We start from the raw sequence: 288,358 nt of genomic DNA on the forward strand, positions 1-288,358 counted from the left end.
GATATCGCGTTTTCGGTAACCTACCTGTTCGGTCGTTCCGTCTCGGTCTTCTGGGTGTCGGTGACGTGGCGCTTCGGTCTATGAAAGTAGACCCGTATATATATATATATATATATATATATATATATATATATAAATGTATATGAATGAATGATGAATTTCCAAACATATCAGTCATTCAACAGTAGGGAAAGGAGTCTGTAGAATCAGTCAGGTTCTCTATATATACATGTATATATGTATGGAGATGCATATATGTGGACAAATCTATACATTTTATATATATATATATATATATATATATATATAGAGAGAGAGAGAGAGAGATACATACATCTAAATTTATATCTACATATATGCATACACACACACACATATTTATATATATATATATATATATATATATATATATATATATATATATATATAGAAAAGTGAATAAGTACATACATATATATATATATATATATATATATATATATATATATATATGTATACATAAATATATAACAGCTACAAACACATGCAATCTGAGGGTCATGCTGCTGCTGCCTAGAAGTCTAACTCTGAAAATGCACTCACTGAAAGTATTCCTTAAAATGGGGAACAATGGCATCTGTGCTGTAACAGAGATCTGGTTAAAGGAAGCTGGAAGCACCCCTGCACTACCAGCCTATAACTCATTTCACACCTTTTAGTTGCAGAATTGGACTGAAGCTCCAAAGGTAGTGGTATTTCCATATTCATTAAGGATGAACACACCTCCAGAGTGGTATACCAACATTATGCATTACAGATCCTGCAGGTGTAGCAAACATTGGGTAAGACAGTGGTTCAGGTTGTAGCATGCTATAGCTCCCCAAACATGTCCCATGACCCTAACCACTCTGGGGAATATTAGTGTACTCATACTGGTTGACTTCAACTACCCCACCATTAACTGGGAAAGCTACTCATGTACCAATGCACATGCCCATCACATCGCCCTGGTCCTTGCTAACATGGGCGGCTGTTGCTGTATATCAATAGTCAACTCCTCTCCTGTTATATCTGAATATAAATTAATCACCTTTGAAAATCCACAGCCCTCCCACCCACCCTGCACAGGTAACCACCATGAAAAGCCTTTCCAAAGCTAACTATGGCCTCCTAAAAACAGGGGTGGCTAACCTCATGGCAGACATGCAAATGGAGACTAGTTGCATGACTGCTGAATCAAACAACAATGCACTATGAACACGTACACAAATGCATGGACACCGCCATACCCAATAGAACCAGGACCCTCAACTTCAAAGAAAGGAAGCCAATCCAGTGGTCCTGGCCATATAGAAACTGTACAACAGAAGGAGGGACAAGTGACAAGTGGAGTGCCTCAGGGTTCAGTCCTTGGACCGCTCTTGTTTGGCATCTACTTCTCTGAAGTACAGGCCAGCACTAAGGGACTCTGGCTAACAAAGTTCGCAGATGACTGCAAACTGGGAGCCATTATTGAATCCCTAAATGATGTGGATATTCTACAAAAGGGCCTTACAAAAACAGATGCTTGGTGCCAGAGCCATGGGCTCAAGCTTAATGCCAAGAAATGTATAGCTATCTCCTTTGGGAAAAACCATGTACCCATGAATTACCACATAGGTGGCAGTACTCCAAACACCGAAAGTGCGATTAGAGACTTAGGGACACAGGTAGACAGTGGTCTCACCTTCGATAACCACATCACCACAACAGTCAGGAAATCCTTCTATGTGGCATACCTCATCACTAAGGGCTTTTCATCCAGAAAAAAGGAGGTCATTGTCCCACTGTACTCATCCCTCATTAGACCAATTATAGAGTACAATGCCTCATTTGGTATGTACCTCACAAGACATCTGCAACAGCTGGAAAGGCCACAGAAATACCTCACTAAAAGAATCACAGGCCTAAAGTAGATGCCCTATGCTGGCCGTCTAAAAAACTCCAGCTATACTCTGTGGCATATTGTCTACTCAGAGGTGATTTCTGCTCAAACCCTGAGCTGTTGGACATACTACACTTAAAGAAATCCCAATCCCTCAGAGCCACACACACCAGGAATCTAAACCTTGTCATCACAATGAACAAAACATGCTGGAGGGATATGTTCCTGACTCAGAGACTCTCCATACTCTGGAATAGACTGCCCATGCATGTCAAGCAGAGCGCCTCCTTGGCCCTCTTCAAAAGGAACCTTGACAATAGGCAATTCACCCCAGGAATCACGTCAGTCACCCTGCTAGACAGGGGTCCAGGGAAGTAAATATTGTGGGAAGAAATATCCAGGGAATTGTTATGGCTAGGCTTGTATAGGCCCTAGGGCTGATACCCTAGTACCAACCTATGAACCTATGAATAAGGTGATGTCCCAAGACTGGAAAAAAAAAACATATCAGCCTCAATTAAAAGTTGAGATCCCTCATCAAATACTACAAACATAGCTGTGAAACCAGAATTGGAGCACATAGTAAAGACAACCACAAGGCCTCACACAGTTAAGTAAAGAATCTCCATGGCAATACCAAGATTTGCTCTGAGCTACTAGACAACAGTACCTCCTAGACTGAGTCAACAAATGTTGCCAATATACTGGCTGACATATTGAGTTCAAACTTTACCCCTCTCCCCCCACAAAGGACCAATCACAATACCAGTAAACTGCCAGGCACCCAGTATTACTGATGCACAGGTTAAAATACCACTGTCCAAGGCCAAGAATACAGCTTCTATGGGACTTGAAAATATCCCTGGCAGTGTTCTACATGAACTACAGATTGACCTGGCACCTCACTCGTGTGCCCTGTGCAAGCACAGCCTCACCTCAGGCTTTGTCCCTACTGAATTCTGCACTGCTACAGTCACCCCTCTCCACAAATGGGATGTGACTACAGACCCTGGGAAATACCACCCTAACTGCCTGACAAGTCTGTTATGCAAAGCTATGGAATGCATCATCATGCACCTAATAAACAGGGATATGGGAATCCGCAGACTCAGGATCCCACACAGTTTAATTTTGTGAAGGGTAGGTCATACCTGCTCAATCAACCTGGTCAACTTCTTGGAGTCAGTCACCTGAGCTGTGGATGAAGGCAAGGTGGCACATACAGCCTACCTTGATCTGGCTAAAGCCTTTGATAACATCCCCCACTCAGGAATCATGCAAACACTCACTAAGCTAGGCATCAACCTCTATATTACTAGGTGGGTTGCAAACCGAGTCACATATAGGACTGACAGTGTGGAAATAGCTGACTCCAAGTCAAACTACTGAGCAGTCATAGTGGAGTCCCACATGGTTTTGTCATGGGTCCTCTCATGTTTGGTATCAACTTCTCTTAAGTCCATGCCAACATAAAGGGACTCTGGCTGACAAAGTTTGCAGACAATTGCAAGTTGGGAGCTATTATTAAATACCAAAGTGATGTTGGCATCCTACTGAAAGGCCTCACTGAGACCAGTGACTGTGTCAGAGCCATGGCCTTAAGCTCAATGTCAAAAATGTGTTGTCATTCTCTTTGGGGAAAACCCTGTTCTCATGAATTACCACATCTATGGTAGTCCTCTAAAGAAAGAAAGATTATAAGAGATCTGGTACAGGAATAATCCCTATCATGACCCAAGTAAATCTGACTGCAAAATAGGCTCTGAATTTAACTCATTTTTCATAGAAACTATTACTATCCTCACCAAGATATTTCCCAACAATAACCCAACTGCTCTGCACTCTCCCCCTTCTAACTCACTTCATCTGTTTGAACTCATACCCATCTCCACTAACTTTATAAAAAAACTTTTGTCCAAACTTAAACCTTGATCTAATGCTCCTGACAATATTCCCTCTTTCTTCCTAAAATGTGCTGCTGATGGCATTGCTCTCCTAATCAGCATCATTATTAACCCATCCATAAAAGAATCATACATCCCCAAACTCTGGCGCTCAGCTTATATTCTTCCTCTTCATAAAGGAGACAAAAATACCAGCATCTCAAACTTTTACCCCACTGCTTTGCTCTCACCAATCTCCAAAATCCTAGAAAAATGCATCCACCTCCAACTTATGCCTTTCCTGTCCCAAAACAATCTTCTCACTCCTACCCAGCATGGCTTCTGTCCACGCCATAACACAATAACTGCTCTAACCTCTTTCCTAGAAACTGTCAATCAAGCCCGAGATTCAGGACACTTAGTTTCTACTGTTTTACTCGATCTGTTTAAAGCCTTTGATACTGTTTCCCACAAACACCTTCTCTGTCATTTCTCAAACCTTAATCTCTCACATAATGCTTTATCCTGGTTCTCCAGCTATCTATCAGACAGATCACAGGCAGTCAAATGGAAGAACTCCATCTCTTCCTTCCTACCTAGCCCAAATGGCATACCACAGGGATCCATCCATGGGCCAATGCTTTTTACCATCTCCATCAATAACTTTCACAATGCTATTCCTGATGCTAAAATCATTCAATAGGCAGACAATTCAACCTTAGTCTGCTCTGCCTCAAACCTCTCGGAATTGCTGACGAAAACCCAAACTGCCTTCTCAACAACTGAAAACTGGATGCGCCAAAACCACCTCTCTGTCAATGCAAATAAATCAAAGATTCTACTATTCCCTCCCACAAAGACCATCTCCTACGATAAAAACAACTTCAAAGTTTATAATCAAACCAACTCACCTATAGAAGTGGTCCCCTCTGCCAAACTACTTGGCATTACTGTAGATGAACACCTCAAGTTTAATATTCATATTCAACAAAATATTAAGAAAACCCACATAAAGCTAGGTATGGTGTATAGGAATAATCGCTTTCTCTCCAACTTTACCAGGCAAACTCTGGCCTCGACTTATCTTCCTTCCTTATTATACGGAGCCCCTCTCCTAACTAACCTCTCCTCCTCTATCACCTCTAAACTAGAAAACTGCTACAACAAAATCTCTAAATTTGCCTCTAAATCTAAAAATACCACCAATCACTGCCTAATCCTACAATCCCTGAATTGGCTTTCTCACTAGGCAAAAAATGGAATTCCCTTCCCTCCACACTAAGAACCATACCAAACTCAGAAAACTTCAAAACCCAACTATTCAAACACCTATCCACTAAATGGAAATGTACCTGCTTTCACCCAACCTAATCAAAGGAAGTTCTCTCTCTGGTTCCCAAGCTCTACAACTCTCATAGTTATCTTCCTAAGAGCCTATCTAAGCTCTCAACAATTTCTATAGCTTCTCACTAAGCTCTCAACAACTCCTACAGCTACCCTCACACAGCCCAACCTTGTAAATATTGTAAATAGCATTCTACTGTTGATGTGTGTATGAAAAGCGTATTTACATTTTCGTAAAAGGTTTGTATGTAAACTGTTTCCACACCTAACACATATCTGTTTTCCTCAAATGAAACTGTATGATCCCTAACTTCAAGCTTAATGAATTTAACTATGCATGATACTGAATGCATTATGAGTAACTATTCTACATAATATTATCTTTAATATTAACTATCAGTTGTATCTAAATTGTATAATTCATCTTGGAGCTTTTCTCCTCAGGCCTCCACTGAAAATGGGTCAATTCGGCCCACTGCAAATAAATAAATAAAACGTAGCACATCTCAATACTAATGCATTAGCATCCAGGAAGAAAGAGGTCATTGTCCCCCTGTACTCTTCCTGACAGAGTGACACAATTTGTTTCTGCATACATATTCTGATGGATGTGAGGTAGGTGAATGAAATGTATGTCCTCTTTTTCCGACAACCAGCATAAGACAGCAACCAGTTTAATAGCAGCAGCAAAGCTTTCATGCATCAAGTACCCTTCCTAAGCACTGAGGAAAGGCACTTGATGCCTGAAAGCTTTGCTGCTGCTATTAAACTGGTTGCTGTCTTACGTTGGTGTTAGCTGTTTTGTTCTTGGATTTATTGTTTGCTTTACAGCTACATCTTTACTCTGGATGGTCTTTTGTTTTTTTTTCTCATTTTCTGACAACAATCATATAATTACAGTGATTTTCCAGTGAAATGATAATCTGTAAAACAGACCAGAAATGTAAGCAATAAACCTGGACATCCTGAAACAATGCAACCAGTTGACAGCTATGTTCAGAACCCCTTTCTGCAATGAATCTGGACTAAGGCTAACAAATTGGTGGGTGGAAGCCATGAAAATGGGTATGTATCTGAAATACTGGTGTAGATAAGCTAACACAGTTGCTGTAGTAACACCCTCTTGTGTGCTCTAACATATATTTAGTGAAATAGCACAAGTAATTGAACAAGGAAACCTGATATGGGTAATTACACTTGTATCTGCAACTATATCAGGCAATATGGGGATGTAACAACACTGACAAATGCCAATGTAAAAGTGCATACCCACAACCAATATCACCACAGTCACAGTCACATACCGGTAAGTCAAGTGAACAGTACAGTATACGGACTGTGTGAACAAATACATCATTATTTGCCACTCACACACTAGCCCTACATATACAGTCCTAATTCTCAGTGTAGTCTGAATCCTGACCTTGGTACAGGATATGTCTCTGTCTGCCCCTACAAACACATACAGCCAATAGATTAATAGAAACTGGAGCAGCATGCACAGTCAGATAAAGAAGGAGCCATAACACTTACACCCCCCCCTCCATACACAGCCCAAATAACATGTACACATGACATGTGCACACAATCATGACCGTCTGTTAACAATGTCCAGACATACACAGGCCTCTCACATGTACAGCTCACCTCAGAATGTACAGGCTCAGGGCTCATGGCCTCTTCCCTGACATGTCTGTGGGTCTACTACATCACTGGGATGGTAGCAGGAATGAAGTCAAGAAATAATAATAATAAATACGTCTGCACCTCATTGACATCTGGAGAAAACCTAACATCATTTGGGGACAGAGGCACAAACATAAGGGTAGATTGGATATGTTTCTGTCATACATTGAGACAGTTGCAGATGTTACTGGGTTTGTTGTAACCTCCTTTATGAGGACTATAATGTCGGTAATACCAATATATTTGAGTATTTAATGACTGCATTCCCCAGAGTCCATGACTGATTTACCAAGGACACTAACTTTCTGGGGAACAGACAAAACATAACAGGCAAACATGTGGCCAGTGTGCCAGTGGAGTGGTATGTAAGAGATATATCACTGTCAGTCGTGAAGTCACTCACTAAATGCATGTCCACACAAACCCTGTCAATCTATCAATCCACCATGTGTATAACAGCACTGATGACATAGAATCTGTTCACAAATCTTGGGATATGTCCCCCATGTTGTTTGGCTGTTTCCACATGTAATGTCATGTGATGTATTGCCACCTACTGTATGTGAATCTGTAGCCCATCACTTCTGTAATGTCCTTCATGCAGGCAAGGAAAACGGGCATGGCCCACATTAAGGAATGTCCCATATGTCAAAACTAGCAGCAGTGTCCAGGCCCACAGCACAATACTATGTATGGCCTTAGCGATACCTGACATCTACACAGAGGACAGACAGAAAGTAGATAGCCAACAGGTTATGCATTAGGATGAATGTTTTGAATGATAGAAGTCCGAAACTGAAAGGTATGCCATTACTACATGACAGCAGTCCTCAATGACATGTCCAAAAAACATAGTGGTCTACAGTTTATATCAAAATATCAGATCAATATCCAATAGGAGATACATAAAAACATACAGTTCAAATACCAAGAACAAGATAGTTAGTACTCACAGTCCCAGCTTTGCATGCAGGGGCATATGGTTCTACTATTACAATCTGCAATCAACTTTTACTTGGAAAAGCACTGCTAAAAGAACTAACGCAATGATACCATGTGTGTTAAACTATTTTTGTCAACCAGTGCACTGTAGATGGTGTAACATGCAAGTATGACTGCATGTAACCTGGGATACCCATGTATAAAACAAATACAAAGAAAAAAAAAGATTGTGGTACTATCCATGTATCCCATACAGTATAGTCACACCCCTTGCTACTGTAATGACACCACACAGAAGCACATTATCTACAGGAAATTAAATACACTTTTAAAGATGTCATTACCCTGCTATTTTATCAGACTGGAATGTGACCACTGGTTACCAGGGCTGAGCTATGCTTAGCAGGTTTAAGCATTGCTTAAATGTAAATGCTAAACAGATTTGCACACTGGTAAGCTCCTATTCATTTTACCATATGTTAGCACTGCTTACCATCACACAAACCTGCGCAAACACACTTACAGCTGCTCAAAACTGCCTTAATCACACTGTATCAAACAGTCCTTGCTCTGCCTAGCAAAAAAATAAACAGTCCTTGCAGGACTTGAACCCAGGACCCTGCACACCATAGTCAAAGCAATTTACCAGCAAGCCACCTCAGATGTATGGCTTTAGGATGTTTTCTCAGACGTACCATTCTTTACAGCCAGTTTGCAATAGGGAAGAGACACTGTGCAATTAGAAATTATTGGTATCTACAAATATATATATATATATATATATATATATATATATATATATATATCTGAAAGGAAACATATACATAGATCGATATGTATGGAGATACATATATGTGTATAACTAACTATATATACATATATGTGTATAACTAACTATATATATATATATATATATATATATATATATATATATATATATACACACACACACACACACACACACACACACACACCTCAGTATTTATTGGTAATACATGTATGTATATATACAAATATGCACAAAGACATATATATATATATATATATATATATATATATATATATATATATATATATAGATCTACTTCATTAGAACAAAAGACCACAACACCAAAACCAGAATCACGAAACCCCAGAACACCGAAAACCGCGTAACTGCAAAACACACACAAACACACACACAACTACCCCAAACTACCAAACACACTACCCTACACTAGAGATAGGCAGGGGGACAAGCTGCCCTGCACCCCCAACACCCCCTTACTTTAATATTCTAACTCCGGGATCACACAAACAGACACACAAGGCAAACTCACACCTACACATTACAGTCTCTCACACACACACCCCACAGTCACAACACACACTTACACACAGCAATACCCCTCACAAATACACTTACACATACATACTTATCTACAGCGGAACACCAAAATCGCTAAATCAAACTCCCGTAATATCGGGATTTTGAATTTTGTGCTTTTCGGTGTTCTGCGGTTTCGTCCTTCTGGTCTCAGTGATGTGGGATTCAGTGTTGTGGTCTTTTGTTCTAACGAAGTAGACCATATATATATATATATATATATATATATATATATATATACATACACGTCCCAAAATGCCCATACAAATATATGCTGCTGATAGACCACCCATAACTGGGCAGCATGCACAGTTGATTACAAAAGGACCCATGATACTCACATCTGCTCCCAAAGAAATAAGTGAACGGTACACTGCTACAAAATCATGATAGGCCATACACAATGGCCAGACATACAACAACCTCTTAGCAGAACAACTAAAATGACTGAACATAGCAAAGAGAAATACAACCAGCCAGTAATTCACACATGTTTATTATACTCTGATGTCTTGGCCAAAGCTTTCAAGGAGGAAAACATTACAAGAAATACTTGCCTTAATCACAAGAAGCAATTAACAATTGCATAATTAAATACACAGCCTCCAATTACACTCCTCATTTAACCCCCTAAGGGATAAAGTGTTATTTATTTTACCTTTGTTTACCGAGATAGTCCTACTGGATACATGTCCATTTTCAACGGAGGCCCGGGGAGAAAAGCTCCAATAGGCAATATTACATACATTACACAAGAAGTTAGATAACATTATAAAATATAGGACAAAGTGTTTTGTACAATGGTTTAGTAATGTTCCCAAATAGGAACTCACAATTCTCATGGTCTGACACAATTTAAAGAAAATAGTATCACATTTAATATTAACACATCGAGTTTGTACATAACAATTGTCCTTTTTATGAATGTTTCATCAAACTGGGGAACAGACTTTTTCCAAAACAGTACCTTGGAACCCACTACTGTCCCCATGGTTAGATTTATTCAAATGTATGGCTACAGAACTGTCGTCTTTATTATCAGTAATATGTCTCACATGTTCTAACAGCCTAGTTTTAAAATGTGTTACTCTCCCCCACATACAATGTTACAAGGGCATTTAAGAGCATTCAATATACACCAACCTCTTGAATATACAGACTTCAACATGTTTTCCAGCCTTTCCTCTCAGCACGAATAACAGCACTATATTATACGTACAACCTCCTAGTGTATGACGTCTGGATAAAGCCTGTTATAATTGGTGGACAGAGGACCAAATACATGGCCATACTTAAAATATTTCTGTTATACACAGAAAGTTGCTGGTGTTACAGGGGCTGTTGTAACATATCTTTTCTGAGGGATATAAAGTTAGAAAAACAAATGGATGTTAGAATTTACAGATTGCAATCCCCAGAATATGCTACTGATTTGCCAAGGACAACACCTGTCTGGGGAACAGACCAAACATGACAGGCTAACCTTTGGCCAGTGTGTGAATAGCCCTACAGTTGAGACCTATGCAGAGACAAAACTTTGTCAGACTGAAATGCATGCAGAAGTAGCATGTGCAGACAAACTCTGTTAAAATAACAGTATTCAAAACATATAACAGCAATACTCACATTATGCCCCTAAGTCTTGAACCTTCTCCACCATTTAGTTGGCTTTTCTCCACAAGTCTTGTTGTAGGAGGTAGTACCTCACACAACTCCAGGGTGTCTTCCTCACAAGTAAGGGAAAGGGCCAATGCCGAAATGAAGTACTCAATTATATGAGTGTGTTGCCATGACATTGGCTATTGGAAGTACTACAAAACTGCTCTGCATGCAATTAGCAAGTGGGGAACACCAATAGGTGCACAGGCCATTACCTGGTCATGAGCATCACCTACAAAAGCCATGCTGCCACCTATTCAAACCAGCTCTATGCCTGTAGTGCACACAGAGAGAAAAAAATAAAACATAAACCAGAAAAGAGAAGAAAAAAAAGGTAAGTGGAAGATGTAAGCATGTAATTGAATGTAGTACTTGGTCTGTAATAATGGGAAATATGATTTGGAAGAATATATGTCCCAGCAAGACTTAATGTACTAATGTCCTGCTGAACAGCTGCTATGGCCACATCATCTAGCCCTCTCTGCAGTGGGACAGATCACAGCCATACCTCTCAACTGTACAGATCTTCACAGATTGTCCAGATTTTTCCATCATAGTTTATTGTCTGTTCCTCCTGAAATCTGTAATTTTCTGACAAATAGCTGAGGACTGAAGTCATCAAGTAATGACAAACACTTGAGTTTAAGACTCCACGTCCTTAAGAATAATCATGGTAATGCAAAATGTATCATTCTGCAAACTTCCTAAGTTTGCAACAGGAATATGTAAAGTCTGTCCCTATTTATCCCCCCATCATTTTAGGCTTTGTCCAGATGTGATGCTCTAAGAGGTTGCGAGGTAGGATCACAGCTCAGGAGCCTGACTCACTCTGGAAAAACACTGTGCCACTGCTAGGCCAGTTAATGGGATGTTGTCCAGATCCATATGTTACCTGTGAATATGAGTATGATACGTTTATCTTGTAAAGTTAAGAGACCTATATAGGGCATGTGCATAGTAAAAGTACTGTTGCAGACATGTGTTGAACTGCATGTGATATATTGAATTAATAACATTCAACTGTACAGTTTTCTACTGGACATTAAGCACATTTGTGACTCATATCTGTAGTCACATGCACATATACCTGTGTTTCGTCAGCCAAACCACTGGCAAGTCTGTGAGCAATGACAATGTAACATGATAGCCTACATATGACTGTTGAACATCTTCCAGGTTATCACGGTGATGTCAAAGTCTACTGTGCAATCAACTTGCTAATGTATCGTGCAGCTATATTAATACAGTATCAATAATGATGTCCCTTTTGTCACCCATTTATGTGTACCATTGTCCAGATGGATTGCTATAACAGGTTGAGAAGTATAATAAGCACAAATCCACGACCAACAAACCAAGAATGGCAGAAAATAATGTAAAATACGAAATCCTTTATTGAAGTTAATCCAGATAACAAACGTACCACAAGCGCTTTCGCTCAGGTAATCCTGAGCTTTTTCAAGTGAATGCTATAGCATTTGTTAGACCACACCTTTATATTATCATGAGCATCTCATTAATTAAAAGTAACTAGTACTAATCAAGTATTCAAACATTTAAAGGAGCTTTACATTGTCTTGAACTTGAAGTAAAATATTAAAAGCTGGATTGTGCCAAAAATACTTTGTGAACTAGAAGTTAAAACCAGGTTGAATACATAAATTAATAACCATTTTTTCTGTGTGATAAAATCAATGTTAAAAATGTTTAAAATTCCACAATTGGGGATTCTGGAGGTCTATGTGTCCTAATAACTTGGAAATACATGTCTATAGGTATATTAGAGACCCTTCATTCAGTCTTCGTTTGTGGAAAAAATCTTTCCTTCTTCCTTGTTTGCTTCTGTGCTACTATTCAAAAACACCTATGATCAGTTAACTGATCTGAAAAATCACTGAGTAAAAGGTGGGAACTATGAGTGTATGAATTTTTTGATGCTTAGGTCCCTATCCAAGTAATGTAAATAAATAAATAAATACCAAGTAGTGGTGATTGGAAGACAAATGTGTATAAAGGAAGAATAAAAAAACCTTGTGAGTAGAAAACAATGACTATAGCCTAGCCCTTCTTAGCTTCAGCACGGGTTTAATGCTGATGGTCCCGTTAGGTCCGGGTGGTCTCCCTGCATCCAATTTTAAGTTGGTTGAGGTTGAGAAGTATGATTGAGCAGCAAGACTCTAAATACAGTGTGCCATACTAACACAGAACAGAAATGTATACCAGGTATCCTCTGAGCACATGTATGTATGTGTATGTCCAGCTGGAAGGCACAAAACTAATCACATGGGTTTCAAGCAGTCAGGTACATAGGTCGTGCATGTTTCATGTGCGTAATATCAGTGTCAGTGCATACAACAGACATAAATGTGTACAGCTACTGGTTGTTGCATTGCCTTGACACTGATATGGGTACTAAAGTAGGCATGATTATCAGGTAGTAATCAGAGACGTGTCCAACTGTGTTATGACCCTCTGTCCATGCCTACCACTAACAGCTATATCAGTACCTATATACAGTGGCTATCACAAGTGTACACACCCCTGTTGGAATGCCAGGTTTGAGTGCTGTATGACAATGAGACCACAGAAAATCATTTCATGATGTTTCTCATCTTGAATGGGACCCCTAACCTGTACAATCCCATTGAAAAGCAAACAAAGGTGTTTCTAGAAAGGTGAGCAACTATTGCCAAGTGAGGATTTGCCATGATGTTAGAGTCCAAACCAAGATGAAGGAATGCTGTAACCATCTCAAGAGGTGCATACACAACATATCAGTTTAAGGGTGTGCACACTCATTCAACTGGCTTATTGTACTGATTGTTATGTTATTTCCATATGTTTTCACAGACCAGATTGTTATGTTTTCAATTGAATTGTACAGGCTATAGATCACATTAAAGGTGGGAATTGTTTTGAAATGAGTTATTGTGGTGTCATATTTCAATTACACAAATATCAGGCATTGTAACAGGGGTGTGTACCCTTTATATCCACTATAGCTATATGGACTCAGCAGTACCTGACCTGTATAACCAACCTCCACCAAGGAAGAGTAATCCCCTTTGGTGGACAGCAGCAATACACAAACTACATAATAGGTTGCTATATTGGCTGTACAAGGACACATAGATGCAGGCAACAACTTGGAAGCAAGTCTACCTCTATCTGAAAAAGCATGTAAGTTCACAAGTGACTTCCTGTAAGGCTGACTATAATTACAAATCAGACATATCCACACCACCAAGGACAATTGCAACAGTGTCTCCACATATGTTGTCAGTCGCAGAGGAAACAACACAATTCTCCTTGTACTGTGGGTAAAGAACACCTCATATATGCATGCCATGGATATAGGCAACCTGCATCAGACAGGTTAGGTGGGAACATCGCCACCCTGTCCAGCCAAGTTGTATAGGGAGATATGCATATCAACCACACTCCTCCCCTCAGCAATAGTGAGCATGTACATATTGTCTACTGATGGCAACAACAGCAAATCTCCATGGGGCATAATAACATCACTGTCTGCCTCCTACATTAACTCAGGCATGTGCTCTCAGCTCCATCACACACCACAGTCAAGCACAGACCTGCCACCATCCACACACCACCCACATGGAAGATGGCCACTGTCAACCCTCTACACAGAAATGAATGGAGAATAGAGGATTATACAATTAAGTGTCCAACATTGGGGGGGAAATAAGCTTGGGGCAGGAGTGTAATGCAAGCTGCTATAGCTATGATAGATATGAGGGTTATGGTGTTGTTTGGATTATTTGCAAGTAATATCCACTGTTGATGTGCAATTTGACAACTGTATGAGGTCCTTCGTGTTTATGTCTTCCAGGTAACATGTAGAGGGCTTGCCTACCAGCATTCTCTGTTGGGGAAACTGACATCATCACCCAATATGTGATCGAACATTATGCCCTGTTATTTCAGGGAGACAACAAGATGTGCAGGAGAGGACTGCCCTTTTGAGTGATCTGGTCCACAGAGTAAATGATGCTGGCCAGCACAGCAGAACTTCTGAGCAGGTGCAGCATTGGGCCACCGACCTCATCCACCATGACCATCAATGGGCTGCTGCTGTAGCGAGGGACTGGCTAGCTACAGGTGGGGCCCCAGCCATCCAGCTCCCACTGACACCCACAGAGGAGTTCCTCGCCAACCTTGGGGCACCCACACAATGCAAAAGCCATGAAGCTGAGGAAAGCATTGTGGAGGGGGTTTGCAACCACACACTGGATGAGGAGCTTGCAAATAAGGGCCCAGTGGGGATTACTACACTAATGTATCAGACATATATTTATCTGTATTGCATCTACATCCATGTGTCAGGTCCAATTCCAATTATGGATGGGGTTTTCTAATGCACAGAGGTGCACATCTATGGTGAAGACAGAACATTGTATATTATTGGGTTTAGTACTGTAAATGTGCAGACATGCTGCATCCATCCTGTACCAAGGCCAAATGTGAGTCTGCTGACAATACCTCCTTCTCACAACTACCTAGGACCCTCTGGTCTGCATATGGACAGCAGCCTGAAGCTGGTGAGTATGACATTGTTCTGTTGTTGCCTGGCAATATCTCGAGTATATGAAGAGCATGCAATTTACCATTCACACAACTATCAGTAATAGCTATATTGCTTTATGGGCATGTTCACTTGTGGTGGGGTTAACTGCATTGCATCACAGAGGTCACCACTGGGGCCTATCTGATGTGAATTCAACATTCCTGTAGCATACCTCACAACTTGTCATTGCCAAGACATCTGGACAGAGGCCAGCAAAATGGGCTGGACAAATGGCCTAACGTAGGGACATGTGTGACACATTAGTGGTATACAGTGTATATAAATTGTGTACACACTCCTGTTAAGATGCAAGGTGTCCCTGTTGCATACAAATTAGGACCACAATATGTCAGTCCACACCTCTTCCAGCCTTTAATGTGACCCATGACATGAACAGTTCACTTGTAAAACCAAGCATCTGGACTTGTGTCTTGCACCTACAAGGATGGCTACCTGTATGGGTGGCAGATGTCATATCAGCATGATGTTTCAGTCAGGTATGATACCTCATGTTTCCATATGTGTCAGTGCACTCACTGTGGCCTATTTGGCTACAGTATCCCATACACGGGCATTGTTAAGGGACACAGACCACTTCTGAGCATGTGTAGGTTGCAAACATCTGAATATTCCAGACACATCTGTACAGAGGACTGTACAATGGTTTAACTTGCTGCATGTGAAGCAGATGCTGTAACACACTATATAAAGTAATAGCAGTGGGAGGTGGTCACCAGCCGTGTATGGTACATATGTCAAAATGGTATAAGCCACACAAGATATGATCCTCACACACACAAACAGTTGCCAGTATTGGGATTAGAACTCTTGCCTATCTAGGCATTTTTACTATAGTTCTACGCAGTCATCAGACATGCCACAGAGCTCATACATTCCCACCTAGTCCAAAGGTACTTTTAATGTGGATGACATCAGCAGGACTACTAAATTGAAGTGAGGGGAAGTGTAAAGGGTAGTACACAGGTCAGAAATGGAGCAACCCACACACTACATGATTCTCATACAAACACATCCAAACAGTTGCCAGTAGGGAGATTAATACTACTGCTTACCTAGTTATTGCTACTATAGTGCTACACAGTTATCAGATGCACCACAGTGCTTATACATTTCCACTTAGTCCACAGGTGGATGGCATCAACAAGACTACTACACTGGAGTGAGGGGAAGTGTAAAGGGTAGTACACACACACACACACACGTCATTAATGGGATTAAAACTCCTGCCTATCTAGTTATGTCTACTATAGTGTTATGCAGATACCGCACACTAAGGTAAAGTATTACAGGTGACAGAAAGTCTGCCTTCAGTTCCACCCTTACATCATGCTAGTTCTTTCTGTCTTGTACTTCAAATAGCATCGTGGCTTGGCACTTCCCTAGGTTATTGTATCAAGAAGGCACTGTTGCAACTGCCTCATGTACACAGACAACCCTCCCTTCCAAACTCCAAGCACTCAGACCTGTGAGAGTTACCCATATATCATCCAATGTGGACATATGCACTCTCCAGCAAAGACTGGACTAGCAGGTCAAGATGATAAGATCAACACATGCATCACACCATATAGAACACAAAGCTAAGCATGACACCCACTTTGATAGCCATGACATACAGTGAAAGGCCGCACACCCACCTTCACAGAGGCACTCAATGGACATTTACCCAAACAACATAGACCAGCAAGACAGACACCTACTCAGACACCATGATATGGCACATGTCAAAGAACACATATTTAACCTACACAGTGTGTCCCTCAACCTAAGCTCCTAAGGCTAAACACCTTGCACAGTACAGTGATCATGGGTAACTCAATACTGAGGCACACACACATCCCACTCACTAAGTTGAATATGGAACAGGTTACAGCCAAATATCTATCACATGCTAGCATCTAACACATGACACAGCTAGGCATGGCACTTCACAACAACTATGAGTATCACTCTGCATCCATGTGGGTGTGAATGACTTGGGACACACCTCCCTGTACTACATGACAGGAGACATGGTTGAACTCTCTGATTATGTGGTCCAGGCAGGTGTGACAGTAGCCCTGAGCAGTCTACCGCCATCACCTGGAAAGATGATGCGGTACTATCAACAGATGATTGACTGCAACATTGGCTTACATGTTTTGTGTCATTCTCAGGGGACCCAGTACCCCTCTACTTTGGATGACATGATTGACAGAACCCAATGACTTGCCACAGATGTCCTATATCTGTCAGCACTGGGTTTCCAGGTACTGGCTAAGTGTCTTGCCACCCCTATGATGCCTTATTAGGCAGTGTTCCTAATGTAATTACCACCATAACAACTAGACATGTATGCAATCTGAGGGCCATGCTGCTCAACAGTAGACATCTGTCAGGATCCAGTCACTCAAAGCACTCATTGAGTGAAGGACATTAACATGTCTGCTTTAATGGAGAGGTGGCTCACAGCAGCAGACAGCAGCCCTGCAGTATCAGGGTATAACACAATCCACAGCTGCCAGCTCCAAACATGGACCACACCACACCTCCACAGGTGATGTCTCCATAGGTTCATAGGTAGGTACTAAGCTATCGGTGCAAGGGCTTAGTAAGCCTAGCCAACAAGGTTCATTGGCTAATGCCACCCAAGAAAGTTATTTTCCTGTGCCACTGTTGAGCGGAGCCACATAAGTGATCCCTGGGATGTATTTCCTATTTCCCATCCACTCATCAAGATTTTTCTTGAAGAGTGCTAATGAGGAACTTTGCTTGACATAGATGGGTAGCTTGTTCCAGAGTATGGGAAGTCACTGGGACAGGAATCTATCCCTCCATCATATCTTGTTTATTGTGGTTCATAGGTAGGCACTAGGCTATTGGCCCAAGGGCCTACATAAGCCTAGCCAACAAGGTTCCCTGGCTTACGCCACCCAAGAAAGTTATTTTCCTGTGCCACTTTCGAGCAGAGACACAGAAGTGATCCCCGGGGTGTATTTCCTATTTTCCATCCACTCATCAAGACTTTTCTTAAAGAGTGCTAATGAAGAACTTTGCTTGACATAGATGGGTAGCCTGTTCCAGAGTATGGGAAGTCTCCGGGAAAGGAATCTATCCCTCCAGCATGTCCTCTTTAATTGTGGTGACAAGGTTTAGGTCCCTAGAGCATGTAGCTCAGAGGGATTGGGATTTCTTTAGGTGTAGCATGTCCAACAGCTCTGGGTTTGACATAGCTTTATATGTTAGGCAGAGATCACCTCAGAGTAAGCGATATGCTATGGAGTAAAGCTGGAGTTTTTTCAGACTGTCAGTGTAAGGCATTTGTTTAAAGCCAGTAATCCTCTTTGTGAGATACTTCTGTGGTCTTTCCAGCTGCTGCAGATGTCTTCTGAGGTACATTCCAAAAGGGGTGATGTACTCTATAATGGGTCTAATGAGTGTAGAGTAGAGAGGAACAATGACCTCTTTTTTCCTGGATGAGAACCATTTTGTGATGAAGTGTGCTACATAGAAGGACTTCCTGACTACTGTGGCGATGTGACTATCAAAGGAGAGACCACTGTCCACCTGGATCCCAAGGTCTCTTATCACACATTCGGTGTTAAGTAGACTGCTGCCTATGTGGTAGTTCATGGGTACAGAGTTTTTACCAAAGGGGATGACACTGCACTTTTTGGCATTGAGCTTGAGGCCATGACTCTAACACAAGGCATGTGTCTCAGTGAGACCCTTCTGTAGGATGTCCACATCATGTGGGTACTTGACTATGGCTCCTAGTTTGCAGTCATCTGCGAACTTTGTTAGCCAGAGGCCTTCTGTGTTAGCCTGTACTTCAGAGAAGTAGATACCAAACAGGAGAGGTCCCAGGATGGAATCCCTGTGGTACTCCACTTGTCACTGCTTTGAGGTTAGATTTGGAGTCTGCAACTTTTACAGTATGGGTTCTGTCAGTGAGCCAGTTGGCAACCCATCTTGTGACATAGGGATTTATACCTAGTTTAGTGAGTTTAGCTATAATTCCAGAATGGGGGATGGTGTTGAAAGCCTTGATGAGGTCAAGATAGGCTGTGTGAACCACCTTACCCTCATCTATGGCTTTGATGACTGCCTCAAAGAAGTCGATCAGGTTCAGGAGGCATGATCTGCCTTTCACAAACCTGAACTGGATGGGATCCAGAGTTTGGAGGTTACCAATGTCTTTGTTTATGAGTTCCATGATGATATATTCCATGGCCTTGCAGACCAGGCTCATCAGGCTAATAGGTCGATAGTTCTCAGGATTAGTGGTGGCTCCCCCTTTGTGGAGTGGGATGACTGTTGCTGTGCACCATTCAGTGGGCGCAATGCCACTGATGCAAGGCTATTATTGAACATGGTGCTTAAGTGGGGATCCAGTTCATTCTGAAGTTCATGTAAAACGCAGCCTGGGATGTTGTCTGGTCCCATGGATGCTGTGTTTTTGGCTTTAGAGAGTGCAGCTTTTACCTGCGTAGTTGTGATTACAGGGACTCTGCATTCTTCCTGTATAGATATGGGCCCTTTAGGGGTGAGGGGGGGTAAAGTTAGCACTGAACCTATCTTCCAGGAGGTTGGCAATATCAGTTGGTTCTATAATTTTCATGCCATTGTGATGTAACTCAGAGCAGATCTAGGTGTTGCCATCGAGATTCTTGACATAGCTATAGAATGCTTTATGGTTGTCCTTAGAATTAGTGGTGATTTTGTTTTCATAGCTAGCTTTGGAGGATCTTATAAGGGATCTCAGCTTCTTACTGAGGCTGACCAGGGAGCTCCTCCACTCATGGGATTTTACTCTCTTTTGCAACAGTTTCTTCCTTCTATTGTACAGTTTGTTTATGGGAGTGGACCACCATATTGGCTTCCTTTTTTTGGAGGATAGCATCTTGGTTCTGTTTGGGATAGCATGATCCATGCACTCATGTAAGTGCTTACAGAGTGCATTTGTGTTGGATTCAGCAGTTGTAACTGTATTGCCCATCTGCATGGGTGTCATGAAGTTCACCACTTCTGTCTTAAGAAGCATGAAGTTGGCTTTGGAGAATTTTTTTACCATGGTTTCCTTAATGGGGGTGGGGGCAGGATGTGGATATCAAGGGTGATCAGCTTATGGTCGGATCGGACCAACAAGGAGTTGACTTCAGGTGTGGAACACCAGTCACTCATGTTGGTAATGACTAGGTCTGGGATATTGCTGCCCCTGGTGGGGGCGCGGATAAGTTGATCCAGGGCATTGGAGTTTATGAATTCCAGAAAGCGCTGAGCTAAGGAGTTGGTACACGAGTAGCTTTCCCAGTTAATGGTGGGGTAAAGTCACCCATTATTAGGGTGTTTGGTTGAACCCTAATATTTTCCAGTACATCAAGAAAGGAGGAGTGGGATTCCTGGGGCATGGTGGGGGTGTAGCAAGCTACAATTTGGATTGCAGTTTTGCCCAGAGTTAGTTGCACTTGATTAACCTCTGATGCATTAGGCTGAGCAACTAGCCTGGAGGTGTGGATATCCTTAATGAATATGGGCACACCTCCACCTTTGGTGTTTCGGTCCAGGTTACATGGCCCAAAAGTGTGGTATGAGTTATAGCCTGGTAGTGCAGGGGTGCTCTCTGGAGCCTTGAACCAGGTCTCAGTCACTGCACAGATATCGATGTTCTCCATTTTAAGGAGTGCCTCGAGTGAGTGCATTTTGAGATTTAGACTTCTAGCATTGAGTAGCATTACCCTCAGTTTTTGCTTGCCTGTTCCTGTTACGGTGGTGAATTTGTCATTTGAACCTTGCCTAAAAAGGCACTATAGGGGCAGCAAGACCCGTAGCCAGTATCTGGAATCCCAGGGGACAGGTTTATGTCCCTAGAACATGTAGCTCAGAGGGATTGGGACTTCTCTAGGTGTAGCATGTCCTACAGCTCTGGGCTTGACATAGCTTTATATGTTAAGCAGGGATCACCTTGAAGTAGGCGATATGCTACGGAGTAAAGTTGGATTTTTTTGAGATGATCAGTGTAGGGCATCTGTTTGAGGCCAGTGATCCTCTTTGTGATGTACTTCTGTGGCCTTTCCAGCTGAGGTACTTCTGTGGCCTTTCTAGCTGCTGCAGATGTCTTGTGAGGTACATTCCAAAAGGGGCATTGCACTCTATAATGGGTCTAATGAGTGTCGAGTAGAGGGAAACAATGACCTCTTTTTTCCTGGATGAGAACCCTTTTGTGATGAGGTGTGCCATGTAGAAGGACTTCCTGAGTATTGTGGCGATGTGATTATCAAAGGAGAGACTACTGTCCACCTGGGTCCCAAGGTCTCTTATCACACATTTGGTGTTAAGTAGACTGCTGCCTATGTGGTAGTTCATGGGTACAGAGTTTTTACCAAAAGGGATGACAGTGCACTTTTTGGCATTGAGCTTGAGGCCATGGCTCTGACACCAGGCATCTGTCTCAGTGAGGCTCTTCTGTAGGACATCCACATAATTTTGGACTCAACTATGGCTCCTGGTTTGCAGTCATCTGTGACATATTCGTTATGGATAGGAACACCTCCAGACAAGTATCCCAGCATAATGCATTGGGAATACTTCCAGTACAACTGCCTTGGGGTAATAGTGCAATCCAGACCATAGCCTGCTATGGGTCCACATCTATGTCCCTAGACTGTCAATACACATTTCCTCAACACCCTGCCATCTGTGATGGTCCAACTCAACACTGACATAGTATGAGACTTCAACTACCCCTCTATCACCTGTGGAAAGTAGCCAAGCACCAGTGCAGTGGCCCAACATCTCCTGGGATTCATCATTTCCAGTGCCCTGGACTGACTCATACTGATCCCCGGTAGAGGATGCAACAACCTTGACCTGGGTTGACTACTTAAATATGGGACTGTTGCTCATCCACAGTTGTCACTTCCTGCATGGTGAGTTCCACACAGGCTGTAATCAATATGGAACTCAACATGTCAGCCACACTCCCTACAAAGGTAACCACCTTGCATAACCTCTCCAAAGCTGACTTTGCAGCCATGAAAACAGGGGTGTATGACTTTACTGCATCTGTGGCAATGGGAAATAGTTGCATGACTGTCAAATCATATACATATGAACTATACAAACAGGTACATGAAAGCATGGTACTAGCCAGAGCCAACAGAACCCAGACACTGCTCTAGGGACAGGGTTCAACCACAGATATTGCTAACATTCTGGCTGACAGGTTCAGTGCAAATTTCTCGCCTCCTTCACTCCCAAAAGAAGAAATACATATCCCAGCTGAATGTAATCTCCCTGTCATCTCAGATGTCCAAGTGAGAACTGCCCTAAACAAAGCAAAAAACACAGCATCAATGGGACCTGACGGTATCCCGGGGTGCATGTTACGTGAACTCCAAGAGGAGCTAAACCCACACATAAAAATGCTATTTAACCTTAGCCTTACTTCGGAATATGTACCTGAACACTGGCGTACAGCAACAGTGGTCCCACTCCACAAGGGGGGTGCCTCTACAGACCCTGGAAACTACCGCCCCATAAGCTTGACTAGCCTGGTCTGCAAAGCTATGGAAAGAATCATTATGGAACTCATAAACGGAGACATAGGGGACCTACAGATGCTTGAACCCACCCAGTTTGGCTTTGTAAAGGGCAGATCCTACCTTTTAAACCTGGTTGACTTTTTCAAAACAGTCACTAGAGCCATTGATGAGGGCAAAGCAGTCCATACAGCATACCTGGACTTGGCTAAGGCCTTCGACACAATACCCCACTCAGGCATCATAGATAAGCTAAACAGCTTAAAAGTAAACCCTTATGTCACTAGATGGGTTGCAAACTGGCTAAAGGACAGAACCCATAAAGTTAAAATTGCTGGAGCAATGTCAGACTCAAAGCCAGTCACAAGTGGTGTCCCACAGGGATCTGTCCTGGGACCCCTCTTGTTCGGCATTTATTTCTCAGATGTTAAAGCAAACATGGGAGGGCTGTGGCTGACAAAGTTCGCAGATGACTGCAAACTAGGCGCCATAGTCGATACACCAGCAGATACACACATCCTACAAAAAGGCCTCACTGAAACGGACAACTGGTGCCGTAGTCACGGCCTTAAACTAAATGCCAAAAAATGTATAGTCATCCCTTTTGGAAAAAACAAAGTACCCACAAATTATCACATAGACAGCAACCCACTGAGTATGGAAAAAGTAATCAGAGACCTAGGGACCCAAGTAGACATCGACCTCTCATTTGACACCCACATTGCCAAAGTGGTTAGAAAAACATTCTACCTTGCACACCTCATCATGAAGGGTTTCACATCCAGATCCAAGGATGTCATTGTACCCCTATATTCCTCCCTCATCAGACCCATGATTGAGTACAATGCCCCATTTGGTATGTACCTCACCCAGCACTTGCAACAGCTGGAGAGACCACAAAAGTACCTCACCAAAAGGATCAAGGGTCTCCAACATATGTCTTATTCTGCCAGACTAAAGAAACTTCAGCTCTATTCAGTAGCATACTGCCTGCTCAAAGGTGATCTCTGCCTGACGTACAAGGCCATGTCCAATCAGGATCTGATGGACATGCTCCACCTCAAAAAATCCAAATCCATCAGGACCACGAGAGCTAAAGACTTAAACCTCGGCACAAGTATGAATAGGACATGCTGGAGGGATAGATTCATAACCCAGAGGCTTCCCATGCTTTGGAACAGGATCCCAGTTTGTATTAGGCAGAGCCCCTCACTGACTCTCTTCAAGAGAAATCTTGATGAGTGGATGGGAGATCGTAAGTTTACCCCAGGGGTCACATCTGTGTCACTGCTAGACAGGGGCACAGTAAACTAATTCTATATAAGGGGACCTTCACTGTGTCACTACTAGACAGAGGCACAGTATTCTAGATTTATTCTGTACATTTTTGTACCATTTCATGGGGTGGCAAAAGCCACATCACTATGGCTAGGCTTACAAATGCTCCAGGGCAGATAGCCTAGTACTATACTATGAAACTATGAAACTATGTGATGGTCCCCTGCCATTAATAAAGTGTAAAACAGAAGGAGGACAGTGTTGCAGAGAAAGGTGGTGTCCCATGACTGTTTAACTCCCTTATTAGTCTCAAACACAACTTGGGATCCCTCATGGAATCCCCTACATGCATCTATGAGGGCAGGCATGCAGCAGACACTGACGACAATCACAACAGCCTTTGACAGTTACATCAACAACCTCCACAGCATTAAACACAAATGCTGTGAGTTACTACACAATGCTAATACTTATCCTGAGACAAGAGATATTGGCCACAGTCTTGGCAACACATTCAGTGCCAGATATACCACTCTCTCCCCCCACAAGTGAAGTGCTAAGTGAATGTGTTCTCACATGCTGTATCCTGTTTCTGTTCTAGGTGTCTGTGTGTCACCAGGATGTGGCCCTGCAGCAGGACCAAGGGGTATGGCAGTGTGGTAACACATCGACCATGTCTTAGGCAAGGTACAGCTGTATTTGCATGGATTTCCCAGATCTGTAACACAGTGATTGAATATGCCTCACAGATTATAGGGCTGAGGGTTGTACATAGGTATATATTGATTTACAACATCTGTTGTAGAGTGGAGAATGGTACGTGTTGTGGTTTGGACACACCTCTTCTTGCTAATAACCACAGCCACAGGGGATATTTATCAGCCAAACACAATGAGATTACTATTCACACACACACACACACACACACACACACACACACACACACACACACACACACACACACACACACACACACACACTTGCCAGTACTGAGATGCATAGGTTCATTGCTTCATAGGTGTGTAGTAGGTGAATGGGCCCGAAGACTCTATAAGGCTTGCCCAAGGGAATACCCTGGCATCAGGCTACATGACAATAGTACCCAGTGTGGCTCAGGAATATAGTCACTGGAGTGATCCCCAGGGGTGGGTATTGTATTCCCCATCCACTCATCCAGATTTCTATTGTGGGTGTCCAGTGATGTGCACTGCTTCATGTGTATGTGATTAATATTCCATAACATGGACAGTGTCTGGATTGTGCACATGTCCCACAAGCATGTCCTTTGAAGTGTAGAAGTGTGCTTGAGGTCTCTGTGGCGTGTTGTGTGGACAGATTGGTATCTTCAGATGTAGCATTCCTGACCTAGTTTGGTGAGGCATGGCTGTGTAACTGTGGTAGTGATTGCACCTACATAGACAGTATGATACTGGGATTCATTGGAGTTATTGGAGTCTGTCCATACAGAGCATGTGTATAAGGCATTGTATTCCCTTTGTGGGGTATGTTTGCAGACTCTATTTATTTTTATTTTTATTTATTTCTTTTACATTTATTGCCCGGGTTTGGCTGAGCTAGTGGCTCATTTTCAGCAAAGACCCAGGGAGAAAAGCTCCACAGTAAGATAAAGTCATACATCAGATACAAAAACTTAAAAATACATTTCAGTTACATACACACAAAAAATATACATTCAGGAGTACACACAAAGTTTCAAAAACATCTATACAATATTTGCAATGGTAGAGAAGTAATGTAGAGAAACCAAAAAGCACTAATTGTGAGACAAAACATTTTGAATAGGAAATGCACATCTAGGATGGACTCAGTAAACCAGCATAGAATAAACGTAATATATGTGATCAGAGGTATACAGAAGGGGTTTGTGGTAATAAACATGGTATGAACTAGTGAGAGATAAAAGAGGAGAGACAGTAGCAGGTGACAAGGATAGTCTAAAAAATCAGCAGAATAGCATTTATAGTAAATTACCATTGAGTAATATGGAGAGAAATAGGAGAAAAAAATACTGAAGAGGAAAGATGAGAGAAGGGAGGTTGGGATCAGGGAAAAGAATAGATAAAAGGAAGCTGTTAGAGGACCATGCAGGTGGAAGATTAGACAAGGTAGAAGGGGTGTGAAATGAAGTAGTGGGAGGGTGTAGGTAAGATGGGCAGAGGAGAGAGGGTATTGGTAAGATGGGCAGAGGAGAGAGAGAGGGGTGTTGGATACTAAGGAGAAAGAGGGTCATGGGGGCTGAGTGCAGTGGCAAGATGAGTTTTGGTCAGTTGTTGCAGGTGTCCAGTAAGGAACATGACAAAAGGGCCATGGTACATATTGATTGGGCTACGGGGATGGTACAGGGTGACCATGTCCTTTTGCTTGCTGGATAACACACACTTAGGAGATGTAACACATCAAAGTACTTTCTGATGTCAGTGGCACTGTTGTGGTCAACAGGCAACCTCTGTTCCCCATTCTGTTATAACAATGTCACTGTTCAGTGGAGTACCACCAATGTATTACTTCACATAAGCCATGGTGTTCCCAAAGGTAATGGCGGCACATCTCTTGGCATTGAGGTAATGTCCAGGGTTCTGTCAACAGGCATAGGTGTCAAGTGGTCTTTGTGCATGATGTCAATATCACATGGATTGAGAAAGCTACCACCCACCTTACTATTGTATGCAAACATTTTCAGCCAGGGTGCCTTTGTGTTCTCCTGCACCTCAAAAGGGTAGATCCCAAACATGAGAGGACATGGGTCCATACGCTGTGTGACACCAGTCATGTCTGGTCATCGGTTTGACATGGAGACCACTGCAATCACACCGTGGGTACTGTGAGGCAGTTTGCAGGAGAACTGCTGATATAGTGGTTGATGCCTAGCCAAGTGTGTTTGTGTATGATTCCTAGGTGGAGAGTGGTCTCTGAGTATTAGGAAGGGTTGCCTATATTGTTAACTATTCCATACTGTCACATTGTCATTACACATGGCACAAAACATTTAGGGCTGTGGATTGTCTACACCAACCTCTATGGTGTTTGACAACTGTTGGCCTGGTAATGTGGACATTGGGACATATACTAGTTCATCAATATAATAATTTAGCAAACCTCCCCCCCCAATGGATCCTGTTATTACACAATCACACCAACACCCACACAGGATACTGATGACAGAGAGAGACACACATACAAACTTGCCCGTACTGAATTACGAACCCCTACCTATCTATACATTGCTACTACAGTGTTATGCATTTATCACATGCATCACAGAGTTTATAGGATGGATGTTGTCTCAAGGTACTTCTAAGGTGAGGAACATCACCAGCCCTTGTAAATACTGGTATTGGGTGATGTAGTGGGTGGGAGATTTCATAAAATACTTTACCCTACACACACATTTACATTTTCCAGGAGTGAGGTTCGAATCTCTATCTAACTACGTTTTCAGACCTTCATGTTACGCATTTGCCACACGCATAACTGACCTTACATGGTTTAGGGTTGCCAACAGGTACTTCTAAGGTGAATGATATTTGTAGGACTGCTAAAGTAGGGCACTGAGAAGTGTACTGGGTGTAAATGAGGCAAAAATATTTACGGTACAAACACACATATATATAGATATACATATACACACACACACATAGCCGGCCTTAGGCATAGGCCAACTAGCAGCCACCTAGGGCGCCGGTCTAACAGGGGCACTTTTCCAGTATTTATTTGGGGTAGGTAGTCCAGGATGGTGCACTGGGTAGTGTGGTGGAGGCACCATCGAGCCCTTTTGCCTAGAGCGCCAGTTGACACACTTGCCAGGAATGAGATTCAAACCCCTAACTATGTAGTTATTGCTACTACATTGTTACACATGTAGCGCACGTGCCACGGAGCTTATAGGTAGAACAGTGTCCAAAAATACCTCTAAGGTGAGTGACATCAGCTGCCATTGTAAAGTATTACACTTTGAAATGTACTGGCTGTGTATGGACACAAACTACTTCAACCTACAGATATACACACACACTCACACACGTTTACGACCTACAGATATACACACACACACACACACACACACACATAAACAGACACACGTTTACAATTGCCAATACTGAGATTAGAACTCCTACCCAAGTAGTGTTTTGCATTTGCCTGAATGGCTTTGCATTTGTTTTCTGTTTACTGTGTTAGGTTGTTAGTTAGGACCCCCCCTGACATTCCAAAGATTGGCACTATGGGTGAGGCATGGGACTTTGCCAGTGGACTGTAAGCCATTTGAGAGTGTTGCAGGCCATTTCTAGCAGTCCAGTGTATTTTGCCACTCATACGTTCCCAGGCTGCAAGTCGGTGGATTACCCTGGGGTGACAGTGGTAAGTGGTTGAGGTGGTCCTGTCAGTCCTTCCTGTTCATGCTGATCCACTAGTCTGGATGTGGGCAGGTTGCTGCTTACAGCTAGGGACACACCTGCATGGGACACCTATTCAGCATGCAGCATCATGTATGTATTCCCATACAGAGATGGGTTCATGCTGTACTCATTCCCTACAGCAAGGATATGACCTGTGATAAATCTGTGGCTGGTGGTGGGGTGACCTGGGTGTATGAATGATATGGAAGCTACTAGCACCTGACTCACAGATATACCTGGGACATTCCCCTTTTGGTGGCTTGTGTGTGGACATGGGCAGCCTGTCATTACTTTATAACTGTGCCTTTTGTGGTCTGCCAGTTATTGGCCAGACTACCAGTATTCCATACTAGAGGGACAGCTAATGTGATGCTAACCTCTATGTATGATTCCAAAGTTGTGTGCAGTTGACAGTTATGTTATGTGTACTCTGTGTAGGTTACTTCCACCTGTGTAATGTTTCTATGTATGTGCCCCCATTCATGGCATGTCCAGCTTTCCGACAGTGATGGATATTGACATCTGGGCAGTGAGTATGTACAACTGCTTTCATGGGTGTAGCTGAGAAGCAGTGTGTGGTTGGCACTGCAGTTGTGACATGGCTCTGTTGACCACTGTACTGTACCTAGGCCACTGGGACACAACCATCAAGCCCCATATGCTGACCACTTCCAGGCAATGTGAAATACACAACAAACTTACCAATATGACCCCTGCATATTGTACACATGCAACAATGTTGATTGGGACAGCTCTGGCAATCTGTGCCACAGTGATATTACTCCTCAAACTTACATGTTACTGCATTTCTACATGGGATTGTGGAGGGGGTGCACACCTGAAGACTTTACGCATTTACAGTGACTGTACTGGTATTTCAGTTACTCTGTTGGCATCCATTTCATATTGTATTGTGACCTGTCATGTAGAAAGGAAGCATATCAGTAGAGTACACGTTAGATTTTAATAGCATAAATTTCAGTTTCAGACTTCTTACACTGCAGAACTGAAATGTAACTGCCAGACCTGTTGTAGTATGTCTGTGTAGGTCTGGAGGGTGACTGTTCACTATTGCCATCATTTGAGGCCTTAGCCCGGCCCTTCTTTATGGTCATCTTCACCTGTCCTGCTGGGTGAGGCTGGTGGTGGGTATGTGACCCTCACTGACATCCATATGTGTGACCTATTGACACCCACAGTTATTTGGGCCATCACATCTACTGCGGTGGGAGTTGTCACACTGTGTAGTACTGCCTAGTATGTTGACACCAGTATTTGTTATGGATTTCCTGCTGTCCTATATAGCTGTCAGCTGTCTGCTGCTATCCCATTCAGCCACCCAGTTTCCTTGCATGCTTGCATCCATACCATACATACAACTATCAGAACATATTACTCCATTCAGTAATTGATAGGATGGGTGACTTACCTTGTTGCTGGGCCAGTATTGTGGATGGTGCTGGAAGGCTGACTATGTTGGATGCACATAGTACACTCCCAATACATGGTAAAGCACAGGTAGTGTCATGTTTGGCATCGGATGACTATGTCAAATGCATGTAGTACACTCCCTATACATGGTAAAGCACTTGTAGTGTCATGTTTGGCATCCCTTTTACTGTATGTGCGAGTCAGAGAGAGGTATCAGTTCCTGGGTCCCTCCAGTGTCAGTGTGTGTGCTATGTGTTGCCTCTTTGCCAAGACCTGGGCATACTGGACACACCTCCTTCTGCCTACAGGGGCAGACTCAGGAAGTTCCTCCTCCGAGTCCCTCTGTGCCTGTGCTGGCCTTGGCAATGGTGGGAGGATGTGAGGCCCTGTCCCATGCTGTTCCTGCTGCAGTTGTTTCCGCAGGATCATATTTTGTAGCATGGCACATACTATGAACATTTGTGTACATGCAGCTGAAGAGTACTGCAAGGTTCCACCATATATGTCAAAGCAGTGGAACCATGACTTGAGCATACCAAACACATGCTCTACAATGATCCTGGTTTGTGCTTGTGCCTCATTATGGTGTTCTTTGGGTGTGTGTACATTTCTGATGGGTGTCATCAGCCACAGCTCCAGTGCATATCCAGCATCCCCCACTAGATGGCCATATGGGATGTCCCCCCGGCAAACCCCTGATACAGCTGTGAGCAATGCCAGATGTGGGAGTCATGATAGCTTCCAGGGCTGCAAGCACACATGTTCATGATAATGCCCTGGGCATCACACATGACCTGGCAGTTGATGGAGGGGGAAGCCCTTATGGTTTATGTACACCCTACCCTGCTCACCGGGTGCTGCTTTGATGTGGATGTGCATGCAGTCTATAGCACCAACTACCTCAGGGTATTCTGCTATATGGTGGAAGAGATGCATACTTCTGGTCAATGCCTCACGAGTGTTGAGGAAATATATGTGCTCATTGACATGTGGCATCATAGCATCCAGGAACTGGTGGAGTACCCTGGATGCTGATGCCTGTGAGACCCCAGTGATATCTCCACTTGGTCTTTGGAAGGTACCTGTGGCTAGTATTCTTAAGCCTACACATACCTTAGTATCCACTGGGATGGGTTCCCCCTCTGTTGGTTCTGCATGTGAGGCAGGGATGGCACAGCTGGATGATTTGCTGTAGAATGTCCCTGTCCACCCTAGAGCACTCCACTATCTCCAGCTCATGTAGGCCCTGGTAGGTTACCCTGGGTCTGTACACTCTACTCCTCCTCCTCACTGTGGGTCGGTTGTCAGCATTGTCCTCCTTACCACCCTCAGTCTCTCGCACATATTGATGGAGTAAAGCAGCAGCAGCCTCTAACATTTTTAGTTAGTTTTGTCAGTTACAAATCCCCCGTCTATGCACACCAGTGGTGTAGAGTTTGTGGAAAAAAATAATCTCACAGGTGTTTGTATAGTTTGTAGTAGTGTGCTGGGCTGCTGCATGTGTAATTGGCTGATTCTGATGCATTCCACCTGCCAGCTATGCTAGTTCTCCTTGATTGCCTTCCTACTGCTGTTTCCACTGCCCAGTTCCTCCCTATTTAAGCCCTGAGGCCTGCCGTGCATACCCAGTGCTGAAATGTAAACAGTGCTGACATTTCCTCCCTTTTTTATATGTTTTAAACTGCGCACACCAGTTTAGGCTATGTACACAGTGCTCAGGCACATCTGACACACCCCCTTCCTTAGCTGTGTTTAGCAAGGGGCAAACAGGGGCCACAGAGTTCCAATGAGCTTACAGCAGGCATGACACACCCCCATATGAAGTCATCCAGCTCTTAGACTTGCACTGTTGTATTGCTGCACCTAGATGGTTAGGTACAAGCTGACACTTTGAAGAAATATGTGATTCTGTAGAACTCCCCTCATTTGCATACCCCAGTGTGTAGGTCATTAGTTACTGCACTAAAATGGACCCTTTCCCCTTAACAACCAGTGTTCCCTGGTATTGTTTACATTCTGCATGCCATTGACTATAATGGTAAAATGCAGATTTAACTTAACATTGAGGGTTTTTTTTTTTATTTTCAGCACAATCACATTTGCACGCCACTTCCCAGTGCTTAAACAGATGAGATCATCCAAAAAAAAAAAGTTTCATTTTCATAATAATTAATCTATCTTTAATGCCAATGGCCTTATATTTGACCACTGGCATGTCTAATGTACTTGATACATGCTTTTTCATGAGCTGTCAACCTCCATTTTGTCAGTTGCAGAAATGTACTCAGTTATTTTCTGAATACATTTCTGTACTGACACTGTTCTAGAAACGGAGACCTGGCAGCTTGGTGAATCTCTAAATCACCTCATTTGCATCTCCAGCAAATGAGGTGATTTGTATGCTGCACGATTTTCCATGCTAGAAAAGTGTAGGGCCGCTCATTCACGTGAAAATGGCACTATCCTGAATCGTTCAGCGGCCATTTTCCATGTAGAAGCTCTTACACTGTGCTTGCATGGAAAATCAGCCTTCCTGAATCCCAGGAATAATCTTTTTTTTCTCTGACGTCTTAAGTTACAGTTGAAAACACCTACCATGATTATCTCCATATTTATAGCAACATATTGAATTATATTTTTAAACATATCTTCTTGCTCCCATTTTGTCACATAAGCATAAATAGGAACAATTCTCAAAATCTGATCATTCTATGTTATATCAATGGTGATACTTCTACCTAGTATAATCAAAACAGTCCATGGGATTCAATAAAGCTTACACAGTAGTTTTCCACCATGTGCACGTGGCTGCACAATGTGCATATGGGTGCAGAAACTTTTAAATTCAGTAAGGGCCATGTAGCTGTGCGCAACCCTGCCCAAACAAGGTAAACACCTTAGCATACTAATTACTGCATAAGCAGCTGAATTCCATGCTAATTGACCAAAGCAACACATTGCCACTATTCAACAGGCTATAAAATAACCATGTAGACTCCATGCTGGTGTTCCACATGAATTCCAAAACTTTTGGAATACAGCCATGGAAAGGAGTCTACACAGACAAAATAAAAAGTAAAATCTGTGAGATTTGTACAGAACTGACCTTAACATGTGACAGTAAGCTGGATATAACAAAAGGAGAGTAACAATAGCAACATAAATCCTTTTTTGTGCAATAAAACAAAGGCAGCTCTGCTCCCCCACTCCCAAATGCCCACTACATTTGTAAATAATGCAGACAGAAGTGTAAAAGTGTGTGCTAATCAAAATGATTCTAAAACCACTAAACAGACTATTCCTAGTTACATGTCAGCATATGCAACATTTACTTGAAGAAATGCAGGCAAATCATCTTAAAATCAGTACTCTCTGTGTTCAACACATAAACAGTTTGGCTCTCCTCTTCAGTTTCCCCTAGCTACACGGTTGCTTTCTGGTGTAGATTCAGGGCTGTCAGCAAGATGAAGATGCAAATAAGGTCTGAACTAATTAGAATTGCTAAATCCAAAAAAGGTTGGATTTGTGTAGGGATGTAAACACAGTGCAGGCATTCCCTCATTGTTTGTATTTAATGGCGACAGCTGTGAATGTTTACATCAGGTGGGTGTGTCAGGTTAGACTTACAAAGTGTTACATGTACATCTGTCAAGGCTGGAAATGCAAGTAAGCAGCACACAATTCACAGATTCTGTTTCATTGACATACAACCTCCTCTTCATTTGGGTGCAAATTCTGTTTTCTCTGTCAGTTTTTTATTATTATTTTATTATCTTTTGGCCATTGTTTGCACAATGCAGTGGGTAGCACAATCACAGGCAATGGAGGAATAATGGCGCTGCTGATCTTGTTTGCATGGCATTGTGTGACAGGCAAAAGGGAGACCTTAAGAATGACTACTCCATAAGGGAATGTCATGTAACTCTTCCAGTGGTAGCATTGCTAAACTTTGACAGTATTGAGTCTGTGGAATATACCTGCTACTTAACTGACTCTGTGGCAGCAGGTGTTAATGCAGTGATACATTCCTTTTTGGGGCCAGATGGTACTGGGTTTGAATACAGCTGTATCTAATACTTTTAGCTACTTTTTACTCACCATCGCACAGTAACACATTAAAGAAATGAAATGGGGAAGATAGGACAGTGGTAAAATGGGGATGCTAAAGTCTAACAGTATTGAGTCTCTGGAATACACTTGCTACTTAACTGATTCTCCACTGGTACATGTTAATGCAGTTAATTTAGTAATACATTCCTTTTTTGGGACCAGATGGTACTGGGTTTGAACACAACTGAATCTAATACTTTTACGTACTTTTGTATTATCATTGGCGTGAGTTGGTACACACAATAATGCATTAAAGAAAAGAAATGGGGAAGATAAGACAGTGGTGAAATGGGGAGCAAGCAGGGGGAAGAATGAATGGAAAGCAATACATGAATGTGCAGGAGAGAGATAGGAAAGAACCATAGTGATCCATTTTTTCAACAGTAAAAACTGATATATATGCAGAATATTAGCTGAATTTGGAATGTCACCTGCAGAGAGGGGGGTGACTACAGCACAATCATTTTGTATAGCCAATTAGACCGCATCAAGTCTGTCAAGAAGACACATGTACAAAATGGAGAGCTATGTATGGAACATTTTGTTTTGTGGGACAAGTGCCCATTTTTTTTTTTTTTGGAGTCAGAGACAGGACTGTTAGGGAAAGGGTGTAGTTATGTATGGGTCTGGTAGGTTGGGTAGGTGAGGAAGCAACTGCAGACAGATAAGACAGACAAGATAAGACACAGGAACGGTGATGAGCACAAGAGGTCAGTACCATGGATGAGGTGAGGGTGGGAACATCCAGGTCCCATGGACAGCAAGCTGGTTAACAGTGATATTTGAGTCCTCACCCACAGGACTGTCTTCACAGTCACCATACTCTGCCACTGGCTGGAACACTCAACATCTCTTCCTTCTGCTGGTCCTATGTAAAGTAAGGGAGAGCACCCCCTCCATCCAGCATAGACATGCACCAACAATGTGACACACAACCCTATGCACGATCCCTGGCAGTTCAGCACAGGTGATAAGCTGACCACCCCTGCTACTGCTCCCAGAGGAAACCACTTGCTTGTCCACTGGGTCATAACTACCTAAGGGGGCAGGTAGTGCAGGGGCAGCAGAGGTGGTGCTGCCAAGTCAGCTCTCAAACATCCTGGACAATGGTGCCCGGGTTGGTGAAGTGGGGGCAGGTGGAGCTTGTGGGGCAGGCCTACCCCACTGTGTTTTGGAACAGTTCATGATCTGGTACACATGGATGACATGGACACATTTTGAAGACACATAATACAATAAAACAACAAAAAATGAAAGAGATAAGGTTTGGGGTGAGAAATAAAAAAGAGATAAGATTAGTACCTTCATATGTAACATACAGTGCAATTATTTGACTCTTATTATCTTAACCTTTACTCTTATGATTACCACCCCATAACAGATAACTTACTACTTTTAAGACTAGCAGCTTCTAACAGATGCCCACTATACTACAGATTGCCACAAGTACTCTGTTACATGTGCATATATTGCACATATGTGTGTTTAAATTATCCAGATTACAGTTTATAGCAGGGCATGCATGCCAGTGGTATAGAGATTTTACTTTAAACCTTTAAGTTACACATAACTGAAGAATTAACAGTTATTGTATAGTTGGGAAGTGTGGTATTTGAACCTACCACCTCTGACTAAAGTCTAATATTGTACTCTTGATTTGTGCTACATACTAATGCATGCATACTTACCTTTACAGTTGAGATATCCTTGCTCAATTTGATACAACTGTATAAGATACCAAAAAAACTATATTTAACTTTTAATGCTACAATAACACCACCATTCTGCTGCATACATATCACGTTCCTCCCTCATCCTCACCAGTCTAGTAGCATTGGTTCTAACATTGCACTCTGTCTCCATGGCAGATGTGGAAACAACAGAACAGAACAGAATACCATTATGAATACCAGTCTTGCCTATATTCAGCTTTTAAGCCTAACAAATACTCTCTGTAGTTGATGCTTACACATGAGTGGGATGTTCTATATCCAAAATCCCTTGATCCAAGCATCGAGGGTGTGGGAGATACCAGTGGCACTTGTCACAGGCTGGGCCAAACTATCCCAAGCCTCTGGCTTATACTGGGACCCATAATAGTCCCCCTGCAGCAACCTGGCACTGTGGTGTTTCACTAGGAGTCTAACAAAAATCTTGGACTCCTGGGTACCCATCTCTAACCCCTAAATCTCACACCCTCTCTATGAATGCCTGCCATGTCAATCACAGATTAACAGCAATGGAGAATGATGGTTTCCCATTAATTCCATTTATCACAATTATTGGGAATGTGCACACTATTTGAAAATGTTGAGCACTGAGCATCATCACACAACATGGTTCTCCAAGGTGCGAGATGGTAACCAGTGCACAACAGTGGCAAGCAATTTAATTTCAAGGTTATTTGATGTACAGGCAGTTGTGTATGTGTGTCTGACAAATATAAAGGTTATGGCAGTCTAGATAGCAGAAATATTGTTACAGGAATATAGTACACAGTATAGCCACAGTCATACATTTGATAATAAATTAGATAATAGATAGATAAATAAAGAAATAACTGACACAATATTAGTGTCTCAGCCCTCATGCATGTAATTAATATTAGCTACACTATGTCATGTTTTATAAGTGAGAGGTACTGTAATTGGAAGTGGAACAAAAGTAAAAGTGTATGGAATATGCTGCATTTGAACCCACAACCATATGCTTGACAGTCCTACACTAACACCTGCTGCCACAAGAGAGTTAAAATAACAGCTACTTATGTTTCAGTTTATTGCTATAAACTGCAATGTCACAACAGTAAAACAAAGGCTACATATACTGTACTAGAACCCAGAGCCATCTGTATTCCAGCCCTACACTTACACCTTCTGCCAGAGGCAATAACATTGATTAGTTGCATCCGGTTTCTATTTCTGGCTGTATATTTTCTTGGTGGTTTACTTATCCAGTAAAAAAAGGGAGAAATACTTGAAATGAGGAATAACAATCTATGACATACACAATAGAAAATGTTAGTACGCATGAAATATTTCTACATAAGTCTCAATTTCAACTCTCACTCCAATACACCTTCAGAAAACAGGGTGGGTGCCCTATCCCTCTTTGTCACAAAAACAGCTTTGCAGCAAAGAACTGAAGTCATTCTTCACACAATCAACTACAACAGAATGGACACTATCAAACCATAAACTGTTATTTGTACATTTATTAAATTTACTATATTTGGAAATAGTGCACTAAGTGATCATGCAACCTTTTATGATTATTCCTTGCAAATATACAGCTCTGTCTTACATTTCTGTGTTTCTTTGTCATTCATAAGTTATCTGACCAGTACTCTGACACATGCAGTATGTAAGCAATTCTATATCATTGGCCTTAAAATGTGTGAGGACATTAATTGAGAATAACATGATAGTCATTTGTCAACAATTGAATGGGCAGGTTAGATGGCACAAACAAGCACAGAATGCTCTTTTGGGGGTAACGGTGAGTTACTGTTGTGGAACATACAAGGGTACACTTTTCTGAGGGGGGAACAAAGCTGAGTTACTGTTATGGTACAAAAAGCATAGACTTCTTTTGAGGGGAGCAAAGGTAAGTTACTACTATGGCAGAAACATGCATATGTTGCTCTTGTTACTCTCCTTGTTTTTTCATCTTGCCTGTTGTTTGATCTTGTGAGGATTGTGGAGTCAGAAACTGCAATGTGTATCATTATTTTCTAACCTCTCTCTTTAATGATTCTTCAGTACACACATATGGTGTTAAACTGAGGGCATACAGTGACCATCAGCACTTTTGAGAGGTATGACTGCATGAATATTTGATGCCTGAGGCCTACAACTTACTTATGGACACATATAAGTCAAATAATCACTGGTGTCACATGTTAAGGTAACTTCTGTACAAATCTCCCACCTTTTACTTGCTTACTGTACCAAGTGATGAAATACAAGGATATGCCATAATAATATTCAACAATGCACTCCAGGTTCAGGACTTACCTTGTAATTGTAGTACTTGCCGCAGTGTTACTTCAGAGCTGACTCTGTCTGATGCAAGCAGTACACAGCCAATACATGGGGATGTAAAGGTTGTGTGAATTGCCTGGCATCAATGTTAATATATGTATGTGAGTAGGAGGAAGGTTTTGGGCACCTATGTAATGAGTGAGTCTATTATGCATTGTCTCTTAGCCAAGGAAAAGGCATACACCCACAGCAGCTGGTGGTTCCTTCTCTGATTCCTCATCTGCCACTGACTGTAATGACCTTGCCATTGATGGCCTTCCCCTTGCTGATTTTGCTGCAGCAGTTTCCTCAGGATTATGTTGTGTAGCATGGCACATGCTGTGATGATTTCTCTATATGTCTGTGGATTGCACTGCAAGGTTCCACCATATGTATCTAGGCACTGGAACTGTGATTTCAGCAGTCTAAACACATGCTCTGTGACATTTCTGGTTTCAGCATGTGCCTCATGGCATTCTTCTGTGGGTGTATGTGCATTTCTGATGGGTGTCATCAGCCACAGTTCCAGTGCATAGCCTGCATCCCCTAGTAAATGACCCTGTGCTGTATCCACCCTAGCAAACATCTGGTACAGTTGGGAGGTGTGCCAGATATGTGAGTTGTGGTAACTACCAGGGCTGCCAGCACACACATTTAAGCACAAGACTTGGAAGTTGATAGAGCAGTAACCCTTTCTGCTAATGTAGAGCTTACCCTTTTCCCCTGCTGGTGCCTTAAGTTCTACATGAGTGCAATTTATGGCACCCAGTACTTCAGGGTAGTACGCTACCCTGTAGAACAGTTACATATTTCTGGCCCTCTCCTCAAAGCTACATGGAAAATATATGTGCTCACTGGCATGTTGAGGCATAGCATTCAGGAATTGGTGGAGGATCCTGGATGCTCAGGCCTGTGACACCCCAGCATGTCACTGTTGGTCTCTGAAAGGTACCTGTAGCTAAGATTCTAAGGGCTACATGTACTTTAGTTTCCACTGGGATGGGTTCCCCTCAGTTGGCTCTGGCTGAGTTGAGGGTGACAGAGGTTGCAAAGTTCCTGTAGTGAGTCCCTGTCACCCTGCAGCACTCTACAATTTCCGTGTCATATAGGTTGTGATAAGTTAAACGTGGCCTGAAAACTCTTCTCCTTCTTGACCTAGGCCTATTGGCAGTAGCAACAGAATTGGCTTCAGCTTCTAGTGCATACAAATGGATTAAAGCAGCGGCAGCTGCAGCCCCAAACATTCTGTCTGTGTAGGCTTTCCGTGCCTCTACTCCAAAAGTTTTGACATTTGCATGAAAAACAAGCATGGAGTATACATGGATGCTTTATAGCTTGTTGAATAGCTCAGCCATGTAGGATTGGTTGATTAGCATGCAGTTCACCTGCTTATGTTGTAATTAGCATCAAGAAACACAGACAAAGACAGATGCAATCCATTAACAATCTACATCATTATAAAAAGGCAAATGTGTAGCTAGCCAAACTGATGTTGAGGAGAGCTGATATGTTTAGTAGACTGCAAAACTGCTTTTTATTCAGGATATTTCTGTACAGAGGAGTACTGAACTTCAGCAGGCATGCTCCCATTTTGTCACCTACATACTGCATATGCTGGAATGTATTAAAGAATAATGTGAAGCAAAGGCGCTTACACTTTTATCTGTGTGCATTAGTTAGAAGTGTATTGATGGCATGGCCATGTTTGTCAAGACATTTCAGAGGTACACCTGATTGACAATACAGGAAAATAGAATGCTGTGTTAAATATATACAAATGTGTCAGGGATATGTCCTTTGATAGCACTTTTAGCATTTCAGATATGTTTTGTTAGCAAAATTGATCATTTGCCTGTTCTTTTGTGGGGGACTGTGTGATAACTATACACAAATAAATATACAAAAAGCACTTGCAAGGTGTTGCAATAAATTCCAAAAGCTGCCAAGTGGTGAATCCCAAAGAAAACTTCCTTTTATTAACACAAATACAGGCTTAAGAGCTTTCGGCCATGAAAATTGCCTTCATCAGAAACACCCATAATCCCAATGGCAAGCACTTAAATACTCTTCAGTAACAAAAGATTACTCTTCAGTTAACCAATTAATATATTTTGTATACAAGTAACATAAATAAACTAAAAACACATAATTGTAATCTTTCTTCTTTATTCCATAATAATGTTCATAAATTCTCCTTTTTATTATTATGGAATAAAAAAAGAAAGATTACAATAATGCATTGTTTAAACATACATTAGAAAGTCCCAAGTGTTCAAAGTTTTTGTTTACAGTAATAGACTATGTTTCTTCTGGTTTTAATGGGGGCAAAGAAGGAGAGGTTGAATACAAAGAGCTTAAATGGCAGATTCTGCTCAATGCTTATAATAAACCTGGTCTTAATAGTGGGGTGAATTATAAAGTTGTTTTACCTAGAAAAGCAAAATATAATAAATGCAAGTAAAATTGCAGTTTTTATAAGTGTCTTAAAGTAGTGTTTTTAGTTTATTTATGTTACTTATATAAAAAATATATTAATTGGTTAATTGAATAGTAATTTTTTGTTACTGAAGGGTATTTAAGTGTTTGCCACTGGTGTTATGGGTGTTTCTGATGAAGGTCATTTTCATGGCGGAAAGCGCTTAAGCCTATATTTGTGTTAATAAAAGGAAGTTTCCTTTGGGATTCACCACTTTGCAACTTTTGGAAATTATTGCAACACCTTGCAAGTGCTTTTTGTATGTTTAACTGTGAATCTTCACTTATACAGAGGCATATTTTCAGTTTGTTTTTCATTTCAGCTATGCACAAATGTTTCTGGGATAGGTCCTTTTATAACACTTTTAGCATTTCAAAGTTATTTTGTTAGCAAAATGGGTCATTTGCCTGTTCTTTTGTGGGTGGTGGGAGCAAAGATGAGTTATTGTTATGGCACAAACAAGAATGGACTGTTCTTCTGGGGGGGGGGTAAAGGTGAGTTGCTGTTATGGCACAAAGATGTTGCTCTTGTTACTCTCCTTGTTTTGCATCCTGCCTGTTGTTAGTATTTCACATCTCTAGACTGTTTTATGTTTCTCCACTGGGTAATACTGACTGGCTACCTTTTCTGTTTTATCTGGAAACAGTTATTTTGTAGTTATGTGATACTTTTGCGTATTGTACTTCTGTTGCCTTTCGGGAAACCTACAAGAATGCCATTCAGGTATGCCAGCTCATGTAGATCCCCTTCACAGATAGGGAAAATCAAGTAATAGTGGATGGGTTTCAGCAACGTGATGCTTTTCTCCTGGAAAGGGAATGGGAAGATATGGCATGCCAGATGCAAATATGGCAGCAAATTGTGCAGAATGTCAATGCCATGGGCGGCCATGGCAGAACATACAAACAGGTTGCCACATGGCCACTGACATCATCACTACTGCATGCAGGCGAGCAGCTGCAGTGGGCTGTGACCAAATAGTTACCAGGGGAGGACCTGCTAGAAACCCCTCACTAAGCCTCTATGAACAGTTCCTGGCCAATAAAAGAGATCCAGATAGCTACAAGGAGAGTGCAGGACAGCATGTACTGGATCTGGGCACAACACCTTCTGAGACAGGAAGCACATCCCAGGAGGCCCTTCCAGGTAGGCTTTGTTATCTGAACAGTTGAATACTGTTGTATAGTAAAACAATTGAAATGAATAAGTTAATTCTGTCTCATATGTCTTTTTTGGGGGGGGGACTGAATATTGCTACAGTTATAAGTTTAAGATGGAATTGTCAACCATGTTCTTGTTGACATTAAATTTAATGCACATATAAAGGGGGAAATGCATTACCCCCTGTGTTACTGTTAATTGTGATGATGTTGCCCTTACCTCTTGCTTAACATCTTCCAGGTCTGTGTGAACTACAGAGGAATATCTCATCTGCAGATGGTAAGGCAAACATTTTTATGTTAGTACCGGTGAGCAATTTAAAGAAATGTCCTAGTGCTTGATGTTGGTCTTAGGCCTGTTGTATGTATTGCTGTACTGTCTGTAATAACTGGCAGGACTGTTAGTTTGCTAGCATATATTGCACTATAGTAGTGCAGGTGTTAATTAGTTCCTGTGTTTTTTGCTTATCACAGGTGATCATGACAGTGGGATTGTGGGCCCTGTGCCACCCGATGTCAGTGTATCAGCAGACTGTGATGATGATTGTGGCCAAAATGAGGCACAGTCAGAGGTTGCAGAGGTTGAATCTGACACTGAGGTTGACATACAGCCATCCCCTCCATTTTCACTGGTCACAGAGAGTAGGCCTATGCCTACCCAGTCCAGTGAGCCCACAGATACTAGAAAGGTAGAGGGCGAGGACATTGATCATGGAAATGTGGCTACTGTGGCTTCAGTGCCTGTTGAGACTGACCGTAGCAAAAGTGTGGGTGAGTTGCCACACAGGAAGATTGATATGGGTGGTCAGAAAGAGGCATGCTATCCCTCCCTCCACCTGGTGCAGATGTCACTTCCTATGCCACTCAATGTATGTTTAGGGCCATCATGGGGGCACAGGCACGTTCCCATAGGTGCTCCAGACAAATTCTCAGGGTTGTAGATGTGGTACAGTCTGACATACATGACTGCCTCCACCGTGTTGTTGATTTGCTGGATCAGAAGAATAACACATTGGAATGAGGGGTGTTTGTGATGGACCGATAGGTGTCTGTCATGGAACATCTGCTGGGAGGGGAATGGCATCCTCATGGGTGTAGGTCAGCTACATCATCTGTCAGTCAACATGGCTATGCCTGATTATACTCCCACAGTGGCAGTACTTCCAATGCTTCATCAGTGGAAGTGTGCTGTCCACACACTAGTGGTGGGCCATGGGGTGGTGGTCCTGGGCTTCCCAGTGAAGGGAGCTCGTCCAGCAGAAATCAGTCACATTCAGGTAGCAGCACTGCATCTTACCTTGGGTGTGGAGGTGTCAGTCCAACTCCTGACAGATCCAGTTCTTGTGGCCAGGGATGACAGCTATGAACTGCCACCTGTGTCATGCATGCTCACACCTGTCCAACAGACCAAGGTGTAGAGCTAGCACAGAGTTTGGCTGTGTTGATGCAGACACTCACACACCAATTTCACCTGAAGGACCCCTACAGACACACACACAACAGTTACTCATTTTGTCTCACTGGCCATTTGTTGTTTTATCCAAATATCTGTTTTCTTCTCCTTCTTATTCACTCACACACACACTCACCGACCTTTTGTGTCAGCCTAGGCTTCCTGTATCCCCATATAACACCCTGTGCAAGTATTGATAAATGTGCCATATCCCTGTTTTCTATCTTTTGGATTCAGGGATACAAAAGTTATGTCTGATGTTCAGGATGCATAGCTAACTTAGTGCTTAGTATATTTGTATTTGTGTTGTTGGACTGCTCATTGTACCTTTGACTTATATTGGCCTTGGAAAGTTAGACAGTTGATAGCATTAACATTTCACAACTGTATAGTGAATGCTGCTGTAAGGGTTGTGAAGTTAGAAACTGCAATGTGTATCATTACTTTCTAACATGTCTCTGTAATGACCCCTATGCAACACCTTGTGCAACTGATGATAACTGTGCCATATCCCTGTTTTCTATCTTTTGGCTTCAGGGATACAAAAGCTGTGTCTGATCCTCAGGATGCGTAACTAACTCAGTGCTTAGTGTATCTGCTTTTGTGTTGTTAAACTGCTCATTGTAACTTTGGCTTATATTGGCCTTGGAAAGTTAGATGGTTGATAGCATTAACATTTCACAACCGTATAGTGAATGCTCTTGTAAGGGTTGTGAAGTCAGAAACGTTAACGTGTATCATTACTTTCTAACTTCTCTCTTCACTGATTTTCCAGGACAAACATACAGTGCACATCATAAGTCATGTCATCATATTCAGATCTTAGGATTGTATGACAGCATTGTAGTCAAACCTCATCAGAACAGTAATAGAGTATAATGCTCTCTTTTGCATGTACCTCGAAAGACACATGCAGCAGCTAGATAGACCACAGGGCTTTCACAGCAAGATAACCCAGGGCCTACAAACTATTCCATGATGTATGTGGATAGATTAAAAGCCATGTTACTGTAATCTGTCTTGTATTGGATGAGGTGACATCTGCCTGGTATCTAGGCCAGTGTCTGAACATGCCTTGATGGGATGACTGCATATCCAAACATCTGATATAGCTGAGGACATCAGCAGTGTCTGTTGAGTATATGGTAATAACAGTGTCCCACATGCTGCTTTAAAAGATTCTCTGCAATGTCAAGCAAGAGCTCTTACACAACTGCAGTGAGAATAGAACCTCTACCTTTCTAAGTACACAGACTACAGAACACAGTATTTAATGCAAGTGCTACGGCACAAGCCTGACTTTTGTAAGACTGCAGCTGAACTTATAGTACATGACATCAGCAGGACATGTGTGAGACATGATGTTAGCAGGCCTGCATGGGTTCATAGCTTCATAGGTTCATATGAGACTACTACCATAATGACGCTAGGTTCATAGGGTTGTAGGAGGTTACTAGCCTAATGGCACTAGTGCCTTTTTCAAGAATAGTGAAGTTGTACCATTGTTCCCTTATAGACCAAGATATGTAGTCCATATTTGTGAATCCATGATCATCACTGGTTGCCCCTGTCTAAGAGTGACATAGGCGAAACCACCAGGATAATTTTACAATTTCCCATCCAATTGTCCAAGTTAGGCTTAAATAGGGTTATTGATGAGCACAGTTTCATGTGAACTGGGAGTTTGTTCCATAGCAGTGGCAATCTCTGGGAGACTTAATTGTCTCTCCAACATGTCCTGTTGATGTCACAGGCTAGGTTAAGGTCCCTACAGTGAGTGAGTCATATCCCATTTGATTTGCAAAGGTGCAACATTTCCAATAAGGTAGGGAGCATTGTACTCTATTATTGGTCTGATGAGGGATAAGTACAGGGGAGTTATAACATCCTTAGTCTTGGCTGCTATGCTCCTATTTGTGAGGTGTGCAATGTAAGAGGCCTTCCTTACCACTGTGGTCACATGATGATCAAAGCTGACATTGCTATTAACTTGCATTCTCAAATCTCTCACTATTGTGTTGGAACTTTGGGGGTACTATTAACAGTGTAATTGGCGGGTACCTCCTTTGCAGAAAAGAATAATAGTGCATGTTTTTTTAGGTTAAGTTTAAGTCTGTGTCTTTGCCAACAATGTATGTAAGCCTATTTTGTAGTATGAGATTCAATGATTTCACACAGTTTGCAGTGGTCAGCAAACTTGGTGAACCACAGGCCATATGTTATCACCTGAATTTCTGAAAAATAAATTCCAAACAGTAGGAGGTCCATCACAGACCCTTGTGGAACACCATTTGTAATAGGTCTACTGGTAGAGATTAAGCAGCGTGAAAGAAACCAATAAAAACCAAGCGGAGACGGTAGTTATAGAAAAACAATTTACTCTTAGCTTAGCACTTAAAAAAAAAACTTTTCCTTTCTTCTTCAGATAAAATACATCAATTAAGACACACTAAAACACAATTCAGTAACATTTTTAATAGTTACAAATAAGTTTAACAATCAACAATGCCATCCAATTGTTCAAGATCAGCTGCTGAACAACGTTAGTGTTAAAGGTGTAGTCCACATGTATGACTGTATCAGAGCCTACAACACATGTATGGTGAACCAGCTAACTACCCAAATATAAAATAAAATATAAATATAAATATAAATAGAGTTAAACTTTCAGGGGTACATTTTAGGCAGTGAGGTGTGTACATGTTAATCAAAAACATCAGTGTAATGGGTTAATCTCCAGCCTCATAGATAAGAGTTTCTCACAGATGCCTGAGTGGGGGATTGTGGCAAAGCCCTTGGCCAAGTTGAGATAGGCAGTATGGTACTGATTTGCCTTCTTCCAGGGTTTTGGTGATGCTCTTGAAAACTCCACTAGATTTAACAAGCATGTTCTGCCCTTAATGAAGACAAATTGGGTCAGGTCCAGAAAGGTCACTAATGTCCTTGTTGATAAGGTCCAAGATGATTCTCTCTATGGCCTTACAGACAAGGCTGGTCAGGCTGATGGGTCTATAGTTCCCTGGGTCAGTTGAGGGACTCCTTCTGTGCAAGTGGAGTACGGTTGCTGTTTTCCACTCTGCTGGGACAAAGCCAATACTTAAGATTGTGGTTGAAGAGAGTACCCAGTGGTTCAGCTAACTCTTGCTTTACACCATTTAGTAAGCAGCCTGGGATGTTATCCGGTCCCATAGAGGCTGTATTTTTGGCCTTGGCGAGTGTGGTTATGACCTGTTCTTTGGAGATAATAGAGAGAAAAACGGTGATAGGTATGCTTTCAGCTATGATTGCTGGAGAAAAGGGTGTGAAATTTTTGCCAAACCTGTCTGCTAACAGGTTGGCGATGTCCTCAGGTTCAATATGACTGGTACCGTCCATTATGAATTTGGTGCAAAGCTGGACCTTCCCTTTTACATTACAGATATAGCTAAATAATGCCTTGTGGTCATCCTTAGCTGTGGATGCAAATTTAATTTTGTAAATAGCTTTAGAGGACTTTACAAGATGTCTCATTTGCTTGTTCAAGCTATGAATGGTGCTCTTCTGCTGAGACTGTTCCCTATAATTCCTGAACATCAGTTTCTTTCTCATGTTATATAATCTATTTAAGCTAGCTGTCCACCAGGGTGCCTTGTTTTTTTTTTTTTGTGAGCAAGTTTTTACCCGTTCTGATACAGCTAAGTCTATATACTTGTAAAGCTGTTTATATAGGGCATTTGTGTACACCTCCATATAGTTGTCTTTACTGTCAGTGGTAGTAGGAGGTTTGAAACTATATATTCCATTGCTTAGGAGGGTATAGTTTGTTTTGGAGAAACTTTTCAACCTTTTGGATCCGAGAAGGGGGGTCAGATACAATTTTTACATTGTACGTGAGTGGTTAATGGTCAGGCCTTACCAGGGATGGTCTTACACATGGGGTGGTGCAACGGCCTCCCATGTAGCTGAGTACTAGGTCAAGGACATTCCATTCCCTTCTGGGATTGTGGACTAACTATTCCAGAGCATTTGTGTTTACAAAGTGCAGGAACCTTAGGGTGAGCATGTTTGAGTTCATATACGTATCCCAATCAATGGAAGGATAGTTAAAGTCACCCATGTCAAGGGTGTTTGGCTATATTATGAGTGACTCATGTAGGTCCAGGAAGGCACTGTGTGGTTTTCATGGTTCGTGTTGGTGAACCTGTAGCTAACAATGACATGGAGGGGGTCTTTCTTACAGTTAGTTGGACTTGGAGTAACTTGAGTGAGTTGTACTGCTTAACCAGTCTTGAGGTGTATTTGTCTTTCATGAAGACTGATACACCTCCTCATTTGTTTCTTTCACATTCATTTTACAGCCTGAATGTGTGAAAGACATTATAGCCTTTCATAGCCAGGGTACTCTCTGTGGCCCTAAACCACGTCTCAGTGACTGTACAGACATTGACATCTTCTCAAAGATGTAGTGCCTCCATTCAGTGTAGTTTCTGATTTACACTCCTAGCATTAAGCAGCATAACCTTGAGTTTGTCTTTTGAGGATATTTTTATGTCAGGAATGTTGTTCTTACGACATTGCCTAAAAAGCCACTATGGAAGAAGCAAGTACCTTGGCCAGTAGCCGAAAGGCAAGAGGTGACAGATGAAGACCATCCCTGGCAAAGTGGCGTAGTCTGTTGACCATATTATCCCAGGTTGACAAATACTAGATCCCCCTGTATTGACACCAGTAGCTAAGCCAGTTGTTGAAGACAATAATTATTATGTTTGTATTGAGGCATCATCCTGAGTGAAGGTAGAATGCTGCTTAGGGCTACAGATATACCTGTCTGGGACAGATGATATGAGAGCTCAGTCATATCTCTTTTCATATAGTCCACTGAGGTATGTTTCAAGCCATTAACTTCAACATAGAATGTGACAGAGGTGTAAATGTGCTTGTTGTTGAGAGGCTTGAGTGTGTGCATGACTTTGTGGATCCTGGTACCTGACAGGCAGCTGACCGTGACTTTCTCCTTGTACAACCTGGTGAGGGAGACATCTGTGTGTCTCACTATCAATTTACCTATAACCAAGACATTGGTTTTCAGGTGTTTTGCCTTAAAGGCTTAATGGCTGACACACCAATATATTTGCTTTTATGTGTAGCGGGCTCCATTGGGACTGTAATGTATGCAGAAGATTTGCATTTGCAAGGTCTCTGCTCTTTTGATAAGCTTCTAATAACTACCTCTGCATATGTGGGGTTATGTGTTGCGCATTTGGTCTGTTGAGGAGATGAAGTGTGTATTGACAACCTGTTTGATATCTAGTTTGTTGTTACCTGATAGAGCATTTATTCTAGATTCATTGTATAGTTGTCTCCCACATATTGTATTTGTAATTATTACAAATACATTGTTGTCAGTATACATGAGGCAATAGAAGCCTAGCTTTCTAAAAACACAAATACCCTCATTAAGCATTTACATCGTCGTTGTTAGCAGAGCGATTTTGCAATCAGCAACAACTGGGCCTGTCTCTAAGGGACATAGGTGCCAGCCCAGTGGTGACTTTACAATCACCCAACCAGTAGTGAAGGTTGCCCTTGAACGGGGTCATTGAGGAGCACTGCTTCACATGCAGTCGGAGCCTATAACAGAGGAGTGTGAGATGCTGGGGGATATATCTCTCTCCCCTGCATATTCTGTCTATGTCACAGGCTAGGTTGCAAATCCTGGCCCATGTTATCCCTGTCCTATTTGATTTGCAGATGTCCAGCATTTTCAGTAGGCAGGGTCTGAGAGTTCTCTGTAGGTCAAGCATAGGTCATCTCTCAGCAGCTTGCAGGAAACTGAGTACAGTGACAAGTCTTCTAGTCTCTGTCCTTCCAAGTATGTGATGTTTGGAGGACCTGCATTTTCCCAGTCACACACCTCTATTTTTTCTCCAATTGCTGCAGTTGTCTGGTGAGGTACAGACAGAACGGATCCTTGTACTCATTTAGTGGTCTGATAAAGGTGGAGTACAACAGAGCTATGACATCTCTGGTCTGGATGTAATGTCCATATGTATGATGTGCACAATGCAGAATGTGTGTCTCAACACTATGGACACATAGTGGTGAAAGTGTAGGTTGCTATGAGCATGTGTTCACATGTCTCATAACACTGTGTTTGAGCTGAGAGGTTATTGTATATCTTAATTATCAGGGGTACTTTACTGCCAAAGGTGAAAATGAGGCATTGTTTGCTGTAAGGTTCAGTCTCTTAGTTTGGCACCAAACATTTGTCTCTGTCAATCCCTTCTGTAACATGTTACCATCATCAGGGGAATCTATATTAGTGTGTCCCAATTAACAGTCATCTGCAGATGTGGAAAACCACAGGCCACCTACCATTGGCTGTACTTCAGGGAAGTAGTTTCCCCAAAGTTGATGCCCAACACAGATCCTTCTGGTATTCCACTGGTGATTGGACTAGTGGTCGATGTGCAGTCCCAACTTTGAGAGTGTGTTCTGTAGGTGAACCAGTTGCCTATCCAGCTAGTACTGTATAGCTTAATTCCCAGATGGGATATTTTTACTATGAGACATGAATGGGGGATATAGTCAAAGGCCCTGGATAACTGAACATAGGTGGTATGTCCTGTTATCTGTCATCCAGGTCTTCAGGGTTAGTATCAAGGAAGTCCACAAGGTTCAATAGGCAAGATCTATCCTTGACAAACACAACATGGGTTAACTCAAGTGTGTTGAAGGTCAACTATGTCCCTGTGGGATAAGGTCCATGCTGATCCCTTCCCTAGCCTTGTAGATAAGGCTTGTTAGGCTCATGGGTCAATAGTTGTCATTCTGCATGTTACCAGATTGATATGCATTGCATATGACACAACAATTGATATTACTTTCTGTAGTGTAGGTGATATATGTGAGGAAAAAGTACTGAGACACCAGGGTTGCAGCGCTTTGGGGGACAACACATGGTTGTATTGTACATATGTGACATACCATGAGATAGGGCCTCATTTTTAAACAATTTTCCACATGTAATGTCATGTCATACACAAGAAATGAAAAATAAACAGCAGTAATACTTAATAATATGTAATTTTCCAATGTGCAACAATTAACAAAGTATATACATGTGCAAATTACACCTGTTTGCACACTGCTACAAGCTGCATTGCTAAAGTTAGGCAGCTACTATTGAGTCTAGGAAATGCACCTGCTATGTAACTGAATCTGTGGCAGCACGTGTTAATTCATTGATACTTTCCTTTTGGGGGCCAGATAGTACTGGGTTTGAATCCTTCTCTCTCTCTCTCTCTCTCTCTTTTTTTTCTTCTCGTGTGTTTGCATGCTGTACCGCTCAGGGCAAACATGGGAAATGGAGGAAATGAATGTCAGGTTTGGCTGTGTTTATCTGGTGTGTGGAAAACACAGCAGTGTGCAAACTGGAGCCCAGGAGCAGACAGGAACCAGACAGACAAAAATAGAAACTGATTGCATTCAATTAACATTAATTGGCATCGCACAAACCCACTAAGTGATGCTGTGCAATGGTTAACATTGAGACCTTAAGAATGAACAGTAAAGTAATCAATATCATGTAACTAATCCTGTGAGAACAGGTTAAGTGTAGGGCTGGAGTACAGATAGTTCTGGGTTCTAGTACAGGAAATGCTACCTTTGTTTTACTATTGTGACATTGCAGTTTATTGCAATGAACTGCAACATAGACAAGTGCTTTCTCAACCTTATTGTGGCAACAAGAAAAGTATTGGACTGCTATATACATGGTCCTGGGTTCAAATACTGCATATTCCATACATTTTTACTGTTGTTCCACTTCCCATTATAGTCACACTCACTTATAACACTTATACTGTAGCTGATATTAATTATATGTATGAGGGCTGAGACACTAATATTGTGACAGTTATTTCTTTATTTATCTATGTATCATCACATTTATTATCAGATGTATGACTGAGGTATGCTGTGCTCTATGTTCTTGTAAGTACATTTCTGTTCTCTGGACTGGCATGGCCTTCACATTTGACTAACACAATCTACATCATATAACCCTGAAATTGCATTGCTTGCCACTGTTGGGTATTTCTTACCATCATGCACCCAGGAGCATTGTGTTTGTGTGATGGTGCATGGTGTGCAGCATTTTCAAACAGTGTGCATTCCGAGTAAACACATTAACTGGAATTGGCAGGAAACCATCAGTCTCCATTGCTCTTGATCCATGCTAGACATGGCAGGCATTCATGGACATGGTGTGAGATTTAGGGCTCAGAGATTGGGTATCCAGGAGTTCAAGATTTTTGTTAGACTCCTAGTGAAACACCACATTGATAGTTTGCTGCAGGGAGACTATTCTGGGACCCAGCATAAGTCAGAGGCTTGGTATAGTTTGTCCCAGGCTCCTGACCAGTGCCAATGGTATCCTCTGCACTGTTGAACAATGTAGGCACCACTTCAGTGACCTAAGTTGGAGGAAGAGGGGTACCCTTGATGTTTGGATTGAAGAATTTAGGATAGAGGGCATCCCATGCATGTGTAAGTATCGACTACAGAGGCTACTTGTAAGGCTTAAAACCTGAATATAGGCAAGACTGGTATTCATAATGGTATTCTGTTCTATTTTTTTCCACAGCTGCCATGGAGAGAGAGAGTGCAGTGTTAGAACCCATGCCATTAGATTGGTGAGGATGAGGGAGGCATGTGGTATGCATGCAGCTGAAGAGTAGTGTTATTGTAGCATTTAAAGTTAAAGATAGCTTTTTGGTATTTTATACAGTTGCATCAAATTGAACATGCATATGGGTTTTGCATCCAGGAAGAAAGAAGTCATCTACTCTTCCCTCATTAGAGCAATTATCGAGTATAATGCCCCATTTGGCATGTACCTCACTAAACACCTGGAACAGCTGGAGAGGCCACAGAAGTACCTCAAAAAGAGGATCATAGGCATTAAACACATGTCCAGCTATTTTCTGTCTCACATCGCCTACTTAGAGGTGATCTCTGCTTGACTTTCAAAGCCATGTCTGACCAAGGTCTGTTAGAAATGCTACATCTAAAGAAATCCCAATCCCTCTGCATCACATGCTCCAGAGACCTCAATGTCATTACCATAATCAACAGAACATGCTGGAGGGACAGGTTCCTCACCCAGAGACTGCCCGTGCTCTGGAATAGACTTCCCATACATGTCAAGCAGTGCACCTTGCTGACCCTCTTCAAGAGAAATCTTAATGAGTGGATGGGTAATAGAAAGTTCACCCTGGGGGAATCACTCCAGTGGCACTACTTGATAGAGGCACTGGGAACTAATGTTGGGTGGCATGATGCCAGGGCACTTCTATGGGCTAGGCTTGTAAAGGCTCCAGGGCCATTAGCCTAGTACACACCTATGAACCTATGAACCTATATTCCAACTGTAAAAGCAGGTATGTATGTATTAGTCTGTAGCACAAACCAAGAGTACAATATTAGACTTTAGTCAGAGGTGGTGGGTTCAAATACCACACTTCTCAGCTATATAATAACTGTTAATTCTTCAATTATGTGTAACTTAACACTTTAAAGTAAAAGCTCTATACCAGTGTGTCAAAGGAAAAATATACTTTAAAAATGATCAAAACACGGTAGGTTCAGGTTAAGGCACTTTAATCTTGCAGCAAGGAGACAAAAACGTGCTAATACAGAGTTTGTCTAACCAGAAACAGGAAATGCATTTATTTTTATAGGTTATCAAATTAATCCTGTCCTACCATGTTGACGTAACAAATTACTACCTTTTGGTCATCATTTGCTGAGCATCTTTCCCATGATTTTCTGCTGATTTAAACAATTTTTTATGTGAAACATGCTGAGGAACACAACATGGCCTTGGTTACTTTCCGTTAGATACTTGTTATGTTACATTCAAGATACTATAGCTAAATCGAACACAATGCTAGCAGTTCATTACTCTAAAAAGCCTTTGTCTAACTTATCTCTAACTATTGCAGCTGCAGAGGTTCCCATCCTATGAACAAAGCTGTCTGTCTGAAATCATTACATTTATTCAATGGTGTATTGTCTATTCATATGCTTCTGACCTAGCAGATTTACACCTGTTTTTCAAGTACATTTCCACAAGGCATAAACAAGAATATTGCTGTGCTAGCAGTTACTAGGTCAGAGGGCAGCTTGCAAGTTTCAGTAAGCATGCTGCAGTTTCAATAAGGATTATTTTCGGCCTCATATGAAACTCAATTTATAAAAATCACAGTGCATAAGAAATAGAATGAAAAGCATATTAAAAACACTTGACTATTAATTTGTCATTAAGCAAACACATATTAATACATATTTTTCTAACACAGTGGCACACATGCCCTGCTGAAAACTGTAATCTGGATAATTGGAGCATGTTGTTGTTGTTTGTCTTTCGGCTTTTTCCTGGTAAGGGGTCGCCACAGCGGAATTCCGGTCCACTAATGATTGGCAGTAGATTTTTATGAAACGCTGAGGTGTCAGTTCGATGCCCAACCTTCAACGAAGGCATGCCCATTTACGCACACATGTCTTTCCAACGCTACCCAACCGTGGGGAGGACATGCAGACTCCACACAGAAGGCACTCCCAAGCCAAGCCAAAAATCGAACAGGAGAACCTCTTGCTGTGAGGTAACGCTACCACTGTACCACCTCATGTGCAATATATGTAATCTGTATATAGTGTGCATCTGTTAGGATCTGCTAGTCTTAAAAGTAATAAGTTACCTGTTAGGGGGTGGTAGTCTTAAGAGTAAAGGTTAAGATAACAGAGCCAAATAATTGTATTAATGCATCATAAGTTACATATGAAGGTACTAACTTATCTCTTTTTTTCTATCACCCCAACCCTTACCTCTTTTTTCTTTTTTTTTTTATTTTATAATGTGTTGCCAAAATGTGTCCATGTCATCCATGTGTACCACATCATGAAATGCTCCACAGCACAGTGGGATAATTCTGCCTCACAGGATCCACCTACCCCTACTCCACTGGCCCTGGCACCATTGCTCAGCACATCTCAGAGCTGACCTGGCAGCACCAACTCTGCTGCCCCTGCACTACCTGCCCCCTCAGGTAGTTCTGCCCTAGAGGAAAGGCCAGTGGTTTCCTCTGGGAACAGTGGCAGGGGTGGTGAGTTTATCACCACCACCTTACTGCCAGGCATGGTGCATAGAGTTATGCGCTGCATTGTTAGTGCACACCTATGCCACAGATAGAGGGGTTGCTCCCCCTCATTTTACATAGGACCAGTAGGAGTAGGAGACTTCAAGTGCTCCAGACAGGGGTGGAGTGAAGTGGCAGTGATGGCAGTCCTGTGGGTGAGGACTTGATTCTCACTGTCAACCAGATTGATGTCCATGAGTCCTGGACGTCTCCTCCCTCACCCCATCCATGGTGTCCACTGACCTCTTGTGTCCATCACCATCCCATCTTGTTTGTCTAATCTGTCTGCAATTGTTTCCCCACCTACCCAACTTACCAGACCCAGACATACCTACGTCCCTTCCCCAACATTACTTTCTCTCTCTGTCTCTCTCTCCCACCAAAAAAAAAATCTTCCCATACATAGCTCTCAATTTCAGACACATGTCTTCTTGACACACTTAATTTTGTCCAGTTGGCTATACAACAAGATTGTGTTGTGGTCATCCCTCTCTCTCTGGAGTTGACAGTCCAAATTCAGCTAATATTCTGCATATATTATCAGTTTTTAATGATGAAGAAATGGATAGATATGGTTCTTTCCTACCTTCCTCCTGCATATTCCTGTATTGCTGTCCATTTCTTCTTTCCCTTGCTTGCTCCCCATTCCACCACTGTCCTATCTTCCCCATTTATTTTCCTTAATGCATTATTGCACGATATGCACCAACAGTAATACAAAAGTACTTAAAATGTTAAATTCAGTTGTATTCAGAACTAGTACCATCTGGTCCCAAAAAGGAATGTATTACTGCAATGAGTGCATTAACGTCTGCCACCACAGAGTCAGTTAAGTGGCAGGTGTATTCCAGAGACTATACTAACTGTCAAACTTAACATCCCCATTTCACCACTGTCTTATTTTTCCCATGTATTTTCTTTAATGGATTATTGCACTATGGTGTGCATTACACACCAATGTGCACCAATGGTAAAGCAAAAGTAGCTAAAAGTATTAGATACAGATGTATTCCAACACAGTATCATCTGACCCCAAAAAGGAACACATCACTGCATTAACACCTGCTACCACAGAGTCAGTTAAGTAGCAGGTGTATTCCACAGACTCAATACTGTCAGACTTTAGCAATTCTGCTCGCTTTTGTACAGTGATTAGCAATGCACAAACAGGTGTATCTCACATGCATATACACTTTGCTAACAGTAGTGCAAACCTGTTCTTCCTCAAGCTATAACAATGTATATATTATGCCATGTTTCTTTTGTTTACTGTCCACTTCCTTTGTATGACATGAAAGTACATATAGAAACATTACAAACTGAAGGCCCTATCTAACTGTTGTTGTTGTCTTTCGGCTTTTCCCAGTTAGGGGTCACCAGAGCGGAACTCCGGTCCGCTAATGATTGGCAGTAGATTTTCATGAACGCCGAGGTGCCAGCTCGACTTTCAACCTTCAGCAAAGGCATGCCCATTTACGCATGTCTTTCGAACACCCACCCAACTGTGGGGAGGACATGCAGACTCCACACAGAAGGCACTCCCCGCACTCCAGCCGAGAATCGAATGCTGTGAGGCAACAATGCTACCACTGCACCACTGCAGATAAAGGGCCCCATCTAACTGTATGTTATATATTTAAAATGCATCTATGTGTTGGCACTCCCCAAGTACTACAGCCCTGGGATCTCAGTACTTTTTCCTCATAAATATCAACCACACTACAAAATGTAATCAAATGTTGCATGCTATGCAATGCACTTCAGTCTGCTAACATGCAGAACTACAACTACTGACCCATATGCCTAAAAAGCCTTATCTGCTTGACTACTGCAGGAATCAGCATGGACAATATCCACAGGGGCAAAAGTGACCTTCAACATATTTGACCCTACCCATTTTGGGTTTGGCAAGGGTATATCTTGCTCATTGACCTTTGTGGATGTCTTGGATACTGACCTCAAAGACCCGGATGAGGGATAACGGGACAGATTGCCTATGCTGGGTTATCCAAGGCCTTTGACACTATCCTATATAGTGAAGATCTCCCATCTGGGAATTAGGCCATACAGTACTAGATAAAGAGCCAACTGGCTCAATAACAAAACACACATTCTCAAAGTTGGGGACTGCATCTCCACAACTAGTCCACTCACCAGTGAAATACAACAAGGATCTGTGCTGGAACCTCAACTGTTTAAGAAATACTTCACTGAAGCACAGGCAACAGTAGATGGCCTGTGGTTTACCAAGTTTGCAGATGATTGTTAACTGGGTGCACTCATATAGAGTCCCCACATGATGGTAACATATTACAGTAGGGACTAACACAGACTTATCATTGGTGACAAACTCATGGACTGAACTTTAAGCATACAATGACTCATTGTCACCTTTGTCAGTGAAGTACCCCTGCTAATTATGATATACACAGCACCCCCCCTAAATGCACCCACAGTGTTGTGAGACTTAGGAACACATATTGATAGCAATCTACACTTTCATTACTATGTTCCCATAGTGGTGACACACACAATCTGCATTGCACACACCATACATATGGACATCACATCCAAGGCAGGGTAGTCATACCACTGTTGTACTCTACCCTTATCCCACCAGTAATGGAGTATAATACTCACATCTCTCTCTGTCCCTCATGAAACACCTGCAGCAATTGAAGAAAACACAGGGTTGTGTCTGGGAGACCCCAGGTTTCCAAACATGGCATACACAGAAAGACTGACATACCTGTCACTGTATTTGGTATCATGTAGGCTGCTGAGATGTGATCTAAGGCTGTCCTACAGAGAGCTCTCAGACCCTGGACTTCTGTAAATGATGGACATATGCAGTTCAAATGGGACAACTATAATTTTCCCCAGGGTTCTCAACCTAGCCTGTGACATAAACAGAGCATGCTGGGGAGATGGATATACCCTGCAACAATTGACAATCCCCTGTAATAGGCTCTCACTGCATATGAAACAGTGCTCCTCAATGACCTTGTTCAAGCACAACCTTGACTACTGGTTGGGTGATTGTAAACTCACCTCTGGGCTGACACCTATGTCCCTATGGACAGGGCCAGTTGATGCTGCTCACAAACATACTCTGCTAAAAATGACATCCAACTATGCTCAATAATGGTACTTATGTTTTTATACAGCTAGGCTTCTAAATATCCTACTGCTATTAGGCTAGTAGCCTCATTTGAACCTATAAAGCTATATGCCTATGCCAGCCTTACAACCTGTTGTCAACCACATGGCCTGCTGATGTCATCTACTATAAGTTCACCTGCACTCTTGTATAAATCAGACTTGAGCCATCATGTTTGTGTTAAGTACAGTGTTCTGTAGTCTATGTACTTAGGCAGAGGATCTGTTCTCCCTGCAGTCAAGTGTGTGTGTGTGTGTGTGTGTGTGTGTGTGTGTGTGTGTGTGTGTGTGTGTGTGTGTGTGTGTGTGTGTGTGTGTTGGTCTAGACAGCAGAGCAGATGTGTGTATCATGCTGCTACTTCTCCAATTACATGGATTGCCAGTATTTTGATACTTGCTCATTCCTACACATCCATTTCATACAGGCCTCCTAACCTATTGTCTCAACATGGCCTACTGATGTTATCTACTATAAGTTCACCTGCACTCCTGTATAAATCAGACTTGAGCTGTGGTGCTTCCATTAAGTACCGTGTTCTGTAGTCCATGTACTTAGGTAGGGGTTCTGTTTTGATTGAAGTAAACTGTGTGTATGTGTGTGTGTGTGTGTGTGTGTGTGTGTGTGTGTGTGTGTGTGTGTGTGTGTGTGTGTGTGTGTGTGTGTGTGTGTGTGTGTGTGTCTAGACAGCAGAGCAGATGTGTGTATCCTACAATTACATAGATTGCCAGTATTTTGATACTTTCTCAAAGGTACACATCCATTTCATACAGGCCTCCCAACCTCTTGTGTCCCACATGGCCTGCTGGTGTCATCTACTATAAGTTCACCTGCACTCTTACATAAATCAGACTTGTGCTGAGGTGCTTGCTTAATGTACTGTATTCTGTAGTCCATGTACTTAGGTATGGGTTCTATTCTCATGGCAGTCAACTGTGTGTGTGTGTGTGTGTGTGTGTGTGTGTGTGTGTGTGTGTGTGTGTGTGTGTGTGTGTGTGTGTGCTGTTGCTTGACATTACAGAGAGTATCTTACACCAGCATGTGGGACACTATCTCTCCTCAACAGACACTGCTGCTGTCATCAACTATAAAGTGTTGTCTGACACACTCCAAGTCAGACTTGAGCTGTGGCACTTGAGTAAAGTACTGTGTTCTGTATACTGTATCTGTATGGTCTGTGTACTTAGATAGGTAGGGGTTCTATTCTCTCTGCAGTTAACTGTGTGTATACGTGTGTGTGTGTGTGTGTGTGTGTGTGTGTGTGTGTGTGTGTGTGTGTGTGTGTGTGTGTGTGTGTGTGTGTGTGAGAGTGAGCTGTTGCTTGACATTACAGAGAGATTTGACACCGGTACATGGGGCACTGCTATCTTCTCCTCAACAGATACTGCTGACATCATCAGCTATATCACATTTTTGGATATGCAGTACTCCCACCAGAGCAGGGTGAGGCAGAAGTCACTTCATCCTGTATGATAAAGTTTACAGTGACATGGTTTTCAATCTAGCCACATACATCATGTCAAGGTGCATAGGCCCTGTGTTATCTTGTTGAGCAAGCCTTTGGGTGTCTCCAGGTGCTACATGTGTCTGGTGAGATTCATGTAAAAAATAATATTATACTCTAGTTGTGCTGTAATGAGGTTTGACTACACTGCTGTCATACAATTCTAAGATATCAATATGATGGCATGACTAAGGATGTGCATAACATATGCTCTCAATAGCATTGTGGACAGATTGCTATCTAAATGTGTTCCCAGTGCTTGTATCACTGGGTTTCTGCATAGCAGGACTGTTGTCAATGCTGTGATTAACATGGAACTCCACTTTTCAGATGGAGAACATTACAAACACACATTTCTGAATTTATTTCTAGATCATGTGCCATTGTCACCATTCAGTTGCATGTGTTAACTCCTCCTGTATTATGTTATCACCATTGGTGGGCTCAATGATTTCACACAATATGTAAGAATCAGCAAACTTGGTAAGGCAAAGCCATATACTTTAGCCTGAACTGCCAAGAAATGCAATTCAAACATTGAAGGGCCAAGCACAGATCCCTGAGGTTTGCCAGTGGTGACAGCTCTACTGTTTCACATGATGTGTTCTGTCAGTGAACCAATTGTTTACCCATCAACTGACGTAAGGTTTAATCCCCTGCTTGGGGGTTTTCACAATACCTGTGTGTGCAATTGTGTCAAAACCCTAGGCCAGATCACAACAGGCAGTATGCACTGTCTTACTTTCATCCAGGCCTATCACACATAATCTATGTGTTGTGACAATATCACAGATCACCTATGGCATGACCCAGCACATACACCTTCCTGATACAGTTGAATACACAGTTCAACACACCCTCCATATGGCCTATGTTCCCATGCAAGGGTGTACCTTGACATGCATCCACCTAAGTTGGGGGGACAGCACCTGATGCATGCATTTATAGAGACATCCTGACTTTCCTCAACTTTGAGGTAGATCAAAATGTCATCATGGACCTCCTCTACATGTACATTAGTAATATTCCAGGTGTGTGCAACTGACCTGTGTGAGTTGTTACTGCTACATCGGATACGTTACATCTGATAGATGTCTTTGAAGAGGTCATTAAGGGCATGCATGATGACAACAGAGTCATCATGTGGAACTTGAACAGGTCAAGGCATTTGACAAAAATCCACACTGAGGTATTAAATCAACACTGTCATATGTGGCCATAAACAGTTATAAAACCAAATGGGTGGACCAGTGTATGACATACGTGGGATCTCACTATGTTGAAATGTCTGATGTGACATATATCTCAGTTCTAGTGATCAGGTCAGGACATCAGGGTGTCTGCTAGGCCCTTTCCTGCCCATTTGTTCAGTGGTGGACATCACAGATAACATACATATGCTGTGTCCAAACAGCTGCCTGAAGAACTGCAGCTTGTGTGCAATCATTGACTCCAAATGTGATATTAGTATAATACAGACAGTATCAACACATAATAGAGACTGCTACCACAGGCAGGACAACACCTACATTGATGAGGCACATAGAGGGATTTGTTGAATCAGGAAACAGACACACCACCCAAGTATAATGTAGACATCACACCCTATAATCAGAGCTATATGTATGTGACCTGTGTCCTGGTGTACAGCGTAAGTGGTACATCCACTAGCATGTGGTCACAGTGCTGACTATTCCCTTGAATGTAATACAAGTACTGAGTATGTGAAGGACATGCACATCAGAGAACATAATAATGTCATGGTTCCCAAACTTCATCACACCAATAACTGTGTACAATCCACCCTTCTTCATGTACCTTCCTACACATCTTCCAGTGATGTGCAACGGAAGTGCCTCACCTTTGTCACAGTGAGTTGTCACACAGCTTATTGATCATACCTAGGTATTATTTCTAGGGAATATACATGACTGTCTGATGGTGCGGAACAACAATAGGTTCAAAAGTGTTTACTAGGCTAACAACCGCAAGGCACTTTTTAAGCCTAGCCATGCATCCCAAATCTCTGATATGTTCTGATACCCTTGATAAGTGAAGCAGGGGCTTAGGACATGAAACTTTTAAAAGCAAGGGTCTGGGTGATGAGCCATTTACAGGTTGCCTGTGTCCATTAAAGACATAGGTGCCAAACCAGGGATGAATTTCATATTCCCTATCCAATTGTCCAAATTGCACCTGAATTGGGTTAGGGAGGAACTCTGCTTCACATGGATGGGGGGCCTGTTCCAGAGATGGGATAGTCTCTGAGATACATACCTGTCTTTCCAGCAGGTCCTATTTATATGACAGGCAAGGTTTAAGTCTTTAAAATGGGTAATTCTGGTGCTGATTGTTTTATGGATATGCAGGAAGTCCATCAGTGTGGGGTCTGACAATGCCCTGTATGCCAGGCATAGATCTCCCCTCAAAAGCCTGTAGGAGACAAAATACAGGGATAGGGCCTTGAGGTATGCATAGAACATTTTACGTATGCCCTGTATTCTTTTAGTGAGGAACTTCTGTGGACATTCCAATTGTTGGCTATGCTTGGTTAGGTACATACTAAAGGGAGCACTGTACTCAATGACAGGTCTGATGAATGAGTAATACAGTGGAACAATTACTTTTTTGGACCTAAATGCTATACCTGTGTTTATAAGTTACACAACACAGAATGATTTCCTCACAACTGCAGACATATGATGGTCAAAGGCTAGATTTATTACTTATTTATTTATTTATTTTGCATTTGTTAACTGGGTTGGTCCAGCTGGGTAAGAATTTACCCTTTTCAGTGGAGACCCGAGGGGAAAAGCCCCAAACAGATATACAAATACATACAAATAGAGACAAATTAACAATATTAAAGAGCAAAACAATCATATGGATACAATGGATAAGAGGAACATAATGTACTCAATGGAATAGTAACATAGCTATATATAGAAAAAGTGTAATAATAGGTTGTAACAGGTGAAACAACAAAAGTAAATCCAGCAGGTAAGCAGGAAGGAAGTTAAGGTTGTAGGTAATATAATGAAAAGAAACAAGGTATAATAAGATTAGTGGCTAGAAGAAGAAATGTGTAAGTGCAGGGGCTTCAGAATTGAGGGAAAGTAGAGTGAGAGCAAAAAGTATTTTTATTTATTTTACATTTGTTAACCAGGGGTGTCTGACTAAGCTGAAAAGGCCCTTTTTCAGCAGAGGCCCAGGGACAAAAGTTCCACAAAAAAAAATTACAGATACATTTAGTTAGACATGATCAGTATACACACAAATTACAAAAAGACATGTTTTTTTCAGTGGTATGCGGCACATCAACAGTTACAGTGGAGAGAACAAACAAAAAATATTAATTTAAAAATAAAGGTAATTAATAGATTTGTGGTGTACAGCTGAAATTTGGAACATAGGTAGAATAGATACATAGTACATAAGTACAGTACATACATTGTTGATTAGCCAGTGTTTGTGAGTAAGATTGAAAACTATTATCAAGTACTCTAGATTTAGTATGTATAGATTACTGTCTGTGTGTGTCCATAACTTCTGGGTCAACTCTAAAGGGTGTGTTGTCAAAATGATAGTTACCAGCGGTGGATGATTTTCTGATGGATACAATTATGCATGTCTTATCATTTAATTTAGTCCATTTATTTATTTATTATTTGTTTACCAGGAAAGTCCAACTTGGAGCAAAGGCAATATTCAGCAGAGGCCCAGGGAGAAATGCTCCGGACGCATGTCTTTTATAATGTGGGAGGAAACCAGAGCACCCGGAGGAAACCCACACACATGTATGGAGGACATGCAGACTCCACACAGAAGGCACCCCAGCTGAGAATCAAACTGGAGAACCTCTTACTGTAAGGCAACAATGCAACCGCTGCACCACTGTGCCGTCCATGGCTCTGACACCAGTTGTTTGTCTGTGTCTGCCCTTCCTGGCAAACATTTGTGTCAGTGTGGGATTCAATGACAGCTGCTAATTTGTAATCATCTGCAAATGTAGTCAGCCTGAGACCACTGACATTGGCCTTGACTTCAGAGAAGTAAGTGCCAAAAAGGAGAGGTCTGGAACTCCACTTGTGACTGATCTCTGTAGAGGTGAGTTCCCCAATTTTAACTTCATGGGGCCTCTCTGTGAGGCAGTAAGCTATCAACCGGGTGATATATGAGTTTGTACCTAACCTCTTGAGTTTGTCAACAATGCCTAAGTGGGGTATTGTGTCAAATGACTTGGACAGATGAAGGTAGGCAGTGTAAACCATTTTGCCCTCATTCATCGCTTTGGTGACCATCTCAAAGAAGTCCACCATGTTGAGTAGGCATGTCCTGTCCTTGACAAAACCAAACTGGGTTGGGCCCAGTGTCTGGAAGTTTGCTATATCACTATTGATTATTTCCATGATAATTCTTTACATGGCTTTACTTATAAGACTAGTGAAACTTATGGGTCTTTAGTTTCCAGGGTCTGTAGATGGGCCACCTTTCTGCAGAGGGATGACTGTTGCTGTTCTCCATTCATGAGGCATGAAGCCTGTTTGAAGACTACAGTTAAATAATTCCAGAGGGCATGATAGGTCATGTCTCATGCTATTTAGAAGGCATAATGTGATATTGTCTGGGCCCATTGATGCAGTGTTCTTGGCCATAGAGAGTTACTATACCACATGCACATGTTCAGCACACACTGCATACATAGGTGTTTGACAACACTAATGGCATGTATATCATTCACGACCATATGGATTGTGCTATAGATATATGTCATGCACACAAGGCAAGTAGCCAGTATTGGTCATACTGTCACATACAGGTATAGCAGTGTCGCTCCTAGCACTTCCTGCAGACATTACAATACCAGGACAGTATGCATGGTTACCCTCATAGAGTGTGGATGTATCATAATAGTTGTGTGGTGTGTGTGTGTGTGTGTATGTGTGTGTGTGTGTGTGTGTGTGTGCAGACTCATCTGTTATACTCCATATCACATATGTTACATCAAAGGCATAGGATTAGTGATGATATTATTCTGATATTGTCCATGATTGTGGTTGGTTCTTGTAATGTTTGCCATGATCCTTTACCTGTGTCTACCTTGCTGGAGACCTCTGTTGAGTGTACACTCATATTCAGGTATATCATTTTTACACAGCTTCTCAATATGCACCCCACCCCATTTATATGTCAGATCCCTGATAGATGTCTTCTGCATAATTCATGTAAGGATGCTTATCTCACACACGCATCCATTATGTCACTTTGTGTGACAGTCACAGACAACACATTTTCACTGTATAGTCTGTACTGTACCATATAGGTATGTGCTTGGTACTGCTGCTACAACCATCTTCCACTGACATGCCCTCCCTTGCTGTACATGTGGGAGTTTCACCTGTACCCTTTCCCAGTGTTCATTCCTACAATTCATCTGTGTGTCCCTATTCAATACACACACTTCCCCTGGATGATCATTTTACATGATAGTCCCGATCATTAACACAGCTTCAGTATAGAATGCCAGGAATGGGATATGACTATACTCTGTCCTGTACTGTGTTTGAACCATAAACTTCACATTCATACCTCTCAGCTGTCCAGATAAGATGTCCAAATGTTTTCCTTAACAAATATGTGGCTTCCTGCATTATCTCTGGGATGATCACTGGACTTGTGACTCAGTGTTACATACATTTGAGTGCATACCTCTAACTGTCTTGATCTGTTCAGAATGTCCAGTTTTTGTCTCATGTTTGTGATCTTTTCCTCATAACATTTTTTTTCCTAGTAAATCATTGGCATATCATTGCAGAGTGCAGTCAGAAACTGATGACTGACATTTGAGTTTCAAACTTCATGCTCTTCAGAAAGTTCATGGTAATGTACAACCTATACATTCCAACAACTTTATAAGTTAGTCAGTGCAATATTAAAAATCTGTCCCTACTTCTGACCCTTTATCTCCCATTATTATGGCTTTGTCCACATTTTTACTCTAAGAGGTTATGAGTGTTACATTCTAACACATTTCTATGTGACACCTATGCCGAATATGTCCCTACTACTAGTTATTTTTCCTCTCATTAAGTTGGCCTCTGTGCAGATGAGTTGCCCTAACACAGTGACAGCTGTTTTTAAAACCCCGTAGGTGTTTTTCGTTACATAGAATTGCTATCCAGATTGGCTGACAAGGTTTCACTATATGTAAATCACCGGTGACCATTGTGGCATTCTACTCAAATCTGCGCACCATAAAATGCTCTCCCTTACACAGAATTGCTATCTGTGTTCACTTATGCAAAATGCAGCTTACACGTGCAATGCCTCATTAATATGTTTTGCATACTGCTGCATGCCATTAACTGTCATACAAACAGGTAAAATCCATGTAGTCTCCCTACAAAGCCTACACTAAGTTTATTGAATCCCGAGGAGTATCTAAAACATTTATCATATCCTTGTACAAGATAACTACCCCTGAACAAATCTCTTTCCCTGAATTCCAAATCACATTATTCCCCCACCATATTTCAATTTGATATCTTTCTTTAGTTAAGAATCTAGAATATTCCATAATAATAATATCACTATCCTATTTGCTTACACAACTCATTAATACTTATTTTTCTTACCAAACTTTTTAAGCTATTAGTATTTATAGCCAAAATTTCACAAGTAGCAATATCTTATTTATGTTATCCCTTCCCTTTCTTTTTTCTTTACTATGACCTTCTATGTTTTTTCTTTTTCTTTCCCGTACTCTTTTACCAAAAAAACTTCTTTGTTGTTTAACTACATTCCATTTTATGTCTTCTATATCAGTAACATTTGAGTCTTCCTCTTCCAATACTGTCTTTTTTTTCATTATCAGCTTCTTGTTTCTCTTGCTCACTTTCTGGAACATTTGTCTGTATTAAATCTGTTTGTGTATCTATAACGTCCGATTCTGCTTCTAAGTGTTTAGTAACATGCTTCTGGTCCACATTCTCTGACTTTATCTCATCATATTCTCCACCTACATGCTCTGTCTTTTAACCTTTATAACATTTCAACTCACACATTTTCATATTATGCCTTGTTTCTCCACATATATAATATTTTCTCTTTTTAACAATTGTTAATCAAATGATCAGATTTACCACAATGAGAATAAGTTTTTGTTTGACCTAAATACCTCACCATACCTTTGTCCCCTACTAGGAATATGCACCAAATTTTCGTTTTCTACATTCACTATCACAAGATTGTCCCACACTGCAGTCCACAAGCTTCTTTAATCATACAATTTTGCAATTTCTAATAAATCATAGCATATTTTAATAAATATCCTTTGAAAGTCTCGTTCACTCCTTCATTTCTAAGTTGTATATTAATCTTTTTTTATTGCTCTGAAAAAAGTCTTTAAAACATATTGATTCCAAGAGAAACAGTCTTTTTTCATATTCTCCTATAAATTTATCCATCAATTGTCCAGATTTAAAAATAATGTCAGCAAGTTTCTTTATTTATATGTATAAACGTTCTTGCCTCATTTGCTTTAGTTCTAAGAGGTGTAATTATTTCATTCCATACCTTGTATGTCTCCAATTCAGTATCCTATTTCTTTTCTATTCTTACTTTAAGCATTCTTTTTCTTTATTGTAGACTCTTTCTTCTTTTCTTTTTCTTTCTGTGCTCTTATCTTCACCATTTCTGCATACAACTTCTTCACTGTAGATTCTGCTCATTGACTATCCTCTTGCTGTATTCTGTCCATAATTTCACTCCAGGAAATATCTTTGCTGCTTTCTGGATCACTCATATCTGCCAAGTCCATAAGTAAATTATCCCACAGCCCTCCCAACTGGAGGTTTGTAACAACACAAGCTTGTGCTGAATTCTCTTCCCTGAAGAGAATCCATCACTAGTGCAGCTTTCTTTTCTCCTTCCACCACCATATGAAATGCCTGCAAAGGCTCGACTGCCTTCACATCATCACAACTAACTGAACTCTCTAAAGGCTTGCCCACCTTTAACTCATCATTGCTATTCTCTGATACAGGTATATCCTTCCTTATCTGCTTTCCTCCATCCAAACTCAAAGATTCACTTTTTTCATGTGAATCTAACTTTTCTTCATTTTTACAGGACTCCATATATTCTCCAGGTATCTTTGAGCTGCCTCTGTGCTCAGACCGAAAACTGGAGGTGCTACAATGATTAGTGTCCCCATATGTGAAAGGGTAAGGGAAGTGCCCAAATGCCCTGACCAGTTTTCCCCTAGTAGTATACATACCACCTTGAGTCTCCAGTAAAAAGAGGCCACTAGCCTATTGGAAGCAACCTGGGCAACATAAAGGTACTAGATTTTAAGTATAACAAAATGTTTAAAAAAAATGTTTAATAAGGCAATCTCCTGAAATGTAACCAGAATATCTTATATTATTTGTACTGAGTGTTTTACAAGCATATAGGCATTCTTTAAAGTCAGTATATTTTTGAAAGGCACCCTGCTCTTCTAAGCATTTGATCTGAGAAGTGCTCTAAACAGTTGCTGTTTTATGATTCCAAACTACATAACATCATCACTGGAGGGGCAGTTTACCAGTAACAAATAAATAAATATTTTTTATTACACATGCATACATAGGGATGATACAGGTTGCCTATTATTTAAATGTAATAATACCTCCAAGGTAGGCATTGTGAGGGAATAACAGGCATTTCAGAGTCACTGAGGCCCTTCACCTGTGACATCAGGTCTCAAGTCAGAACTGTGCAGTAATCCAGCATTCCCCAGTAATGCTCAGCCTGCTGGGTATTATTATGTACATAAACAGATAAAAGCTGTTTTGCTACTCTGTGGTCTCCATTATGCAGAAAGTCGTCAATATCTTCACTGTCTAGGAAAAGTAAGATTTGAGGATTTGGGCACACACTGGTTATACAGTATATTCCTATAATCAGCTATGAAGGGACAACAACTTAAACAAATGTGACGTTTTACTTTATTTCCAAACCAGGTATTGTGTTTAGCTAAAACTGTGACAAATCATTTCATTTTCCTTCCTGTTCTCCTACAGGAAGTTATGGTGGCAACAGATTAAGGAGGCTAGACCAAAGATTCCTTTTTCAAAAAGCCACACATCCTAGCTTATCCTTGGGGTACATAGACACTAACAGCTTAGTCAAGAGATGTAATATCCTCAATGTTTCCTATAGTTGACCTTAGCTGGTTCCTCTAAATCATAAGGAACAGAAACTGTATTTTGAAACTTCACCTTATCATAGGTTCATAGGTTCACAGGTGTATACTATGCTAAAGTCTAGCATGCAACCCAAATGTGACCCAAACATTTGATTTATATTTGATTTATAGCGGTGATTTCCTGACTGCCTTTATCCATCATAGACATAAGAGCCAAACTGGGGTGAATTTCCAGTTACCCCTTCTTTGGTCCAAGTTGCACTTAAATAGGGATAGAGAGGAACTCTGCTTCACACGGATGGGGAACGTGTTCCAGAGAATGTGAATTCCCTGAGAAAAATATCTGTCTTTCCAACATGACCTATTTATGTTGCAGGTAAACTTTACAACTTTTAATCTAGTAGTTCTTATGCTGTTTGCTTTGCGGATGTGCAAAAGATTCATCAAAACAGGGTCCAGGGAGCCTTGTATAACAGGCACAGATCACCTCTCAGAAGTCCACCATATGACAGTAATCTAATCTTTCATAGAAGAGTGCCATCGCCTCTGATTTGGAGGTGATGATTCTTATTCTACCACCTTGCAGTCTATATCAACTTACTGCAGATCATTAACAGATAAGGTCGAAAAGGTGATATCTGCCAACAGAATGCACCTCTGGGTACCCAAACTAGATACCCTTTCAATTCTGGTGGTACTGCACTATCCAGGGAAGGTTTATGGTACTAACTGGGCTACATCACCCCCTCCCCCATAACAAATCCACAAAGCTACTCTTGGTTTGGCTACTTAGCCTGGGAATTAGAGAGAATCTGCTGCATCTGAAGTCATCATCTGCTAAAAGAACAAAATAAGTATAATTTTGCACTTATGTTGATTATTCTACTATATGTCATAAGAATTCTGTATTATTTGTTACATTTCTAGTACTTCACTAATGTTTCAAAGCTGAACTCTTTCCACTGCTGCTGTAGTACTTAATTACATTGTGCCTGCTAGTTTTACAGGCTCTAGTAGCTAGATTGTGTGGTTTCCTTGCACTTGAGCTCTAAAACCAGCATTTTTATATTAAGAGGGATTTCTGACTGCACTTTTGTGACAGAAATGTGCTGTAGCAAACCTATCTGAGTTGTGGGCTGCTGGCTGAAAGCTTGTTGTGTGGTTTCCTGATTGGTCAGTAGGCCTTGCTTTTGTGAAACTTGTTTTTCTGATTCTGAATAAGGACAGTCTTTGTGTGGGTTTGTGTTGAATTCCTGTGAACTGCTCCTGGTTTTGCTACTTCATCGGAAGTTACAGAGAATCTGCTGCATCTAAAGCCATCTACTGCTAAAAGAACAAAATTGAGGATCATTTAGCACTTCTGCCGAGTATGTTTACTGTATTTCTTAAGAATCCTGTATTATTTGTTACACTTCTCACACTTTAGTAGTGTTTCACAGCTAAACTGCTTCCACTCTTGCTGTAGTACTTCATTGCATTGAGTCTGCTAGTTTTACATGATGTCAGTATATATATTGTGTGGTTTCCCTGCACTTGAGATCTAAAACCAACATTTTTGCATTGAGGGTTTTCTGACTGCACTCTTGTAGCAGACGTCTGCTATAGCAAACCTATCTGAGGTGGGGGGCTGCTGGCTGAAAGCTTATTGTGTCTTTTCCTGACTGATCTGTAGCCCTTGCTGTTGAAAAAAAAAATGTTTTTCTGATTTTACATAAGTCTAGTGTTTGCACTAGGCTGCTCTCCATGCAGCAATGGTTAGCAATGCCCTGTATTGACACAAATGCTTTCAAGTTAAAATTTCCCTTAGAATAGCTATCCCTGCAACCTTTCCCAGTCCCCCTGCTGCTCTAGGAGCATCTGAATTGCACAGGGAGCAGCATCACCTTGTTAGATAGCTGCAGTTCACACTGAGTATAGCACCCATTCTTTGTCCGTATGCTATCATCCCAGTCCAGTCAAATCTATCCACTATTCTCCCTGGTTAAACCTATACTAAAAAACTGAAACCATGGACAGGCACTTTCCTGCTGTTTCTGTGGCCAGCCTGGTGGACATGGGCATCCTGAGGCAATGTAGCAATTATCTCATGTATACTGACAACCACTTAATCCTGAAACAAACACTGTAAGTGAGCGATGTAGTTATACTATGAAAATTGGCACATTATTTTCATGTACTGAAAAATTAAATTACAAACAGGTTGTCAGCACATGCACATCATTTCCCTTACTAAATAAGGTCTCAACACATAAACCCACATATGCGGAGGTACTCAAATGTAACTTAACAAAACCTCAGTGGCCTCCTGTATACTACCATCAGAAATCACATGCAAACAGAACTAAGTCAACACCAACCACTGCACATAAAAATACACATCTGAGTCTCTCCACAAGCAAGTCCCTAAGGTGAAGAACTACACATTCAAACATCTTGGTCATGGGAGACTCTATTGTGAGACACACAGATGTCCCCCTCACCAAGTTGTATAAAGAGAGGGTTACATTCAGTTGCCTGTCAATGACTAGGATTCACCAGATCACACAGGCACTCAGGTCACTCAACCACAAGTACCAGTATGACTCAGTCATAGTCCATTTAGGTGTGAATGACCTAAGACATACCTCCCTGGAGTATATGAAGAGAGACATGAGAGACCTCTCTCTGAATATATGTTGCAGGTGGGTATAAGCCTCACATTGAGCAGCATTCTATTCTCACCAAGAGTGATACCACAATACAAACAGAAAATGATTGCCTTCAATAATTGGCTTAGCTACTGGCGTCATTCCAAGGGGATCCGATATTTGTCTGCCTGGGACAACATGATTAACAGAAAACACTGCTTTGCCAGAGATGATCTGCACCTGTTGTCAGTAGGATTTTGAATACTGGCCATGGCATTAGCCACCCACATAGTGCCTTTCTTTTGGCAGTGCCAAACCAACAGACTTACTAATGTAACAAATTCTTCTAATGCCAAGCTGAAGGTAGTACTACTCAAGGCTAGGAATCTTAAAAAGCAACTGCACTCCCTGGAATCTCTCTTCACCCTGGAGAATGCTGATGTCTGTGCAGTTAGAGAGACATGGCTCAAGCCTGCAAAAATTACTCCAGCAATGCAAGACTTCAATGGCTATCACACATTTAGACCACCCTCCGAAAGGGAAAAAAAATGAAAAAAGTCGATATTTCCATTTACATAAAAAAAAATCATACCTCAGGATTAGTCAAGCAGGATGACTTGCTTGCGCTACTGCATGTCCACCTGACCCATAGACAAAATCCCCCACCATATCATCGCTAGCTACAGGTCCCCAACCATGAACCATAAAAAACACTCAACATACCTGAAGTTACTCATATCACTTACCATTCAGCCCAACACACTACTCCTGGGTGATTTTAACTACCCCTCTATTAACTAACATGCAGGCTCAGAAATTCCTGGGCTTTGTCAATGTAAATGTTCTGAAACAGCTGGTCTGCACTCCCACTAGGGTCTCAAATATCCTTGACATAGTGCTAGCAAACATGGTGGCGCATTGCACCCCACCAGTATAAAGCCCTCACGGGTAAGACTGGATCTTAAATCAGTCTCTTTTGAAATAAATGTAATCATAATACCCCCATCAAATCCTAAAACCCAAAAGAATTTTTCTAGGGAAAATTACCTTCTATTAAGTGGTAACACAGGTAATTTTAAAGCTCCTTCTAACTCCGAAAACATGGAAGCCTATGCAAAATATACATGAATGACTTGTACAATCAGTTAAGTAACTGCATAGAAACACTGGTACCTGACTGAACTAAACCCAAGTCTAGCTAGAAAAACAAGTCACCCTGGTTGGACCCCCTAGCACAAATAGACTATACAACAGAAGGACAAAATTCCTGTCTAGAAGTAAGATGGAGGGTGCACAACAGAGAAAAAATCCCTCATTAGTCTCAACAATCAAATTAGGGAAGTCTTCAAAAGCTAAATATGAGACTAAAATAGCATCCCAAGCAAAGGATAACCACAAAGCATTTTTAATTATGTCTGAAATCTTAAAGAAAGTACTCAACAATATGCTGAGATGGCTGTAGATGGCACTAATTGTACTCAGCCAGAAGAAATAGATAACCTGCTGGTCGATAAATTCAGCTCAGATTTCACCCTTATCAATTCGAGTCACTCCACATGAAATACAACCTACCATTCCTTTGCCTGTTATCACAAAAGAACAGGTCATCACTACCCATTCCAAAGCTAGAATCACAGCATCAGTGAGCCCAGATGGAATCCCAGAGTGCTTATTAAATAACTTGAAACATGACCTAGCAGACCTATTTGGATTTCTATTTAACTACAGTCTCCAGACAGGTTTTGTCCCAGTAGAGTGAAGGACAGCAACAGGCATCCCTCTGCACAAGGGAGGACCATCAATAGACCCTGGAAACTACTGAACCATAAGTCTGCCTAGCCTCATATGCAAGGCTATAGAAAGGATAATCATGGACCTGATTAACAATGATGTAGAAAATCACCAGATTCTAGACCTGATCCAGTTCATCTTTATCAAGAATAGGTCCCACCTGTTCAGTATGGTGAACTTGTTTGAGAAGGTCAAGAAGGCCATGGATGAGAGTAAGTCAATGCATACCACCTACCTTGACCTGGCCAAGGTATTTGACACAATACCTCACTTTGCTATTACAGATAAACTCACAAAATTGGGCATAAACCTCTACACCATCAGATGGATAGCCAAATGGCTCACAGGTAGGGCACATGTTATTAGAGTGGGGGAATCCACATCCAAGAGGCCAGTCAGCAGTGGAGTATCACAGAGTTCAGGGCTGGGCCCCTCCTGTTTGGAATATACTTTTCAAATGTTAAGGCAAATGTAGATGACCTTTCACTGATCGAGTTTGCTGATGACTGCAAGTTGGGGGCAATCACTGACTTCCCAAACTATGATGATATCCTACAGAAAGGACTGATGTAGAATAATGACTGGTGTCAGAGAGATGGCCTCAAACTAAATGTGAAAAATGCATAATAATAGTCTTTAAGAAATCAAATACCCCTGTAAATTACAACATCGATAGCACCCCCTAAGAGTGGTAAGAGATCTGGGTATTCAGATTGATAGTCATCTGAACTTTGACCATCATGTGTCCACAGTGGTGAGGAAATATTTCTATGTGGCTCAGCTTATAAATAAAAGCATGGCATCCAGAGCTAAGGATGGCATAGTACCACTGTATTCAGCCCTTGTCAGACCAATAATCCAGTACAATGCATCCTTTGTCATGTATCTCAACATGCACCTGCAACAGCTGGAGTGTCCTCAGAGTTTTCTCATCAAAAAAAAATATGGGGTATAACCAACATGTCATATGCAGACCAATTAAAAGTCATATCACTGTATTCAGTTCCTTACTAATTACTGACAGGTGATCTATGCCTGACCTACAAGGCAGGCTCTGACTCAATCCTGATGAAAATGTTGCATATTCGCAAAACTAACTGCATGAGGGGTTACCTGCTCCAAGGATCTAAACCTGATCTCTGACATGAATAGATCATACTGGACAGACAGATATGTGTCCCAGAGATTGTCCCTCCTCTGGAATAGGTTTCCTATTTGTTTGAAGCAGAGCCTTTCCCTGATCATCTTCAAGTACAATTTGGACCAATGGCTTAGAAATTGTGAATTTACTCCAGGGGTGGTGCCCATGTCCCTTATGGACAGAGACAGTCTGTAAAAATTGTCAAAACCCCACTTGAATGACCCTTGTTATCTTTCCTCTAGGAATAAAAAAAATTAGTAAAATCTGGGTAAAAGCAGTTAGGCATGTAAGGGCTGTTGAGCATTAGCCTAGTGAAAACCATATATTATATATTTCATTTAAAAAAATAGATAACTTTCCAATTTCAGGAGACTGGAACTCTGAATATGCTTCTCTACATGGACAGAGTTCTAATTTCCATCAAGAAAAAAAGAAGAAAGAAATTGACTGGCTTATTCAACTGTTTTGTTTTCCAAAGCAGCTCATTAAACTACTTCAGTAGAAAAATTAGCTGATTATGCCTTGATCTTCATGCATTTGGAGTGGACAGGAATGCCACTTCAGATGAGGCTGGATGGGCTTCTGTATGAAACAGTAAGGAGCCATTTCCAATCGGTTCAGACAACCTTAAAAAACATGTAACCAAACTGAGAGTGAAAGAACTTGACACAGAGATACAGAGGCACAAGCATGCTTGCAATTGTTGGTTTTATTTTGTAACTAAAACTGTAATTACAGTTTTTATTGATTTATTTATTCATTATTTTTAATCCCTTTATAACTGTTGTTGCCAGCAAATATGTAGGACAGTGAGTATTGTTTTTTTCATTTATGTATATTTGTGTGCGGGGTTGGCAAAGAGTTGCACTGCATGGTTATGACAGCAGCAAACAGAAATTCATTAATTTTGCCATTTTTATGTATTTACTCATTCATTTGATTGCAATCGGATTGCAAACAGATATCTGAAATATAGAAAGTCATACTTATAGCTGTAATTGATGGTCACATTTGTGTGTGAGTGTGTACAAGAGTAGCATTAGGTCAACCAGTGCCCTAGGAAAAAGGGTACCACAATGCTCCCCACACCACCCAGTGCCTCCATCCTGGTCTATCTACACCAAATAAATACTGGAAAAGCGCCCATGCTAAACTGGCACCCTAGGCAGCCACCTAGTTGGCCTATGCCTAAGGCTGGCTATGAGTGTGTGTGAGTGTGATTGTTTGTCTGTTTATGTTTCTATGTGTGCACTGACTATATGGTACTGACAGCAGTGATCTGATATATATTACTGTAACCATTGTTAATGCATTTATTTGACCACAGTAAGACATATAAGTTACACACATTCAATAAAGTGGCTGCAGTTAATGACTACATTTCTGTATTCATGTGTGTGTGTGTGTGTGTGTGTGTGTGTGTGTGTGTGTGTGTGTGTGTGTGTGTGTGTGTGTGTGTGCAGTCACAAGTACATATGGGGTGGGTTGAAATAAATTACTGCAATCAATTATTTCTTTTATTTTATTACATTCTGATATCTGGATTTTACACAGTCAACAAACTGTCTGTAATTGTTCAGTATTCGGGATGCTGGCAGATAAAAATGAGTTTGGCTGACTGTCATTTTTTCAAGTGGGGCAGTCATTACTCTATATTTGCAGAGCTAAATGTTAATATTGCGAAGCAAGATGGAATATTATAATGTGTCTCATGTTTGTGCAAAACAAAGTTGAAATCTATTATTACTGCTATTAATTTTTATAATAATTAACATCTGAGGATTGCACAGTCAAGAAAGTGGCTAGAATTGCTGGGTACATTCATTGTCTACAGATCACAGTAGCCAGCCTTGCTGTCATTTTCTCAAGTTAAAAAAGTCATTTGTCTGGCTTTGTCTGCCAAATGCATATGTTTGTGATACTAGTTTGAATGCTTTACTGTGGTTACTGTGGTTACTGTTTATGTAAGATAAAGATTAAATATATTACATTGGCCATTTTATCACAATTAGACATTGCCAACAAACTGGCTATAATTGCTGGGGGTGGAGGCTCTCTGTAAAGGTGACTGATCCTTCTGCCATTTCTTAAAGTTATACAGTCATTATTCTGTCTTTGTAAGACAAATTTGTCTTTGTGTAAAGCACTTTGTAATACTTTACTGGGTCTGTTGTTTGGGTGAAAAACGAATTGAAATACATTACTGTGAACACTATTTTACTCCATCAGAGATCTAATGTGTGTGCAGTCAACAAAGCGGTTATAATTGCTGGGTATGGGGGATGTCCATGGATGAACGTGCAGTAGTTTGGTTTGGTTAAACATTCATTAATCTGGGATTGCAGGAATAGACTGCAGTGTATTGGAATAATTTGCTGTGACTACTGTTTGCTACTGTTTGTGTGAATTAGATTACTGCCATTATTTTATTGCAAACAGATATACAAGATTATGCAGTCAAAAAGTGGTATAACTGCTGGCTATGAGAACTGACTGCAAATTACAGTGAGAGACCCTGCAAAAATTTGTTTAAGTTAAAGAGCCATGATTCTGACTTTTATAAGACTAATGTGCATTTGTGTGAATACAGTTGGAATATTTTAATGTGGATACTCTTTGTGTGAAACAAGCTTGAAATACATTATTGTGGTGGTTATTTGTATTATATTTGACATCAGAGTTGTGTTTGGATGGAAACTTCCACCCTGCAGTTAGGATCAAGTTAAATAGTCATTTGACACATATCCAATAACTATTTCAGATCATGTGCCACTAAAAACTAAGATAATGAGACAAAAATGAGAAACTGGTGCTTCCTCACCTACCTGTTAAAAATGTAAATATAAGGAGTAGGTAGTGGAAATTATTTAAGGGTTATTAGGAAAGATAAAATTTTCTTCAAAAGTTATAGCTAGTGAGTGGGACAAAATGAAGTGGAGTTTAAGAATAGGGTAGAAATAAAAAAAATAGATATGGCTAAGAAGTAACAGGAATTATTTTAGAGCCACTGACAAAGTTAAAGTATTGCTGATAAGGGAACTATCACAGAACAAGAAGAGGTACAATTGCAGTGTACTAATGAGAAAAAAGGGAGTATCTGGATTAAATGCATGGATTTAGAAAGATTGATGTTAAGCAACTGATTGTGATGATAACTCCAGAGCACAAACGTTTTTAGCACCATGACTTAGGCAACAGAAAGTTGAAAGGGTTGTTGCCAAACTTGGGGGGTTAACTTTTGGAAGTATAATGAGTTGACAGACTTTAAAAATTCCCTACAGTGAACTCTGTCAAAATTATTGTATGAACAAATAATTGTAACTAAGAAAAAAATGTTTTTTGAGCTGGGATACGGGATCTGAATTGTCTGGAAATAGTAAGGTATTGTTAAGTTTAACTCTGCTGGTTGCCAAAAAGTAATTACTAGAAAATGGAAATCAAAGTCTAAATCAACTATATTTGAAGCATTGAATATTGTAACATTGATGAAAGAACTAGAAGTGGGATCTTTGTAAAAGGGTAGGAGCAAATTGCATATAAAAATGGAAATTGTGGGAACAATACATGCAGAATAATGTTTTGGAGGAGAAGGGAGGTTTAAGGGAAGGCAGTTATTGATTAATTTATGTGATGTTGAATTGATAAATATACAAAAGAATATATGTAATATATAATGTTTGTGAGTAGGAATATGTTAGCATGGGGCGGCCACGGTGGTGCAGCGGTTAGCATTGCCACCTTACTGCAAGAGGTTCTCCAGTTCAATCCTCAGCTGGGGTGCCTTCTTTGCGGAGTCTGCATGTCCTCCCTGTGGTCGCATGGGTTTCCTCCGGGTGCTCTGGTCTTCTCCCACATCCCAAAGACATGCTGTAGGTGGATTAGACACTCTAAATTGGCCCTACGTGTGAGTGCGTGCATGTGTGTGCCTTCTGTGGAAGGTTGGATGCTGGGCTGGTGACTCAACACTGTAAAACTTCACTGCCAATTATGAGCGGACAGGTGATTTGCTGTGGTGACCCCTAACTGGGAAAAGCTGAAAGAAGAAGAAGTTATGTAGTATGGTTTGCTTTCTTTTATATAAATGTATCTTTGCCAATGTCTTGAGTGATAATTCAATAAATGTGTTAAAAATTAAAAAAGGCTAAACAGTCATTAATCTGGCTTTGCAGAACTAACATGCATCTGTGTGAAGCAAGCTGGAATACATTACTTTGGTCATTTTGTTTTTAAACTCAGACATCTAAAATGTTAATGGTCAATAAAGTGACTGCAATTGATGGGGCTGTTTGTGGATAAAAAATGTCTGCATGTGGTGCGTATTATAGTGTATGTAAAAGTAATGAGTTGGCTATAATTTCCATCACAGTTGAACATCAGTATTGTACACAACGAGGGGCTGTCACTGATGGTCTGCACAGGATGTGTGTGATAGCAACTGAACTGGTCATAGGCAAAGCAAGTAGCAATGAAATCTTACAGTATTTCATTGTCTGGTTTGCTTCTTGGTTGTGATTGTTTTCTTTGGGGGTCTGCATATCCTCTCTTTATCTGTATGGGTTTTAGATCTCTGTTGGTTTCCTATTTTACCCCCAAGACATGCCATAGGTGAATTGCCATTCCTCTGATTTGGCTGTAGGTAACCATGGTGAGTGAGTGTGCATGCATGCATGCATTTGTGTGTGTGTGTGTGTGGGGGGGCATGCATGCATGTGTGTGTGTGGGGGGGGGTGTGCATGTGTGTGTGTGTGTGTGTGTGTGTGTGTGTGTGTGTGTGTGTGTGTGTGTGTGTGTGTGTATGTCTGTGGGTCTTATATATCAGAACATGCATGTAAGAGAGAGAGAAAATAATGTCACCAATTTTTATTTGTGGATGCACACAGTAATGATGGCATATCCGGCAATCAGTAACTTACCTGGCATTCAGTAAAGAAACAAGCAGCTAACAAGAAATTATCTTTCAGAAATAAGACACAAGATGCATTATATAACATCCTGATTCTCACAGCTTCTGGGGACCACCAGGTCACCAGATCTCTCAGCTACGTAAGGTGATCTTGACAGTGGACTAGTAAAGTGACCTTCATCCTCAACCTCTGTCCTGGGTCCCACCAATTCTAAAATTGACTCTGTTAGGAGGTGTGCACAGAAGGTCACTATAACTTGTGTGGGGCTGGAGACAATGTAATCATTATTTATTTAATTTCCCTGACATCAAACCTCAGAGATGTGCAGAGAAGGTCACTATGGTTTGTCTAAGGAAAGTGTACTGTTTAGGAACAATAAGTTGGATTTCATCATCATCAACCACCTTTTTCCCATTTTCTACATGGGGTCAGGTTGTCGTATCAATTGTTGCCACTCCTCACCCTATTCAGTGTCACTCTCCTACCTTCCTCAGCACTCATGCCTGACTGTCACAGATCTCCTCTCACACAATTCATCCGCCTCTTTGCTGGACACCCTTGTTTCCTCTTGCCTTCTTCCTGTTTGTCCCAAATCTTCTTCACAAGATTGTTTTCTGCTTTTCTGTACATGTTTGAGCCACCGTACTTGGTTCTCTTTTGCCTTTTGTGCAGTTGGAGCTATTCTGGCTTCTGCTCTTACATTCTCATTTCTTTACTTGTCCTTTAGTGGGCATCCTGCTTCCCATATCAGGCACTTCATCACCATCATGACTATCTTCCTCAATTGCCCAGGTTTCTGTAGCATACAGTAGTCACTCCAGTATTTTGTACTCCTTACTTTTCAGCTTCCTTGGCATTCTTCTGTCATATACTATCTCTGACTCTCTCTGGTTCTAGCTTTAACCTCCAAATTCAGACTTCCCTTCTCCTCAACCACCCCTCCAAGATACTTGAAGTAGTTAACATGTTCCACTATGTGTCCTTCTTTCTCAATTCTCAGGCTACTTCTGATTTGCCCCATTTGCTACTATTACAGCTGTCTTATCTGTACTCAGGTTCTTCCCATGTGTATTAGCTTTGCATTCCATTCCCCTATCCTTTGCTGAAGTTCTTGCTCAGACTGTGTCTGTAATGCCACATTGTTTGCATAAAGAATTTTAGTTGATCTGTCCCATCCAAACTGTTTGCTATTGTAGTCCATCACTAGAATGAACATCAGCGGGCTCAGAGCTGAAATCTGATGCACACCCACTCCCACTAGGAGTCCTTCTGTGAGACCAAACACTGTTTGTACTTGAGTCATTGGGTCCTTGTAAATGCCATGCACTAATTCTTCCAGTGTTTCTAGAACTTCAAATCACTGCAGGATTATCCAAATCTTGGGACCTTTCATAAGCTTTCTCCAAGACTAGAAATCACTTTTGGTCTCTTTCCTTATCTCTATCTTCTTCTCAGCTATCTGTCTCATTGCAAACATTGGATTGGTTGTGCTGGATCCTGCTCTGAATCTGAACTGCTTATCTCCCATCTTTACTTTCTACTACCTTGCAAATGTGTTTATCAATCGCCCTCTTGAGAACTTTCATGAGGTGTGACAGGAGTTTGATACGTCTGTCCTGCCCACAATTATGAACGTCCCCCTTTGTTTTTTAACACTGCCACTCGAATGCTTATTCTCCAGTCATCTGGGACATATCTTTCTTTCCATATTGTTTTGAGTACCCTCAGAAGCCATTTCTCCCCAATCTCACCCATCTTTATCATATCTGCTGTGACCTCATCTGAGCATGCTGCTTTCCCTGACTTCATTTTCCTTAGCGCTGTTCTTAATTCTTCTATGGCGGCCTCCTCACCTTCTTTCATTATGGGCTGTGCCTGGGACAGTACAGCTTCTGTGAGCCTGCTGAAAATACTCCTTACATCTGCCTGTGGTGTCCTGTGGAATGGTGAGTAGGTTTCTGCTGGCATCTTTTACGAAGGGTGTCTGACTATCTTCTTTATCTTTCTGTCTTTGCCTTGCAACCTGACATAGTTTCACTGTGCCATCTTCTCTCTCACTTTACAGAACCTGTAGAGTGCCTATGATACCTTGTTCTTTGCTAATGCATCTCCTCTCTTAGCCTCTTTGTCAGCCAACCAGTATCCCTTCCTAGAATAGTCCATCTTTTCTATCTCCTAGTTTTCCTGTACTTCTTCTTTCTTTTGATGACTTCCTAGACTTCTGTATTCAACCACCAACTTTCCTTATGTACCTTAAGTCCACACCTGGCTTGGCAGCATATTTGTTTTCTAGTCCTTACATATACTGTTTTGAGCTACTTCCATTCTTCTTCTTCAACTCCACTTATTTTCTCTTCTTCTTGAGGTGCTATAGCCCCGAGTAATTCCTTGGACTCTTGTGCTTTTTCTCTGGTCAACTTTCAGGTGTCCAGCTTACTGTCTGTTGACCTTAGAGCCTTCTCTGACCTCTGCCACAGATTATTGTGGCAAACAGTGGTTTATGCTGTAGACCAACTGTTTCACTGGACATGACTTTGGAACACTGATTCTACTCCACTGCCCTAGCATGTTGTCCACTCTTTTATGTGATCTTGTGACTAATTCTCTTGCTGAATCATGTATTGACCACCATCAAGCCATTTGCTAGGCAGAAATTTAGAGTGCCTTCTCCTTCTTAATTCCTGTTGGCTCAACCATGTGGACCCAGGCAGTCCTCATGTTCTGTTCTGTCTGTGCCAATATATAAATTTAGGTCACCCATTATCAGCACCAATTTAATTTATGTTGTCCTGCTTTATCTAGTAGGCCCTGCAGCTGCTGTCTGAAAGCACTTTTTTCCTTACTGTCACAACCCTCATGTGGGGCATAGGCTGAGATTATAAACCATGCCCTATCCTTACAGTGAAGTCTTATACTCTGACACTAATTCTAATGGATCCCACTCATACTGCACCATAGAAAATTGTCAACCAGCTAGCTGACAGATTTGGTGCAAACTTTACTCCCCTGTCTCCCCCAGCCATACACCATATATGCCCAACACCAATCCTCTGCATAGTATCTCTAGAGATCAGGTCTTATATGCACTCTCCAAGGCCAAACACACAGCCTTAATTGGACCGGTCAACATCCCAAGATGCTTGTTAAGCAATTTAAAACAGGACCTAGCAGACCGACTTGGCGCACTCTTTATCCTTAGCCTGAGAACTGGCTTTGTTCCAGTGGAGTGCAGAACAGCAACAATAATCCCTTTGCACAAAGGTGGGCTATTAATCAGACCCTGGGAACTATAGACCCATAAGTCAAACCAGTCTCATCTGCAAGGGCATGGAAAGAATCATCATGGACCTTACCAACAAGGACATAAATGGCCTTTAAACTTGGAACCCAACCCAATCTGGATTTGCAAGGGTAGATCATACTTATAAAACCTGTTAGACGTCTTCAAGAAAGTCATCAAAGCCCTAAATGAAGGTAAGGCAGTGCATACCGCCTATCCTGACCTGCCCAAGGCTTTTGACACAATTCCCCCATACAAGTATCACTGAAAAACTCTCTCAGTTAGGGTACCCTTGCATCACTAGAAGGGTAGCCAATTGCCTTACCAACAGAAAACACAGTGTCAAAGTTGGTGACTCCACCTCTACCACAAGGTGCTGTGCTGGGTCCTTTACTGTTTGGAATCTACTTCTTGGAAGTCCAGGCTAAATTATACAGCCTTTAGCTCACCAAGTCCGCTGATGATTGCAAACTGGGTACAATCACTGAGTCCCCCAACAATGTTAACATACTACAAGAAGGGCTAACACAGTCAAATAACTGGTGCCAAAGCTGCGGTCTAAAACTAAATGCAAAAAATGCATTATTATTCCCTTTGGCAAAGTAGAATTCCCCACTAAATCAGTATTAACAACACCCCAAGTTAAAACTCTGTGGTGCAAGATCTAGGAATACAGGTAGATAGTAATCTGAACTTTGACAACCAAGTTTCATATGTGGTAAGGAAAACATTCTACATTGCACACCTCATAAGTAAGGTCTAAAACTAAATGCAAAAAATGCATTATTATTCCCTTTGGCAAAGCAAAATTCCCCACTAAATACAGTATTAACAACACACCAAGCTCAAACTCTGTGGTGCAAGATCTAGGAATACAGGTATATAGCAATCTGAACATTAACCACATATTTCATATGTGGCAAGGAAAGCATTCTACATTGCGCACCTCATAAGTAAGGTCATCACATGCAGGTCTAAGGATGTTATAGCCCCACTGCACTCAGCCCTCTTCAGATGACTAATAGAGTACCATGTTCCCTTTTGCATGTACATCAACAGACACCTTCAGCAGCTAGAGACCACAGAGGTTCTACACCATGAAAATACAGGGCCTCCAAACCATGACATACATGGATAGACTAAAAGGCCTGTCACTGTACTCTGTATCATATAGGCTGCTGAGAGGAGACTTGTGCCTGGCCTACAGGGCAGTCTCTGACCCTGCCCTGATGGATATGCTTCACATACACAAATCTAATGGCACAAGAGTCAATCATTCTAGGGATCTTAACCTAGCCTGTGACATTAACAGAACATTCTGAAGAAACAAATATGTCTCCCAGAGACTACCACTCCTCTGGAACAAACTTCTAATTCATGTGAAGCAGAGATCCTCAATGACCCTATTCAAGCACAACCTGGACCAATGGATGGGAGACTGCAAATTCACCCCGGAGGTGGCACCCATGTCCCTCATGGACAGGAGAAGTTGGTGTTGACCACTGACTAGCTGTGCAAAATACATTTACTTAATAAGGACAGATGGGGCAGCTTGGGATTAACATGGCTAGGCTTGTAAGGGCTCTAGGGCTGCTAGCCTAGTAACCTCCTATGAATCTATCCCAAGCCAAGTGTCTTGGCTGCATTGTACATCCATCTTGGATCCTGGATACAAAGGGTGGTCACCCTCCTTTTTATCATCATGTCATCCACTTCCAAGCTTCATTATCTATCCTGAGGATACTGTGCACCAGAGTAGATGCCCAAAGCAATGGGTCTCTACAGCTCTTCTACCTATAAGCATCATCTATCTAGAGTTTGTGCTGCTGCCCACAGCTCCATTCTTGATGAGTTTGATATGTAAATACACATTATGTTTTTGGCAGGTGGGGTGATCCCCACAGAGACACAAGGACAGCATGCAAACTCCATAAAGGCATAGGCTGGAAGTCAGGCTTAGACCTTGTACCATGAGCATGGGAGACAAGGGCCTTAACCATTATTCCAACTGGTCTCATTATGTATTCCCACAAACAATTTTCTTTTCACTTTATTTGGAACTGCTATTTAGTCAGCTTTGAACATAAGCTTTGACTATAGCTTATATCTTTCTTGAAAAGAAAAAGTAACACTGAATTTATTTTCTTGCTCGCGATTTTTCTTCAGGTCATCATCGGATCAAAAGATTGAAAAAAAGCTCTGAAACATACCTTAGGATATCTAGAACCCCATAACTAGCAACCCCCAGATCTATGTATTAATTCATTTGTTTCTTCCACAGTTATTACAGTTTACTCTTGGTTAGTTTGGGTGTGTTAAAAAGTTGAATTTAAATGCTAAAGTGCAAGACAAAGTATAAAAAAAAGAAATAAGTAATCTGTCTGGATAATGTGGGGAGGCCCAGATATGAAACCATGGGGATACTGCAAGGTGTGGGGAGAACAGAGTACAGTAGGAGAGGCATCGGGGAGTCCTTTATCTAGGGCTTCATTTCACCTTAAGCCAGCCAAGTCAACTGCAATCAAACATTTGAAGTGTATACAGTCAATAAAATGGCTACAAAAAAAAATGGCTCTAAAGTAGTCTGTGGATGAAAGTGAATGACCCAACCTATTCATCACAGGTGAACAGTCATTAGTCTACCATAATGTAGCCCTGTCCCATTCCATTTATCCCCACCCATTCAGTTGCTTCTTCCAGCCTCCCATCCCCACTTTGAAGTTACTCACAAACACCAGCACTGTCCTGTTCATGTAAATCACAAAATGCACAGCTGACAGAATCCAGTACTAACCATGAACAAATTCACACATTAGAATTCATGTAATATTTGTATGAGACCCTCACTGCTGACTTCAATCTTCCAAGTCTGTCCCGCCAATGCCAGTGAATTGAGATTACCACCTATTGTTAATCAGCTGACAGCTCTGGCCTTCTCTTCATCTGATTCTCCATAACATATGACCTCATCTCTCAAAGTGCAACGTCAAAATCTGTCACTGACCTTCAACATAAAGTGATCTGGGGTCAAGTGCCCTTAAAAGCCTCTTTGCCTTCAAACATAGGGTTTGCTAGAACAAATCCATTATTTGCAATGACATTCTATAGCAACTTACCACGTGTTCAGATTCAGTAGGCCATGCCTCCCAGTCACAGGCATTTAGGTACCTACACTCTTTCTCATGCAAGCACTGACATCTACTAGCAAGTCTGCAGATTCCATAGGCAGCACTATCTCATGTACATCACCCACTTTCCCCACAAAGGTTGAATGCCTAGGCCAGTTCTTTGATGAGTAAACACAAGCAATCAGTTTTCTTAGCTATGATTCACAATTAAATTAAGGCAACTGGCTAATCCACGGGGGCTCAACTGCATCACAGTCAGAAAGGGACATGTGAGCATTCCCACAACTGCCCAGACCACCTCATGAAGACAACTCCAGCACAAAAAAGAGAACACTTCTTGATCATGAAGTCTGATTCCAGAAACCCAAACTCTATGTAGGGGTCAGAGTGACTCTATCTAGATATTAGCTTTCCAAGGCCATGTAAGTGTCCTTCAGCACCAGTGATCTAGTATTCCCTATCTATAAATCTACTTCCATCTGCAAGGTCTACATTTCTTAGATCAATTCTGTTCATCCCAGCTACCCAGCTAGCTTCCACATGGCCATTTCAGGTACAGAGCTAGCCCAGTCACCAGGTGATCCACCACCCACAAGCCTAATTCCATGGTGTTGGGTTCTGGTAAGTGGTAATCACAGGCCAGATAAGGGCCTCCTAGGGTGTATAAAATGCACTGTGTGGATCTATGTCAGATTATTGGGTTTTCAGAAACTCGAACCTCACATGGATGAGTTTCCAAAAACATGAACATAGAAAAAAAAAAATCTACTTTTTTTTTACATTTATTCCCCCACATACCCTGAAAATTATATATACCAACACAGAGATCATACTACAGTCAAGAAAAGGGTAAATTTACCAAGCCTTGCTGTACCGCAATCTCCATTCAAAATATATGTATATATGTATATATAAAGATATTGATATAAAGGCATTTTTGTGCTGAATGTTCTTTCTCCTGATTTGAACTCCAGACCTGTTTGCCAAGTGAGGTTCAACCAGGAGATCAAAGTTTCTGATGGCATAATTCTGAAATTCAATGCAACACACAAACCCCTCCACCATAATAATGTAAAAATGTAAATAGGTAGGTCGTACAATGCTTGCCACATTCATTAAAAACATGATAATGCAAGTCTGTCTGGATCACAAATGGCAAAGCAACTTTAAGTATAAGCCCTGTGAATCTGACATATTCAGATTCATATGGTTATCTGAGTTAATTAATTGTTATGGTTCAAGAAGATCAGAGGCCCCTATAGCAACTATCCTGTCTGCACATAGTTGTATATTCTGCTTTTTATTTAGCCTTTCCAATGTACTGTTAATATCATTCATTTAAATTAACTTATTATAATTGCAGCTTTGATTATTGATAATAGATATCTTTATACAACGTTTCTTAATCCCCCTGCATCAGCACTGTTATCACTTTAATTTACTTATCCTTCCTCGGACATGTTCCCACATGTTGTATAAATGATGTCTAAGAGATTCATAGACTAAAACCAATTAGCAAATATAAAACACAGCTGTGGTGTAAATGAAAGATAATCACATTCCTACTCTAGGACCTTAAAGTCCCACCTTGTGTATTTAGTAGTCTTAAACTTTGTTGTTTCTTTTTTTGTTTGCGTGTTTGTTTTTTGCATGATGCTTTATTTGCTTGCTATCTGCTTTGCTTTTTATTTTTTTTGCACACAAATGCATGTGTATACACACAAACACCTACCTGCATTCATATGTCTATCATAAACGTCCTATAATAAATACAGTATATATATTTGTAGGCTAGAAGGCATATAAATTAAAAATATGTCATTATCTTATCAAAATATGTTGTTTGACCCTGGCATACATTGTCACACTTTCTTACATTTATAAATTCCCTTGAAATTGCAGTTAATCAAACAGTTTTCATATGGTAATTTCCTTTCATTACTACTGGCTTAGTTACGACTACATAACCATACTCTAATTAGATTTTTTTGTACGTGTTGCTTTAGAAAGCTGCTGTAAAACTAAGAAAATCCACATGGATTCATTTTTGCTTCTTTCTGGCTTTGTAGGAAGTTAAGTTTGCAAATGTGAACACACAAATTCATATAGAATTTGCATTAATGGCAAGTAAGTCTTAATGACATATTAACTTTCTTTGACTACAAATGAAGTAAAATATGCAAATGAAAAAGCTTTGAACACATCGGTTTTCTTAATATCTTCCATCTTCTTTGTAAGTGTGCTTTCAAATGAACCCTTTAGGGAGTCATATATTTAAGAGCAGTATCATTTGTTTCAGATATTTTAGCATGTACCGTACAGCATTACCAACCCTTGCTATTGCTATTTGTCAGAATCTGTGCATATGACTACAAAGATGACCTCTACAATCTCTTACAGGCCCATTATTCTGCCATAATATTATTCACCTTTCAGTGTTAGTCCCTGTTTCTATATGTGACAAAAATACTCTTAAAATCAGCTGGTATAAAATGAATCTAGTCACCAGAATCAGAAAGATCAAAGAGTTTCTCAAGTCACAACCTCCACCCACATGCAAACGTTTCTTCTTTCGGCTGCTCCTGTTAGGGGTCGCCACAGCGGATCAACTGTTTCCTTTTCTTCCTGTTATCTGCATCTTGCTCTGTCACAGCAACCACCTGCATGTCCTCTCTCACCACATCCATAAACCTTATCTTAGGTCTTCCTCTTTTTCTGTTACCTGGCAGCTTCATCCTTAGCATCTTTTTCCCAATATACTCTGCATCCCTCTCAGCACATGTCCAAACCAATGCAATCTTGCCTCTCTGACTTTGTCTCCAAACCTTCCAACCTGGGCTGACCCTCTAATATACTTATTCCTAATCCTGTCCATCCTCGTCACACTCAGTGCAAATCTTAACATCTTCAACTCTGCCACGTCAAGCTCTGACTGCTGCCTTTTTGTCAGTGCCACTGTCTCCAACCCATATAACATAGCTGGTCTCACTACCCTCTTGTAGACCTTCCCTTTCACTCTTACTGGTACTCGCCTGTCACAAGTCACTCCTGACACTCTTCCCCATCCACTCCATCCTGCCTGTACTCTCTTCTTCTCCTCACTTCCACACCCACCATTACTCTGTACTGTTGATCCCAAGTACTTAAACACATCCACCTTTGCCACCTCTACTCCCTGCATCCTCACCATTCCTCTATACTCCTTCTTATTCACACACATATATTCTGTCTTAGTCCTGCTGACCTTCATTCCTCTTCTCTCTAGAGCATATCTCCACCTCTCCAGGGTCTCCTCCACCTGTTTCCTACTCTCACTACAGATCACAATGTCATCTGCAAACATCATAGTCCACAGGGACTCCTGTCTGATTTTGTCTGTCAATGTGTCCATCACCATTGCAAATAAGAAAGGGCTCAGAGCTGATCCTTGATGTAATCCCACCTCCACCTTAAATGCATCCGTCACTCCCACTGCTGTCACACTACCCACGTACATATCCTGTACCACTCTTACATACTTCTCTGACACTCCCGACTTCCTCATACAATACCACAACTCATTTCTAGGCACCCTGTCATATGCTTTCTCTAAGTCCACAAAGACACAATGCAACTCCTTCTGACCTTCTCTGTACTTCTCCATCAACACTCTCAGAGCAAACATCGCATCTGTAGTGCTCTTTCCTGGCATGAAACCATACTGTTGATCACTAATCATCACCTCCCTTCTTAACCTAGCTTCCACTACTCTTTCCCATAACTTCATGCTGTGACTGATCAATTTAATCCCTCTGTAGTTACTACAGCTTTGCACATCACCCTTATTCTTAAAAATCGTACCAAAACACTTTTTCTCCATTCCTCAGGCATCCTCTCACTTTCCAAGATTTCATTAAACAATCTAGTTAAAAACTCCACTGCCATTTCACCTAAACACCTCCATGCTTCCACAGGTATGTCATGTGGACCAACAACCTTTCCATTCTTCATCCTCTTCATAGCTATCCTTACTCCCTCCTTGCTAATCCATTGCACTTCATGATTCACTATCTGCACATCATCCAACCTTCTCTCCCTCTCATTCTCTTCATCAGCCCCTCAAAGTACTCTTTCCATCTGCTCAACACACTCTCCTCACTTGTGAGTACATTTCCCTCATTATCCTTTATCACCCTTACCTGTTGCACATCTTTACTAGCTCTGTCCCTCTGTCTAGCCAATCGGTACAAGTCCCTTTCTCCCTCCTTAGTGTCCAACCTTTCATACAACTCTTCATGCACCTTATCCTTAGCCTTCGCCACCTCTCTCTTTGCCATGCACCTCATCTCCTTATACTCTTGTCTACTTTCTTAATCTCTCTGACAATCCCACTTCTTCTTCGCCAACCTCTTTCTCTGTATACTCTCCTGTACTTCTTCATTCCACCACAAGAGACTAATATATGAAATTGTGCATATGTACTGATCTGTAAAATGTATTTGTGCCTCTGTAAGACGTCATTCAAAAATTACACTGTGTGAGCTTTGAATGCATTTACTACTTTTATGCACATTAGCATATAAAGAGCTAGTCCCTTAAATAGGTGTATATATAGGTGTAAATATATATGTGTGTTGTATGTGTGTGTGTGTGTGTGTGTGTATGTGTGTATGTATATATATATATATATATATATATATATATATATATATATATATATATATATAGGGTCTATTTTTCATTTACACAAAGTGCACTTAAATGAAAGTGCACTTTCATGACTACCAGGTCAACGAACCGGTAATAGTAAAAAAAAAAAAACACTGCAGCACCACATCACACTACAGTGGGGATAAGGGAATATACCTGTTTCCCCACTATAGTGCAATCTTGAAGTTAGTTTATATAAAGTAGAGAGTGAGGGTGTGGGGGCACAGTCCCCCACATGCAGGGTGCAGGGGGACTTGCCCCCCTGCAAAAATTACTTTGTAGTGTTTTTTTTTTTACAATTACTGGTTCATTGAACCGGTAGTCGTGAAAGTGCACTTTCATTTAAGTGCATTTTCATGTAAATGGGTTTGTACTTTTTCTCTTCAAAAGCATGAGCTTTTGATAAGAAAAAATAGACCTATATATATATATATATATATATATATATATATATATATAAAATATATATAAAAATGGAGAACATCGATATCTGTGCAGTGACTGAGACCTGGTTCAAGGCTCCAGAGAACACCCCTGCATTACCAGACTATAATTCATACCACACTTTTCGGCCATGTAACCTGGACCGAAACACCAAAGGCAGAGGTGTGTCCATATTCATTAAGGATATCCACACCTCCAGGCTAATTGCTCAGCATAATGCATCCGAGGTTATCCAAGTCCAACTAACTCAGGGCAAAACTGCAATCCAAATTGTAGCTTGCTACAGATCCCCCACTATGCCCCAGGATTACCACTCCTCTTTTCTTGATGTACTGGAAAATATTAGGGTTCAACCAAACATCCTAATAATGGGTGACTTCATCTACCCCACCATTAACTGGGAAAACTGCTCGTGTACCAACTCCTTAGGTCAACACTTTCTGGAATTCATAAACTCCAATGCCCTAGATCAACTTATCCACACCCCCACCAGGGGCAACAATATCCTAGACCTAGTCATTACCAACATGAGTGACCAGTGTTCCACATCTGTTGGTCCGATCCGACAATAAGCTTATCACCCTTGATATCCACACCTCGCCCCCACTCACCATTAAGGAAACCACAGTAAAAAATTTTTCCAAAGCCAACTTCATACTTTTTAAGACAGACGTGGTGAACTTCATGACACCCATGCAGATGGACAATACAGTTACAACTGCTGAATCCTGCACAAATGCACTCCATAAGCATGTACACGAGTGCTTGGATTGTGCTATCCCAAACAGAACCAAGACGCTATCCTCCAAAAAAAGGAAGCCAATCTGGTGGTCCCCTGCCATAAACAAACTGTACAACAAAAGGAAGAAACTTTTGCAAAAGACAGTAAAATCCCACAAGTGGAGGAGTTCCCCGGTCAGCCTCAGTAAGAAGCTGAGATCCCTTATAAGATCCTCCAAAGCTAGCTACGAAAACAAAATCGCCACTAAATCCAAGGACAACCACAAAGCATTCTATAGCTATGTTAAGAATCTAGATGGCAACACTCAGATCTGCCCTGAGTTACAGCACAAAGGCATGAAAATTACAGAACCAACTGATATTGCCAGCATCCTGGCAGATAGGTTCAGTGCTAACTTTACCCCCCTCTCACCCCTCTCACCCCCTAAAGGGCCCACATCTATACAGGAAGAATGCAGAGTCCCTGTAATCAGAACTATGCAGGTAAAAGCTGCACTCTCTAAAGCCAAAAACACAGCATCCATGGGACCGGACAACATCCCAGGCTGCGTTTTACACAAACTTCAGAATGAACTGGCTCCCCACTTAAGCACCATGTTCAATAATAGCCTTGAATCAGGCTTTGTGCCCAGTGAATGGTGCACAGCAACAGTTATCCCACTCCACAAAGGGGGAGCCACCACTGATCCCAGAAACTATCGACCTATTAGCCTGATGAGCCTGTTCTGCAAGGCCATGGAATGTATCATCATGGAACTCATAAACAAAGACATTGGTAACCTCCAAACTCTGGATCCCACCCAGTTTGGGTTTGTGAAAGTCAAATCATGCCTCCTGAACCTGATCGACTTCTTTGAGGCAGTCACCAAAGCCATAGATGAGGGTAAGGTGGTTCACACGGCCTGTCTTGACCTCACCAAGGTTTCGACACCATCCCCCATTCTGGAATTATAGCTAAACTCACTAAACTAGGTATAAATCCCTATGTCACAAGATGGGTTGCCAACTGGTTCACTGAAAGAGCCCACACTGTAAAAGTTGCAGACTCCAAATCTGACCTCAAAGCAGTGACAAGTGGAGTACCACAGGGTTCTGTCCTGGGACCTCTCCTGTTTGTTATCTACTTCTCTGAAGTACAGGCTAACACAGTAGGCCTCTGGCTAATGAAGTTCACAGATGACTGCAAACTAGGAGCCATAGTCAAGTCCCCAAATGATGTGGACATCCTACAGAAGGGCCTCACTGAGACAGAAACCTGGTGTCAGAGCCATGGCCTCAAGCTCAATGCCAAAAAGTGCAGTGTCATCCCCTTTGGTAAAAACTCTGTACCCATGAACTACCACATAGGCAGCAATCTATTTAACACAGAATGCGTGATAAGAGACCTTAGGATCCAGGTGGACAGTAATCTCTCCTTTGATAGTCACATCGCCACAGTAGTAAGGAAGTCCTTCTACATGGCACACCTCATCATAAAAGGAAAAAAGAGGTCATTGTTCCCCTCTACTCAACACTAATTAGACCCATTATAGAGTACAACTCCCCTTTTGGAATGTACCTCACAAGACATCTGTAGCAGCTGGAAAGGCCACAGAAGTACCTCACAAAGAGGATTACTGGCCTCAAACAAATTCCCTACACTGACCACCTCAAAAAACTCCAGCTTTACTCCATAGCATATCGCCTACTCTGAGGTGATCTCTGCCTAACATATAAAGCTATGTCAAACCCAGAGCTGTTGGACATGCTACACCTAAAGAAATCCCAATCCCTCTGAGCTACATGCTCTAGGGACCTAAACCTTGTCACCACAATAAACAGGACATGCTGGAGGGATAGATTCCTGTCCCAGAGACTTCCTATACTCTGGAACAAGGGACCCATCTATGTCAACAAAGTTCTTCATTAGCACTCTTCAAGAAAACTCTTGATGAGTGGATGGGAAATAGGAAATACACCCCGGGGATCACTTCTGTGTCTCTGCTCGACAGTGGCACAGGAAAATAACTAGTACCTACCTATGAACCTATGAACCTATATATATATATATATATATATATATATATATATATATATATACACACACACACACACACACACACACACACACACACACACACACATATATATTTACACCTATATATATATATATATATATATATATATATATATATATATATATATATATATATATATATATATATATATATAGTTAGTTGGATGCCACACTTTTACAGATCCTCATGGCCTTACTAATTTATTTTTAATATTTATCACCGTATTTTCAGCTTAACAATTATTTTTATGTTTTTCATTATACTTGGGTTTTCAATTGTATATCTATGCACATGTTCATTCATATTATGATTTGTTTTTGACACACAAACCTGATATATTTATCTGATACAAAAGTGATCTTTGTTAAAAGTTGTATATTTATTAATATTTATTCTGGTAAATATCTATCTAGTGGTAGATCTTTTTGTTATTCGGTCATTTTTTTTTAGTTAGTAAGTTTCTTAAAAAATGTTTCTGGGTTAGTTGGTTAGCCTCTACAAAGTGTTAATAAACTGGTCTTAGATTCTAATTTGGCTCTAGCTTTTCAGTTTCAGTTTTAGGAAGCACAGTCTCTGTTTACATAGGATCATAGAATCATTGGAAGTTATTAGGCTATTGGCCATTAGGCCCTTACAAGCCTAGCCAAGAATTTAGCCCATGTTCCAACAAGTCAGCCCCCTATGCCACTGTCCAGCAGGGACACAGGTGGAATCCCAGGGGTGTATTTTCTGTTCCCCATCCAGTTATCCAGGTTGAGGTTAAAAAGGTTTAATGAGGTACTCTGCTTTATGTGGAGAGGGAGTCTATTCCACAAAAGTGGAAGTCTCTGGGACACATATCTGTCCTGCCAAGTCCTATCAATGTCACAGACCAGGTTGAGGTCTCGCATGCGGGTTATTCAAGTGGAGCTTGACTTGTGGATATGCAGCAGTATGGTGTTAAAGGGGAAGGGGGACATGGCTAAAGGAATGATTTTAATGCTTTTCTTGCTCTTAACAGAACCACCCTCTGTAACAACTCCCTTGTTCCAAATAACCTGATTTTATATAAATAATGAATGTTTTTGATGCTTCTCATTATACTCAACTAGGATTGCTTGTTTGTGTGTTTCAATAAAGGATATTCAATTTTTGACTTAACTGTGGACTACCTGCTGTTTTCTATTTGATTATTTTGGAGCATGTATTTTATAGTTATATTTTACAGTTCGATTTTTATTATGTGAACTAAGTGCATAACATAATTTAGGAAGTGAACATCACACCCTCTATGCTGCAAAGTTTCTTCTTGGTTTATATATATATATATATATATATACATATATATATATATATATATATATATATATATATATATATATATATATATATGGGTCTAGGACTATTCACTGAAAGCACATTTCAATGAAAGTCAAATGACTGTGCACATTTCAGTGAAACACATTTGACTGTGCACAATTCACTGAAACCTCAATTCACTGAAAACACAATTCACTGAAACACATTTCACTAAAAGTTATGTATGGCCTTTTCCCCACTGTAGTGCGACCCTGGAGTTTGAATATATAGTAAGGGGGGTGCCCCCCACATTGTGGGGTGATGGGGGTGTAGCTCCCCACCTATTTTAAATATTTTGAACTATACACATAGATACTTGCAATTTCAATACATTACTCTTTTCTAAACTTAATATATATTCAAACTATGTGGGGGGCTACACCCGCAACACACCCCCATGTGGGGGGTGGTGCCCCACACACACACACACACCCTTACTATATACTGTAACTCCAGGGTAGCACTACAGTGGGGAAAAGGCCATATATAAGTTTCAGTGAAATGTGTTTCAGTGAATTGAGTTTTCAGTGAATTGTGCACAGTCATTTGACTTTCAGTGAAATGTGCTTTCAGTGAATAGTCCTAGACCCATATATATATATATATATATATATATATATATATATATATATATATATATATATATATATATATATAGGTATAAGAATAAGTATTGGAGATATTAGACAGGCTATGTGTGCTAATCCATGGATTTCAAAATATGATTGAAAATCTGGTGCAGAGCTCATGACTCTGGTGTCAGTGTTACTGGGGATCCTGCTGGAGATATGCAGACCAGTACTGAAGTGTTGGGCTCTATTTGCCACCCCAGAGTACCTTACTTAAGCAGGGTCTAGATAAAACAACGATGAATAGCCAACACAGCCAGGCAATGGAAGAGACAAGCAGCAGGTCTGCTAGGTGTAAAGCATGTAGAAATATGAAAATACATGGCAGGTGTAACCATTTGTATCATGTGCACTGCAGGCCATATGTCTCCCTAGACGAAGGAAGAGAAAGTCAGGTCATAACAAAAGTACATACAATATCATGGCACCAAGAGAAGAGAGAGAGAGAGAGAGAGAGAGAGAAAGTGCAGCTTGTTGTCAATAAGGCCCTGGGATCAAAGTAAATGTATAAAACAACTGGAAATGGTAATGCAGATTACAAGGGAGGTTGTAAACAGCTATCCTCTTCTTAATGAGGAAAGATAATTAAAATTACAGGTAGTCTCCTTAGGATGAGATAGAAAAGAGAGATACTATTGAAGGGTGGCAGGGTGGTGCTAAATATAGCTGGTGTCTTAGCCATAATCAAATTTCCTAACGATGTGGATATCCTACAAAAGGGCCTCACTGAGACAGATGCCTGGTGTCAAAGCCATGGCCTCAAGCTCAGTGCCAAAAAGTGCATTGTCATCCCTTTTGGTAAAAACTCTGTACCCATAAACTACCACATAGGCGGTAGTCTACTTAACACCGAAAGTGTGATAAGAGACCTTGGGACACAGGTGGACAGTAGTCTCTCCTTTGATAATCACATTGCCACAGTAGTCAGGAAATCCTTCTATGTGGCACACCTCATCACAAAAGGTTTCTCATCCAGGAAAAAAGAGGTCATTGTTCCCCTCTACTCATCACTCATTAGACCCATTATAGAGTACAATGCCCCTTTTGGTATGTACCTGACAAGACATCTACAACAACTGGAAAGGCCACAGAAATACCTCACAAAGAGGATTACTGGCCTCAAACAGATGCCCTACGCAGACCGTCTCAAAAAACTCCAGCTTTACTCTGTCGCATATTGCCTACTCAAAGGCGATCTCTGCCTAACATACAAAGCTATGTCAAACCCAGAGCTGTTGGACATGCTCCACGTAAAGAAATCTGAATCCCTCAGAGCAACATGGTCTAGGGACCTAAACCTTGTCATCACAATAAACAGAACATGCTGGAGGGATAGATTCCTGTCCCAGAGACTTCCCATACTCTGGAACAAACTACCTAGCTATATCAAACAAACCTCGTCATTAGCACTCTTCAAGAAAAATCTTGATGATTGGATGGGAGATAGGAAATTCACCCCGGGGATCACTTCTGTGGCTCTTCTTGACAGGGGTACAGGAAAATAATTTTCTTGGATGGCAAAAGCCAGGGTACCATTTGGCTAGGCTTATATAGGCCCTAGGGCCAATAGCCTAGTACCTACCTATGAACCTATATAATTGTCAAATCAATGTTTTCAATGTTTGACAAAGGTTAGGATAGGAATCATACCCTTAAGTGAAAAGTAAGTTTATTTGAGTATGACACTGATAGAAACCACAAAAATATGAATGCCAGAATTCTGAAATATGGAGTTATTTGCTTCCTTTATCTGAAAGTGCTGAAAGTGTGCTGTGACATTATATATTTTTAGTGTTTGATTGCATCTTGTGTATTATTATGGCTGACATTGAATAAGAACCTCACTATAAGAATACATGACATAAGTAATATGTCCTTTGCAGACTGTCTCAAGGCCCTATCCCTGTATTCTGTCTCCTACAGGCTTTTGAGGGGAGATCTATGCCTGACATGCAGGGCATTTTCATACCCCACTCTGATGGACCTCCTGCATATCCACAAAACAAACAGCACCAGAATTACCCATTCTAAAGATTTAAACCTTACCTGTGATATAAATAGGACCTGATTGAGAGATAGGTATGTATCCCAGAGACTACCCCGTCTATGGAACAGGCTCTCCATCCATGTGAAGCAGAGTTCCTCCCTAATCCAATTCAAGTTCAACTTGGAAAATTGGATGGGAAACTGGAAATTCATCCCTGGTTTGGCACCTATTTCTCAAATGGACACAGGTAATCTGTAAATGGTTCATCTCCCAGGCCCATGCTTACACTTATCAAGGGTGTCAGAACTTGTCAGAGATTTGGAATGCATGACTAGGCTTATAAAGGCCCTTGTGATCATTAGCCTAGTAAACACTTATGAACCTATGAACTAAGTGGATATATTAGAGAATGTGGGTTCAGGTGTGTGCCATTAGGTAAAGTGTGTGTTTCTCCAAAATTGGTTAGGTTAGATTTTGGTCATTTGTGTTAGTAGGCTGTGGTTACCGTGATGTCTGTTGTGTGGTTTATTTCAGTTTTAAGAATTTTTTAAGGTGGAGGTTGGATGTTATAACCATTTAAGTCTGGCAGTTAGTGCAAAAGGTTAAATCTATGAGCAGTCAATGATGTCTCCTGTGGTCCCAAGTTTAAGTTTCCTCAGCCTCCATTTGCTTATTTTGTGACTCAGAGCAAGTCATCTAACCACATAGTGCATCTGAGCTGAGTCTGAAAAAGGTCCTTGTGGATCAGTGCACTACTTCAGTTAACAAACAAATCAACAAATAGATAAATACATTTCACAATCCCAAAAAATGGCATTCTCAGACAGAACTTTTAACACAATGAAGGACATATTTCTTAATTCTGAGGTTCTGTGTGTTAGATATAAAAATAAATGATGGCCTACAGGTGAAAGCCTTATGGGTGGAAAATATGGGAGGTGAGTTCCCCCCAACACACACACACACACACACACACACACACACACACACTCACAAAAAGTCACATAATGGTCACAGTCTCAGAGTTCTGTGTCAGAATTCTATTAGTCAAAAGTTTTTATATTCATTTTGTTTTTATTGAGGTAATGATTAGACTTATAAAATGTGGCATTTAGCACTTGGCATTTCACATTTTGAATCCGTCTTTTGGACTACAGCTGTTGATATGATATTCAGGCATGACACAGTTAGTAACAAAAGACACTTGATAAAATAACAGACACAGACTTTGTGATCTCAAATGGGGAGAGAGAGTGAGGGAGATACAGAGACAGGAAGAGATGATCATGATGGTGATAAATCTAGAAGTGGACAATTATTTGAAAACAAAAATCAGTAAGCAATATGTTTTACATTCAAGAGATGAAGAGTCTGATGAAGTCTATATTTATTGAAAGGAATTATTTTGAAATATTTGCATTTGTTTCTTTTTTAAATTCCTGTTTATAATTCAGTGGACATTTGCTGTGCATTTTATTTAATCATTAATTTAAGAAATGAGCCAATAAAAAGTGAACATTCTGGGACTTCCAAGATGGTACTTGGACTGAAGAAAACATTTTGCCTGTTCTGATCCCAGACTAGTTTTCACTGACCAAAACCTTCATTTAACTATGCTTTTTTCTGCACATTTTGAGACGGTTTTGCTTTTACCATAGTTTGGCTTAATTTCTAAGTCAAAAAGACTAAACAGTTGACAATATGGGAACTATAAAAACCATGCTGACTCAAACTACAACTCAGAAAGAAGTTAAATTACAAATGACCAAAGACATGGATGGAAATGGAAAAGCCACTGCCCCTAAAATAATCTCGTTCTGATATTAATCTTCCTTTAAGTGAAGCTTCTTCTCTACTTCATCTCCTGAAAAAATGCATGAGAAACTAGTGCACATTCATGCCAATATTGTGAACTTAATAAAAAGAATTGGTATGGTTGAAAAAAGAATGCCTGTGAAGATTTAATAATGAATATGATACTCATTCGTGCAGCAACTCCAGGGAAAATAAATATTACAACTAAAGCAAAAAAAAACCAATATTTCTAAAAGCTGGATCAAGTAGAAATAATGGTCTCCTTCATGTGTTACCTCAAAAATGTGATGCTGGCCGATTTGTAGTTTGTCTAAGGTATTTTACACCAGTTAATTGGTGAAACCAAACTGAAAGAATTCTTTAATTATTAAAATAGTGCTCTGTGCCTTCTGCCACTAATCTTCTGAGAGTAATTTAGTTAAACATTGAAAAAACATCAAGACATGGTTAAAATCAGTAAATCTAACAAGAAGAAAAGTCTTGCTACATATTAAATGGAAAACTAAAATTTTCCCAAGATCTGCCATAGAACACAAACTCATAATAAAGCTAGTTCCTTTCTGCCAGTTTCATTGTGAAAAGTATAAATTTCAGATGTCCTTCATTACCACTGTTTCAGTATTATTTATTTTTGTGATAATCCTACCCTTTGATAGCCTAATGTCCATCCAGTATATCAAAGCCTTTATACCTTCCTGGCATTGTACATCAGATGTATGTCCTACATGCAAGGCATAAATTACTTATGTGATGTACAGGTGCCTAATCCTCAGAACTTCTTTGCTGTATCCAGGAAGGAGAAATGTGAGTGTAGGAGGCAGACTCCCATAGGAAGAGACACAAGAAGAGCCTTTTTTGTTTGAGTGCTATGCACTGCCATAATCAGTGTGATATCTATCAAGCACTTGCCCATAAGACACTCCACAGCCATTTGACTTCCCTTTGTATTTATCTGTAAAAACAATCTCTGAAGTTATTGACCCAAGATACCATGGCCAAATCTGTCTGCTCCAAAGTTCAGCTGCCTCTTAAGAAAAAATTTAAAAGAGCTTGTTCTGAATCTTCTGCTCTCCAACCTTGGGTTGGATGACAAACCTGAGGGCCAGCTGGTGTTGACACCAGTTCCCTCTGCCATGTCCCAGTTAAAGGCTGACACTGAACTGCCTACTCACACATCCGCTGAGGCTGTGCATACATCTGGTACATATGTTGAGGGTGAACCATGGCTGATTATATTTGAAGGGCTTCAGAGGATTTAAATTTTATTGAGCAAAGAGGTGCCTGGTACTTTCATTGAATCAAGGCAGGGCTCTGAACCTCCTAGATTGGTCAAGGCAGATGTTCCCTTAAAAAAGAAACAGAAAGCAAAACATGTGGCTACTGTAGCTTAGGATCTCCAGAAAGAGGGGCAGGACTTTACTCAAGGAGTTTTAATGCCCTTATGGCTCTGAAACCTTGACAGGGATCAGAATTTACATTTCACTATACTTATCCTGCACAGTGTGGGATTCACTCTCGATCTCAAAAAGTCGGTTTTGACTCCCTCTTAGGACCAAGTATTTTTAGGTTGCAGCATTCAGATCATTCCAGTACTGGCTTCTCTTCTACCTCCCAAGGTCATCACTTCGACTGCTTTACACCAGTCTCCTCCTCCTCCTTCTTCTTCCTCTTCTTCTTCTTCTTCTGTTATTCCTGCAAGGGAATTTCTTTGAGCCCAGTCCTGCTTTTACCCTGTCTCAGCTTTGAATCCCACTGGTGGATTCAGCAGATCTCACAAAATCCTGGTCTGCCTTTTCAGGTTCACCTTCCTACTCAAGAGCTGTACTTGGATGCTCATGATCAAGGTTGGGGAGCTTCATCCAACAATCTGAAAGTCCAGGGTCTTTAGTCTCATCAACAGATGTCAGACCACATCAGTATCAAAGAGATGAGGGTTCTAATCCCAACTCTTCAGGCCTTTTACTCCCTCTGTGTTCCAGGTCCTCTAAAGATTTTTACAGAAATATTACAGTCATGTGGTACATCAACAAGCAGAAGGGCACAAAGTCTTACATTCTTTGCAGGCTGACTCTTCAGGCTTCAAATTTTGCAATCCACCATCACTTGGTTCTTCAGGTAGTTTACATCCCTTCAGAGCATAATCTAGTGCCAGATTCTTCAAACAGGTTCAGTTTACATCCTTACAAATGGATGCTGCCCAGATAGATGTTTCTGGACACTGTACATCAATGGGGTACTCCTCAAGTAGATCTTTTTGCCTGCTTTCTGCAAAGACAACTTCCCCAGTTCTGTTCATGTGTTCCAGGTCCACTAGCTTGAAATGAGGATGCCACATCTTTTTCTTGGAATGGGATGTTTATCCTCTAATTCCACTACTTTCTAAGGGTCTTGCTCAAGATCATGAGGGACACACCATAACATTCTTGATGTTGACTCCTTTTTGGCCAGAGGGGGTGGGATCAGCTGATCCTGATCTCTCCTTAATGGATTTTAAAAGATGATATTGCATTTGTGGTCAAACATGCACACTGCAGTTCTCCATGTGTGGGCTAAACTATAGCTATAGTTTAAAAGTAAAAAATAAGTTTCTTTTTTTAAATAAAACCTCAGTGCTGTAGCATTCTGTGCAGACAAGCTATAAACTCTTGCAATGCTACAGTTTAAAAATATATTTTTTAAACTAAAACATGAGTGCTATAACATTCAGTACAGGCAGGTCTAAACTGTGGCAACTATTTTCTACAGTTTAAAAGAAGAAAGTATATATTTTTAATTAAATATGTTGATGGAGGGTTGGGGACAGGGCACAGAAAAGGGACCTGAATGGCTGGGACAGGTGGGGGGGGGGGTGTCTTGCATCTGGTTACCTTGTTAGTGTGCTAGTAAAAGGAAAGTCTGTCTTTTTTTTGTTCTTCATTGGAAGAGCTGGTTGGGTGTATATCAAGCTGATTGCTTATAATGTAGCGATCAGCTTGTGAGAGTGAAGTGTTTATTTTTTTTGCTGTTCACTTGAACAGCTGAGGGGATTGGGTTAATAGTACTAGCCAAGGGCGCTGGTCTAACCTGGCATGCTTCTGGAGAGTCATCACAAGTTACCTCACTAGATGGATCTTCTCACAGAAGACAAGTGGTCTCTCATTCATAGGATCATATGATCATAAGAAGTTACTAGGCTATTGGCCCTGAGGCCCTTATAAGCCTAGCCAAAAGTTTAGCTCATGTTTAGCCCATGTTTAGACAAATCAGCACCCAAAGCCCCTGTCCAGTAGGGACACAGGTGGAATCCTATGGGTGTATTTTCTGTTTCCCATCCAGTTATCCAGGTTGCACTTAAAAGGGAATAATGAGGTACTCTGCTTGATGTGGCGAGGGAATCTATTCCACAGATGGGGAAGTCTCTGGGACACAAATGTCTCCCGCCAACAAGTCCTATTGAATGGCATACAAAGCATTCTCAGATCCTAACTTAATGGGAATGCTGCATATCTGCAAGTCAAGCTCCACTTGAGTAACTCACACGCGTGACCTGAGATTGCTTTGTATGCCATTCAGAGGTCACCTTTGAGGAGTCTGTATGAAGCTGAGTAGAGGGACAGGGCTTTTTGCCTATCTGTGTAGAGTAGATGTTTGAGGCCCTGTTTTCTCCTGGTGAGGAAACTCTGTGGTCTCTCCAGTTGCTGCATGTGCTTTGCAAGGTACATGTCGAAAGGGCCATTGTACTCAATAATTGGCCTTATAATGGAGGAATACAGGAATGTTATTATGATCTTGTCCCTGGATGAAATACCCTTACTCATGAGGTGGGCCATGTAGAAAGCTTTCCATACAATGGAAGCAATATGATGGTCAAAAGTCAGGTTGCTATCAACCTGGGTGCCCAAATCCCTCACGACTGATTGCATACTTGGGACGTTATTAATGTGACATGTGGGGCCATAGCCCACTGGTTTTGGCCTGCACCTCAGAGAAATATATCCCGAATATCAGAGGCCCCAAGTCCAATCCCTGGGGTATGCCACTCATTACAGATCTACTGCCTGAGGTGGCTTCCCCTATTTTGATTAGGTTGGTTCTATCAGTGAGCCAGTTTGTTACCCATCTGGTAACATATGTATTCACCCTCATTTGTCCACACTTCAACTGAAACTTTGGGTGATAGGATTTTGATTCCTTTTAGGCACCAATTTTCTGAGGGTGTACTTCAGGTTTTACAGGAGGCCAGAAAACCCTCTACTAGGAAAATCTTATGTGGCTAAATGGAAGATATTTTCTATTTGATGTCTCAAGCATGACCAGTTCCCTTTTTCTGTGGGGGTCCTTTTAGTCATTTCTTATTTGTGTGAATTGTTCAGTACTGGTGTGGTATAGTCATCAGTTAAAGCTCATTTGTCAACCATTTTTGTGTGTCTGGGTCTACCTTTGGCTTTTAGTTTTGAAATCAAACAATTCCTAAAAGGCATCCTTCACATCACACCCCCAATAAAACATATTCCTACTTCTTGGGACCCTAATTTGTTCTTGAAAAATTGACTCAGTCCCTCTTTCAGCCTGCCTTTCTTCTTCCCCACAACATTGTACTTGCAAGACTGTATTGTTGATGGCTCTTACTACTGCTAAGAGGGTTTCTGAATTCCAAGCCCTAGCAGTGGTTCTGCCTTTTTTTGTTTTTTAACAAGGACAGGGTGTTTTACCATACCAATTCTTCTTTTATGCTGAAGGAGGCTAATTATTTGGACTTGAATCAGTATATTCATCATCCCTCTTTTTTTCCTTCTCCACAATCTGCTAGTCACAAAGTACTACACCACTTGGATTTACATAGACAGCTCAGATATTACTTGGGGAAGACAAAATGCATCAGAAAATCTGAACAACTTTTTGTTCCCTTTTATGCAAGTAGATTGAGGTTGCAAACCATCTCCTCCTGAAGCTCTAAGGCCATTTTCCTTTGTTATTCTTTTTATGACAAGCCACCTTCCTCTTCTGCTCATGCTCATTCTACCAGGGTAGAAGCCTCTTCTAGTACTTTTGTCAAGGATACCAGATCCTTCTTGGAAGCTGCTAGGATCTTCTTTCCACGCTTTTATCAAACATTACAAGATGGATGTCATTTTCAGGACCAGGGCTATGCTTCATAGGTTTGTGAAGGACTCTTCTCTGCCTTCCTCCTCCCATACCTTTCAGTAGCTTTTGCACTCTCTCAAGAGTAAAAAATACTGAAAAAGAGCTAAAAAAAGACATAGTACAGTTGTTTAAGATCTTACCATAACAGTAGATGTCTTACTTCTCACTGTTCATAGGTTCATAGGTGTGTACTAGGCTAATGGCCCTGGAGCCTTTACAAGCCGAGCCCATAGGATTACCCTGGCATCATGCCACCCGACATTAGTTCCCAGACCCTCTGTCAAGTAGAGCCACTGGAATGATCCCTGGGGTGAATTTTCTGCTTCCCATCCACTCATCAAGATTTCTCTTGAAGAGGGCCAGTGAGGCTCTCCACTTGACATGTATGGGAAGTCTATTCCATAGCATGGACAGTCTCTGGGTTATGAACCTGCCCCTCCAGCATGTTCTGTTGATTGTGGTATTGAGGTTGAGGTCTCTGGAGGGTGTGTTGTGGAGGGATTGGGATTTCTTTAGATGTAAGAAAAGATGTGAAAGATCTCCAAAGAAACCAAATAATCCGAAAAGAGATGTAAGAAATGTAGCATTTCTAACAGAGCTGGGTCAGATGTGACTTTGTAAATCAAGCAGAGATCACCTCTAAGTAGGTGATATGAGAGAGAATAGCTGGAGTTTTTTTTAGTCTGAATTCAAAAAACACAAGACCAGCAAACAGTGGCAATATTAACAGACTTTTTATTACTTGCTACAAAAGCACATAAAGAGTAAAAATCAGACCAGTTTCAGCTGTACTGTTACTTAGCCTTCATAAGTGTGAATGCATTAAACACTTTACTCCTTATATATGATTAGAAATCAAGTATCAATCAATTAAAGGTGCTTATTTAGTCCAGGTTTAAATAAACCCCCTAACTTAATGATCCATTTTTTCTCCTTGATATTTAATATTTCATGCCAACCCGATTTATGGGATCTGGAACCCCCTATTCTATCAATCACTCTAAAGCTGAATACAGCATTTTTATGCAGTATGGTATATTTATATAGGGCACTAGTTGGTTTATGATGTTTAATTTCACTGAGGTGTTCAGACATTCTAAACTTCAATGGTCTCGATGTTTGCCCTATATAAAAAGCTGAACAGCTGCAGCTAGCAAGGTATATTACCCAGTCAGTATGACAGTTCATAGGTTGGTACTAGGCTATCGGCTCTAGGGCCTATACAAGCCTAGCCATAACAATTCCCTGGCTATTTCTTCCCACAATATTTACTTCCCTGGAACCCTGTCTAGCAGAGCGACTGACGTGATCCCCAGGGTGAATTTCCTTTCTCCCATCCAATTGTCAAGGTTCCTTTTGAAGAGGGCCAAAGAGGTGCTCTGCTTGACATGTTTGGGCAGTCTGTTACAGAGTCTGGGAAGTCTCTGGGTCAGGAACCTATCCCTCCAGCATGTTTTGCTTATTGTGATGACAAGGTTTAGATCCCTGGAGTGTGTGGCTCTGAGGGATTGGGATTTCTGTAAATGTAGCATGTCCAACAGCTCTGGGTTTGACATGGCCTTGTATGTTAAGCAAAGATCGCCTCTGAGTAGACAATATGTGACAGAGTATAGCTGGAGTTTTTTAAGGCAGCCAGCATAGGGCATCTGCTTTAGACCTGCGATTCTTTTAGTGAAGTATTTCTGCGGCCTTTCCAGTTGTTGCAGGTGTCTTTAGAGGTACATACCAAATGGGACATTGCATTCTATAATGGGTCTAATGAGGGATGAGTACAGTGGGACAATGACCTCCTTTTTTCTGGATGAAAAGCCCTTTGTGATGAGGTGTGCCACATAGAAGGATTTCCTGAATGTTGTGGCAATGTTGTTCTCGAAGGTGAGACCACTGTCCACCTGTGTCCCTAAATCTCTTATCACACTTTCGGTGTTTAGTGTACTGCCACCTATGTGGTAATTCACAAGTACATGTTTTTTCCCAAAGGGGATAACTATACATTTCCTGGCATTGAGCTTGAGCCCATGGCTCTGGCACCAAGTATCTGTTTCTGTAAGGCCCTTTTGTAGAGTATCCACATAATTTGGAGATTCAATAATAGCTCCCAGTTTGCAGTCATCTGCGAACTTTGTTAGCCATAGTCCCTTAGTACTGGCCTGTACTTCAGAGAAGTAGATGCCAAACAAGAGTGGTCCCAGGACTGAACCCTGAGGTACCCCACTTGTCACGTGTCTGGAGTTGGATTTGGAGTCAGCTACTTTTACAATGTGAATTCTTTCAGTAAGCCAGTTGGCAATCCATCGAGTGACGTAAAGATTAATGCCCAGCTTAGTAGGTTTATCTATGATTCCAGAGTGGGGGATGGTGTCAAAGGCCTTGGCGAGCTTGTCAGAAACATAGGAAAATGCAATACTTGGAATTATTAGGCTTTTTTGGTTGGACTCTTTCATCAGTAGACATTATGTCTTTATGAAGAACATATTCAACAATTTTTACATTTTGTTGGGTGAATGTTACAGTTCATTGGGACTAATGTTCTTTAAATAAATATTGAATTTGACCAAACTGTCATCGTTACACATTTAGGGAGTCCACTGCTCATTTATCTTTGACGTATCAACGGATTCTACATTATTGAATGTGGGACACCATTTTTTGCTAAAAAGGAAAATGAACAGTGGAGCATTATTTACTGTCTCATGATTTTGGATTGGATGTTGTGTCATGAAATCAGTCAACTAATTAGGGTAATTTATATATATATATATATATATATATATATATATATATATATATATATATATATATATATATTACTTTTGCCTTTTAACTATTGGGCTCAGGGACACGCATCGGAAACATCATAAAATACGACCAGGTTTATTAGACTACTATATTTGGAACTATATGACTTTTTTGGTAAGATTCTTTCAACAGGGGACATTATGATTCCATGAAGGACATATTTAGTAACCTTTACACTTCATTGTGTTGGGTGAATGATACAGGTTTACCTTTATAACTTATTTTTGGACACATTGTATGCTAAATGAATGTTTTACAACCATAATAACTGCATCACCTATGGTTTACTTATTTAAACTGCTATTGTCTAATATGTTTCTATGGAACATTTGAATAGCTACACCTGTCCTATTTAGCGGTTGTGATTTTGGTTATAAGTAAGCCTAGACATTTTATGATGTTATGATTATGTTTGTATTATATGGTGCTCACTATAGGGGTTTTTTGCTATGAAGGCATAGACCACAGTACTGCGGTCTTTAAAAGACATAGGGCAGATTAGTATTGGCTATTCATCTCTTATGGTGCCATACATTAATTGGGCCTATTGCATATGTGTTTAGTATGTATATTTTTACTTTTTATTACTAGTGCATACATCAGTGTGGGGCTCTCTACTATTTTTTGGCCTGCTGTGTCATTAAGGATATTGCTTAATATTTTTGTCCATTGACAAAAGGGAGGTTTTCTGATGCCTGGAATCAATTTAGGCACAGCTTTATATCAATGTAAACACCATTTGGGGTTTTTTTAAAGACGGAATTGGATGCAGCACTTATATGAATATCCCAGGGGTCTTTGTTTTAATGAACTCAGCACTGTGCAAATAACAGGGGGTTGATATTGTTCATTTATTACTGAGACTGACTTGGGTTAAGTATTTTACATCTTAACAGATATGTTTTTATAATGGACTCAGCACTGTGAAATTTGGAATTATGCATGACAGGGACTGATATTGTCCTTATAAATTGTTATAGTGGCTGACATTGTCCTATTTCCATCCATTATGGTTTATTATGGCCTTGGTGGTGAACTAATGTTTTTGATTATTTGAATACATTTGTACACTAGGATTTTTAACGTCAGACTTCCTTCTCTGTGGCTTTTCTACATACATTGGTCATTATATATGTATTTTTTATACATTCACCAATGGAACTAACCAGTTTATTATGGGGATTAGCCTCCGATCGGGAGGATTTGGACATCTTTGGGCTCAGCACAGCCAATATGGTGGGGAATGGCTTTGATCTATCCACTAATGAAGATAGCTGCAAACCTATTTTTTCCAAACTTACTAAGCACATGCAGGTATTATGTAATAATGTATGGCATTATAAGCTCTTCAGGGCATACATTACCAAAGGGATCACACCAAGAGGCCTACGTATACACACGCAGCCTCTAGTTAGTAATCCTGATGAGATTGTTTTAAAAGAATGGGGTGAAGCCCAACAGAAAGCTTTTTTAAAGTTTGTGGAAATATTAGCTGAACATCATAATAGAGTAATTGACAGTGAAATACAGTCCATTTCCCAACTGTGTGATACTGTTAGAAGATATGAGGGACAACCTATTTACACTTCCAGTTTGAAAAATCTTAGCCAGGAACTTATGACTTTGGAGACCCTATTAAGAGACAGGAAGAAAAAGAAGTTTCTCAGAGACCTAGCAGACTATGACATGGGGGGACCCCTTCAATACAAGTAGAAACAAACATGTCCATTTTGCACAATTTAAGAGGAACCCTTCAAAAAGGAAACGCCCTAGATCCATTTTGAAAAAGGCATCTACATCCCGTGTAGAGACCTCAGGGGAGGAATCCTCCTCAGGACTGGAATTAGAGGCTTCAGGTGTTACAGGATTCCCAGCAGGGAAAAGGAGGAACTCTAATGTCCCTTCAGATTTAAACCTAGGAGGTGGGGGGCAAGAAACATAGAAGAAGTGAACAACATGGAGGCTCTGTTACAAATGTTTGTAAGGAAATAACAAATGTTAATATTACCAATATTTCATCTTATGCCCTTTCTACTTTGGACATGGACATTTTAAATAAAGGTTTATCATTTATACCTGGATTCTTTGTTCCTGAAGAGAATTTTGCTAATGATGTAGTAACATTTTGTAGGAATTTAAATCTAAAATTATTTTTTCAGGATAAGGAATCATCAGAGACTACTGATGAATTCAGATAAGATAGATCTTTGTTCATGCCCCCTATGAACCACAATGTGTTCATGTTTCAAAATTCTATCATTAAAGATCTGCATTTTCATTCGAGGGATCACAGACCTAAGGTTAACAATATCTCAAAGATCAATATGGAAAACATTGTCAAGTTAGCCAGGAATCATGAGTTGGTGATTTTGGGGGCTGATAACGGAGGGGCTGTGGTGGTGCAGGACTGGACACAGTATGACATGGAGGCTAACAGGTAGGTCTTGGATGTTCGATACTATACACATTTAAGCATCAAACCTACCCTCTTCTTTAAAAACACAGATCAATGAGTTTTTGTCCTTAGCATTAGAGGAGGGCATCATTAACAACCAAGTTACATTTGACATTAATGGATCCCAGTCAACAATACATTTATTTCTTGCCCAAAATACACAAAACTCCCCGCAGTCCCCCTGGTAGACCCATTGTTTCAGGGAGGGGTTCTCTCACTGAACCTCTGTCCCTGTTTCTCACTAAATATCTGAAACCATTACTTAAATGTGTAAGAGCTCAAATTAGGGATACTACTGAATTCCTTCAGGTCATTTCTGAAATGCAACTTGAACCGGACTGGTTATTGTGTACACTAGATGTCACAGCTTTGTATCCTAATATCCCGCATAGGGCCGGGCTTGAGGCCCTAGAATACTGGTTATACAAAACAGAACTTTACCCTCCCGGGTTTAATACATTTCTTATTGGCCTCACAGAACATGTGCTCATAAAGAATGTCTTTTTTTATCAGGACAAATGTTTCTTGCAGATACAGGGTACGGTCATGGGAGCATCATTCACCCCAATATATGCCGATTTGTTCATGGCATATATTATGGAACAGATTATCTATGACTGCTTCCACAATTTATTTATGGGAGAGATGGATATTTGGAAGAGATACCTGGATGATTGCTGGTTGGTTTGGAGATTGGATGTTGAATATCTATTGGAGTTTATCAGTTATTTAGATGAGAACAAATGGGGAATAGAATTTACAGTTAATTATCACAAAGAAAGGATCACCTTCTTGAATGTTTTAGTGATTAGGGCTCCGGATCATATTTTGATCACTGAAGTCTATCGTAAATTCCCCAAACACAACTCCCTTCTACATGCCACCAGCTTTCATCCCCCCCATATCTGCAAGAATATCCCTAAGTCCCAATTCATGAGGATGAAACGCATTTGTTCTGATGAGAGCACATATGGGCATTTCAGAGATGACCTGGTATCCAGATTCAGGGACAGGGGGTACAAAATGGGACAGATTCTACATGTCAAAAACTGTGTGGAAAATATGGAAAGGGAGAACCTCCTTCAATATAAAGAAAAACCCAAAGGTGGGTGATTCCCTTTAAGGTTTGTGACTACTTATGGACGTAACCCTGGGGTATTGATGGACAGTGTCCAACATCACTGGAATATCCTGTTGGCTGACAACAGATTAAATGAAATTTTGGGTAAAAAATGTAAATTTTCCTTTAGGAAAGGAAAACATTTGGCAGCATACTTCAATCATTATAAACATCAGCATGAGAAGGATAAACAGTATTCCCATGTTACACTCTCAGGGGATCCCTTAATCCTTTTTTTCCCATATGGACACTGTGTCCATTGTCCTAGAATCCTTAAAACAAAAAGTTTCAGTAGCAAAAATACTGCTCAGGTCTTTGACATTTCATTTTTTGCAAACTATCACACTGACTGGGTAATATACCTTGCTAGCTGCAGCTGTTCAGCTTTTTATATAGGGCAAACATCGAGACCATTGAAGTTTAGAATGTCTGACCACCTCAGTGACATTAAACATCATAAACCAACTAGTGCCCTATATAAATATACCATACTGCATAAAAATGCTGTATTCAGCTTTACAGTGATTGATAGAATGGAGGGGGGTCCAGATCCCATAAATCGGGTTGGCATGAAATATTAAATACCAAGGAGAAAAAATGGATCATTAAGTTAGGGGGTTTATTTAAACCTGGACTAAATGAGCACCTTTAATTGGTCATATGCTTGATTTCTAATCATATATAAGGAGTAATATGTTTAATGCATTCACACTGATGAAGGCTAAGTAACAGTACAGCCGAAACCGGTCTGATTTTTACTCTTTATGTGCTTTTGTACCAAGTAATAAAAAGTCTGTTAATAGTGCCACTGTTTGCTGGTCTTGTGTTTTTTGAATTGATATATTTGGAATGAGACCTTGCAGCTGCCGTAACTGCGGAGTTTACTTCACATTGTTTTTTTAGTCTGTCCATATAGGACAAGTGTTTAAGGCCTAGGATCCTCTTTGTGAGGTACTTTTGTGGCCTCTCCAGTTGTTGAAGGTGTCTAGTGAGGTACATGCCAAATGGAGCATTGCACTCTATGATTGGCCTAATGAGGGAAGAGTAGATGGAGACAATGACCTCTTTCTTCCTGGATGCAAAACCCTTAGTAATGAGATGTGCCACATAGAAGGACTTTCTGACCACAGTGGGAATATGGTGGTCAAAAGAGAGGTTGCTGTCAACCTGTGTTCCCAGACCTCTTATGATACCTTCTTTGTTCAGTGGACTACCATTGATGTGGTAATTCATGGGAACCAGATTTTTCTCAAAGGGGATGACAACACATTTTTTGGCATTGAGCTTAAGGCCATGGTTCTGATACCAGGCCATGGTTTCTGTAGGATGTCAACATCACTTGGGGAGTTAATAACAGCTCTCAACTTGCAATCATCTGTGAACATTGTCAGCCAGAGTCCCCTCGTGTTGGCCTGGACTTCAAAGAAGTAAATACCAAGCAGGAGAGGACACAGGACTGAGCCCTGTGGGACTCCACTCGTGACTGGTCTGCAATTTGACTTGGAGTCAGCTACTTTCACACTGTGGGTTCTATTTGTGAACCAGTTTGCACCCCATGTAGTGATATTGGGGTTGATGCCTAGCTTAGTGAGTTTTATATGATTCTTGAGTGGGGAATGGTATCAAAGGCTTTGGCCAGATCATGGTAGGTTGTATGAACCACCTTGCCTTCATCCACAGCTCTGGTGACTGACTCAAAGAAGTCAACCAAGTTGAGCAGGCATGATCTTCCCTTCACAAAACCAAACTGTGTGGGATCCAGAGTTTGGAGATTCCCTACATCCATGTTTATTAGGTCCATGATAATGCGTTCCATAGGTTTGCATATCAGACTCATCAGGCTAATGGCGTTATAGTTCCCAGGGTCTGTAGTTGCTCCTCCTTTGTGGTGAGAGATGACTGTAGCAGTGGACCATTCAGTAGGGACAAAGCCTGAGGTAAGGCTGTGATTGAACAGCGCACACAAGTGAGGTGCCAGTTCACTCTGTAGTTCATGTAGAACACAGCCAGGGATATTGTCAGGTCCCATAGAAGCTGTATTCTTGGCCTTGGTCAGTGCTGTTTTAACCTGTGCAGCAGTAATATTGGGTACCTTGCAATCTACCGGTATTGTGATTGGTCCTTTGGGGGGGAGAGGTAAAGATGGCACTGAATCTGTCGGCCAGTATATTGGCAATATCTGTTGGCTCGGTATAGGAGGTACCATTGTGCAGTAGCTCAGAACAAATCTGGGTATTGCTGTGGAGATTCTTTACATAACTATAGAAGGCCTTGTGGTTATCTTTACTATCTGCTGCAATTCTGTTTTCATAGCTAGCTTTAGAGGATTTGATGAGGGATCTCAACTTTTTGTTGAGGCTGATAAGGGAGTATTTCCAGTCTTGGGACTCACCTTATTCTGCATCAGTTTTCTCCTTCTATTATAGAGTTTGTTTATGGCAGGGGATCACCAGATTGGCTTCCTTTTTTTGGAGGACAGCGTCTTGGTTCTATTGGGTATGACAAGATACATGCATTTGTGCACGTGTTCCTATAGTGCATGTGTATGATTTGGCGGTCATGCAACTGTTCTCCATTTGCATGGGTGCCATGAAGTTAGCCATCTCTGTTTTTAGGAGCCAAAAGTTAGCTTTGGAGAAGTTGTTCATGGTGGTTACCTTTGCGCGGGGGGGGGGGGGGATGTGGATTTCCAAGGTGATCAGTTTGTGGTCGGATCTAACCGGGGAGACGTTGACTATTGGTGTAGAGCAAAAGTCACCCATGTTAGTAATGACCAGGTTAAGGATGTTGCTACCTCTAGTGGGGGTAAGAACAAGCTGGTCCAGGGCATTGGAATTAATGAATTCCAGGAAACGTTGGGCAAGTATATTGGCACATGAGAAGTTTTCCCAGTTAAGGGAAGGGTAGTTGAAGTCACCCAGTATAAGAGTGCTAGATTTGACCCTAATATTCTCCAGGGTGCTTAGGAACATGAAGTGTGAGTCTCGGGACATGGTTGGGGACCTATAGCAGGCTATGACCTGAATTGCTGTCTTACCTAATGTTAGCTGCATCTAAAGTATCTCAGATGTGTTATGTTGGGCTACCAGTCTGGATGTGTGTGCATCCTTTATGAATATGGAAACGCAACCACCTTTGGAGCTTCAGTCAAAGTTCTGGGGCCAAAAGGTGTGGAATGAGTTCTAGCCTGGTAGTGCAGGGGTGCTTTCTCTGAATTGCAATATTCAGTCCCTCCCTCCTACCCAGTTTTATTATTTGTTGCCCTACTGCTGGCCAAGGAGTTTCCTCTTTAATCCTTATCTCTTTCTGTTTCCCTTCCTGGACGGGCATGTTATTGTTTCTCTGGGGTTTCTCTGGTTCTTCTATGGAACGAGGATTAGGCATCTATACTTCACATATTTACTACCTTACATCTTTTACACAGGACATGTCTGATGTAAGACACTGGGAAAGTGTAAAGGCTTTGATATACAGGACGGACATTTGGTTATCCTCATCTGGATATACAGAGTAAAGAATACTGCAACAGTGAGAAGTAGGACATCTACTACAGAACTGTACTTTTTATATGGAAAAAAAAATGTAAAGACCAATTTAATGACACAAACAGTGTCAAAGCACTTTGTGAGAAATCATTTGCATTCAGTCAAAATTAATTTTATGGGTTAAGAGATGTCTTTGCTATATATCTTTATTCATATGTCGGTTTATATCTCAAGATGTTTTTTTCTGGAAGCAGCCTTATATTGATAATTATTTCCCTTGGATGTTATTTCATTGCTTTACTGATTCTTTTGGTAGTCTAGAATAATTTTATACACTTTTTTTTTTATTTGTATCAAAGCTATTACTATATTAACTTTTTATTTGTATGTATGTATTTGGTGACTAGCTGTCACAGTTTATATTCATGATTTATTAAATGTTGTATGCCTTTTAATGTTGAATGTAGGTTGCTTTAAGCTTCCACTCTGAAGTGTCTGTAGTTTTTTTCTAATTATCTAAACACTGCTTATCTCATCTACTTTATGGTTTTCTAATCCTTGCACTGACAATGGGCATTATAAATGGGCACATTCTAAGATATATCCACAGCAGAAGGGTATAATTCAGACTTTTCAAATCATGTAGCATCATTGATCATAGCCAAGATTCAGCCATATTACCATATCTATAATATTAACAAAACAGCCTGCTATACGGCATTACAGTAATATGAAAATATCTGTCTACACACATTTTTATTTTAACCAGTCTGCAGTATGCTTGTTGTAAAACAATGTAGCTACAATGTAGCTGTAGCATTCTTTGTGCTTGGCACAGGTGTACTACTATAGTGAAAACACAATCATGCATAGAATATGTTATAAGCATACTATTCATATTATTTAAGTGTTTTGATGGCGCAACATTTTTCCACATACTTTCTGCACCTCAAATCTGATTTTTTTCTTTATCATCACAACTTTTAAATAAAGGATGTTCATAAATTTTCCTTGTTTTTTTTTCATTTATTCTGATATGTATAACTTTACTTTGAAATGTTGATTTCCACAATCCTGAGTACCTGAGTACTGGAAATTGTAAAAAAATAATACCTAAAATGCAGAAGAACAAAAAAAAAAAAATAACTTGAAGTCTTTTTTTTTTTCAAAGGGGCAAGCCCTCCTGCACACTCTCCAGCTTAAATATACTATCTCCATGGTTATACCAATTTGAAGACTGGCCAAGCCTCCCACATCCCAGACAATGTTAATCATTGCCGGCACACATTTAGAAATTTAATCAGAAATGATTTCCTATGGAAAACAGAGATCAAGTTTTATGTTCCTTGACATTTTTTTTTTCCTTCAGCTAATAACACATGAGAAATTCCATGTTAATCATCTGTAGATGATCCTAATCCTTACCCTAATGGTGCAAGAACAAACATACAGGGCTCGTACTACTTCTGTTGTTCAAATGCTCAAATAATTCTCTACTTAATTAGGATAAATCAGGGTTAAACTTTTGACTGGTTAATTGATTCTCTCTCAAATTTTTTTTTTTATTTTTCAAATACATTTGAACGAATTCCATAGTATTTATACATAACTTCTTAAAAAACTATGTACACTATTTACATTAGCCTAACACTATAACAGATCTTAATGTATACAGTTACTTTATAAGTATGTCCAATCCATTATCAGAGTGTCTGATCAATTATTGTATAGTGTCAATCAACGATAAGACTTTTCCCCAAGGGTTGTTGATAAATGGCTTTGGATAAATTCTTAGTTCTTTAATTTTAATTTCCAATAATGCTGTGGTCTTCAGTAGGCTGTAGAAGTCTTCCAAAGTTGGTATTGTGTTTGTATTCCATCTTCTTGTTATACAGTTCCTTGAAATTGCAAGTATAGTCCATACTAGATACATTTGACCTATTCAAATGAGAACCTTCGTTCACATTTAATAATACAAGAACTTTAGTTAAATAAAATGATTCATTAAATAAAGCTTGTAGAAAGTTATTAATACCATCCCAAAATGGCTTAATTTTAACAAACTCAAAGAAAATGCGGTTCCATTCTGCATTGTGTACTTGCTCACATCTCCAACATATTCCTTTTATGGAAGAACTAATTTTACTGATTCTGTCTGGGGTTAAGAATGCTCTGTGCAAGCATTTACAATTAAAAACTTTCCAGTATTGTGTAAAGGATGTATATTTTATCGATAATAAGATATTTGTTTTAATATCTTCAGTTAACTGTATTGAGTGTCCTTTTGTTATATATTTCCAATATGAGGTTTTGGGTGTTGTTTTATAGTTTATCAATATTTTGTAAAATTTTGAAATACTGTTTTCCATGTCAAAGTCATTACATATGATTTCATACATGTATTTTGTAAATCTAGGTATTTCTTTAGATGAAGAATTGTTAATTATTATACTAAATCTTGTGAATATGACAGAATACTCTGTAAAGTTAGCCAGTCCTGTTGTAGAATTTTGTATGTTGTTTTTATTACTTGCATATCTAAAACTTTTAGTTCTTTGATACATTGGAGCCAACAAACAAATCATTTCTGTTTCCAGGCATTAATAATTTCTCTATATATTTTATGTGGAAAGTTCTTTGTGACTATAAATGGTGTTAAAAGATCAAACCAGATTTTTAAATCTATATTTGCATTAATAATTTTCCTAAATGAATCAATGTAATAATTAATAATATGAGTTTTAGTGGGTTTAGTTATGTTATATTGCATACTAATACATAATATGTGCCATGGCAAATTGTTTTTATCTGTTATTTGAATTTTTTTTGTAAATCAAATTCATTTATTGATATTGCAGTTAGTAATTATTTCCAATTTGCAGAGTAATTTGGGCTTATCCAATCTGAGATTGTTTTAGATATTGATGCTTTTATATATGTTTTTATATCAGGAAAGTTTAATCCTCCTTGTTTCCATGGTCTGATATGATGTATTAAAACTATTCTGTTTCTTTTGGGAAACTATAAAAATGTTATTACGCATGAATTTATTTCTTTAAGTATATTCCTTTCTGGTAAAAGTTGTATTGCCAAGGCTATATATAGGATCTTGGACAGTAAAACCATTTTATTAACTGTAAACTGCGGTGGTGGTGCTGCGGTAGCATTGTTGCCTCACAGTTAGACGTTGCCCATTCAATTCTCAGTTAGAGCGTCTTCTGTGTAGCGACATGCATGAATGGGTGTTCCTTCGTTGAAGGTTGTGAGTTAGGCCCGGCAAGCCAGTACGTAAAAATCTACTGCCAATCATTAGCGGACTGGAGTTCCGCTGTGGCGACCCCTAACCAGGAAAAGCCAAAAGACAAAAACAAGTCTATCTTCAAATGTTAATATTTTGTTACATTTTTCCACAGAGATTTTAACTGTATTGATGATATTATTGTAGTTTTTTGAGACTAATTCATTATTATCCTTGCATAACTCAATTCCTAGATATTTTAAGGTAGATTCTTGTTTCCCTATGAAGTGATCCCTCTTAGTCTGCAGTTCTTTTTTTATTTAAAAATAAAATATTTGATTTTGATTTATTGAAATGGAGTCCGGAAGTCATGTGAAATTTGTCAATTAATATATATAATTCTTCTAATGTCTATTTTGTATTAGATAATGTTAGTAATGTCATCAACAAATAGCATTACTTTAGAATTATATTGTTCATAAACATCTATTCCTTTGATTTTTATATTGTTACAAATTGAATCTGCCAATATTTCAATAGCCAGAGCAAATAGAATTGGTGACATGGGACATCCTTGTTTAATGCCTTTTGTTATATGTATAGATTCAGAGGTAAAAGGACCTAACTTGACATACTCTAAATTATTTGTGTGTGTATATATATATATATATATATATATATATATATATATATATATATATATATATATATATATATTCTTTAGGAGATGAACAAAGGATGCAGAAAATTCAAATAGCATTAGGATTTTGAATAAATAGTCTCAATTTAGGGAATCAAAGGCTTTCTCTATATCTAAGCCAATTATGAATGTTTCTTTATTTTCTTTATTAACATAATCTATAAGAGAAATTATCCTTTTAATATTGTCATGTGTGTGTCTATGATATATAAATCCAGTTTGATCATTATTTATTTTTTGGATAGCGGTATTTTCATTCTGTTAGTTAATATTGTCATAAATATCTTGTAGTCATTATTTAATAATGATATAGGTCTATATGAGGTACAGACATTTGGGGATCTGTTTTCCTTTAGGAATGGTGTGATTAAGGAATATCTCCAAGAGGGTGGTATTAAAGCTTGGGACTGAATTTCTAATAGAGTTTTATGGAAGAAGAATAGTATCTTTGAAGGAAAACGTTTATATATTTCCATAATTATGTCATATATACCTGGAGCTTTATTATTTTTACCCTCTTTTATTGTATCTGTAATTTCTTTGTAGGATATGGGTGCTTGCAGATCTAGTTTTAATTTTTCTGGTATTTTTTTATATTCAAACACTTTTCATCTAGATTTAATTGATTGATATGTATATTTTCTTTTTGGAAATGTTCCATATAGTGATTTCTATAGGCATTAAGAATGCCACCTATATCCAAGACATTTTTCCCTATCTTTTCATGGAAGATACTTTTAATGTTATTAGCTTTTGATGTATTTTGATTCTTGTGAGTAAATTATGTAGATATTTGGGAGAAGTGGCCAAGGTATTAATTTTTAGTTTTTCTAAAGCTAAACTAGATGTGTTCAGATTTCATTGTATTTATTGTTTAATACTTCTACTTTCTTTTTCATCTCCAAATGATTTTGATTTTTTTCAGCTTTTACTGACAAAAGTTTGGATTGTAGATCTAATAATTCAGAATCCCATTCTCTGCTTTTTTTATACCAAGTTAGGGTTTTACCATATATGTAAGTTTTTAATGAGTCCCATATCATTATTTTATTTATCTCTGTGGTGTAATTAATATCTAAGAAGAACTGTAATTCAGATAATAACCAGGGTTTGACCTCTTTAATTTTAGTTATACATGCTGGAATTCTGGAGTTAAAAATTAATGGTTTGTACCCATTTTTAAGTTTTAGCATCAATAAATTGTGCTCTGAAAAGGGGCAGGGGGTGAGGGAGAAATTAATGATTTTAGAGTGTAAGTCATGGGCAGCAAATATTTTCTCTGTTCTAGTTTGGGTACCAAATCTGTGATCTTAATGGGAAAACAACAAGGATTTATCTTCTTTAAATTTGAAAGTATCTACAAGATGAAATGATTCTACCCACTTGTTTAAAGCTTTTGATACAGCAGATGTATGCAGCAGTCTTTTAGTTGTAATTTCAGAAATATCAAATATACAGTTAAAATCTCCTAATATTAAGTTGCCTTTATAATTATTGGAAATGAAATCCAAGTGTTTTTAACAGTTCCTGTTCCAATCCCTGGGAACCAGTATAGATTGGCTAGGGTCCATATTCTGTTATTATATTTAACTATTACTAATGCCATAAAGCCTTCTTCATCCTCATACTTATAAATGATTTCTGGGTTAATCACATTTGTTTTCCATAAATTGTTACCCCTTTTGTCTTTGTCGTATAAGGGGATTGCGCCAATATCATATATTCCTTAGGATTCCATTTTAATTATCATTTGTTGTGAAATGAGTTTTTGAAGGAAAACAATTTGTGCTTTGTTCAGTTTTAAATATTTCAGTATATTTGATCTCTTGCTATGTTTGTTTAAGCCATTGGTATTTAAAGATAATAAAGTTAAATCCATCTTAGGTTATTTACACTGTGTATTTTTGGTTTTATTGTGACTATTAAACATTTTCCTCTGATAACTATAAAGTATAAATTTGAGCTTTTAAAGGAAATTATCAGTTTTATACTTTAAGTATTTACCAATAAAGTAAGGTTTTGGTCAGGCATACTAAAAATGTTTTTGTGAAATTACAAATTTAAATTAATAAATGTTACAAAACTAAGATCTGCACTAGCCATGGAATGAAAATCATTCCTATCTGATGGATAAACCTAAGTCCATCAGGTTATCACTCATACCTTGACAATCCAGAACACCAGAGCTCCATAAATTGAGGCTTGTTAAATTTGATTTCTGCATTAGTAACTGTATTTAGAGCACAACCTAGAGCTGTTTACTGAATTTCCTGTTTGCACTTATTTTTAAAATCGTTTTTTTCTCAAAACTTGCATTTTATCTGTCTTTGGCCTAGCACTCTTGTGTGGGTCATTTACTGCACTGTTATAACTTGCTGATACTTGTTAACCTCTGCTATCTCTGAAAAAACAAAAAACAAAAAAAAAATCTTGCTTTTTCCCACTTTTCTGAGATTTAAAAAAGTTCAGTTACAGGCTTGCTGTTCTTGAACTGTTTGTAAGTTTCTGTGAGGCCATTTTTTCCTTGGGCTAAAGGAAAGTCTCTCTGTTGATCAGTGGCAGTGAAAAACATTGAGCAGCCTGCCTGCCCCTGTGGGAGTGGTTACTGACTTGAAACTGTAGTTTTATTGGCCATTCTGGGTCAATTCCAAAACTCCTTCATCTTCCTCTTTTAAAACCTGGTTGCCTCATAGTTTTGGCATCTTTTCAGGCTTGTTGGCTGTTGGTGAAGCACCCACCAAGAGGAGAAAACGCTGAGAGAAGAAAGGAGCCACTTTTGAGACTTTAAGTATTTTTCCTCTGTTTATTTGCTAAGTTTTTCTGCATAGCCGCCTATTTTGAGCATTTTCTGGCTTGTTAAATTTGATTTCTGCATTAGTAACTGTATTTAGAGCATAACCTTGAGCTTTTTACTGAATTTCCTGTTTGCACTTATTTTTAAAATCGTTTTTTTCTCAAAACTTGCATTTTATCTGTCTTTGGCCTAGCACTCTTGTGTGGGGTCATTTACTGCACTGTTATAACTTGCTGATACTTGTTAACCTCTGCTATCTCTGAAAAAACAAAAACAAAAAAATCTTGCTTTTTTTCCACTTTTCTGAGATTTAAAAAAGTTCAGTTACAGGCTTGCTGTTCTTGAACTGTTTGTAAGTTTCTGTGAGGCCATTTTTTGCTTGGGCTAAAGGAAAGTCTCTCTGTCGATCAGTGGCAGTGAAAAACATTGAGCAGCCTGCCTGCCCCTGTGGGAGTGGTTACTGACTTGAAACTGTAGTTTTATTGGCCATTCTGGGTCAATTCCAAATCTCCTTCATCTTCCTCTCTTAAAACCTGGTTGCCCCGTGGTTTTGGCATCTTTTCAGGCTTGTTGGCTGTTGGTGAAGCACCCACCAAGAGGAGAAAACGCTGAGAGAAGAAAGGAGCCACTTTTGAGACTTTAAGTATTTTTCCTCTGTTTATTTGCTAAGTTTTTCTGCATAGCCGCCTATTTTGAGCATTTTCTGGCTTGTTAAATTTGATTTCTGCATTAGTAACTGTATTTAGAGCACAACCTAGAGCTGTTTACTGAATTTCCTGTTTGCACTTATTTTTAAAATAATTTTTTTCTCAAAACTTGCATTTTATCTGTCTTTGGCCTAGCACTCTTGTGTGGTGTCATTTACTGCACTGTTATAACTTGCTGATACTTGTTAACCTCTGCTTTTTTCCCACTTTTCTGAGATTTAAAAAAGTTCAGTTACAGGCTTGCTGTTCTTGAACTGTTTGTAAGTTTCTGTGAGGCCATTTTTTGCTTGGGCTAAAAGAAAGTCTCTCTGTTGATCAGTGGCAGTGAAAAACATTGAGCAGCCTCCCTGCCCCTGTGGGAGTGGTTACTGACTTGAAACTGTAGTTTTATTGGCCATTCTGGGTCAATTCCAAAACTCCTTCATCTTCCTCTCTTAAAACCCTCTTTTGCGCGGTTTTGTGCGTTTTTGAGCATAGCGCAAAAGCGGGCAGCACCTCCTAATTGGGTTTAAACTATTCCTGGCTCCACAAAGTCTGCTCTTCACTTTTTCCCTTAGAACTGCTCTATCTCTCAATTTAAACACCATATTCTCATTCCAAGGCCCTTCACTGGTCCAATTAAGTAATCCTACAAGTTAGCACTATTAAACCATAAGCACTACTTACTCTTATACTCTCTACGATTACCCTGTCCTCTATTGGTCCGTCTTAAATTCAGTTTCCCTATTACTCTAGCATGTCCAAAGGTCAGTCAATGGTTTCCTCTCCAGTCCAGCTGGTGAATCTGGGAATTTTGAGGCAATGTTACAACTGTCTCATGTACACGGACAACCCTCTCCTCCACCAAACAGGTTCAAATATATGTGAGAGATGCAACTATTTAGCCAAACTGGAGGCTGAGCTCTCTCATCTCAAAACTGGTGTAACCAGTCAGGAGGAGAAGGTAACCTCACACAACACAATTCCAGTATCACATAGTCCCACCACATCAGCGAACCAAACACATAAATACACAAAACATACTCGGAGGCTCTAAATAAAAATCTACCTAAGCAACAGAGACCTCCAAAGCAGACATCCAAGCAAACGCTACCTCAAAACAAAACACACACAACACATAACCCACAAAGTCAGTGTGCCAAGCAGCCACAGCCCTTAAGGCTGAATAACACACCTGATACTCTTGTTATAGGTGACTCTATTGTCAGACACACTGACGTCCCGCTCACCAGGCTGAATAAAGAGAAGGTCACAGTGAGCTGCCTGTCGGTTGCTAGGATCCGACACATAATGTAAGCACTCAGGTCACTCCAAAGCAAATACAAATATGACTCAGTCATTGTACATGCTGGTGTGAATGACCTGAAACATACCTCCCTGGACTACATGAAAAGAGACATAGAGGAGCTCTCTGATCATGTAGCCCAGGCTGGTATGACACTGACCTTGAGCAGCATCTTACCCTCACCTAGAATGATGCCACAGTACAAAGACAAAATGATCGATTTTAACAACTGGCTAAAATTTTGGTGTCATTCAAAGGGGATCCAGTGTCTGTCAGCCTGGGATGACATGCTCGACAAGCCACGTTACTTCGCTAGGGACGGCTTGCACCTGTCACCACTGGGCTTTTGGATATTGGCAAAGGCTCTTGCCACCCACATAGTGCCTTTTTTAGGCAAGGCTCAAAAGTCAAACCCACCCCCATAGACAGCACAAGGAACAAAAAACTAAGGGTAATGCTGCTAAACGCCAGAAGTCTTAACCTCAAGATGCACACTCAAGCTCTCCTCAGTATGGAGAACATCGATATCTGTGCAGTGACAGAAACCTGGTTCAAGGCTCCAGAGAGCACCCCAGCACTACCAGGCTATACCTCATATCATGCTTTTCGGCCCCAAAACCCGGACTGAACCACAAAAGGAGGGGGAGTTTCCATATTTATCAAGGATATCCACACCTCCAGGTTAGTGGCATTGCACGAAGTATCGGAGACCATCCATGTGCAACTAACAGTGGGCAAGACTGCTTTTCAGTTTATAGCATCCTACAGACCACCCTCTCAAAGTCAGGAATCCCATTCGGCTTTCCTAAAAACATTGGAGAACATGAAGATCTCTCCGAACACCATATATATTGGGCGACTTCAACTACCCAAACATTGACTGGTAGCACTACTCAAGCCCCAGCACCTTAGCCCAAAGATTCCTGGAAATTATAAACTCAAATGCTATGGAACAACTAGTCACCACTCCCACAAGAGGGGACAACATACTAGACCTGATCATTACCAACATGGGGACTCTATGCTCCACACCAGAAGTATATCCCTCATTGGTAAGATCAGACCATAAATTAATTTCACTGGATGTCCACATCCCAACCCCAGCCCCAGCCCAGAAAACCACAGTGAAAAACTTCTCAAAAGCGAACTTCTCACTTCTCAAAACCGAAGTGGAATCCTTCAAGGCCCCAGGGCCAGTGGAAACTACAGCCCAAACTGCAGAATCCTATATAAATGCATTCTACGGACATCTCCAGGAATGCATGGATCATGCTATCCCAAACAAAACCAAGACCCAATCATCCAAAGGCAGGCGTCCAGTCTGGTGGACCCTTGCCATAAATAAACTGTACAACAGAAGGAGGAAGCTACTACATGATAGAGCAAAATCCCTAATAGGGAAGGCATCTCTGATCAGTACTAGCAAAAAATTACGATCCCTCATAAAATCCTCCAAGGCCAGCTTCGAGAGAAAAATTGCAGAGGACACCAAAGACAATCATAAGGCTTTTTTCAGTTATGTTAGAAACCTGGGATGCAACTCCCAGACTTGTTTTGAGTTGATTCTAAATGACAAAAAAAACACTGAACTCACAGACATCGCCAATATCCTGGCAGACAGGTTCAGTGCAAACTTCTCCCCCCCCTCCCCCCCAAAAGAGCAAGTATCTATCCCAGCAGAGGGCTGCCTCCCAAACATCTCAGATGCTCAGGTGAAGACTGCCCTCTCCAAGGCAAAAAACACTGCTTCCATGGGACCATATGGCGTCCCAGGTTGCGTCCTACATGAACTACAAGAGGAACTAATCCCTCAAATAAAATAGCTATACAATCTCAGCCTCACTACAGGATATGTGCCCACAGAATGGCGTACAGCAGCAGTGGTCCCACTCCACAAAGGTGGAGCCTCTACGGACCCTGGAAACTATCGCCCCATAAGCCTGACTAGCTTAGTCTGCAAGGCTATGGAGAGGATCATCATGGAGCTCATAAACAAAGACATTGGGGACCTACAGACACTAGATCCTACCCAGTTCGGCTTTGTCAAGGGCAGATCCTGCCTTTTGAACCTGGTTGACTTCTTTGAAACAGTCACCAAAGCCATAGATGAAGTGAAGGTAGTCCACACAGCCTATCTGGACCTTGCAAAGGCATTTGACACAATACCCCACTCGGGCATCATAGATAAGCTATCCAGCTTAAATATAAACCCCTATGTCACAAGATGGGTCACAAACTGGATCAAAGACAGAACCCACAGAGTGAGAGTTGCTGGAGCCATGTCAGACTCGAAACTGGTCACAAGTGGCATCCCACAGGGTTCTGTCCTGGGACCACTCTTGTTCAGTATATACTTTTCCGAGGTACAGGCAAACGTGGGAGGACTATGGCTCACCAAGTTCGCAGACGACTGCAAACTGGGTGCCATAATCAACTCTCCAGCTGACACAAACATCCTTCAAAAAGGTCTCACAGAGGCAGATAACTGGTGCCAGCGCCATGGTTTAAAGCTAAATGCCAAAAAATGTATAGTCATACCCTTTGGCAAAAACAATGTTCCCACAAATTACCACATAGGCGGAAACCCATTAAGTACAGAGAAAGTTATTAGGGACCTGGGGACCCAAGTTGATAGCAATCTCTCCTTTGAAAACCACATTGCCAAAGTGGTTAGAAAGACCTTCTACATAGCCCACCTCATCACGAAGGGTTTCACATCTAGATCAAGAGAGGTAATCGTGCCTTTATTCATCCCTCATCAGGCCCATCATAGAATACAATGCCCCTTTTGGGATGTACCTTACCCGACACCTGCAGCAATTAGAAAGACCCCAAAAGTATCTCACCAAGAGGATCAAGGGTCTCAAACAGATGCCATATGCTGCTCGGTTAAAAAACTCCAGCTCTACTCAGTTGCATACCGCCTACTTCGAGGCGATCTATGCCTGACATACAAAGCTATGTCAAATCCAGAATTAATGGACATGCTCCACCTCAGTAAATCTAAATCCCTTAGAGCCACACGCTCGAGGGACTTGAACCTCAGCACAGAATTAAATAGAACTTGCTGGAGGGACAGGTTCATAACCCAGAGGCTCCCTTCGCTCTGGAATAGAATTCCAGTTCATGTGAGGCAGAGCACCTCACTGAATCTCTTCAAGAAGAATCTCAATAAGTGGATGGGGGATCGTAGGTTTGTCCCAGGGATTACTCCCGTGTCACTATTAGACAGAGGCACAGTAAACTAAACCTTAAAAAGGGCACAGTATACTCAAATCAAGGGGTGGCGTAAGCCATACAGAATCGGGCTAGGCTTATAATTGCCCCAGGGCAGATAGCCTAGTATGAACCTATGAACCTAATATTTATATTATTTTGAACAGATATACTACTATTGTAGAATAGACAGAATTCTAATACAATATAAATGTCTACTTATTGTATAAGCAATTAATATTTACATGAAAGATAGATGGCAAGCAATTCAATCATAGTAAAGTAGGATGTATCATATATAAAACCTCAGTAAAAGATTATACCACACAGTTATTTAACATATTCACCCTTATTGATGAAGTTTTTCAAAACTTATTACTTAAATAGATGGTAATTATATTTATACCTAATGTTTATAATACAATGTATTTTACTGGATATATCACAAGTTATATTTCATTGTTTGCCAGCATTTAAGTAATCACTTTGTTTGTTGCTAGCTTACTTAAAGCATCAAGTTTGTTTTATGTGAACACTGATGAAAGTTAGTGCATTTTAATTTTCAGTACATCCCTCTTCCCCTATTTCATGCACATAAGGATTTTCATATCTGTCATTTCTTATTATAAAATGAGTGAAATTATAGGTTAAAAACAACAAATTCACTTATTGTGATTAATTGTATATATATATATATATATATATATATATATATATATATATTATATATGTGATAAAAATTATGTCCATATTCATAAATTGGCATTTTATGGCATATACTGAAAGTTTTTAGATTTTAATTGTAACATTTTATTTTGTATAATCAGCAAAGGTTAAACTGAGTGATTATTGTCAATTTAATACTATTTGCTCAGAATGTGATTGTTACATTCTGTGACATTCCTAGTTCAGGCTTCTATTGTTTCCCTTGAAAAACTTTGTCAGTCTGATGTCATGTATAAAACAGGGTGGCCACGGTGGTGCATCGGTTAGTGTTGCCACCTCACAGCAAGAGGTTGCCGGTTCAATCCTCGGCTGTGCTGCCTTCTGTGCGGAGTCTGCATGTCCTCCCTGTGGTCGTGTGGGTTTCCTCAGGGTGTTCTGGTTTCCTCTCATATCCCAAAGACATGTTGTAGGTGGATTGGACACTCTAAACTGGCCCTATGTGTGAGTGCGTGCATGTGCGTGCCTTCTGTAGAAGGTTGGGCACCGGGCTGGCAACTTGCCACTGTAAAAAACTCCACTGCCAATCATGAGTGGACAGGTGAGCCGCTGTGGTGACCCCTAACAGGGAAAAGTCAAAAGAAGAAGAAGATGTCATGCATAAAACATTAGTTACCTTGGTAACAGCTTAAGTATGATGCATGGTTAAGATAGGTTACAAAACCACAATTCAAGTTAAAGCAATTATATGACTTGTTATGCACATTTACTTATATGAGAAAATCATCATGCTTCCCCTTGATGTTCAATATAGTGTATGTCATTTATGACAAGTTAAAACAGTAGTGTTACTATGCACACAAGCCCATGTTATTAAACTGTCTATTGTCAATTTAATACTATTTGTTCAGAATATGACTGTTACATTCTCTGACATTTCAAGTTCAGGCTTCTATTGTTTCTCTTGAACAACTTTGTCAGTTTGACGTCATGTATAAAACATTAGTTACCTTTGTAACCGCTTAAGTGTTATATATGGTCAAGATGGGTTACAAAAACTGAAATTCAAGTTAAAGCAATTACATGACTTGTTATGCATATTTACTTATATAAGAAAATCATCATGCTTCCCCTTGATGTTCAATGTAGTGTATGTTGTTTATGACAAGTTTACAGCAGTATTATTATACACAAGCCCATGTTATTAAATCCTGTCATTAATATCTAAATTCAGCAGACTACTCCATCTTATATGACGATTATATATTTTATGTCTAGATTTACTAAAATGATACATTACATAACTATTGTGTGTGTGTTTTTTTTTTTTTTTTGGCTGTTGCTTAGTTATTTGAGAGACCACAAGCTGTAATGGTTATTCTTATTATTAGCTCCTTCCAAGCATGTTTATACAGTCCATAGACTTTAAATTATGAGACCCTTCTAGTTTCTTATTTGTTATACGTATATTTCCATCCTTACACACACACATATCAGTACTTCAAGCACGGGCAACAATGCCCATCCAGTTTTGCCAGAATACCATTCATTAGTTAATGTGGTGTGTTTCCAGGCTTTTCTTAAAATATCCAAACCAATATTTGTCCTGTTCCATTTTACCAGCCTGTTCCATGCAGTGGCCACTCTGCCAGTGAACCATGCAACACACCTTACATTCCTACAGATACTTACATGAAGGAAATTGATGACTCTAGCACTTCCCGGCAACCCCAAACACCCCTAGAATCAGCTATCCCTATATGCCCAACACGTCTAAGCAAGCTCACCTCCTAGACCACTGCAAAGGGTACTGCACAAGACCAAGTGCTCTTAGTCTTTCACAATAACTCAGACTTTCACTCTTATGTAAGTCCTTAATGTGTTTGGACCAAAATACATTTTAAATATAAAATTGCTTGTATTATTTATTTATTTATTTTTATCAAGAATCAACTTAATGAGCTAAACGAAGTGTTGGGAGACCATCAATATGTGTACATGTGGTTTAAAACAGCCCTTTTATTATATTTTTTTAAACCAAAAACTTCATTGCCAAGAATCTTCTTGGAGGCTCGTTAGAGCCGTTAAGCATTATCGTCACTCTGTCTCCATTACCATAGCAACCTGGGAGCATCTGTTTCTGTTAGTGTGTCTGTGTACTGCATACCAGAGGCTCGCGATGCACCTGAAGCAAAGCTTCACTTCACTGCAACTTCAAGCCTAAATTCCCTCCCTTTCAGCAAGGCATCAGCCAGGAAAAGAACAGGGAGCAAACAGATAAAAAAAAAACCTCCCAACAAGCCACCACAACAACAGATAACACATTCTTCCAGCCTTCCCACCTCTCACTCAGCAGATGTATAAACAAACTATTCTCTGCCAAAATATCCCAAATCACAGATTTATCCACCCCCTTCCTCTGGATCCAGGCTAAAACACCAAATATCTCTTCCTAATACACAAGCATCAGTAAACCTCAATCACAAGCCGCAACCCCCAGCTTCCAGGAGACGAAAATGGCAACATACAACAGCTGCCAGACACAGCTGCAGCCACACACACCATATCAGGTTTAATCAAACAGCGCTCAAAGCTATGATACCTGCCATAATTGATATTAACTATGTTTAGACAGAATAATAATGCCATTTGTACTAGCTCCACAAAAAGAATAAATCCACGAACTTGCAAGCTAGTAATGCAAACTTTTTATTCCATAAAGCGCTTTTCGTCTGGCTGGATAGCTAGACTTCTTCAGATGCAGTTAAATATTCAAAACACAGTATATAACATGAACATCAGTCAGCTGATCTGCCCTACTAATTAGAACAGCTGATCAACACCAACCAATGTATATTCATAGCCTCACAGCCTAAGCCAAAATGCCTTAAACACACATACCATGAATTATATCTACTTTTAGATAAGTTAATTAAAACCTACTAACATATTTATTAATTTAAATCATAATTTATATATCTATAAATATTCTAAAAACATTCTAAAAACTTATAAAATACTTAATATACTATATGAAAAGTATAGAAGTCAAAAACCATACCTATAAACGAGTTTCTGACTTTAATTATGTACATACTCCAAAAAACATGTAATTTAAACAAACTAAAATAGTTAAACTAATGATGCAAAACTCATACATCGCTCCTACTGGGACAACTCTATTTAGTAAAATAATATAATATAATATGCATAACATGTAAAATTCATAAAATGTTTGCTATGTAGAATAATATACATTTCTGCCCTAAAAGTTTTTAAAAAACTGCTTTAAACATATATAGCTGTGATTATCTTAAAAGACTTTTCAGTTTTAAAATACATTTGATAGAATACATCTCATTAAGACCTGGCTAGAGACATGCAAACGTACGTAGTTGCCAAAACAATTCCATTTTTTCAAGTAACAAATGTACTGGGCCACCTATAGCATCTGAGGTTACACATTCTATAGCTCTAAACATAAAACCATGATTAGGAAAAGAGTGAGTTTGTCTAGCTAAGGCATTGTCTAGTTTGTTGTTTCTAATGCTATACAAATGTTCATATACTCTGTCCCTCAACCTTCTATCAGTCTTTCCGATATAGAAGGCAGGGCAGCTGTGACACTTAGCAAAATAGACCACTCCTTTTGTATTGCAATCAAACCTATGTTTAGTAGTATATCTAACCCCTCTGATAGAGAAGTTTGTCCCTACCTCTATGTATCTACAATATGGGCACATATGACATTTATACATGCCCCCATGTTTTGTACTAAAATTAATAGGTTTATGAGTTTCTAATAGATTCTTCAAATTCCTACCTTTCTTAAAGACTACCTTAGGAAAATCATGTAGTTCTTTAACAGTATGTAGGTCTGTTTTTATAAATTCCCAATTCTTTCATATTATGTTTACAAAATCGTAGCTATCCATATAAAATGTGAGAACAAGACTACATGGGTCCACAGGTTTGCTAGGTAGCTCATCCAATAAAGTGCCTTCTTGGGCAATAACACTATCTAAGCCTATGCTAGAGGGTTTAGAGACTAAAATAGGTCTATAAGTACCTAAAATTCTCTTTTTTGTTACCTCTTGACTTATTTCATCCAATAATACATCCGGATAGCCCCTCTTTTTAAAACATTTCTACTAGTTTGTTACATTCCTCCAAAAAGTCCTGTTCATCTGAGACCATTAGGGCCGCCCTTACTAATTGTCCTTTAACTACGGAACATTTGTGAAATGATGGGTGGCAACTACTATAATGAAGGAATGTGTTGGAATAAGTTTCCTTTCTAAATATACTTGCTTTCCAACATTTGTTTATCCTGTCCTTTCTTAAATCTATATCAAGCTAAGATATTCTATCACTGTTAAAACACTGTGTAAATTTAAAAAAGTCAGTCGTGTTATTCAACTGGTTAACCAAGGACAAGAATTCATTTTCGTTTTCTTTGAATAAATATATCGTCCAGGAAGCGAGTATAAAAACTAATCTGTGCCATAATGTGGGTCACTCCAAAAATGTGTTCCTGTTCCCAAAATGACATAACTAAGTTGGCAAAACTGCTACCACAGGAGGAGCCCATAGCAACCCCTATCTTTTGTAAAAAGTATCTGTTGTTGAAAGTAATAAAGTTGTTGGACAGAACAATGTCCAACAACTCTTCTATTAGTTTTACTTCACTTTGGGGGGGGGGGGCATCCTGTGTAGCAGTAAGTCTACCCATTCTATACCTTCATTGTATGGGATGGAAGAATATAAGTCCCTCACATCAATTGTAGGGAAATTAAAATCATCCCTGTATTCTAAGTTGTTCAAGTTGGCCAAAAAGGTCCAGGAATCCTTACAAATTTGACTTTGTTGGGTTACATATTTTTTAAGCATATGGTCAATAAATTTTGAGCAAGCATAAGTAATGCTGGCTCTAGCATCCACTAATGGTCTCATAGGAGGGTTAGTGATAGACTTGTGGATCTTTAGAACTCCAAAGATAGTAGGTATTCTTGGTGCTGGAGTGTCAAGAAAATTAGCAATTCCTACATCTATCCTTGCTTCAATAAACAACTCATCAAAAATAGAACGAATTCTAGCATAAGCTATGTTTAGCTCATTTTTACATACTTCAATGTATGTTTCACTTGCTAAAATTTCTTCCATTTTCTTAATATATTCATCCAAGTCTAGTATCACTAACCCACCCCCTTTGTCCGGTTTCATTGTTCTCACTCGGGCTTGCTGTAGCACAGATAAAGCTTCCTTTTCTTCTCTAGTTATGTTGAATTTCAAAGTACAATTTTTTTATTGTTATTTTTGTTTGAAGTTACTTGGTTAAAAAAATCTAATATACACACTTTTTCAAACAAACTTATAGTAGGTTGTAATTGAGGGCATAAAGTACTAGATACATAAAATGGTGTTAATATGTGTTGCCCTTCCCCAAACAAAACTTAAAATTAAGTTTTCTTGTAAGCAGTTTAAAATCTGTAATTAATTCTGCTATGTTAGTTTTTACTGTGGGGACAAAAGTAAGTCCTTTTGCTAGCAAATCAGCCAGCACCAAATCCACTTTAAATTCAGAATAATTAAAAATATTAAAGTCACCTTGTGTGTTACACACTACTGTGTGTTTTAATCCATTTAGTTCTGAAGTCTGACTTTCCAGTCCTTCACTCTCTAGTGTTTCTGGTGTGAACTGTAGTAAACTTTCGGAGCTCCGTGCCTCAGGTTGTAGCCTAAGGGAGGATGCTGAAAAATTTTTCCGTTGTTTGGACCATGCTGTTGGCCCACAAAGTTAGTCCTCCTTCTATAAGCTCCTCCGTTGTTCGTGTTATTGTTGCTAGTGTTATTATTAGAAGCATTACTCTTCTTTTTAGTGGATACATATGTCCAAGCTTCTTCACTCCGATCCGATCCCTGAACAGGTAGATCCGTTTGGTTCAGACCTACTGCTGCAGTAACTTCCTGAATGCCCACATTCTTCTGTATACCAGATTGTAACAATGGTGGTGCAGGGTAGGTAAAACCTTTTGCATACGCTTCTCTGTCCCGGTTTAATTTTTTAAGCTTTGTGCTTTTTAGCTTCTTTATATATGCTGGTCAATACTTGTGAATGACCTTTCATAGTCGTATTTGTATCTATGAAAGTCACCATCCTTCTAAGCTAAGATACCTGCCATAAATGATATTAACTATGTTGAGACAGAATAATAATGACATTTGTACTAGATGCCAGACACAGCTGCATCCACGCACACCATATCAGGATTGATCAAACAGCACTCATAGCTGTGACACCTGCCATAACTGATATTAACTATATTTAGACAGAATAATGATGACATTTGTAATAACAGCTTGCTACTATTATTTAACCAGGAGATACATGACATTTCTAAATCATACTTTAACTGAAGAAGGCATTAATCTTCATGACAGCATTTTTTTTCAAAACACTCTACTGTTACTGCTATTATATATGATGTTAATTTGTTACATTTGAGTCTGAACTCTGATGAATGGTACCTTGTTGAATTAGTTAATTAATTACTTAAATTCTTATCAGTAAAATCAATGAAAACTGAACAAGATAAGTATTCATTGAGTTCAAGCAGGGGACTAGAAACTTCTATGTTTGTATTATATGTTGCTTTTTTGGCTTATATATAATGTAAATAGTAACCCATCTTGACCTACCTTTGTTTGCGAAGAATTATTGGACTCTTTGAACATTCTGAATAAATCATTACTGTTTCTCAGCTGTTTAAGAAACCCTTCTTTTTTTAAATAAAAACAGATAACAAGTGATGTACCATATCAGCTGATACTTGAGAGATGTAGTTGTAAGAGTTATTTTTTTGGGACAGCTATCTTGGAATCAGTTTTTTGTTTCTTCTTTTTAGCATCAGTCCAAAGATTTGTTTCATTTATTCTTTTAAGAGTAAGGGCCATCCATTCCATTTCTTCTGGGATAGACACTGTGTTGTTATTTTTTATAAATATAGTAGCTTCTTCTAAGTCATTAAAGGTTCTCATCTCATTGGCAAAAAGTATTTTTATCTTGGCTGGAAAGGCCAGCTGTGCTTTAATGTTGTTTTGTTTCAACAGTTTTATTATTGGCCAGATTTTTTTCCTTTGTTCTAGTATTCTGGAAGAATAATCATTGTCAAACCTTAACAGGCTTTGATTGTATTTTAAGGGTGATTTTCTCCAAGCAGATTTTAATATTAGTTCCTTGTCCAGAAATGAAAGAAATGTTATAACTATGGATCTAGGTGGAGTATTTGTTGAGTTAGAAGCAGGTTTCCTCAATGCTCTATGTGCCCTTTCAATTCCAAATAAAAGTCCCTCTTTCAAGTCTAAAAATTCAGGAATCCAGGTTGTTAAGAATGATGTCTTCTCCTCCAGTGTTTTCAGGCAGACCAAAGATCCTTATGTTGTTTCTCCTTTCCCTGTTTTCTAAGTCATCTATCTTGTTATGCAGCCGTGTATTCTGTTTAAGCAGAAATTCTTTTTTGGAATTCTTCCTCTTTGAGTCTCCCTTCAATGTAATTTAGAGGAGTCTTTATATTTGTTATTTTTGTATGGCGTTGCTGTAATAGTTCCTTAACAATATCAGTCTGTTTTTGAGAATTGAATTTGAGGTTTTCTAAGTCATTTTTAAAGCCATCCATCTTCAAAGATAGTTCCTGTAAGGTAGATGTCATCAATTGCAGTTCTTTTTTCAAAGCAGCATCTGGATGAGAATTCCTTGAGTTGTACATATTCAGTGACTCAATATATCTCCAAGTTACTTGACAGGAACATTTTTGTATATCTCCACCAAAAATTGATATTTATGTAGTTTAGTAGTTTATCTATCTGACATTTTAAACTTGAAAATAATAAAATGTTCCTCTATTATTATACTAGTTTATGAGCTCCCAAAATACACCGCTCTCAGTTGGCCATCTATGCTCCGTCCTGGTTAATTGATTCTGTTGGTGACAGATAGTGTTGATTTCAGTGTAATTTCTCAGAAGCCATGTCATAAGCATTCTTTACTAAACATGTTTTGCACTAATTTCAAACGTCAACTGGCTTGGCTCACTGTAAAATGAACTCATGTTTAAAATATCTTATATTTTTTAATGAAGGCTCTGTCAGGCAACATCCCCATCTATTCTCTTTGTTCTTTTTGTCTTTTACACTCAGGGTTTTACCAGACAGATTACTTTTTCATTAGCCTACAGAATAACTTGCTTACTAAAATAAATAAATAATAACTACATTTTCTATAATGTATGATTGGTGATTTATTTTTGCAGTGGTTTCCTCACTGATATATGATGATATCTTAATATTTTTTAAAATACTTTATATAAATTTCTTTTGTTTCTACTATTTACTTAGCCCTTACCTTCAGTAAAGCCATTTAAGTTAATTTTAATACTAGGATAGCACATCAGTTAATTTTTATGACTACAGAGAAATTTCTGTCACCATCAAAATGTTATTTTAACCTAAGCTGTCTATATTACATTTCTCTCTACCTCTGTTGTTACACTTGCTTAGCTGGGGAAATGCTTGTTTTATACACAGATGATGTCTGTACAGTCTTCTATTATTTCATCGTACACAATGTCATAATTATAAGTGGAAAAAATTATACTCAAGGCATAAATATCCTAGACATTTCACATATGGGTTTTATAAAGTTACAGATACACATTTACATTGCTCTGATACAGATTGGCCACTTATATATTTTTCATAATTACTTCATAGAAATCTGAGTTCAGAGATGGCTAGATTCTAGGCATTGCTAGCAAGCTGAAGTTCTGAATAATCACATAGTGTGAATGTGTTTTAGATGCATGCATTTTTGGAATGCTAATTGTTTACATGGTGCTTGTTTCCTCCTTATCTAGAAGCATAGAAAATGTTAGTAAAATTTCTCCCAGATTGTATTAAATTTAGGTCTGAGATGAGTTGGGTTGGGTCTGGCTTTGACTGGCTTGGTCCATTATCAATATTATTGTCTTTTATTTGTGGCTTTGTACAACAATTACAACATATCTGCTTCATGACTGAGCTCTTCACTTTTTATTTTGCACTATGATATTCCCTACATTCTGGGTAGTAATAGCCCTTTTTAAGCACAACCTGGACAACTGGATGGGGAACAGAAAATACACCCCTGGGATTCCACCTGTGTCCCTGCTGGACAGGAGCATCGGGTGCTGACTTTTCAGCTCATAGGCTAAATTCTTGGTTAGGCTAGTAAGGGCCTCAGGGCCAATAGCCTAGTAACTTCCTATGATCCTATGATCCATGGCTAGAATTAATTTCTTTGCATGAAGACTCAAAGGCCTCCAGGTTCTGAATAAGAGGAAAACTTTTTTTTATCTGTTCTGTAGCTTTGATGCAAATATTGCATAAATAAAAGAAACACGTGTTTAGCAGTGGGATAATATTCTGAAATGGTGGCTCCATCCAGATGTATCTGTTGGCCAACATAAAAATAAAGTTGACATTAATATTCTTGTCAAATTGTCAGCTAATATTCTGAGTTTGTCAACAAATTTAGAAAGTTTTTAGCTGGTGCTCTTCTCTGGTCTTTAACATTCCATCATTAAATGTTCATACTTTTGTTGCATCTTTATATACCTTGTTCAGGACAAATGTAATGCACTGGTTCTATATTTTCTCCTTTAATAACATCAGTAATCAGTATATTATTATTTGTGGAGAATAGGATTCAGTTATTGAACCAAAAAAGAAAATGAAAATCAAATTATATGAATGCAAACTGATTTAAATTTATCCATTGAATTATGGAATCCTTTAATTTTTACACCTCTTCCATTACTATGGTGATTTTAACGTTTGTTGTTTATTCACCGTTGTACAAATCCTGGTCACATATAGATTTTTTTTTCTCAATTTCCAGTTCACTTTCTTCAACTTTAGTACATTGTTCTTTTCTTCTGAGATTGTTTTCAGACCACTCATAGTTGAAACACCACATGGCTTTAACAATATTTGGTAATGCATTTCAGAAGAACTAGATGTACACCATTAATTGAAAGTCTCAGTGTTAAGAGTCCTGAGTTCTTGATTTTGTTTAACAAAAGCTACATAACATCTTAGATATCTACTACCTTATTCACAAATGCAAAATTATAATCTTTGGTTTTCTCAACAGTATGAACTGTAAGACTACTTTATTTTCAAAATTTCTTATTAAAAATGAAGCAACAGAAAGAAATACATTTTGTGACTAAAATAAGAGCTTTGGAAATCAAACAGTTAAATATCGTGACCTAATCATATAGAAAGTTATTTGTGGTCCTCAAGCAGAGCTTAATGTTGAATGCTTACTTCAATAAACATAGGGAGAATTCAACCTGAAACTGACTGCAAAATGTTGTGAATGGGCATGCATACTCTCAAAATATCTAGTGTCTTATTATCCAAGTTCAGAAACCATCAAACCTTATTCTCTTTCAAGACAGAGACAACATTTTCTCTGACCTTGTTAATGATGTCAACTGTTTTACTTCCATTTTTTGATAGGGTATCTCATTTTCTCCTAAATAAAACAGATGCATCTGATCAAGAAACATCCTTAGTTTCCTGCAGCGTATCACCCCAATTTTACTGCTCTCTGAGTGAAAAGGTAGTATTGCAGGTGATAAGAGCTTTCAGGTTACATGAACAGCCTAATCCAACTGGTCTTGCTGTACTTTTATTTACAGGAAGTTCAGTGTAATATCAGACTCCCAGAAGTTTCATTTCATGTTACATACCAATCAATACATTTATTTTATTTATTTTATTTTACATTTGTTGACTGGGATAGTCCATCTGGGTGTGAGCCCATTTTCAGCGGAGGCCCGGGGAGAAAAGCTCCAATAAAACAAGAACAACATTGACAGGTACAGTGTCGGTTTTACATAAAATTTAACAGAAATATCTAGAGACAATAAAGAAAGTACAATATACAATAGGCACTTTAGTGAAAAGGAGATATAGTAAAGTCATATATATATATATATATATATATATATATATATATATATATATATATATATTTTTTTTTTTTTTTTTTTTTTTTTTTTTTGAGGGCAGGCATCCATATCTTAATCAGTCAAAAAGTGATGTCATAAACCTCATTCAAATACATTTTCTGTCATCCATCCTTACTTATCAACACAGATATAATGATATTTACCTAAATATTAGCAAATAGGATTAAGACAGCTTACCTTTGCTTATTTCACCTTTCTAGTCAGGTTTCCTTAAATCTAGGTAGTAGAGTATTAATCAGACAATAACTTTAGATACCCTTTTCACCTTATATTAGTTTTAACTAATGGCAATGCTGTGAAACTCCACAATGGCATTTCACCAGCAATGCATAAGGAAACATTCCCACTTCCAATAAAGGATGGAAACTACTGGCATATAAAAGGGCCAAAGGCAGAAAAATGTATAGTCAGACAGAGAAGTCTCATCACAACAACCAAAGACATCTGTGAATAATTTGTGAAGTATTATCCAAACCATTATCAAGATGTCCAGTCATATAACAGAGGAGCTTATATATAGGATCAAAGGCATAGTCACATGTTACATCAAGCAGAACTCCTATGGTTGGCTCATGAGCAAGTGGGAAACTAGAGGACTGATTGCAGAATTCAAAATCTACAAGGCCATTCCAAGACGCCTCCCCCAGCAAACCCCCAAGGATACACAGCCTTAATTTTGTAATTATACAAATCATTGAAGTATTGCAAGGTACCTCTATTCGTACAGTTGCATGAGTCATGTAGCTTGGAAGGTGTCATCAATGATTCCTTAACACTTTCCACTATCACATTGATCCCCAAATCATGAATAGATGATTCCATAGTACAAAAGTACAGGTCAGTCTCCCTTCTGGATTTAAATGTTAAAATATACTGCCATATATTAATATCCCATCTTCACAATATTCTATCTTCATTGACATTTACAGACAGTTTGAATTTGGAGCTAGTAAATCCAGTGTGGACCACATTATGAACTTAGTAACATATTTTCAAGGCCCCAGGCATATGTCTGAACCTGCTCCAGCAATCCTTTTAGATTTTGAAAAGATCTTTGATACTATTGGATAAGAGTATTTAAGGAAGGTCCTGACGCATATGAATTCTCCTTTCCTTTGTCTGAGCCATTCAAGCCCTTTATTAATGACCATGTGCCAGAAGTTTGTTAATGGTTTGATCCCATCCATATTTAAAGGACAACTACATCCTAAATACAACATTTCCTTTCCCCCACATGTACTTTCATCCTCAGGGGATAATCTCCTACTATTAAAAAGTATGACTTAGCAGTTTCTCTTGCTCTGTGGTGTTACTATCCTAGTCAGCTTTCTCAATGGACATCATGCTGGGGCTGAATTAAATCTCATAATATTTTCATTAAAAATTTGTCTTTCTTGTTATTGTACCATAATGTCTATCACATTTGAATGTATTTTAGTAAGGAAGAAAAATACAGCAATGCACCCATAGCTCTTTATTATTTCATACCCACTGAGGTCATAAATCTATTCAAACTCAAAATTCATTGCTCTTTGAATCTGTGTTATCATCTAAAGCTGCATTCTTTCCCTTCCATGTGCTCATAAAGGTGTTAAACCTTTTATACTATGAAGGTGAATAAACATGATAATCACTGAGAGAAACATCACTAGTTATTTGAGCTTTGTAAGCCAAAAATATAGCACTCTAGAAGACTTAGACAAGAAAGATGGGACTTGAAGCTCACAAAATATCTCTTTTAGTGGTTAAATGTTCTTATTTATTTCTGTGTCCTTCTTCAATAACTTTTCATAGATGGTATAACACATATGTAGGAAACGTGTATGTAAGAACCACTGCAAAAAAGTCACTGAAACTTTTAATAAGTATTCACAAACTTGACACTTTTTCTTACTACTTCTATTTCATGTGAATGGAATGGTAATTTGGAAACAGAGTAGGACATTATAATCTCATCAGCTATGCCTTCACAGTGCATTAAAGGCAACTAATAGCTTTCCATGACAACAAAACCATTTCAGCATGTCTGGCCTATGAGGGCATTCAGGTTTAAGAAAAAGATAAAATTAGTAATAAGTAGTTATTGTAGTATTGGTAGTTTTGAATTATGTAGAACTTCGTGGTAAGACATATATTTTTTTTCAGTTTTTGCTCATAGCAGTCCATTAAGCTGTCCAAATGGACCAGACAAGGATGTCAACTGTTCTCAGCCATCTTCCTCTTGGCAATGGAATTTAATAAGGAAGAGGTAGTTTGAGGGTGGTCAACAGACCACATGCAAACTATCATGTCATTCTTTGTGGATGACTCATACAGGATTTTGTAAGAGACATTCTAGATAAAGCGTTTCAGCTGCAGAAATTTGCAGAAGTCTCCAAACTTCACCTTAACCTCAACAAATCTGATTTGTTTTTATCAAATAGTACTACCCTACAATTTAAGAATACTGATACAACACTTGTCATAAGATAAAGGTCACCTAGGTATCTGAGGATGTACCTGCATACTAATATCTTGACTATGGCAGATTTAAACTCAAAGTCTCTGGGGGAGAAGTTTGTTTTATATGGGAGTAATACATGGAAAAATAAATCTTTCCCTCTTAGCAAGAGTAGTAACAATTAAGATATTTACAGCACACTTACTATTCTATGTGTTTTGACATAGCCCAACTTCAGCCAATAACAAATATGTGATGAAGATCTCCAAATTACCTTCCCAGTTTGTATAAGATGCAAGAGACAAAAGACTCGATAAACATATAATTTCTACCCCAAGATAATTTCTTAGTCTGGGCCTTCACTGTTAGGGAATATACATTACATACATTACACTAGCTCACTTGTGTTCTGTTAAACATCTACCTTTACCCAAATGGGTGCGTAGAAAAGCAACAATTCTTAATGTAGACACTCTATGGATTATTGTTTCATGTGGTACTACCTTCCCTAAAAATGTGCTGCTATCCCCTTGAAGTAGCCCATAGGGCATTTACATGGCTATACAGTGGGGGTACTATTCACCCAAATATGGGGGTCAGCAACCCTGCTGTGTTGGGATCCAAAGATGAGGTGTGAGAGCATCCCCATTTGGAGGATGTCTAGATTAATAAAGAAATCATGTGGTTCTATGACATTCTACATTCAACAGATAGGAAACTATTTTTTCCTTCATTAAAATTTCCATAGGATCATTTGAGGTTTACTAGTCATAATCATTAACAATAAATAAGATTAAGACATGCTTTTTTGTAATCAAGTCATTTAGAATGTCTCATATCTCCCTTTCCTCTCCTTTATGTCTGCTTGGAGCCACCTTCCTTCTGGCACTGAGCAGCAGAAACCTGTTAAAACCATAGGGATTTATGTAGTCATGCTAGCTCTACTAGCCAGTGAAACTTTGAGATATCTGAAATAAATTGCTGGGAACACAGACAAGGAAATCAATAATAAAGAAGTAAAAAGAATGCTTATCTCTCTAAAGAAACTTAAGCCTGACTCATCTCTAAGAAAATAGCTTACTATTCTGTCTACAGGACTACTAGGTCCCAATTATTAGATGGGTTCCAGAATGAATATTTCTACCTTAGTTGTACTTGTAAAGAGGAAAGTCTGCTACATACATTTTGGAGCTGTCTTTGGCTGCACTTGAAGGACTTTATTGCTATGTGTTTAAAATTGAGATGTCTTTCTCCCCAAAGGCCTGAACCGGGTGCATTCTTTCTCTCACCTTTGGCTTTTATAACTCTCAGCACTGGTAAGGCCTTGTGTAGCTTCCAAACTGAAAAACAAATCTCATTTGCCAAATACAAAAGGTCTGCATTCCTGGTTGATAAAACCCTAAGAACTGTTTTCTCAACCTTGTTCAGATAATAAGGACCTTGACATGCAGACGGCAATGTCTATTAAGTATATTATTTGTCTTCTGTTATTGGCACACATTTTCAAATTCTTTTCTTTCTGTGATTAAATACTTTGATGATTTAAAGGAGTGTTTCACTTGTTTTTATTGGGTGTTCCTTTTGTTGAAAGTGTATTAATAAAGCATTTGCAAAAATGCTGCTAAAGTTTCTGCCAGAGTTAATCTTGAGTTTCACTTTCTTTGTTGAAGAAATGACTTAATCAACAAAGGACAAATAATAAAATAAATATTTATTTAGATAGTTAGTCAGTTAGCTATATAGTTAGTTAGTGGCATATGTTTGCTGGGAGACCTGGGGAGAAAAGCTCCTTTATACAGACATCATAAATATAATCTGCATCATTTAAAATTAGTTTCCTCCATGAGCAATATTTTCATTTATTAATCTTTGACATCAGTTACATTATTTACAAACAGTTTTGATTAGAAAATAACAGTTATATGGGTTGTATATGAATAAGTTCTTCAAGATAAAGAGTAAATGCAGCCCAAAGAAAGGAACCAGGGAAGGAGGTAGAAGGAAGGTAAAAGAGATGAAATGATAGAGAATGTTATAGTTGTGATAATAGAACATCAAGCTTTGTGCATCAGAGAACTATGGCACAAATTCATATAGCTATGTTAGTACCATTTTAACTAGGGGTGGTGCAGGTACAGAGCTGTTTATCTATCAGGTGTTGCTTCAGTTGGCATTTAAAATATATCGGGTTGCAGACTGTTCTTAGTGGAGTGAGATGGTATTCCAGCTATTGGATCAAACTCTGCACCTTGTTTTTGTAAGGTATACACCTTAACCATTGTACCAACCTTATACCTGAAAATGCAACACAATATAATCAATCAACCAATATGCTGTGGGAGTAGAACCCACAGCATTCTGCATTAAAATACAAGAATGCTACCTGTTGTGTTACTAACACTGCTACTAGCAGTTATTAATAGTTATTACTATTAGCAATGCCATGTGAATACAGGGAATATTCATTGTTGTTGGGTATAGTTATAGAGAGTAATGATTTTTCAGTGGAGTCCAGAGATCTCTTAGTACTGAAAGGCTGAATGATAGAGTGAAGAGATATGAATTTTTTTGGATCATGCAGTAGTTTGGTGGTTGTAATTAATGAATGTACAATAGAGAATTATTTAGTTTGAGCAAATTTAGTTGTTTTAGAGATAGGCAGTGATGTTCTCTATGTTTTTGGTTGGTTGCGCATTTGCCTATTTTATTGCAGCATTGTTATAGTTTCACTGATAGAAAGGAGTTGGGATAGATAGGATAGGCATATAATTGGGTAGGGAGAAGAAAAGAAGGGTTTATGTTTTGTCCAGCAATGTCAGTAAGGTAGTGTTTTACTCTATAGAGGCAATGTGGCTTTTGGTGTGCCTTCCTTATGGCTTGGTGAAGGTAGAAATCAAATTTCAAGTGGCAGTTTATAATCACACCCAGTAGTTTGGTGTGGGATACCAGTTCTATATAGGTCTTGTTGGATGACAGTATTTTAAAGGTAGTTTTGTGAGAGGAGAGAGAGTGTTGGGAGTGAATGGTATTAGTCTGTTTATTTTTTTTATTCAGGAGGAGTTGTAAGTTCTCAAGCCAATCTTCTATGCAGAAGAAAGATTTCTGGATAAGTGATTGAAGCATAGCTAGTGTACTAGCAGCACATATTTCAGTGGAGTCATCGGCGCATTGTACAATGGTAACCTCTTTGCCTGCTCTGTTTAGGATGTTTATAAATAAGTTAAACAATAGTGATCCTAGGATGGAGCCTTGCCATTTCACTTCTTGGGACCTATTCGTGTGGTAACTAAGAAACCAGTTAAGTGAGGAAGGTGCTAGCCCATAGGATGAGAGTTTAGTCTGGAGAATCTGATGACTAGAACTTTATAGCTATAGCAATTAAAGTGCTAATTTTAAAATTTATTTTAAAGTTTAGGAGATTATTTCTGTCTCACTGCAATTTTTAAGACAAAGTTAACGTACTGCTCTGAATTAAACATAAGTCACACAAACTAAACATACTAGGTGAGGATCTATTCCATACCAGGTTGCATACCTCCCAACTGTCCAGACGTTTGAGGTCTGTCCCTAGCTTGCGATTATATTTTTACTTCATTCCTACTAAAACCAGAAATTATTTTAAGAAGTTATATTAATGGTATCAACATTTAAAAGAGTCCTTAATTTTGGGGTCTTTTTAGTAATTATGTTTTGTTTTGTCTTGTTTATAGCCCTGGAAGTTAAAGTTGAGAAGTAAGCCAAGTGATGCAGAGAAGGTTGAATACATTGCCCAGAATTAGTTAAGAATGAAATCTGAGAGGTACAATAGCTGTGAAGATGCTTAATAAATGGACATTTGTTTTCAAAAAAGGATGAAAAAGAAGAGAAAAAGAAATAGAACAATAAAGGGAAAAAAGTAAATACTAAGAAGAGAAAAAAACAGTAAATGCATGCTGTGCCTTCACCTTCCCAGAATCAGTGCCAAAGTGCCATCTACTGGCCTTTCAAATTATTGCTTAAAATTTATTTCAGCAAAAATGTGTGAAAGATGTCTTCATTACTTCTTATGCATTGACCTTGGCTATACTGGTTTCAGTGAAGTATTTTCACATCCTTCAGACATTTAATTTGCCAGTGAAGCTCTTTGTGTAAAGTTTCATATCCACATCCTCTCTCTAAAATGAAAGCATTACTCAGCTTGCAGTTATCTACCTTTTCAAGCATTATTCAACGTCACATGACAAAAAATAAAAATGAAGAACAAAACGTACTATTTATTAATCAGCCTGGAACGACAATGGATTATTTTAAGTATGCTAGATGTTCTTAGTATTTTATTTTACTGTGACTACAGACAAAGAAAAATTAGCAAGGATATTTTACCGCTTCTCTCAAGGCAACAGATAAGTTAATGGCATGGCTCCAGCTGTGGAAACAAGCTGAAAATAAGATCTGCGGTCTCAGGAGAAAAAGAAGCAAAATGATTTATGCATTGATGAGAAAAAAATGAGGAAAATACCAAAAATATAAGATACTGATTATAACTAGTCTAGGCAAGGCATGCTAAGATTGTCAGAGAGAAACAGGGTGCACAGAGAACCATGACTAGAAAAAGTGTAATGCAAACATACCAAGTGACATACCATATATGACAGGATGATAAAACTGGGTGAGATGCAGTCGTCTGTATAAGGGAATGGAATCAAAGCAGCTAAACAGATGTGAGAAGAACAAGGAGAATGACACTGCGGGTCACACTGAACACTAAAATTAGCAGTACAGTCTCCACCGAAATGTCATTTTTATCTACCAAAATAGCAGAAGGGCCTGTAATAATGTCCAATCAGCTTACTCTCTATAGGGGCATATGCATAAATATTGGGCTGTTTTAAAAATAACCTAGTTCAACAAGATGATTTTTTTTCATTATAGGAACTGAAACACATATGGGAAAGTTGACTATTTTTAAGAAAACAGTAAAAATGAATAAAGAATGTAAAAAAGTTAAACGCATTTTCTACTCTTTGTTTGGAAGGCTGCAGCCCAGTAGCCCAGTAGTCCAGTACTACAAGCTTCCACTAACAGATGATGCCCAAACTATAGCAGAAAAAAAGATGTATATTGTTGGAGGGTTGTAATACATGATGTATTAACAAAAAAAAAAAACTTCGGTGCAACTTTTTTTAAGAGCAACATCATACTTAAGGGCTTAATCTGTGCATGCCTCCAACAGATGGTGTTAGAATATACTCCAGAATTACCAACCTTAGAACTAGTAATCTCAAATGAGTTAGAAGATGGGAATTTTAGGTCTGAAAGTGGGTAGTTATTTGTTAACAAGTCACCACTAAGGCAGTATGATTCTTCATCAGCATAAGTATAGACTGAACCAAATAAATAAAAATAGAGTTGTATATGTCAAGAGGACAAATTCTTACAAAACTGGACAGAGTCTTACAAATTTCCAGTGAGTAGGCAAGAATCTGGTGAGGACAGTAATTGGGATACATAATCTCTGTTAATACAGAAACACGAATCATTTACATAAACTTAATATTCTTTTATTTATTAATTTATTAATTTTTTATACCAACCTATAATAAGTCACAGTAGAGTTGAAGCCTATCCTTGGGAGAAAAAAGGCATATAGCATACAACCATTCATGGGCAAGCCACCAGTTTGTTGCAAAACACACAGAAGTACATGAATACCACAAACACACACACACACACACACACACACACACACACACACACACACACACACACGAACAGCCACACACATGCATGCTCAAACAGGCTCATGCACGCATATGCACACACACACAGACACATACACATATACATGCACACAAAATTGTGGACAATTTATCAGAAAAACATTTCACTTTTTGGCATATCTTTTGGTTGTACAAAGAACACAGATGCCCTGGTGAAAACCATAGTGGCACATAGGAGGATATGCAAACTCTGTGTACAAAACACCCCATGTGTGATGACCCACCACTGCCAACCAATATGTGACATGGATATCCCACTACTGGGTCAGTAGTCTAGGAACCTCAGTCCTCACCACTGGCACCTGTGAGAGGGGACGTTCACTGGAAGGATAACAGGTACATACACAGTATTTCCAGATGCAGCAATCTCCTTTAAGAGCACATAAAAAGCATGGTCAGTCGAGGGCTGGTTTCTCCCTCTTTCTCCTGATCCACAATAAGACTCCACACTGGCACAGCTATAGAGTTGAGCTCTCACCTGAGTGAACAAGCCAAGGCCTCCAGCACCTTCTCTATCCAACCAGTGCTTCATGTCCCTGCCCAAGTAGCTGACACACACGGTCTTTGAGATTTGATTTGCACACACACACACACACACACACACACACACACACACACACACACACAATTGTTTGATATTCATTAAGCACCTGTGCTAGTCACACTCACCTTCAAAACGAGGGTAAGTGTCAGTATATGCTAATAAAGGTATAAACAGGTAAAATACATGCTAATAAAGCAATTAAACATGGAGGTGCTATTCAAAAACATATAAAGTATACATGTACACATGGTGCTACATTTTGGCCTAACTTCCAACACTCCTTAGAATAAAGCCAAGAAAACCCTTAGAACCAAAATGATAGGAGTTGCTGCTGCTATCATTAACCTGTATGTGCTGCAGCCTTTAATAAAAGGTGCTGCTGCTGCTCCCAGGCCTTAGCCGAGAAGAATGTTCAGATCCTGACTGACTTATCACGGACTGCATAATACAGAATTTATAGAGCAATACAGTATGGGCATGGCTACCCTACAGGAAATATGCATCCTCTACCAGCCTCATCTGTGGCCCAGGGAAAATCATGAAGGACCAATCCCATTGGAAACCATGGTACGTGTAGAATTTCATATACTGGCTACAGGCACTTTTCTATGACCCTTAGGGAATATATATTGAGGGTGTAAAAGCCACAGGCTCCAGAATATTACATCAATTTCTAAATGCAGTGCTACAATATATTAAGGATCACGTCTGGTTTACAAGTACTCAAGAGGAGAGAGCAACTATCATGCAACAAATCTATACCATAGCACACTTCCCTGAGGTTCGGGGAACATTGACTGCACATATATACAAATAAAAGCCCCACCTGGGGAACAGAAAAAACAATACATTGACAGAAAGGATATCATCACTCTGTCAACTGTTAGGTGATCTGTAATGCCCAAGAAATCACCTAAAAATATGTGTGCAGCTAACTCTGGCAGTTTTCATGACTCACACATATGACACACCTATGATCTGTATGCAACATTTGCTAGGGGTGACTTTCCACAAGGCTATCTAGTGGAGTTTGTTTATGCACTGGAACCTTAGCTCATGACAGCCATGAGAAACCCTCACAATGCCACTGAGCAAGGATCCAATTATGCACATGCTCAAACTAGGAATATTATAGACCATCTATTCAGTTTGCTCAAATCATGTTTCTGATGTCCAAACACATCTGGTGGTGCCCTGCGATATGACCCAGGTGCATCAGCCAAAATACTCACAGCTTGTGCCAGGTTGCATGATATAATTGCCAGGAAACAGCTGTAACAAGGACAACAAGGCCAATGACTGTGGTTTCCAGCACCAAAGGCAGGGCCTTCAGGGACAGTAGATACAGATGAGGAGACTGAGATAAAACCAGGACCATGGATGATCCTGGCAGATGTAGGCATGCACATTATGCCATGGCTCTGGCTAAGAAGCACTGGATAGCACACACACTTGCTACCTAAGTGAGAGAGCCTAGATGCTAAGCACATACAAACTTTAAGTGTGATGCCTGCAAAATTCCTCAGCCTTTACTTACTCATGTAATGGTTGTGTTTTGTGAGCATCAGACAGAGTCAGCCCTGGAAGACACATCTTATAGCAGTAGTATTAACCAAGGTAATGCACCTGTAAAAAAGATATATATAAATGGTTACCCTGATATGCAAGCATTGTACATCACTAAGATGAAACATGTCTCAAGTATAGAAGAATGTCAGCATTAACTCATAAGTGATATATGCACTATAGATATATGATTCCACGCAACACTGTGCATCACACATTACAGATGCACAATGTAAATACCCCAACAGTGACCAGGGCGATCTTGCCATAACTTGCACAAGGTGCTGAATAAGCACTAATTACTGTATATTAGGACTGCATTAGAACAAACAAAAGAACAAATACAATGAAGACCGGAAAGTACAAAACAACTCATTTACAACTGGACAGGAAAAAAAATATAAACAAAAACATTTTTTGCAATACATTCAATTAAAGCAAGCATTTGAGCTACCAAACATTAGCTATCTATGTTGTTCATCAGACATGGGCAATTCTAAGTCACAAAGAAATGTGCAAAGGGCAGGGCACAGTTATCATCTCTTGGAAGGGGTGTATGGGGGTTACAAGAAGGCAAGCCTGACACCAAAGAAGTGAGTGTGAGTGAGTAAGAAACCAGTTGATTCATTATTATGGATAGTAGCAAAAAATGTATATAATTCATCCGTAATGTCTGTACATATGTCTGCGTGTGTGTGTGTGTGTGTGTGTGTGTGTGTGTGTGTGTGTGTGTGTGTGTGTGTGTGTGTGTGGTTGTATGCCAAAGATGAGTTTTAACATGTACTTGTCTGGAGGAACACAATCACACCACCTGTGCTAGCACTATCTCCTGGCATCTCAGACAGGTGTGAGCCATGCATGGTAGATTAGTCAGTTCACTGTCCCCACCCCTGACCACAAGAATTACCTCTGTCAGGAGTTGCACTGCCAGTTCCATGGCCCTGACTAGAAGGTGGGTTGCTACCCGAATGTAAACAATGTCTGCTGGATGAGCTGTCCACCACTACATCTAAGACCATGAACACATGGCCTATCATGCCTGCGTGCAGACACCTCAGTCTCTGATAGAGTAGTGCAAGTAGTGCCACTATGGGAGCAGAATCTGGCATAGCCACATCGGCTAACACCTGATGATGTAGTGGCACTCCAGACATGTGGATGCTGACCCTCTCCCAGCCGCATACCTCTCAACTTCTTACAGCAAGAAATCTGGGTAAAACCATAAATAATTGGGGGACAAAGGCTCACAAATAGGGACACTTTTAAATATTGCTCTTACAAACTTAGAAAGTTGATAGAATAACAGCTTTTGCAATAGCATGAATTTTCTGAACAGTATGACGTCTGAAACTCAAATGTCTTTCATTATTTTTCTGACGTCAACCCTCAATGTTTTACCAGTGATTTGCCAAAAAAAACGCAACAGACCAAAAATATGAGGCAAAAATCTGGACATTCTGCAGAAATCTGTACAGTTGAGAGATATACCTAGCAGACATTACATTACAGACAATGCATGATTCAGTGTGTCATTCATCCTGTCCAAGGAGTCACCCATACAGTTCAGGCAGTCTTGCATGTCAGAATGTATAACATGCAGTACTTGGACTAACTCTTCCAAGACTCTGGTGGAAAGTGCCTGTCCTATTGTGATGTCTCTACACATATGTTGCATTGCACCTATTGACGCACCAACATCAGGCAGAGGGTGGACAGCAGGCCTCCTTTGAGGGCCTCTACCAACACCCTTGTGGGGTATTTCACCTTCATAATGGTTTGTCAGGCTCTGCAACTGGAGTAACCATACTAGCTTGATCAAATGTGTCACCCTCAACCTGTCCTTTCTCCAATGGCTCAGTGTCATGGGTATACATAGAAATACAGACTGTATCTAAACTCTAGATGGGGGTGTGGGATCCACAACCTTAGAGTCAGACTGACCCTTTGCATCCCCATACTGTGTCTCTTCATCACCACCATCATCATCATCAGAGGTTATCAATGCTCTGACAACATGTGGTAGGAGTTCCACAGTGCTGGTGGTAGGCTCACCTATGATAAGTAATAAAACACAACAGAGTAAAAGAAGGAAAAAAATTATCAAACTTATGATACATAAACATGAAATGAAACAATAATAGATGCAATTGCAATTAAAAATGTAATTAAGCAGACATAATTAAACTTTCAGTACAGTAAAATTACAAAAAAAGTTATGGGCATAACATTTGCAGGTGGTCGTGGAAACTCAGTATCTGATGTGTCTACATAAATCAAATGGAAATAAAACAGGGATGATAAGCATTATAATGTAAATGACAGACTAAACAGGAGCACCAACTACATTTGCATATTAAGAAAGATGTTATACGCTTATTTCTCCATCCATTCTCAGTCCCAACTTTCCTTCCTTTCCCCTTTATCTCTCTCTGTCTCACGCTCTTTCCCCCACCCTTCTGTGTGTGTTGTATATATACCTATATAAAGATAATTATTATCGTATACCCCAAGCTACACCAATAAATACACTTTGGTCATCCTCCACCTCAACACCCTATGTCAACCATTATTCTGGAACCTCGATGAGCTGTCCTGATTCCTTACAGTGGACAGGAACTCCTCCATCTCAGGCAGTGGTGGCTCGGTAGCAGGATCACTACCACTAGCCCTCCATTCCCATGCTATAGCAGCAGAAGCTCCTTTTTGGGCTTTAGTGATCATGTCTCTGGCTGGATGTCTGATTTGGCCATAATCACAACCATGACCATCCACAGTGTTGATATCTTCAACCACCTACCACCAGATATGGCCACAAAAAGACTTATTAGCTTTGGCTAGCTTTCTCTAATATGTGTGATCCATGTCAACAGAGTGCCTGTACTATCATCTCATTCTCAGCATTTGAGAATGGTGGTTTAAGTGGGCCAGATTTCTTTGAAACCATGATCCTGCATGTGATGAAAAAGAACCCAAACAAATATATGTCTCATAAAATTAAGCAAAGTCACTGGTGACAACAAAAAATATGAATGATTACATGCATCTTCAACAAAAATTAACTTATAGGTTCATAAGTTCATAGGTTGGTACTGGGCTATCTGCCCGAAGGCATATATTAGCCCACCCACGTTCTGCAGTATTCACCACCCCTTTAGTAGTTCCATAGACCCTTGTACTAGCAGCTAGTACCCTTGGCCCCTATCTAGTAGTGCTGTTGGTGTGATTCCCCGGTGTGAAATTTCTGTTACCCATCCACTCATCAAGGTTCCTCTTGAAGAGTGATAGTGAGGGGCTCTGTCTTATGTAGATCGGGACCCTGTTCCATAGTAAGGGAATTCTCTGCGAAGGAATCTATCCTCCAGCATGTTCTATTCATTGTTGTGTTGAGGTTTATATCCCTAGAGCGTGTAGCTCGAGTAGATTTGGTTTTGCTAAGATGAAGCATGTTCAACAATTCTGAGTTGGACATGGCTCTGTATGTTAGACAGAGATTGCCTCTGAGAAAGCGGTATGCAACAGAGAACAGTCTTAGCTTTTTCAATCGTGCTGCATAGGGCAACTGTTTGAGGCCAGTAATCCTCTTGGTTAGGTACCTCTGTGGTCTCTCCAGCTGCTGGAGATGTCTAGCCAGGTACATTCCAATTGGTGCATTGTACTCAATAATGGGTCTGATGAGGGAAGAGTAGAGGGGCACCATTACATCCTTAGATCTTGATGCAAACCCTTTCGTGATCAGATGGGTCACATAGAAGGATTTTGTAACCACTTTGGCAACATGGTTATCAAAGGAAAACTGACTATCTACTTGGGTCCCTAAATCCCATATTTCTTCTTCAGATTTCAGGGGATTACCTCCTATGTTGCAGTTTGCGGGTACTCTGTTTTTTCCAAAGGGGATTACTACACATTTTTTTGCATTTAGCTTGAGACCATGGCTTTGACACCATGCATCAGTCTCATTTAGGCCCTTCTGGAGGATCTCCATGTCGGCCAGAGACTCTATTATAGCACCCAGTTTGCAGTCATCCGCAAACTTAGTCAGCCACAGCCCTTCCGTGCTTGCCTGTACTTCTAAGAAGTATATGCCAAACAGGAGGGGCCCCAGGACAGAGCCCTGAGGCACACCACTCGTTACTGGTCTGGATTCGGACATAGATCCCGCTACTCTTACTTTATGGGATCTGTCTGAGAGCCAGTTTGTGATCCATCTTGTGACGTAAGGGTTTATGCCCAGGCTGGTGAGCTTATCAATAATACCTGAATGGGGAATGGTGTCAAATGCTTTAGCAAGGTCAAGGTAAGCCATGTGTACCTCCTTTCCCTTATCTATAGCCTGAGTAACTGTCTCAAAGAAATCCACCAGGTTCAGGAGGCATGATCTGCCCTTGACAAAGCTGAACTGTGTAGGGTCCAGTGACTGGAGGTTCCCAATCTCTCCATTTATGAGTTCCATAATGATTCACTCCATAGCCTTACAGATCAGACTGGTCAGGCTTATTGGTCGGTAGTTCCCAGGGTCAGTTGTGGCCCCACCCTTGTATAGCAGGACCACGGTTGCTGTGCGCCATTCTATGGGCACATATCCTGTGGAGAGGCTGAGACTGAACAGGGTATTAAGATGCGGGGTTAATTCTTTTTGGAGCTTGCGTATGACACAGCCTGGGACACCATCTGGTCCCATGGAAGCAGTGTTTTTAGCTTTAGATAGAGCCTTGTTAACCAACGTATCAGTAATAATTGGACTTACACAATCCCCTGGAATGGTAAAAGGCCTTGTAGGTGGTGGTGGGGGGGGGGGTTTGCACTGAACCTGTCAGCCAAGATGTTGGCAATGTCAGAAGAGTCAGTGTATTTTGTTCCATTTTGTACTAGCTCAGAACAGACCTGAGCGTTGCCATTTAGGTTTCTGACGTAGCTATAGAAGGCCTTATGGTTATCCTTGGCATCCTTGGCAACTTTCATTTCAAAATTAGCTTTAGTTGACTTGATGAGGGCCCTCAATTTCTTACTAATGCTGATCAGGGATGATTTTTCTACTTGAGATTTCGCCTTTCTTTGTATACGTCTCCTCCTTTTATTGTAAAGTTTGCTTATGGCCGGGGTCCACCAGACTGATTTCTTTTTGCTTGAGGAAGGAGTCTTTGTTTTATGACTCTCTAATACTGCACACATGTAATGCACAAGAAATCTCACCCCCCAACTCCCCAAAAATACTTAAATTAAAAGCAATGACAAATGTCTGGTAAGGATGGCAGGAATATATAAGTCCATTATAGACAGCAGAATTAACAAAATACATGAACTGAAATGTAGACAGTTAAACATGTTTACCATTTGGGTTGTCATCTTCAGTTGGTGTCAGGCGTATATAACAACCTGACACATTTGTTAGGCTACAATGTAACCTTGCCAGTGTTGCTACTCATATAACAAGTGCTTTTAACACATATTCATTCTCAGAAAAATGTAGCTATAAAGGCAGGGAGTGCTACCTGAGTTTACCAAAAACAAAACTACTATACATGCCATAACAACACCAATGGGCAAGCTGCAGACATCACCAAATGCTATATGGAATGTAAGCCATTACTAATGTTTAAAAAATTCATTTGTAAATTAACATCACTTACCTTTACAGAATTTGTATGAAAGTACCCAAACTATTTCAAGTGCAAGCAGTGAAACAGCAATATCAAATCCAGTGGAACTGGAATTCCAAACACTGGGGCACAATGTCATCAGCATTACAGTGACATGAACAGGCACAATCTGTACCTCCTGAGCTGATAGCAGGATGCATTTAGGACTACAAACCTCATTTTTTGTAAGTATAGTGAACTATCACCAGTTTATAGCATGGATTTTCCAGCCAATGCATTTATTAATTATTCTTTTTCTTGTCTTTTTTCTGTTCTTTACAGCTCTAGAAACTCTCCCTCTGAACAAACTGGCAAATCTCAGAGAAGCATGCATCAGGTATAAATGCAAGCCAGGTCATAGTTTTTAGGGCATCAGTCCATATGCGATTGAGTAGGAACACCTAACATTTTCATCAAGCATACATTCCTGATCCAGTAGCTTTTGATGATTGCATTAGGCAATCCCCCGGATTCTCTATGCCTTGCACGGCATGCAGGATTAGTGCAGGAGCTCCAGCAGGCAATGTCCGCCGTTCGATCCAGGAACAGCCTGCAGGGACATGCACGAGCATTCCTGCACTAGTCCTGCATGAACTAACCCCTGTATGCAAATCACCTCATTTGCAGGAGAAATCCATGCAAATGAGGTGAATTTGTGATCCAGGAAGCTTGCAGCCGGCCGTGCAGGACTAGTGCAATCTGCAGAAATGTACTTGGTTAGTAACCAAGCACATTTCTGCAAAATCCAAAACAGAGCTGTGACAGCTCCAAATAAAGGCTGCATATCAGTTAGGAACCATGTCGATGGCCAAGTATAAGGCCATTGGCATTGCAAATAGCTAAAAAAATAAATAAATCAACTTTTAATTTTTTTTAGCCGATCTCGGCTGTTTAAGCATAGGGCAGTGGCACACAAATGGGATCAGGGGATAACAAAATAAACCTAAATTAAGCATTCTAACTGAAATCACTATTCTGCCATGCATGTCAATGGCAGTCAGAAGACAACATGGCCAGTGAGTAGTGGTTGCTAAGGGGGGAGGCTCAGTGTCAGACATGTAACTATGCATTAGCAGGCAATCCTATGCAAATGAGGGGAATGATAGTGACTCCTAGTTTTCCCCAGCATGCTAGTCAGGTCCCAGCAGTGTAAGAGTAGGAATAGCTTGGTGCAATCCTAGGAGTTAGCTGACATCATGGGGGGGGGGGTGGATTGGAGCCCTGTGGTTCAGGTTTTCTCCTAGCTTAGCACAGGTCTAAGCTAGGGGGTGTGTCTGAATCTGCCTAGCACTCTTTACATTGTCTAAGCAGGTGTGCGCACATTGCACCGGATTTTAAAGGAAAAAAAAAAGTTAAACCAGGAAATAGCAGCACTGTGCATATTTGAGCACTCTGTTTGTGCGGCGCACCCCCAAGCTTAAACAGGAAGGCAATGGTAAGGTAAAACAGCAGTAGGAAGGTAATCAAGGAGAACTAGCATAGCTGGCAGGTGAAATGTATCAGAATCAGCCAATTACAAAGGCAGCAGACCAGCCCAGCACAGAACACTACTATAAACTAAGCAAAACTAAGCAAACACCTTCCACTCTGTTTTTTTGGATACTCTACACCACCGTTGTATACAAGCGGGGAACTTTTAACAAACAAACCTACAAAATGAGAGGGGTTGCAGCAGGCAACAAGGAACAACATGTGCAAGAGGCTGAGGGTGGTGAGGATGTGAATGCTGCCAGTCAACCCACAGTGAGGAGAGAGAGAAGAGTGTACATACCCAGAGTAACCTACCAGGGGATACATGAGCTGGAGATAGTGGAGCGCTATATGGTGGACAGGGACCTCCTACAGCAAATTGTTGAGCTGTGCCGGCCACGCCTGACACACCAAACTGACCGAGGGGAACCCATTCCAGTGGATACCAAGGTATGTGTAGGCCTAGGAATACTAGCCACAGGTACCTCCCAAAGCTCAACCGGGGATATTATGGAGATCTCACAGGCATCAGCATCCCGAGTATTCCACCAGTTCCTGGATGCCATGTCAACACATGCCGGTGAGCACGTATATTTCCTCAACACCCGTGAGGCGTTGGCCAGCAATATGCGTCTCTTCCACCAAACAGCAGAATACCCTGAGGTAGTGGGGGCTATAGACTGCACACACATATGCATCAAAACACCACCTGGTGATCAGGGTAGGGCCTACATCAACTGCAGGGGCATTCCCTCCATCAACTGCCAGGTTTTCTGTGATACCCAGGGCATTATAATGAATATGTGTGCTGGCTGCCCTGGAAGCTATCACGATTCCCACATTTGGCATCTGAAACAGCTAAACCACAAATTTTCCAATGCAGACATCCCCTACGGTCACCTAGTGGGGGATACTGGTTACACACTAGAGCTGTGGCTGATGACACTCATCAGAAATGCACACACACCTGAACAAGAATGCCATAATGATGCACACGCACAGACCAGACTTATAATAGAGTGTGTGTTTGGGATGCTCAAGTCACAGTTCCGGTGTCTGGACACATCCAGTGGAGCCTTGCAGTACTCACCAGCTACATGTACCCAAATTGTTATGGTGTGTGCCATGCTACACAATATGATCCTGTGGATACAGCTGCAGCAGGAATAGCACGGGGCAGGGCCACACAGCCCCCCACCATTGCCAAGACCTGCACAGGCACAGAGTGACTCAGAGGAGGAACAACCTGATCCTGCCCCAGTAGGCAGATGGAGGCATGCCCAGTATGCCAAGGCCATGGCAAAGAGATAATGTATAGCACATACATTGACATAGTAGGGACCCAGGGAATGACACCTCTTTCTGACTCGCACATACAGTAAAAGAGATGCGAAACATGACACTACCTGTGCTCAACCATGTATAGGGAGTGTACTATGTGCATCCGACATAGGCAGCCCTCCAGCTCCATCCTCAATCCTGGCACACCCATAAAGTAAGTCAATCAACCTACCAATTGCCAAATGGAGTAGAATGTGTCGTTACCTGTATCTATGGTATGGATGTGAGCATGCAAGGGAATTGTGTGGCTGAATGTTATGGCAGCAGATAATAGACACCCATAGTGGCACCATGACATCTGTAACACATACTGGAGTTGCCAGTACAACACAGGGTGACAAAACCCACTTCAGGAAATGTGCTGGGTGATATGTGTGTCCATATGACTCACACATGCCAGTCAGGGAGGTTCACATACCCAACAACAGTCTCAGCCAGCAGGACAGGTGTAGACAAACCCAAAGAGAGCCTGTGCTATGGCCTCTGAATGATGCCTATGGGTAACCTCCCCCCAGGCCTACACAGACAGATTACAGCAGGTCAGGCAGTGGGATGTTAATTCTGAAGGGTAGAAAGTCAGGCACTAATAGCAGGGCAACCAAAGCTAAGACCTGTAGTACACTGATATGCCTCTAGTCAGTATGATAGATTAGAATACAGAATGAAATGGAGTATCTGACATACCAGTACAGTCATAGCAAATGTGTGCATGTGCCAGGTGTGCCCCCCCATCCTATGTAGATATGTAGAAACAGTAAGGTGTGCCCCTCACTCCCATGTAGACATGTAGAAACAGTCAGGTGTGCCCCCCCAGTCCTGTGTATAAATGTAGTAACAGTCAGGTGTGTGTCCCCAATTCCATGTAGAAATGTAAAAATAGTCAGGTGTGGCCCCCCCTACCCTATGTAGAAATGTAGTAACAGTCAGGTGTGCCCCCCCACTCCCATGTAGACATGTAAAACAGTCAGGTGTGCCCCCCCCCCCAGTCCTGTGTAGAAATGTTGTAACAGTTTAGTCTGCCCCTCTAATCCTGTGTAGAAATGTAATAACATGTATGAGTAGGTACAATACGAGTGGAGCAGAGGTGGCCAAGGTAGCAGAATAGGTTGTAGCATTTGCACAATATGCAGGTCTCCGTGTGATAGGATGGTATGTGTTTCATAATGTGTGAGAGTGGTCAGTATGTATGCATGTTGAGATAAGACCTGGTGGCCATTGCCCACTACTGCTGATAACAGGGACAAGCCCTCATGACTGCAGTGCCAAAGACAATCCCCACCAGTATAACACATGCAAGCAGTAAGCCATTGTAAATGTATGGTGGTAATATGTGTCACCATCTGAAAGACTGACATAGCATGGCTGTTGGGCTAGATATACAAGCAGTACACAGGGGAAAGTACCCAAGACATACAGTATATATTGTGCCACTGTGAAATGGTGACACACTTGGATATGTACATATAGATATGCATCACAATAACAGGACCTGTAGTAGGGATACCGGTGAGGTCTGCCTGAACACCTGCAGATCACAAAGGAGGTAGGACTGATGTATTGGGAATCAGCTGATGTACACGCACATACCAGCATAACTGTAATGCCCCATGCATATCTGTGTATCAGATGCAAGTAGTGTCCATAGCACACATGCACCCAGCCATGCAAACACCACCCACAGGCACCTCTCTGGCAATATCTCTGCTTTGTGGAATGGGTACAATATGACCCCACCTGTATATGGCAATAGTGGAAGACTGCAGCATGCAGTGCAGGTGTCCCATGCAGGTGTCTCCCTAGCTGTAGGTAGCACCCTGCCAGCATCCACACCACCTGATCAAGACTGATAGAAGGTATTGGCATGAGCAACTATCACATCTACCCTGTCACCCCAGGGGAATATACTGTATGGTGGTCAGGGACTGTAGGACTGACAGAATGCAATGGTTTGCCACATCTGGCCTACATCAACACCTAATGCCCCACAGGCACCTGCCAAAGGCCTGTGTCTCACACGTATTGCCAATGCATGCTATGTCATGGAAACCCAATTAACAACGTAACACACTCCATTTAAGCCACATGCAAGGCCATGTGGACAAACCACAGTAACATGCCCACCATGTCCCACTGCATGAACTGTGGACCAACACTAACACACACCTGTCATGTGGTGATACCTTTATGGAAAGTATCACAGAATGTATGCATAATCTATGGAAGAGGTTAGAATAACAGAGGGTGGTGTGTGAGCATGGGCAGCATAGAATGTGCAGGGTCCGACACCAAGCTGTGTGCACACTATCCCTGGCTGCAAACACATAAATGGGTGGCTACACACCTGCCCATACACCACAATAGAGTAAATGTCCTGAGCCTTGGCCCCTGCCTCTGGCTAACATGTGTAAATCTGTACAGCTGTGAGGCATTGCCACAGCAAGATAAGGCCATACTGCCATGTTGATGGGTAGAAAAGTATGGGATCCTCTGCCAGTGCTGTACCAACATGCTGAACTGGATACACAAACCCAGCACCAAGTGTTTGCAGGTCCCCCTCCAGAATGGCATAACTTACCATGAATACATAGGTGTCTGCCCACAATACCGGACATAGCTGCAGTCACCCTTGTCCCACAAGTCATCACTGTGAGCAAGAATGTCTCTCTGACAGTAGATGAGGACAGAAAACATCACTGTGTCTAACAGTATACATCTGAATACCTCTGTTAACAGCAGTATCATGCAGCTGAAGCAGCACAGACACAATCACCTACAGTACACACTATCCCCTGCACAGTTTGTCCCCATATTGCCAAATGATTGATGGATACCCTGCAGAAACAGTATGCTACTTGAAGGTGTACAACACAAATGTCTGCACTGCAGTACAAACTACCTGGAATCGATCCACACATTCAATACAGAAGAGCATACTGGGCATGCTCACACACTTAGAGAAATGAGGGCAATGTCAGCCACCAGCATACCGAAAGGTCATACTGGGCATGCTCACAGACTTAAACAAATGAAGGCCATGTCTTCAAACAACAGTGGGCCAGACATATCTGGCATTTTTGGATGTTAGTGCAGACACTCCTCAGTATGCAGCACTCATGCTTTGCACACACACTGGATAGGAATACAGGCATATATTCAAGGAAAACACACTATAATAAGCCAAAAGTAGGCATACACAGATGTATGGAATAAAGTGCCTGTCACAAGGGGCCATCCATTATGAGGCCTGTCCCACCCAGCACACAGCCAAATGGCTACAACCACATGAGGTTTGGATGTCACTCACTTTTGACCTTAGCCACTGGTATCTGTCAGCATGACGGATTATGTGGTGCAAGTGCTAGCTGTGCAACATGACTGTACAAGGAAGCAGTCATCTAGCAGCTGTATACACGTACCTGTGGAATATACATTGCGTGTGCCTGCATGTGGTGTGTCAACCTCTAGATGAATGGTTTATGGTCTATGCACACACACTGCCCTCCCCATAGCTGTACTATGACAAACCTGTTGAGGTCATTCACTTTGAAATATGCCCTTGTGAAAGGTGTAGGCCAGTAATCTCTGTGGCGCTTCCCAAAACTGTGTACTGCTATAGTGTGATAAACTAGTTAGGTAGGAGTTCTAATCCCAGACATGGCAACTGTGTGTGTGTGTGTGTGTGTGTGTGTGTGTGTGTGTGTGTGTGTGTGTGTGTGTGTGTGTGTGTGTGTGTGTGTGTGTGTGTGTGTGTGCATGTATGTGTCACAGTCTGTTTAGAAAGCAATGCTTTTTAGGCTAGTCACACTCACTACAATGCAAATGCCCTACTTTGTCAAGGCTGCTGATGTCATGCACTGTGAAATACACCTATTGGAAAGCTGCAGCCCAGTAATCTCCATGGCATGTCCTATACCTGTGTACTGCTGTAGTATAATAAACTAGTTAGGTAGGAGTTCTAATCCCAGACATGGCAACTGTGTGTGTGTGTGTGTGTGTGTGTGTGTGTGTGTGTGTGTGTGTGTGTGTGTGTGTGTGTGTAGGGAGCAATGCATTTTAGCCTAGCCACACACACTACAATCCAAATGCCCTACCTTGGCAATCCTGCTGATGTCATTTATTGTGAAATACACCTTTGGGGAAGGAGTTCTCCAGTAATCCCTGTGGTGCATCCTATAACAGGTTCATGCTGTAGTGTGATATAGCCCTCTGTAGAGGTTCTATACCCACACATTTCGGTTGTGGATGTTTTCTGTGTGTTTCAATGCTTGTGTAGGGACAATCATTTTAGCCTAGCCACACTCACTACAATTCAAGTGCCCTACTTTGCAATCCTGCTGTCATTCATTATGAAATACACCATCGGAGAAGGAGTTCTCCAGTAATCCCTGTGGTGCACCCTATAACAGCTTCATGCTGTAGTGTTATATAGGGGTTCTATTCCTACACATGTTGGTTGTGGAAGTTTTGTGTGTGTTTCAATGTCTGTGTAGGGAGCAATGCATTTTAGCCTAGCCACACTCACTACAATTCAATTGCCCTACTTTGGCAATCCTGCTGATGTCATCCAATGTGAAATACACCTTTGGGGAAGGAGTACTCCAGTAAGCTCCATGGCGTGTACTATAACTGCTTAGTGTTGTAGTGTAATAAACTAGTTAGGTAGGAGGTCTAATCCCAGACATGGCAGTGTGTGTGTGTGTGTGTGTGTGTGTGTGTGTGTGTGTGTGTGTGTGTGTGTGTGTGTGTGTGTGTGTGTGTGTGTGTGTGTGTGTAAAACTCATATCCTGTGTGGAGGTGGTTGTGAATGTGTAACAACTGGGCCCAATGTGGAGTGAGTTTTGCAAACTTCTTATATGATGGCCTTAGTATATATATATATATATATATATATATATATATATATATATATATATTGAGGTGCAAATCCATACCCATACATGTGACATCAAGGCCAGGCAAACAAAGTTAGCAACCCTAGTATTACCCAGAGAACACTCTCAACCCATGTCTCATACACACACACTTGCCTAGGCAACAGCCACTATGTTGGTAGTACACTGCATATTGCCCACTAATAGTAACTATGGAGAGATTGCAGTGGGCTACAGAGGGCATGGCACCCTGTCCATCTGTCCAATAGGCATGCACATGCAGACAGTGCACCTTCCCCATGTTCCCCACTGGACACCTGCAACACCTGTGGTGACATCAAATGTGATCCACAAAGGACATACCATGCCTGAAAACATGCCCTGTATAGACAGATGCCACTGACACCAGGGAATTCAATTAGCATGCCATCAATGTAGGTGTAGGGTAAACCTTCTGTCCATTACCAGTTCCTGCCACATAAGGCCAGGACGGGCACATCTGATGATAATCTATTTATTTTTATTAATTTATTTACATTTTTTACTGGGAAATTCTGACTGAACGCAGGTCCTTTTTCAGCACATGCCCAGGAGGAAAAGCTCCACATCATGTATGTGATAAATAGAGATACAAAGTTGCAGCAATAGTAAACAACATTACAGGTTGTTGGCTTTAATACAATGACAAGATATTGATTATCAACAGTATATACAGTAAATGTTGCAAGGTAAGATAGTTTCTTGTTGTTTATATTAGTGACAAAGTTGTCAGACAAGATTTTAAAGTATGTAAAGACAACTAGCTAATTCTGACTGTGGTTAGTAGTGGCAGTAGTATAGTTGGGTTAAGGGTCTAGGTGGGGGGGAGGTAAGGGTGGGGGTATTAGTCTGGATTAAAACAAGTCACACTAAACAACTAAATAAAAAATGGAAAAACAAACAAACCAAATCTTGCAGCCATAAAAAATAACGTACTTTTGAAACTAAAATTTTAGTTTCAAAAGTACGGCATTTTTTCTGGCTGCAAGATTTGTTTAGGATTAGAACAAGGACAAAGCCAGTGCAAATTTAAGTGGAATTTGAGCACAGTCTTGAAAAGGCTGCTGGAAGGTAGAGTATTTAGAGAGGGTGGAAGATTGTTCCAAAGTTTAGATATAGTACATGAAACTATGGCTTCTCCTGCTGAGTTTTTGGGTTTGATAACAGTGAGTTGATTTTTGTTGCTTGATCTTAGGGGCCTAGTGGAGTGATAGGGTTGGAGAAGGGTTTGAAGGGATGTTAAGGGAGTGGTTAATAAGTTTATGAGTGAGGGTGAGTTGATTAAATTGAAGGAGTTGTCGGAGTTCTAGCCAGTTTAGTTCTTTAACGGAGATACACTGATGGCTGCAGTAAGAGGTTCCAGTGGCAAATGTAGCTATTTTGTTGTAAGATGCATCCAGCTTGTGTAGATCTGTCTAAGGTTGGTAAGTATGGGAGATGCATAGAGTAGGGTGGAGATTAGCTTGGAATTGGCTATGGAGATTCTAGCTGTCTTGGGTAGGAATTGACGGCTTTGATATAATGCACCAAGTTTCTTGTGAACATTTTTTATTGTGAGAGATATGTGGGTGTCAAGTCTAAGTTTGTTGTCTATTTCCACACTGAGTAATTTTGTGTGTTCTGATGGAGAGATGATGGTATTGTCTTTGGTGAGAATGTTGAAGTGGGGGTTTTTTGGGTGGCTTTGGAAGGTTGGAATAGGCAAAGTTTTGTCTTACTTGGGTTGAGTAGGAGCTGAGCATTGGATAGCCAGCTTTCTACAGAAGAGAAAGATTCCTGTGTGATTTGTTATAGTTCTGGTAGAGTCGGGGTGGAGCAGATGAAAGTAGAGTCATCTGCATACTGTATAAGAGATGCTTGTGTGGTGGCAGTATGTAGGTTGTTAGTGAAAAGTGAGAATAGCAGAGAGCCAAGGATAGACCCTTGGGGAACTCCGAGAGTAACTGGGAAGCGAGGTGATAGGTTATCATCACAGATTACTGATTGCTGGCATCCATGTAGATAGCTGTGGAATCAGTTGCAGGCTGATTGTGAGATGGAGAGGTTGGGGAGAGTAGAGAGTAGTAGCTCATGAGATACCATGTCAAAGGCCTTTGACAGATCTAGAAATACGGCAGTAGAGAAGAGGCCATTGTTTTTGTGATGAAGTATAGTGTTGGTGAAGGAAAGCATAATGGAGATAGTGCTGTGATGTGGCCTGAAACCATGTTGGGTTTTGGAGAGGAGATTGTTAGCTAGGAGGTAGTTGGAGACCTGGGTGTTGATACAATTTTCAAGTATCTTAGAGAGGGGAGAGGATACCAATAGGGCAGTAATTGGAGAGGTCAGTGGAGGGGAATGATGTGGGATATTTTCCATCTCGAGGGAACATAGCCTTCTGATATGGAACGGTGGATTAGAATTGAAACTGGGTAGGCTAGTGTATCAGCTGCAATTTTCAAGTCTTCAGAGGGGAGGTTGTCAGCTGCGAGTTTGGTGGGTTGAAGTTTTGACAATAGTCTTTTTATGTTGTAGGTAGGTACTGAGGTGAAGAAGAAAAGAGGAGTGGGGGGTTTAGAGTTAGGAGTTGGGGGCTGTTGTAAGGAAGTGTTGTTTGTTTAGAGATGTTATAGTTTTAGTGAAGTGTTTGTTGAAGGATTCAGCAATATTACTGGAGGAGGGGGGAATGGACGGCTGGGGGGGTTCAACCTTCCCTGGGTGGAGAATAGTGGTAATAGTGGACCAGAATTGCTTAGGGTTGCGGTTGGCAGAGTTTAGGGTGGATTTTTAGTAAAGGATTTGTCTAATTTTATATGCGTTTTGGCTTTATTGTGCAGTTCAAGGAATACTTGCCTATCTGAGTTATTTTTTGTTAGTCACCAGTGCTCCCAGGCCTTATCTCTAGATTTCATTAGGGTTCTGGTGGCCTTTTGTAACCATGGGGCATGCCTGGATCTGACATCTGGCATTTCTTACAGGAGCATGGGTGTTTAGGATGGAGAGGAAGGTACTGTTGAAGAAATGGACAGCCTCATCTAGGTTGAGGTATTTTTGTGGTGACCATTTAATTTTTTGCAAGGAGGAGATGAAGGAGTTGGGGTTGAAGTTGGACTTGTTCCGTATTTGCCTGTAGATAATGGGCTTGAGACCATTTGTGTGGTGCCGAATTAGGAAAGTGGGGGAGTGGACACTATGACTGTCAGGTAAGCAGCCTGCTAGGTAATAGTGAGGGGCTTTGTTGACTAGGATCCAGTTAAGTAAGGTGTGTTTGTTAGGGTTTTTGTTGATTCAGGTAGGAGATTGGATGAGTTGAGTGAACCCATGGAGATTAAGGTGAATGGTTGGGAAATTGTTATTACAGGATAGCCAGTTGATGTTAAAGTCGCCGAGAATGATGGTTTCCTGGGGTAGAGATAGAGTAGCCCAGCTCAGGAGATTTTCTAGGGGTATAATATTTTCCCTGGTGGAAAATAGCATCCTATGATTGTTTTGTTTGGGTTTAGTTTGAGATTGGCATAAAGGATTTCTTCATTGGTGTGGTGAGGGGCAGATGAGTTCAGGAGTTGAATATTGAGGTGGTGTTTAAATATCAATACTATACCACTTCCTTTTTTGGACAATCTGTCTATGCGAAGGATGTATTCAGGTGGAAGTATTTCCTCACTTTTGATGTGAGGTTTGAGCCAGGTTTCAGTTAGGAAGAGAATATCTGCAGAATATATGCTTATGCTGGCATGTAGTTCTTGGATTTTATTGCATATGCTTCTGATGTTTAGGGACATTATAAGTAGGTCTGTTGTTTTCTTGTTGGCTAGGTGTAGGAGTTGTTGTTAGGGTTGCTTGGACTACGGTTTGTGGTTGGGTTAGATTTGGGAGGACCAGGGTTTGGATGGATGTCTCCAGTGAAGGCTAGTTTATAGAAGGTGTTTAGGATATGTTTTATATACATAGTAAATTGCTTATGGTAAATTGGGGATACTTTATTTTTGAGTGTGTTAGGTGTTTGGTAATGGAGTGTGTGTGTACTGGGAGGATGTTTTTGGTGGCAGGGGTTGTGTAATTATAGTGTAAATGTTTGTGGGAGGGTGTTGAGAGAGTACAGTGGAAGTTGTTGGGGCATGTGACTGTGAAGCCATGGTAGGATGTAATGTGAGCTAGAACTATGCAGTTTAGGATTGTTATTATATTAGGTAGTAGCATGATTGTTTTGGATGTAGGGGAAGAGTGACTAGTAGTGTAGCCTAATTGGTAGTAATTAGGGGTGGGGTTAAGGCTAAGAATAAATGTAGAGGCACTGGGGGTGGGTGGGAATAGGGTGAGGGAAAGGAGCAGGCTAGAACCCCCCCATGCTAAAGATTGCAGGGTAAGTGTCTAAACAACCAAATTGTTAGGAGTTATTAGAAGCTAGTAGGGAAAGACAATCTATAGACCTGATTTCAGCTGTGTCCTTTCTAGGTAGATACCTAGTTTGAAGCAGACAAAAAGTGGCAGTTTAAGTACCCTTTTGCCTCTATACAAGTGAGAAATTCCAGTGTATCTACTGAGTTACCTTTTTTTCGTCTAGAGCTTTATCTTGGTTTACTGATAACTAAAAAGAAAAAGTTAACTGAGGAATGCATTTACAGCTGATGGGGGTGGGGGAGCAGCTGCTGTACCTAGCCATAGGTAGAGCCAGTTATTTCTGCTTTAGACCAGGCACTTTCTACAGTAGCAGGTTAAGAGGGAAACATAGCTAGACTCCTACAGTAACTTATTTTCTTTTTAAAGCCCTTGAGTCCTTGTGGCCAGTTTCTTCACTGCAGATGCGGCCAATGGCCAAGGATTCAGCAAGTGGGGGACTGAGAGAGAACCCATTTGCAGGGACAGTGGACACTAAATGAAAAGATAGAGACAAAAATAATTATTACATTAAGTTCTCTGAAAGGGGAATGAGAGAGAGTGCTGTAAAAAGTAACTGAAATAATAAATTATCACCCAGTCAGGACGGATATTGGGTTTAAGAGTAGCAACATGTTATACTATTTACACAGGTACAAAGTGTTTAGTAAAAAAGGCTCAGGCAACTGTTATGCATTCGCATATGAAGCCCTTGACATAAAAAAACACACCTTACTTAGTGTTATGTACCAGATAATTTAGGTAGCCCATGAATTTAAAGAGACAGTTCTATCACAGATATATCAGTAGTAAACTATCACAGCAATTGCATATAACAGTACTTAAATATTGCAACACAGACATTTACATATCTACATTGCTATAATATTTTTCATGGTAGAGCAGGTAAAACAACTAAGGATCGCTCTGACTTGGCAGCAAAACAGGACTTTTAGCCATAATATGGTGTTTTGTATTTAACTTATGCTTTCCTTCAAACTGAAGTACACAACATGGACCAGACACCCCAGGTACAGTTCCACATGTCACGGTACATGCATGTGGGAGGTGTGCACATCCCAGACACTGTCCATGTCATGGACTAAGGAACACATACATGGCATGCAATGCACAGCATTGGCCACATGCAATAGTCACCCAGGTGACTGGATGGGGAATACAGTACCCACCTGTGTGGGCAGATCCAGAAACTACACCCCTGAGCCACAATGCAGACCACCGTCATGTGGCCAGATGCCAAGGTATACCTATCACTTAGCCTTGTATAGCCATCTGGCACAGTCCACCACTATACACCTGTGAAGCAATGCACCCATGCATATCAGTACTGGCACCGTGTGTGGGTGGGTGTGTGTATGTGTGTGTGTGTGTGTGTGTGTGTGTGTGTGTGTGTGTGTGTGTGTGTGTGTGTATGTTGCATGATGCGTATGATCACATTCACACTTTTTACAACCCCTATTGGCATACTAAAGCATGCTGTCTGATGTCAGACACCTCGCCGTACCCTTTAGCCATATAACCTCCATATGACCCCTGTGGTGCAAGTGATACCTGCACAGTAATGTACTGTGGCAATCTCACTTGTGATGATTTGTATTCCTGGCCCTGCCAAGTGTGTCAATGTGTGTGCTTCCCTGTGAGAGTGTGGCTGTGTTGATGCTGGCACCTGTTCATGTGGACAGGCACGTGTACTATACCTACCGTATAGCTACCATATCCCTGTTGCAGATGTCACTCACCATCACATATATGTTTTGAGGGCCCTGAACATATAACCTATGTGGTGCATCCAATAACTGCATAGAAATGTGATAGCACTACATAGTCGTCAGGGGTTTGATACCCTGTGCTGATAGGTGTGTGACACAAACATGTTTAAGTTTTACTCTCCCACCCCTCCCTGACTTGTCTTTGCCTCTGCCTGCCTCTATCACTCCCTCTCTGGTGGATGTGGAGACCTACACCTGCTTTGCTTAGGCAGAAGCACGTGTATTTTAAGTGATGCTCGTGATCAGATGATGGCCTCTGCATGAATTGCAGCGCTCCTCTAGCTGATTGCATGTGGAGCAGCTGTGGTAACATTCCCATAGCCAATTGCATGGAAACACACTCCAATATCTAGGAACATCATGTTGGTGTTGGGCTTTTTCATTCACTGTGAGCAGGAACTCGATCTGTTGTTTGGCAGACATCATCTCAGATGGATTGCGGATTTACCTCTAACAACATACACTGTGGAAACAGGGCAATACACAGGAGGGGGATGTGCCTGACCTGACTACAGACTGTAAGTGCTGCTATACTGCATTTGGAGTAATGTTGATTTAACAGGATGTGTGTGGATATGCCTGTCCTACATGTTTCAATACCTGCCACGTCACTGCTACATTTATGAGGAATCCCCATCTGTAGGGTCATCTGCAGACTGGGCAGTGTGTTACCCACAGAGCATCTATCTGTGAACTGCAGAAGGTAGTGTGAGGATTGCAGTCTGTAGATGGTGAAAGCCGTGACAGTTACTGACTTCATATCCCTCATAGGGCATATGTTGCAACAAACCCTGTTACAACAGTATATGTATGAGGTTATCACAGCAACATGTCAATACTGGCCCTGTGTATGTGCTTCCTGCCACAACTCTGTCAACCTTTGTACATTTGTCATGCATTGAGGTGCATATGTGCTAATGTGCATATGCGCTGTAAACCATAATTAGTGACATCATATCTGATAACAAGCCAGACTACTACACAAGTTATGTACAGTAGGGGTTATATTTGATGACATAACCTGGACATTCTGTGGTTCTGTGTACAGTACTGAGGTCTGTGTACTTATGGTGAATGTCAATAGTGTGTGTATTGTTAATTTGGCCTGTGTACAGACTGTGGTAGATGTCATTGTTCTTGGTCCCATCCTATCTGATGTTACATGCTGCTCCACTGTATGTTACCGTACCGGCTTACATGTTTGTAGGGCCATACACACCCATGTCCCATACCACAGACAGGCATCAGACCACACTGTGTAATGGCCCAGTATATGTAGGGTTAGTGTGTGAGTGGCACATACGAGGATAGTGTTGAACAGATAGTCCATATATTGTAATATCATGCTAGCTTACCATATGTGGCTGTGGCTGTGTTCCCATTGGTTGTGGTTATGCATTTTCACACAGGTGTATCTTACCCTGTGCTGTGACATGCCTGTAGAGCCTGCTATATATGCAGGTACATGTGCATTCCCCAATAGGAAATGTAGGCCAGTCTTGAGCCAGTCTGCCTGCAGCCTGCACAGTGCTTTGTTACATGCCTAACAGCTTAGTGTACTTACCCAGTGAGATTTCATGTCCAGATACTTGACAAATTTACTACTGCCAGGCCTCCCTTAAGAGTCATGTATGTCAAACCGAGCAGTGGGATGCTGTACAGATGTATGTCAATATCTAGTGGGTAGTATGTGGCCATGGCACCTCTGCACCAGCGGTTATTATGTGACAGGACAGACATGGGTGTGTGAATGCATAACCTATGGGGGCAAATGTATACCAGTCATTACATGTTATACCCATATACATGGCTGTTAACATCCACATTGTCAGGCTTGGTCCACATGTTTTGCACTAAGGGGTTCTGTGTATACCTCTGGACTGTCCGGAGTGTGTCAAAATGTCCACATATATTGGCCAATATCTTTGCTGTAGTCCACAGGAGCATTACGTGCTAGCAGCGGTACTGTACTATGATGTCCTTAGGATGTCTGTCAGTAGTCAATGGCGCACATGTGAAAAGCAGATGTGACCTCCCACACACACCATGTCTGTGAAGACAATCCCTATTACAGTAGCAATAGTGTACTAATATATATGCCTGACATCCCCTTGCACTATGAAGTTGGGACTATAGGGGCTGAGGTAGGGCTACATTCCATGTTTCAGGACATATGGTAAAAATATATGTATATATAATTATCCAAATATCTATATAGATATATACACATATACATATCGACATATATAGATGGGTATGTATATGTACATAGATATACATATACACACCCAGATATATACATATACAGAGCAATATATGTCTACACATATACAGATAGTGATACATATGCATATATACGCATGGATATTTACATATATATATTGACAGTAGTAGGTATATCAGAATAGATATGTATGCACATATAGTTATAGATATCTACATATATACCAACATAACTAGTTTACCTTGGAATGCAGTCTGTTTGCATAGCCCTCAACTGTGGGCCTATCCTCTTGGTGGCCAGAGGTGTACCTATCATGTTTTGTCTGTCCACCACACGGGTCCTGTGTCAGGTATTTCACTGGCAGTGTGTGTGTTGAGTGCTATCAGTACATGGCTACCTCCATTTATGTTTCTAACCACAAATCCCTGACAAAGGGAATGTTGCAGACTATCCTGTAACACCAGCGACTTGCTTAGTGTATGGCAACAGTTTTCCACATATGGGCCTGTGTTCCAGACTGTCTTCCACCTACATACCAAGCTTTGCATGTATGACATGCTGTCAGGAGTTGTTCTGTAGTGGGCTGTGAGTATATCATGCTGCCATTCCTGCCATCAATCCACTGATGTTGTATCCCCCACACATACGGTGGGACTGGGGCCATATATATGTGGGCTTCACCTCCACTCCAGAGGCCAGTGTATGTAACAGTGGTATATGGCCCTGTATTATTGAGTCTGGGGGGGATGCACCATAAATAACCTAGGCTGTAACAACATGGAGGGGTATCAGGGGTGAGCTGCCTTAAGGTATCTGGATGCACAGTACCATACAATTCACCTATATTTACATTAGTTACATAAATTGGGTTAATGGAGGCCTACTGCCTCTTGCCATACAGACTGTTCTGTTTGTCAGTGTGCTTGTGATGGTGTCAGTTATGCCTTGTTATGTAACAGTTGCATCCCATTTGGTCAACTGAAGTCTTTACCACCTACTGATTGTGTAGAGAGTGTAGAAAGAGGCTGCTGAACTATACACCTGCAGTGCTTACTGTTGATTGTTTGGTACCCTGTGGCCCAGTCTGTCTTTACTATTGTACTATTTGAAGGGCACGGCCTGGACAGCAACAGTTGTGAACCTTTCCAGACTAGGGTATTAATATAACTGTTTCACAGTTGCATTACTCTGTTTATATGGATGTCAGTGTCTGAACAGCTCTATGAAATGGCATATAAAACTGTAATAGTAGACAAATAAAGGTTTTCCATTTATGCAAAGCTGTGTGTGGTGTTATATCCTGTGACCTCTCTGTGGGTATATGTTGCAGGCAACGACTGTCATTTGTATGGGTGGCTCAAACAGTGTCCAGTTGTTAAGGTTTTATCTGTAGGCATAGTGGCTGTTCCATATTGTGTGCACCTTCTACATATGTATCTTACTGTACATATCTCTGTGTGTGTATGTGTAGTCACATATATATCTATATATATGTATATGTGTGTCTGTGTATATATATCCTGGGGATGTTGATAGCTTCCACATTGTACATTTCCTATGGGAGCCAGACTGTACTGCATGATATGTTACCAATACCAGCCTGACATCATACAGGTGGGATGTAGTACTGTTAACATCTTGTGCCCATGCCATGTCAGGTCCTGGTTATGGGATCTGCAACACTTGGTAGTGTATTGCAGGATGGACGTGTTTGGCTGAGGGGGGGTATACCTATTCGTACAAGACGTATATTGCTTGGGGCCTCTCAACCCCATTAATGGTGCATGTGGGCATACATGTTTTAGTTATTTTCCCATTGTTATTTACAGATGTATGGCCATATATACCTATACATACATATATATATATATATATATATATATATATATATATATATATATATCTGCTTACGTATATATATATATAACTATGTCCGTATATACCTACATAGATATATATATATATATCTGCTTACATATATGTAACTTGCTGTGTATATTTAGACATATAGATGTAGACATATATATCTATAGATGTAGGCATTTGCATGTATATATGTTCATATATATTTATATATATATATATATATATATATATATATATATTTATATATATGCATATATTTCTATATATATATATATATATATATATATATATATATATATATATCATTTGCATACATCTTCCTTGGTATCCTCTTCATCCATTTAAACTGCATTAACCATAGCTAAGCAATGGGCACACCCGCGCACCTACAGTTAGCTTTCATGGGATTTAAAAAATAAATAAATAAAGGGTTTGTTCATTTTATTTATGTATATGCTGCTGGGGGACTGCTGGTGGGGATATGTGGATACTTATGAGGGGTCTCGCTCATTTCTTACCCCTTTCTGCTGTTCTTCATTGCGGGGGCATGTATATTCTGAGAGCTCTGCTCTCAGACATGCCCCCTGCACTCTTACATGCTCCATGTAAGCCTATGAGCTCAGGCAGCGCACCTCATTATTATGCATGGAGCGCTGCCGTCCTGCTCCTAGACAGCCGCCTCTGTGCAGGACTAAGCTAGTCCTGCACAGAGGAATAGTAAATCCGGGGGAATGAGTACATCAGCTTAGCTGTGTATGGGTTCAATTCCAAGCAGCAGATATTAGCTATCATTACAGAATATAATCTATACATTAATTACTGCAATATTAAACATTCCATTTTTGTAAGTGAATTTACTTAATTGGAATGCATATATCCAGTATGGCATACTCAGATAACTGTTTCCATATTATTATATTATATTATTTATAAAAGCACTGAGATTGATGTATTTTATGACACATTCATGCCTTCACATCTTACCTGGATGTGGCAAAGGTGAACATAGTTGTGTGTCATATTTGTTTATGCATTTAAATAATAATGTGACATGGTATATTGTCTATGTTTTGTCTCCCTCAACCCTATCTCACTTTTTTTTGTGGAAACATTGCTGCTCAACACAAATAACCATGAGCACAGGGAGCTAGACTGACCATATACCTCCACAGGTGGCTGCAGTGGGACCACCACAGGCAGAAACAGGCACACACAGCATCTGGGTCACAACCTCTCAGTGTTGCCTACACTGTTCCTGCTCCAACTATGTTAGATGCCTTGGTCCCAGCTGCTGATGCAGTGGTACCCATTGGGAGTAGTATTGGATTCAGTGATTTCTGTCACCCATCGGGAGCTGACAGAGCTTGTGGCGGACATGGTCAGGATAGGCCTTGATGCCCAAATCAGCAGAGTAGAAAAGGACAAGCATCAAACTGCAAAATCAATGAAACATCTGACACTGAGACAGGAGACAATGATGACAGTTCTGAGGTGAGGACTAGATTCTCACTGTGCTGAATCTGAATGCAGATGCACTTCCAATGTCAGTTAAATATCCCCAGTCATGGTGTCCCCCAAACTTCTGTGTCCATCATCATCCCTGTCTGTCTTATATGTCCTATACATCTGCACCTGCTACCTAACCTACCACACCTACCTGACATTCTTATTCCTAAGCACCTTACCCAACATTCCTCTCCCTACAAAAAAGGGCACCTGTCCCACAAAACAAATTGCACCCAATACATAGCTTGACACAGTTGATTTGGTGCAACTGATCATGCAACATTATTCTTTTGTTGTCACTCATCCTCTGATGTGGTGAATCTCCAAATTCATCAAGTTCTGGGTACGAGTCTACATTTATATAGTGAAGAGGTTGATAGCTATGGTCCTCTCCCACCACCATCCTGCACATTCTAGTATTCTTTCCCCTGTGTCCTACCCTGTACTTGGTCCCATTTTCACCACTTTCCTATCAACCCCTTTTTCACACATATAATCTGCTCTAAAAAAACTTTTTCACACATATAATCTGCTCTAAAAAACTTTTTCACACATATAATCTGCTCTAAAATCTTTTTCACACATATAATCTGCTCTAAAGAAAAATCACACTCTACACATCTCTCCAGAAATGTCCCATAAAAAAGCCTTCACTTTTTTTCCTCAGCATTTGCATGGAGCTTTGCATCACACACCAATGCAGAGTGACAGTAAATAGCATTTCACATGCTATGACAAAAACTGGTGATCTGATGTCACATGCACTAATCTGGTTATCTTCATTCAAACACACTTAATCCCATTGCACTATAGAAATGCAGACTGAAAGCAGTATTGTGAGGCATTTCTTAGGCTGGATGTAATGTACTCCGTGTGGATGTTGCTGTCATCACTTCAATGAAGCCTGATGCCTCCATTCTCCCTTGCTTCAGTGTTTTGTCTCTGTCTCTTCAAAGACGTGATGTTAATATTATGAACAAAGCATTCCTATATGGTGTGTTTAGATAATTTGCATGCCTTTCACATGCCTGTAGACTGCTTTTCTTCCAGCCAGTTTCCTACAGTGATTTCAGTCAGCCAGTTGCCACGATGTTAGTTAACAGTATCAAAATAGATGTTTAAAAATAAGAGGATATAATTTGAAAATATAGGGTTTGTGATTCATGAGAGGTTTGAGGAACTATTATTTCAAGAAGGGCCTACAAATAAATGGAATATGTTTCAAAAATAGGCAGTAGGTTCAAAAAATGAGGCAGAATTCAAGAATGCATGCAACAGATATAAGGCACTTTGTTATGAGAGATGGGAAATCATATAAAAATTAATATAAACCAGTGCTCAAGCAGCACCCTAAAAAGTTATTATTGAAACCAGCCAAACATTCTGCCAATCCTGTCAATTTTCAGTGCTAGAAGAGTTGTGAAATAAAACCACACCTAGACTGTCAAACAGAAATCTGCCTCATTTCAATAAGCACATTAAATATTTTGTTTTATTAATACAAATATCACATGGCTTTTACCTAAGATTGAGAAATCTTTGACTAAACTCCACCAGGTGTGCCTGCTAGGAGTTAACATACCTCCTGTGGCATCTTTTCTTCTGGGCAGATGCAATACTAAATTTATCCTTTAACCCTTTTTACTCAGCCTTTTGTATGATAGGCAATTTAGCTTTTTCAGCATAAAAGATCCGTGTTGGTCCCTTACCTTTTGCACTCAACTGTACTTTTCCTAATTCCAGTAAGCAAAAGCATACATTTAACCACTTATTTTATGAGTTTTGTTATGGCTTTTGTCATCTGTGCAACCATTAATCCATATCCCCTTTTTGGTCCATTAATTCCTGGCTCCAGGAATAAAAGGTAAGAATAGCCATCATACATCAGGTAAGGATACTTCTCAGTACTCCTAAGAGCATTCCTCCTCATAAGGCACTAGATGTGGTGCACTGCCCATATGCAAAAGGTTTGTATTTCCTTATCCTTGTGATACTTGACTGGAGTAAGTGCATTCTTTGGCATGGCTTGTATAAACAGATCTTTTCCCAAGTTTTCCTGGGGAATTTTCACCAACTTCCTTCAGAATATAGGAATAGACAATCTTAATTAGAGACTTTGACTTCTGAGCTGGTTTCTATAATGCCCACACTGCTACATGGCCACTTGTTATCTTGGGAATTGTCAGTAATTCATTGTCCCACTCCCAGTCGTGTAGTCGATTAATTTTATTCTTATTTACACATACATTCAGCTAAAGCACAAACTCTGTCTACCCTTTAATGTTCTCTAAGTCAAGTTCTAAAGGTCCTACTTATCTTTCCTAGAAAACACACCACTGATGTGTAAACACTCTGAGAGAGTTGTATTAAATTGCTTACTACAGTTAAATCTATCAGCTGCATTCTTTTTCCATTAGTGAGATGAACAAAAGCTCTACGTTTCATCAAATATGGACCTGCACAGTTATGACATTATTAGAAAGTCATTTACTCAGCTTTTGCTGCATAATTCCTGATACTGAATAAGCTCTTGTCAAGACAGTCTGCAGTTTATCAAATAGGCAATGAAATGAGGACATAAGCTGGCCCAAGCTGTTCTTCAGTCTTTCTCTTTCATTAGAATCCGTGAATGTTCTTATTTTCTTCATGAAAAACACAAGCCCTTTGGATGCAACAATCTTTTTGGTAGTGCATTGCAAACTTTCCCAGATGAAAAATCACCAAGTTTATTTCAATTACATAAAACCTATTTGAGTCACGTCAAATTCATGTAAGGCACTTGCCTTCATAAACGAGATGGTCTCACACTTTCAGGTCAATACCTCTGGCCTTGTCAAGGGCAAGAGTGCAGACAAAGCCATGTGAATGATATTTCTGTAAAAAGGCTGCAGAAAACAGCATTTATGCAAAGGTATCCAATATTTTTATGGAGGGAGCATCATCTACACCCACTCCTGCATCACCTTACCAAATATAATTAACTGCAAGGTTGCCGCACCTAAGAGGAAAGTATATTTGTGTTACCAACTTACCAACACTATAGATGTGCAAGTGTGGTTGCTGCTGTAGTCATCACATTATGGAACTGTCCAATTTATGGAGAGACATTCAGAGCTAGACACCCTTCCCCTAGACCAAGTTGATGTCACCTTAACCTCAGACACACTCCTGAGATAAAGGTTCTGTCTGACAGTGCCATTTTCTGCTCATTCTTGATTAATCCCTTGAAGATACAGCTGGATATCTATAACTTGTAAAGTCATGTGATATCCTATTGTAACCAAGAGGGCCTGGCTAATGTCTCAGACACCTACCCTTGTGAAGGACCTGGATAGCAAAGGAGCAAGAATGTTGCTGGACTTAGATTCAATAAGGAGATGGAAAAGGGAGATGAGTAGTACCCTAGATCCCTGGTTGTCCAGTGTTTAGAAGGAATGGAGGGAGGGACTCAGGGCTGCAACAGTGAACATGCCTGAACATATATGATTATGGAAAGTTGATAGCACACATGTACTACATTCTTCATGTGGGTAAGTGCTACAGTCATCACATTAAGGAAGATTACTATCTATGACTCTATAGCTTTTAAGTTTGTCAGTCAGCAGAGGACTACATATATGACTTGTTCATGAGCTGCTTCCTGTGCCAAGTGTGCAGGGTTTGAATATTTCTACCTTAATTTGCCTACTATACGACCTTGGCCAAGTCACTTAACCAGACAGTGCTTTAGAACAATTTGGGATCAGGGCTATGCATGCCTATTAACTACCTATGAATCTATTTGCAAAGCTGACCCCCAACCAACCTGATAGGTGGCAACAGATCACTAGAGGAGGGTAGTACTCCTTTCAAGATAGCTGAAGTAAATCCTGCTCTTGCCCTGGATACCATGTCTAACCCGTATTGTTTGAATAATGTATGGTACCAGGAAACAGGTAACTTCTGCAAAATACCCTAATCTCTGAATCCTTTCAAAAAGGCAATAGCAGCTGTGGACCAGTGGAGTATGATCTGAAATGATTTTCCTTGGAGGGGCTTATCTTGGGTTTTGCAGCAGAGAATGGTACAACGGGTAGGAAATCCTCTTATTTTCAGCAAAGGACACAAAAACCTGATCTGAATTCCTAAGGTCCTTACACATGTCCCAAGTGCTACCTAAGTTGCCTGTGTACATTTGGGGAATACAATATCATTTTCCCATATTCTGAGGATTTAGAAAAAGGACTGCTAGCTTGGTAGCCTGATTCAAGGCTACTTCTGCTAAGGCCTTGAGCATTGTGAAATACAAGGAAAGATTGTTTGCACAGCAAAACTTGGAGTTCAGATACTACCCTGGCAGAGGTGACTGCAAGAAAAACACTGTTTTCCAGAATAAGAATTTCATGGAAACTATAGAAGCTGGATGAAAGGGTGGCAGGATCAATTTTTCCAACATGAAGATGAGATCCCAGGCAGACATCACTTTCCATCTAGGAGGTCTGAGGTGCTGACTGCTTGTCATAATTTGCTTATCTGGTGATCTGGATACTAGGGAAGGTTCAAGAGAAAAAAAAAAAACAGCCCAGCAGTTCAGGACCCGTAATTAGCAGCTACTTAATCCAACTTGTTCCAACCAAGGTGAAATTACTGGCAACGGCCGAAAGGTCTTTGAAACAAACAGTCTTTATTGAAACAAAATTACTCCAAGCACTTTCACCCGTATATTATTGGGCTTTTTCAAGGAAAATCACTCAGCAACATTGTGTGCATATGGACACAAATAGGCCAACCCAAACTCGAATTACATTTGGTGATAAATTCACAACTTCTGTTTTCCTTGAAAGGTTCAAGAGGCGACATACATAAATGGTAGAAAATTATGCTAATGGAAAAAAAAGCTCAGTGAGAGATATTAATAGGTTTAATCTTTTTATCCTCATACCACCTTCATGATATGTAAAACGTTCTTAGGAAAAAGGTGTTCAAAAGAAATAGGACTTATATCCTCCAAGCTGTCAGGTTCAATGCAAATAGATTGGTGCACATGAGGGACCTCTCCTTGCTCTGCATTATGAGGTCAGCATGCCCTGGCAGTGTATATGAGTCTGTCCTGCTAACTGGAGCAAGTGAAAGAACAAGTGCTTCTTGGCCGGAAGGAAGTAGATAGGCATGTATAAAGAAACAGACCTCTTCTGTACAGATAGGGTGTATCCACTATCCAAGCATTCTTTTGCTGAACTCTAGAGCAGGAGTTCCTCATTTTTTTGTTATTTGAGGAACAAACGGGTTTGTACCTGGGACACCTTAGCTGTTGACAATCTGACTATGGTGGAAACATGATGACTGAAGGAGACAGAGGGAGTTGTCCCCACAAGTACCCAGGAGGAGTATCACTTATAACATATGATGTGGGAACAGTTGCTTGTTGAATGTGTCTGTGCTGCATTCTTTTGCATTTAGCTTGAGACTGTTTTCAGTAAACCAAGTATGTGCATATTCCAGCCATTTTAAAAGGAGATTTATACAAGTGGATCATCTTGCAGTCATCATAAAACTTGGTCAGCCATACGTCAGGGATATTGGCTTGCATGTCTGAAAAATAAATGCCAAATAAGAGGGGGCCCAGCACCAGTGTCTGGAGTATGCAACTAGTTACAATTTTATATGCAGACGGGGTACTAACAACTTTCACTGGGATCTATTAGATAGCCAGTTTGCAATCTGGTGGACCACATAAGGGTTTGCATTGTCTGGCTAATTTTTCAATAATACCAGAATGAAGGATATGCCAAAAACTATCTCCAGGTCAAGATAAGCAGCATGCATAGAGTGACCACTGTCTACAGCTTCTATAACCTTTCAAACACATTTACTTAGTTGAGGAGACAGGACCTGCCCTTCAAAAAAAATAAAAAACCTGAGTGGTGTCTAGATCACTTAAGTTGTCTGCATCTGCATAAATGAGTTCACCTGTGATATATTCCATGGCTTTGCTGATAAGACGGATTGGACTTCTAATTATCTGGGTCTGTAGAGGGGCCACCTTTGTGTAGAGGAGTCACAATGGCTGTTCTCCAGGCATCAGGGACTAAATGTGCACAGGCTGAGGTTAAACAGTTAAGCAGAGTCTTGGGTAGTCCACACTTGGTACTGATTTGAATTTAGCCTGGTATGTTATCCGGTCTCATAGAAACATTATTTATATCCTATGATAAATATTCTAAGACCTACTCCATGGTGATTACAGGGGAAACTACATTTCAGCGATAGTGGGCACAACAATGTGGATAAGTGGGGTAATGTTAGCACTAAATGTGTCTGCTAATATATTGGCTATTACTTTGAGAAGAGGATTGTGTTCCCTTAGAAAACACTTAAAAGTTCTGAATTTGATAGTAGATTCATGATGTGAATGGCACATGCAAGTTTTGGGTCCAACCTGAAACCAAATATCTGAAGGTTTGCACAATTTCAATTTTACTCCATCAGTAAGGGAACATGAAATGATCATGTCATCTTCATAAAGAATATAATTTATATTTCTAAGGCAGAATGTGAAGGCATTCAGTAACAAAGTGAAGAGAAGAGTTTTGAGTACTAAGCCTTGAAGAGCATTTTGTGATAGGCATTGTTGCTGATTTAGCCTGGCTGATAATTACTCTGAAGGATCTATGTTGCAGGTAAATTTATCTATTAAAATAGTGTTAGTTATAGGAAAGCAGCAACTGTACTGTGCATTGGCTTAAATCTGTACTGCCTGTTTTTTAATAAGCATTGTAAATAAAAGTAATTTCTGAAAAGGAACAGTAAAGCCACATCTCTTTCTAAACTGTTACACAATGATAATAGAAGTGATATAGGTCTGAATAACGTAACCTTGCCCTTGGGCCATATTTAATAAATAGAATAAAATTAGCTGCTTTCATAAGATCTAAAAAAGCATCCAAGTTCAAGAAAAAGCTTGATATTTATTTTACAAAATGTATTCCACATACAATCCTATCTCTCAGCACCCTCGTTGATGCCCCTCAGTAATTAGTCTTTGGTTTTCTCTTCTCAGCTGCATACCATAACATGGATTCACTATGCTTCCTAATAAGACACTAAAAAGGTATAGTTTTCTACTGCCTTACTATGCTTAGTTTTAATGTATAAAAAGTCTGCCAGCCACTCATTTGTTTCATTTGGTGAAAGGACTTATAAGTGTCTCAATTAAACTATAAGTGTTAGTTCCATAAAGGACAAAGACATGATGCTCTGCTTTTGCCAAGTATTGAACTATTTTCAGTACTAGGTACAAACTGTTTAGGGCTGATAAAAATAGCCAAGGAATACTCCAAAACAGTGCATACTTAATATGTTGTTGGAAAGGAAGAGATTCCTCAGACTTCTGTTTGGTATTTTATCAGCACCAAAGATATAAAATATATGGAAAATGTTATAAACATAACAGAAGCACTATTATTGTGGGGTCAGAAAAAGAACAGACTGATGCAGCTGTTGAACAGAACAAGAAATCGTAATTTCATGTAAATTCATGTTAAATGCAGATTAATATCAACTAAGAGGGACAAGTCAGAAATATATATGCCATACTCTTAACATCAGATGGACTAAACTATGATACAGAAGTTAGAGTATGTATACAAATGCCAAAGCAAGAAGACATTCAAGCATTACAGTTTTTTTTAATGGAGCAATATCTTTCAAAATTCTACACAATATGTCTAATATAGCATGCCTCCAAGTAAGATGTAAGATCAAAATATAGCTACAAATCGGAAAAATAGTCATGAAATTCTGAAATAACTAAAGATTCACCAGTATTAGAACTCAGTATGATATTGGAGCTCTGATCCTACAAGAGAGTAGACCAGTTGTTTGTTAGTCAAAGATATTTACAGATGCACAGAAGAGCTCTGCTTAAATGTTAGCAATAGTGCATGAATGTGATAAATTCCATTGACACATCTAAGGTGAAAAGTTAACCACAAACACTTGCAAAACATATTCAGACAACATTTATGCAAGAGACATCTGAGACTGCAGAGGATAACAGATATGATAAGTAAAGCATATTTATCAGAGAAGCAGAAAGATTTGTTGGAAGAGTCTGAAATTCTTTAGGTAATACCGTAGTTATTAATGACATTTATAGGTGCATGTGGGTGCAGTCAGTGGCAGTTAAGTACCTGAAGGACATGCACAATATTAGAGAATTATTTCATGACTGCATGGTACTTGGATGCTATTGTCATGAACTCCATATAGCTCGCAGCCTTACAAAAAAAATGACAGTAACTTTGCCATGATTCAAAACATCACACTCCAGGACACTGCAGTTGCAATGCTCAAACTGAACTGGAATCTCCCAGATGCAAGTATTCCCAGTAATAGGTACTTTTTTGTTCCTAGTGGGATGGGATTACTCTAATGGCTGTGTGGACTCATTTGCATGGCACAAATATCACACACAGCCAGAACCATTTCTCACTCTCTCTGTCTCTCTTTCTCTCTCTCTAGTGAGTAGTTATCAATAAACTTCTGATCAGAGAGTTGGTCCAGTAGGAGCCAATGACAACATTTGGTGGTCTCCTGGGCCATCAGTGTGTTTGCCTGCATAGCAGAACTGGCCACAAATGGTAGCAGTCTTTGTTATGGTTTGTCTGTCTATCTGCTTTCATCTGGATACAATGAAAAAGTTGTGCATGATCTACCAATATAAGCACATTGCAAAATGCTGTTAACTTGCAGATTTACAGACAGGGCAGAATCTATCATAGCAAGGCATCCCCCACAAGCTGCCAAGCAAGACCTCCAATGAAGTGTGTGTGTGTGTGTGTGTGTGTGTGTGTGTGTGTGTGTGTGTGTGTGTGTGTGTGTGTGTGCACGCGCACATGTGTGTGCATGCATGCGTGCTTACGTGTGTGGGGGGGTGAAAGATGAGTGACATTAACCCACCATATATCAGTGTTTCAAATCCATACCTCCCTCTTTATAGCAGGCCATCAACTCACTCAGTATTTTTCTAAGCACACCGTTTGCATATTCCACTGTAGCATATGCAAAGAAATATATATGTATTTTCCTACTCTTGTTAAATACTTAAGATTTAAGGTTAGATGTATATTTTATGGAGTGCGTGTGTGTGTGTGTGTGTGTGTGTGTGTGTGTGTGTGTGTGTGTGTGTGTGCGCGCGTGTGTGTGTGCGCGTGTGTGTGTGTGCGCGTGTGTGTGCGTGCGCTTCCAGATCTTGGGAAAAGAAGTTTTCTGTTTTCAGAAAATACCTTCATCTAAATCTGTTCATAGTATGAAATAGGACATGGAACCCAGGATGTTAGGTATAAGTTACCACGCGAAATGTCAGTGGCTGCCTGCTTTCTTTATTATCTGAGACAACCAGATATCTGACAATTATCAAACAAACAAAGCAAAATAATGAATGTAAATTACCATATTGCTTCAAAAATATTGAACTCAAGAAGTAAGAAAAGAAAGTGAATGCCAAGTCTTGAGTAAGACATTGTATATTTCTAAAAATGAATTTACAGTTAGCTATTCTGGCGTCTTTGACTTGGAGCACATCTAATCCAGACAGTGTTATACATAGAATTTACTTTTATTTAGTAAGATGAGCAAGATGTGACTTATGAATCATATGCAGCATGAAAATTAGTGACTGATGAGTTAGGCACTGCAAGGAGGATGTCAGTGTGCTTCCTGAGCAGTGGTGTGATAAATACCTGATATGTAGTTACGCACCAGCATCTCATGGGATGAAGTACTGCAAGATTCATTATAAGTACTAAAAATGGGTTTATAAAGAAATGGTGCTCCTGCTTGCATCTGTTGAGCATTCATAACTGCCAGCAAACCAGCAGTTCTGACACTTTTTAGAAGTCTGATACATTGATCTGTTTCTCTTTTTAACACACAGCAGTAATAACACTGACACAGATCTCCCAGGTGCTTCCTACTCATTTTTCTTTGTACAGCTAAAATTCCCCACTGTTACCATCTTGACTTCCTTTTAATCAATTCTGACTTTTCCTTAGCTTACAGCTATTATTTTCCATTTTCTTAGTTAGTATTTAAAATTCAGTTATAACCTACAGTATCTGAAGAGGTGAGAATGTCAGCAGTTAGTATTTATTATGCTCACTAAAACGTATAGAAACATGCCAAGTATTTTTGTATTTATTTTCAGCAAGTAAAATCATCAATAATGACCAGAATGTGATCATTTCTGTAAGTATAATGATGGTACAGTGGTAGCTACTCAAATGATTTTGCTTACACTAAGTCCTTACACGAAGATAAACATATATTTCAGTGATCCTGAAACATGTAAACTCAGATGCTCAGATTTCAATTACAGATTGGTTGAGAAGTCTCAGCATCTAACCTATTTGATAAAAGGAAACAAGCCAGTAAACTCTGGAAATGAGTAACTTAACCAAACAGCTTTTTGAAAAAGCATTAGTGGTGTAGTACAGCCCCCAGTCAAAGGAACTTAAGAATATTATTGGAAAGAACTGGAATATCTTGAAGGCTAGTCCCACTATTATAAACCTCTTAGATACTGAACCACTTTTTATTTATAAAACAGGGCACAACATGAAAAACCTTTTTGAAGGCTGGTTTAATTACAATAGCTTTCACAGGACAAAATCAAAAATGGGACAGTTAAATGTGGGATGTCTCACAGTTAAATGTGGGATGTGTCATATATTTTGGAAGACAAAGCTTTAACTTTACAAAATAGTTCCTACACCCAGGTGGTGTAATTCAAGTTTGTCATCCTTGAACAAATTAAATCCAACCCCCGGGGTGGTGATATGAAGCTAGCTTTGGAAAACAAAGAGTTGAGGTAGCAACTTAGATTGCAAGTAACTAGTTTTCTGGGTATTAATAAGCATGTTTCTGTTCAGCGTGTGTTATTTGTGAGTCAGCTAAATTGTATATTACTACAATCAAGCTTATACCTTTTTATTTACCTGCTTTTCCATGAATCTATTTATTAACATCACCCTTGAGAACATTACATTATATTATACTTCATAATTTTTTTAAAATGTATTTTATGTATTATAACTGGCAGTGCATATTTATTGAGCGTTATGTATTTAAATAGATTGGTCTCAATTAATTAAGTGGTCAATGAGTCTATTTAAAGGATTGATTGGTGGTCTGTGTCATTCTGATGAAGTCCTGGTTATGTAAGGATGAAAACTCTGAATAAATAGGTTTGTTCTTATCCTTGTGATGTTTCCTTTGGATCCTGGCTGTTAGTATTGCTGTGTTGTTGGTTTTAGTTTGGGTTGTAACGCTACACCTTCTGTTTGGTTAAAAGAGAAAGTTATCCCTAACTTAGTAAAGTAAAAGAGAAGATTATAACTTAGAATGTCATATTAGATACAAGGATGGATTCCATAAGGTTCACTGAATACAATGCATTCTGCCAATATCATCAGGAAAAGTTGCAGATAATGTAATATGTAAATATGCCACAGTGAATGCAGAATATCGCAGTTATCTCAGTAGCAACATGCACTGTACTTCACATGCAAGTAATCCGTAAGTAATGAAAACTCGCTGTCAAAACGCGATGTACATTAAAAAAGTTTCGGAAAGAATCTCACAATCTAAGCAGCTTGACAGTCATAAATGCATGTCTATAAAAGAATCTCTCCAGTAAGTTGAAAGACAACTATGTAATACTACTGTAAGAACATTATTATTAAAATTTGCTAGCTATCACTTACTGATTCTGACAGAATCCATACATTTTCTAAAAAAAAAAAAGAACAAAGTTGAAGGGCAATCACAGCCACATAGCCACAGCTAACTGTAGATAACAATGGGTATGGGATATGTGTGGGCAACACAGATAATGCACACACACCCAAGGAAATTGACACATAGCAAAGAAGTCATGGGGTATGAATATATAAGAGGGACACACAAGCACACAAGAGGTATGTTGGAATAAGAAAATCTTTGTGAAAGTCAGAAGGGCATGGACAATTTTTTTTTTTTTTTTTTTTTTTTGCAGGAATAGGCCTAATTTTTTATGTTTTTTTAAGAATAGAAGGAACAGTAAAGATAGAGAAAGAAGAAGAGAGGGCCATCACGCCAGGTATACCCATAGAACAAATGTCATAATACATGACAGAGAAAGTTGAAAAAAAACAGTAAGGACAGGTAAGTTGCACAGAGAGCACAATACAGGCAACAGAAAGTTGTCAAACAGGGTGGAGATGAACAGCAGCCATAATAAAATGCAGAAAGACATATCTACCTATGTACTGTCATGTTATGACATGTTCCAAACTGTGAGGTAATAATATTTCGATGTGTATGACCAATGGTAGATGTGTGTTGTAGGTACTAAATAAGGGTCACAGTATACATTGGATAAATAAACACATATCCAAGTATTCTATCAGCGGTGCAAGTGTAAGCCAAATATCACAGGTGACAAAATGTAGATCTAGGAATGCTAGCTAATTCCAGCAGAGGACAGAACAGAACCTCCAACCATGCATGTGAAAGGCAAACAACAAGCACAGTGCCAAACAATAGTATTACAGCAAAGCAGCAAAATGGCTGCTAAATACAAAAGTAGGTGTATATAACCCAAACAATTGTGTAATGCAATGCATATATGTAACAGACATATACCCTGTAAAAGGCAACACACAGGTATAGGTGTATATGTATGACTACCATTGGCCAAAATGGAACTTGCACAAAAGCAATGTCAATACACATACACATGCCAATGACATGTAAGAATATTTGCACAAATCTAATACTACAGCTTAAAAAAATATCAGGTTGTGCACATGAATTTTAACAACATAGCAATGGTTAACACAAGTATAACAATAGCAAAGATGTATTGCAAGCAGTAGCCAGCGACTTGTGTGCAAGTGTCTTGCATCTGTATAACAGACATAGAGCTGGCACATGTTGACCATGTCAACAATGTAATACTTGACAATGGGCAATAACTGCAACAAAAATAAACATATCTGCAAAATATATTATGTAAGTGCGAAGGTGGAATGGAGGCGGACAACCTGGGCCCACATCAAGGAAGGCAACAATAAAACAGGCCAGCAAGGTATGGTTACACGTTGCAAGTGCATGAATATACCACATAATGTGCTGTTGAAGCCAACCCAAAATACATTTAAGCAAATGTACGTCACATGGGCAGATTACATGGCTGATATCAACAAAAATGGATCAGAATAAATCACACACACACACACACACACACACACACACACACACACACACACACACACACACACACAGTAATGTGTAATCATGTAACATCAACAGGAATAGGTAAGTAAGCTAAGAATTTCAATCACACACACAAATATTGGCATGCCAATGTGTAATAAGCAACCAACGTTATTTGATATGGACCCTGCTAATTACTGAACAGAGGACAATCATTGCAGCACATCAGTGATAAGTCAGTGAATGTTCACATGTCAAAGGTGTAAGGGTGGTTCAATATGGATCAGACTATGTGCAGAGATATGTACCTGCATATGTACAACTATCGCCTGAAGTTATGAACTTCTGTGAATAACTAATGAATGTGGAAATGTAAGACAGACCAAACAGCATACTGTACTGTTACTGAACAAATTATCATTACCATGGTGTATACATGAATGTTGAATTTGGTGTTCTATGCAGTCAGAAAAGGACGACTGCCCATATGCATGACATGCCATTATATGTTACAACATGGCATTAGTGCTACCAACACATGCCACACAACATGACATCATGCCAGTGGGACAGCATGACAGCTGTCATCCAAAGCACATGGCTGGCCAGTAATGTACTTTTGTTGCACATACATGATATGGCAATACAAAATCTTAACCATACCACAGTGGTAGTGCTGGACTTTGGAAAATGTGTTGTCTGTGAGTTTCTCTCATTAAAACATATGTTAACAGGTAATTGTTGTAAGTAGCTTAATATGTGGCATGCATACATTAAAACATAATTAAATGTCACACAAAAATATCTGTATTGTATGTTTGTACATGTAATACACAAGCATGGCAGCTAAATGGTATACATGCACAAGAGTGCATATGTAGTCCAATCAATTATATGGCAAACAGCATGGTGACAGCATCACTCAATTGGCGCACACAGGCAATACCTGTGGACCTGAGGGACCACTTTGGTGGGAATGAACATTGCAAATGACTTTTTGGGCTATCTCCATGAATAAGTCATACACAGCCCATACCATATCCTTAAAAAAATTCCCTATCATGTCCTTAATCTGTGTTGGAAACATCAGTCACCACCTCCTGGATTTCATTCCGATAATCATCTCTCTGTTGTTCCTGGTGTCATCTCTTCTGGGGTACAGCAGAGATGATGGCTTGTGCAGGTCCAGCTTTCACATCATCATCCTTATCATCCTCATCATCATCATCATGGTCATCATCATCCTAGGACTTCAGCAGTGGCCTGACATGTGCTCATCATCTACATCTGATTGGCAATCGTACCCAGGTACCGTACTCTGTCAAGATGGATCACAACACAGGACCAAAATTACATATGCATAAATTATACTACCTGTCGGCAAAACATATCCACTGTGACACAATGAACTGGTAAAAAACAGTCTTCATTAAACATAAAAATATGTTATGACCATAGTCCATTGTACCACCGTATGTGATGCATGTCAATAATCAAAACCATAACAATGAAAAGCAACTGTCTGTCAGGCCACACATTCCAAGGAAAATCACAGCTGACATTAAACTGAAAATGATGAGCACATCTGCAATCTAAGATACTTTAACAAACCATCCACATGTGAGTTCTTCATAGAAAAATATGAGACTGAAGGTGTATTAGCATACACAGAAGTTCTTATTTAAAACACAGTTCAAGATGAAATGGTGCAAACATTAGCAAGTAGCACAATTATAATCAACAGATTTGATGCTAGCAGATGACTCATTATGCATACACCTTCCCTATGTGAAGGGGACCAGTTGCCATAATGGTACGTTTTTGCCTTCCATGAAGAAGGTACAACGTTCAATCCTGACCTCCGACCAATGCCTGTTTGGAGTTTGCACATTTTTCCTGTGTCTCTATGGGGTTTCTCTAACAATCATGCTGAGTATTTCCATCTCAAACTCACCAATGAATGGAGCTGTGGGCAGCAGCACAGACTCTACATGGTGCCCTATGGGGGAAGAGTTGTACAGACCAACCACTTTGAGCATCTACTGTGGTGTGCAGTATCATCAGGATAGGAGAACATGGATCACAGACTGTGCGCCATGGCAGATCTAGCCACTCGATGGTGTAAAATATGTATCTAGGTGATTCGGTCATGTTGACTAATGTCACCAAAATTAGCACAGGTAGTTACGGGTGATAAGTGGGTTGAGAACCCAACCTATTCTGACCTATGGCAGGGACCTTTGCAAATGGTGGGAGGGGTATATGTGCCCCTATTGGCCAGTGTGTGTCTGCCATAAAGCCCCGCGGCAGCTGGATGTAAAACCAACCAACCTGCCAAACATGAACTGAGAATTGCTACGCTTAATGTAGGTTCACTGACAGGGCACAGCTTGGAAGTGGATGACATGATGATACGGATGAGGCTGGACATCCTATGTATCCAGGAGATGAGATGGAAGGGCAGTGCAGCAAAGCCACTTGACTTGGGATCCAGACTCTACTACTCAGGAGGGGGACAGGCTAGAAATGGTGTAGGAACTGTGGTGAGAGAGAGGCTTCAGAAGACACTGAGGGATATCATCAGAATTAATGACAGACTCATGGCACTCAAACTAACAGGGCAGTATTTATAGTCTCAACCTATGCCCCGGTTGTGATAGTGAGGAAAAGAGTGCATTCAGACAGCAGTTGCAGGATCTATTAGACAAAGCAGGGCAACATGAATTGGTGTTGATAATGGGTGACTTGAATGCACATATTTGGACAGACAGAACAGGATATGAGGACTGCCTGGGTCCACATGGGTGGGGCAACAAGAATAAAGAAGGAAAAGCCATTCTAGACTTCTGTCTGGCAAATGGTTTGAAAGTAGCCAACACATGGTTTAGAAAGAGAGACAGTCAAGATTAAATACAAGAGTAGCCAACATGCAACTCAGACTCCCTCCTAGTAGAATCCACGATTGCACAATTATCCCCGGTGAAACAGTTGACCCACAGCATAAACCATAGTTGCCACAATCAGCTGCCAGCAGTGGTCAGAGAAGGGTTTAAGGGCAACAGAGACCAGGCTGAAGACCTGGAAGTTGACTGGACAGAAAGTACAGTTCAAGGAATTACTCAAGGCTCTAGCACACCAAGAAGAGGAGGAAATAGGTGGAGTTGAACAAGAATGACAACACCTAAAAGCAGCATGCATTAGGACTACAGAGAAGATATGTCGCTGAGCTAGGTATGGAAATAAGGTACATAAGGAAAGCTGGTGGTGGAATGCAGAAGTCCAGGAAGTTGTCAAAAGAAAGAAGGAGTGCAGGAAGAAGTGGAAGATAGAAAAGACTGACCAGGCTAGGAAGGACTACTGGTTGGCTAACAAAGAAGCTAAGAAAGAAGTTGCAATAGCAAAGAAAAGGGCATCGGAACACTCTACCAATTTCTGGAAAGTGAGTCAGTAGGTGACACAAAGAAACTATATCAGGTTGCAAAGCAAAACCAGAAAGATAAAGAAGATAGTCAGATGCCCTTCATAAGGGATGCCAGCAACAACCTGCTCACCAGTCCACAGGACATCAGAGGCAGATGGAAGCAGTATTTCCAGCAGCTTCTGAATGAAGAAAACACCACAGAAGCTTTACTGCCCCAGAAACAGTCTATGATGAGAGAAGAAGAGGAGCCCACCCTAGAAGAAGTAAGAACAGCACTAAGGAAGATGAAGTCAGGGAAAGCAGCAGGCTCACATGAGGTCACAGCAGATATGATAAAGATTCTGGGTGAGATAGTGAAGTAATGGCTTCTGAGGGTACTAATATCAGTGTGGAGAGAAAGGCATATCCCAGATGACTAGAGAATAGGCCTACCCATGCCAGTGTACAAGAACAAAGAGGACATCCACAACTGTGGGCAGTACAAAGGCATCAAATTCCTATCACATTGCTTGAAAGTTCTGTACAGGGTGACTGATAAATGAATATGCAGAGTAGTAGAATGTAAGATGGGATATGAGCAGTTCAGATTCAGATCAGGATGCAGCACAATTGACCCGATGTTTGCAGTGAAACAGATACTTCAGAAGAGGCTAGAGATGAGGAGAGAGTCCAACTGGGCATTCCTAGACTTGGAGAAAGCATATAATAAGGTCCCAAAAAAGCTGATCTGGGCAGTACTAAGATGGTTTGAAGTCCCAGAAACTTTGGTAGAATTGATGCAGACTATATATACAAGGACCTAATGATTCAAGTACAAACAGTGTGCAGCCTCACAGAGGGGTTCCCAGTGGGAGTGTGTATACACCAGAGTTCAGCTCTGAGCCCACTGCTGTTCATACTGATGATGGACTACATTAGCAAACAGGTTGGAGGGGGCAGATCAACAAAGTTGCTGTATGCAGATGATGTGGTATTTTAGGCAGACTCTGAGCAAGAACTTCTCAAAAGGGTGGGGGAATGGAATGCAAAACTGAAGGCACATGGGATGAAACTAAATACAGATAAGATGGTGGTAATGGCAGCAAATTGGGGAAAATCAGAAGAAGCTGAGAATAGAGACAGAAAGGAAGATAGTGGAACAGGTAAACTGCTTCAAATATCTGAGAGGGGTGGTTGAGGAGAAGGGAGTCTGAATGAAGAGGTCAAAGCTAGAATCAGAGGGGCTGAGACAGCTGGCATAGAGTGTCAGGTGTAGTCTATGATGGAAGAATGCCAAAGAAGCTGAAAAGTAAGGTGTACAACACAGTATTGCAACCATTACTACTGTATGGTACAGAAACCTGGGCAGTAAAGGCAGAACAGTTGAAGAAGCTAGAGGTGATGGAAATGAAGTGCCTGAGAAGGGTGGTAGGATGCACACTGTGGGACAGATGAAGAAATGAGGACATAAGAGCAGAAGCCACAGTAGCTCCAAATCCAGAAAAGATAAAAGAGAACAGGTTACAGTGGTTTGGACATGTGCAGAAAAGCAGAAGACAATTTGGGACAGACATGAAGAAAGTAAGAGGAAGCGAGGACTTCCAGCAGAGGTGGATGGATTGTGTGAAAGAAGATCTGCGACAGTTAGACATGAGTGTTGAAAAAGGCAGGAGTGTGGCACTGAATCAAGAGAGTTGGCAATAGTTAACACAATATCTTGACCCCATGTAGAAAAAATGGGAAAAAGGGGGCTGATGATGATGACATCCAATAAAAGAACATGTCAGGCACACTGTATCCATCACACAATGTGAATAGTTTAATCAAGGCCATGCAATAGTATAGCAAACACAGCTTACCAGTAGAAATCATGACATGACCTGAACAGTTGGCTATTGACCAGCATTAAGCATGGCAAGCATACGGAAAACAAACACCTGTAATATATCTTGACTTATGAATGGAAGAATGCCCTGACACTGCCTCATGCAACATTCCCATAACTGAAACTTTATATAAGAAAAGCTTGTAAACGACAGCATAACATTAGTATTGGGACCTGCACTTTTTATTACGGATGTCTACCTCAGTAAACTGACTTGCTGTATGCCTGCCAGAATATCAATATTTCCATTCCTTTTCCCTTACATATGTTCCCTCAGCAGTTGTCTGTGTGTGACTGTAAATTGAGTTAGTGCATGTTATAAGTCATATAAACAGCCACCAATTGACATTGTGAAAATGTAGGCAAAGTGAACTGATGATAACAACATGGAAAGTATGCAAGCCATGTGACAAACAGCTGAGCCAGGCACCATGGTCATTGGCTAAACCCACATCAATATAAAGAATACAATTCTACCAACTAGTAATAATGTTCAATCATAATCACAGTCACAGCTTGTGACACATGACAATCTAGTATATGTTGTGCAAACAGTATTGTCCATCTACAAGGGTATGCATGGCATTCTTTAATAAGCACTACCCTGCAAAATGCAGACATTCTAACAATGATGCTGATCTTGAAATGGTGCAAAGAAGTGCCAATGTGCATAAGTATCCCCAGCACAGGATGCAAGTATGTTGCAACAAAAACACCCAAGGAGCTACCTACAGGCATATGCAATACCAATGTTGAACTGAAGGGCAAGTCAAATAGTCTGTCAACAACACAGTGAACACAGACACAGCATACATTCATTCAGTATGTCAAGAGGCAGGCTATGCACAACAGATGGGTCACTGGGAGCAACATCCACACATACAAGTGTGCGAACACATGCATTATAAACAGCAGACAATGGACTATAAATCTGTATATGTAACATCTACCTCAGAATCTGTGTCACAGTTACACAAACCTGACTGTCATTTAGGTTGTGCCTACATTTCAAATCAATTATATGGCAATGGTGACAGCATTACACAATTGGAGCACACAGGCAATACTTACGGCCTGAGGGACCACCTTGGTGGGAATGAACATTGCATAGAAATCATGGCTAGCTACTAAATAATATTTAAACATAACTGTATTTAAATCAGACTAGTAAGCACAGGTATGGTGTGATTATTACAATTACTTTACTGATGCATGATGAATATTCCAGCATTATAATCAATATACATGGTAATGTAAAAAATACAGGCCTGTAACAAGGATCAGATACACTTTATTTAACAAAACAGACAACCTAAGCAACATTCTTCTCTCCCCCCATTGCTCATCCAGCCTATGCATCTGCTCGATGCAGGGTCATGATTATGGGTCCTGTCCTTGTCACCTGTTAAAAAGAAGGTGACATGAATGGTGTAGCTTCACCACCAACCTCTTCCTGCACGTAGGTATTGCACGGCCCCAAAGAAAACCATACCAATAGAAAAACAAACCGGAGCCAGCAAACAGTGATCAATTAATCTGTATTAAATTTGTAACATCACAGCAGAAAAAATAATCATACCGGTTTCGGCTGGTAAATTACACAGCCTTCATCAGTGTATCAGAAATCAGAGTATTTCCTGCTTCTTAAATATGTAAGGATACATTCTCATTGGTGGAAACATTATAAATGTTCATTAAGTCCTGGAGGGAAAAGCCCACCCAGCTTAATGATCCACTTTTTTTCTTTTCTATTTAAAATCTCATGCCAACCAATTTTATTTCTACCCTGAATCACATCAATAATAACAAATGAAAATAATGCTGATGGGTGTGACAACTGGTGCTTATACAATGCATTTGTGAGCTTTTTCTGTTTAATATTGCTATAGTGTTCAGAGATACGTAACCTTAAACATCTGGAAGTTTGTCCAATGTAAAATGCACCACATTTACATGTAGCCATGTAAATGGCCCAGTCAGTGCTACAATTACAAAAGATGTTAATATCAAAGACCTTTGCACAATTGCGACTTGAAAATTCCTTGGTACTGCATATATATTTACAGTTTACACAATGTCCACAGGGAAAACAACCATACAGACTATGTCCAGAAATAGTAGTTTGTATTTTGTTCCTGCCTCTCATATCACTAGTTTTGTAATGGTTGAAATAAGATTTCAGGTTTTTACCATTTCTATAAGAGAACATACATTTCTGGGAAATAGTCCTGGCAACATCTGGATCACTCTGCAAAATATTCCAAAGACGCTGTACAATATTAACAAAACCAATGGTATTCCTCCCATATGTTGTTGTAAGTCTGAGTGGTTTGGATGGTGCATTATCTTTGTCCTTGTCCTTATATTGAAGTAACTGCCTTGTACCTGCCTCATAGCATTTGTTACAACCCCTGCCTTATAGCCTCTTTGCTTAAACCTATGTCTAAGGTCCTCCGAATTTTTATGATATGTAGAATGTTGCGAACATATCCGTTTAGTCCTGATGAATTGGGATTTCGGGATGTTATTGGCTATGTGTGGAGCATGAAAACTTGTAGCATGCAACAATGAATTGTACTGAGGGAATTTCCTATGAGTTTCACTCTCAAGCGTGCCATCAGAGAGTTTCCGTACAACCACATCCAAAAAAATCATCTTATGGGTATCATGTTGTTCCGTAAACCCTAGATCCCATTCATTGTTGTTCAAATACTCTACAAAAGCCAACAGACTAGACTCAGTACCTCTCCACACTAGCCAGATATCATCAAGATATCGTCTCCAAATATCCATATCTGAAAGAAAATTATTTCTGGTGGAATCATAAATTAACTTGGTTTCAACATAGGCCATGAAAAGATCAGCGTATATGGGGGCAAAAGAAGCCCCCATGGCCATGGTGTAGTCCTCGAATAACAAGGATATACATTGTTCAGATCAGGCTGTAAAAACTTTTCTTTTGAAGAACATCAGAGAATATCATTCACATTGTGCAGTGTTACACACTCAGTCCTTTACCTCTTTGAACTGAGTTGAACACAGAGTGGTGGACCTGATATTAAAAATCTACAGCTGTAAGCTATGTCCATACTTTAACCCTGCCATCTACTTATAGGTTCATAGGTAGCTACTAGGCTATCAGCCCAAGGGCCTAAGTAAGCCTAGCCAACAAGGTTCCCTGGCTTACGCCACCCAAGAAAGTTAATTTCCTGTTCTGCTGTTGAGCAGAGCCACAGAATTGATCCCTGGGCTGTATTTCCTATCTCCCATCCACTCATCAAGATTTTTCTTGAAGAGTGCTAATGAGGAACTTTGCTTGACATAGATGGATAGCTTGTTCCAGAATATAGGAAGTCTCTGGGACAGGAATATATCCCTCCAGCATGTCCTGTTTATTGTGGTGACAAGGTTTAGGTCCCTAGAGCATGTAGCTCGGAGGGACTGGGATTTCTTTAGGTGGAACATGTCCAACAGCTGTGGGTTTAACATAGCTTTAGATGTCAGGCAGAGATCTCCTCAGAGTAGGTGATATGCTACAGAGTAAAGCTGGAGCTTTTTGAGCCAGTCAGTATAAGGCATCTGTCTGAGGCCAGTAATCCTCTTTGTGAGGTACTTCTGTGGCCTTTCCAGCTGCTGCAGATATATTGTGAGGTACATTCCAAAAGGGACGTTGTACTCTATAATGGGTCTAATGAGTAACAAGTAGAGGGGAACAATGACTTCTTTTTTTTCCTGGATGAAAACCCTTTTGTGATGAGGTGTGCCACATAGAAGGATTTCCTGACTACTGTGGTGATGTGATTATCCAAGGAGAGACTACTGTCCACCTGGGTCCTAAGGTCTCTTATCACACATTTGGCATTAAGTAGACTGCCATTTATGTGGTAGTTCATGGGTACAGAGTTTTTACCAAAGGGGGTGATAATGGACTTTTTGGCATTGAGATTGAGGCCATGCCTCTGACACCAGGTATCTCTCTCAGTGAGGCCCTTCTGTAGGATGTCCACATCATTTGCGGACTTGACTATGGCTCCTAACTTGCAGTCATCTGTAAACGTCATTAGCCAGAAGCCTTCTGTGTTAGCCTGTACTTCAGAGAAGTAGATACCAAACAGGAGAGGTCCCAGGACTGAACCCTGTGGTACTCCACTTGTCACTGGTTTGAAGTCAGATTTGGAGTCTGCAACTTTTACAGTGTGGGTTCTGTCAGTGAGCCAGTTGGCAACCCATCTTGTGACATAGGGATTTATACCTAGTTTAGTGAGTTTAGCTATAATTCCAGAATAGGGAATGGTGTTGAAAGCCTTGGCAAGGTCAAAATAGGCTGTGTGAACCACCTTACCCTCATCTACAGCTTTAGTGACTGCCTCAAAGAAGTTGATCAGGTTCAGAAGGCATGATCTGCCTTTCACAAACCCGAACTGGGTGGGGTCCAGAGTCTGGAGGTTACCAATGTCTTTGTTTATGAGTTCCATGATGATATGTTCCATGGCCTTACAGACCAGGCTCGCCAGGCTAATAAGACGATAGTTCCCAGGATCAGTGGTGACTCCCCCTTTGTGGAGTGGGAAAACTGTTGCTGTGTGTCATTCAGTGGGCACAAAGCCTGATGTGAGACTATGATTGAACATGGTGCTTAAGTGGGGAGCCAGTTCATTCTGAAGTTCATGTAAAACGCAGCCTGGGATGTTGTCCAGTCCCATGGATGCTGTGTTTTTGGTCTTAGAGAGTGCAGCTTTTAGCTACATAGATGTGATTACAGGGACTCTGCATTCTTCCTGTATAGGTATGGACCCTTTAGGGGGTGAGAGGCAGGTAAAGTTAGCACTGAACCTATCTGCCAGGATGTTGGCAATATCAGTTGGTTCTGTAATTTTCATGCCGTTGTGCTGTAACTCAGAGCAGATCTGGATGTTGCCATTGAGATTCTTGACATAGCTATAGAATGCTTTGTGGTTCTCCTTAGAATCATTGGCGATTTTGTTTTCATAGCTAGCTTTGGAGGATCTTATAAGGGATCTCAGCTTCATACTGAGGCTGACCAGGGAGCACCTCCACTCATGGGATTCTTCTCTCTTTTTGCAACAGTTTCTTCCTTCTGTTGTAGAGTTTGTTTATGGCAGAGTGCATTTGTGTAGGATTCAGCAGTTGTAACTGTATTGTCCATCTGCATGGCTGTCATGAAGTTCGCCACATGAAGTTGGCTTTGGAGAAATTTTTTACCATGGTTTCCTTAATGGTGGGTGGGGGCGAGATGCGGATATCTAGGGTTATTAGCTTATGGTCAGATCTGACCAACGAGGAGTTGACTTCAGGTGTGGAACACTGGTCACTCATGTTGGTAATGACTAGGTCTAGGTGGATATTGTTGCCCCTGGTGAGGGTGTGGATAAGTTGATCCAGGGCATTGGAATATATGAATTCCAGAAAGCGTTGAGCGAAGGAGTTGGTACATGAGTAGTTTCCCTAGTTAATGATGGGATGGTTGAAATCACCCATTATTAGTGTGTTTGGCTGAACCCCAATATTATCCAGTATATCAAGAAAAGATGAGTGAGAATCCTGGGGCATGGTGGGGGATCTGTAGCAAGCTACAATTTGGATTGCAGTTTTGCCCAGAGTTAGTTGTACTTGGATAACCTTGGATGCATTATACTGCGCAACTAGTCTGGAGGTGTGGATATCCTTAATGAATATGGACACACCTCCGCCTTTGGTGTTCTGGTCCAGGTTAGATGGCCGAAAAATGTGGTATGAGTTATAGCCTGTAATGCAGGGGTGCTGTATAAAGCCTTAAACCAGGTCTCAGTCACTGCACAAATGTCAATGTTCTCCATTTTAAGGAGTTCCTCGACTGAGTGCATTTTGAGATTTAGACTTCTAGCATTCATGGCTTACTTGCCTAGATAATCTATCTTGCTTGAGAGTGTGTATTCTGAATGCAGTGAAAAGATGTGGGGTTATGAATGTGCACAGATGGGTTATTAATATGGATTATGGCTTATGATTTGCAAAAAGGAGAATGTGCTAGGCATTTAGATAAATAATTTGCAAGAATGAATTAATGTCAGTACAGTGCACACAACCAGTAACAACAGCTGGAAGCCTTCATCCATCATACAGTGGGGCAGTGCCATGTATCACATAGGTTATGTTTTCAGAGAAATACAAGGTGCTGTACATCAGAGACACAGTGTGTATGTATGAAGACTGCATGTAAAGATATTCCTTGGCAAAGTGCACATCACAAATCAAATGTATACATCACTGTATCTCCCTGTTCTGCATTTCAGCTGTATGTCTAACTATCAGTTAAGGATGACATGGTTGGTGAAGTGAATTTAATACTGAATGACGAACTTAAACTTGATAGCACTTTAACAAATCATAGAATATTCCACAAAACATTTTGGAAGGAATACAACAGTCTGTTCCAAGCTTTATACATAATCATGTACTAAAAGATGTGCTACTCACAGAACATTACAGATTACAAAGATATTCATAAAAATTCAGTAAATGAACAAGTTCATAAGCATGCACAAAATAATTGTTAATTGTTAATATCAATAACATGTACAGCAGATTTTCAACAACGTCTGAAAGACGCAAAGCTAAGAATATAATATGTTTGCTTTTTGTAGTGTTGAACTCACCACACTCCCACATGCATGCATGCTGCGCTGTTTCTTTATGGGCTGAGCCAGCACACATTTTGTTTTAACAAACAGTTACTGCATGTGTGTATCATACCTCTCAACTGTACCAAATTCTACGGAAAGTACTGTTTTGGGGCTTGAAATAATGGGGAACCACAAATTCCCGAGTGGCACCTTTAAATCCTGATTTCATTTTTTTGTATTTATTTGTGCTTCCCATGTGCTCACTGACATCATCACTCAGCACCCGTGTGCTCCATGATCTCATTATCATGCAGTGGTGGATGTGGTAACTTCAGAGCCATGACAGTCCTCTGAGCAATCTAGTTGGTTAGACTAAAGGGACCAGGAGAAAGTGTGCTTCTGCATGATCAAGGTTGCGACTGCAAGTGTGACTGTCCTTTCCTATAGCAGCCACTGCCAGATAGACTTGTTAGTCATTACTTTCAATGGCATTACAGGCTATTTTTCTTTTAAGTTTGAAAGGAATGGATCACTTGAAGAAGCAAAAGAAGTACTGAGCAGCAGAGCACTGTCTTCTGGGTTCAGGGCAGACAGAAACAAATACATCTTGCATAACGTCAATTGATTGTCTCCTCCAGGCACTCTCCCCTTTTACAGGATGAGAAGAGTGTTGTAAGTAAAATAAAAAAATATAAATTATTTTAAAATCATTTATATGATGGCATAGCAGTGGCAGTCTCATTGGCAGTCAGTGTGTGAAGGATCAGGAGCATTCATATCTTTCGCAATTGGTGATTGATAATCATAGCAACAGTAGGTGAAAAGAAATCAGTTAACTCAGTCAGCACTCTGTTGTTGTTGTGTCTTTCGGCTTTTCCCGGTTAGGGGTCGCCACAGCGGAACTCCGGTCCGCTAATGATTGGCAGTAGATTTTTATGTGCCGAGTTGCCAGCTCTGACGCACAACCTTCAATGAAGGTACGCCCATTCACGCATGTCTCCACACAGAAGATGCTCTAGCTGAGAATCGAACAGGACAACATCTTACGGTGAGGCGACAACCATACCACAGCACCACCACTGCAGTACTCAGCAGCAAGTTGTGAAGATGCTATTTGTTATTCGAATGTGATCGATCATCATCGGGATGGTGAACTAGGCAGATGCAGCAGAGAATCATTGTGCACAGACAGGAGGAGGAAGCTAGTTGGTTTAACTTCTCTAGATGAGATAAGCATCACAGTTTACCTTCATGTGTGCATTTTGCACACGTGCGAACAGCAAATGTTCAAAAGGATGTTTGCAAAGTTTGCAAATGTACGCAAAAAGGTTTGAATGTGCAATGAGTGAATGCACAGTGACATTCGCTCATTGCAGATTCGGCATTTTGGGGCAGATTGCACTATAGTGGGGATTGGAAAAAGGTCTCTTTCCCCACTGTAGTGCGATCTCAGAGATAGAATAATGAAGTAGGGGGTTGTGGAGGACACAGCCACTTACCCCCCTGCTTTACACTTCATTACTTTTTTTTCAACATTTATGTTCGAAAATCAGTGAATCTGCATTTCGATTTGCTGATTTTTGAACATTGGAAATTGTCAGGGTTTTGTTTTTCGAAGTTACGATTTGCTCATATGAGTAATCACACGAGTGTGTTTGGCCTTTGTAAAGGTAAACCGAGCGTCGCATCTAGCCTTGTGTCTTTTGTTGTTTCCTGTGTATCGCATCTAGCTTTGTGTCTTTTACCAGTTTGTCTCATCCTGCTAGTTGGTTTAACTTCTTTGTTGTTACACCTCTTTGTTTTTGTAGAGGCATTTAAGCTGCGTAAGCACACACAATCTGCTTCAGCACATGACTGTAGTCATCACACGAGTCTCCATAGATTGTGAAAAGTATGCAACTATTTTAAGAAATAATAAGATAATAAGTTTATGACAGTTGTAATAGGAAAGACAGGAGGAATTATAGTTAATAATCATGGCATAGCTCTTGTTCTTTTCACATACTGATGCAAAACCTGTTCTATTAACCTTTTTAAGTAAGTCAGAGTATTAGTTTAAAAAATTTTGCTGAGTTGGTGTCTTTATCCTTACATTATTTTTGGTTTGCACAAAAATGTTGAGCATATCCTTTCTGCATAGACAACACAATGCTTTTTATAATGTTAGATCAATATGCATTACAATCTGTGCTACCTCCAAATGTACCTGATTACTAGAAAAGTTCCTCATTTTGAGACGTAAAAACTGCATGATGTTGCTCATTGTTCCCCCATTGAAAGGGTGTCACATATAGTGTTAAGATTTTATTTAACTAATATCCATGGGAAATAATACTGAATCATGTTGATTCATCAAAATATGTTTTTGTAAGTATAAAGTGACACATTTTAAACATCCTATGAGCTTCCTAGCCGAAAAAGTTACCAAGCTGCTAAGAATTGTTCCACATTTTGCCCTTAGCATGTGTCTTCAGGGTCTGGTTGTTCATAGGTTCATAGTTAGGTACTAGGCTATCGGCCATGGGGCCTATACAAGCCCAATCAAAAAGGCACCCTGGCTTTTGCCACACAAGAAAATTATTTTCCTGTGCCACTGTCGAGCAGAGCCACAGAGGTGATCCCGGGGTGAAATTCTTATTTCCCATCCAATCATCAAGATTTTTCTTGAAGAGTGCTAATGAGGAGCTTTGTTTCATATAGATAGGTAGTTTATTCCAGAGTATGGGAAGTGTTCTGTTTATTGTGGTGACAAGGTTTAGGTCCCTAGAGCGTGCAGCTCGGAGGGATTGGGATTTCTTTAAGTGGAGCATGTCCAGCAGCTCTGGGTTTGACATAGCCTTGTATGTTAGGCAGAGATCACCTCTGAGTAGGCGATATGCGACGAAGTAAAGCTGGAGTTTTTTGAGACGGTCTGCATAGGGCATTTGTTTGAGGCCAGTAATCCTCTTTGTGAGATACTTCTGCGGCCTTTCCAGTTGTTGTAGATGCCTTGTGAGGTACATACCAAAAGGGGCATTGCATTCTATAATGGGTCTAATGAGTGATGAGTAGAGGGGAACAATGACCTCTTTTTTTCTGGATGAGAAACCTTTTGTGATGAAGTGTGCCACGTAGAAGGATTCCTGACTACTGTGGCGATGTGATTATCAAAGGAGAGACTACTGTCCACCTGTGTCCCAAGGTCTCTTATCACACTTTGGGTGTTAAGTATACTACCGCCTATGTTGTAGTTCATGGGTACAGAGTTTTTACTAAAAGGGATGAGAATGCACTTTTTGGCATTGAGCTTGAGGCCATGGCTTTGACACCAGGCATCTGTCTCAGTGAGGCCCTTTTGTAGGATGTCCACATCGTTAGGAGTTTCGACTATGGCTCCTAGTTTGCAGTCATCTGCGAACTTCATTAGCCAAAGACCTTCTATGTTAGCCTGTACTTCAGAGAAGTAGATACCAAACAGGAGAGGACCCAGGACTGAACCCTGTGGTACTCCACTTGTCACTGGTCTGAAGTCGGATTTGGAGTCTGCTACTTTCACAGTGTGGGTTCTGTCAGTGAGCCAGTTGGCAACCCATCTTGTGACAGGGATATATACCTAGTTTAGTATGTTTATCTATAATTCCAGAGTGAGTGATGGTGTCAAAAGCCTTGGCGAGATATAGATAGGCTGTGTGAACCACTTTACTCTTGTCTACTGCTTTGGTGACTGCTTCAAAGAATTCTATCAGGTTTAGGAGACATGATCTGCCTTTTACAAACCCGAACTGGGTGGGGTCCAGAGTTTGGAGATTACCAATGTCTTTGTTTATAAGTTCCATGATGATACGTTCCATGGCCTTGCAGACCAGACTTGTCAGGCTAATGGGGCGGTAGTTCCCAGGGTTTGTGGTGGCTCCCCCCTTGTGGAGTGGGATAACCATTGCTGTGCGCCATTCAGCAGGCACAAAGCCTGAGGTGAAGCTATGTTTGAACATGGTACTTAGGTGGGGTGCCAGTTCATTCTGTAGTTCATGTAGAACGCAGCCTGGAATATTGTCTGGTCCCATGGATGCTGTGTTCTTGGCTTTGGAGAGTGCGGTTTTTACCTGTGCAGCCATGATTACAGAAACTTTGCATTCTTCCGGTATAGAGATGGGCTCTTTAAGGGGTGAGAGGGGGGTAAAGTTAGCACTGAACCTATCTGCCAGGATGTTGGCAATATCAGTTGGGTCTGTATATTTAGTGCCATTGTGCTGTAACTCAGAGCAGATCTGAGTGTTGCCATTGAGATTCTTCACATAGCTATAGAATGCTTTGTGGCTGTCTTTAGAATCAGTGGCAATTTTGTTTTTGTAACTAGCTTTGGAGGATTTTATCAGGGATTGCAGCTTCTTACTGAGGCTGACCAGGGAGCTCCTCCACTCATGGGATTTTACTATCTTTTGTAACAGTTTCTTCCTTCTATTGTACAGTTTGTTTATGGCAGGGGACCACCAGATTGGCTTCCTTTTTTTGGAGGATAGCATCTTGGTTCTGTTTGGGATAGCACGATCCATGCACTCATGTAAGTGCTTATAAAGTGCAATTGTGTAGGATTCAGTAGTTGTAACTGTACTGTCCATCTGCATGGGTGTCATGAAGTTCACCACTTCTGTCTTAAGAAGCATGAAGTTGGCTTTGGCGAAATTTTTTACCATGGTTTCCTTAATGGGGGTGGGGGCAGGATGTGGATATCTAGGGTAATTAGCTTATGGTTGGATCGGACCAATGAGGCGTTGACTTCAGGTGTGGAACACCGGTCACTCATGTTGGTAATGACTAGATCTAGGATATTGTTGCCCCTGGTGGGGATGTGGATAAGTTGATCCAGGGCACTGGAGTTTATAAATTCCAGAAAGTGTTGAGCGAAGGAGTTGGTACATGAGTTGTTTTCCCAATTAATGGTGGGGTAGTTGAAATTGTCCATTATTAGGGTGTTTGGTTAAACCCTAATATTTTCTAGTACATCAAGAAAAGAGGAGTGGGAATCCTGGGGCATGGTGGGTAATTTGTAGCAAGCTACAACTTGGATTGCAGTTTTGCCCAGAGTTAGTTGCACTTGGATAACCTCGGCTGCATTATGCTGAGCAACTAGCCTGGAGGTGTGGATATCCTTAATGAATATGGACACACCTCCACCTTTGGTGTTCCGGTCCAGGTTATATGGCCGAAAAGTGTGGTATGAGTTATAGCCTGGTAGTGAAGGGATGCTCTCTGGAGCCTTGAACCAGGTCTCAGTCACTGCACAGATATCGATGTTCTCCATTTTAAGGAGTGTCTCGAGTGAGTGCATTTTGAGATTTAGACTTCTAGCATTGAGTAGCATCACCTCAGTTTTATCTTGCTTGTTCCTGTTACGTTGGTGAATTTGTAATTTGAAACTTGCCTAAAAAAAGGCACTATAGGGGCGGAAAGAACCTTACCAGTATCCTGAATCCCAGGGGTGACAGGTGCAGACCATCTCTGGCAAAGCATTGTGGTCTGTCGTCCATGTCATCCCAGGCAGTCAGATATTGGATCCATTTAGAATGGCACCAGAAGCTTAGCCAACTGTTGAAGTCAGTCATTTTGTCCTTGTACTGCGGCATCATTCTGGGTGATGGCAGAATGCTACTCAGGGCTAGTGTTGTACCTGCCTGGGCTACAAGACCGGAGAGCTCCTCCATGTCTCTTTTCATGTAGTCCAGCGAGGTACATCTCAGGTCATTCACACCAACATGGACAATGACAGAGTCATATTTGTACTTGTTGTGGAGTGACCTGAGTGCATGGGTTATGTGGCGGATCCTGGCACCCAACAGGCAGCTGACAGTAACCTTCTCCTTGTTTAGCCTGGTGAGTGGGACATCAGTGTGCCTGACTATAGAGTCACCTACGACCAGTGTGTTGGGTATGTTGTTTTGCCTTATTGGCTGTGGTTGAGTGGCACACTGAGTCGGCAGCTATGTGTGATTTGGGTTGTGTTGGGGGGTGGAGGTTGCTTTCATTTCTGCTTTGGAGGTCTCTGTTGCTTGAGCAGATTATTACTGAGAGCCTCTGCGAATGTTTTTGTGTTTCTATGTGTGGATTTTGGTGGTGTAGATTTAGTGAGACTATGTGATGAGTGTGGTGTGGTGCAAGTGTTTACCTTCTCCTCTTGACTGTCAAGTTCAGTCTTCATTGGAGAGAGCTTTACCTCTAGTTTGGCTAGATAAATGCATCTCTCACAGGTTGTAGTGTTGGGTGGTAGGAGGAGAGGGTTGTCTGTGTACATGAGGCAATTTCTACATTGCCCCAAGATGCCCAGATTCATCAGATAGACAGTAGAGAACACTGGGAGCTGACCCTTGGACATGCCTGAATAAAAACATATTTTCCTCTTGATAAGTGAGGAAAGTGAGTACAAGAGCTGTTTTTCTCTAAGCAAGTGAGGAAAGTAAGTACCAAAACTGTTTTCCTCTAGGTAATGAGGGAGGTTGAGTGCTGTAGTAATTAGTAGGTTATTTAGTGCTTACAAGTTTTGAACAAGTGCTGATCATGAATAAGCAAATTCACGTGCTAAAACTAAGAATCTGTATCTAGACTAAACTAGTTACAGGAAAGGGGGGAAACAAGTGCAAATGCGGGCCTTTAAATCAGAAAGTTGAGAGAGATGGAAAAACTGCCCAAACGGCCAATAACTACAATTTCTGGGCCAGAACCACTCTTTATGTGGTAGATAGGTTACCTAGTGTTTACCACTCCCACTGATAAGCTAGAAGGCTTCCCTCCAACACAGAAAGCTTGGGGGGGGGGGGCTCAGAAGTTTACATACAGTCCTGGATACAGCAAATCTGAATCTGGACTATACTAGCTACAGGAAAGGTATTTTTTTTTTTATATACAGAAAATTAGCTAAAACAGCAGTAAAAACAATTCAAATGTAGTGCAAGCTAGCACACTTGAGTATGTAGCAATGTTAGACTAAACAGTTTAAAAAATGCAATTAAATTGAAAATGACTAAAACAAGTGCAGAATGAGTCTATTAGCATCATATAAATACAATACCATTGTTCTAGTTACATTTTGTCTTACTTTGCCTGTTTTTAAGTTTGTGCTTGAATGTTGGTATCCCACATTTCTGTCAGAGTGGGTGAGGTTACATTATTATTCTTATTTTTCTTTTGGCTGTTCCAGTTAGGGGTCACCACAGTGGATCATCTGTTTCCATTTCTTCCTGTCCTCTTGCTCTGTCACATCAACCACCTGCATGTCCTCTCTCACCACATCCATAAACCATATCTTAGGCCTCCCTCTTTTCCTTTTACCTGACAGCTCCATCCTTAGCATCCTTTTTTCCAATGTACCCAGCATCCCTCCTCAGCATACGCCCAAACCAAAGCACTCTCGCCTCTCTGGCTTTGTCTCCAAATCATCCAACCTGAGCTGACCCACTGATATATTTATTCCTCATCCTGTCCATCCTCATCACACTCAGTGCAAATTTTAAAATCTTTAACTCTACCATGTCCAGCTCTGACTCCTGCCTTTGTGTCAATGCCACCATCTCCAACCCATATAACATAGCTGGTCTCACTACCCTCTTGAAGACATTCTCTTTCACTCTTACTGGTAACTCTCTGTCACAAATCATTCCTGACACTTCTCCACCCACTCCATCCTGCCTGCACTCTCTTCTTCACCTCTCTTCTGCACTCTCTATTACTCTGAACAGTTGATCCCAAGTATTTAAACTCATCCACCTTCACCACCTCTACTCCCTGCATCCTCACTATTCCACTATCCTTCCTCTCATTCACACACATATATTCTGACTTAGTCCTGCTAACCTTCATTCCTCTCCTCTCTAGAGCATATCTCTACCTCTCCAGGGTCTCCTCAGCCTGTTCCCTAATCTCACTGCAGATCACAATGTCATCTGCAAACATCACAGTTCACAGGGACACTTGTCTGATCTTGTCTGTCAACCTGTCCATCACCATTGCAAATAAGAAAGGGCTCAGAGCTGATACTTAATGTAATCCCACCTCCACCTTAAATGCTTCCATCACTCCCACTGCAGACCTCACAACTGTCACACTACCCTCGTACATATCCTGTACCAGTCTTACATACTTCTCTGCCACTCCTGGCTTCCTCATACAATACCACAACTCCTCTCTAGGCACCCTATCATATGCTTTCTCTAAGTTCACAAAGACACAATGCAGTTCCTTCTGACCTTCTCTATACTTCTCCATCAACACTCTCAAAGCAAACATTGTATCTGTAGTGCACTTTCCCAGCATGAAACCATACTGCTGATCACTAATTATCACCTGCCATCTTAACCTAGCTTCCACTACTCTTTCCCATAATTTCATGCTGTAACTGATCAATTATATCCCTCTGTTGTCACTACAGCTCTGCACATCACCCTTATTCTTAAAAATCGGTACCAAAACACTTCTCCACTCCTCAGCCTTCCTCTCACTTTCCAAGATTTCATTAAACAATCTGGTTAAAAACTCCATTTCCATATCTCACCTCCATACTTCCACAGGTATGTCATCTGGACCAACAGCCTTTCCATTCTTCATCCTCTTCATAGCTTTTCTTACTTCCCTTGCTAATCCATTGCACTTCCCGATTCACTGTCCCCACATCATCCAACCTTCTCTCTCTCTCTCTCTTGCATTCTCTTCATTCATCAACCCCTCAAAGTACTCTTCCCATCTGCTCAACACACTCTCCTCGCTTGTGAGTACATTTCCCTCATTATCCTTTATCACCCTTACCTGCTGCACATCTTTCCTAGCTCGGTCCCTCTGTCTAGCCAATTGGTACAGGTCCTTTTCTCCCTTCTTAGTGTCCAACCTTTCATACAACTCTCCATATGCCTTATCCTTAGCCTTTGCCACCTCTCTCTTTGCCATGCGCCTCATCTCCTTCTACTCCTGTCTACTTTCTTAATCTCTCTGACAATCCCACTTCTTCTTTCCCAGCCTCTTTCTTTGTATACTCTCCTGTACTCTCTCATTCCACCAGCAGGTCTCCTTGTCCTCCTTTCTCTGTCCAGATGTCACACCAAGCACCTTTCTAGCAGTCTCCCTTACAAACTCAGCTGTAGTTACCCAGCTATTTGGTAACTCTTCACTGCCACCCATGCCTATCTTAACTCATCCCTCAACTCCACCTCACAATCATCCTTTTTCAATTTCCACCATTTGATCCTTGGTGCTGCCCTCACACTCCTCCTCCTTTTGTTCACGAACGTTATCCTACAGACCACCATTCTATGCTGCCATACCACAATTTCCCCTGTCACCACATTACAGTCTCCAGTCTCCTTTAGACTGGCCCTCCCACTTGGGTTATATAATCTACCTGTGTGCATCATTCTCCACTCTTGTATATCATCCTGTATTCCTCCTTTTTCTTAACTGTAATGCTTTTTATAATGTTAGTTAGATCAATATGCATTATGATCTGTGCATACCTCTCAAGTGCACCTGATTACTAGGAAAGTTCCTCATTTTGAGTCATTTGGGTGGGGTTACATCATTATGTATGCAAATTTTATTTTAATAATTGTCTGGATTTTTGGCCAATTGTACCTACTTTTCATGCAGCTTTGTCCAGATTTTTGATGTTTCCAGGTTGAGAGGTGTGGTGGTGTATATATCCATATTCTTACAGATAATGGATGAATATGGAAACATCCAATACATAAACACTATTGGCCAGCATAATCTACACAATAACAGCTATCAACACATATTACAAATGAAAAGATATGTATAGGCACTCCGAAAGACATTTCTCTTGGTTTAAACAAACAGGGCTGTAATAAGAATGTTCACTTTATTAAGATGAATGGGGGTAAAGAATGTATTTAAGAGCTACTATTCACGCATACACAGGTAAACTATGTCATATTACCATATTATTATGTATGACTACACAATTCATAGTCATTAATAGCCTGGGTGCTATAGCCATCAGTGATACAAGTATAGTGGATATGTGAAATGATGTCATTATAAGGTTAGAAAATAGATATACATCTACAAAGTGCAGTATGTACGTTATGAACATTAATAAATAACTAAACCTCATGGGAATAGAAATCGTACTTATATGAAGAACAGTGACCATGTGTAATCAATTATCCAGATGAGTTAATTGTCAGAACAGCTACTAAATGGTTTTAAAAGGCATGTATCTGATATATTTGGGGCACAGCAATATCTATAAATTCTGTAGGAATGCATAGGTATGTATATTATTATAACACTTACTGTAGGCATCCACTTCCTGTCAGTGCACCTCAGCAACCCTCCACGGAAGTTCCTCTGTGCCCCTCCAATACAGGTTATCATGGCAGCATTAAACCTGCACTCCAGTCCAGTAGATCCCCATATATCAACTCTCCCTCACAATCCAGATCCAAATGTCAATCATCACAAAGTATCGTGGCCTGGCTGTCATGTGATGCTCCACTCCAGAGTAGACTCTCAGCATCTGGATGGTCTCCTCATCAGTTGAATTGGACATCAAGGCCTCCTGGAAGTAGCCATCTCAATAATGTCAATAATCAAAAGTCAGACCTAGTCAGATCTGAAAATTGCTCACTGAGGTCCCACTCAGTTCACAGATAGCAATGGTCTGATCTGTAAATGTATCAAAATAATTATTTAAAAGTGGCACTTATGTCATGTTATTAGATCACTGGAAGATAATGGCCACATGATACAAATGGTACCATTTAACAATACCTATTGGGTACTTGTGCAGACCACCTCCCTGTTATGCCGAACTACTGGTTGATGCAACAAATTTTGAAAACTTATGCAGATGTGCTCAAACAGGATTCCAAAACCTGGAATTTCCAGAAGCCTCATTAATTGGTATGGCATAAATGGGACTTAAAATATGTCTGTACAGTAGCTGCTCTTGTTTTCAGCTACACATGAGTCATAGGTAGCTGCTAAGGTAAATTTGCACCTGATAGCATTCCAGTTTGGGGGAATATTAGCTCATTTTACACCTATGTTAACATTACTCATTTTCAAATGTATCTCTTTAGATTTATGGAAAATGCGTTCATTATGAAAATTGCATGTAACTTACTGAAGTGGTGTATGATTTACTTGTATGCATACAGGTATTCACATGCAGTAATTTCTCACATTCAGTTGTACAGACAGATTTACATAGCAAAACTGAACCAAACATAAAGATGGATTTAAGGATTATCAGTAAATCTTGCAGGTGACTTCATACAGTCTGTGGTGTATGTACGGAAAACTATGGACTTCAGCAGTATCCATAATTCACTGCCTACCATGTTTTCCTCTAGCTGTTATGGATATCTACTCATTGATGGTTTGTAAAAAAAAATCTTAAAACTACTGGGTCAATACAAACAGGATCTGTACTATTTGTGGCCTGCTGATGGATCCAGTGGTTTTCCAATGTTTTCTGTAAGTTGTTCAACTGATAATTTACAGATACTCTGTGTTGATGTGGATAGCATTAATTCCTCAGTAATACTTGTGTTGATCAGAAGTCATCTTGTATGCCATGGGAAATAGATTGTTTTGAATACTTGTCTGGTTAGACTGCAATTGCATTGCAACTACAGTAATCACATGTTTCTGTTGTACACATATGTTTGTGTATTATACTTACATGAGATGCATTCAGACTATGGCTCCTGTGGCGTAATGCTGTAGAGTTTGTACTTCCATTCCATGGATATCTACTGTAAGGTTTTTGAATCCCCAGACATCCTCTACAGACATTACAGGTTATGTTGTTTTTACAATTTTATGTATGCAGGCATTATTGTATGTTTTTATATGTCACATTACTATATGTCACAGTGAGTATTTCATAGAATTTTGCATTGCACAGGAATACATAGTGTTTACAGTGACATAACCTGTCCTCATAATTATCTCTATATGTGGGCCCCCTCATGAATATAAACATGTGCATACCACTTTCATTCAGATAGCAAACAGATCTACAGGCAGCAATTTCTCCCCACAGGAAAATGAGATTATAATAGATGCTCTGTGACAACATGGATGGAGACTCCTTTGATGGGTAGGGAATACAGTATGGAGGAATGAAGTGTGGGCCGATCTCACCAATATGATTAATGCAGTGGGAGGTCACAATTAGTCCCCACAAGGTCTGTCACTAATGCTGCTCTGATATGATCTTCCATGCAGCCAACAGGTTACGATGCTATGAGAGATCCAGGGATGCCACCAGCGGTAGTCATCACTGACACCCCCCAATGCGATCACAGTATTTCTTGCATCCCTGCATACAGCAAGTGGGGAGTGATGCATTACCCAGGGATAGGACAGAAGCAGGTATTCCAAGCTGCCATGTATGTGTTACTTTGCATAACATGGATGACTATAGAGTAAACCAGTACATATTGCTAGTACATGCACAATCATGTTTTACCCTTTTGTTTGTTTCAGCAGCAGAACTGAATCATACACAGAGATCCATACATTGTAATGACAAGCAATGTAAGTGTAATGACATGTAGCCATACAACTGCAGTACAAACAAAACAGTACAATCAACATGTATAATGCTGTCTGCATTAATGTTCAAGGGTCTATCTACTTCTGTACAACACCAGGAAATGGCAGGTGAGTGTCACCATACAGTGTTATTGTGACCACTACCTGTTATTGCCTCAGCCTCATGTCATAGCACTGTTGCTTACTGTCATATTGATATTTCCCCTAACATTGTACTCTACAGGTAAATCCATTTGGGGCACAAGCTATGCAGGTGCAACCACAAACAGACTAGATATGGTACCACAACAGGTTAATAGGTTGCGGCAAAGTGTAGCAGACCTGTGTTACATGACATTAATGTTGATGTTTTTCTACACAGGGACATCTGGCCTACAGGTACATCATACCTCATGTGAGTATCCATAGCCCATGTTACTGTTTCATATATGTTATGTCACTATTCCATTGGCTGCATATATGCCTGTCTTGTCTTTCTCTTCACTATACCACTGCTGGATCTGCATTACGACACACAAACTCACCACATTAGGAGGGTGACACTGATAGTATGCTGTTACCTCACTTTCATACATGTCATTGCTGCTATTCCTGTTATTGTCCTCCATTAATACTGTGTCCTACTCATTCATAAGACAGACTACATCAACATCAAGTGCACACACAAGTGGTATGTCCATGTAATATCTACTGTATGTTTTGACATTATTGGAATGGTCCATGCTGGAAATGATGCGATTACTAATGCTGACTTTGTTTCCCTACAACAGTTGCAGTTCATCCTTCTCCTCCTATCCTATCTTCCCACAAGGACTTGTCAGGTATGTGTAATGACTGTATTCCTCGCATATGGCATATATGTTGGATATATAACATAATTGTCAACTCCCTGTTATGTAGATTCCATACCCATATACAGACAGGACCTAATGGTAAGTCATTATCTGTAACACTGCAATGAGATATATGTGTCATACATCTTTAATGATATACCGCATGTGATGTAAGGACATTGACATCTGTTTCTTCTTTTAACACATCAACTGCTTTTATCCTCCATTAGCCCATCCACTGATCCCAATGTGGGATCTGATGTGTCTTAGTACAGTAACATGGGCTCTGGCACACAGGACACTCATGTGCTAATACAGTCCAGCCAGATGGTGATAGTGGATGTGGCTGTTGCCTCAGAAATGAAGGAAAACTTGTCTAGCCATTCTGATAATGAGGGGACATCACTCTGTGAACAGGATGAGGCCTGTGAACAACAGACCCATGTTGAGAATGCTGCTAATGTTGACAGCTTCTAACAACACATTGATACTGTCCTTAGCAGTAGATGTAGATGTGCAGCTGGTGTCCGTGGTCAAGTGTCAGAGGGTGTCTGCCTACTCCTATAGGCAAATTAATGTTCCCAGTGATGTCATGGATCTGATATCTGTGCAGTTGCCCTTGTCACAGATCATGCTGCACACCAGCTGGGCATACTGCATGAAGGACAGGCGTACAGACATGGTGAAGTAATGGTATCAATGGCTGCACAGAATGAAAGTATGTTATCTGTAGCATGATCCATTGAATCCCTGGCCTCAACAGTACTATGGCAGTGCCATAGTACAATCAGGGTACTGCGTGCCCTGACTGTGCTTAGCTGATTGCCACATGGGAAAAGCAGGCCCCTTCTCAGCAGAACAAACATTGTCCATCAGACATTTTTATTTTATTTTATTTTAACATTTGTTGACCGGGAATGTCCGACTAGGTTCCACAGATCCTGTTTTCAGCGGAGACCCGGGGAGAAATGCTCCAGAAGCATGTCTTTAGATCATCAGTTACATCAAATACATCAAATACATCAATGTCTATGCTCCAATGTGCACACACACTTCTGCTGCTGTCCAATCTGCTGTGAGCCTGGCAGTCACGACCAGACAGTCAAGTCGCAGTCATACTCCTTCATTGCCATATGCTAGCATCACCCCTTCAGTCTCCTCAGTGGAGTAACCTGGGCCAAGTGTTTCTATATGTAATAGTGCATAGCAGACTGCAGTGTGAAGCATCAGAGTGGGTACCCTAGACTGCATTACAGTAACACTGACAGTTGATCGACTCTGTCTGGCAGTGTAAGTCTCACCCCACGATGATGTTGATTACAGCGTAGAACACTGGCAATGTCATCTGTCTGTGTTAGTTAACAAGTCTGATGCCACAGGAATCCAACATTATTATTATACATAGCTAACTTTATTTATTACATTTCTTTATCCATACTTTACACTGATATATTTTGCTTGTGATATTAACAGTTCTGCATTATGTCCTGAATGTTTTATCTGTTGCCATCTTTTTATAGTGGAAAGATTGTAACGTATTGCGCAGATGAGTGTCCCTTATTGTCTGCCATACACAGATACACTAACATGAGTCGTATGCATACCTGAGTCAGTTGTGGCCTGAGCTGATGGTTCCTGTTGTAATAAATTTGTACAGGTTCATACTGTTATATGTTATGATTATGTTGTTATGTCTGATGCTCAATGTGTACCTCTACTGGGTAATTGCCATGAGACACAATCTGTGCTGTTGTGGTGGAGCAACAGCTGAACATCAGTGTTTAATCTGTGTACTTCTTTATGTTTGGCTTGTCATGACTCAAAGTTGTGTGTCAGATGCTGTTGTATTTCCTAGGCCTACACTTGTGTCACACCCTCCATTGCCCACACCTGTGTCTTCTGCCCCCTATGCACTCTGGCTTCTCTTCTGGTACCTGTGGGATGTCATCTTCAGACATCTGGAGTTCTTGAGGTAGTTCACCCACAACTGCAGCTGGAAGACTGCCATGTGTTTTTGTTAGCATGTAGTGTAGCATGGTGCACACAGTTATCATCTGTACTGCCTTCTCAGTGTGTATTGCAGTGCACCCCTGGATGTGTACAGACATCTGAACCTAGCTTTCAGTACACCCAACACACACTCAATAGTATTTCCTGTTGCTGTGTGCACTCTGTTGTAGGCCTCCTCTGCAGGATTTGATGGTTCTCTGTACAGGTTCAGTAGCCACAGCTCAATTGGATAACCACAGTCACCTGCTGTGGGAGTAAACACACATGTCAGCACAGATATTGTTGGAAGGGATGTCCTTTCCCTACATCCTAGTTACGTTCCTGTACTTACCCAGTGGTAGTCAGTTAGGTATTCATCCTTGCTGGGATGCAGCCCTCAGACCACTTTCCCTTCATATGGCAGCATCATGGGCACTTCCAGGGTGAGTTTCCATGCTGTTTGTTATGCTGCTATTTGCTGCACACACAACCTGTCAGTTCAGGAATGGCCAGCCCTTTCTGTTAATGTATCGGTCTGTTTCTGGATGTACTGGGGTCTTGATAGGGATGTGGGTTCAATCTATTGCACCAATTAAAGTTTGCAAGGTTATATAAATGATGCATCACAGCTGTCCAGTACATGGGGATAGTTGGAAAGTGTTTGTAGTCATCCACCTTGCTGCACACTGCTGCCAGGAATTTTGTCAGGATATGATTGGCAGCTGTCTGTGACACTCCTACAGCATTCCCCACATGTCTTTGGAATGTCCTAGATGCAAGTGCACCCAGGCTGAGACACACTTTGGTTTCCAGTGGGATGGGGTTGCCTCACAATGCACACACTGACTTGTGTGGGGGACACACGTTGTACACAGACTGCAGCAGGTGTCTGCCTAGTAGCTGTCAATTATTTGTTGATCTTACAGTTGAGTTAGTTGCAGTCTTGCTCTCACTCTAGCTGTCTGCCTTCTACAGTGCACAGCTACATCCTCATCCATGCCTTGTAGTACTGCAGTCTATTGAAGTTCATTCACATCAAGTTGCATTTTTATTTATTTTTGTTGGTATTATTACAGAATATAACGGAATCCATATTATTAGCATCTGTTCCTTGTGATGCCATATAGCATATGCCAAGAATTTCAGAGTTGGTGTTGCAGTTTTTCTAATTTAAGTTGTATTGGGCACGCACAATATGTTGTGGAATCTGACAGGTGTACACAGAATCCATAATTATTCTACCCTAAATAGCTAAGTACTCAGACTGCTATTAGAGTATCTTCTGAAATCCCATCTGCAGCTGGTGTGCTGAAGTCTTTCTTTGGCATGAAGCACCGTCTGAAAACAGCTTTTGGAATCTGTCCCTATGGTGTGGACTGTAGTGAATTAAAATGTTTTATAATCAAAAACTGGAGGATAGTTGAAGGAAGTCTTGATTTATGTAAAATAATAGGTATAAGCCTGATGTTTATAAATAACAGAAGTGAAAAATTAAAAGGCATTTTAGAAAACAATTAACAATAAATGTGGAACAAATGCATTTAGAATGACACTGGTAACTTTTCTTGTGGACTTTGCAAAGTCTATCATTTTATTAACATGGTTGCTAACATTTGTAGAGAAAGATTAGAGAGAAATTATGCATTGATGGAGAGGTTTAATCATAGATAGAAAAAGTAGTACACATTATAGGTTCATAGGTTCATAGGTTCATACTAGGCTATCTGCCCGAGGGCATTTACAAGCCTAGCCCATAGTTCACCCTTGCCCTTTTTTAGTGGGGAACTATACCCATTATTTTGCTGTGCCTCTGTTGAGCAGTGACACAGATTAGCATGTGCTTGTCTTGTAATTCATTTTACAAAGGCAAAACTCAAAGGAAATTGGCAGCCAGTATTAAGGAACATATTAATAATATTAAAAATAAGAAGATGACACATGCACTTTACAAACATTCAATTGGATACAATCATTCAATTGGATGTAATAATTTAAGAAGTTTCTGTTTCATCTATTGTGTAGAAGAAAATATAAGAGGAGGGGACTATAACAACATCCTACAAAAGATAAAAAATGCTGTGCCAAGTAAGATTGGATTGTGCAACCCCTCCTGGTTTGAATGAAGCAAAATGAGAGTTAAGATAACCACATTTGTTCAAATATGCAAGTGGGTGGGAGTTGTGTAATAGTTCAGGCAACGTGTTAGTGATTATTTTTGCACTGACGAAGTCTGTATTCTAATAAAGACAAAAATATTAAACCTTATTTTATCTTTGGTGAATTTTCAGTTTATTTGTTTGCTTCCATTAGTTGCTCCATTAGAATGTCGCACTTCTTTTTTGTGAATTATTTTTATGTTCTGAGATGGTTTGGTCAGTGGTTGTTTTGACATTGGGTAATTAAAAAATGGTGATCAGTCAATGTAAAACTTTATAACAGAAAAAAATCCTTTAAACTGTACAGCAAGGCTACAATTCCTCAGAATGAGGATACTATAAAAATATTACCAAGAAAATGAAAACAGTGTAAGGACATGTAAAACAGCTCATAAACAGAGATTAGCTTCTGAAGTGTAGGAAGCCTCCAAGTCCTTATTAAAATATGTTAGAAAACTAACGAGTAACACTCCATATTGTTCTGAATTTCTCCTTAATGGGATTCTCCACTGTGACGCCAATGGCATATCAAATATAAAACAAGTTCCCTCAAACTTCACCTATGAAACACGTATTCTACTATCACTCATCCCAGAATCCCTTACACCTTCATATTACCAAACAGCATATTTGTAAGGTGTTACCAAAAATGAAAAATACCTTCGCCATGGGTCTTGTTAACCTACCTGGATGGTGTTCATTAAATAGCATCACAAAGGCTCTTTACAAACCTCTCCTTAAGTTGTCTAGCCTAAGCCTAGCCACAGGCTGTATTTCTGAATCCTGATCCACTGCTGTGATGATGTCCTCCGCAAGGATGACCCTACCACTGAGCCTGGAAATTACAGACCAATCAGCCTTACAAGCTTGATCTGTAAAGATATGGATCTTGTCATAGCTAGTTCCATTATTTATAATATTAACAATTTCATCAGGCTTGATCCCCAGCATTCTGGCTTCATCATAGGGAGATCACTGCCTGTTAAACTTATTAATTTCTTCAAGAGGGTGGTCATGCTGTTCATACAGCTTATCTTGATCTGGCCAAAGCATTCAATGCCATACCTCATGCCAGAATTGTAAGGGAATCATCATCCTTAAGCATAGATCCTTATATGGTAAGATGGATAGCCAGTTGGCTAAAAGACAGAACCCACATAGTTCATAAGGCAGCTGGCTCTTCAAATGATGCTGAAGTTAAAAGTGGAGTATATTAAGTCCTCTCCTGTTTCGCATTTAAGTCTCTAATCTCAAAAACAATAACCCAGACCTCTGCTTAACCAGACCTGCAGATGACTGAAAGTTGAGTGAAAGGATGGAAAATATATGTGAAATGAAATACATAAGCAATGGAATAAGGGATATGTTAGAAAAGAACGGCAACATGAAATAAGTGGGAATGGTTATAGGTAAAGGTAGGAAAGATGTAGAAATAGATGAAATAGGGTATAAGTTTTACAAAAAATGGAAAAAGAATATTTCTTAAAAAATGTAAATGAATGGATGAAAAGGAAGATAGAGAATGATGAGGTACGCATGAGTGTCATACATATGTTATGGGAAAAGTGACAGAAAGAAGAAATTAAAAAAAATGGAGACCTATTACTTCATGTCACGTTGATTATTAAATAATGATATTATATCAGAAGATATTTAAGGCAGTTATTAAAGAACCAGTACAATATGAAGTATATAGAGTTAAAGGGAGAATTATTAAGGTAATGTTAGAGCATTGGGTATGGGGCACATGCTATTGTTTTCCTCCTGGAAAGACAAGGAGCAGAAGTATATTGATTCCTGGCTGTCTCAGATTGGACAATGTGTATGGGTGTGGGACGACTTCCAGGATTAGTTTGGTTGCCATTTTGGTGCAGACCTTTTCATTTTAATTATGCACTACTATGCAGATTGTCTCACACCTATACTAAGTTGTTGTATGTGTTATCTGGAGCATCTACCAGAAGAAGGCTACAATAAACCTATAGATCCCCTGCAACATCTGGGATGAGACTGCCAGTCACCAAAGAGCCAGTAACCTGCTTCTCAGGAACCAGCTTGAGAATAGTGTTACTGTTTTGCTTCTGGTGACAGAAGGAGTTAATGGACATTGATTCTTGTCTGCATGTAGCTGCAGTGAGACAGGCAGTAATAGAAGCCAGGTAACAGCCAATAAAAGAGTCACCACTGTTCATCGTTCTTGGAAAACCTAATTCGGTCTTTTCATGGAGTACTGTGGGAATACTTACCATCTAACCTAGCTTCATATTATCATCATAAATACTTCAGCCATTAATCTTCATGGTCTTCTGCAGTAGTCTCCCACAATCCCTTAAGTGCTAAGACCAGCAATCCTTCACCCTCTGATAATGACTCAGCACTCTGAACTTACCCCATCTGTGGTCAGTCTGATCACATTAGGTGTTCTAAGGCATTAGCATAGCAACTGACTTATAATGACCAACTGTTCACTGTTTCTACCAATTAATAGTACAACCTGTAAGATATATAAATATTTAAGAAACATGGAGGCAAACCTCTTGCATCATCCCACTATCGGTAAGCATCATACCTCCACAACAGCTCATCAATTGTAACACACCACTTGACCCATAACTTATATGAAGGCTGTAAAGAAAAAATTGCCAAAGCCTACTAGGACACACTCTAAAAGATCCCAGCCTCCAGCACATGAGGCAACACCTACTTCCTCTCTGCTCACACATACTATATATCCACTCAGCTCTCCCAAGAGTCATCAAGAAAGCAGGCCAAAGCCCACAAACCCCTCTAAGTCTGCTTTCACATGGAAACATTTTAGTCATAGCTAACTATTGTCAGCCATAAAGACTCCACATCTACCAGACAGGATATGAACAGGGGAACTGTAAGCTGCTTGTCTGGTGTCAGGATTCATGACATCACAAGGGCTCCAAGCTCCTTTATACCAGGCAAATATGACTATGACCTAGAGATAATGACCTAGGTGTTCCAACCACAAAGACATGAAGAAAGACATGATGAAACTTATCATGTATGTGTTATAGGCAGGAAAGGTTGCTTTGGGCAAGTACAGGGGAACATTTGATTTTCAGTAACACCATCACTTCTCATTAATTTTGCATGACCCTAACTTGGAGTTCCTGGAGATACAAGACAGTCTTAACAAATCCAACTATTACATCATTGCTGGCTAGAAATCCTTATCAGTGTCTCCCAGAGATCATGGAAACTACCACAACACTCTGAGGGATTAAATATCAAATACAATACCTTCTTACTAGGGACTTAGGTATTGACTGACACATTTACAACTCAAAAAATGCAAATGCCCATCATTTCCTAGACTATGTTCATCCCAATGTGTTGGAGCAAATTGTGAACCTACCTACAAGAAGCTCTAATATCCTTGACCAGATCTTTACTAAACTAGGCCCACGCATCATCTCATGCCTAGTTAAATCTGACCACAAATCAGTCATCTTCTCTCTGAGGCCAGTTGGTACCACTTCATGACTAAATGAAATCTAATTTAGGGACTTCAAATGTATCTCGGCTTGTAGAAGACCTTTACAAAATTCCCAGCTCTCCCTCTGTAAATGGACTCAACTGAGAATGCTGCCATATTCACCTCCATCTTTACCAGCAAATAAATATATGCATACAAATGTCTGTACTTGTCCCCCCCTAAATATAATCATAAATTTGGGAATAAACCTCAAGATCACACTGAAACATGTCAGCAAGAAACTTAAGAGCACTACTAGAAAATGTAAAATAGAGTACAAGTTTAAGGTTGCTACAAATACCAAAGGAAACTACAGATCTTTCTTCAGTTATGTCAGAAAATTAAGTAATGCTATCCAACAATGCTAAAACACATTTAATGCTAATTTTACCCCGTCTACTTTCATTGTTGCACTACTCCTGAAAATGTAGTTTCCCCTGAAGTCACATTGGAACAAGTCTTAGAATCTCTATCAAAGCTAAAAATAATACTGCCATGGGACCAGACTACATACTAGGCCTCATTCACATCAGTGCCATATATGCAGTATCCTAACATCTACCTAAACTGTTTGAACTCAGCCTATCCACAGTGCTTGTGCCTGATGCTTGGAGACCAGCTAGTGTGTCTCCCCTACACATAGGCAGCCCTCAATAGAGCTGAGTATTTATAGACTCATTAGCCTCCCCAACCTTATATGCAAAGCCATGGAATGCATCATAGCAGATGTCATTTACACAGACATAGGCAACTTAACTGACCTACAATCTAATTAGATGGGTTCTGTGTCGGGCAGGCCCTGCTTTTTAAACCTTGTAAACTGCTTTGAAAAAGCTACAGAGGTTGTGTACAATGGTCACTCCATACACACTGCTTATCTCAACATGGCCAACACTTTTGACACTATCCCAGAGCTAGTATTACTGAAAAATGATATCAGCCTAATGTAGACCCCTAAGTATTCCACTGGATTGCAAATTAGATACAGTGAAAATTGCTGGTACTCTTTGCGAGTATAAAAATTGTAACTAGTGTGGTACCACAGGGATCTGTGCTGGGCCCTCTCCTGTTTGGCATTTATTTTTTAAGATATCCAAAAGAATATCCCAGAAGTGTCTTTGGCCAAGTTTGCTGATGAGCTAGCACTTGTCTGCTCATCCACTAATACTAAACAGCTCCAGCAAGGGCCCAAATATGCCCATACCTGGTGCACAAAAAACAGTCTCAAGCTAAATACAAAGAAGTGCATCATAGCAGGGTTCAGCAAAAATGTTGTTCCCACATCATGTTTTATAAATAGTGCTTCTCTTCAGACAGATGCAGTCACAAAAGACTTGAGTACTTATGTGGACAGTTCTCTCTCTCATTCAGTCATCATGCTTCCACCATATTCAGGAAATCCTTCTATCTGTTCCAGTTAATTTCCAAGGGAATTTCTTAAAAATCCAAGGATGTCATCCTACCATTGTATGCTTCCTTTATTCGGCTCATCATTGAATACAATGCCCCTTTGATATGTGCAAAGCTATGCATATCACTCAACTGGAAAGGCTCCTAAGATTTCTAATCAAGAAAATAAAAAGTCTTTAAACCTTCAGCGTTCCCAATAGATTAGCGTTGTTGCCTACTGGCTGCTTCAGGGTGACCTGTGTCTTATTTTTTAGACATGAAAGACCCAGTTGTATTTGGCCTCCTGTTTCTTCACAAAATCAGTGGCTCTACAAACACCAACACTAAGGACTTAAACTAAACTAATTAGTAATCAACGCTCACTGGAGAGAGAACTTTCTACCTCAATGCATTCCCAGCCTATGGAATAAGTTATGACTATAAGTCAAGCAAAGTACTGCTTCAGCCACCTTTAGGGCTAGTCTTAATGACTGGATGGGTGGACACAAAGTTATTCAAGAAAACAAAAAAGTAAGCCAAAATGATAAAGTGGAGTCAACAAGCAAATATCCAAGTAGAAAAGAAAAAGCAAACTCCACAGCGTTGTACAAACCTTTTAATAAAAAAACAAAGCTTTCAGACAGTGAGTCCTTCTTCAGTGTTAATAAAAGTCATAGTAAAAGCTAACATCCTTTATAGTAAAAAATTCAACTAACTCCTTAGCCCAACACGTACAGGAGACTAATGATTCACATCAATTCCTGTTTTGTGTAATAGACGTCTTAATTTCAAATATTAGATGTGGTGACCTGATAAATAGATTAGACACCAAATAATATGAGTGGATTATCCACCTACAAGTGGATTCGCACCCTGGTTTGAATAAACAGGTTACACTGAAACCTATATTAAAAAAGAAGCAGCAACAAATCCATTAAACAACAGAAATTGCTGTATAAATTGAAGTAATTCATGTGATGTAATGTGTTCTCCAATGTATGAAATATTGCTTTAAAAAGTTCCTTTTAAAATTGTTAATTGATAGATTGTTAGTGCTTGATAGGTTAGGACTGTGTCATGTGATCTGAATTTCTTAGTAGAAAGGATGTTAGCTTTTACAATGAATGTTATTAACACTGAATAAGGATCCACTGTCTGAAAGCTTTATTTTATTAAAAAGGTTTGTATAACGCTGTGGAGTTTGCTTTTTCTTCTCTACTTGGACACAAAGTTATACCAGGATTATTATCTGTGGTCCTGGTCTGTGTGGGATGTGAACACTATTAAGTTCTTGAAAAGGGTGGAACAACTTTTTAATGTGTCTACTTAAAGATGTACATGGCTAAGGATCTAACCGTCCTCATAATCCCTTCGCTTGGTATTGTTCCATGCTCTTGTGTGTTATGGGATCTAAATAAAGTTGGGTTTTTTCACCGCTGTACTGCATGCAATTTGTCTGCAGGCAATCCTTTAGTGAAATACCTAACAGTCTCCTCTTATACAATTTTTAAATATTAACAATTGCAGCTTTTAATGAGCCTCATATCTTGTGCCATACAGAAATGAGCAGCACTAGAAATTGACTGGGGTGGCAGCAGCCCTTAAAGGTACTCTGATGGTGAACCTAGGACAAAACTGTACTATAAATAACTAAATCAACAATCTAACATCTATATTAGATAAAGGAAATAATAAAATAATGTTTTCTTCATTTTCATCTTTTTTTAAAGAGATATCTTCTGTACATGGAACAACATGCTTAACATTATATAAATGATTATTTGCATTGATGATATATAGTTTAATCTGATGGTGTATCCCAGAACTGGTTTATTTCATTTTTATTTGCTGATGAGACCTACACTTTAGAGTGTAAGGACCAGTTTCCATAACGTTTGTAGTATCTAGTGCATTTCGCCAATATCTGGCAAAAGTTGCAGGTAAACATGTAATATACAAATGTGCCTCAGTGAATTTAGAATATCTTGGTGCAAAACAGAATTGCCCAGCAGTATCGGCATGCTCTCAGTCACAGCCAATCTGAAATTCATTTAAAGTGTATTATAAACTGTGATGTGCAGTACCAAAGCTATATAAATTATACAAGACAAATGCAAGCTGCAGGACGTCTAAAGGAATACATATTTGCAGCAATCAGTCCAGTAGGTCCGCAAACAAGTAGGATGTTTCAGCAACTCAAGTACTAATAAAATATATTCACTAGAAAATACAGAATCTGATGGAATTTGCAACATTTCTAATAAAATAAATTAATAAAGGTGAAGGGCAATCACAGATACTTTGTCAGAGCTAACAGTTGGTGTGGAACATGTGTGGAGAACACAAGTAACACAAACACCTAAGGAAATGGGGGGAAAGAAAAGCAGATGGGGTTTATCTGTAAAGAAGAGGGACACACAAGAGGTCTGCTGGAATAGGAAAGCCTGAGGGACAGTCAAGGGGGCATGGGCAATTTTTATTTATTTATTTATTTATTTTTTGGGCGGGAATAGGCCCCATTGTTTATTTATGTATTTCATTTTATTTATTTATTTTGAGAATAGAAGGAAAGGAAAATACAGGGAAAGAGGAAGAGAAGGACAAAACAGCAGTTATCAACATATAACAAATTTCACGAGATATCACAAAGGTCAGAAATAAACGTAAAGGAAAAGTAAGGTATACAGACAACACAGTCTATAACACGAGCAATGGAAAATTGTCAATGCGTACAAGCCATGATGAAATGCAGAAATACCTATGAAGCAACAAAACAGATGAGCAAATGCAGCCCATGAAATGTTGGAGGGGACCAGTGGCAGACATAATGCAACTGCTGACATGCATGTGAAAGGCAAACAACCAAGAAGAGTGCCAAACAGCAGTATAGTGACAAAGCAATGAACCAGCTACTCCTCGCACAGGTAGGTGTACACAAACTAGACGTGAAATGGAATGTATATGTCACAGACATATGCCATGGCAACACGGATTTGTAGAATTATCTATGTGACCTTTACTGGCCAAACAGGAAGCTATCCCAAAGCAATGTCAATACACACACCAATGACATGGAGTAATAAATGGTAGGAAATTTATGATTAATACTATATAAGGAATGTCAGGTTGTACGTATGGACTATGGCAAATTATTCTGGGTAATATGTAATACACAAGTATAACAGGAAAGAGGAAGTAATGCTAGCAATAGCCAGCAACATGTGTGTAATTGCCAAAGGGTTGGCACAAGGTGTCATTCTAACAATACAACTATATGATAATGGATGATAATGCAAAGGAAGGTTATTGTATACTATCCATATATGCAAGATATATGCCAAATCTACAAAGGTGAAGGGAGGTAGACAACACTGGCCCACATCAAGGAGGACATACCAGCAAAGCAGAATAGGCAAACAATAAAGCAGGCCAACACTATGTAAGTCCACCCAAGCTACCTTGAAGTAAATGTCAAATAAATACCACATGGGCAGTCTGCACTGCTGATGGCACAACACAAGGCCGTGTACAAATGACACACACACACAGTAATGTGCAATCAAACAGCAAGATGCATAGGCACACAAACTAAGAATCAGTAACACTTACACATATGTACTGTCGTACTGTCATGCCAATGTACTACAAAAGGTGTAAAAAGCACCTAGATAGATAATATATCTATATCATTACATCCCTATATGTTTATGTGAGTGTGTGTGTGTATATATATATATATATATATATATATATATATATATATATATATGTGTGTATGTGTAGATAAATGTAGATATATGGATCTCTATCAGTTGATGGAGCTTTCAGAAACCTGACATTCATATGGTTGAGACCATATGATTGAGTTTTTGAAAACTCAAAACTTTTGAAAGGAGATTGCGGTATAGCGTGGATCAGGAAATCTACCCTTTTCTTCACTGTAGTGTGATCTCGGAGTTGGTATATAAAATTTGCAGAGGGTGCAGTGGGCACAGCCCCCCCATGGGAGGTATAAGGTGCTTGCCCCCCTCTATAAATGTAAAAAAAGTAGATGGTCTCATCCATATGAATTTAAAGCATCTGAAAACTATCATCTGACATAGATCCAGATATCTATATATATCTATCTATCTATATCTATACATATATATATATATATATATATATATAAATATATAAAAAAAAAATATATATATATATATATATATATATATATATATGTATATATACACATAAATATATAGATACAGACATATAAATATATAGATATATAGATAGATAGATAGATCACTGATCATAGGTACGACTGAACAATGGGCACCCTATGCACAACAGTACAGCACAGGAACATGGATTAAATGAATGTTCACAGTCCGAAGATACAATGGGGTTTCTGTATTGATCAGAATATTTGTAGAGACATGTGCATAAATCAGTGCATATGTACACCAATTGCCAAAATATGGGCATGTATGTAAATAATCCAAGCATGTGGAAATAGAAGTCAAAGAAGGCATTTTGGAATGTTGCTATATAAAGCAGCAAGTCCACGGTGTATACAGAAATGATACAGTGGTAAGCTATATAATAAGTAATGGAGGACTGCTCATATATAGTGGCCACATTTAAATGATATAACATGGCACCGTCATTGCCAATACATGCCACATACAAAGCCAGTGTAAGAGGATGACACAACAGTGTCACAGAAAGCACAGAGGCAAGGACATGTCCTGTTGGTGAACAGACATGACATGGCAATCCACGAAACATACCCATGTCACTGTGTGAACTATTGAGAAAATGTTGTTTGTGAGTTATTTCATAGGTTCATAGGGTGGTATTAGGCTATCAGCCCTTGGGCCTATAGAAGCCTAGCCATAACAGTTCCCTGGATATTTCTTCCCACAATATTTACTTCCCTGGACCCCTGTCTAGTAGGGTGACTGACATGATCCCTGGGGTAAATTTCCTATCTCCCATCCAGTTGTCAAGGTTCCTTTTGAAGAGGGCCAAGGAGGCACTTTGCTTGACATGTATGGGCAGTCTATTCCAGAGTATGGGGAGTCTCTGGGTCAGGATCCTATCCCTCCAGCATGTTTTGTTCATTGTGATGACAAGGTTTAGGTCCCTGGAGCATGTGGCTCTGAGGGATTGGGATTTCTTTAAGTGTAGCATGTTCCAACAGCTCTGGGTTTGACATGGCCTTGTATGTTAAGCAGCGATCGTCTCTGAGTAGACGATATGCAAATTGTGAAATAAAATAGTGAAAATAAAGTTACTCATCTTAGTCTATTACATTTAAAATAAGCCTTCTTTATTTGACCAGATAAACACACATTAGAAGTCACAAGGGATTTTAAGTGTCTGAATCTTACATTTGTCTTTTCTTCAGTTTTTACCCATATGCTAAACAGATGTTTTTGGTATTCTGCCCATGTTGAAATGAAAAGGCATGTCTTGCCTATTACAGATCAATTTGCAAATCTTGCTGCCAAAGCCAATATGAGTTCCATTAGCCTTTATTATTTAGAAGACTGCAAATATACTGTTTTTTATATTCTTCTCAGAAAAGTTTAATGTTCCAACTCAAACTAGGTTTTATAATTCATTTTAATGATGAAAATTGTCATAATTTGTATGTACCCTGTCCACCAAAAAGACAGAAGATTTCTCTTACTAGATAACATTAAACAGCATAGTTACTTGTTTTAACTCATTCACTCAAACACAGCTCAGGAGGTTTGAATTATATCTTCCACTGAGTGCATCCTGAAGTTTTTGACAAAATGAAATTATGCCCTTGCATTTCAAACAAATGTCCATATCACTGGAGACATGAAGGTAACTAAAGAAATGTAAATGGTAAACTGTCCAACAAAAACAAATATTTACAGTGGTAGTATTCATTAGATTCTAGGACTTAAACTGGATTTTATAAGTCTTAATAAACACAGTAGACTGGATTCCAAAAAAAATTATGGACAGTGCATCCAAAAAAAATTATGGACAGTGCAGCACACCAAAGGAACATGTCAGTTTACCAGCAATGGACTTGATCCCATAACATACATTAAAGCAATAGCAAGTAATTATCTATGCAGTGTAGGATAACTACCGACTCCATGCTCACCTGCCAGATTTCAAAACATAATAGATGCACCCAATGCAATATAAATACGACAAAGTAGTTTGCCAACAATTTTCTGAAAGCAAGAGGTGAATGCCATATGTGCTACAACACCACTATATTACACATATTCCTATGGAATCCCAAGGAATCTGAAAACATTACTTAAACAAATGCAACTCACATTTAATACACTACAACAGGCTGGGGCACTGCAAGCTATACTTGAGGACAATCTGCAAATGCATACCAGAAAGCAGCCAGCTAGGCGCCAAGCCAGGCTACAGCTAAGCCAGCTCTGTGACCTCAAAATAATAGATATAGATTAGATGGAGAGGTGGTGCAGACTGTGTGCTAGATGTGTGTACCCCACAAGTATGCTCATAGTCTGTGGGGGTAACCCAGTGCTGATAGGAAAAAAAGTGTGCTTGAATCTAGCTATACTGGCCTCTGGGACATTTCAGCAGCAAATAGGAAATGTGATAGGAGAGTCCAAGACAGTTGCCAATCACATCCTCTCACATTTCCTAGCAGCAATGCAGTCCAAGGTGGATGAATAATATATCAACATCTTGACCACAGATATGCAATGCAGAACTGCCATGCAACAGTTCAGTGCCATAGCCAACTTCCCCCATGTCCTTGGAGCAACAGAATGCACCCTCATCCCAACTAAAATCCCAGCCATACCTGATGCTGAATGGTACATTGATTGAAAGGGGTGGCCATTGCTCAGTTATCAGGCAGTGTGCTCAGCAGATGGCCTCATTCCTAACATTGTAGCAACACACCCCAATAGTGTGCATGATGGTGTAATATGGAGGGAAAGCTAGCTTGACAGCCACTTTTCAATATGGTGAAATCCTTGAGGAACTACGACTCTGTAAGTACAGGACCACAGCTGTGATGTAAGCAGAATCTAGACCTGCCAACTTTAAGCATGAGGACAAAGTATGCATTATTTCCTTCCTACTAACAGGTGACTGTGGTTAGCCACTGGAGCCTTGACTAATGCCATGCAGATCCCCATCAAACCCTACCAAGGATGCATACAACAGTGCACACACTGCAACATGAAACACCACTGAGCATGTGTTTGGCATGCTGAAAGCAAGATTCAGATGTCTGGACACATCCAGTTGTGCACTACAATGCACACTAGAAAAGGTGTCAGATAGTTATCATGTGCGCCATGCTGCATAGCATGATAACAGCAAAATCCGGAGGCTTGCCAGCTGCAGCTGTGGGTGGTCTACCCCAAGAATCACATATGTCTGATGCTGACATCAAAGCTGTCACACAATGATCTGCAGGACACAAGGGTGAGAAGAAATAGGCATAAGTGATGGAGGATGGGGCTGTATATCCTAGCTCAGGAACATGGCAGCATCTGACACACAGCTTCGAGTCATGACAAACCACATGTACATAAATACACAGACTAAACATTGATGTTCAAGTGCTGTCCCATAACAGCAGCACAGATTACAACTAATGGAAAGAAACCATTAGTTGTCCACATTGAACATCATACATAACAGAAGCATAAGTTATACCAGTAAAAACATGTACACGACAAATATGTGGAATGCAGGAGGTGTGCACAGCAGACAATTTCATTGGACTGATAGGCTATCATCATATAGATAACTAGCATGAGAAGTTACTTGTAAAATAACCAGTAACACAAGAAATCTAGGACCATGACATTTATGGGAATGTATCATCACAAACATACCCAAAAAGGGGCTGTGCACTAACACTGATGCATCACACATAGCACTGAGTGATGTGTAACAGTGTGTTACACAACAAAGTAAAAATCTTACAGCAGGATGAGTAACTACAAACATCCCAAGGACTGGCCACAAAGAAAACACAAACAAGCATCACATTCCATGACTGATATGGACTGTCATACAGAAGGCAACACTTTGATGCACCAGTTATTGCTGCAACATGACTCAGTTACAGGTAATAATATGCTCAAACATGCAGAGCATCAGTGACAATGATTACACAACATACATGGAACATACATCAGTGTTGGGATACAGCAACATAGGTGTCTGTGTGTGTGCGTGTGTGCGTGTGTGCGTGTGTGCGTGTGTGCGTGTGTGTGTGTGTGTGTGTGTGTGTGTGAAATCAGTGAGATATGGGAAGCCACACATGGGAATATGTCAACATGGGAATTGAAAATGGAAACTGGTCCACAGAAGTGCAGTGAGTGCTGTGGGTGAGGCATGTGCTGTACCATATTAAAGTGCCATAAGTAACACAAATATGCAAACAGAGGCATATTTATGGCTGAGGGAATGGCAGACAACAAGGAAATATATAATGTAGCAATCTGTGCTGGATGACAATGATAACATGCTATTAACCATGTAAATATGTGCTACATGTCAACTAGCAAGTGATGCAAACATAGAAGCATGTAGTCGCAGATCTAGGACTATTGCACAAAATCATGTTTCCACAAAACATAAACTACCGAACACACTTTAGCGAAAGTGCTTTTCACTGATAAAGCACTTTCATTAAAGTGTGCAAAAAAAATTAACTAAAGTGTGCAAAAAAAAAAAAAAAAAAAACAATACTCATGTTTACGCAGATGGGATGAGCCCCCCTGCACCCCCCATGTGTGCGCCCCCTACCCACTTTTATATTCTCAGTCTGAGATCGCACTACAGTGGGAAAAAGGAAATATTCCCTTAATAAGGGAATTATCCCTGTGCTACAATCTCAGCAACAGCCATTTCCCCACACTTTTATCTTTTTTTTAGCACACTTTTGCGAAAGTGCTTTTTCAGTGAAAAGCACTTTCGCGAAAGTGTGCTTGGCCACTTCATTTTCGGTGAAACGGTCATTCATTAAATAGTATGGATCCCGTAGTCATATATAGCATTACTGTTGTCACCATCTGTACTAAGATATACCAATGACAAATAAGTACTACATATCACAACTTAAAGCTAGTTAGTCATCTAGGTCAGATAAATCATCAGGAAAAACCCTGTGGCATCAGACATTTGAAAAACTACCTACAGATTAGTGGTCAGCGCAATGGTTGTCATTGCCACAGGGTCAAAATGACAAAACAGGACACACATTGAATCAACTGTCAGTGTTACTCCTACATAGTCTAGGGTGTCCATGCCGATGGTTCACACCATGGTCCTGGCTGCCCCTGCTACATCTGGAAACACTCAGCTCATAGTGCTGTACTGAGAACCTAGATGTGGGACACTGTGTGTAGGAGCAATACTGTGATATGACAGTCTGTATGTGACTGCTGGGCTCACAGTGGAGTGATAAACAGACATTGATATCTGAAGGCCATGTGTGGGTCTAATGAGAGGGTATCTGCCTCTACTCACTGAAGGTAATCAGCTTAGTACAGTTAGGGCACATAACACTCAGTTCATACTATGACTGTTCTCTAGCACCACTATAACAAGGTTTCCAACAAAGAGTGCAACAGATAACACACTGTCATACTGTGCAGCCAATGTTGAAATGAGCTCTCCGTGTATGTGCTCCTGACCTTCATGTAACACATGCAGCTGATGTGCTACATTATTAGTGGCATGGCCAAGTGCACACAGGTCAAAGCCATGATATCACTGTGAACATCCATGTGCCTGTAATAGTAGGAGGACACCCTCTGGCAAGTGTCTATGCATATCAGCTATACTCCCACATGTAATCTGATGGGAAGTTCATAGGTTCATAGGTTGGTACTAGGCTATCAACCCTAGGGCCTATACAAGCCTAGCCATAACAATTCCCTGGATATTTCTTCCCACAATATTTACTTCCCTGGACCCTTGTCTAGCAGGGCGACTGACATGATCCCTGGGATGAATTTCCTATCTCCCATCCAATCATTAAGGTTCCTTTTGAAGAGGGCTAAGGAGGCACTCTGCTTGACATGTATGAGCAGTCCATTCCAGAGCATGGGGAGTTTCTGGGTCAGGAACCTATCCCTCCAGCATGTTTTGTTCATTGAGATGACAAGGATTAGATCCCTGGAGTGTGTGGCTCTGAAGGATTGGGATTTCTTTAAGTGGAGCATGTCCAACAGCTCAGGGTTTGACATGGCCTTGTATGTTAAGCAGAGATCGCCTCTGAGAAGATGATATGCCACAGAGTATAGCTGGAGTTTTTTTAGATGGTCAGCATATGGCATCTGCTTTAGGTCTGATTGTTTTAGTGAGGTATTTCTGCGGCCTTTCCAGCTATTGCAGATGTCTTGTGAGGTACATACCAAATGGGGCGTTATACTCTATAATGGGTCTAATGAGGGATGAGTACAGTGGAACAATGGCCTCCTTTTTTCTGGATGAAAAGCCCTTAGTGATGAGGTATGCCACATAGAAGGATTTCCTTACTGTTGTGGCGATGTGGTTATCGAAGGTGAGACCACTGTCCACCTGTGTCCATAAGTCTCTCATCACACTTTGTGTTTAGTGTACTGCCACCTATGTGATAATTCATGGGTACATGGTTTTTCCCAAAGGGGATAACTATACACTGTTTCGGTCCATCATGAGGAAGAGTCACCATCATTAACATGCTCTACATGGGACAGTGGGTCAAGGTCATCATCCTGTCCATCATCTGATGTCTCCACATCATCTAAGTGTCCAGCCACAGTATCCTCCATATGACAGGCAATAACATGAGCCACATGTTGTCCCCCTCCAGACTGGACAATGAAGCCAGTGCAATGGCCTATGTATCATGGGCTGTACCATCGTATTTAAGCATATCACATCCCACCTCAGGGTCAGCTGAAGGTCTACTGGAGGAGGCAAGTAGAGGATGTACTACAAAAAGAGACAGCTAACACATGTCACATACCTTCACAGAAATCAAATGATACAATATGGGACTGAAATCTGGGACAACTATATGACTATAATAATGATGATGTAGACTTACCATGACATAGTGGCTGTGGATGGTTTAGGGACCCTATATAACAGAGATATTTTGTGTAATTTACATATCAAACAAATATGATAGAGGAGGTCAATACAAACACTAAAACCTACCTGGCATGTCCTCTGTGACTCCATCACTGGGAAGTAAGGGTTGAAATAACACTGTCATGTGAAAAGATAGACATACACAAATCATCATTAAGTGCATACCAGACATCATGTAACAATTCATCTGAGGTATAAGGAACAGCAAATAAGATAAACACATACTGGATTGGTGAGGATGATGTGCAGATTGCAGGTATCCTAGGCAGGTGAATGAGACCACAGTAGTCATGAAGAGCACAGATGTAATTATCAATAGATAAATGATGCAAACATATACACTGCCTTACCAGGTATATCAGCCCCATTTGGGGAGTGTGTCATATGTCACAATGCAGATCCTGTGGTATAACAAGACACACAAACATCAACACGTGAACATGCTCCACAGTCATAACTGGAGACAAAGGTACACAACACCTGTGGATCACGTGGATTCATGTTTATCCATTGAAGGAGGTTTAGATGAACACGAAAAACAAAACCAGTTCACAGAAACTGCCTTCAGTGAACATTGAAACAAGTTTTTTGCAGGGGCCAAGCACCCTGCAACCTCCACACCTCTGGGTTTGCACAACAGTGGAGAAAAGGGCAATCTCCACTTTCTTTAAATGTGGTTTCAGTGAACTGGCTTCACTGAAATTGTCTTCAATGGATTGACATGTTCTTGGATCACACTAACAAGATATGGAGACATTTACATGGCAAATAGTCACACATATCGGCCAGATGTACCTGTGTAGGGAACAAGGCAACATTAATATCCTAGATTACATGTGTGCTAAACAGTGCTGCATAACATCAGCCAGATGAGCAAGCTTATCCAGTCTGTCTGTATGAGCAGCTTCCTGACTCATGTCTTGCAATGACGTATCTGTAGATTAAAATGGCACACAAACATCAACATGTGAGTCATAACAGGAGAAGTGGCACACAACTATAGATCACACTAGCAGAACATGGAGACACTTACATGACGTGTTGCTGCTGTGCAGATGTAGGGAGACCCATGCAATTGAAAAACACAGTATCACACATGCTGCTGAGACTGTTATGCATGTACTGTGTTGGCAAGATAACAGGCTATAACAGTTATGTTGTGCATCCACATCAGGTGTTCTTTCACGTTCATGATGTACTTCTGCTGCCGGAAGACAAATATAACAATACAGTACTAATTGTGAATTAATGTCATTTAATAGGACATGGTGTGTTGCAGTGTTTGTAAATGTAGGACATACCTGTACATCCTGGAACACCTTCTTCAATACCTCCCCCAGGTATCCTATGATCCCAGCTAGTGATCATTATCTCATTCAGAGCAGGCAAGGGTGGCCCATCTCCAGTGGCATTCCTCACCCTCTGAGTGGCAGAGGCTGTTGGCTGCATGGAAGATCATGTCAGAGTAATGTTGCCAACAGGCCTCTGTAGATCGATTGTGACCACCCACAGCACTGATCATGTTCGTCGGGTCCCACTCTTGTTCCCTCCAGACAGTATTACCCATCCATCTAAGAAGGTTGCAACCATGCTGGTGCAGAGCCTTGATTATTATATCATTCTCTCTGTGTGAGAAAGTGTTTCCCCTGTTTCTGATCGACATCTGCAAGACAGGATGGTATGCACATCTTAGATTTTATACAGGGGCTCACATATTGAAATGATAATGTTAACACAAGTCAATTGAATAGCTCACCTATCATTTACAATGCATAACTATGCAAAACAACCCATGTTGTATACCACTGTCATGTACAGCTAATATGAATGAACATGAAAAACGTACCCAAATATGTAATCTTTATGAGCTAACAGCATCAGCACATCTATCAATTCATTTAACAATTATGTACAGGTCATATGTACGGTGGGGGGGGGTTGAACCCATGTCACTGAATATTATAACAAGTAAGGGCCAAAATATAACTGATGTGCAACAAACCCCATACTATAGTAGTGGTGTTACCACACTTACATGCACATCCAAACACAAATAGCATGGGAACTTCAAGAATGTAGAGGATGCATGTCATATAATATAGCAGTCAGTGACACAGCATAAAAAATGTAATGTTATTATATGGTACGGAACACACAGACTAGAATTTATGCAGAAACAGGGAAGAAAAATGTCAGCATATTAAAATTAACTGTTATGCAGTCATGGCTACATGTCACCACAAGAAACACAACATTTAAAGCCAACCTAATGTTGCCTCTATCAGACTGAATATGCTCACAAATACTACTGTATTACTAAGCATCAGAGAATATCAGTAAATCAGTCACTGAACATACAACTTGTGGAAATCCCCCATAAGTCATCAGTCTCCGTAAATATACACCAGACATTACAGGTTATTTTGCAATAACTATGGATATATTTTAATTACTTCCATATCTGTAGTTCACCGGGGCTGGTTTCTTTTTATCCGTTTAACTACATATGGGGAAAATCTCCTTATCACTGATGGACATTTACCCATATGTATGCATATCATTTAATTCTACCCCTTTTCTTTATGTAAAAGACAAATTGTAATGCAGACAATTTCAAAGAACTTCTACTTCTTTCAGCTTTTTCCCGGTTAGGGGTTGCCACAGCAGATCACCTTGTCTGCTCATGATTGGCAGTGGAGTTTTACAGTGTTGAGTTACCAGCCCAGCGCCCATCCTTCCACATAAGGCACACACATGCACACACTCACACCTAGGGCCAATTTAGAGTATCCAATCTACTTACAGCATGTCTTTGGGATGTGGGACTAAACCCACGTGACCACAGGGAGGACATGCAGACTCCGCACAGAAGGCACCTCAGCCGAGGATCGAACCGGAGAACCTCTTGTTGTGAGGCAGCAATGTTAACCACTGTACCACCGTGGCCACCCTACAGACAATTTCAAAGAACATAGGCATGAAAATATGTTTCAGTTGATTTATAGAGAATAATGATAACATCGATATTTGATAATAGCGATGTATTCCACCACAACAAAGCCAGTGGGTGACAGCTTACCTTTGGAAGCTAACTGCAAATCAGCTGTACCTTAGAATGAGTTTAGCTAAATGCACACAGCTTTTAAGTAACATTTGTGTCATACATAATTAATGAGGCTCATTAACATTCAATGTTTTGGAATCCCATGTGTGGGCATCCCGTAAGTTCTTAAAATTCAGTGCACTAACCAGTAGCTTGGCATAACTGTAAGGTGCTCAGAGCAACTACCCAAAAGGTGTAATTAAACAGGAATACCTGTAACATGTGTCTGATACCTTCCAATAGAGCTGCCATCCAATATGCACCAACTTTAAAATGCGATATTGATACATTTACTGCTCATACCATTGCTACCTGCAAACTGAGTGGGAGCTCAGTTAACGTTTTTTGAAATGCAATTTTCAACAGTTTTCAACTGCAATAGTGAGGATGTTAACTGAGTGGTGGCTTCAGTTCATCCAGATGCTGAACTGGACAGAAGAGGAGACTACCAAAATGCTCACTAACTATGCAGGGCATGAGCAGAGGATGCAAGCACACCCTAGGAACTTCATGATGATCGGCACCTGGAACCAGATTGTGAAGGAGCACCACAGACATATGGGGATTTAACATACTGGCATGCAGATCCACCACTACGATGATCTGCATTTGAGGTACACAGGGGATCATTGCTGGTGGGTCTCAAGGGGTGCAACACCAGTCAGCAGATTCCTATACTAAGTTACACAATCCACACCTTAACACCTACATTATCATATATGTATGTATGTATGTACTGTATGCATGTATGTAGTGAACATATCTGTTTCTGTGATTCTGCATTTTAAGTGTATTCCATGGGTATCTGTATTGATAAGAGTAATTAACATGTAGGAATTTAAGTTCCACTAATTAAAGCTAACATTCGTATATCAACAGATTCTGAAATAATCTGCAACTATACTGGTCCAGTGTACACGTTATGTAGGACTGTTGATTATGACTGTATAGTAATATGGACTTCACACATATAAATATAACTGCTATTCCATAATATCTGCTTTTATAATATGCACTGAACTATGATATCCCTTATATCAAATGGGTTAAGCAATACAGCAAAGTGACTGCTGTTCTCTTATATGTGGGTTCAAATCCCACTGTAGCTCATTTTTGAAAATATTTTCAGCAATTCATGTAATATTGTACATTATATGGAAGACCTATCTTTAGGGTGGCCACTGTGGTGCAGTGGTTAGCGTTGCCGCCTCACAACAAGAGGTTCTCTAGTTCAATCCTTGGCTGGGGTGGGGGTGCCTTCTGTGCAGAGTCTGCATGTCCTCCCTGTGGTCGCGTGGGTTTCCTCTGGGTGCTCTGGTTTCCTTCCACATCCCAAAAGCATGCTGTAGGTGAATTGGACACTCTAAATTCACCCTAGGTGTGAGTGTGTGCCTTCTGTGGAAGGTTGGGTGCCAGGCTGGCAACTCAGCACCATAAAACTCCACTGCCAATCATGAACAGACAGGTGATCTGCTGTGGTGACCCCTAACCAGGAAAAAGCCGAAAAAAGAAGCTATGGAAGACCTATGTTTGTTTGGTAAATTATACAGTACAGATTATTTACATTTGAAATGTATTCTGGTTATCTGGACTTAATTAAGGCAGCCATCTGTGAAATTATGGACTGATATTTAATAATCCATCCCACAGATGAAGACGTGTGCAGTTATGAGGAATATTTTTTGTGAAAAAAGTATTGTGAAAGACAGATTATGGAGTAATTGTATTTTTAAATAATTAAACAAGTTCGGTAATTTTGTTGAGTAGTACTGAATACTTTTACTATACTGTATAAAATCTGGACCATAGAGTGGACAGCTACTGAACATGGAAATTCCACTGGGTCATATAATGGAGAATCTCGCTGTCTGCCCTGGGATGAGGAGTACTGCTGGTAATTTCTTATGTTATTTCCATGAAGTATGAGATATAGATAGGAAAGATGACTCTGAAGTAGTTGATGTCATTATGTATTCACTTCAGAAGTCAAAATTAAGAAAGGAGGCAATAAGAAGTTGATTGTACTTTGATGTTGCTGGCTTTCTGGGAAATACTTTACTAGACATAACCGTTGTGCATGACGCACTTCCAGCCGCTTTTATTTATGGGTGGGTTTGGCTAAGGGCTCCATACTGAAATGGCAGCACTCAAAACGCTGAGTGCCAACAAGCTGAAAATAAGACTGATAACCCAGGAAAAGAGTGAATCTAAAATATCGCTCTTTTCCTTTAAAGGGGACAACCCCCCCCTCGCCTCCCAAAATTATAGATAATAACTCAAAGATCACGATACCTCTGAGAAAAAAGGAATATTTCAGGAAATAGCCCTCTCAGCCTTAGTGTATATAAGTATGTTTTTTGGCATTAAGTATCCATGTTTTCGGGACTTGCTCTAGCAGGTCCTGACATTTCAAATGATTACCTTGGCTAAGTGTTGGCTGGAAGCAGGACCATATTAGAGACTGTCAGGTAGACTTATACTAAGAAAGTAGATTGATGTAAAGCTCATTGGATGCTGTCATATCTGAATATTTAGTTTGAAAGTGTTCCCTTGACTAGGATGTAACAGAAATAGGTGATGACCTAGAAACAAATTTGATGGATATTTAATTAGGCTGGTGTATTGGTGGGTATAGATAAATAATTATATATAACAAGACTTCACATAATGTGGACAAAAAGATGAATATATGGAGAGACTATGGGAAGGATGATTCCTGTACACTAACAAAGGGATTGTAAGAAAGTGGGAAAGAACCACTGCATTTATACTACTTATACAATGGTCTGTTGCTGTAATTCTTGGATCCCAGGAATTACAGATCCATCAGCCTTTTGAGCTTCATTTGTAATACCATGGAATGTGTAACAACAGACCTGATAAAATACTATAACATAAAATCTTGTAAGACATGATCCCCCAACATTTTGACTTTGCTAAGAGTAAATCCTGTCTACTGAATCTGGTGAGTTTTCTGACAAGGTACCACAAGTTATAGACAGTGGTCATGCTGTTCATACGGCATACATAGACCTCAACAAGGCATTTGATACCATAGCATGTGCCACATTATCACTAATTAAATGCACTCCAAGCTAATCGCTGTGTAGTTAAATCAATAGCAAACTGGTTGTGAGACAGAGTCCATATCGTTAGGGTGTCAGATGTGTCCTCAGACAACATGAAAGTAACCCATGGGGTACCGCAGGAATCCATACTGGCACTACTGCTATTCAGAATATATTTCTCTGATCTATGAGTCAAAAATGAGGAACTTTGGCTAAGCAAGTTTGCAGATGATATTGGGTGAAACTTTATCCACCCTTTTAGAGCCTTTTTAGGCAATGCCAAAAAGACAAAAGTACCAACATAGTGGAAAAATCTCCAAGCAGCCTTAAGGTGTTACTGCTCAATGCTAGGAATCTAAATAAAAAAACTTCACACCCTTCAAGCCCTCCTCACTCTGATGAATGTAGATATAAGTGCCATGACAGAAACTTGGTTTAAAGCCATAGAAAGTACTTCAGAGGTGCAAGGCTACATAGCCTTCTATGCATTTAGACAAACAACTGCATAGACAGGATCCAAAGGTAGAGTATCTTGATCTACATGAGCTCATACATACCTACAGGGTTGGTTAAACAGAATGATATGAATGAGCTCATCCATATGCAAGTCACCATAGATAAGGTCCCTCACCATATCATGGCTAGTTACAGATCACAATATATGTCCCTAGAGTCTCACAACTCTTATCAAAACCTACTAAAGGTACTCACCATCCAACTACTTTAACTCACTCTCTATAGACTGAGAACCTTACATTGCTTCACACTTACAAGCACACTGCTTTCTGGGCTTTATTAATACATACACCCTGGAACAGATAGTGCATGCTCCAACCAAAGGATGAAACATACTGGATATGGTACTCACCAAGATGGGACAGTGTTGCACCCCCATGTCACATCCTCACTAGTGAGGTGAGGTCAGATCACAAATCTGTCTTCTTTGAAGTAAAAATCAACCTGGAAAACCCAGCTAAACCAGAAACAGTTAGAAGCTATTCTAAGGCAAACTACACCCTATTAAGTGACAGTTTGTCAAATTTCAAGACGCCCTCTAACTCTGAGACCGCAGCTACCTATGCAGAATTAATCGCAGAGTCCCTCTACAAACATTCAAATGGTTGCAAAGACACTGGCATACCTACCAGAAGTAAACACAAAACAAGCACTAAAAACAAATCCCACTTTACCAGAAAGGCTCATCCAGACTCTGCTACACTTTGCTGTGAAGGAAAGGTTAGTTTGCTTTTATTTTTTGTATTTGTATTACTTTATTGCCTTTCTATATTTTGAATACTGTGGTTTGTTTTCTTTACCTTGTGTTTTACTTGCATTCTGCTTTAACAGCATATCAAAACTTCAAAAGAGACCACAGCTCTATATCTTCTGAGTCAGGCAGACATTTTTAATCTACCACTTTTAAATACCACTGTCTTTCTAGTTGCCTGCCTCTTATGTTAATCTGACCATATATCTCATTTCCTCTCTACTTTCACTGGCTTGTGTGAGTAATCACAAAATCATCATTTTTGAAATCCCTCCCCTTCAATTATTTAAATTTATTGGTCATCCTACTGTATTCCATAGTACCAGAATACAAAAGTGACCACCCCTTTCAATCCATCTTGCTGTTTTAAAAATAGTAACTCTCCACTAAACCTTAACTTTTTAAACAGGTAAAACTTAAGTTACCTACTTTCACATCTAACTTCTCTAGTGCACACTGCAGTGTGCATTTTTTTTTTCATCTTACCTTTAAGCATCCCTGTGACTAGCACTTGCTCTAATACCTGCTGGAAAGCACTAAGAAGCCTTAAACCGATACAAGCACTCAACTCTCTGTATTAATAAGGAGAAATTAATAGTAGGAACTAAACAGCCTATAAATGCAAAGTACCTTGCTAAGGTAAGGGAAAACAGCTCCTGTACTTTACAAAAAAAAAAGCACCAAACCAGACATGTCCAAGGGTCAGCTTTCGGTGATTTCTCCTGTCCACCTGGTGAATCTGGGCATACTGGGGCAATGCAGCAATTGCCTCATGTACACAGACAACCCTATCCTCCTACCACCCAACACTACAACCTGTGAGAGATGCACTTACATAGCCAAAATGGAAGCAAAGCTCTCTCCACCCACAATTGTGCTAGACAGTCAAGAGGGGAAGGTTAACACCCACACTACACCTCAAGCAACATATAGCACTTCTAAACCCACACCACCAGCACCCACATATAGCAACACTAAATCCACATATGCAGACTCCCTTAACTGTAACCTGCCCAAGCAACAAGGACCTCTGAAGCTGAAATGCAAACAAACACCAGTCACAACCAAAGTGTCACATAGGTCACAACACCAGTGTGCCACCCAGCAACAACCTCTAAGGCAAGACAACGTACCTAACACTTTAGTCATAGGTGACTCTATAGTCTGGCACACTGATGTCCCACTCACCAGGTTGAATGCAAAATTTACAGTCAGCTGCCTGTCGGGTGCCAAGATCTGCCACATAACGCATGCAGTCAAGTCACTCCACAACAAGTACAAATATGACTCTGTCATTGTCCATGTTGGAGTGAATGACTTGAGACGTTCCTCCTTGGACTACATGAAAAGAGACATGGAAGAGCTCTCGGATCATGTGGCCCAGGCAGTTATGACCTAACCCTGAGTAGCATCTTGCCTTCGCCCAGAATGATACCACAATATAAGGACAAAATGATTGACTTCAACAATTGGCTGAGCTTCTGGTGTCATTCAAAGGGGATCCAGTATCTGTCTGCCTGGGATGACATGATCGACAGACTACGAGGCTTTGCCAGAGATGGTCTGCACCTGTCGCCCCTGGGATTCAGGTTACTGGCTAAGGCTCTTGCCACCCCTATAGTGCCTTTTTTAGGCAAAGTTCAAAGGACAAAATCGCCACCGTAACAGGTGCAAGCATGCAAAATCTAAAGGTAATGCTACTCAATGCTAGAAGTCCAAACCTCAGAATACACTCTCTCGAGGCACTCCTAAAAATGGAGAACATTGATATCTGTGCAGTAACTGAGACCTGATTCAAGGCTCCAGAGAGCACCCCTGCAATACCAGGCTACAACTCTTACCACACTTTTCGGCCACCAAACCAGGACCGAAACACTAAACGTGGAAGAGTGTCAATATTCACCAAGGATATTCACACCACCAGGCTAGTTGCCCTACACAATGTGTCTGAAATTCTCCAGGTGCAACTAACACTAGGTAAGACTGCAATCCACATTGTAGCTTGCTACAGATCCCCCACCATACCCCAAGATTCTCACTACACCTTTCTAAACATACTGGAAAATATTAAGATAGAACCAAACACCCTAATACTGGGTGATTTTAACTACCCTGCCATTAACTGGGAAAACTACTCATGTACCAACACCTTTGCCCAACGGTTCTTGGAATTCATAAATTCCAATGCCCTGGATCAACTAATCCATAGTCCCACCAGGGGCTCCAATATCCTAGACCTGGTCATTACCAACATGGGAAATCGATGCTCCACACCTATGGTCACCCCCTCATTAGTCAGGTCTGACCATAAGCTAATCACCCTTAACATCCACATCCCACCCCCACCCCCCAGTAAGGAAACCTCCATAAAAAAACTTCTCCAAAGCCAACTTCATGCTACACAAGTCAGAAGTGACAAATTTCATGACACCTATGCAGACGGGAACTGAAAGTTCAACTGCTGAATTCTACACTAAGGCACTGTACGAGCACATCCACTCATGCATGAATCGTGCCATCCCCAATAGAACCAAGATGCTCTCATCCAAAAAAAAGGAAGCCAATCTGGTGGTCCCCTGCCATAAATAAACTTTACAACAAAAGGAAGAAACAGTTGCAGAAAAGTGGAAAATCCCAGGATGCAAAAAACTCCCTTACCAGTCTCAGTAAAAAACTGAGATCCCTCATAAAATCCTCCAAAGCTAGTTACGAAAATAAAATTGCCAAAGATTCCAAAGACAACCACAAGGCATTCTATAACTATGTCAAAAATCTAAATGGCACTGCTCAGATCTGCTCTGAGCTAAAACAGAATGGCATTAAATATACTGATCCCAAGGATATTGCCAATATCCTGGCAGATCAATTCAGTGCTAACTTCACCCCCTCTCACCCCCTAAATGGCCCATCTCAATACCAGAAGATTGCCAAATTCCGGTAATAATGGCCACACAGGTAAAAAATGCACTCTCCAAAGCTATGAATACAGCATCCATGGGACCAGATGACATCCCGGGCTGTGTACTACATGAACTACAATATGAACTGGCACCTCACCTAAGTGTCATGTTTAATCATAGCCTCACCTCAAGTTTCATGCCCACTGAGTGGCACAGAGCTACAGTTATCCCACTCCACAAGGGGGGATCCACCTTGGATCCTGGAAACTACCGTCCCATCAGTCTGACAAGCCTTATATGCAAGGCCATGGAGCGTATTATCATGGAACTTATAAACAAAGACATTGGCAACCTTCAAACACTGGACCCCACCCAGTTGGGGTTTGTGAAGGGCCGATCTTGTCTCCTGAACCTGATTGACTTTTTTGAATCAGTCTCCAGATCCACGGACAAGGGTAAGGTGGTTCACACAGCCTATCTAGACTTTGCCAAGGCCTTTGACACCATCCTCCACTCTGGAATTATACATAAACTTACTAATCTGGGCATTAATCCCTACATCACCCAATGGGTTGCTAACTGGCTTACTGATAGAACCCACACTGTAAAAGTAGCCAGCTCCAAATCCAGCTCCAGACAAGTGACAAGTGGAGTACCTCAGGGTTCAGTCCTGGGACCGCTCTTGTTTGGCATCTACTTCTCTGAAGTACAGGCCAACACTAAGGGACTCTGGCTAACAAAGTTCGCAGATGACTGCAAACTGGGAACCATTATTGAATCCCCAAATGATGTGGATACTCTACAAAAGGGCCTTACAGAAACAGATGTTTGGTGCCAGAGCCATGGGCTCAAGCTCAATGCCAAGAAATGTATAGTTATCCCCTTTGGGAAATAACATGCACCCATGAATTACCATATAGGTGGCAGTACACTAAACACCAAAAGTGTGATAACAGACTTAGGGACACAGGTGGACAGTGGTCTCACCTTCGATAACCACATCGTCACAACAGTCAGGAAATCCTTCTATGTGGCACACCTCATCACTAAGGGCTTTTCATCCAGAAAAAAGGAGGTCATTGTCCCACTGTACTCATCCCTCATTAGACCCATTATAGAATACAACACCCCGTTTGGTATGTACCTCTCAAGACATCTGCAACAACTGGAAAGGCCACAGAAATACCTCATTAAAAGAATCACAGGCCTAAAGCAGATGCCCTACGCTGACTGCCTTAAAAATCTCCAGCTATACTCTGTTGCATATCGTCTACTCAGAGGCAATCTCTGCTTAACATACAAGGCCATGTCAAACCTAGAGCTGTTGGACATGCTACACTTAAAGAAATCCCAATCCCTCAGAGCCACACACTCCAGGGATCTAAACCTTGTCATCACAATAAACAAAACATGCTGGAGGGATAGGTTCCTGACCCAGAGACTCCCCAGACTCTGGAAGAGATTGCCCATACATGTCAAGCAGAGTGCCTCTTTGGCCCTCTTCAAAAGGAACCTTGACGATTGGATGGGAGAAAGGAAATTCACCCCGGGGATCATGTCAGTCACCCTGCTAGACAGGGGTCCAGGGAAGTAAATAGTGTGGGAAGAAATAGCCAGGAAAGTGTTATGGCTAGGCTTGTATTGGCCCTAGGGCTGATAGCCTAGTACCAACCTATGAACCTATGAACCTATGGTAGAATCCTTACCTATACAGGGTATATAATAAAAAAAGAAAACTCATGGCCAGAGTCAGGAAAAGCAACTCCATTAAAAAACAAGTGTTCTCTTAGAATTAAACAAAAAACTAAGAGATCTAATTAAGTCCAATAAGGCCAACTATGAGGGCAGGATAACCTCTCAGACTAAAGACAATCACAAGGCCTTCTTCAGGTATGTACATAAAGTTAAAAGTAATACACAGCACCGTGCTGAACTTGTGGTGAACGGTAACATCTTCACTGGTCAGGGTGATATAGCAAATCTACTGTCTAACAAATTCAGCTCAAACTTCACTCATCCCTACCCCCTGCTCCACCAGGGGAAATTTCTTTTGACATACCATCCTCACTATTAGCAGGGACTAGATGCTGGCAGCACTCACTAAAGCCAAAAACATCTCCTCCATGGGTCCCAACATCCCCAGTTAACTCCTGAACAGTCTAAAACATGACCTATCAGGACAATTTGTGACACTCTTCAGCTATAGCACTGAAACAGGCTACATTCCAAGTGAATGAAGGACAGTCATTCCCCTCCACAAGGGTAGATCATCAACCAACCCAGGGAACTACAGATGCATCAGTCTAACAAGCCTAATATGCAAAGCCATGGAACAAATTATCATGGAAATGACAAGGACATGAGCAACCTATAGAAACTGTACCATCCTAATTTGGCTTTGTTGAGGGAAGGTCATGCCTACTCAACCTGGTAGACTTCTTTGAGAGGGGCAGTAAGGCAACGGATAAGGGTAAAACAGTGCATACTGCATAACTCGACCTAGCAAAGACATTCAATGCAATACCTCACTGAGGTATTGTTGACAAGCCCTTTGAGATAGGCATAAATCCCTGCATAACCCACTGCATTGCCAGCTGGCTCACAGACAGGCTCCATGAAGTCAGGACCAGTGAGACCACCTCCCCCAAGAAACTGGGTTCCATGCTGGCTGCACTCCTGTTCAGCATCTACTTCTCAGAAGTCTAGGCTAACATTCAAGGCCTCTGGCTAACCAAGTTCACAGATGACTGCAAATTGAGAGATTATAGTTTCCCCCAAGACAAGAGACTTTAACACAGATAAATCACTGGGGCCAAAGCCATGGCCTAAAGCTCAATGTTAAAAATGCATTATAATGCCCTTTGGGAAACTGTCAACCCAAGTTAATTACTCCATTGATAAAATACCCCTAAGAGTAGACCCAGTTTTTAGAGATCCAGAAACATTTATAGACAGCAGTCTGGCCTTTAACCAACACATAGCTAAGATGGGAAGAAAATCACTCTATAGGTACTCTACAGCTTATAGGTAAGTGTATGGCATCCAGGTCCGAGGAAACTATAGTACCAACTCTAGTCATCTCTTATCAGACCTATCATTGAATACAATGCCTCCTTTGGCATGTATCTAACCAGACACATGCAACAGTTGGAATGTTCACAGTGGTTTCTCATCAGAAGAATTCAGGGCATGAATACCCTGTCCTACACTGATCATCTAACGGCTCTGTCTCTGTATTCAGTCTCCTGCAGGCTGCTAAGAAAGGATCCTTGCTTGGCTTACCGGGCTTTCTCAGACCCAACTGTGAAGGAACTGTTGCACATATGCAAAACAAACAGCACCAGAAACACTAGATCCAGGGATCTGAACTTCACTTGTGACATAAACAGAACATGCTAGCAAGACAGATATGTGCTCCAAATTATCCCCACACTATGGAATAGGCTCTCCACCCATGTAAAACAGACTTATCCCTGACCCCAGTCAAATGAAACCTTGACAATTAGATGAGAAATTGTTATTTACCGGCGATTTGGCCCCCATGTCCCTTATGGGCACATGCTGTTAAGCTGTTAATAAGAAAAGTATTATCCTAACTAGCCCCTCCCGCACAAATTCTTAATTACCTCCCTACAAACATGCCCCCATATAGACACCCATGATACTAGGGAGTTAAATGGTTTGGGGTGTGCAACTAGGCTTGTTGTAACGGCCCTAGGGATCATTAGCCTAGTAAAAACAATGAACAATTGTAAACTGGGTGTTATACTTAAATCTCTTTCTGACAAATACAGAAAATGTAAAGTGAACTTACACATGTATATAGCTGCTGCTATGATAATGGGCTAAAACTAAATGCCACTAATGCAATATTGTTGCATTTAGCAAACAAACCCTCCACCCAGCTGATAGTATAGAAAACACCCTATTCCAAAATGAAGGTGTTCTGATAGACCTTGGAACATGGGTAGATAACTCCCTCTCCTTTGATCATCACTTTGTGACAGTCGTCAGGAATCCTTCTGTCTGGCACAGCTGATTGTGAAGGGTATTTCCTCAGAATCCAAAAACATCTTTATCCCTCTATTATATTCTACACTAATTAAGTCCATTGCTGAATACAACTCCCCATTTGGGATGTATCTCACTAAACAGAGCAACCAGTTGGAGTGACCCCAGGGGTTCCTGACAAAAAAAAAAAAAATCATAGACCTAAAAGACCTGAGCTACTGAGAGAGGTTGGATGTCTTGTCTCTGCATTCGGTGTTCTACAGAATCCTTATGGGCAGTCTATGGCTTTGTCTTCCAGACCATTAGGGATCTGTCAGTCCAAGACCTCTTATTTATCTACAAATCAAATAGCCCAGTAAAAACCAGAACCAGACATCTGCACTTGCTTCATCAAATAAACATCAATTAAAAAGATCATCTCTACTTGACTCCAAGTAGACTATTCTCTATCTGTTAAACGTAGCACTTGCTCCTACAGTACTTATTACCTTGATATGGCACTCTTGTCATAGATAGTACCCCAAAAAGGCAACCCCCCATTTCTCGGTCACCCACGTCCCCTGTAATCTTTTTTAAAATTTTTTTTGTCTATTCCTTCTAGCATGTCGAGGGATCAGTTGCTAGTGTCCTCTCCTGCTCAGCTGGTTAACCTGGGAATATTGAGGCAATGTTACAATTGCCTCATGTACACAGACAACCCTCTCCTCCTCCCACAAAACACAAATACATGCGAGAGATGCAACTATACGGCCAAACTGGAGGCTGAGCTCTCTCAACATAGGACTGGCAAGACCAGTCAGGAGGAGAAGGTTACCACACACACTATAGACCCAGTCTCACATAGTACCATTACAACCTCAAATCATACACATAAACACACAAAGACATACTCGGAGGCTCTGATCAAAAATCTACCAAAACAGCAGAGGCCACCAAAGCAGACACCCAAACAACCACCACCTCAGAACACAACACCTGCAACACATAGACCTCACAGTCAGAGTGTCAAACAGTCACAGCCCTTAAGGCCAAACACAATGCCAGACACACTAGTCATTGGTGACTCCATAGTCAGACACACTGACGTCCCGCTCACCAGACTGAGTAAGGAGAAGGTCACAGTAAGCTGCCTGTCGGGCGCTAGAATCCGCCACATAACGCAAGCACTCAGGTCTCTCAACAGCAGGTACAAATATGACTCAGTCATTGTCCACGCTGGTGTAAACGACCTGAGACGTACCTCCTTGGACTACATGAAAAGAGACATTGAGGAGCTCTCTGATTATGTAGCCCAGGCAGGTATGACCCTGACCTTGAGCAGTATCCTACCTTCACCAAGAATGATGCCACAATACAGAGATAAGATGATCAGCTTTAACAATTGGCTTAAACACTGGTGTCATTCAAAGGGGATCCAGTGTCTGTCTGCCTGGGATGACATGCTGGACAAGCCACGCTGCCGCAAGGGACGGCTTGCACCTGTCACCCCTGGGATTCCGGATATTGGCAAAGGCTCTTGCCACCCCATAGTGCCTTTTTAGGCAAGGCTCAAATTCTAAACCTACCACCCTACAACACAAAAAGGTAAAAAAACTAAGGGTAATGCTGCTCAATGTCAGAAGTCTAAATCTCAAAATGCACGCACTCGAGGCCCTTCTCAGTATGGAGAACATCGATGTCTGTGCTGTGACAGAAACCTGGTTCAAGGCTCCTGAGAGCACCCCAGCGCTATCAGGTTTTACCTCATATCATGCGTTCGCCCCAAAATCCGGACAATACCAAGAAAGGGGGTATCCATATTCATCAAGGACACCCACACCTCAAGACTGGTGGCAACGCACGATGCATTGGAGACCATCCAGGTGCAATTAACCATAGGCAAGACTGCTCTGCAAATTGTAGCATGTTACAGGCCACCCTCACAAACTCAGGAACCTCACATGGCCTTCCTGAAAACACTAGAGGAGATAAATGTATCACCAAACACCATCATACTAGGTGACTTCAATTACCCTAATATAGACTGGGAACACTACTCAAGCCCAAACACCCTAGCCCAAAAGTTCCTGGAATTCATAAACTCAAATGCCATGGAACAACTAGTCACCATCCCCACAAGAGGAGATAACATACTTGATCTCATCATCACGAACATGGGAGCACAATGTTCAACACCGGAGGTGTACCCCTCACTGGTGAGATCAGACCACAAACTAATCTCGCTGGAGGTCCTCATCCCACCCCACCTGAAATAAAAAGACCACAGTAAAGAACTTCTCAAAAGCCGACTTCACACTTCTAAAGACTAGTGTGGTCTCCTTTAAGGCCCCGAGCCGGCGGAAAACAGTACTCAAGCCGCTGAATCACTTACAAATGCCTTCTACCAGCACCTGCAGGACTGCATGGATAAGGCAATCCCAAGCAAAACAAAGACTCTTTGTACCAAAGGCAAGCGTCCAGTCTGGTGGACCCCAGCCATAAACAAACTCTACAACAAAAGGAGGAAGCTACTACAAGATAGAGCAAAATCCTTAAAAGGTAAGACACCCTTGATCACTATAAGTAAAAACTAAGAGCTCTCATAAAATCATCCAAAGCAAATTTCGAGAGAAAAATAGCTAAAGACTCAAAAGACAATCATAAGGCCTTCTTTAGCTATGTTAGAAACCTGGGAGGAAACTCCCAGATATGCTCAGAGCTAGTTCAAAATGATGTGAAGATTACTGATCCTACAGACATTGCCAACATACTGGCTGACAGGTTCAGTGCAAACTTCTCCCCTCCCCAAAAGGAGAGATATCTATACCAAAGATTGCAGCCCCCAAACATCTCCAGCGCCCAAGTGAGAACTGCTCTCTCCAAAGCAAAAACACAGCATCCATGGGACCTGATGGTGTCCCCGGCTGTGTGCTCCATGAACTCAATGAGGAATTAAACCCACAGCTAGGACAGCTGTTTAATCAAAGTCTTACCTCTGGATACGCACCCAGGAGTGGCGCACTGCAACTGTGGTACCACTTCACAAAGGCGGTGCCTCCACCGACCCTGGAAATTACCGGCCCATTAGCTTGACAAGCCTTATCAGCAAAGCCATGGAGAGGATCATAATGGACCTCATAAATAAAGACATAGGAATTTGCAGACTTTGGATCCAACCCAGTTTGGCTTTGTCAAAGGCAGATCATGCCTTTTAAACTTGGTTGACTTTTGAAACAGTCACCAAAGCCATTGATGAGGGAAAGGCAGTCCATACAGCCTACCTCGATCTGGCTAAGGCCTTGATACAATACCCCACTCGGGTATCATTGAAAAACTCATCAGCTTAAATGTCAACCCATACATCACAAGATGGGTTGCAAACTGGCTGAGTGACAGAACCCACAGGGTCAGAGTTGCTGGCACCATGTCAGACTCAAAGCCTGTCACAAGTGGTGTCCCACAGGGCTCAGTCCTGGACCCACTCTTGTTTGGCATCTACTTTTCCAAAGTACAAGCAAACACAGGAGGGTTATGGCTGACAAAGTTTGCAGATGACTGCAAACTGGGCGCCATAGTAGAAAACACATCTGATACAATTATCCTTCAGAAGGGTCTCACAGAAACGGATAACTGGTGCCAGAGCCACGGCCTAAAGTTAAATGCCAAAAAATGCATAGTCATACCCTTCGGGAAAAACAAGGTTACCCCTAGCTACCAAATAGGTGGCAATCCACTGAGCACAGAAGAAGTTATCAGGGACCTGGGGACCCAGGTTGATAGTAGTCTGTCATTTGACACCCATGTAGCTAAAGTAGTTAGGAAGACCTTCTACATTGCCCACCTTATCATGAAGGGATTCTCATCTAGATCAAGGGAGGTCATAGTCTCCCTTTACTCATTACTCATCAGACCAATGATTGAGTACAATGCCCCATTCGGAATGTATCTGACCCGACACTTGCAGCAGCTGGAGAGGCTACAAAAGTTCCTCACCAAAAGGATAAAGGGTCTCAAATATCTGTCCTATGCTGCCCGACTGAAAGAACTCCAGCTCTATTCAGTCGCCACCGCTTGCTCAGAGGTGACCTTTGCCTAACATACAAGGCCATGTCAAACCCAGATTTGATGAATATGCTTCACCTCAAAAAATCTAGATCCATCAGAGCCACAAGGGCGGAGACTTAAACCTTGACACGGCTATTAATAGGACATGCTGGAGGGATAGATTCATCACCCAAAGACTCCCTATGCTGTGGAACAAAATCCCGGTACATGTGAGGCAGAGCACCTCGCTGGCCTTGTTCAAGAGAAATCTTGACCAATGGATGGGAGATCACAGATATACCCCAGGGATAACCTCAGTGTCACTGCTCGACAGAGGCACAGCAAAATAATGGGTATAGTTCCCCATACTAAAGGGGTGGCGTAAGCCACAAAACGATGGGCTAGGCTTGTAAATGCCCTCGGGCAGATAGCCTAGTATGAACCTATGAACCTATGAACCTATGAACAAATCAATGTTTTCTGTGGATTTCTGTGGATCAGACTTCCTCTCTAGTTCAAGCAGTGTGGCACAAAATCTTCCTTTAAGAAGGAATTATTCATTTGGATGGGTAATCATTCACCCCCAGCATGACTGGCCTTTTGCACCTTTAAAATGGAGAAAAGGCTTAAAGGTGGAACTAGCAAGGCATAAATGGCCATATGACACAGTTGCCTTGTGCATTCATTCATTTCATGATTCTATAATTTATAATGAGAGTTAAACTGTAAGAAGAAGAAGGATGCAAGAAGATAATGGGAAAGAAATCCAAAGCATTAATTAAAATTATATAGACATTAATCAAACTGGGATGAAGACATAGTATAGCAATGAGTACAACGAAAGAGGGCTATTTGAATGGTTTACTATCATTATTTTGAATGACACTCGGTTGACCGCACTATGTTCGACAATGGAAAGTCGAACATGGCAATGTCGAACTTTAAAAGCAAGCGTAGGAATGGGTTTTAACATGGGTCGAGATAGGGGCAAGGTTTGTAGTTCGGCAATAGCAGTGAACCCCTATCTCGACCCATGTTAAAACCCATTCCTAGGCTTGCTTTTAAAGTTAGACATTGCCGTGTTCGACTTTCCGTTGTCGAGCATAGTGCGGTCGACCGAGTGTCATTCGAAATAATGATAGTAAACCATTTGAATATACCATGTTTTTGAATAAGATTTATCCAGCTCATTTATTATGCATTCAGATTTGTTTTAGAGATGTAGAAATCAATGTTTAGGAGCTTCTGCAAATTGTTTCTCAGTTTATGATGAAAGATAGCAATAGATCTGAAGTTTGTGAAGTAGTCTGCTCCACTGCTCAGACTAGGCTGGACAGCTCCAATTTTTATTCTTTCATTGACATATATAGAGCCACATACAGGGAGGGAATTATTGGTGTGTCTGTTACTGTCAAAAAAGCAGACATGCTAAGCGTACTTTTATTTTTAAATGTCAGTAGCATGCAGCGATGATCAGTAATGGAAGTAAGTTCAATGCCAAGTGTTGACCTGAGTCGCACTTAAGGTTTATCAGTTGCTGAACTACCTATTAAATAACTACGAATTCCAGGCCAGCAAAAACTCAGAGCAGGAAATTGTTGTTTAAACCAGTTGGCAGATTAAAACTAATTATCTGTTGGTCTCTCTTAAGGGTCCAGGTCTGTAGTCTCATCTGTTGAGTGCCAGACCCTTCATGCTGCTTACATTTGCCATTGTGCACTGAAGCCATTTCTCATTTACTGCATACAACTGTCTTTTCTGTAAGTTATAGATGAAACTGTGTTGCCTAAAGCAATACGGGTTTTCTATGGTTGCTGGGAACCAAATTCTTTCTGTCGCCTGCTTCATTTCTTGGCTATTGCTGTTATGTTAAGGAGTGGCATCATTCACACTGCTGGGCTGTTTGTACAGAAAATATCCTGCATTCATCCACTATCAAATAGATAAGCTCTTTCCTTATAATCTACAACAAAGAAGAACACAAGCTCAGAAAGTAAGGCTCTGTTTTAGAGGACAGCTTCAATACCACAATACCACATTGTGTCTGAATGAAGAGAATCGGTCAGTGTTTTAGTACACCTACTACCTCTCCCACAACTTTGTTCTGAGAATCCTGTGTTTCTTTAAAATGCTCTATAATTCACAGAAGCATGCTCAATTATTCTTAGAAGAAAAATATGTAGTCTTTAATACAGTAAGGCAGACTGGCACCCAGTTAACCACATCCTGTCTTGTTTTTAAAAAAGGCGGCGGTGTAGCTCTTCTATTTTCTACTTCCTTGTCAATTACTCCCTTCAATAAACCTATTCCACATTTCAACAATGCTGAACTACTCATCACTCTCCTTCAAGTCAACAAGCATAAACATATATGTCTTGCATCCCTCTATATTCCCCCAGGTGACAATATCTCTACATTAGAAGACATTCTCTCCTGGCTCTCCAGTAACATTAGTAATGAAACCATAATCTTAGGTGATGTAAATATTAACTGGACCTCCATTCAATCTCCATCCAACCCCCTTAACATCAACCTATATAACTTTTCCCAACTAATCAACAAAGTAACACGTCCTTCTAAAAACCTTTCCTGTGGCAGTATACTAGACTGGATCCTTGTGTCACACCCACACTATTACTCTGACAGTGGTACTCTTCCCGATGCTCTAAGTGATCTTATGCCCATCTTCACATACCGACTCCCTTGTATCTCTCTCCACCCCCACAATTACATTACCACACGCAACCACAAAAATTTCAACCCAACAACATTCTCAGATTCTTTAAAAGCAATCAACTGGAACACTCTTAGGACACTACCCTTAGAAGACGCTGTTTCTCACTTTAGTGGTACCACTTCACAAAGGCGGTGCCTCCACCGACCCTGGAAATTACCGCCCATTAGCTTGACAAGCCTTATCTGCAAAGCCATGGAGAGGATCATAATGGACCTCATAAATAAAGACATAGGGAATTTGCAGACTTTGGATCCAACCCAGTTTGGCTTTGTCAAAGGCAGATCATGCCTTTTAAACTTGGTTGACTTTTTCAAACAGTCACCAAAGCCATTGATGAGGGAAAGGCAGTCCATACAGCCTACCTCGATCTGGCTAAGGCCTTCGATACAATACCCCACTCGGGTATCATTGAAAACTCATCAGCTTAAATGTCAACCCATACATCACAAGATGGGTTGCAAACTGGCTGAGTGACAGAACCCACAGGGTCAGAGTTGCTGGCGCCATGTCAGACTCAAAGCCTGTCACAAGTGGTGTCCCACAGGGCTCAGTCCTGACCCACTCTTGTTTGGCATCTACTTTTCCAAAGTACAAGCAAACACAGGAGGGTTATGAGCTGACAAAGTTTGCAGATGACTGCAAACTGGGCGCCATAGTAGAAAACACATCTGATACAATTATCCTTCAGAAGGGTCTCACAGAAACGGATAACTGGTGCCAGAGCCACGGCCTAAAGTTAAATGCCAAAAATGCATAGTCATACCCTTCGGGAAAAACAAGGTTACCCCTAGCTACCAAATAGGTGGCAATCCACTGAGCACAGAAGAAGTTATCAGGGACCTGGGGACCCAGGTTGATAGTAGTCTGTCATTCGACACCCATGTAGCTAAAGTAGTTAGGAAGACCTTCTACATTGCCCACTTTATCATGAAGGATTCTCATCTAGATCAAGGGAGGTCATAGTCTCCCTTTACTCATCACTCATCAGACCAATGATTGAGTACAATGCCCCATTCGGAATGTATCTGACCCGACACTTGCAGCAGCTGGAGAGGCCACAAAAGTTCCTCACCAAAAGGATAAAGGGTCTCAAATATCTGTCCTATGCTGCCCGACTGAAAGAACTCCAGCTCTATTCAGTCGCCACCGCTTGCTCAGAGGTGACCTTGCCTAACATACAAGGCCATGTCAAACCCAGATTTGATGAATATGCTTCACCTCAAAAAATCTAGATCCATCAGAGCCACAAGGGCGGGAGACTTAAACCTTGACACGGCTATTAATAGGACGTGCTGGAGGGATAGATTCATCACCCAAAGACTCCCTATGCTGTGGAACAAAATCCCGGTACATGTGAGGCAGAGCACCTCGCTGGCCTTGTTCAAGAGAAATCTTGACCAATGGATGGGAGATCACAGATATACCTCAGTGTCACTGCTCGACAGAGGCACAGCAAAATAATGGGTATAGTTCCCCATACTAAAGGGGTGGCGTAAGTCACAAAACGATGGGCTAGGCTTGTAAATGCCCTCGGTCAGATAGTCTAGTATGAAACTGTGAACCTATGAACCTATGAACAAATCAATGTTTTCTGTGGATTTCTGTGGATCAGACTTCCTCTCTAGTTCAAGCAGTGTGGCACAAAATCTTCCTTTAAGAAGGAATTATTCATTTGGATGGGTAATCATTCACCCCCAGCATGACTGGCCTTTTGCACCTTTAAAATGGAGAAAAGGCTTAAAGATGGAACTAGCAAGGCATAAATGGCCATATGACACAGTTGCCTTTGTGCATTCATTCATTTCATGATTCTATAATTTATAATGAGAGTTAAACTGTAAGAAGAAGAAGGATGCAAGAAGATAATGGGAAAGAAATCCAAAGCATTAATTAAAATTATATAGATATCAATCAAACTGGGATGAAGACATAGTATAGCAATGAGTACAACGAAAGAGGGTTATTTGAATGGTTTACTATCATTATTTTGAATGACACTGGTTGACTGACTATGTTCGACAATGGAAAGTCGAACATGGCAATGTCGAACTTTAAAAGCAAGCGTAGGAATGGGTTTTAACATGGGTCGAGATAGGGGCAAGGTTTGTAGTTCGGCAATAGCAGTGAACCCTATCCCACCCATGTTAAAACCCATTCCTAGGCTTGCTTTTAAAGTTAGACATTGCCGTGTTCAACTTTCCGTTGTCGAGCATAGTGCGGTCGACCGAGTGTCATTCGAAATAATGATAGTAAACCATTTGAATATACCATGTTTTTGAATAAGATTTATCCAGCTCATTTATTATGCATTCAGATTTGTTTTAGAGATATAGAAATCAATGTTTAGGAGCTTCTGCAAATTGTTTCTCAGTTTATGATGAAAGATATCAATAGATCTGATGTTTGTGAAGTAGTCTGCTCCACTGCTCAGACTAGGCTGGACAGCTCCAATTTTTATTCTTTCATTGACATATATAGAGCCAAATACAGGGAGGGAATTATTGGTGTGTCTGTTACTGTCAAAAAAGCAGACATGCTAAGCGTACTTTTATTTTTAAATGTCAGTAGCATGCAGCGATGATCAGTAATGGAAGTAAGTTCAATGCCAAGTGTTGACCTGAGTCGCACTTAAGGTTTATCAGTTGCTGAACTACCTATTAAATAACTACGAATTCCAGGCCAGCAAAAACTCAGAGCAGGAAATTGTTGTTTAAACCAGTTGGCAGATTAAAACTAATTATCTGTTGGTCTCTCTTAAGGGTCCAGGTCTGTAGTCTCATCTGTTGAGTGCCAGACCCTTCATGCTGCTTACATTTGCCATTGTGCACTGAAGCCATTTCTCATTTACTGCATACAACTGTCTTTTTCTGTAAGTTATAGATGAAACTGTGTTGCCTAAAGCAATACGGGTTTTCTATGGTTGCTGGGAACCAAATTCTTTCTGTCGCCTGCTTCATTTCTTGGCTATTGCTGTTATGTTAAGGAGTGGCATCATTCACACTGCTGGGCTGTTTGTACAGAAAATATCCTGCATTCATCCACTATCAAATAGATAAGCTCTTTCCTTATAATCTACAACAAAGAAGAACACAAGCTCAGAAAGTAAGGCTCTGTTTTAGAGGACAGCTTCAATACCACAATACCACATTGTGTCTGAATGAAAAGAATCGGTCAGTGTTTTAGTACACCTACTACCTCTCCCACAACTTTGTTCTGAGAATCCTGTGTTTCTTTAAAATGCTCTATAATTCACAGAAGCATGCTCAATTATTCTTAGAAGAAAAATATGTAGTCTTTAATACAGTAAGGCAGACTGGCACCCAGTTAACCACATCCTGTCTTGTTTTTAAAGGGTGGTGAGAGTTAAGGAGAGGTGACAACTAACAGAACAATGAGCAGTCATTGTATAATAGGCACATATTCCACTTTAAAAAGCAAGAGGAAGTAGTTATGTTAAAACACTGTCACTGTTTGTTCTTGCACACCTTTTTTTTCTTGAGAAAGGCAGGGACGTGAATGTGATGTCATCAGTGAGGTATTCACAGACATTTCTTAAGTAGCTACATTGATGGAAAGTTAAGGAATATGCTATTATAATAGTAAATAATGTAAATTCAAGTATATTTTTATCAAGGTAATTTAGTAGAATTCTGACTTGCTCTAATAATATAAAATTAAATTGGTGCTGTGTGAATTTGGTCACTTTTATAAGTGGGCATCTTATAACTGATAATAAAAATAAACAAATTCCCAAGGGAAAAACAATGCATAAGAAAAATATATAAAATCCAAAACGACTCCCCAAAATACATAAAAATATGGTTTCCCCACCCCTTAGACCCATTATTTCAAGACAAGGATGGTTAACAGAATCATTTTCTTTGTTTGTGAAAAATAGGCTTAAACCTCTTTTAGATCAGGTGGAGACAGTCTTAAAACACATTGCACATTTATTGAGAGATTTGTATGATTTCACTAGTTGTAATGCTTTGTCTGGAGACAGCTTGTTAGTGGCCCTAAACATAGTATCGTTGTTTACAGTTATACCTATGAAGGGACTGAACTAATCAGGACATTTTTAGTGAAACACATCTCATATGATAGTAATGAGATAAATCTAATATGTTTTTCCAAGAGATAGTATTGGAAAATAATGTCTTCCTTTTTGAGGATTCCCTGTACTTACAGAAAACAGGCGAAGCTATGGGCACATCATTTGCCAATAGCTACACCAATATGGTTCTTGCTCAGTGGGAATCTGAATATGTTTTTAGTACTAATGGGTTTAAGACATGCCTGAAGTTCTATAGGATGTCCGTAGATGATTGCCTCCTGATTTGGGGTGGGACTCCTGAGGATCTTTATAATTTCATCAACTATTTTTAATCGACCACTACCGTTTTGAGATTTACTTATAATTGGTCTTTGGAATGTGCTGACTTTCTGGATGTTCGAGTCACTAAGGATGTTGACTCTGGAACTGGGACAGAACTGTATAGAAAATCATGTAGGAGAAACACCATCTTACATAGGACACCATGGACCCTGGATATGTATATAGAAACATTTTGTAGGGACAAGGTATATGTGTCTCTAAGCTTAACAGTACTGATAATGGGTTCGGTCAGGACCTTGATACTCTTAGATATGAGTTCTAAGAAAGGGATTATAGTAGAAAGGAAGTCAATACTATGTATGAGGAAACACAAACATTTAGGAATGTTAGGGCTCAACCCTACTATTTGCAGACAGGAAGAGTGAATAACAACAACTTGGACCGACGGTCTAGCACTAGTTCCTTTGTGCCCATATTGCTGTATTATACTAGTGATATTGGGGAAATATGTGATATTATCAAGATGAATTGGTCAATTTTGCAGATTGATGAACGTGTACAAGATGTAATAGAAACCACCCCCTTTTTTTGTTTCAAGAACAGAAAATCTTTGAAATGACAGCTATGTTATAACAACATAAGGAAACTATCTACTGACAGTGATTGCAGTTATTGTACTGTCATCAATGTTTCAAATGTATTTGTACACCCTTTAACTGGTTCTGAGTTTGTTTTTAAAGTTTCAGCCAATTGCTCTACAGTTAATGTTATTTATATTGCTACCTGCACAGGCTGTCATGGTTTTTATGTTGGTAAGACCAATCGGCCCCTAGCTGAAAGAATTATGGAACATCTTTACTGTAGACATAAACAGGATGCTAGGAATTCCTTAGGTAAACATATAAATGAAAAGGGAGATGGTCATACGTTTTTATTTAGAGCCATTGAAAGGGAATGGATGAGCCCCCGGGGTGGAGATCTTAAGAATTTTACAGAGGAACGTGAGTTACATTTGATTGTTACTTTGCAAGCTGATAAACATCCAGGCTTGAGTGGCAGGGTTTTTCTTAAACCTGTCCTAAAGAAGCGAAGGCTCTTTAAATAATAATAGCTGCTTTATTTGTTTTAGGACAAGTGATTTTTGATTTGTTTGAATTAATTAGATTGATGACATTATTATATATGTATTTGATCTGTTTTTGTTGTATGGTCTGAAGAAGCACTTTTTGAACTGTGAAAGTGCTTACCGTTTTGTTTTATTTGCATTAAATGTTTTAAGGTTATCGGCTGTGCCACTGTACGTTTGTATTTGTTTTGCATCTTATAACTGAGTTAATACATAATAAAACTGCAGATTCTGTAGTAGTGAATCATTAAACAATGACAAGGAGAATGAGAGATAAAGTTATTGCAAGGACTGGGTCACTGGGCTACTTGGTAGAGTACATGTCTAACTTGTCACAGTGCAGTTAGGATACAATTTTGGGGCTGTTGTTGAGTTATGGGTCCTACCTTTACAGGTTGTGCCACAAAAGGACAATTTACTTAATTCAGGTGTATGAATTCCTGCATATGCAAATGTTTAGTGCAATGATTTTGGACCAGCAGGTCTTTTGGTTACAGACATAACAGGTATAAAATCAGCTTTCAGTCAAAGCTTACTGCCATGGCCTCAACTAATGAGGTCCTGAACTGGTTTCTTTCAGACTCCATGTCCCTGACCTCTTGTATAGAAATGGGAGATTTTTCCCCAACAGATACATGTGATAAATATTCCTAGAATACCCTCACACACCCTTACATGTCTGTGTTTTCTGAGTCTGCTCAGCAGCTATCTTGTCTGATCAAACTCACGACCAATGGATAATCAGTTGATAACTCACCACCCCAGTTCTCCCAGGTGTCAAGAAAATGTTGCCTCAAGAAGCAGACATCAATGTTTATAATTTGTGTGAGAGCAATCACTGTCCCTACTGTGGTTATTAGGGAGGAAGGGAAGTCATTGCTATGCTGCTATCATATGTGTGAAAGCAATCACTGTCCCTACTGTGGTTATTAGGGAGGAAGGGAAGTCATCACTATTCTGCTATAATGTGTGAAAGCAATCACTGTCCCTACTGTGGTTATTAGGGAGGAAGGGAAGTCATCGCTATGCTGCTATAATATGTGTGTAAGCAATCACTGTCCCTACTGTGGTTATTAGGGAAGAAGGGAAGTCATTGCTATTCTGCTATAATATGTGTGAAAGCAATCACTGTCATAGGTTCATAGGTTCATACTAGGCTATCTGCCCTGGGGCAATTATAAGCCTAGCCCGATTCTGTATGGCTTACGCCACCCCTTGATTTGAGTATACTGTGCCCTTTTTAAGGTTTAGTTTACTGTGCCTCTGTCTAATAGTGACATGGGAGTAATCCCTGGGACAAACCTACGATCCCCCATCCACCTATCGAGATTCTTCTTGAAGAGATTCAGTGAGGTGCTCTGCCTCACATGAACTGGAATTCTATTCCAGAGTGAAGGGAGCCTCTGGGTTATGAACCTGTCCCTCCAGCAAGTTCTATTTATTTCTGTGCTGAGGTTCAAGTCCCTCGAGCGTGTGGCTCTAAGGGATTTAGATTTACTGAGGTGGAGCATGTCCATTAATTCTGGATTTGACATAGCTTTGTATGTCAGGCATAGATCGCCTCGAAGTAGGCGGTATGCAACTGAGTAGAGCTGGAGTTTTTTTAACCGAGCAGCATATGACATCTGTTTGAGACCCTTGATCCTCTTGGTGAGATACTTTTGCGGTCTTTCTAATTGCTGCAGATGTCGGGTAAGGTACATCCCAAAAGGGGCATTGTATTCTATGATGGGCCTGATGAGGGATGAATAAAGGGGCACGATGACCTCTCTTGATCTAGATGTGAAACCCTTCGTGATGAGGTGGGCTATGTAGAAGGTCTTTCTAACCACTTTGGCAATGTGGTTTTCAAAGGAGAGATTGCTATCAACTTGGGTCCCCAGGTCCCTAATAACTTTCTCTGTACTTAATGGGTTTCCGCCTATGTGGTAATTTGTGGGCACATTGTTTTTGCCAAAGGGTATGACTATACATTTTTTGGCATTTAGCTTTAAACCATGGCGCTGGCACCAGTTATCTGTCTCTGTGAGACCTTTTTAAAGGATGTTTGTGTCAGCTGGAGAGTCGATTATGGCGCCCAGTTTGCAGTCGTCTGCGAACTTGGTGAGCCATAGTCCTCCCACGTTTGCCTATACCTTGGAAAAGTATATACCGAACAAGAGTGGTCCCAGGACAGAACCCTGTGGGACGCCACTTGTGACCAGTTTCGAGTCTGACATGGCTCCAGCAACTCTCACTCTGTGGGTTCTGTCTTTGAGCCAGTTTGCAACCCATCTTGTGACATAGGGGGTTATATTTAAGCTGGATAGCTTATCTATGATGCCCGAGTGGGGTATTGTGTCAAATGCCTTTGCAAGGTCCAGATAGGCTGTGTGGACTACCTTCCCTTCATCTATGGCTTTGGTGACTGTTTCGAAGAAGTCAACCAGGTTCAAAAGGCAGGATCTGCCCTTGACAAAGCCGAACTGGGTAGGATCTAGTGTCTGTAGGTCCCCAATGTCTTTGTTTATGAGCTCCATGATGATGAGCACATCCCTACTGTGGTTATTAGGGAGGAAGGGAAGTCATAGCTATTCTGCTATAATATGTGTGAAAGCAATCACTGTCCCTACTGTGGTTATTAGGGAGGAAGGGAAGTCATTCCTATGCTGCTATAATATGTGTGAAAGCAATCACTGTCCCTACTGTGGTTTTTAGGGAGGATGGGAAGTCATCGCTATGCTGCTATAATATGTGTGAAAGCAATCACTGTTCCTCCTGTGATTATTGGGGAGGAAGGGACACTATGCTGCTAGAACATGTGGCCGAAGAGTAAGAAGAACAATGATGTTACCAAATATACACCAGCGGCTTTATTTCTTAGTGCTTTCATAGGTCTATATTACATCTTCAAAATCATATTCCAGCAAACACCTATTCACCGACACCTTAACAGCGAAAATCGCTTCAGCGATTCGCTGAATTCATTAAGGACAAGGATGTAGCTGGCCAACAATAGAACTTTGCTCTTTTCTCCACTGTAGTGTGATTTTAGGGGCAGTGTGGGGGATGAAGCCCCCCACATTAGGTGGCTTGGATTGATGCAGATGTTGCTCCATTGTTCTTCAGGCAAGTATTTCCTTACCCTTAGTAAATTAAGTGGATTACTGATGCGATTTTCACTGATTAGGTGTTGGTGAATAGATGTTCACCAGAATACGATTTCAGCAATGTAATATAGAACCACTTCCATCACCCCTCCTGTACTTGATTTCAGTTAAACACCAGACAGATATATATATATATATATATATATATATATATATATATATAGATAGATAGATAGATAGATATATAGATAGATAGATAGATAGATAGATACTGTTAGCATTGTAACTTGGGTAGTCAAGCACTTTTACTTCTTTCAGACTTTCTCCTTTGGTCATTAACTACCCCATCAGTTAACCACTCTAAAATATCTAGACTACAGGAAGAAGAGCTACAGAATGTGCAGTTTATTAATAATGAAATGTACAACTCAGATAAGTAAATTATTGGATTTCCTCATTATTTTGACTTCTAACATGGCTTGGTAGCAATTTTAGAGATAGGTCATAACTTTTGTGTTTCCTGAAGTCAGTTTGTCTGAATGTTTATTCCATTACAGAGATGTGAGCTAGATGTAAAATAACATTATGCAACATGAGTAAAGTGTGCACACAGCAACCTATATTGTTAGTCTTCTTACAGCTAAAGCATTTAAGTTATTTGAGTTTTCAGGTGTGCAGTTTTCCATCCATGCTGTCTACTAAGCAATAATAGATGGCATGATAAAAAATACACAGGTCTCATGGGCACAAATAGATCAAACTCATTTAAATATCTAAAGGCAAGATGTCATTTAGTTAAATCTTGCCCACCTTTTCTGTTTCATTAGCATGGACATTATGTTGTGTAAACAGCATAAATACTCTAATCAGTTTTCTATTATTCAAATGCTACCTGTCATGAGTTCACATTGAGACATTTATAATTACTAAATGCACATATAATTAGCATTTATTGTTTCAAAATTATTAAAGAAGTTAGCTCACTGCAGTATGCCTATAAGCTTGGCCTCAAATTGATTACTATCAGGTGCTAAAAAAATATCATTCCCATTAGTTTTGATATATAAAACTGGAAGAGCGCAGTTGATTTAGACCTTTTTTGTGCTACTGGTAGTACATTTAACATTTTCCAGTCACAGATTTGAAACTGGACTCTGGATTCTGATTTTCTTTTCATTTTTATATAAATACAAATTCTGAAATCTGGGTCATTCTTGGAAAAGAGGATTTGTGTGCTGTACCAGGGCAACACATATTAACTTCTCTGCTGGGATTTAATGTACATGGGCTTGTAATTTAAAATTTGCAACACAGTGCTTAAGCCATCTGCTTCTTAAGTAACAATACGACCCAATACAGGATGAAATAAGCAAGCAGGCATTGGCTTCCCTGTAGATCATTGAAATGTAAACCTCAGAAATCACCTGCTCGTTCATGTTAGAGAGAAACATGCAATTGCCCAAAACTGCCTTCCCATTCCCACTATTGTACAACCATGGAGTTAGTCATAGGGTGCAGGGTTTTATCCCACTACAAAAACATTTGCTTGAAGCTTCTCCTTTACCTTGCATGTAAAGCCAGTTTTTGAGAATTTGCAAGCATGGAAGTACAACCTGAGCATTGTTTTCTTCTCTTCTTTAGTAAAAGCATCAATATCACTTGGCAACATAGTCTGGTATAGCAATTTGCATTAATTTATGTATTCATGTTCTGGGTTGTGCTGTCAAACAATCAACCTGTTGAAAGAGTTAATGTGATCTTTGTGATATTTTGTATGGTATAGCTAACTTTAGAAAAGTGTAAATTTATTGAGAGTCAGCAGTGAAGTCTTCATTCTCTGGTTATACAAAATGTCCGTTATACATATTTGAATTGTAACAAATGACCCTACATCTTGATCACAGGCTTGTTTAATAATGTGTCACATTCTTATTTCTGTAGAGATAACAACATCATCTAGCCAATACACTCAAAAACTTACTATGCTCAGAAAACTGCACCCATTATGACAATGGTTAGTACAGGGGATGTGAGTTGTCAAAGAATAGAATTTGCACAGGCTAGACACATTTTAAGCCATGTAAGCACATAATACTTATATCAGGGCTAAATACTCGAGATCAAGTCAATTCTAACTATGTCTTATGAAAGATATTGCCACATTACTCATTTTGGTATACCCCATAGACCTTGTGGAAATTGATATGATAGCATGTTTCAGTTCCAGTTAGATGAGTATTTAGCCTAACCATGCAACCAACACAAACACAGTTACAGTAATTTGATTCTTTCCAGATAAGTTGGTAATAGATAAGGGCAATGGTTTGGGAAGCATACAAATAGGACAGGCAGATCATGTGTGTGTGTGTGTGTGTGTGTGTGTGTGTGTGTGTGTGTGTGTGTGTGTGTGTGTGTGTGTGTGTAGTTCTTTTCTGCATTGTGTGTACAACATCAGTCTGCAAGTATTTTCAGGAAGATGATTCCAGGTTGCTGAGGCTATCTTGGTGATTTTTTTTCACCAACTGCTTATTGAAGTTTGTGGATTGTGGGTATATTTTCGGTATCATTTCTAAGGATGTAAGGGGAAGATTTTATTCTAAGTTTGTTCTTAACTCTGGAACATAGTTATCATCTTGTAGAATCTTAACTAAGCATGATAGCAGAAAACAGGCACAGTCTGGAACTGAAAGCCTTATGGTTCTTCTGAAGGAGATATAGTGATATTCACTGGGTTTTCTGTATAGCTTGGATATTTTGAATGGAGGTTAGAGTTATTGACAGAGCACATTCTAGTCTTGGTATAAGAATGTTTCTTGCAATTAGAGTAAGTGTGAGTTGGGACTCTAAAAGGAGGCCTAGATGTTTGTATTGTTAGACTTGACTTATTTTTGTTTGGTTTTCTCCTATACTGAGAGAAAGATGGGGACACATTTATATTTTGCTGGTTGCCAAACAGTATGGTAGATATTTTTTTTGCTCCGAGGTGTAGATGATTTTCAGAGACCCATGTGCAGAGTTGAGTAAGGCGTGACTGCAGATTTTCTCCACTGAATGGTATAGTAAGAGATTGTCTGCATAGAGTATGATGACTTCCGTAAGAATTATGCCATCCATATGTAAAGTAAAAAGAATAGGACCTAATGCCAATCCCTGATGAACACCTGAGTGGAATAAACCCAAGTCTGGTATTTGACTGTTATTAAATACTGTAAAGGTTTTGTTATGAAGTTATCTCTGGAACCATCTTAACGAGTTACTGCAGAAATCTACGTCTTTTAGTTTTGAGAGAAGGATAAAGTGAGATACACTTTGAAAGCCCTTTTAAGTCTAAAAACAGTCGTCTGGTAATCCTCTCTTTACCCATTGCTTAGTAAATTTTAACGATATAACTATAAATGTTGCCATTGTTATATTGTGCCCTGCCCTGAATCCATTTAGTGGGTGCCATAGCAGACTTCATTTGCTAATCTGGTCAATGATTTTCATTTAATTTTTTTTTTACAAATGTTTTGGTTAGAGGGCATAAGATTGAAATGGGTCTGTATTGAAAGGATGTGGCAGGTGTGATACTTTTGCGTATTGAGTGGACTAGTACTGCCTTGAACTAAGGTGGAACTATGTGGTTAAGGACATATTAAATGTGCATAACTGACTTTGTTATGCATGGTGCTGCAAGTCTTAGGAATAGTTGGTAGGCTGAGAATGAATTTGGATTATACTTTCACTCTAGTTTTTGCAGTAACTTTTGGACTGATTTAGCAATGACTACCTGAAAGTAAAATGGGTCGAAGGGCAGCTAAGTAATGATTTTAGGAGGAAGCTGTTGTGGAAGTTAAGGTAAGAAGAAGTTAATCTGCTATGTAAGAGAAGATGTGAGGGAGTATCCAGTGTTTATGGTATGTGTGATTTCACCTTTAAGGTGTTTGACAAAGTCATTAAATAATGAATGGTCAATATTTTGGTGGTCTGTTTGCCTAGTATCTATGTTTCAGACTTGTTCAAAAAAGGTTACAAAACAACTGTCATTTAGTAAAGAAGGGTTAGTATTTTAATGGCCTACATCTGTTTGCCTGGTATCTATGTTTGACACTTATTTTATAATTGTCCAGAACTGCTTTGTTTTGGTGGCAAGTATGTTTTGTTTTTGGCTTAAGTAGCTACATCTGGTTTCCTTTGTTGCTAGTTTACATTGTTGTTTCATTTTCATAAAGATAAGTTTGTGGTTATTTAGTTTTGTTGTTTTATGTAGCTTACCTTCTGTATCCCTTTGTTTCATGTTTTGTGTAACTGTAGTATTTAAATATGAGCAAGGTGTGTCTTATTCTTCTTTGGTGAGTGGAAAAACTTTTTGCATTACTAAATTTTCCATAGATTTGAATGTTAAAAGGCCTGTGAATGGAGAAGGGTCTTAGTATACTATGGACCAGTTACTGTTTTGTAGTTCAGCAGCTGGATAGTCATCCTTGGATACAGCGCATGCTGGGTATATTATTGATTTGTTACGGAGTTTTAGATTGTTGTAAGACTTGTTTGCCTGGATGAGGAAGTGGTCACTAACTGAGTTAGGTAAGGCTAATATATTTCCTAATGTTAAAAGGGTATTGATAATTTTAAGTGTAGAAAAGTGGATTTGCATGTGGTGAGATTTGGCCTAGTGGAAGTAGCTATTAGTTACGACAGACCAGTTGTGTTGCAGGAATTGGATTTCTATCTTAGGAGGTCTACACTGAAGTCGTCTGCAATAATTTTGCCATTGGAACATACGGTCAAGGTTGACTTGTATTAACTTTATGTTGGAGAATGGGGAATTTATGCTATTGCTAAGTATATTTTTATTTTGTTTATGATTACTGCTCAGACAAATAACCAGTCTGGAGAATCCTTGCCCTTAAATGTGCTGCTTGCTATTAGTGTAGGAACTGGATGTGGGTATTTTTCTTTTCTGTTAAAGCATAGACTTACCTCCTATTTTTTTATCTTGTCAATTGTTGCAGAAAATATTTCATTCCAGTCTAAAGCATGCAGACATGCATTTCTTTTATTTTAGCCAAAGTTTAGTGATACCTAGGAGATCAGAGTTGTGGATGGTAACCCAGAATTTGAATAGGTTCCATTTAATGTTAAGCATTTGTACATTTATGTGTGGTCATTTAAGGCTGTGGTTTATAAATCTATGTGCTGCACCATGGAGTTGGGGGGGATCACAGTTGCTAGCTGATTAGCAATAGAGTTATGGGGCCTGGGTTGAGATACACATCAACCGGCGTCAGGGATTTTGAGAATGAGGGTTTTCTGGTATATGAACTTACAACCTTTCATGTTATCCTGTGTAAAAGGTTTGTATAAGGAAGATATGAGCTTAGTTCTTATGATGTTGTTTCTGAAAAAGCAATGGTCCAAGTTTGAGTTACTGAAAATAACGTCATACACATCAAAAATGGTTTCAAATATAGATATTTACCTTTACATGAGTTAGTGAAGCCATATGATTTGTGCCTAGGTATTTATAGCTTATTTTGGTTAGCTTTGTATACCACTGGTCAGTAGTAAGTAATGTGGTGAACAGGATCATTGACACTGTTGTCCAGTTCTCCCTAGTTCTTTTCTTCATTGTATAGAGAATTAGCTTTTTAATTGATTGTTTCATGTTTATCTGCTTGGTCATGGCTGATGGTAGCAATTTAAGTTGTATAGTTTAGGAATGAGGTTCCCTTGTGGTCTAGATGTTGTTAGATGTGATGTACTGAAGGAATTTTGTCAGAAATGGGACTGTAAGAGGATATTTGTAATGCTGTACTGAGGTTACTTAGTTATTTTGTTAGGTAGATAAATGGTTGGGTTTGAGTAAGTTGAAAGTGGGTGCAGAATGTAATATTTTATGTCAGCTAATGAAGACATTAGTAGGTTGTAGGATAGTGTGGTTGTAGCTAGTTCATAGTAGGTTACTAGGCTAATTGGCTCCAGGGCCCTTACAAGCCTAGCCAAGTTCAGCCCATGTTCCCAAGGGTGTCTGGTTCAAGCAGACACTAAAATCAGCACCTATTGCCCCTGTCCAAGAGAAACACAGGTGGAACCTCTGGGGTGAATTTCTGGTTACCCATCCAATCATCCAAATTATGCTTAAATAGCACCAAGGGACTTTGTTTAACATGAATAGGAAACTTGTTCCAAAGGTGGGGCAACCTCTGTGAGACAAATCTGTCTCTCCAGCAAGTTCTGTTGATGTCACATACCAGGTTAAGGTTCTTTGACCAAGTGACCCATTTGCCATTTGACTTGCGAATGTGCAGCATTTCCACTAAAGGTTGGTCAGAGATTGCTCTATATGCAAGGCACACGTCGCCACTGAGCAGTCAGTATGACACAGAGTAAAGTGACAATGATTTCAGTCTGTCCGCATATGACAGATCTTGAAGACCCTGAATTTCCTTTGTAAGGAACCTTTGTGGTCTCTGATTGCTGCAGGTGTTTGGAAAGGAACATACCAAAGAGAGCATTGTACTCTATTATTAGCCTGATGAGGGAAGAGTACAGGGGGGTTATAACCTCTTTTTTCCTGGAGGCAATGCCCTTACTTTTAAGATAAACAATATAAAATGCCCTTCTTACCACTGTGGAGACATGGTGATCAAAGTTAAGGTTGCTGTCAACCTGTGTGCCCAGATCTCTCACCACTGACTGTGTGCTTAGGATATTGCTATTGATGTGGTAATTTTCAGGAACATCACCTTTGCTGAAGGGGATGATAATGCATTTTTTGCATTAGGTTTAAGACCATGACTTAGGCACCAGTCATTTCTCTGTGTAAGACCTCCTTGCAGGATGTTGGCATCACTAGGGGTTTCAGTGATTGCTCCCAGTTTGCAGTCATGATCAAACGTCGTCCGCCAGAGCCCTTTAGTTTTAGCCTGTACTTCAGAGAAGTAGATTCTGAACAGTAGGGGTCCCAGAACTGATCCCTGTGGAACACCACTGGTTATGGGTCTGCTGGAAACAGGGGTGTGGTTTGGAGTATGTAAAGGAAATAATCTTTAGGGTGGATTTAGATGGGAGTAGAGTTGAGAATGAAGTGAGTTGACTCAGCCAGAACCAATTTATGAGCTGTGCCACTGGAGCCAGAGGTGGTAGATGTCAGCCTCACTGATGGTAGGCTCTTAGAAGGATGCTGAATTAAACTAAGGGATGTTGCCCTGCCTTTGAGGGCATAAACCCACCAGATGCTAGGGTATAAGGATGTCCAACACCCAGAAGTAGTTGAGAGATGATTTGATTAGCTAACCAAATGTAACCATTCAGTTGGTGTACACAGCCGTCCACTGGACTTGGCACCACATGTGATGGCAGGGTGGGTTTTAGGCCCTGAGACTTGAGGCAGAGCCCTTGGCATTTAGGAAGGCTTCCAGGTGCTGTTATCACACAAGAAAAGTAACCAAGATTCTCAGGGAGGCACACTGGAATAAACTTCACATGCAAAGATATAATAATATTTTTCAGCCAGCAGTTTTTACATTACAGTCTGATTACAATATATCAAACCTCCAGTCACCAAAACACCCGTATTTAACTAAGTTGCATTCCAGATACAAGCCTTACAAAACAATATTACCCACAGTGCTTTTTTGAGTGTTGTCCTTAATTTTTTTCACCAGTATATGAGGCAGGTAAAAATGATTTATTTTCTTTGCAGTGTCAATTCTAGGTAACTGCTCCTTGTACAACCCATGGTTCAGCTACAATCGTGGAGCTGTTTGAAGGAGAGGAGCCTGACTGTCCTGCTTTCAGTGTTTTATTTACTTATTTTATTTGTTTTAGAACAAGGCAATGTTTATTTTATCAGAAATACTATTCCACATTTAACAAACTGTACAGTCCTCATACATGGTGCGCTATGTTATTTATACTAATCAGTAAACATAGTCTTTAATCAATTACTTCAATATACATACAATTCCTTTGCTAGGGTGGATGTATGTTCAATTTGTGCATTCTTATTGATTCTTATACAAATAGATAGACACGCATGCCTTTATTTTTCCCCAACGTTTAAAAATGTCCTTTTTTCTTTTACTTTATTAATTGCTGTTAACCATAATAGCCCCATCCCCACCACCATGTACAGAATTATTGCTGCTCATGTTTACTATATTGCTTTACTTCATGCCAAATCCCATTCTACTTGTCTTCCTTTCTCCCCTTGTAAAGACCTCTTTCATCACTTAATTTCCATTAGCACTCTCAGCAAACCCAACTTCCAACCATTATCTCTCCACACCTATGGATTCAACCTGGGATTCATCTGTCTGTTTCCTTTTCTGCCATTTCTTTCCATGTTTTTTTCCCTCCCTTTCTCCCCAATATCTTTTCTCCCTTCTTCAATGTACTTCATTAGGCTTTGTATGTTTTTGCCTGTTGGGGGCTCTCACTTGTTCCATCATTTCATAATTGCCTTCTTTTCTACTGCCCTAATTAACCCAATAAACTCTGTTTTCCTTTGGGGGACTTCCCTCATATCCTAATATAAACAGTTTTTGAGTGACTTCTCCCATCTCTGGTCATATTTCTTTTACTAGCACTACCAACTCATTCTTAAAAATTTCTAAAGCCCTACAACTCCAAAATATGTGTGTCCATGTACCCCTTCCTGCCCTGCAACTCCAGCATGTATCATCTGCTCTTACATGTATCTTGGCTAACCATGTCAGGGTATAAAAATACCTATGGAGACATTTCCTTGGAAAATATTCTGAATCCTTGGGCTTTAATAACATACCTTGGTATTAATTCTTTTTCTTTGACAGGATTGTCCATTTTCGATTCCAATTGTCCTTTTTTGCTACTCCTTTTCTTTCTTACTTTTTGTCCCCTCTTATCTAGCTCCTTGCTATTCTCAGTAACTCCTTGGTCCTCCTCCATTCTCATTATCTCAATTTTTGTATCATTTCTGCTAATTCTATTCTTTTCTTCCCTTTCCATCTTTGTCTATTTTTGACCCCCCAATATTCCCATTCTAATCCCTCTACCAATTGTTACTCCTTCTTTACTTCCTCCCAAGATTTCAGTCTACCTCCCATTATTAACCTAGCCTAATACCTAACTCTGCCCTGTTTTGTGTGCCATCTCAATAATACATTCCTTTGAAAGGCATCAATGTTCACCCCCTGAATAATTCTGTCCCTCCACTGTTTTCCATCCTGAACCCTTCCAGCTCCTACTAAACTTCTCTGTGCTTCTTTTGTCCATGCTAGTTGTAGTTTTCTTTCCAGTTTCTCTAATAAAACTTATACTATGTCTTTTCTTTTTTTTCAGCTTTCTTCCATATCTCTTATTGTTTTTCAGTCTGCAATATAGCCTTCAATGATCACTCTAATAAAGTTTGATTAGAAACATGCTTGCAGGCTAGTCCATACATCTGGGACTCCCAATCCTCCTTTTTCTACAAGTTCTATAATTTCTTTCTAGGCTACTCTATGTCTTTCTCTATCCCAAATTAATTCCCTGCATATTTAACTTTTTTAGTAGCTCTGGGCTTGGCAATGTCCAACATACCTGCCAAGCATATAAAAATGGAGGTGCAATACACACACCTAAACTACCCGTACTCTTTGATCCATATCTATTTTTATTTTTTCCATCTCAGGAGCTCTTCTCTAAGTTTTAAGTAAATATTATCATATGTCATTTTTAGGGACTCTTCATGTGTTCGTTATCCAAATATGCAGCTGTTTTATCTGCTCCTTCAAAAACTCATTTTCTCTATTCCATTCTATCTTCTTCCCTTCTCTGAAACTATCTCTGTTTTTGATTTTTCTCACATCTCTTTGTATTCTGAAACTTTCACAAAGACTTCTAGTATCCACAATAGCCTCTATAAATTTTCATTGTGTTGAGTCATGGTCAGCAGAATACCATCTCCCTACTCATACCCTTTAATGATAGAATTAAATATTGTTTCTGCCAGTGGTTCTGTGTAGATAGCAAACAGTAGGGAGGCAGTGTGCACCCTTGCCTTGTCCCTCTCTCTGTCCTTATTCTGTCTGACAGCCTGGCTCTTACTTTCACTTGTCTTCCTTGTCTATATATATTTTTAGTATCGCTACCCATTTAGAAGGTATACCCATCTCTCTGCAACTTCAAATATATACTGCCACCCTACTCTACCAAACTCTCTCAGCATTCAGAAAGACAAATGGCAGTTATTTTTCCTTTTCATGTGCATTCATTATCATCATTAGCATTTTAATTATCTGTTCTCCTACCCCACCCCTACAAATGCTATTTGATTATTGTCTACCAATTTTGTTAACAGTTTCTGTAATCTAACTGCTTCACTTTGTATAAAACATTTGTAATCATGGTTCACTATTGCCACAGCTCTGTATGAAGATGTGGGTAACAGACCTTCCCTGTCCTTGTACATTAATACTACTACTATTACCTCCTTTCAACAGTTTGGGGTGGTTTCCCCATCTGATACTTTATGACAGAGCTTCATCCATCTATTGCTTGTGCGTTTTTCAACTCCCAAACTGTTAGTATTCTGTCACTTCCCACTAACTCCTTTGCAATTTTCCCATGCTTCCACCACCTCTTCCCTAGTTATACAGGTTGTTAATCCCCTGGTTTCTTCTACATTTATTTGTTTTAATACTGGTTATTAATTGCCATCTACCTTTTTGCTTATCAGGTTGCTCTTCTAGTACGCTTTCTATATTATACAATTTCTGGTAATACTTTCTAAATCCTTCCAGTATCTCTTCTATTGTCTCCCTGACTGTGTTCCCTTCTGTTTTAAGCTTGTAATTGCCATTTCCACCTCTTGCTGCCTGAGTCACACAGACTGCACTTTCATGGCCTTGGGAGTGTCAATACAGTACAGATTTTCTATTGCTATTTTCTTTGCTCATATGTTTTCATCTTTCCATTTCTGTATCAGTTGTTTTATTTCCCTTCCCCTCTGTGTTCTACCCTGATTGCCCTCTTTTTCTCCTTTTGTATGGGTGTTGCTCATTCAACAGTTGTTTTTTACTCTCACTTCTCTTTGCTGTCTCTGTTAAGCAGTCTTGGATCCTCCTCTTTATTCTATGTTTTACTGCATGCCAGCCCACCTCTTCTCCTCCCTCATTCTCCTTTATTTGTTTTGCTACTATCTCCTCGAGCCATATAATTTCTTCATTCTCTTCTGGTAACTATTTGGGCATTGTCCACTGGTTCTTTCACATCATCTCTCTTTTTTCCTTAACTGTATCCCAATCATTGAATAATCTGAGAGTGTCAGGGTGGATCCTGTCATCACCTTCCTATGTTCCATTGAAATATAACTGTTGTCTAATCTGGACCAGAAATTATGTGTAATGGAAGAAAAGGTTTAGCTATATTCCTCCTTTTGTCTGTTCTCCATCTTCCATGAATCTGTCATTCCCACTATTCTCAGATATTGCCTAAGAAATTTACCCTCTTTCAAAACCCTCCTCCATACCTCTCAACCTCTCAGTGCAAGAAATCCGGGCAAAGTAAAAATAATGGTGGGACAAAGGCCCAAAAATAGGGACAGATTTTAAATATGGCTCCTACAAACTTAGAAAGTAGCTAGAATGACAAATTTTACATTATTATATATTTTCTGAAGTATATTAAGTCTGAAATTCAAATGTCTGTCATTATTTAATATTATATAATGATGTGAATGTTCAGTGATTTGCAAGAAAACTACACATTTTATGAAGAACAGATCAAAAATAAGAGGTAAAAATCTGGACAGTTGAGAGGTATGCCGTCTTTCTGGGACCCTTATCCACTTGTCTTCCTGTTGTTATATTCCAGTCCGCAGTAAATACACAGACTCCTTCTTGAAACCTCATAATCTCAACCAGGATTCCCCTTAGAATTTTTATAGTAGTATTCAGTGAGAATTAAACTTATTACAGCAATCTTAACTTTCCTCACATCAATTGTTTGCCTCTGGTATTTGTTCTCTTTCATCTCTGCTCTATCCTTCTTTATAGCACTCACTCTTGACCTTTCCTTTTGCTGTCATCCCTCCAAGCACCCTTTTAACTATGTACATATTTACACTATCAGCTTCCTTCTTCAGAGTAATTCTTCCCCTGTCCGGAGTGGACCATCTTCCAACCCTTACTTCTGTTATTTCCATAAGAGTGCACTCAGTGTAGAAGGGCCCTCCTTGGCCACCACTTAATAAATTGCTGAACGTGTGTCTACTTTTTCCTCTTTCCTCGGTAATCTGCCCCATATTCCCTACTTTCTCTTATTTCTTTCCCCTTATCCCTTTTTGAATCTCTACTGCAGATACTTCACAATTTATTCTTTCCTTCCCCTTTGTGCTCTACCTTGATTCCCCTCTTTTTTTCTTTCTGATCTTATGTTTTCATACCGTCTTCCTTCCCTATTTGGGTACAACTGCTTTCCTATGGGCACTGCTGTCCTCTGCTTATTTCATATATACATACCATCTTCTTCCCAAAGTTCTCTTTGCCATCACTTGTTCTCTGCATGAATTCCTCATTTTTATCTTCACTCACCTCCCCACCTCCTTCCCTCCCTTGCCTTCTATCTCACCTCTCCTCCTATAGGACAACTTATTTTACTTTTTGGGTCCACAGTCCCCTTACTACTATTCTTTCCCTGTTGTTTTGTGCCTATCCACTCTATTTTGTATAGTGTTCCATCCTTATATTTTTCCTCATATATTAACTTTGCTTTATTGTTTACATGTTCCCTGTTTGACTTGCCTTGTGTTAAACTTTTAAATCCCACTGTTCTGTCCCTTAGGCATGGACTTGCTTCTTTTCATGAATTGTGCATTTTGATTAAAATGACTTTGCATCTCATTTCTGAAAGGTGTTCCTCGGTCCCTAATCATACAAGGTTCCAGTGGTGCAACCTTAGATAGTCCTGACATTAAGCTACCCTCTTTCTTCTTCTGTCTATAATTTATGTTTCCTATATTTTCAGTTCCATTGTATGCCAATGACTCTAATGGTCACTCTGTTCCTCCCTGTAATGTGCTATGCTTCTTTTCATCCAGCTATTCCTTACTTATACCTTTCTATCCTTCCCCTCTGTGTCATTGTAACACATTCCTTTCTTAGCACTCTTCCTGTAACTTTCTTAATTTCTTTGGTTCATAGTTTTATACTTAGCTAATGACCACCAGGGTCTTATAAGCCTAGTTGCGCAAACCAACCCAATTTTGTCCCCATGTACCTTGGACATCTATATGGTGTGGGTATTTTAGTAAGAAGGTAGGTAAGGGTTATGTGTGAGGGGTGGTTTACTTTCATAATGTCAATCACGTAACGTCGACCCCACTTCCACGAATACCAAACTTCGACTTCACAAAACTTCGAACACCGAATTTCCGAACTGCAAAATCTCGTCCCCTTTTTGAGCCATGATAGCACTGGTTTGTAGGTGTGGCACAGTCAGAAATGTTGAAATTCAAAGTTCTTTCAACATTCAAAAGTTTTCACGGTTCTGGATTCGTGGAAATGGTTTGCTGATCTGGCCATTCAGTAATACGTGATCAACATTATGAAGGTAAACCGTGAGGGGTATGTTAGTTGGGGGTAAATTTACTTTCTGTCAACCTCTCTCCATCAGAGATATGGGGGCCAGACTAGGGGTGAATTTTCTATCTCCCGTCCAATGATCAAGGATTCATTTGAATAGTGAACCTATTTGCTTTTCACACCTCAAAAACCTTCCAGTTCGCTGTGCCAGTCTCATAATTTCTCCTGTTTATTTGACTCATCTTTCACATTTTCCTTATGTGCTATATATGTTGCATCCAAAATGTATGCTCTTCCCTTTAACTGAGGGCCCTCCCACTACTCGTGTCATCCAGTCATATGTCACATGGAGGTATTCTGTTTATTTTTCCTTTCCAGTATTCAAAACCTAATTATACTGCTATGTAGTGTTGTGAGAAGCTATCCTAAATCTTAACATTAAACTGCTGTGTCTTGCTTTAAAATGATTGTGAATTGCAATCTTATGTCAATCATCATCTTCTTTCGGCTGTTCCCGTTAGGGTTTGCCACAGCAGATCACCGGTTTCCATTTCTTCCTGTCCTCTGCATCTTGCTCTGTCACACCAACCACCTGCATGTCCTCTCTCACCACATCCATAAACCTTATCTTAGGCCTTCCTCTTTTCCTGTTACCTGGTAGCTTCATCCTTAGCATCTTTTTCCCAATATACTCAGCATCCCTCCTCAGCACATGTCCAAACCAACGTAATCGTGCCTCTCTGGCTTTGTCTCCAAACCTTTCAACCTGGGCTGACCCTCTAATATACTTATTCCTAATCCTGTCCACCCTTGTCACACCCAGTGCAAATCTTAACATCTTTAATTCTGCCACATCCAGCTCAAACTCCTGCCTTTTTGTCAATGCCACTGTCTCCAACCCATATAACATATCTGGTCTCACTACCCTCTTGTAGACCTTCCCTTTCAAGCTTACAGGTATTCGTCTGTCACAAATCACTCCTGACACTCTTCTCCACCCACTCCATCCTGCTGTACTCTCTTCTTCACCTCTCTTCCACACTCACCGTTACTCTGAACTATTGACCCCAAGTATTTAAACTCATCCACCTTTGCCACCTCTACTCCTTGCATCCTCACCATTCCTCTATCCTCCCTCTCATTCACACACATATATTCTGTCTTAGTCCTGCTGACCTTCATTCCTCTTCTCTCTAGAGCATATCTCCATCTCTCCAGGGTCTCCTTCACCTGTTCGCTACTCTCACTACAGATCACAATGTCATCTGCAAACATCATAGTCCATGGGGACGCCTGCTTATCTCATCTGTCAACCTGTCCATAACCATTGCAAATAAGAAAGGGCTCAGAGCTGATCCTTGATGTAACCCCACCTCCACCTTAAACACATCCGTCACTCCCACCGCAGACCTCACTGCTGTCACACTACCCTCGTACATATCCTGTACCACTCTTACATACTTTTCTGACACTCCTGACTTCCTCATACAATACCACAACTCCTCTCTAGGCACCCTGTCATATGCTTTCTCTAAGTCTACAAAAACACAATGCAACTCCTTCCGACATTCTCTGTACTTCTCCATCAACACTCTCAGAGCAAAGATCGCATCTGTAGTGCTCTTTCCTGGCATGAAATGTCAATACTGCACGCATAACTTACTAAGTTATGAACTACAATATCTTGTGACTAATGGACTCTACTCACAATAACATTAGTGATCTTTTAACAGGCATACCCTTTATGCCAGTGCTCCTTCAGTGTCTGAACTCTCTTGCATAGTTAGCAGAGTATTTTGAGATTACAGTTTCTTATCTGTTTCATACTATGTAGAGAGTTTTATCTTTATTTGAAATAAGTCATTTTGCCAATGTTCAGATAACAGCTAAGCACCCCTGTCATGGACATAAAGTTCTGATGTGTCTTTTTCAACAATTGTGTTTCTAGTCAGAATGTTAGTGTCTCCTTGTATTCCGTCTCAGAGCTGCATGTTTCCTGCTGCTTCTTTAATTAGCTCCATTCTTTCTCTTAACTTCTGCTGCTGTCCAAAACAGGGAAAATATCCAGTATCCCACTCCTGACTTTCTTGCCCTTCTCACTTCTCTTCTGATCAATCCTTTCTACCCTGACCACCTTCTACATTTATCACTGTCCTGTGATTTGCAGGTCATTTTAAGGCCTCCATGGCTCCCTTTATGCTGGCAAAGGATTTGGTCACTCCTTCTGTAAAACTCCTTATGGTTGCAGGATATAATAGCATCAGTCTTGTGCCTTTTCCTTGCACACTTTCATCATAGGCATTAAAGCTTTCCTCTTTACCCTCGGTTCATATCAGAAATCCTGGGTGATTTATATTTGATCTTCTCCCACCTTCAGGACTTTCCCTGATTTCCAAACTTTTTCCAAGATTCTCTCTCTTAATTGGTAAGACTGGAAACATACAGTCACTGTCAGTCTCCTTCAGGTCCTCCTGTCCCAGGCACTATGCAGTTCTATTGACACGTTCAATGTGGATTTCTGCCAGTTGGTTCCCAGTCCACCTCAATAGCAGCCCTTGCAGTCCAGTCACTCATATTTTTTCTGGGATATCTATGATTTTAACATTTTTGCACATAGCCCTGTCTTCCATATCCACTGCTTTTGCTTTCAGGCAGTGAAGTCTTGATTCAGTCTAGTCTGCTCTGGCGCTTTGAGTTCTTCAGTTTCCAGCAGTAAGTCCTTTATTACAGTGGTGTGTTCATTTAACCCATACCAAAGGGCTAAGTTTTCCATTGAAGTCTCTTTTGCTGCCTTAATCTCCTGCCATATCACATCCAAGTTAACATGAACTTCAGGCCATTTCTCCATTCCTGCCATCTGCCACAAATCATCTGCCTTTCCTCTCCCCATCTGCTTTCCTGTTTTCATTTTCATTTTCATTAACATTAGCTCTCCTTCACACAACTTTCATGACTATTTTTTATCACTTAAGTACTTTTTCTTCCATTTTTTTTCTGTCTTATAGTCAAGCTCTGCAGAGATGGTCTTGTTCAGCACAGCTCTATACCAGAAGTTTGCTTCCAGTGTTTTAAACCTGTAAACAATGGTAAGAGCAGGTGAGGCCTTTGACTGTCTGAGGATTTGTAAAAATGTGAAATCTGGCCAGGGGTGGCACATGGTCCTGCTGCTGGGCTGCAGTCCCCCAAATAAAAAAAAAAACAGTTAAGAAATTGTATTAAATTAAAGTCAACTATTATTTTTAATCTAAAAATAAGTAAATTTTCCAACTTTCTGTTTTGTTTCAAGGAGATCCAATTAATATTCCTAGACCTAGATGACATTACAACTGACTTTTCTAGAGTAATTGTAAACTTCAAATGCATCTGCTGTTAAAATTATTCAGATTATGTTGGATTTTTAAGGTTCTCAGAATTAAGAGTTGAAATACCAAATCTGAGGATGTCTGAGGATGTCTGCAAACTTGCAAACCCCAAAACAGTTGAAAGAAAGCCCTGAGAAAAAAATAGAATTAATAACAAAATAGCCTAAATGGACCAATGTGGCACTTCAATAGTTATAGCTTCCCATCTAGAACAAAACACTCTGATGGAACCCTTAAATGTTATTTGAGCTAACCACTTGTTAATCCTGTTGATTACAAACAGGTTGCTTGGAAAGGTGTATTTATTTAAGTTTATCATGTGATATAGTATCAAATCCTTTTCCTAAATCTGTATATCCAGAATTATTAACATTACTGACATAGTCATAACAAACCATTAGTTTTGTGAGACAAGTTCTGGGGATAAATAAAAAAGATATGGATTATTCTGTTGTTTTATGGCGATAAATGGTGTGCAATGGTGAACCAAAGCAACCCACTAATACTTTATATGATGACTGCAAACTACTGTCCATCTGGGCAAATATCAATATACAACTTACAATGTTATTAGAAGTAATATTCTGCATCCAAAGTCTGATAGACCTCACCAAATACATTTTATCAGCAGCTCCATGTATCCACTGACTATTGCTAAAGAAACAAGCCTGAGTGCAAATGTCACAGAAATTCAGGATAACAACAAACAGTGATTTTTTTGCATTTATTGCACTTAGCAGGAATACCTGGTCTCAAGTCAATGAACCACAAATTGTAAGATACTTCTTTGAAAGTATATCCAGTTTTGGAGAACCCAGATCAGGAATGATGGAAGGCTTCTGGAGATTTTACAAACAAGAAATGTAAACATGATTTATAGTCTTTTGAAAGATCTTGTAAGGAAAGACTATCCCCTGGATTCACTAATCTTCCATGCAAGACTAACTTAGTCCTGCACGGAAGTTCCCCGTTTAGCAGCAGGACGGCAGCGTGCCATGCATATTAATGAAGGCACGCTGCCTGACCTCCTAGGCTTACACGGAGCATGTACGAGTGCAGGGGGTGTGTCTGAGAGCAGAGCTCTCAGAATAAACATGCCCCTGCAATGTAGAACAGCAGAAAGTGGAATTAAATGAGCGAGACTGCTCATAGGTGTCCACATATCCCCACCAACAGTCCCCCATGTGTACAACAGCAACAGTACATAAAAATCAAATGAAGAAACCCCTTTATTTTTTTTTTTAAATCCGAAGGTGCGCGGGTGTGCCTATTGCTTAGCTACGGTTAAAGCAGCTTAAAAGGCTGAAGAGGATAACAAGGAATATATATGCAAATGAAGCAGCACAGCAATAGTGTAGTGGGAAGAGCATTCACCTAATGAGCAGGCATTCCTAGTTTGAGTCCCATTGCAGCACAGTCTATTTTACATGGCAAAGCATGTTATAACCAATACTTTTGTTGCAAAATCCATGAAATAGCATATATTTATGAACTGGAGTACTGCATTAAATGCACATGTGAAGTGTCAGTGTCATAATGAATAAGGCACTAGTAAGCATGTTTAAGCACAAATAAGCAGTAGTAAGCATATATAAGCACTAGTAAGCATGTTTAAGTGCATTTGCATGGGGATAAGCATTGCCTACACAGATTAAGCAAAGGAGAAGCTAACTGGGTGTAAGAAACTGTGACCAGAAGTTAGCAGTGCTTACCTCTTTGCAAACCCGTGCAAACCCGCTTACAACTGCTTTAAAGTGCCTTAATCACTCTGTATCCAATGGTCCATGTCCTGCCCAGCAACAAAATAAGCAGCCTCTGCAAGTCTTGAACACAAGACCCTGTACACTACAGTCACAGTAGTTATCCACTAAGCCATCATAGCAGTACATAATGTTGAGGTTTCGACAAACAAATCTTCACCATAGGAAAATCAAACTGAACATGTGAAAATAATCTATGTACAGTGTGCTGTTGTATACCCTGCTGCATAACATAAATATGTGAACTGGAGTACTGCAGGAAGGCCAGATGTGAGATGATATACTAATAAAGTGTGGAGGTCCCCAGGACCCCATACAGTGTATGTACACATGAATCACGGATACCAGACACATATATAACATGCAACAAATACAGCAATGCCAAAAGGAAAATATAATGCAAATGAAATATTAAACAATGCTAAGCATTGCACAGCTCAGCTTAGTTAGGTTAAGCAATGTGTAGGCCAGCTAACTCAATCTGCCCAGTGGTATACCCCTTTAAGCAATGCCAACATTAGGTAAGCAGGTGTGCCCATAGCTTAGCCTTTTCAAAACCATCCAATCACGGGAAAGTGTGGGAAATCAGGTATATTTAAACCCCACAAGTGCCAATAATTCTTATAACTGGTTGCAGCTCCCTAATGTAGGCAGAATGGCAGGAGTGGGGGAAGGCACTCGATTTAGAGCACAGAGCTGGGGCACCCAGGTGTCCAGATTCATGGTATGGCTCCTGGTAAAACACTATGATGAGAGACTACTGCAGGGCCAGTACCAGGGCTCTCAGTATAAAGTGGAGACCTGGGACAGTCTCGCCCATGACCCCATCAGTGCCACTGGTATCCCCCGGACTGGTGAGCAGGTCAGGCATTACCATGCTGACCTGAAGCAGTGAAAGGGTGATCTCTTGGACCAGTGGACCCAAAAATCAAGGCAGATGGCCAATCCCCCAGCACTGAGTAAGTACCCATTCTACTATGTAGATAACGATTGCCTAGTTGTGTATATTATGGATAGGTAATGGCTAAAAATCACTGTATTTCTCTGACAGCTCCAGATGAGCGGGCTGCGAACCAGCAAGCCCATGCTGCTAGGCTGCTTCGCAAGGCAGGTTAGTAATATTCCTGCATGTACTGTCATAACAAATAAAGATAACAGTTCTGGAAATTGTTGTACCAGTATAAAAATGTATTGTCCCATATATGCATGTGTTCTGCTTGATCTGAAACTGTTGTAAACTGGTGTCTTGGATCAATGGGAATACCTATGCATGCTGTCATAACTAATACTGAATGCTGTTGACTATGACTAACTGATATATTTCTTAAAACTGCAACACCATAGCTCGTATGGGAAGTTCGGTCCCAGCGGAACCATTATCCCACCTCAGCTGGCCATGGCACCAGCCATGAGGACATCTGGGGCCCAGCCTGGGACCTACTCCTCCATTGGCCCTGCACCACCTGCTGCATGAGATGGGGCTCGGCCGCCCCTGGGAGTGGGGGTGGAGAGGTATCTGTTACATGTCATCAGATCTGGGCAGTGGTGCATAGGGAGCTCAGCAGGGAGTTTCGAGACCAGCTATGCCAGCTTGAGGGCTGCATGGTGCAATTAGAGGGTGAGCCTGTCCCTCCTACCTAGCACCCAGCACAGCCACCTTTGGGGCCGTGAAGGTGCAGTGGTGACTGCCCATGGGTGGGGAACTCAGTCCCATTGTTCCCATTTGGGGGCTCATGGGCTTGCAACTTCCAAACACCCCTCCCCATCCAAGGTGTGTACCCCCCCACATGTGTCATATATTGCCCCTGTATGCGTCTTGTTTGTATTGTCTGTTAACCTACCCAACCTACCATCCCAAATATACCTACTAACCCTCCCCAATATCCCACTCTCACCTGAAAAAGAAAAAAAAGGGCACTCTGATCCCACAAAAAAATCTCGCCCCATACATAGCTGTCCATTTCACACACATGTCCACTGGACACATGTAATCTGGTCTAATTGGCATCACAACTTATTATTGTTGTCCTCACCCTCACCCAGGGGTTTGACTGTCCAAATCTACCTCCGAATTCAGTGTATATGCACAGCTGTTGCTGTAGAAGAAATGGGCAGCTATGGACCTTCCCTACAAGCTTCCTGCACATCCCTGCCTATTTTGCCTACTGTCTTTCCCTCTTTGTGCCCTTTTTTTCACCACTGTCCTATCAACCCCTTTTTCTTTTCTTTTAAAGAAATTAGCGAGGGGTAAGTGGGAGTAAGCACTTTTAAGCAGCAGTAAGTGGGTTTAAGCCTGTTTGCATGGGGTAAGCACTGCTGACACAGGTTAAGCAATTTAGAAGCTCACTGGGTGTAAGAAACTGTGACTGGAAGTTAGCAGTGCTTAGCTCTGTGCAAACCTGCGCAAACCCACTTACAACTGCTTTAAAGTGTCTTAATCACTCTGAATCCAATGGCCGGTGTTCTGCACAGCAACAAAATAAACATCCTCTGCAAGGCTCATACCCAGGACCCTGCACACCATACACAAAGTGATTTACCACAAGCCATGGCAGATATACATAACCCTGAAGTTTTCACAAACATATCATCCAGCACAGTCAACAGTAAAGGAAATGTAGTAATATACCACACAACCTCTTAATGTAAGAATTCTGGACAAAGGGTGCCAAACTGTAGGTACAAATTGGGATATATGTCAAATACTGCTCATATACACATAAAATGTTGCTAGTTACACCGTTATATATATTAAAATACATATTTTGAAGGAGATGAAGTCTGAAACACAAACATGTCAGCACTAGTTACTGACTTCAATCCTGAGATCATCCATGTCAGTTTCCAGGAGAATGAGGTAGAGGGCAAAATTATGAGCTGAGCATGCATGGACATATGGACAGATATACATCTGTAAATGTAGACAGATAGCTATATGTATATATATATATATATATATATATATATATATATATATATATATATATATATATATATATATATATGCTGTAGTCTTTACAGCTACAGATTGTTTTTCTCACTGTGCTTGTCCATCCTTTGGCTCTACCCGCTCCGTTCGTCCTGCGGGCTCACTCCGCTCCCCTACCCTACCCCCAAATCTCACCCACCCCCAGTGGTCCTACATTTATTCCCCTCCTACTAATCCCTCCCACTTCATCAACCAATCCTCTTACTCCTCTTCCTCACCCTTTCCTCCACTCCACCTGACTATCTTTGCCACACCCCCTACCTAACAAATATCACCATATACTCTTCTACTTCTCTTTCATCCCCAACTAACAATGCCCTCCCCCTTGCTTCACTCCGCACCTCCTTTACATTATTCTTCCTTCTACTACCTCTGTACCATGCAACCTCTTATACTCATCTTTACTTACTCACTTCCCCCACTCCACCTCACAGCTTCCTTACATCCCACTAAAACAGTATCACAGCCTCCCTAGTTCCCTCCCAGCCTATCCTCCTCCTAAAAATAAAATTGTTCCCAAACTCAACTAATGACTTTAAACTCAAACTAAAACTCTACCAAACTCCTTTACCCAAATCAAAACACAACAAACTTATTCCCCTCACCTCTTTCCTTCACTTAGCCGGTGATATCCACCCCAATCCTGGTCCCAACTCCTCTCAAACATATCTCCACAGCTCCAACAACAAATCCCCCTAATAAAAACCGCAAATTCCTCACCATCAATGCCCAAAGCCTACTAAATAAAATAGCCCTCTTTCATGCCTGGCTCAATCATAACCAACCAGATATATTAGCCATCTCTGAATCCTGTCTAAAACCTCATATAAATGATTCTGAATTCTTTCCACCCGGATTTCACTCTCTCTGATCTGACCACCCAAGTAAAAGAGGTGGCGGTGTAGCTTTAGTCTTCTCCAACTACTTATACATCACTCCATATCCCAACCATATCCCTTCTTTCTCTAATGCTGAACTTGTTATTGGCCTATTAAAACTAAACATCCATAAAAGCATCTGTATCATCTCCCTCTACATTCCTCCTGGCAATAACACTACCACCCTAGAAGACATTCTCTCTTGGACCTCCTCCAATATTAAACTAGAAACCTACATCCTAGGAGATGTAAATATTGACTGGGGAAAAATCAATAACCTCAATCCCACATCAACAATTAACCTATACACCTTTACTCAACTTACCACCTTCATTATTAGACCTAGTAAAACCTACCCCCTGGCTCCATACTTGAATGGATCCTAGTAATGCATCCTAACAAAACCATAACTTCAGGAGTCATTCCTGACTCTCTAGGAGACCACCTCCCTGCCTTCACCATTCAAGCTACTCCCTCATTCTCACACTTCCATCAATACATTCCTACTCGCAACCTTACTAACTTTAACTCCACTACTTTCACTGATTCTCTCAAGCTAACCAACTGGAACCCCCTAAAAATTCTTCCTCTAGACAAAGCCATTGACTACTTTAATTCAACATTCCTAACAATCCTTAACTCCCTGGTCCCAATAAGAAATAAAAGAATTAAAACTAAAAACCTCTCGCTGGCTCACCAAAGACACAAAAAACACCATGCTACAAAGAGATAAAACCTGAAAAATCTACCTCCGCAATAACCAACCTGATACATTACTAAAATATAAACAGTTGAGAAACCTAGCCAAAAAACAAGTCATTAGAGACAAAAAGTCATACTACTTAAAACTACAAGAAAATCATGCTAATAATCCTAAGCAATTCTGGAACTCTATTAATTCCCTCTTAAGGCCTGGAACAAAAAACAACCCCTGTCCTGAAACTAGCAAATCTGACTCAGAATTTGCCATACTATTCAATACCTTCTTCACCTCCTCCATAGCTGAGCTTACTAAGACCTTTACCTACAATAACCCTCCTGCCCTCAATGACCAATCCTCCCCTCTCTCCCCTCACCATCCTAATTTTGAACTTAAAACTGTCTCCATCAACCTAATAAAGAAACTCCTCTACAAACTAAAGCCTTGCTCTAATGCCCCTGATAACATTTCATCCTCCTTCTTAAAAATAGCCTCAGATGCTATTGCTCTGCCTATCAGTATCCTGATCAATAGATCTATATTCGAATCTTACGTTCCTAAACTTTGGTGAACTGCATATATCTTCCCACTCCACAAGGGTGGCAAAAATAACAATGTCTCCAACTTCTGCCCTATAGCCATCCTCTCCCCTATCTCCAGAATTTTTGAAAAATGCATCCATCTTCAGCTCTTACCATTCTTTACCAAATACCAACTACTTTCCCCCACCCAACATGGCTTCCGCCCAGGACATAGCACTAACTCTGCCCTTCTCTCCTTCTTACATACTGTCAATTCAGCCCGTGACTCTGGTCATTTAGTTTCTTCCATCCTGATGGACCTATCTAAAGCTTTTGATACAATCTCCCATACCCATCTCCTACATCATCTCTCTAACCTTAACCTTTCCCAGGAAACCCTTTCTTGGTTCTCCATCTATCTTTCAAATAGATTCCAAGCAGTTAAATGGGCCAAGCCACTTCCTCTTTCCTCCCTACTCCCACTGGAGTACCCCAAGGTTCCATACTAGGCCCTTTGTTATTCAACATCTTTATTAATGACTTCCATAAAGCCATTCCCAACTCCAAAATTGTCCAATACGCCGACAATTCCACTTTGATTTGCAGCCCCACTGACCTAGCTGATCTCCAATCTCTGACTCAAAATGCCTTCTCTACCACTGAAAACTGGATGCTCCTAAACCACCTATCTCTTAATGCCAAAAAAACAAGATCCATCTATTCTCCCCTTCCAAAACTTCCCCCTAGATGAAAACTCCCTTCATATCACCAGCCTTAACAACTCACAAATAGAGATCGTACACTCTGCCAAACTTCTCGGTGTTACTATAGACAATCAGCTAAAATTTAGCTCCCATATTCAGCAGAATATCAAAAAAACACACATAAAACTTGACCTACTTTACAGAAACAACCACTTCCTCTCTCCTTCCTCTAGGCTAACTCTTGCCTCTACCTATCTTCTTTCCTCTCTCATGTATGGCTCTCCCCTGTTCTCGAACTTATCTTCCACACTTACCTCCAAACTAGAGATATGCTACAACAAAATTGCTAGATTTGCCACCAGTGCCAAATCCTCCTCTCACCATTGCAATTCCCTTCACTCCCTAAACTGGCTTGAACTCCCCAACCTTCTTGACTTTCATCAGTTGACCACAGTCCACAAATTATTATTCCAACCCTCAAACTGCCCCACACTATCCAACATACTGCAACCATATTCCCCTCCTAGACCTCTTAGATCTTCTCACCAAAACCTGCTTACCATTCATAAACGTAAGCACCCAGCAGGCCAGCTTCTCATATCCTTTACCCTAGAAAAAAAATGAAACGTTCTGCCCTCCTTTCTACGGTCTTGCAATAACCTCAATAACTTTAAATCTCAACTTCATTCTTACTTCTTCCTAAACAGTAAATGTAACTGCACTCTTCCATCCTTGCCTCTCAAACCCTCCTCTCCCTTCACTCCTGGCTAACCTCTCCCCTTCCTTACCCCACTCTCAATTACTTATTTGTTTCTCATGACTAATTATTACTTCCAACTATTTCACTGTATACTCATTTTTCTCCTAAACTTAATTGTAAATGTATTGATTGTTTACTGCTTCGGAGATTGAACCATATTGTTTGTATTTTTATGTATTTTTTTTTTACTAGGCATTTTTTACTATGATTGACAAACATGTATCTAATAAACTTACTGTGGAGCTTTTCTCCCAGGGCCTCCACTGAAAATGGCCTCCCCAGCCCAGTGGACCTCCCTGGTAATCAAACTGAATAAATAAATAAATAAATATAAATAATATGACAAATAATCATATAACATCAATTGTATATAGCTAGATAAATAACTTCATATGTATGTGTATATATATATATATATATATATATATATATATATATATATATATATACACACACACATACATATATATATATATATATATATATGTGTGTGTGTGTGTGTGTGTGTGTGTATATATATATATATATATATATATATATATATATATATATATATATATATATATATATATATATATATATATATATGAACCAAACAAATCCCAGAACTGGCTGAAGGTATAGTCCACAAATGAAATGAACAAAGTTTGGAAAAAACGATCAAATAACAGCCAAAAACTGCCAAATGTAAAATCAAAGAATCCAAGTTTTAATTGATGTGAGCGCTTTCGCGGTTCACCCGCTTCATCAGACATACATAAAAATGGCATCACTTCCTTCATTAAATAGTTCAAATATGCATATGCCATATCCTGTTAAAATTTAAAGACACAACACCGCTAAAAAATGTATGACAAAAAGTGTCAGATAAAAATACTTATCGAACAATACATTAAATAAAAATGAAAGTTATCAAAAAATATATACATTATCTGAGCGATCTAGCTTTCAACACAGGTTTTAACGGCACATGATCGTTCAGGACCCTGCCTCGATGTGCCGCTAACCTTAATATCCATCTGATCTCAGAAAGCTCTGTAATATTCACTAGATCACCTCCTCTTGGACTTTCAAAATGAACACAAAGGACCTGAAACAAAAAAACATGTCCTGCAAAAGACAGCATATGTTTGGTTATAGCACTATATGTCTCCAGTCTATTAAAGCAATATAGATGGTCCCTTATACGCTCACGTAGGGAGCAATTGCTTTGCCAACATAGAACATATAGCACTGTTGGCAACATGCCACATAGACTATATTCTTAGTGCTACAATCTGAATAACATCTAAGATCCCAAAGGCGTCCATCATTTGGATTTCTAAAAAACCTGGAAGTATCAATATATGCGCATTGGTGGCAAGACCCACATTTATGTGTCCCTAGATCATAGACTGGTCTATCATTGAACACGTTAAGAGACAACTTGGGAAAACAAAGATGCTGTTTAAGGTTCTTCAGATTACTGAAGACATAATGTGGGCAGTTCCCAACAATGCGCTGTGTATCACTATTGGCAGTAAGAATGTTCCAATTGTCACATCACCTGCTGTACAAAAGACACATTCTTGCCATATGGTAGAATCAAAGGAGTCTGTGAAGAGAAAGTAGGTACTCTAGGACCCACATGTGAGTTAGAAAAATATGGTCTACTTTTGTGTGGCCTAAGTTTAATAACATTACTATAAATAGAATCTATATTGTTGTCATCATAATCTCTATGCAAATAACTGTGTCTCAATTTAAGTAGTTCAGATGTAAATAAACAGTCATCTGAACAGAGGCGTGAAATCCTGAGTGCTTGACCCTTGACAATATTGTCAAAGGTCCTCGGATGGTGCATGCTACCTGTAGAAAGAAATGAAGCTCTGTAGCAGG

This window comes from Protopterus annectens, chromosome 1.part1 (genome assembly GCF_019279795.1).
Source record: "Protopterus annectens isolate FY-2018-M chromosome 1.part1, PAN1.0, whole genome shotgun sequence".
Classification (NCBI taxonomy): domain Eukaryota; kingdom Metazoa; phylum Chordata; order Ceratodontiformes; family Protopteridae; genus Protopterus; species Protopterus annectens.